This window comes from Notamacropus eugenii, chromosome 7 (assembly GCF_028372415.1).
Source record: "Notamacropus eugenii isolate mMacEug1 chromosome 7, mMacEug1.pri_v2, whole genome shotgun sequence".
In the NCBI taxonomy this organism is placed as follows: domain Eukaryota; kingdom Metazoa; phylum Chordata; class Mammalia; order Diprotodontia; family Macropodidae; genus Notamacropus; species Notamacropus eugenii.
The window spans coordinates 74,715,383-75,003,740 of record NC_092878.1 but is presented as its reverse complement, the minus strand read 5'-3'; positions in this window follow the sequence as shown (position 1 = coordinate 75,003,740).

Sequence of the window (288,358 nt, the reverse complement as noted above, 5' to 3'; positions counted from 1 at the left end):
TTATACATAGGTACTCACGCAAAACACTTGCATTACAGTCATGTTGTGAAAGATGGACTATATTTCCTTCTATCTTGTCCCACCCTATATTTATTCTATTCTCTCCTTTGACCTGTCCCTCCAGAAAAGTATTTCCTTCTCATTACCCTTTCCCCCAATCTGCCATCCTTTCTATTATCCACCTTTTCTTATCCCCTTCCCCGCCCCCATTTTCCTGTAGGATAAAATATACTTCCATACCCAAAAGAGTGTTTATGTTATTCCCTCCTGAAATGAAATCCAGTGAAATAAAGGCTCACTTATTCACTCTCCTTTCCTCCTCTTCCCCTCGGTTGTAAAAGTTCTTTATTTCCTTTTTATGAGAGATTGCTTCCTACATTTTACTTCTCCCTTTATTTTTTTCCCAGTACATTCCTTTCAACACTTAATTATATTTTTTAGATATCATCCCTTCATATTCAGCTCACCCTATGTCCCTCCCTCCCTCCCTCCCTTTGTATCTCTCTCTCTGTCTTTATATATATATGAGTATGTGTATACATATATGTATCCATGCACACATATATGTATATACATATATCCACACACATTATATATACATATATACATACATTATATATATTCACACACACATATACACACCTATAAACATAAACATATACACATATAAACATATACACATACATTCATATATACACACACACACACACACACACACACATATAAATTCCCTCCAAGTACCCTATTATTGAGACAGGTCTCATGAGTAACAAATATCATCTTTCCATGTAAGAATGCAAACAGTTCAACTTTAATAAGTCCCTTATGGTTTCTCTTTCTAGTTTACCTTTTCATACTTCTCTTGATTCTTGCATCTGAAAGTTAAATTTTCTATTCTGCTCTGATCTTTTCAACAAGAATGGTTGGAAGTCCTCTATTTCATTCAAATTCCTTTTTTACCCTGAAGTAGTATACTCAGTTTTGCTGGGGAAGTGATTCTTGGTTTTTATTCTACCTCCTTTATTCTCTGAAATATCCTCCAATCCCTTAATGAAGAAGCTGCCAAATATTCTTGTCTTCTTCTGTTTGTATGTTCTGATCTTCCTAGGCACCAATAATGTAAGAAAATACAATTTCACTGAGAAAGTAAGGATCCATTTCCCCCTTTCATCATTTCCCCAATCACGTATTTGACTTTTGAGCTCTTTATTAGGGAAAGACTTCCAGAGACAGTCACTCAATCAATTATATGACTTTTGAACAGTTGTCACTTTGGAAGTGTTTGCCACCTCTCTGATACTGGGATCACTCCCTGCTCTCCTTTCAGTCAGGTGAGAGATGTTTCCCACTGACTCTCCAAGCTGTCTTTGAGGTGTATGGGTTGAGAAGTCTGGAAAATGCTGCACCCACAAGCAGTTCAGTCCCCTAAGACATGCTCCAGCTCTATATTTTCTGTTGTGTCCCATGCTGAACTGTGCTCTACTCCCAGAGTGGTGTGACAGACCCTTCCTGTCAACCTTTCAGATTGTTTTGGACTGGAAATTTGCTTCAGTCTGTCCTTTTGTTCTTTCTGCTGCTCTAGTATTTGTTTAGAGTCATTTCTTACAGGTTTTTTGAAGGGTTTTGGAGGAGAGCTCACACAGATCCGTGCTTTTACCCTGCCTTCTTTCCCTGAACCACTTTGTAATCTCTAAAACATAGGAAAACTCAACACAGGTCCAGGAACTGGAGTCTATCAAGTTTGACAGTAGTCAAACAGTCAGACACTTTGAATCACTGTGCGCTACCGAAGGCTGATTCATCCATCAGTTTTGTTATGCCTAGAAATGAAAGTGGTGAGAACCAGATTAAGTAGTAACCACTTTAAGTTTGAGCCCTCTCTCACTAGGAGGTGAGTAGATTGTACTATCTATTTAGAAAATTTTTATACTTAGTTCTAGCTACATCTTTTAAAATAAATATTCATTGTAAATATATATATACACATATATATAGTGTATATATGTATATAGTATGTGTATATGTAAATTGATATTGAACAGGGATTAACTGGTTAGCTGTTACTGAGGAGATAGTAACTAAAATTTGATATTTGAGGGAACACAATGGATAGAGACTCATGAAGAATCCTATCAGAAAAACATACCAGGGCTCTCCAGGTGACCACTAAGACCTTGAAGAAATAAATAATAGCCTTGGTTTGGGGGCCTAACCTGTCAATTTAGGCAGATTTGGGAAAGTCAGGACAAAGTCTACTATGCACTATGTATAGAATACTATGACAGCCTTAACAAGATAGACACAGGGTGTCACAGAGACACCCTGATGATAATAAGGTCATAAAACGTTATGGTGAGGAACTAACTATCTGTTGACCTTCAAAAGTGGATCAATTAGGTTGAAGCTAAACCAGATATTAGATTTAGAACTTTCAATGGCTTCTCTCATTCTTGTTACCCAAATGGAAGCCTTGACCCCCTGTAGGAGTAACTATAAAGAACATCATCTTTTCCCTTTCCTTTTCTCAAAATCAAAAAAGTTTCAAATTTTACTTGTACCATCTGGAGTTTAGAAATGTTTAAAGATGGAGTCAATAAGTTTTAAGGAAAGATTTTCTTTCTAAAATGTGGATAATTCTTCTTATATTCAGGTGGAAAATACCATAAATACTAATTTCAGAGGTGGTAAGAGTGCGGTAAATAAAACTTAAAACCTTTCTTGAAAAAGAAGAATCAAAAGAAAATACACCATTTTAATGCTTTTTCAAAAGGGGTAGTACAAAAATTAGAAATAAAATATCATACATTAGGAATTAGAGGGCAAATGGTTTAAAGAGATCAAGAAGACCTAGGTTAAAATCCTGTCTCACTCAGATGTTAGTTATGTGTTTCTAGACACATGTAAGTCATTTAACTTTTCTGGACTTTAATTTCCTCATTTATAAAATGAAAAGATTGAACTTGACCTCCAAGAGTCCCTTCTAGCTTAAGTTTATGTCTACGATCTCTTTTATCATTATAACATCCCTTTGATATAAAGAAAAGATAATTCCAGACAATTATTCACCCATGGTTTTTGGTCCATACCTATGACTTTATCTATATAGGAAATTCCTCCCGTGAAGAAACTCCCTCTGCCAATGCAGGTGCACAATTTCTCTGAAATTTATAATTTTAAAGATAGACCTGTGTCACAGAGAGGCTCAGCCAACTACTTGCTCAGTCACACAACCAGTATCTGAGGGGCAGAACTTAAATCCAGATATTCTTAATTCTGAAGCAAACTCTTTATGCTATGCCAACTCTCTTGCTTATTTTAGTTTTTTCTTCTTATTACTCATAAAATCTCCTCACTGCTATCCACTTCATAGTTTACTGATTAGAAAAAGTACCTTGATTTTATTATTACCAAAGAAAGCTAAGAATATCTATGACTTTTAATTAATAATAAGAGCTATCATTTATATTTTGCATTAGGGCTTTCAAAACACTTTTACAATTATGACCTCTTTTTATTCTTCCCAAAGCCTTAAGATGTAAGCACTACAATTACTCCCATTATACAGATGAAGAAACTGAGGCTTATTGAGGTTAAATAATTTCCTCAGTGTCACATCACTATTGAGTACATGAAAAGGGATTTGAACCCAGGTCTTTTTGATTCTATGTATAGCATTTTATCGACTTTAGTTACCTATTGGCACTACAGTCCTGAAAATTATACAATTCAATTTCATAAGCCACTACTCTGTGCAATGTATTATGCTAAATATTAGGGAAAGGATGACAAACATGATAAACAAGGTCCTGCTTTAAGAGTTTACATTCTACAGGAATAAGCCAAGTAGAGAACTTGACTATATTTTAGAATATGGAGAAAAATCATTTGTGGGCTCATAGTTCAGTGAGTTAATATATAATTAAGAGCTTACCTAAGAAACTCTAAAGTACCTAAAGATATGATTTAAATCACAAGCATACTCCTTTTTTAGATTGAAAGATGGAATTGTCCAATGGAAGCAGTGATGAATCAGACATTCCAGATATCAAACCTAAGTGCAAAACCCATCCCTTTGCTTACTACTTGTGTGACAGGGCAAATCACTTAACTTCTCTATTCCTAGTTTCTTGAACCATTACAAAAATGAAGGAGTTGGACTAGATGACCCCTGAAATGCCCTTCCAAATCAAACCTATGCTCCTGTGTTGAACTTCAAAGGGTAAATATTCTAGTTTTTTCACATATCTGGCTCACTTTAGAAAACTAAAAGTCTTGTTAAATTCTGTCTTTAAGTGACCTTTGGAAACATTTCCCAAACACACTTGATAATTAGTTGCTGGAAAATAACATTTTTACTCAGGAAATGTAAAAGGGGAAAAAAAGGGAGAGAAGGATCTTTCTATTCTCTTAAATTTAATTGTTCCACATATTATTAAATGATTATTTAAGGAGGGGAGACAAACTGAGGGTCCACTGACTGGGAATCTTAGAGCCCCAAACTGGTCTTTCTTTTAAGAGTGTTAACTAAGACTGTTGAAAAAATACATGCATTATTAATGGGATTAGAAGATGACAATAGAATTAAAATGAAGTGTCACTTAGTATGTGTCATCATTGAAAATTTCAAACCTATGATAATAAATACAAGGTCAGGTAGTCTTTTGACTATGGGAATCTTTCTTCTTGGTAAATTTGAAAGAGAGTCAAGTTTCTTTCCTGGGTCTGGATGGATTACATCAAAGTTAGATACACATCTAGAATGCAGAATTGTGACTTGGTCTTGGGGCAAAGTCTTGGGGCAAAGTCCAGAGAGGTCTTTTCCCTGAAAGTCTAATTTTGTCACTAGAAATAATTTAGCTACCAGATGAAGCTGGATACTTCCTATTCCCAAATATCTAGTACATGTTTATTGGCATTTCTTTACTGTACTGTAGCTTAATCATAGGCAGCTAGGTGGTGCAGTGGAAAGAGCATTGGGCTTAGAATTGGGAAAACTCATATTCCTGAGTTCAAATCTGATCTCAGTCATTAGCTAGCTGTGTGACCCTGGTCAAGTCACTTAATCCTATTTGCCCAATTCCTTATCTAAAAAATGAACAGGAGAAGGAAATGGCAAATCACTCTAGTATCTTTGCCAACAAAACCCCAAATAGTGTCATAAGAGTTGGAGACAACAGAAACGACTGAACATCAGCAAAAAATAAGTGCTTACCATATACAAAGCACTGTTTATTCTACAAAAACAAGACATTGTCTACAAATAAGACAACTTGCACTATTATGATAATCTTGTAAAGACAAACAAAAATGAAAACTTATGAACTTTGATCAAATCAGTGATGAACCACATCTCCGGGAGGATCTACATTTAAGCATATTACCCATTTCATTACAAAGGGGTGACAGACTCAAGGTGCTGAAAGACATGAATTTTTGAACGTGGCCACTGTGTGTAACTTTTTCTGCTTGACCATGCATTTTTCTTTCAAGGTAGGTTTTCATTCTTTCTTTTAAATTTGGGATGTAAAAAGGGTAAACAATAGTTACAAAAGTACTTGTATATATACGTGCACACATGTATGTTTATATATACACATATGGATATATACACATATGTATATATGCATATATGCATGTATATGTATGTGTGTATGTACTTGGTGTGTGTTGTGTGTGTGTGTGTGTGTGTGTGTGTGTGTGTGTATTCCAGGATAAGTAAGACCTTCCTCTCAAGGAACTCATCTCCTGATGGGGGAGACAATATGTATGGGAAATTTTAACTTCAAGAAGAAAAAAAATTATTGTCTTTAGGGTGCTACAGCAAAGCAGATGGCAATGCTTCTTTCTTAATGTGATCTCCACTGACAAAATCAAATCAATTTTTCATGTTAAACAGTACCAAGAACTTGGTTGGCAAGAGATTTGTTTTTGGGATGTTCAATAGCTACGTCTGTAGCACCTGCAGGAGCAGTTACCAGACTATATCACCACAGCGTTGTCTCCCTGGATGATGACTGCAGGCACTGAGCTAGAAGAATTGTTATTTCAAAGGCTCTTGGGTTTAGGGTCTTGGGTTATCTCCAAAAGGGTCTGAGAGAGATGGTAGTCAAGATTGCAAGGATGATTTGACTTGTTTGGCATGTGCTTCCTCCTGTTTTTTTTCCCTTGAGTGCCTAACCTCAGTTAGACTGGCTTGCCTACTCTGTGGTTGGTAGCTGGTTATCAGTTGGTAGGGTTTGTTGGCTGCTCCAAGCATTGCTTTTCTTGAAGATGATTTGTTGATGCTTTATTTTAACATTTTACAATTTCATAGTAAAACTAAATGCACAAAGCACATTTTTTCCTGTAACAATAAAGTACACAGATGGAAATATTGACATTATATGATATATATATTATATATATATATATATATGTGTGTGTGTGTGTGTGTGTGTGTGTGTGTGTGTGTGTGATTCCACACCTGTGTGCATCGATAAACACCCTCACATACACAGGGGGGCCTGCTATCACAGGTTCTTAGATCTGCATTTATAAAACAAAAGGAAACTTTTGAGGGGTCAACAATCACTTTAATCAAGCCCATGTATCATTCACTTAGTTCAGGGTGAAAAGTCAGCACCCTGACCTTCAGAGAAAACACAGAGAAATCCAAATCAAGAGACAGAACTTCCAAACTGTTGAACAATAAGCAATACATATATTACCAATCAACAGACAGATGCAACTGCCTGACCAAACATACATAGTTATCAGAGAGGGAAGCACCAACATCTGGGTTTTCAAAGCTGTGTGTGTGTGGGGGACTTAGCTGCTTCCCAGTCTCATTTGGCACACAAACCTTCTTCCAAAAACAAAGCTTCAAAGTGAAACCTACCCTAAAAGTATTTATGCATTTTTTTTTTAGAGCCAGAGGTCATAACAACCCTTGAGAACCAGAGACTCATTAAGAAAAGATGTGAGTCTTCCTACGAATCTTCCTAGGCCTATTAATGGATGGGGAAGATCTTTAATCACATTACAAATACATATACTATTTCTAGCTAAAGAAACTCTTGTTTCTGTACTTTACTCCTAGTAAAGACTCTTTATTTCATAAAGGCAAGATTCAATCAGAGGAACCTGATTATACAAAAAAAAAGGCAGAAGATCCTACTTTGCTTGCCATCACACCATGGTCTACCATCCCTCAATTGTGAGGAGGCAAATATGTGATTACCACACTTCTGGAATGAAGATTTGTGATTATATTCATCTGAGTTCTTTATTTTAGTACTGATTTGCTTTATATTATAGTGGTAATTATATATATAATATTTTTCTTTATATATAACAAATACGCAACATAATTAATATAAATTGTAATATAGTTAAATGTAATATAAATATATAATATATAATTTATTTCTACTAAACATATTATATTTATATATTCCTTTAAAAATTTAAATAAATTCAGACCATTATTTTCAAAACTGTCTTGCTTTCCGTGTTTCATTCAGAACTTACTTCTGCTCCTCTCTGTCACACACACACGCACACATACACACACACACACGGCATACAAATACATATATGATTTTTATAGCTGTTGTTATCTCCTCTTTTCCTTCTCAAATTAAAAAGAAAGAATGTAAACACACCATTATCTTGTTTTCATTTATTGTATTTCCATTTGTGCATTTTGTTGTTATAGGGAACGATGTGTTTGGTGCATTTAGATTTACTGTGAAATTGTAAAATGTAAAATGCCAATAACAAAAAAGCATGTTGGTCAAATAACCACAAAAATTTACACAGTAGTCATGTCCAAAAATGCATGTAATTGTCAGCACTTTGAATCTATCACCTCTTTGTCAGGAGATGGGTAATATGCTTATTCACAGGTCCTTCTGGACATCATTGATTTGATCAAAATTTATAAATCTTTAAATATTTTTGGTCTCTATAACATTAACATCATTGTATAACTTGTCTTTATTCTGCATCAATACCTAATTCCAAGATTCTTTGTAATCTTCTCATATCATTTCTTACATTTCACTGTATTTCTACACCAGAATTTGTTCGGTTATTCCCAAATTAATGGTTACTTCCTTAGTTTTCAGTTCTTAAGCGATTTTTGTCTTTTAATGCCACTTCAGGACAAGGAAGTTCACTTTACATACAACTAGTCATTCACAGTATTATTCTGCCTTTTAATACTACTCAATCCTGTTTTCCTATTGAATTTGATATATTTCTACACCATACTCTTTGTGGATGAGTGAGTGTGTGTGTTTTCTTAACTCTTTTTTACACTATTAATCAACTTTTTTTTCTGTCTTTGCTCTCTTGTTAAAGTTTGGACAGTTTTCATATACAATTTCTTGAAATATAATGAAAGGTAAATTAATACTCCTCAACCTATCTCTTCTTATTTTAATACTGAATTAGATATTTCTACACCTAACATTCTGTCTTCTGTGACAGAAAGAAGACAGAATGAATTTACAGAATGAATTACTTCATAAAAAGAAACTTCAAAAATAAGACTCCAAAGAAAATCATTTGTGTTTAAAAAAGTCATGATTTTCAATGATTTTAGTGATTCTTAAATTACCTTTTTGATCTGTTTTCCAGGTCAGATTTTTATCTATCTTAATTTATCTTTTACTTATAAATCTCCTGGTTTTGTTCTAATATTTCTTGCTGTCTCTTGAAGTAATTAATTTGTTTGGTCTCTTCCAGGGGTTGGCAAACCCTGGCCAAAGAGCAAAATCTAGCCCCATCACCTGTTTTTGTAAGCCTCACAACCTATGAAGATTTTATCTTTTACATTTTTAAATGAAATTTGATTGTGTTTTAAAATACAAACCCATTGTTATCCTATGAACTAAGCAAAAAAAAAAAAAAAAACAAATCAAAAACAGATAGCTGACTGAGTTTAGCAAGTATTTTGCCAACCCTTGGTTCATTCTAATTGTCAAGGAGTCTGTTACTTGAATAAATCTTTCCATTTTCTGTTTAGAATATTTTTGTTTGTCCTTTAATACTTTCTTAATTTTGGAACTGATAGCTAACATTTATATAACTCTTACTGTATTTCAAGTAGTGTGCTAAGCATTTTACAGTTACTATTATCTCATTGGATTCTCACAACAGCCTGAGCAGGTAGGTGCTATTATAATTCCAATTTAACATGTAAGAAAAATGAGATACAAAAAGGTTAAGTGAATTCCCCAGGGTTACAAAGCTAGTAAGTATTTCTGGCTGAATTAGGACACAGGCCTTTTTGACTATAGGTCCAGTACTTTAAACCACTGTCATCTTCTTTCCTTTAGAATTTTGACTTCATTTATTCTAGGTATTCATGCAGATTCTATGAAAAATCCACTTTTCATTCTGAACCTACTCATAATTGTTTTAGTATGACTATTGGGATATCTTTAGATCTGCAATATATCTATTTTTAATAGTGCACAGCATCTTCTTTGATTCAATGATATCTCAAACTTTAGTCCTAGACAAGGGCTTTGGGCTCTGCTGTAGTTTTGGGTCAGTGTTTGGCTCTGCCTATTCTCATCTTGGGTCATTTAGGTTCCTTATGTGACACCCTCACCCAACAAGGGTTAGGATCTGAGATTTGGAGCTCTGGACCTTAAATAACTTTTAGGGCATCTCGAGTCAGTGTGCTAGGGACTAGGACATGTAGCACACACACATAAGTCACTGCCAATCTGGGTCACTGTGAGTTTCTGACCAGTTTGGTACTTTCTGGGAAACTTCTATACTTACCACCCCATAATACTTAGCCCTGCATACTATGTGTCTCTGATTCATCTCCAATTGTGCTGGGTGGTTGATGGACTGAATACAGGGACTAGTTTTGCTAGTAGAAGCCTACTTTCCTGTTACCTATGGCCTGCTAAATTACTTTTTTGGTAGTTCTGTTATGAAAGAAGTCACTTGCTTTAGACAAATATATACAATCAGAACCCAAGAGAAATACTTGAATATGAAAAACCAACAGGTATATGGAAGAGACATCTGTTTCTCATTGGATTTCTTGATCATTATTTGTCCTGGAAAAACCAACATGAATTTGGAGGAGACATCTGTTTCTCATTGGATTTCTTGATCATTATTTGTCCTGGAAAAAAGCAGCAGGTATGTGGAAGACACAGCTGCTTCTCATTGGATTTCTTGATCATTTGTCTTGGTGTGATTTTTCTTTTTTCTTTCTGAAGAAAATGTGGGAGAGTTGATCTACCTGCCTTTGTCAAACAAACATTTTGGTCAGAAGTTTCTGCATTCTGTTCTAATGGTTCTGCTTACTTTGGTATACATCTTGTCATATGTCTTTCCAATTTTTCATTCATCTTCATTGGGCTTTTAGAAAAGGTGCCCAAGTTTTCAGAGGGAATCAGTTTTCATTTATCTTATTTAACTCTATCAGGAAGCAAGATACAACATGTTATGTTTACTTATTTTTCTAGAGACAGAGCTTCTATACCTAAACCAAGAAATAATAACTGAATGAAAAAAAAAGCAAATCTATGGAATTTATGAATGTTTGAGCCGAATCCGATTTGTATGCCATTAAGTGATGACCATAATAACTTCAGTATAGTTTGTTTTTCTGCTGAAAAATGAAACATCGAAATACCCTAAATGAATACATTTTCTTCAGGGCGTGGAACTTAATAAATAAAGATTTGGGAAGCAAATGTGAAATATACTTCTGAGTATCAAAGGAGTTATACTTAATTTTTGTCTTAACATTAGGTTATATATGAATTTCTAGAATACCATTTCCTTTTTCCCTCCCCCTCCTAAATGGAAAACAAAAGGAGATTTATAGCAAGGTTTCTCTATTATTATAGTCATTGACCAATTGAGATTGTTGTTTCATGATTTACTTCAAAAATTGGCATGAGTAGAATAATGCTAAGCTAACTTGCTGCATGAACTATATTTTGAGAGAGACGACATGATTAGAAACTGTATGGTATAATGGATCAAATTCTAGGAATGAACTCCTCCAGCTCAGGTACTTACTAGTTATGTGGCCTTTGGCAAATCACTATTTTTTCTTAGCCTCAATTTCCAATATTACCTCATTTACGAGCTGCTATGAAATGTAATGCTGCTGATAAAAACACATTTATACAGTATTTTAAAGTTTGCAAAGCATTTTATATGTTTTGTCTCTGATTTTCACAATAACACTGAGAAGTAGTTGTTGTTATTATTAACCCTATTTTATAGAAAAGGAAAAAAACTGAGAGTTTGACTTGACCAGAGTCACACAACTAGTATGTGACTGAGATAGAATTTGAGGATTTGAATTTATATCTTTCTGCTCCATATACAACAATCTAAGCAATGATATACAGCTCTATGGAATACAGCTGCTTAGAAGGAAATCCTATAATAAAGTACTTAGTAAATTTTAAAATAGCACCTAAATATCACTTATAATTATTATAAAATCTGTATGTTAAGGAGTTTGAATAAAATAGTTCCTTATTTAGACTATCAAGGATTTTAAATAGTCCCTTCTTTATACTACCGGAGAATATGAGTTGAAACTGAATGTGTCCTGGTTCATTTATGTATGTATGCATGTATGCATATATGTATGTATGTATGTATGTATGTATGTATGTATGTATGTATCTGTCTGTCTGCCTGTCTGTTTCTCCATCCATCTGTCTGTCTGTCTATTCATTTAATCATTTATTTATTTGTTTATTGTCATAACAAAGTAGCATACCACAGACTGGGATATGGTAGGACAGAATGCATGCCTATACGACTAAATAGTGCAAAATATAAGAAAGAAGAGCTAATACAGAATTTAGAACCAGAAGAAGCCTCAGAGACAGTTAAATCTACTCTCCTCACCAATTCCCCCTTTTTTGGTCTTATTTCACTCTAACAGATTATATGCTTTTGAGGACAAGGATCATGTTTCATACCTTTTGTTTTTCTATACTAGGCAACACCTAGCACCAAGCTGAACATAAGATAGATAATGAATAAATACTAGTTGTTGATCAATATACACAAAATCATGTTTTCATAAATTATAGGCATTATGTTTCCACAGCAAATAAATTAATTATATAATTTTAAAAGCTGTTGAAAAAGCTGGACATTTAAAAATTATTTCATATTTAATGACATACCCTGTTATAGTCAAGTCCTCTTTGTAGTCTGTGTAAATTGTTAATGCATCAGTCTGTAAGCATTTATCAGACATTATGCTAAGGGCATAGAAACAAAAGATAGTTCCTGCCCTCAAGGTACTCGAAATCCAATGGAGTATCAAGGAGCTCATAATCTAATGAGGTAATTCACAATCTAATAGACAAATACATGTATATATTATGTATACATATATGTATGTATGTATATGTATGTATGTATGTATATATTTCAATGTTTCATTCTAGATTAGAGGTAAAACAAGAAAACATTTATAAGAGTAAATAAACCACAGATATATGGTATGGTAGAAATGAAAATTGATCTAGTGGGTAAATATAGACATTTTAATTTTCTATAACTATGGTAGCTCCTTGTTAGAAGTGAACCTGTGAACCTATTACTATAATTTTAAGTTCTTTAGATTTTATCCTAAGATTGGTATTTTCATCAGTGTCACAAACTTAATTTTAGATATGTACACCAGTGACCCCTCATCTCCATATCAATTCACAGTTCAATATAGCAACACTGAGGGATTCAGATGATATCTCCAACTGGTTGAAGTCATGGGGGATGTGTGTATGTGTGTGTGTGTGTGTGTGTGTGTGTGTGTGTGTGTGTGTGCATGTGCGTGCGTAGAGGTACTTGCAAAAGAATTTCAGAAGTGGAAGCCAGACAAAAAGCCAGGTGCTACTTTAAGTTAATAGACACTTCCATCTTATCAGCACAGGGAAGTTTTCTGAGAGCTAGATAGTACTTGCTTCTAAACATCTTCAGTATTACAGTTTTCAGAAAGTACAGAAGATGATGCCAAGCAAGTTGTCCAGACTAGCTATCATCAAGCTGTAATAATTCATGTTCTGAATAGAATAGGGGTTCCTACTTTTTTTGGGGGGGTCATAGAATGCTTTGGCAGTCTGATGAAGCCATAAACTTCTTGTCAGAATATTTTTTAATTGTTCATATATTTATTTTTTCCCAATCACATAAAACTTTCTTTACATTCTTTTTTTAAAATTTTGAGCTCAAAATTCTCTTCTTCTTTCCCTTTCCTTCACCCTTGTTGAGAAGTCAAGAAATTCAAAGAATAATTAATTTGATGACAGCTGGGAAAAATTGTTTACTTTAATTCCCCAGGAATATGTGCTGGACCTATACTGACTAAAATTTTATCAAATTTTTTCAAATTAATTTTATTAAAATAAATTTATTTCAAATGAATTTATTAATTCAAATTAATAACAAAATAAATAATTCAAATTAATTTCAAATTAATTTATTTCATTATTCAAATTAAAATTATTTAAAATTAATTCAAATCAAATTTGTTTCAAATTAATATTATATAAATATTCAAATTTCAAAATAATTTTCAGTGTTTCACAATCACTACCATATACTTTAGATATTTTTCCCCTCCCTCCCTCTCCCTCCTTTCTCCCTCCCCAAGATGGCATGCAATTTTATGCAGGTTCTGTACATACATTCCTATTAAATACATTTGCACCATAGTCAAGTTGTATAGAAGAATTAAAATGAATCATATCATAAACCAAAATGTAAAACAAAAGAAAATGATCTGCTACATTCTGCAATTGGATTTCATAGTTCTTTCTCTGTATATGGAAGGCATTTTGCCTTAAAAGACCATTGGGAATGCTTTTAAGTCCTTGCATTACAATGAAGTTCAAAGTCTACCAGAAAAAAAATAAAAACAAAAACAAAAAACTTGCACACTGTGGTCATTGCTGGGCACAAAGTTTTCCTGGTTCTGCTTCTTTCCCTCAGCATCAGATCATATAAGTCTTTCCAGGCCTCTCTGAAGTCCTCTTGCTCATCATTTCTTATAGCACAATAATATTCCATTACATTCATATACCTTTTAGCCTCCCTTCCCTTTTCCTTCCCCTTTCCCCTCCTACTGCCTATAGAACTAGTTAGATTTATTTACTTAATTAAGTTTATTGTTCCCTCCTTGAATGAAATCAGATGAGAATACCTCTCAGACAATGCTCATCTCCCTCTCCTCTTTCCTTCTACTGCAATATAATTTTGTGCCTGTTCCTGTGATGTAATTTATTATTTTCTCCCTCTTCCTTTTCACATCTCCTGTTACAATCCCTTTGCATGGTTAAATCAAATTTTTATCATCACACCATTTACTTTATAGCCATTCCTTCTATTGATGTATATGCCTTTTATATTTCATAATGGGTGAACAATTCTCAGGATTAACAAGTATCGTCTTCCCTTATAGAGAGGTAAACAGTTTGCCCCAACTGAGTAACAAGTTTTTCTTTTCCCCTGTTTACTTTTTTATGCCTCTCTTGAGACCTGCATTTGAAGAACGAATTTTCTACTGAGTTCTGGCCTTTTTTGTCAGGAATGTCTGGAAATTCCTTATTTTGTTGAATATCCATATCCTTGCCTGAAATGTTATGCTGTACTTTGCTGGGTAATTGATCCTTGGTTGCAGTCCCAGTTCCCTTGCCTTACAAAATATCATATTCCCATTCCTTCAGTCTTTTAATGCGGAAGCTGCAAGGTCCTGTGTGATCCTGACTGTAGCTCTTCGATATTTGAATGGTTTCTTTCTGACTGCCTGCAGTATTTTCTCCTTCACTTGATAGTTTTGGAATTTGGCAACAATATTTCTTGGTATTTTTAGTTTGGGATTTCTTTTGGGAGGTGAATGGTGGATTCTTTTGTTGACTATTTTGCCTTCTGGATCTAGCACTTCTGGGAAGTTTTCTTTGATGATTTCTTGGAAGATATTGTCCAGACTCTTTTTTTCAATGGCTTTCTGGTAGACCAATAATTCTTAAATTTTCTCTCCTGGATCTGTTTTCCAGGTCAGTGTTTTTCCAATCAGATATTTTACATTTTCTTCTATCATTTTATTCTTTAGATTTTGCTAGACTAATTCTTGATATCTCATAAAGTCATTAGTTTCTACTTGCCCAATTCTAATTTTTATCATTGTTTTCTCCAATTAACTTTTGCATCTCCCTTTCCATCTATCTAATTATTCCTTTTAGGGAACCATTTTCTCCAGTTAGTTTTGGTACTTACTCTTCCATTTGTCCAATTTCCCCAGTTAGATTTTGCACTTCTTTTTCATTTGTTCAATTTTCCTTTTTAAAAGCTGTGGTCTTCATAGAATTCCTTTTTCATACTTTTAAAATCATTAGCAATTTTTTCTTCTATTTACTTCTTCAGCTGTTTCAGGAGTGCTCTTTGTGCATGTGAGCAGTTTATAGTCCCTACTGAAGTTTCAGATGGTAGTACAGTCTCAATACTGACCTCTTTTGTATTTGTGTTTTGGTCCTTGTCCGCATAGAAAGAAAGATTCTGTGGTCTTTTCCTTCTTGCTTTGCTTCTTCTTACTCATGATGATGATGCTTTGTGTATTGTTGCCTCTGTTTTTTTCAGCTGAAAGCTAGATAACCTGGTGTTTATCTGGCTGGTGTGAGAAAGCAAAGAACAGATGTCTTTTTCTCATTTTGTTTTGTGTTTCCCTGGGTTAGACCAGGGGCTAGCTTGTTAAGTGTGTGAGACGGGTGGTCTGGTCACAGGGGATCACCTCAGCTGAACTGGAGCAAAGGCAAACTCAGGGGTCAGTGATCCTTGCTGCCCTATTGCCTTCCCATTTATCCTGAGACAAGCCTGGGCTCCTGGTGTTGGTGATTGCGAGGCTGCACTCCCCTGGGTCTCCTCTCCACCTGGTTTCCCTCTGTCACAGTAAGAGGAATATTCCTTAGCAATTTTCCTAGCCTCACCTGTTATGAGACTATTTTCTACTTCTGCCGATCCCTCTGATACATGATTTTTCTGGGGAAATATTTTATGATTCTTTCAAGGTCAACAACAGAAGGGGGAGAGAGCATTTACTGATAACTCCACTATTTTGGCTTCCCGAAGTTCAAGTAGATGATTTACAGACCTTTATTCTGGGGACTGATAGTTTCAGGAGTGGCTGTAGCTGATTCCTGGGACTCAGCAGCTGTTACTTGCTTGGCTTTGCTGGTCTCCCACCCTGAGCTGCCATCCTGCTGTTCTGCCATGCTGTTACTGCCTCCTCAGCCTGCCCTGGGGGTCTTTCCTGCTCAGCCTTGCCATGAAAAGAACCGCCATGCTGAATTGTGTGGGTTCTTCTACCCCTGAAGAACAGATTCTTGCAATTGACTTTCCAGTCTGTTCTGGGCTGAAAATCTGCCACAGTCTGTCTCCTATTGGATTCTGCACCTGCAAAATTTGGCCAGATTCTCTTTTTACACATATCTGAAGGAGTTTGTCTAAGAGATTAGGTGAGTAGTTGCTCTCATTCCACCATCTTGTCTCTGCCCTAGAATATTTTTAATTTAAAAAATTATAAAGGGAACCAATTATATTGAAATACAATTATTAAATTATATAAAAAAAACAATAATAACATTCAGCTGAGGCCCCTGGAACAACTGAGAATTGCTACAGATAAAGGGAAGAAGGAAGGGAGAAATGAAGGAAGAAAAAAAGGAAGAAAAGAATCATGAAGGGAAGAAAGGGAAAAAGCCTTTATTTAATACCTATTATATACCAGGCACTGTACTAAACACATTAGAAATATTAACTCATCTGTTGGGTAAAGATGTTCCTTTTCCCCATCTACATCTGTGTTATTGATTTTTCTTTCTTTAGCTCAGTTATAATTTATAACCAATACTATCAATTTTCCAAAGAAGATCTCTGGCCACAATTGGTTTGCTAGGGTAAGCTCATTTTTTTCTAGCTCTTATAATAACAGAGGCCAAGGAAGAGGAATATCATGTTAAATTCATCAGAAAGGATCTTCACAGGATAAACTGTGGAGGTAAGGAGTTGGGGGGCATGAACTCAACTATGAGATATGACATGGGATATAAAACCAAGAAATTGCCCTGTTTGGGAGCAGTTTGGCTGGATGACTCCAAGGAAGACAGAGCAGAATAGAATCATAGTGGTGGAATTAAAGAGGAATAGGTCTGGGACATTCTCAGAGTATTAGCTAGGGTGGGGGCAATTGAGGCTTTGCCCTAATATGCCATCATCCCAATGGATATGGACCATTGTTTCCTTGCTTTGTGTGACACCATGACCACTGTGACCCTACCCTACTTTCTCCCTTGGAGTTGTCCAGTCAATCTACATCAATCCAGGGGAGTTTATTGGATTTACAGACCAACTATCCTTTAACCCTTTAGCTCAACAATTTGCCTGGGGACACTAGAATTCTTAGTTATGTCTCTGTTCTCCCTTACCATTTCTCTTCCTTCCTCTGTCCAATACACCAACCCCTAGTCCCTATCAAATCAGCTGTGGTAGGGTGAGTAAAGGAAGCTGTAAATTACTGTCATTATCAATATTTTTCACTATCCCATCCCTATTTCTCTCAATGTCTGAATCAGAAGGAATACAAAAATTCCATGATAGATGGGGCCATTGCTTGGTTACCAAAAATGGCCAGGTGCCAACCTCTTCTCTGTCTAAGGAAACACCAGTCTTTATTCACTCTCAGGTTTTGCTTGCAGCCCCTGTTTTGGTGGCTATACTTGGCCACTTTCCCAGTCTGCTCATGGCTATTTCTTGCCATTGCAGAAAGTTTTATGTGCCCAGACGGTTAAAAGAAAATAAAAAAAAATATAGGCAAAGAAGACTCTAGCTCCCTAAAAGTAATCACTTTGTTTTCACTCAGTCCACCTGGCTGCTTGAATTTGTCTCCAGCTGAAGTCTAAGCATTGATTATAACCAAAGGCTTTAACTTTTTCTCTCAAGGAACAGAAAATTTTCTCTTGCTGCTGGACACAAGTCCTGGTTCAGAGAAGCAGGCTTCAGCTAGGGTGTTCTGATTTCCGTTTTATAGCTAGGGCAAAGAAAAGTTTTGATTTACCCAGATTACATGAAAAATAGTGTGTGGTTTGTCAATAGAACCCATGGCTATGTCAGCTTAGGGCTTTTCTTTTTCTCTTAACTTTACTTGGCTGTCTTTCTCCATGGTTCCTAGTCCAAGCTTTATTATCTCAGCCTGAGAGGTGTGCGAAGAAGCTAAATCAACAAAATAAGATGATATCAGGAAAGAATTTTTTTATTATGGCCTTAGGTTTTAAACACAGTCAGTCCAGGATACCTGTGTCCCAATTTAATAAGACACTAATGCACAGAGAGGCTTTGGCAATATTTTTCAAAGGCCCAAAGTGCTTTACTATTGATTCTCCCTCAGTGGCATAAAACCTCAGAAATGTGGATAGAGGTATGTTAAATAAGACACTGCTCATCTCTTACTCTTTGTATCCTGTTGTATTGTGGGCTTCTCTGAGGTTTATTTCAATGCATTTCACTTATTTTGGTTCAATTAAAAGAAATTAAACTAAGAACACAACAAAAGAAAACAAAATTTCTTTTTGGGTCTCCTCAGTGCCTGGTGATAGAGCCTTTCTTGGGTAATACAGTTACACACCCTTGCTACTGAGTGCCTCAATTTATTCACTTCTCTAGGTCCATTAATTAATAATGTGCATGCACAGAAAAATAACCAGGCAGAACACTTAGAAATGAAATTATTACCCAGGCACTGACTACATCATCTTTAAGTGGTCAGTCAGGTGAATAAGATGAATAATTGAGTATGCTTTACAAACAGGCAGTGAGAGTGAGCCAACCAACAGGTTTTTCTTCTGCCAGAAAAGTAATGATTTTATATGAGAAGCAGTGTTGTTTTGACTCATCTATTTGCCAAGCAGTTTTCATTTTCTTTTCTTGTGTGTAGGATATGCCAAAGATATCAAACTTAAACAGAAACGGGGCTGTAGAGAAGAACCCCTGGGAGACACATATTGAGCTAGCTTAAAAATATATTATCTGTTTTATCACATTTTATTAATTTTGTTAAATATTTATCAATTATACTTTAGTCTGGTTTGGGCTATACTTGACAATGTTGCTGGATGTACATGACCCATGAGCATGTTCTTGACATCCCTGATATATATCATGGATCCCATAGCTTGCGCATCACCATTTTTACTCTGGAAATGACATTTATTGGAGTCCCATAAGTTCCTGTCACACTTATGTTGGTAAAGAAAGCAGTAGGGAAGAATAATAAAACATGGGCTTCATTAATATGAAAATGCCTTCTATGCATTTAAAAATACTGTTCTGAGAAGTGGTCTATGGGCTTTAACAGATCACAGAAGAGGTCCAAGATGAACAGAGTTAAGAAGTTCTGCTCTAGGAGAGGAAATTGAATATAGTTAAAAATATGAAATCCTTTGCCTATGCCAAGCTCATGAGTCCCTACTAGGAACTGCTCTCTTAGTAATCTGGTCACCACATTCTTAGAATGGAAGACCTGCCATATTGCACTCACATAATTTATTGCCCATTTAAAAAAGTGAAAAGAAAAATAGACCAAATACTTCTGTATAGAGACACTGGCCTCCAACCATTGCTTACCCATCCTTCTGGTCATGTCATGTTCCAACCCCAGATTCTTAGGGACAACTGGTGAGAAGATGGAACATGTGCTTATGGAAAAGAGATAGGGAGAGTGGGGATGATAAGGAGTGAAATCAGTTTTCCCAGTTCACTGGATTTATAATAGCCGACAGTCACAGTAATACTTAGTCCCCTCTCTTTCTCTCTGTCCTCTGTCTTTACCTTTCTGTCTTCGTCTCTGTCTCTCCCTCTCTCTCTTCTGGAAGCCAGAAATATCTGGAATTATTTCAAAACCAAAAGAGACTTAAGAGGCCAGTGAGAATGAAGACAGAATATTTCTTGTCTCTCTTCAGCAACTCCAAACTGTCCCTCATGCAAGGACAGAGCATTGATCTCTACCAAGGAGAAGAGTCCCATAGTAAGGAATGGGTGTTGGAATTTGGGTTACATTTCTCCTCTGAGTGAAAACTGTTTTCAGTCCCTTGCAGTGATCAGCTGGGGCAAGTCCAAAACCTGTAAGTAAACATCATGAAAAAAAGCAACATCATTTTAAAACAAAGATTACCAATGAACTAATCCCTATGCCACTGAAATGAAAGTAAATAAATACACAGTAACAGTACATGCAATATATATTACAATATACAGAACGTCACCTGAGAGTATGCTACAAAGACAGCATGCCTAATTACATATAGGACACAAAACATGCATATTTTGGAAATATTTCTCTTAACATCTGGGTTGTGTTTTTCTGAGTCACTGGGACAATTCCCAACTTTTATTTCTCCCCAAAATACTGACTTCTGGAAAAGTAGATTCAAATGGTAAGTTCAAGAGGGCACAAATCTATTAGTTTTTCCTATTGAGTTATCAATTTAATTTTTTAAAAAATGCCAGTTATTGAAGAAGGGAGAAATTTTTTTCTGTGTTCATCCATATAAACATTTTTTCTTTGAGGGAGAAAACAATTACAAGTCAAGAATTATTGTGTATCCCGCACCCTGCCAGACTCTTTGTCAAACAGTATAATGATCAGCTACAAATGAAATCATCTTTTCTTCCCCTAGCCCCCATGAGATAAATCAGTTTTATGATCTATGTTTCTGTATGACTATCTTTTACATCTTTGTATACATTCTACTGCCTCCAGGAAATAAACACAGACTTAATAGACCTAGGAGAAGTGTGGAACAGTAAAGCACAGATATGGTGAGTTCAGTTGTTGATACTTTTCTCTAACAGCTATTCAATATGCTTTCCTGCCATCAGCCTATCCCTTCTGCCATCTGCGTTTCATGTTACTGTCCAAATGGTCACTCTAATGCCCTGTTCTGAATGCATTATTATGCTACTCATATATTTTCGGAATGTGGAATGAGGTAGGAAACCCCCAAATTCTCCCTTTTTCTCCCTGTCAAATGAATATACTAGTTGAGTTTGTCTTTGGTTTAAGATTAAAAATGGTGGGGCGGAGCCAAGATGGTGGAGTAGAAAGACGCACATACACATAGCTCCGAACCCACAACCCATTGAACATCTACAAAAAAGTAACTCACGGTGAATTCTGCACCCAGAGGCCACAGAACATTGGAGCGAGGGAGATTTCTGTTCCAGAGAGACCTGCAAACCTCTCGCAAAAGGTGCTTTGCGCTGCAGACAGGGCACCGGGACTGGGAGCTGAGTACAGCCTTGCCGCGGCCGCGGCACTGAGAGGAAAAGGTCCGAGCGGACTTCAGGGATGGGATCTCCAGTGGCCATGTGGGTCCCTCCACCCACAGGTGACAGGGGTCGGTGAGAGGGTCTCTTTGGTGGGTCAAGAGGGGAGTGGGGTGCCCCCATAACTCAGGCCCCCTCGGGAGGTGGCGGTGGAGACGGGAGTGCACAGGGGCTCCCTAAGCAGGCAGGAGCCCGGATCCATTGTTGAAGGTCTCTGCATAAACCCCCTGAGGGAACTGAGCCCGTGAGGTGGCCCTGCCCCCACCTGAGCACCTGAACTTAATCACACACTGAATAGCAGCCCTGCCCCTGCCAAAAGCCCTGAGGCTGGCAAGCAGCATTTGAATCTCAAACCCCAAGAACTGGCTGGGAGGATCCGGAGGCGAAGTGGGTGTGAAGAGAATATTCAGAAGTCAAGTCACTGCCTGGGAAAATGCCCAGAAAAGGGAAAAGAAATAAGACTACAGAAGGTTACTTTCTTGGGGAACAGGCATTTCCTCCCTTCCTTTCTGATGAGGAAGAACGATGCTTACCATCAGGCAAAGACACAGAAGTCAAGGCCTCTATATCCCAGCCCACTCAATGGGCTCAGGCCATAGAAGGGCTCATAGAAAATCAAGTTAGAGAGGTGGAAGAAAAGCTGGGAAGAGAAATGAGAGACATGCAGTCAAAGCATGAACAGCAGATCAGCTCCCTGCTAAAGGAGACCCAAAAAATGCTGAAGAAAATAACACCTTAAAAAATAGGCTAACTCAATTGGCAAAAGAGGTTCAAGAAGCCAATGAGGAGAAGAATGCTTTCAAAAGCAGAATTAGCCAGATGGAAAAGGAGATTCAAAAGCTCACTGAAGAAAATAATTCTCTCAAAATTAGAATGGAACAGATGGAGGCTAATGACTTTAGGAGAAACCAAGAAATCACAAAACAAGACCAAAAGAATGAAAAAAATGGAAGATAATGTGAAATATCTCACTGGAAAAACAACTGACCTGGAGAATAGATCCAGGAGAGAAAATTTAAAAATCATGGGCCTACCTGAAAGCCATGATCAAAAAAAGAGCCTAGACATCATCTTTCATGAAATTATCAAGGAAAACTGCCCTGAGATTCTAGAACCAGAGGGCAAAATAAGTGTTCAAGGAGTCCACAGATCACTGCCTGAAAGAGATCCCAAAAGAGAAACTCCTAGGAACATTGTGGCCAAATTCCAGAGTTCCCTGGTCAAGGAGAAAATATTGCAAGCAGCTAGAAAGAAACAATTCATGTATTGTGGAAATACAATCAGGATAACACAAGATCTAGCAGCTTCTACATTAAGGGATCGAAGGGTGTGGAATAGGATATTCCAGAAGTCAAAGGAACTAGGACTAAAACCAAGAATCACCTACCCAGCAAAACTGAATATAATACTTCAGGGGAAAAATTGGTCTTTCAATGAAATAGAGGACTTTCAAGCATTCTTGATGAAAAGACCAGAGCTGAAAAGAAAATTTGACTTCCAAACACAAGAATGAAGAGAAGCATGAAAAAGTAAATAGCAAAGAGAAGTCATAAAGGACTTTCCAAAAGTTGAACTGTTTACATTCCTACATGGAAAGACAATATTTGTAACTCTTGAAACTATTCAGCATCTGGGTATAGGGTGGGATAACACACACACACATGCACATGCACACGCACACACACATAGAGACAGAGTGCACAGAGAGAACTGAAGAGGAGGGGATCATATCTTTAAAAAAAAATGAAAAAAAAGATTAAAAATGGTCCAGCACTGCTATTTCCTAAATTAATTTTTCATATTTATCATTCTACCAGGATGGGCTACTAGAGGTTCCTTCCTGCATATGTCCTTTATTAATGATGAGTTTTATGTTTTAGCCCTTACCTTCATATCCATCAAATTTCCAGGTGTCAAAAATTTTCAATGGTTTCAAAATGTGAAAGGCTAAAGCCTTAATGTGTATTTTATAAAAAATCTTTTTTTTAAAGTTTGAAATCATAAACCTTTTTTGTAAAAAGGTGTTTAATAAATGTGATGGAAAGAAAGGTCATGAAGAAAATATATATGTCCTGAAGAGAATAAGAACAAGAAATTGATTATATTATTTGTCATCAATTTTTAATGTCAGGTAACATCACCATCAAGAAGTATTGCTTGATGGCACTGTAAGTAAATCTCATTTGATGAATATCTCTTAGCATTTTGTTTAGATCTCTCCTTTCCATTTATATTCTAATGTGCTTTATAGTTAAATTGCTTTATATTAGCTCCTTTTCTTCCTTGCTTGATTATAAGTTTTATGAGGAAAAGGTTAAGGTTTATTTTATCTTTGTATTTTCTCTGGTTACTAGCATAATTACTTGTGGCTGCTGCTGTTTCTACTACTACTATCTATCAATAATAATACAAACAATATTATTTATATATGATATATACTTAAAACACCATTATATAAGGATAATTTGTTGATACTTGATAATAATCTAGAACCAATTTCTTCCTAGATTATTCAATATCCACATGGAACACTACTCTCTATTTAGAACACTACCAACATAGGAATGTCAAGAACAAATGGAGTAAAACGTAATATTTTTCAGAGACAATTTAAACTAATCAGTTTAATTTAAAAGTCATTATTGTCCATGCTAAATGCAACTAGGTATGACTGTCCTAAATTCACCTAATACACATGAAAATTGTTTATGTATAAGGATCTTTCCAAAAAAAGCACATTAAACAGTTACATCATCTCATCTTCCTCCAAGATATCAAAATGTCATTTGGACCAGATAAATGTAAAATTCTTAACATACAAACAAATGTAAAATTATTAACATACAAACAAAAGATGGAAGGCTTCAGATTTTACCCTAGATGTTATAGTATTTTTGAATACTATAGTTATAGTATATTTGAAAAGTATCCTAACAAAAACCTATACAATATTAATCAATAAAAGCCATTTCCTTAAGGCAACTATAGAAAGATTATTATTTCCTTTCCTAAAAGGATTGATAGGCATTTTTAGAGTGCGCAATAAACATTTCAAAGGTATGCATAATATTTTTGTGATAAACAGACATAACTTCACTGAACAGTAGTAAAGGTTGATAATAGGTAGGAGCTATTAAATTTATCAAGTGTAAATGAAAGTGATCTACCTCCAGATGGAAACTTAAATGGCTAGGATCAAGATTACACTATGGGTAACATCTGCATGCACTCAGACACCAGTGTCAACAAGGAAGTGTCAGGCAGTGACTCATACCACTGTATATTTGTTTCTGGAAATGGAGGGGTTTGTTATTAAAATCCAATGACATATTATTTCCACCAGAAACCACAAAAAGGTTATCCTCAAAAAGGCCAAATTTTGTAATTAGTGTAGAAAATGTAAGAAAATGATAGAAATTGTGCAATACATCCTTGTGGGCTGTAAAAATTTAGCACTTACCAAATACCTAAACAATGACCTACTTAATAGGATTATACATCAGAAGCTCACTAACCGTCATGGACTGATGCTGGGATTAGAAGCTCAATTCTGTGTGGGCGGTCTCGGGTGGGTAAAGGTGGGAACTTCTAAATCTTAGAGTTCTCACGAGGCCTCCCAGGAAACGACTGGGAATCGAGGTGAACCGAGCTATCTCGTGTATTTCCGCCTCTTCCCGTGAGAAACATGATGGGAGAGAGCTCTCCCCGCCCTCGAGATTGTCCCGGATTGGAGCACACCTGTTGTTACCTAACAGGCTCGGTATTGACGTGCAAACTACGCGATGGGAGAGCTTAAGTAGGGTCAGGAAAGCCTGAAGGCTCTCTTGGGCGGAAGGGCCACGTGTGAGGACACAAGGGTCCGCTTTTCCTCTTTCCTCTCTCCCCTCCCCCTCTCTCCCCACTTATACTTCTACTTCCAATCTCTTATTGTAAGATCTTTGCCTCCTTGGGAGATCTTTCTCTCTCCCTCCTAAGGAAGAATTCCCCTGCACTTGTAACTAGACCCTGAAATAAAGCTCAACCCTTGTTCGACTCTGGAACGTCCTTTCTCTCATACGAGCATCCGGTTTGGCCAGCCGAAGACCTCCGATAGAGGTAAGGTAAGACTCGGGTAGCCCTCAGGCCTCTAGGCCTGGCAGACTGACAGTTGCCAAATCCCGATTCTACAAAGACAGACCTCAGAATAACTGGAGAATTTGACCAGCAAAGTATAATGAAGCCAGATCATTACTGCAGAATGAACTGTTGCCTACAATCCCCTGGACATAATAATATTCTATAAAAACTTCATAACCATGTTTTTCATAAGTATCATCACATCAAACACGAATTATTGCTTGCCCTCTCTCTCTCTCTCTTTCTCTCTCTCTCTCTGTCTCATAATTCTATGTATGGAGAGAGAGAGAGAGAGAGAGAGAGAGAGAGAGAGAGAGAGAGAGAGAGAGAGAGAGAGAGATTGAGAAAGAAAGAGAGAGAGAAGGAGGAAGGGAGGGAGGGAGGGAGAGAGAGAGTAGAAGAGATAAAAAACTTGTAGGGAAGAGGGAGACATATACATCATCTCTGTTGCTTTATATGACATTTGAGTTTTATAACAAGGGATCTTGCAATAATCTCATAAATGCAGAGCTTATATTTTAATACTTTTGTTTAACTAAGAAAAAATAGTTATTTTATCTACCCGTGCAATAGTCTGTAAAACATTAAATAAAAAAGAGTAATAGATGAAAGACTTTTTTTTTCCCTGAGACTATGGCACTTTTTCCATCTGAACTTCATTTACAAAATAGAAGAATAAGAAAATAATAATAAAAAGAAGCTTTCAAAATATAGAAGCCTAGCTGAGGAAATCAAAATTGTGTGGGAACAGGAAGATGTACAGATCATACTTACTTTTTTGTGTACTAATAGAAGTTCCATCAAAAATTCTTTCAGAGAATCTGCAGAAGATGAAGCTTATAAGCTAATACTTCTTATTCAAGTTATTTTATTCACTGATTCAATAGTCCACAGAAAGTGGAATATTAAAAAAAATATATAGTAACTTGTCTTAAAACTGTTCCTATCTAAAGCCTGACAAAATCAAGTGCAGCTAGGTGGCATAGTGAATAAAGCGATGGGTCTGGAGATAGGAATATCTGAGTTCAAATCCAGATTCAAACACTTAGTAGCTGTGCAAATCACTTAATTCTGTTTGCCTCAGTTTTCTTATCTGTAGAAATGAGCTGAAGAAGGAAATGATGAATCACTGTAGTGTCTTTGACCAAAAAAACCAAAATCAGCTCACAAAGAACTGTGTGTGTGTGGGTGTGGGTGTGGGTGTTTGCCCTCTGTTGCCAAAGAAGAGCATGTCATCACCTGACTTTGTTTTGAGTGAGGGAGGGATGCACATGTCACCAGCCTCACTTCTCCTCCAGAAACATCTGAATCCATCAGGACGACTGGAGATGACCCAAGATGAGGCAACTGGCGTTAAATGACTTGCCCAAGGGAGAACTGGACAAGACTGAACAACAGCAAGTATCTTGAATTAAATATCAGAAGATTATCATCCTTTATAAACTGAGACAACAAATATTAGTACTTTTGTATGTATATCCCATAAACAACCATAAAAATTCATCACAGGTATTTGGTTCTATACAAGAACCAAAGCATCAAACAAATTCAGAAATAATATTGATCCATAAAAGTATAAATTAGAAAAATTTTAAGTTTTAATAATTTTAATAATAGTGGTTTAATAATTTTAACAGTTGAATAGATAATAAACACCAAATTTTGGTAGTTTTCTATCTATATAGAATGAAAAACTTTTATAGGATGGAGACTTAACAGAAGAAATGAAAACCATATACTAGTTAGCAAGACAAGGGACATGCCACCTCTCATGTGATCTGCTGTTAGAGTTGCCTGAAGAAACTTATGCTGAGTATATAGATAATGAGATTATATCTCCATGTTCTCATTCAATTACAGAAAAGTGGTCATTCTATCTACCCAAGCAATAGTCCACAAAATATTAAATATGATAGAATAGCAGGATAGTGACTTTCCTTCAAACTGAATTTTTCTTCTCTGGCTGCAAGTGCCCTATGTGTGTTATTTTCTTCATTAAATGTAAATACTTTGAGAATAGGGACTGTCTTAGCTTTTTTTATTTGTAGCCCCAAATACTTAGTAGTTTGGCATATAGTAAACTGTTAATAGGTCAGTTAGGTGACACAGTGGATAGAATGCCAGGCCTGAAGTCAGGAAGTCTCATCTTCCTCAGTTCAAATTTGACTTTACTGACTGTGTGACTCTGGGCAAGTCAGTTAATCCTGCTTGTCTCAGTTCCCTCTTCTGCGAAATGAATTGGAGAAGAAAATGCCAAACTATTTCAATGTCTTTACCAAGAAAACCGCTAATGTGGTCATGAAGAATTGGACATGACTGAAAAATAACTGAGCAACAACAAACATTTAATTAGTGATTTTTAATTTAGTCATTTATTTTAGATCACAATGCTGAAAGGGATTTTCTAATACAATGGTGTCAAACTCAAATAGAAATGAGGACCACTTAACCATACATAAAGATCCCTTCAGGAAGCACATTGACTGAGAAAACCACTTCTTAACATCATTCATATTTTATTATATTTTTACTCATTTTGTCAATTATTTCCTTTTCCATTTTAATTGCATTTTAATACAATATGGCAGCACTTGGGAGTGTTGCAGGGCATGTGTTAGCCATATGTTCTAGTACACCAAGACTGAGAAACTAGTTCATGCCCCTGATAACTAAAAGACTCAAGATTCAAACTTGGTGACTTTGACATCAAATTTAGTACTCTATCAATTTTATGGAGCTACATGGCATCCTTGAAGATATCTGAAGTCTTTCATTTTCCCTATAAATCTATTCTTCTCCAGGATGAACACCTCTGCTTCCTTCAACTGACCTCTGTTATGGTATAGCTCTGAGTATCCACTCTCTCTAGTAGAGGGATTGACTTCAACCTGAGGTAAATGGTCCGTGACCTTATCATTGATTTATGATGATCTGCTGAGAACATTATGGAAGTGTTCAGCCTATCTCTCTAAGATTATACACTTATCACTAATCAATATGATTCCATCAGCACTGAGTAGTTCAGATACACTGTAGGTCTTTGGCCTATAAATAGCTTTCAGGACATCATAAAAGTGCTGTGGATTATTACTATCAGCATAAAACTGAATTTCATCTGCCTTCTTAGTAAGTCAAGAAACATCTATCTCTCTAAGATTTCTAACCATTTAAACTCTGCTTCAGGGAACACAACTCTGATGGGCTAGCCACATTGTTTGAATGTAAAATGTACATTTGCCACAAAAACACATTTTATGGAGCACTCGTACAGGAAAAGCTTTCACGTGGTGGTCAGAAGAAGCAATACAAGGACACTCTCAAGGTCTCTCTTAAAAACTTTGGAATTGATTCTGTGACATAGAAGACACTGACATAGGACCACTCAGCATGGCATACCCACATCAGAAAAGGTGCTGTGTTCTATAAGCAAAGCAGAATTGAAACAACTCAAAGGAAATTCAGAATGAGCATATTTAGAGTATCTACCCCAAATGTTCACAGGGACTATTTGTGCCCGACCTGTGGTAGAGCATTCCAAGCTCATGTTAGTCTGATCAGTCATAGTTAGACACATTGAAACTTGACTTTAGCATAGTGATGTCATTTTGTTCTTCTTAAAGAATGAAGGACAATAACCACTCTCTTATGGACACATTTGTATTATAGTATAGTATTATAGTATTTGTATTATAGTATATACTATATAGTATTATATATATATATATATATATATATATATATATATGTAGTATTATTAGCAGGCTTTTCTGCCTTTTAGGTTATTGACAATAGGAAATTGAAAATTACTCTCCACCACTTGTATAGAATCTCTCTGTACATGAGAGTGTATAGTGGGTGAGTCTATGCTTAACTGGGAACAGAGACACATCTGAATAATGCTAATTATTTCTAAAAAGGTGTTCTGGAAGGCATAAATGTTCAGCTGGGCTTTGAGGAAGAAAGCTGCCCTACTCTGAAACAAAGACTATTTTAAGCTGAAGTGGTTCCTGTTATTATTCATTCTTCGTTTTGGAAAAGTACCAATAGCATCATGATATTGGGGTAAAATAGTAAAATAGTAGATGTTGGGCAATATCTTGACTTGTATGTGAATTGGATAAGTGAGATAGAGCTGCACAAAATCATCAGTCTCACTCTCTCTTCCAGAGTCATTGGACTCCAGGGGCAGGACAAAAGTCAAGATGACTGGTTATTGGTAGGATGCAATGGATGACCTTGTCATCTTTGATGTAGAGCTCTAAGTGCTTTACAGCACCAGCTTCATCCTCTTTCATGGCTGTTGGAACAAACTGTTCTCATCTGGGACATAGAATCAAAGACACAGGAACTGTCTTTCCCTGTATCATCGTGTTTCTATTGCTTCACCTTTCATCTGTGATGCTAGGCAATCCTTGTTGCTCTTTGACAAACCTCTTGATATTCCCATATCTCACTTTGCACAAACAAAAAATGTTAAAAGTATACAAAAATATGAGTCCCATTTCCATAATATAATAAGTTATGTTGGGTAATTTTCTCTAACATTCTCTGTTGAAGCTTTGCTGGCTGTTTTATAGACATCTTTAGTGGATCTTACAGCTGCTACTTTCATGCTGCAAAATATAAAAGCAGGAAAGCATGACTCACATGAAACTATTTAAATGTGATAGAATAAAACAGGTGACTGATTTCTTTTCTTACCTAACATTTAACCTGTATGCTTCGAATAAAAGGAACTTGTATTGTTTGTTTGTTGACTTTTTGTTTCTTTGATTTATCTCATTTTCGATTACTCTCATAGAGTTTTAGAATGTTAATAAGAACAGCTCAAGTTTTCATAGTGTCTTGAAATTTTCAAGGGCTTTCCTCATAACAATCCTGGGATGTAACTACTGCAAAGCAGTATATACGTTGAATTGCCCAGGAACACCAACTTTGTCAATGTCATAGGTGAGACTCAGACCCAGGCCTTTTGATTCCAAGACCAGTGTTGTCTTTGTTTGTCTTTTTGTTTTCTGAACTTGAAAAAAAATGACAAATAGAAACATTACTATGGAAAAAAGAGGAAAAGTGAATGATTGTATTTTGAACCTATGAATCTCTATTATACACAGTTTTTTCAGCAGTACATAATAAATACCACGCATCAAATTCAAAGTTGTCCTACTCATGTTTCCTTTGAAACTTCTTTCTGTTTTCTCTGCATTTTTTCAAGGGCTTCACTGATGTTATTATTTTTTTCTTTTCACATGACTATCACTTCCCTTCAATGATCCCCTTTCCAAAAGGAGAAAAAACCTCTTTTGCAACAAATAAGTATTGTTTCTGTTCAGTCATTTCAGTGTCTGACTCTTTGTGAATAAGGTAAATGGGGTTTCAAGGGTGGGGAACCTGTGACCTCAAGGTCACATGTGCCCTTCTAGGTTCTTGAGTGTGGACTTTTGACTGAGTCCAAGTTTTACAAAACAATTCCTTCTATTAAGGGGATTTGTTCTGTGAAGTTTGGATTTAGTCAAAGGTCTGCACTTGAGGGGTCACATGTGACTTCAAGGCCCCAGGTTCCCCACTCCTGGAGGATTTGTCCAGGTTCACATAGCTAGTAAGTGTCTGGGACCAGATTTGAACTTAGGTCTTCTTGACTCTAGGCCTAATGCTATCCGCCAAGCCATCTAACTGTTTCAATTCTTAGTGATAAGTTACTGAAATAAAGATGCTTATCTCTATTTTCATATTCATATACACTTTAATCCAGAATTTTGTTGGGCTTCACCTTGATTTAATATTTTAATTATGGAATCAAATTAAAGCTTTCTCAAAAATTCTTTTAACTCTATCTGTCTTTATGGAAATGTATGTTCAAAAATGATAAACTGGTCACAAGTTGAAACCCAGAATTAACTAGTGGTCTGTCTGGTTATGTCCTCCATTTTCATACTTTCAATTGCCAGAGAGAACATAGACAGGAGTTGCATAGGTTAGGTTGGCATGGATGGATTGGAATTTGTATTGTTGGAGAGAACACCCTTACTCATGAGGTGAAGATCCATTTGAATTTAGTATCAAAGTTATCACCTCCCTAGTTTTGAACACTCTCATCTCAATATGAGTTTGCACTGGCTTTTTTTTGTTACCTCCTACATCATCATTTATTTATATTGACCTTATCGTCGATTAAAGCTGTCATAATTTTTCACAAAAATGTATGATTAGTCCTGCCTTTCTAATTTTGTACGACAAAAATATTTTGTTTACTTCAAATGTAATAGTTTGTATTTATCATAATTAAATCTCATTATTATAGCTAAATTTCATCAAACTTAAATTTCATAGTTCAATATTCTAATGTATTGAGATATTTTTGGATCCTGACTGCCACTTACTGCATAATTTTCATGTCATGTAGAGTTAACAAAAGTGCCAACCATGCCTTTGTCATTCTAAGTTTATATCAAGTCATTGTTGCTTGGAAATCTCTATATTGTTTGCAATAAGAGCATGAGATATAAAACACACATAATTTTGAGTTAGAAGAGGTACAAAATACTTTGAGAGATCCTTGTTCACTTAAGAACCTGAGAAATCTCCACAGAGGAAGGGGTTGTATTTTCTAAGGATGGGCATGATTCTAATGGGATTTTGAATCAAAGGACTTGGTTTTGAATTCAGGCTTTATGACTACCTGTGTGATTATAAACAAGACGCTTTAACCTCATTGAGTTTTCTTTTCTGAAAATTAGAATGTTGGACCAGGTACCTTCCATCTCTCAGTCTATGGTAAGATCATTCTACCTCTCCTTTTTTTTCTGGCTCACCTAGGTTACACATCTGTTTCATATCTCACTGTTCCCTTTCATAAATTATAAATTTGATCAGAACCATCTTCCCCTTTAGATTGCAAGGTCCTTGAGGAAAGAGACTTCATATACAGCACATCTCCAGTAATGTTCCTTATTATGCATGGTAAAGAGTCTGATCTAGGTTGGTTGGTATGGACAAAATTGTGATAGAAACACAAAATGTTAGTGGTGGGAAAGATACTGGAGATTATTTTGTTTAATTGGCTGATTGCACATGTTAGAGGATTGAGGTCCAGAAATGTGAAATGAATTGTCCAAAGTCATAAGGTAGTTGGTAATAGAGCCTAAATTAGAACTCAGATTTCCTGCCTTCCTTCCAATAAAAACCTTAGGCTTATATAGAGGTTTCATTCTGCCCTTTTTTATATTTTCTGACTTTTTTATACTTTCATTAGAATCCTTTGAAGCACAAATAGGAGAAGCTAGAGTCAGAAAACAGTTGCTGGTGCATAAAGAACTGTGAGAAGCTGCTCTTTTAGGTTTGTTTCTTCAGCTAGGTTTCTTTCACGCTGACTCAGATTTGCACAATTTTGGTTAACACTCAGACTCTGTTACTATATCAACTGTGAGTCACAGTCCTTAAACTTTCCTCAAAACATGGCTCTCCTTCATACTTCTTTTTTTCCTCTTAATTGGATCTTGTTTACTTCTGTAGACTTGTCAGCATTCAAATGTTGCCCCATCTTTCTTGGGCACCAAATAAATGGTAACCAATTTTTCATTATCTTTAAGGCCCTTTGAAGTGTTTGCATGTATTTCTGTTTCCATTCCAGCTATGGTGAATAATGGGATGATGAATGCATTAACCCTTGATGTACTTGCCAATTTTAGTTTGAACAATTAATTGATGTTCATTTCTGCCTTTTGAACCCTCTCAAAGTAAAAGACTTACTATGCATTCTGATATTTTTAGTCCTAAACTATTTAATACATTATAATTCTACTGAATTTTCTTTTTTACTCAAAGACCTACATGTATGAAGAACTTTGGTGGAATATATGGACTGATAAGAAGGTTAGATTCTTAACTCTTGTTCTTGAGTTAAAAGAGACTAAATACCCATACAAAGAGTCACATTTATATATTCTTAATGTGTCCACTAAGACCTCAATGGCAGCTAGGCGGTACAGTGAATAGAGCACCAGTGCAGGAGTCAGGAGGACCTGAGTTCAAATCTCACCTCAGACACTTGACACTCACTAGGTGTGTGACTTGAGCAAGTCACTTAACACCAATTGCTTCATTCTGAGTCATCTCCAGTCATCCTGTTGAATATCTGGTCACTGGATTCAGATGGATCTGGAGGAGAAGTGAGGGTAGTGACCTGCACAGCCCTCCCTCACTCATAAAACAATGTCAAGTGCAGATCATGTCATTATTTCTCTGATGGCATGGGTCTCCTTTGACAATGAAGGACGAACACATACACACACACACACACACACACACACACACACACACACACACACACACACACACACACTAAGACCTCACTAAGAAAGGAAATTTTCAAAAGTTAAGAAGAATTCTCCACTTGTTATTAGCCCTGGGAATCCGTAATGCAATGGTTGAGTGATAAAGAATTTACAGCACTGAAAGAGAAACAACTGAATCAAGGAAATGCCATAATGCTGTCCAGAATCACTTGTCACAAGCCATTTTTGATGCTTAAAATCTAATTTGTCTTCTTAGAAAGTGACTTCAATTCAGCTTAATTAACCCTAATTTGCCTGACACTATGGCCAGGAAGTAGGAAACTTAAGTCAAAAACAAACATTCCTTGCCCTTAGGAAGTTGTATTTTAGGGAACGGGGAAGGGAAAATATACAGATAAGAAATCCAAACTATGTATAAAACAAATTCAAAGTAATTTTCAGGTAGGAATTGATCAGGGTACTAACGATTGAAAGAATCAGCAAAGGACTCAAGTAGGTTCTGGCAATACCTTGCGTATAGTAGCCACTTAATCAATATGTGCTATGGTTGTCTTTGGTACTTTTGGGCCTGTAGTTAAAACCCTGTTTATGAATATGAATTGGCAGCCTTTAAAAAAATTAACTTTCTTCATTGTCCTCTTAAAAAATCTCTTTTAGTTCATATATGGAATCTGTCTCTTTATAAACCTCTAATATCTATTTCGTTCAGGACTCACATGCCTGCTTTAAGCACATCATAGATTTTTGAGTTTTACCAGCCCTGATTTTAATTATGTGGTTGCTCTGTCCTGAAGGTTTGCTTTTCCCATGTGTAGCTACAACTATAGGCTCAAAAATATACTGCATTTAGTCTCAAAACAGAAATAAAAATTTTCATATCTAGTGGGCAATGATGTTTTCCTTATCCTGAGTTAAGGACCAGGAAGGAACATTTTGATGGATTTTCTGGCTATTATATTCTCTTTTCTCTACTTTTTTCTTTTAATTTATAAATTGATATCACAAGATACCTCTATGAATGAATAACTTATCTTTTAATAGGATAAGGTAAAACATACTCAATTGAAAAGCTTTAGAAAACCACCTCACCTCCTTTATCACAACATACATTCCAATACATATTTTCTATCCTATCCTATCCTATCCTATCCTATCCTATCCTATCCTATCCTATCCTATCCTATCCTATCCTATCCTATTCACAATTAAGAAACATATCTACTGAGTCAAAAGCACTATCCTAGGTACTGAAGAAAGTAGAAATGTGAGATGAAGAGATACTTTCTACCTTAATGGAGGTTGTATTCTAGAAGGAGGATATGACATATGCATTGATAATAGTTATAATTATATATACAAGTATATATATATATGCATATGTGAATATGTACATATATATGTATATACACATATATGTATACATATGACATGTGTTTGTGTGTATACGGTCTGTTGTGCCCAGGCTATGTGTATCCATACGCATCTCTCTAGATGTGGCCTGAAGGAGGCACGAATAGATATCTCTAGAGATATTGATACCCTTTTCAAAAGGAGACTTTATTTACTGCCAAGAGAAGAAGAGAAGATTGGAGTCAGAGGCTGGCTACTCTGTTCTTCTCAGAGAGATGATATGCCTAGCTAGAATTATATCTATCCAGTCCCTTATATATAGTTAGTCTTTGGAGAATAACTTTTAGATCCAATCTGAACTTCTCATCACTATCTCTTAATGGCAAAAGAGTGCCCCTAAGCTGTCTATCTAAGATTTGTCTCTCTTTTCACTAAAAGCCATTTACACAAATAACACACATGGGAAAAAGGAAATGGAATCAATTATCCAAACTGATAGCAAACAGGAATCATAGAAAGTGTACCTATGAGAATATATACCTGACTATACGCAGAATGAATGAATGCTCTCTTTGGAAGCAAGACATCTTACTTAACCAAGAAAGAGTCCCAGATGGAGAAATTTCCTAAAGGAGAAATTTCCTGCAGTGCCCAGTGTACTAAGCTGGGGACAGGTACATGACTGAAGTGCCAGCTTTTCTACTCGTTGGTTTTTTCCCAGGGTTTTTCTCTCCCTTCAAGGACCTGAAGAGAGTCTGGAAATCTAAGTCTTTTCTCTCAAAGCAGGAAGCCAGAAGACCAGGATTTCTCCCTTCAAGTTTTTACCAGACTTGGGTTCAAGTTCTGACCCTGACACATAATACCTCTTATGCATACACAAAGCAATGAAGAATCTCCACCAATAAGGTAACTGTTATGCAGATGGACTTTAAAACTAAAGTTATATATAAAAATTCATGATAAGTAAATTGAAAATTAATTGCTTTGTGAGCAGGGAACATGATATTGATTAGGGAATAATAGAAAAGGAAATGGCTGCATTAGAGTTGAACATTAAAGGGTTCAGTCCAAGAGTAAGGGAATGAAAGTTCCAGGTATAGCGAATAACCTAGCAAAGGCACATACGGATGACAAAATGGATTAGGCTTGGGAGATAAGGAATATAATCAAGTTTGGCTGGTGCCAGGCAAAGAGTTTGAACTTTGCTCCCAATATCTCCAGCATATATCTTGTTTGTGTACTGCCTCCTCTATAAGAATATAATCTCCTTGAGAACAGTGATATTGTTGTTGTTTTTTAGCTTTTATTTGTATCCTTAATGCTTAGTATATTGCCTGGCACATAGTTGACACTAAATAGATGCTAGCTGACTGTGTAATCCATAGGTTACAGGGAGTTGCTAATTATTTTTGAGCAAAGGAGTGGCATAACCAAATATGTACAGAAGGAAGACTAGTCCTGCAGTACTATGGAAGATGAATTGCTGGGAAGAGAGTAGAGGGAGGAAAGCTACTGAAATAATCCAGGTGGGTGGTATAATATGTACATGCTTCCATACTTCAGCTAGCTGTGATGACAACCATGTGGCAACTCTATGGATACAGATTGCAATGACTTCATGCCTTAACAGATGGTTGAATGACTTCTTATGGACAAAAAAATTCATCACAGCTGACCAATCTTCTCATGAGGAATCTATTTGAATTTAGGTAGGCTGTTTCCCAGATGGCAGATAGAATCCATCATTTTTAGCTGAGTCAAAATCTTTGTTAGTTTGGTAGGATCTGCCGAAACTTATACTCCACCAGTGTAGCCTTTCGAAATAGATGATAAATTTTCTCTCTCTCTCTCTCTCTCTCTTTCTCTCTCTGTCTCTGAATATATGCACTTGTGTGTACATGTGCATATAATACAGACTGTATATAAAGAGACAGTACGGGGACTGTCTTTTCTTTTTCTGTAAATCAGTCAGAGGCCATTTGATATAAAAGTTCACATTTGTATTATTGGAAGAATTGAAAGGTAGCATAGAATAATGAAAGTGCCATCTAGAAACCTGAAAAAATAGAGTAGTCACAAAATGTTTCCAGCACTATCTAAGTGAGGGGATGCCTAGCCAGAAAAAATAGCATCATGTGCTTTGGCAAGCTTATCTCTATAAATGTCTTCCTGCCTCTGATTGAATATGCTCATAAATGAGCCTCATGTTTGTTTCCTAAGGAGTTCTCTCCACCATAATGGGACTTCCTTGATGAGCAGATAGAAATATTGGTGAAATGCATTTATCAGTTATTGTTCTTATTGTAAAAGCCTGAATTATCTTTCTGATACCAATCAACTGCCTAGCTGAATTTTGAGGTATTAAATCTGCAGAGATGAGAGATCCAAATCTAGAGTGTTGGCAGGTAACAACAACGCTGGTACTTTTCTATCAATCTCTCCTTTATTACTATACGTTGTATAAAGACATATAACTTGTGATTTGAGTATGAGTCATTACTGAAGGTCATAAGTGTTACTCATGGCCTAGGAGGCAATCTTCTATAAAGGTGTCTTATTTTAGACCAGGCCTGCACAACTTGTGGGCGGTCAAAAAATATCCAGCAGCCCATGAAAAATGTAGAAGAAAATCTTCTACACTTTTCACTGGCTGCCCAAAATCCTTTGGCAAGCTTCAAGAGACCTGTGTGCCACAGGTTATGAAGGCCTACTCTAGACTCAAATAGAAATGAATACATTCCGGGGAGTGGGAGGAGCACCTGGTCTCTGAAAGTTAGGTTAGGTTTATTTCATCCACTCTAGCTCAATGCCCCAACTCCATATTTCTAGGGAAAACTTCTTAAATAAAGCATAGGTCTGCCTCATGTCTAATGTTTCCACTCAAAATATTAACAGGATTTCTTCTAGAAATACTCTCTATACAAAGTAGCAGATATCAAGAATAGGTTAGCCACTTATTTCCTCTAAAAGGCACTCAAATTCCTTCCTAAACTAACCCTATCCCACCCCCAATGTTCTAGTTTTCTTATACTTTACCCCTTGTCACATATTCTTTTATCCAGTGACTCTAGCTTCTTTTCTCTTGCTTGAGCAAGACTGTGTTTCTTGGCTCCAAGCATTTTCTCTGGCTTTCCCCCTTGCTTGGAATGCTTTCTCTTCTCATCTCCGCCTATCAGTTTCCCTACTTTCCTTTAAATTACAATTAAAATTCCATCTTCTACAGGAGGACACTCACAAACTCTCCTAATTCTAGTGCCTTCCTTCTTTTAGTTATTTCCTATTTTTCCTGTTAATAGCTATGATCTGGTAATAAGCATTTGATCCAATACCCCAACCTAAAGTGCTTAAAGCATAGGGCCATATTGATAACTATAGTAAAGGAAATTCTTCAGGTATTAAATGCATGTAAAACTTAGTTCCTCAATTATAGTATAGAGGAAAAAAAATACGGTTTGTGAATGATACAGAAGTCATCCTATATCCCTTAAATTACTGAGGAGACTTGTTAGTTAATTCCATTATTGTGTTTTTCTCTCTTCTTTCTAACATTCTTCTCCTTTGACTCCTACAGGTCACAATCTGCTTTATTCTCTCTGAACTTACTTCATCAGGTGGGCTTGTTTCCTAGCTCTTAGAGCTTCGAATATAACACTTCAATTAAGTTGAGAAGAGCAATTACTTAAAGTGACAAACAGAAGAATGCTAATTAACCAGAAAGTTCACTCAGGGGCACTTAAGCTGGAGTAGTGAAAAATAAAGAGGTCGTGATTTAATGTCTTTGCCCCACTTGCTTTTGTAAAACATGGTTCTTCATTAAAATAATGCCAAAAGAGCAGAGCAGATTGCATTAACCAAGAATTAATGACTGCTGGTTACTGAGAAGATCCAATTTTATGTATATTTTTTTTTTACTAAGTGTACAAGATTCATGATGAGGAATAAATATAATTATCTCACATTTTTCCCCCTTCTGCATAAATATTTATTTTATATCTTAGTGTTGCCAAAATGCAGAATTTTGAAATCAAGCCTGCTACATTTTAAGATTTCTCTGAAATCTTACCTATATAATATTCATATATAAAAATAAAACATTATAAATTTTTGAGAGGCAGCATAGTAAAGATCTGGGTTAAAGTTCTCATTCTGACACATATTAGTCATGTGACGGTGATTCAGCCACTTAACCTCTTAGTGTCCCAGACAAATTTCTAAGACTTCAAAAAACTGAAGAACTAAAATAGAAGAGGGAGTTTCCTAAGCCAATTAAATCATAGGAAAGAAAGGAGAGAGAGGCCTGTTTAAGAAGTAGTCTGTGCTCTGCACTCTGAAGTTGGTATGCCAATGGGTCCACAGGCCTATTGGAATGGGCATTACCTCACCCTAAGTGAGAACCTGCAAAGACCTTGGCCTAAAGGTCCCAAGGTCTCCCAGTGCATACTGGGTCATCTGCAGTTATCCTGATGAATATCTGATCACTGGAGTCAGATGGCTCTGGAGAAGAAGTGAGGCTGGTGACCTTGCACAGCCCTACATCACTCACAGCAAAGTCACATGCAAGTCATGTCATCATTTCTCTGATGGCATAGTCTTCTTCCACAATGAAGGACAAGCACACAATATGTGTGTGTACATATATATATGTGTGTGTGTGTGTGTGTGTGTGTGTGTATTAAAACAAGCAAAAAATAAAACTATAAAATCATCAAAGGCTTCCAAATTAGAGCCCAATTACAGATAATAAATTTACATCAAAAGGGATACTACTGCATTATGGGTAGAGTAGGGTATACCTCGTGGAAGATATCATCCATTAGCATCTAGACTGAGCAGTATATAGCATTTGGTATTTGAAATCAAGAAGACCTGAGTTAAAATACTACCACAGAAGGATGCTCATGGGTAAGTTGATTAATCTTATCTGTAAAATAGGGATAGTAATTCCATGTAGGGTTGTTGTGAGCATTGAGGGGGGAGAGAAGAGAGATAGATGGATAGATAGATAGATAGATAGATAGATAGATAGATAGATAGATAGATAGATAGATAGATAGGTAGATAATAGAGACAGAGAGAAATAGAATGTGTTTTGCAATAATGTCAATTGTTTTCAAAATCGTAAAGCACTTTTATAAATGTGAGTTGTTTTTACTATTATTATATGCCTTACAGACCTGTTAGTATTATTATTATTATATCCCTTACTGACTTGGTCCTCCATATTCCTGACTTTTCCTGGAAGCCTTACCTTGTCAACCTTTGTTTTCCCCACTTAAATGCACAGCCCAGCCAGGCTTATGTGATTTCAACATATCTTTCCTTAAATTAAGAAATTTCAGACACTAGTCTCATAGTCCACACCTCTGTCACTGACATTACTTTTCTGGGTCCTCCTAGACATGTCCCCTTAGCCACATGCAGATAGGCTAGGGCTTCTCTCTCTCTTCCCTGCACTGTCCCTTTTTCCCATTTTCCTTAGTCAGTACCTTTTTGCAATGTGAAATGAGATTTCCTCACTGAGTATATTCCTGTACAAAGGATATTATAGGTCTTGTCCAAAGGGGAGGGGATGAAGTAGACATGAGTCAATAGTGGCACATATGGTGGCCAAAAATACTAATGCAATCTTAGGATTCATTAAATGAGAGCTAGAGTCCAGGTCTAGGAAGATGGTAATCTCATTGTTCAGTTTTGTTGTTCAATAATTTCTCAGTTGTGTCCAACTCCTCATGACCCCATCTGTAGTTTTCTTGGCAAAGATACTGGAGTGATTACCACTTCTTTCTGCAGCTCATGTTACAGAAGAAGAAACTGAAGCAAAGTTCAATGACTTGCCTAGGGTCACCCAGTTAGTAAGTATCTGAAGCCATATTTGTACTCAGAATGAGTATTCCTGATTTCAGGCCAGGCACTCTATCCACTCTTCCATCTAGCTACCCCAGTCCCACGAATCCTTCTTGATCAGGAATATCGCATGCAGCCTTTAGATACTGAAGGATAAATTAGAAAATACTGAAAGAGGAAAATCAGAATATTGATGGGCTTCTAGATCACATCTTATCAGCATCAGGTGAAGGAGGTTTGGGGAGGAAAACTCAGGAGGTGTATGCCATTGTTTAAAGAGCTGACATGGAAAAAACCATTAGATTTTTCCTACTTGGTCTCAGCAAAACTAGGAATATAGATAAAAGTTAGAAGGAGATAGAAGTTGCAGAGAGACAGGTATATTTGTTTGTTGTTTGTTTGCCATATAAAAGTAAAAGTATAAGCTAGCTGCTTCAGTAAGTAGTAGGTTCTGCCTCGTTGGAGACCTTTAAGCAAAGCCTGGGTGATCACTTTTTAGATATCTTTGCAGAGGTGACTTTTTTCCCCAGGTTTGTATTGGACTGAATAGCCACTGAACACCCTCCCAAATATGAAATTCTTTGTTTTGTATAAGAACACAATGTGTTTTGGGAGAAAATAGAAGACTTGGGGAGGAGAAATCAAACACATGATAGCTGAATTCAAGCATTTGTTTGAACAAATTGTGATCTTTTAATTTGAAAAGAGTCCTGTCCTTAGAAGTAGCAGTAGTATTAGTAGTAACAATGGTAGTAGTAGTAATAGTAGTAGTAGTAGTAGTAGTAGTAGTAGTAGTAGTAGTAGTAGTAGCAGCAGCAGTAGTAGTAGTAGTTTATTTTTCTCAGTTTGTATTTTTCCCATTTTCCTGAACAAACAGGCTTCCATTTTCTTCATTATCACTCCTAATCAAAGCTTCTTCATAATGTAAGATATTGGTGTAGAGCACTCTATTACAATCTTAAGCATATTCAATACTCAACCAAAAATTTACTCCATCTTTCACACAGCTATGAAACACAAATTACCCAGAAGATCCTTATGTGGTTTAAGAAGTGTAGTAGAAGTATCATTTTAAAAAGAGAAATATTCACCTTATTTATGCCATTTCCTGATGTGCAATCCATTAATAAACATTTATTAAGTACCTATCATGCACCAGGCACTGTGCTAAAAACTGGCATTTCAAAAGAGACAAGTTACAGTTCCTACCTTCAAAGAGCTTAAATACAGTACACCATTCAGCAAGAGTATGGCAGAGGGGATTCTTACTATCTAACGATGCACCAGTTCAACCCAGTTTTGCCTTTTATTGGACCAAATTAGAATGGGAAAAAAAAATTATCAGGAGCAGTTGAGTTCAAAAATAATCTGAAGAAGAAAATCAACACCCTGTTTCCAGTATTCATTCAGAGAGTTCTTCGTTTTAATGATAAGCCTTCAGTCACACTGAAAAAAAACAGCCATGCCATACATAGACATCATATATTTATCTGGGGTTTTAGACCTTTAACACTATGGTGCCGCCTGGAGCAAATATTTAGTCAGGCAAATTATAAACTCATCAAAAGAAAGATTTATAAGAGAAACATTGACACAATTTTCACTATAATGTTATGAATGGAACTGGTATAATCATCTCTCCTCACTGCATTGATATTTGACAACATACTACTCAGCAGCAGCTGTTACATTATTGTCTTTAATGCCCATAAACCAGATCATCTTGCATTATGCAGTCGAACATTTGACAGCACAAGCTCTGTCTGAGGATGTCAGCTTTGCAAAAACAGTTTTGCATCTGAGGGATTTCTTGAGTAACAGGTGCATCATTATACATACCAGCAATTTGCTGTGTAAGGAGGACAATAATGTGGCATTCATTGCATTATGATAACTAACATTACAAAAATGAACTTGTTTAAGGGATGAACGATAGAGATCCATTTAACTGGTCCAAATGCACTTAAGCTGATGTCATTTTCAAAAGAGACAGTTTGAATTCTAGGAGAGTATTTGTGGTTCAGATACAATTCTTTTAGCACATTACTGTGGTTTTACTCAGCAACCAAAATATCTGGAACAATGTGTGTGTGTGTGTGTGTGTGTGTGTGTGTGTGTTTTAGTTCTGTTTTTTCTTTGTTTTTCCCCACAGAATTGTGGTATTTCTGAGTTAATAGACAACTGCTAGTGCACTTGATGTGTTGATTAAATTAAAGTTGAATCTTGCGTATTTGTCCTCACTTGGTCTCTCTGGGGAGTGAGGGGGAAGCTTAACTTTTAGAGAAACTCTCATAATTGCAATAAGAATAAATTCAAATCTTGATTTAAAATCCACTCTTGATATGTGTCATTTATTCTCATTTACAATACTTTTGCACATTCGTCATCTTTGTGAACCTGGATAACTGAGAATAAGCGATGAGCTGCCAAAACATCTGCTTTGTATATTTATCTCATGACAATACAGAGGGCAATTCTTAAAAATGAATTCTTTGATACAATGATGAATCAATGATCTGAGCAACGTGGCTAATTCTCTCTTTCCTTTTCTTCCTTCCTTCCTTCCTTCCTTCCTTCCTTCCTTTCTTTCTTTCTTTCTTTCTTTCTTCCTTCCTTCCTTCCTTCCTTCCTTTCTTTCTTTCTTTCTTTCTTTCTTTCTTTCTTTCTTTCTTTCTTTCTTTCTTTCTTTCTTTCTTTCTTTCTTTCTTTCTTTCTTTCTTTCTTTCTTTTCTTCCTTCCTTCCTTCTCTCCTTCCTTCCTTCCTTCCTTTCTCTCTTTCTTTCTTTTTTTGTTTTTAGTGTTCTCCAATCTCTTCCATATGTCTTAGATGTTTCCCTTCCCTCCTTCCTTCCCACCTACCTTCCCATTCCCTCCCTGAGATTGCATACAGTTTTAGACAAGTTCTACACATACATTCCTATTAAATACATTTTCACTTTAGTCATGTTGCATAGAAGAATTAAAATGAATGGGAGAAATCATAAAACAATCCAAAACATAATACAAAAGAAAATGATCTGCTTCATTCTGCAATTGAATTCCATAGTTCTTTCCCTGGATGTGGAAGGCATTTTGCCTTAAGAGACCATTGGGAATTATTTAAATTCTTTCATTGCAATGAAGTTCTAAGTCTACCAGAAAAATTCCTCCCACATTGTGGTTGTTGCTATGTACTGCTCCTTTCACTCAGCATCAGTTCATATAAGTCTTTCCAGGCCTCTCTGGTTTCTTATGGCACAATAGTATTCCATTACATTCATATGCCACAATTTATTCAGCCATTCCTTAATTGATGGGCATCCCCTTGATTTCCAGTTTTTGGCCACCACAAAGAGAGCTGCTATAAATAATTTTGTACATGTGAGATCCTTTCCCATTTTTATGATCTCTTGGGGATACAGTTCTAGGAACAGTATTGCTTAGTCAAAGGGTAGGCACATTTTTGTTGTCTAAATCTTTTATCAGTGAAAACCACAGCCTATTTATACCCTCTCATCATTTGCTATTAAAACCTATAAATAGGAAAATAGGTAGCATTGAGTATTTGCATTTACTGTAGTACAATGGAAAATGAACTACAAATTTTTGGGGAAAATGAAGAAAATGCACTAGACTTAGAATCAGAAGACCTGAGTTCATATGTTGTTACTACCTGATTGTGCAAACCTTGACAAGTCCTTTAGCTTTTTGGTATTTTATTTTTTCATTAGGGAAATGAGCATTCTACATGCCTTAATTATCATAAATGTAAGAACGTTATGAGGATCACATTATATTATTAAGTATGAAAACATTTAGGAAAGGTTTTAAGTGCATAACAAGGACTACAAATCCTCTCTCTGTTCTTGCTCTGTCTGTCTCTCTCTTTTTCAAAGTTTCACCTGGAAAGACTTACATGAACTGATGTTGAATGAAGCGACTTATACACATAACAAGCAACACTGAGCAATGACCAGCTTTGATGCACTTGGCTATTCTCAGAAATGCAATGACCTAAAACAATTCCAAAAGACTCATGATGGAAAATACTACCCACATCCAGAGAAAGAACTGTGGAGTCTGAATGAAGATTGAAGCATACTATTTGATCTCTCTTTTTTTTTCTTTCTCATGGTTTCTTCATTTTTTCCCTATTCTTTCACAACATGACTAATGTGAAAATATTTTTAGTATGATTTTACGCGTATAGCCTATATCAGATTGCATGCCATTTTGGAGGGAGGGGTAATTCAGAACTCAAAGTCTTATAAGAGTGAATGTTAAAAACTAAAAATGAATAATTTTTAAGAAACTCAAAGTTTCAGGAAGAAGTCCCATCTCATTTGAATAATCTAGTCCAAATGCTCTAGAGAAAGAGTGCAACATAAGGAAAGGAGGGAAACATGAAGAAAAGAATGGGATGCACAGGATTCGAGTTAGGGAGAATGAGTATCTTATCCAAGTATCTCTCAGCTAACTGTAAATAACTGATACACTCTTTCTGGGTCAAATCCTATTGGTCATATATTTGTTCTAGGACTAGATATGTAACCGTATTCTATATGTCTCAAACAGAAGACCCTGAGTACCCTCTCCTCAGGCTTTATGAGATCCAACTCACCTCATTTGAAAAGTGAAGATCCCCTTTGGGTCGATGCATGTGATGGCTATTATCTCTCCACATTAGCAGTGTTCTGTGTGGATTGCTGAAACATTCTTTCTCAGAAGGGAAATGTTTTACCATGTAAGTAAAAGTTCCACAGTGTATGTGCAGATCAGCTTAGCTGGTCCTATCTGCTGACTTGATGCTGAGGAGTCTTTCAAGGATGAAGAACTCATACCTTTATTGACTGATGATGGTTGAATTATTAGAAGCAGTCAGGAGATTAGTAATTTCCAAAGATCCCAACCTAAGTCAGTTAACATAGTTTTCCAGAGTCAGAATGCTTTCAAACTTTGCATACTTCATTCTCTAAGCCTCACTTAAAAAAAGGTTTGCTAAACTTCCTACAAACAGAATTATACAGTGATGCCTTTATAAGATTCCCACTTCCAGCACACAAGGACCATTTCTTTATACTTTATCATTAAAATTATCTATAAAATTTTCCTTTCAGATACCAACATAAAACAGTGATGTGATATCTGAATGTAAAGAAATTGCAAATCAAAAAACTAACTCATGATGTATTTATTAGTACAAAAGTCATTTTTAGGGCTGATATTTTAAATAAGACTCTGACATCGTATAATTTTCATATACCTATGTATTACTTCTCTACTAGATTCTATGTCTCTTGAGGACAGAGAGCCTTGTATCAGCAATAGTGACCTGGGCATAGCAAGCATTTAAAAAATGCTAATCAAATTGAATTGAATTGAAACAATATAGGATTAGGAGTTTATAGTTTATTTAAAGATTTTAGTGAATGAGTGAACAATAATAATCGACCATATACTTAATGCTTTAAGATTTGCAAAACACTTTTAGGGTGCACAATATTTAATTTTGTTTTAAAATCCCAGGTGTTTTGGGACTACAAATATTATACTAATTTATTGATGAAGAAATTGAGACTAAGAGAGGTGAGTTAAGTAATATATCCATGGTTACCCAGTGTCAAAAGTAGGATTTGAAGCTAGAATTTACTTGGTATCAAGTAAAGCATGCTTTCTACCACATCTTGCTACTTAAAGTTGTTTGTTTTGCTTTTGCTTTAGTTGTTGTTTTTTGCAATGGAATAAAATACCAGACTTTAGTATTAAATAGTGTGTTCTTATAGAAAGAGTTTTCATTTGAGTTTTGGGGTACCTAGATTAAAGTCCCAGATCCACTACTTCATACACATGATTTGTAATGTTCCTTCAATTTCCCCTTTTCCAACATCCTTTGAAAAGATTAATTTGATAATGGTAAATAGATTATTGGGAAGAAAAAAGACTTAATGTAGGGAGAAATGATAGCCTATTGGAAATATCCAGACAAAGGGTAAGGTAGACATGAGTAAGAATAGTAATGATGGAAACAGAGATGAAGAAAAGTATATTATGTTGGTAGAAGGGATAGTATTTGGCAGGTGATCAACTGGTGGATACAAGTTAGAAGAAACAGTAAAGCATGGACACCTGGTATCATTAATATCAAGAAAGACATTGGAAAGGGCAGCAGATTTGGGAGATAGCTGAGTTCAGTTGTGGAGATCAAACAAACTGTACACTATTCTGGAAATAAACACAAGAATTTAACCCAGAGAGAGGACATATTTCAAACAGGTTATGATTTTTCACTGTCACTAAAGTCCATGTGCATAATGAAAAAAAAAATGTGAAAAGGGATTCAGTCCAGATTGAAATTGAAAAGTTTAAATATCTTCTGTAAATTTCAACCACCTGTAATTTCATCAACATAATGATTCGGTCCATGGACAGAGATCACAATTCCTTTAGAATTCAGTACATATTCTTTGAGAGTTGCTATGGTTGAAAAATTCATCACCCCACTGTGAACCAGGTGATGAGCTGCTCCCAACTTAGCTAGACTGTTCCACAGACATATAGTCTGGCAAAAGTTCCATACTCAAAGCCCAGCTAGCCTTGTCAGATTTTACGTTCCACCGACAGAGGCTTTTAGAACCCAATGTCATCTCAATGTCATAGGAAGGCATTAGAGGATGATAGCTTTCAATATTTATGACTTTCTGTGCTTAGTTGACTTCATTCATTCCTTTACTTCATAAACATTTACTGATTCTGATGCTTAGTACTATAGGATAGGTAACGTTTTAGATATGTAATAGAGAGAATTATTTTTGTGTCTGAGTGTGTTTGGGGGGAGCGGGTATCTGTCAACTCTTAAAGTCAGAGACAAAGCCTTGCCTTCAGAAATCATACCCTTAGTCAGATATAACACATGGACATGGCAGAGTGGAAGATGCTAGATAATCATTCAATAAATCATTCTAACTTTTTTCTCTCTTTTTGTTGTGTGGGGTTGTAGTATAGAAACAGTCATAATCAAAGATCTGGAGAATTTCTATTAATGTTAGCTACCTGAAAGGAGTTGATGTATCAAAAAAATCCCCACACTTCTAAATGACAAAGACCATTTTTTTTTCATAGAAATATAATGTTAGAATCAGTAGGGACCTTAGAGATCACATAGACCAGGGGTTATTAACCTTTTTTGTTTTTGCATAAACCCTAGATATTTTGGTGACACCTTTGCACATTCTTCCAGAAAAAATAAATATTTAAATATATAAATTAGGTGTCAGGAAGACTCATCTTGCTGAGTTCAGATTCAGCCTCTGATATTTAATTAAGCTGTGTGACCACGGGCAACTCCCTTAACCCTATTTGCCTCAGGTCCCTCATCTGTAAAATGACCTGGAGAAGGAAATATCAAATCACTCAAGTATTTTTGCTAAGAAAACTCCAAATGAGTTCATGAAGAATAGGACATGATTTAACTATTATTATGCCACTCATTTCTCAATCCCTAACCATCTGCCTACCAATTATCTTACTGCCACTACTCTCTAAAATGTTACCAATGGTTTCAAAGTGCTAAATATAATGACCTTTTTATAGTCCTTGTCCTCCCAAATCTTTCTGAAACTTGGGACACTCTCTACCATTGCCTCTTTTGTGTAGTGTCTCTTTGCTTTCTGGAGTTCTCTAACTATTGTCTAGCTTTTACGAAATTGCTCTCCACCAAATCTTCTGCTAGTTACTTAAATCTTGCTTCTCACTCTCCTTTGCCATGTTATTATCTGTCCTCTGTCCCCTAAGAATGAAGTCTCCCCCTACCCCTACAGGATTTATGCTTGCCCTTTCCTTCTTTATTGCTTCTTGTATCTAATCAGTTGTTAAGTCCTAACTATTGTGTCCCCACAATATCCTTGGCAACTTCTCCCTTTTCTCCACTTTTACTATCATTGCCCACATTTTTGACAGTCTCTTTTCTAGAAGTCTATCCTTTAACAGCTTCCAAATATATAATTGCAAAACACAAGTTGGATTATGATGCTTCTCTACTCAAAAGTATTCAATGGCTCCATACTGGCTTGAGAATAAAATATTAAATGTTGCATAAATATATGTATATATTTTATTACATATAACATAGCATATATAATATATTTATTGTATATAATACATTGTATAAATACTATACACAATATATGTATATATATATATGCAAAAATATTTAACTTGACATTTAAGGCCTTATATAGTTTGACTTTAACACATATTGCTATTGTTATTTAATATTACTGCCCTGCAAATTCTCTATGTTCTAGTCTAGTCAAATTGGTTTAGTAATTATGTGCCCATACACAACATTCTGCCTCATGCATGAACGAAATCCTTTTTCATTTCCGACCTTCAGGACAATCATATTTCAATGATCAGTTCAAGTGCCACTTTCTCTGAAAATTCTTGTTCTCATCTGTTGTTGTTGCTTTTTTATTTCTCAAATTGCCTTCTATTTATTTATCTGTTAATTTGTTGCATGTCAATGGTCCTTGACTAGGGTTACATACTTAGTAGGTGAGAGAACTGCTGATTTTGATGTATGGTATGGTCTAAAATTGATTCGAAATTAAATTTTGACTTTGACTGTTGTCCAGCCATGCGTGTGATTGTTCCTATATCTTTTTGAGTGTCAGTTTCCTCAGATATAAAACTGCAGTAATAATACTTTCACTATCTGCCTCACAGTGTCATCCCAGAAAAATTATTTTGTAAAATTGCGAGCTATTGTTATTTTTTTTACTCTCATGTTACTTTAAAAAGCACTGGTCAGTCTTCTATATTGATATATCTATATCTATGCATGTATAGATAATGATATAGAAATATAGAGATATATAGACATCTACATATAGATATCTATCTATATAGTTGCCACCCAAGAGGTAGAAGATTATTTGCTATCAGTAACAAAGGGAAATAGGCAGTTTTCCCAGTTATGCAATCACTTCTAAAACGTTCTCTTGTAGGAGGAATTCATTATCATTATAGTCTAAAAGGGGTTATATTTTTGCCAAGGCCCAAGTATGTGATATATCACCTTAAGTTACTATCTTTGTCAAGCTTGAGTTTGAGATAAAAAATATATTTTAAAAATAGTTAGAAGTATAATATGTTACAAGTTGAGTTCTTTCTATTAAATTCAAAATAAAACCTGCTACATTAAATACTTTGTTAGATAAAAAGGGAAGGGAAGAGAAAGGAAGGGGAAACCTTTATATGCCACCTACTGTGAATAAAGGCATTGCGCTAGGTTTTTTATTTGTTTGCTTTTTACAGATCTCTCATTTGAAATAATACAAATGATACATTAATATCTCAAGGAAAAAAGTGATTTTATCATTTGTTTATAACTTACAATATTAGAGATTTGCTTGAAGCTCAGAAAGCTTAAAGTATTTTGACTTAATTGCATGTTTAACAAGCCTTAAGACAAGATATAAATTCAGATCTTCCTGACTCCAATTCCAGTTCTCTATTCACTATACAATGATGCCTTTCGAGTGGTAGAAATATGAAAATAAAAATTAAACAGTCTTTGCTCAGGGGACTTGCATGTAAATTATTGTAGAGGGCAATCTCATGGATCTCTTTAATAAGGCACTGGTTTTACAGTTAGAAGACCTAGTACTATCTAAGAAGTCATTTAATCTTTTTGAACCTCAGTTTGCTTATCAATATCAGATATTTTTGCTTAATTGTCTCCCTTTTCTCCTCCCATAAAGGCATCAATGAAATATAACAAAAGAAAAAAAAGGGGAAATCCCAAATGTGTTGTCCATATTTCTGTGACTGTGTGTATGAGCCAATTGAAGAACAAAGTTCAATAATTCCTTCGGTAAAATTTTCACTGTGGACAGACAACATGCAAAATCGTGACTCTAAAATCTTTTGTCCTAAATAGCCACACTTCAGAGCCTGAATGATATGGGTAGCTAACTCTTCATCTAGGTGGTACAGTGGATAGAGTGCCACCTGAAGTTAGGAAGACCTGAGTTCAAATCCAACCCCTGTCACTAGTTGTGCGACCCTAGGCCAATCACTTAACCTCATTTGCCACAGTTTTTTTTAACCTGTAAAATGAGCTGGAGAAGGAAATGGCAAACCACTCCACTATCGCTGCCAACAAAATGCCAAAAATAGGTTATATGGAATCAAACTAAACTGAATTGATGAAATAACAACAAAACCTTTACATTTTTCCTGTGTAAACTGTCATGTAAAGATCACATATATAAAATCTGCACAATGAGAACAGGAAATGTGATAAAATGTTTTTGAGCAAAGATTTCATGATGATGATGATTTTGGTACTGATATTTTTTTAAGAACCAACTTTATTTTCAAACCTGTTTCAAACACTTACTACCTGTAAGACACTGAGCAAGTCATTAAACTACTACCAGCCCCAGTTTTCTTTGCTATAAAAAACAGTGAGATAACAATTGCCCCTCTGTCACAGAATTATTGTGAAGATCAAGTATTTATGTGCATGTATGTATGGTCTTTTTATATATTTACATATTATACAAAATACTTTTCAAACTTCAAAATATTACAGAAATACTAATAATTTTTAGGTGGATGTTGATGATAAGAATCACCAATATTTCAAGTTTCAAGAGCAGGATGATGCAACAAGACAGGACTTTGTCCAGGCACTAGACAGAAAGGAATGTATATTTAATATTTACGTTTAACCCTGTTATGAACCCAGCTCTACTGTATAAAATATCACTCCATAATCTACTGAATCCTTGACTTGGCTTCACAAAGTTAGAGTTGGAAGAGAAATTAGAGGTCAGCTATATAGTTCTTAGCTCTGAATTTATAAAAGAGAATACTGAGTTCCAGAGTTCTAAACAAAGAAACCAAGTCATAAGACAGATGATATGTTACCTGGTATTTCTGCTATGTCAACTATCAATGTGTCTCTTGAACCCAGGGGGGAAAGGTCTATGATCCATCCACTCATCCTTCCATCCACTTGTCCATCTGTCTATCCATCTATCTATCCATTCTCTCTCTCTCTCTCTCTCTCTCTCTCTCTCTCTCTCTCTCTCTCTCTCTATTTCTCTGGCTTTCTCTCCATCTTTGTCTCTCTCTGTCTGTCTGTCTCTTTCTCAAGATATCTAGCTATTTAAACATTAATATGGTTTCAATTTAGGAGAGAAGAAGCATGACAGACTGGGTAGAATACTGTTCTTAGAGTCAGGATGACCCAGGTTCAAGTCCTACCTATGATATAGACATACATACATACATACATATATATATATATATATATGTATATATATATATATATATACATATATATATATATGTATGCCTATATATATATATATTTCTGGGTGCACTACAATTTTCTGAGATGATAAGATACAAAGAAGGTACTCAACTGTATTAATAGAAGAAATATTTCTTTTATTTTTTAATTTTCTTGTGAGAGCTCCTTCTACCAATGAAATCACAGGTCCAGTCCTTATCTATATCTGGAACAAGTGTCAGGATCCCTTTCTATCCTGGATTTCTGCTATGCTTTTATCATGAAAGCTGGACTTCTCAGGTAAGAAATCATTTTATCTATTTTTCATCTTAAAGATATTTTTAAAGGATAAATCAAGAAAGCAACAGTTACTAGATAATCTGATTTAAATATATTCACATTCTCAGCATCCTACATTGTCTTAACATTTTTTCTATTATAAGAACCCTTCACAAAATAATAGAATTGTAGAGTGGGGAAAGAAATCAGAGGACATTAACTCTACCAAATGTCCCGTCTAAAACAGACCCAAGTGCTCATCTACCTTTTGCTTGCTCCATTGAGGTCACCTTTATCTTGTAAGACAACCCACAATTGTTTTGCTAAATTTTCTATTGCTTATCAGATTATCTTTCCTAAAATGTGACATCCTGGAGCCAAGATAGTGGAGTGAAACCAGGGACTCACCTGCGGTCACCCAAAAATTCCTTCAGATACCTCTAATAAGCCAATATGAATGAGTTTTAGAGTGGCAGAATTCACTGCGAGACAGAGTGTGGCAGAAATCCTGCCCAGGACAGCCCAAAAGATAGAGGGGAAGGATCTGTTAGAGTATACTGGGGGAGTGCAGAGAGTGTGGGAGACACCAGCACAGATATGACCAGAGTAGACTGGGAATGACCCCAGGGGGACTAACTCTCCAGTGACAGTTCAGTTTCCAAAACCACTCAGCACAGTACTGAAGTCCAGCAGATCTGGGTGAGAAAGAAGTGCAGGTGTGGCATCTACTCTTGGGGCTATCAGCCCATAGACTAAATGTTTGAAAGTCAGCTACTTGAATATCAGGGAGCTAAGATGGCAGAGTAAACTGTAAGTGGTCTCACCCTACCTGATTAACTTTGAAAAACCCAGATGATATTGCCCCAGGAAAAATCCAGAATAGTGGAGTCAGCAGAAGGGGCAAACAGACTTTTAGTTAAGGAGACCATTGGGAAGGCTTTCTCTTGCTGTGACTGAAGGAGATCAGTGCAGAACCAGAAGTATCCCAGCAAGCTCTACCTGAACTGATTAGCAGGAGATCCTGAGCCCAAGGTGTGCAGAGCTGGTAAGCTCCAACACCAGGACCCCAGCAGTACCTTAGCACAACCAAGGAAATTGGGAAAACACTATTGCAGACAGTTAGTTCAGGCCATGGGGAGGAAGAAGCTTCCAGCAGCCAGATGACATTACACACTCACACACACACACACACACACACACACACACACACACAAGTCATGTGATGAGCTTCAGTGTAACCATGAAGGAAATTCAGACTTCACCTGATATCAGCCTTGGCACACACCAGACAGCTCAGCACCAGAGAAGCTGCAGCATTATAGTTTCTAGTTGAAAGAACCAGAGGCTACAGAACACAAAGCCAGTAACCAGGACCCTAGCTCACAGCACAAGATAGGTGGGGCAGAGCCCCCTGTGCCCCTGAAGGAGAAATCCACTTTAAAAGTCAAGAAAAAGGCAATCACCATGAGCAAGAAACAAAATAGAAAAACAAAGACCCTAGAATCTTAATATAGGGACGGGCAAGAACAAAATGTGAATGCAGAAGAGCACAGCATTGACACTGTACTCACATCTGAAATTTCAAAAGGGAATATGAATTGGTCTCAAACCCAAAGAGTATTCTTGGAAGACCTCAAGAAGGATTTTAAAAGCAAAATTAAAGAAGTAGAAGAAAAATTGGCTAATGATTTTAAAAATACAACCAGCTCCTTAAAATGTAAAATTGGCCAAATGGATAAGGATATACAAAGCACAAGTGGAGAAAATAACTCTTTAAAAAAGAAGGTACAAAAGTTAACAGAAGAAAACAATTCTTTAAAAATTACAACTGGGCAAGTGGAAACTAATAACTCTATGTGGCATCAAGAATCAGTCAAACAAAATCTAAAGAATGAAAAAATAGAAGAAAATGTAAAATGTCTCATTGTAAAAAAACTGACCTAGAAAGTAGATCCAGGAGAGAAAATCTAGAATTATTGATCTACTGATAAGCCATGATAAAAAACAGATCCTGCACAGTATCTTCCAGGAAATCATCCAGGAAAACTGCCTTGAAGTCGTAGATCCAAAGGGCAAAATAATTATAGAAAAATGAACTGACTGAGCCCAGTACCAGCTCCAAGAACAGTGCACTCCAGTGTGGGTCGCACTATCATAACGATAGAATTAGAGTGGGTTTCAAGGAGCCATGACACTGGCATCAGCTGTGGATCCCAGATTCCTCAACTCACAAATGCCAAAGACAACTTCAAAGGTCAGTAAGAAAGCTCTTTCACGGGGGTGAGAAGGGAACATAACTGTCTTGCCCCAGCCCTAAATAGCAGCAGCTTCCATTTTTGTAGCCCTGGCCTAAAACCCCTGGGGTAACTGAGCAGCTGATATGGGTCTCAGCCCTGAGTGAGGACTCTGGGGTGAGGAGGAGTGCTGGCTGGCATGGTGGAGCTGGTGGAGGCTCTGGAGAAGGAATTCTACTGACAGATCAGAGCTCAGGCCAGGAGAGGAATAAATACCTCTCCTTTGATTTTGCCACCTTGGAGGAACTGAGAACTTAGAGTTTCCCAGAGTATACCCTTCCCTTGACAAGAACTCAAAAGTCAAGTAACTGTCTGGGAAAATGCCCCCCAAAGGGAAAAAGAATAGGACAATAGAAGGTTGCTTTCTTGGTGAGCAGGTATTTTCTTCCATCCTTTTAGATGAGGAGGAACAATTTAGGCCTTCAGAGGAAGACCTTTTCCTGCACGGAAAACCTCCAAAATAAATATGCGGTGGTCTCTGGCCATGGAAAAGCTCAAAAAGGATTTTAAAATTCAAGTAAGAGAGGTGGAGGAAAAATTGGGAAGAGAAATGAGAGAGATGCAAGAAAAGCATGAAAAGCAAGTCAACAACTTGCTAAAGGAGATCCAAAAAAATGCTGAAGAAAATAACACCTTTAAAAATAGATAACTCAAATGGAAAAAGTGGCCCAAAAAGCCAATGAGGAGAAGAATGTTTTAAAGGGTAGAATTAGCCAAGTGGAAAATCAGGTTCCAAGGTTTACTGAAGAAAATTGTTCTTTAAAAATTAGGATGGATCAGATGTAAGATAATGACTTTATGAGAAACCAAGAAATTACAAAACAAAACCAAAAGAATGAAAAAATAAAAGATAATGTGAAATATCTCATTGGAAAAAACAACTGACCTGGAAAATAGATCCAGGAGAGACAATTTAAAAATTATGGGACTACCTGAAAGCCATGATCAAAAAAGGACCTTAGACATTATCTTTCATGAAATCGTGAAGGAAAACTGCCCTGATATTCTAGAGGCAGAAGGTAAAATAAAAATTGAAAGACTTCACCGATCACCTCCGGAAAGAGATCCGAAAAAAAATTTAGGAATAGTGTGGCCAAATTCCAGAGTTCCCAGGTCAAGGAGAAAATATTGCAAGCAGCCAGAAAGAAACAATTCAAGTATTTTGGAGATACAACAAGGATAACACAGGATCTAGCAGCTTCTACATTAAGGGATCAAAGGGCTTGGAATATAATATTACAAAAGTAAAATCAACTACCAAGCAAAACTCAGTATGACACTTCAAGGGAAAAAAATGGGCATTCAATGAAAGAGAGGACTTTCAAGCATTCTTGCTGAAAATACCAGAGCAGAACAGAAAATTTGACTTTCAAACACAAAAATCAAGAGAAGTATGAAAAGGTAAACAGGAAAGAGAAATAAATCATAAGGGACCTACTAAAGCTGAACTATTTACATTCCTATATGAAAAGATAAGATTTGTAACTCTTGAAACTTTTCTCAGTATTTGGGTAGTTGGAAGGATTATACACACACATGCACGCATGTGCGCATACACACACATGCATGCATGCATGCATACACACACACCTATAGACAGAGGCACAGGGTGAGTTGAATAGGAAGGGATAATATCTAAATAAATAAAATTAAGGAGTGAGAGTGGAATATATTGGGAGGAGAAAGGGAAAAATGGAACGGGGCAAATTATCTGTCATTGAAAAAGCAAGAAAAAACTTTTTCCATGGAGGGTAAAAGGAAAAGGTGAGAGAGAAAACAGCTTACTCTCATCACATTTGATTTAAGGAGAGAATAACACGCACACTCAATTTGGTATGAAAATTCATCTTTCACTGCAGGAGAGTGGGGGAGAAAGAGATAAGTGGGGTGTGGGGGAGATGAGAGAAGGGAAAGCAAATGAGAGAAGGGAGGCAATTAGCAGCAAACACTTTTGGTGTGGGATAAGGCCAAAAGAGAGATTAGAATAAATGGGAAGGCCAGGATAGGGTGGAGTGAAATGCTGGTAGTTTTTTACAACATGATTATTATGGAAGTATTTGGCAAAACTGCACATGTATAGCCTATGTTGGATTGCTTACTTTCTCGGTGAGGATGGGTGGGGAGGGAGGAAGGGAGAGAAGCTGGAACTCAAAGTTTTAGGAACGCATGTTGAGAATTGTTTCTGCATGTCACTGCGATCAGTCATGGATCAGTGGTTCACAACTCCTCTCTTTCCCATGTATGCATACTGAAACACAGAAAGACAAATAAATACACACACACATACACAATAATGAACCAGACCCCAAGATGAACCAATTACTTTTTTTGAGCTTTAGCATTGATGCCTCACCAACTGCCCCCCTCCTGTCAATGCATAGATCCCCCTTTTCTCTCCCTTCACCACCCCTAACTCCATACTGTACCTCTTGCTCAGGGATTGATAATTTAATTAACATTTGCTACCACGAAGAATGGGTCAAATCTCTTGTTCCATGGTTGTGCTTAGACTCCCCAACAGGATTTTTGGTATATTTTTTAATTAATGTTTTATACATCTATTCTTTCTCCTCAGCAGAAACTAAACTCCAGGAGAAAGTCATTTTGTTTTTGTCTGTTTCCCAAGTATCTGGCACATAATAGGAACTTAAAAATGCTTGCTGTATTGATCTGAATAAGAATAGCACTTAAACTAAGGTTTTAATGAAATATAACATGTTACCTCTCCCAAAGAACATTTTTATTACAATATATGGGCTATTGTGCCCTCATTTATTATGATACATGTTTTGTTCTTTTTTTGTTTTCATTCATTGAAATAAGTTATATGAGTAATATGAGTGCCATGCCCAAACAGTTGGACAAGTATTCTGAAGCAAGAAGTTCTTATCAAAGAAAGTGGCTATCTGTTCTCTCAATTATATATGGTAAACCTTGGATATAATCATCATAATCTAAAGCAAATTGTATTTAGTTTTTGAGGAAGCATGAACTATATAAAGTCCATATGGATAAATTAAACCTATTAACTGAAATGAAATATTTAATAGTTCTTAGTGTTGTGAAACAACAGATGACATTCTTTCCTACAGATCATTCATTTTACCTGTATTTTAATTTCTCTTGCAGTGACTTGGCTGTTTTCAGATCTACCAAGAACATTGAAAATGAAGAATGAGGGGTCATTTGACTGCCTCAAAAATAGATCTTTAAGATATACATTATTTTCCACAGAAATCAAGAAGTATGATGAACCTCCAAGATGCCCTTGTGTATTTTTTTTTTCAGTGTTTGATGGCATTCATTGCTTTCATTGAACAGTTTATTCTCAAAATCCTAGCAAATATAGACGACTCATTTTGGTGAGATTGACAGAAGCTAATGTAGGAAACCAGATTTTACTCACAAAGGCCCAAATGACATCTCCACGTTTATCAAGGGACAGAAGCATATGGTACTTAATAAAGTGGGAGCTATGATGTGGGAAGCATGCAGGTGGGGCCTCAAGTATTATCTTACCAGTGTACCCAAAGTGAATCATGAATTAATATATAAAGATCTTAAGGCTTTCTTCTTGATCTACTACACAAAGATATGCATATATATACATATCTATATATCTCTATATATCTATATATATATATATGTATATCTGTTTCTAACCCTGACCCACAAATAATGAGCTCTAAATATAAGTAAGATATTTTTATTTCATACATAATATCAATCAATTTAGTAATATGAAAGAAATTTTTAAATATATTTAAAAGACATTTTAAAAATTCACCCATTGCTAAATGACCCGATAACCATTAACTTGACACCAGTATAAAAGAGGAAAAATGTATGTATTATTGAAATAACATTAGCTGAGTAACTTGTTTGTTACCCAGCTTCAATTTTCATGGAAGAAAAATACAAAGGACCTTTGTCAAGATCAGTTCACTCAAAAGTATTTTGGAGTTTGGTTGAGTAGATATAATTTGCCAACTTTGATTATCTGCAAAGAAGATCCATCACTCTTTAAGACTGCAGACCTCCAAACTGACTCAAGAAATTCTGGAGTATCAGAACAAATAGGGATCAAGGTACTATTCATGGAAAAGTAGCATTATTGTAAAGTCTATTTGCTCTTTCCCTTTTTAATCTATGATGCCTAGCATAATGTCTTTGATTGAGTAGGTACTTAATAGATTTTGTTTATTGTTGATGTCTCCAAGTTCTGTCTTTCACTGTACAGAAACCCCTGCAATAATACTCTGGAAAGTAGCCATTCAATTTCTCAAAGACCTCCTGTAATGAAGAACATGCAACATCATAAGGCAGTCTATCTAACTCTTAGCTGACATTGGTTCTGAGATCAAAGTATTCTTCTCTATACTTTATTAATCCATTGTCCACAGTTCTACTCCATATTTTCTTGTGGACACTTTTCATACATTGACATACTTAGTTTCAAATCTGCTCTCCAAAGTCCAGGATTGCTTAGACTTCGATCTTTCATTAAGAATCGAATCTCAGGGGGCGGAGCCAAGATGGCGAAGTAGAAAGACGCACATACACATAGCTCCGAACCCACAAACCAGAGAACGGCAAGAGGGGACCAAGCCAGGGCGAATTCTGTACCCAGAGACCACGGAGTATTGGAGTGAGGGAGATTTCTGCTCTGGAGAGACCTGCGGACCTCTCGCGGGGGGTCCTTCGCGCCGCGGACTGGGCGCCGGGACGGGGAGCGGAGTGCGGCCCTGCCGCGGCCGCGACACTGAGGGGAGGAGATCCTAGAGGGCTATGGGGACAGGATCTCCAGCGGCCATGCGGGTCCCCTCACCCACAGAGGGACCTGCAAACCTCTCGCAAAAGGTCCGTCGTGCTGCAGATGTGGAGCCCAGCCCGGACCTGCGGCAGCGGCTGCGGCGGCCGCGGCTCCGAGAGGCACAGATCTGAGAGGGCTCTGGAGGTGGGATCTTCAGCGGCGGCACGGGCCCCCCCACCAACAGGTGACTGACGGGGGTGGGTGAGAGAGTCTCTTTGGCGGGTTGAGAGGGGAGTGGGGTGCCCCCATGGCTCAGGGTGCCCCCATGGCTCGGGCCCCCCCGGGAGGTGGGGACTGAGAGGTGACTGTGGACGGGGGCTCCCCAATTGTGGAAGGTCTGTGCATAAACCCCCAGAGGGAACTGTGCCTGAGAGGCGGCCCTGCGCCTGACCACCTGAACTTAATTCTCACACTGAATAGCAGCCCTGCCCCCACCAAAAATCCTAAGGCGGGAAGCAGCATTTGAATGTCAGTCCCCAAACGCTGGCTGGGAGGACCAGGAGGCGAGGTGGGTGTGAGGAGAACATTCAGAGGTCGGGCCACTGGTTGGAGAAAATGCCAAGAAAAGGCAAAAGAAATAAAACTATTGAAGGGTACTTTATCAGAGAAAAGACACTTCCTCCCTTCCTTTCTGATGGGGAGGAACAATGCTTGCCATCAGGCAAAGACACAGAAATTGAGGATTCTGTGTCCCAGCCCACCCAATGGGCTCGGGCCATGGAAGAGCTCAAGAGGAATTTTGAAAATCAAGTTAGAGAGGTGGAGGAAAGACTGGGAAGGGAAATGAAAGGGATGAGGGAGAAGCATGAAAAGCAGATCAGCTCCCTGCTAAAGGAGAACCAAAAAAATCTTGAAGAAATTGGCACCTTGAGAACTAGCCTAACTCAGCTGGCAAGGGAGGTGCAAGGGGCCAATGAGGAGAAGAATGCTTTCAAAAGCAGAATTAACCAAATGGAAAAGGAGATTCAAAAGCTCACTGAAGAAAATAGATCTTTCAAAACTGGAATGGTACGGATCGACGCTAAGGACTTTTCGAGAAAGACAGATATCTCAGAACATACCGCGCAGATTTGAAAAATGGAAGATAATGTGAAATATCTTATTGGAAAAACAACTGACCTGGAAAATATAATCAGGAGAGACAATGTAAAAATTCTGGGACTACCTGAAAACCATGATCAAAAGAAGAGCCTAGACATCATCTTCCATGAAATTATCAAGGAAAACTTCCCTGAGATTCTAGAACCAGAAGGCAAAATAAATATTCAAGGAATCCGCAGAACACCGCATGAAAGAGATCCAAAAAGAGAAACTCCTAGGAGCATTGTGGCCAAATTCCAGAATTCCCAGGTGAAGGAGAAAATATTGCAAGCAGCTAGAAAGAAACAATTCAAGTATTGTGGAAATACAATCAGGATAGCACAAGATCTGGCACCCTCTACATTGAGGGATAGAAGGGAATGGAATAGGATATTCCAGAAGTCAAAGGAACTAGGACTGAAGCCAAGAATCACCTACCCAGCAAAACTGAGTATAATGCTTCAGGAGAAAAAATGGTCTTTCAATGAAAGAGAAGAATTTCAAATTTTCCTGATGAAAAGACCAGAGCTGGAAAGAAAATTTGACTTTCTAACACAAGAATGAAGAGAACCATGAAAAGGTGAATAGCAAAGAGAAATCATAAGGGACTTACTAAAGTTGAACTGTTTACATTCCTACATGGAAAGACAATATTTATAACTCTTGAAACATTTTAGTATCTGGGCACTGGGTGGGAGTACACACACACACACACACATGCACACACGCACACACACATAGAGACAGAGTGCACAGAGTGAATTGAAGAGGATGGGATCATATATTAAAAAAAATGAAATCAAGCAGTGAGAGAGAAATATTGGGAGGAGAAAGGAAGAAGTTATATGGGGCAAATTATCTCTCATAAAAGAGGCAAGCAAAAGACTTATTAGTGGTGGGATAAAGAGGGGAGGCAAGAGAAAAACATGAGGTCTACTCTCATCACATTCCACTAAAGGAAAGAATATAATGCACACTCATTTTAATAGGAAAACCTATCTCATAATACAGGAGAGTGGGGGACAGGGGCACAAGCAGGGTGGGGGGGAGGATGGAGGGGAGGGCATGGGGAGGAGAATGCAATACGAGGTTGACACTCATGGGGAGGGAAAGGACCATAAGAAAATAGAAGTAAAGGGGGACAGGATAGGATGGAGGGAAATATAGTTAGTCCTATACAACACAACTAGTATGGAAATCATTTGCAAAACTAAACAGATATGGCCTATATTGAATTGCCTGTCTTTCAAGGGGAAGGGGTGGAGAGGAAGGGAGCTAAGGAGGTTGGAACTCAAAGTGTTAGGACCAAATGTAATGTTCTTACCACTGGGTAACCAGAAATACAGGTTAAGGGGTCAAGAAAGCTATCTGGTCCTACAGGACAAAAGAGAAGAAGGAGACAAGGGCAGGGAGGGAGGATAGAGGAGAGAGCAGATAGGTCACAGGAGCAATTAGAAAGCTCGGGTTTCGGGGGGGGAGGGGATAAAAGGGGAGAAAATTTGTAACCCAAAATTGTGTGAAAATAAATGTTAAAAATTAATAATAAAAAAAAGAATCCAATCTCTTCTCTATTAGATTGACTAACTTTCAAAATTTCCATTGACTTTAATTGACTTATTACCTTATGTCTATCAGGCACTTAGATGTACAGTGTATAAAGTATTACACTTGAAGTCAGGAATATTGAGTTCACATCTTGCCCTAGACTTACTAATTATATGAATCTAGTTATGTGATTTAAGAACTCTTCTAAACTTTAGGTCTTTGTTTTTATTAACTAGAAAAGCAAGATGATGATAATAATAGCACTTCCTTGTCAGGGATATCACGAGAGTCAAAAGAAATAACGTATAACCAGCACTTGCTAAACTTCAAAGCACTATGTGTTAGCCATTATCACCATTTTTTATTGTTTGATCAATTCATTTAAAAAGCATTTGTCAAGTCCTTTCTATATTCCAAGCTGTATGCCAAGTGTTAGGAATATACAGACCAAAATCCAAATAGCCCCTTTCCTCAAGAAGCTTATAGTCAAAGCATCCTAGAAAAATGTTCTGGAAATAAGTCAGGTTTTAAAAAAATATGAAAGGAAAGACATTGTCCTTTATGTCAAACTGAAATTTTGAATAACTTTCCCTGAAAAGAATAGTTCAAGCAGTGTAAATCATATTATATGCACTATTTAATTAAGTTTATTCTTCTAAACAGAGAGGTTCCTGTAGTTGGCCTCATGAAATTGCTAGTAATAAAAAATATGTTGATATTTTTAATTGTCTGTTTCTATTATACCTCACTGGTATAAGAAGTTTCATAGAAGAAAGTTATTCTCAATAAAGATTGTCAATTTATAGTATCTGGGAATTGACTGGGGGAATTGAGAAGTTTAGTAACATTTCCAGAGTCATATAGCTGGTAACATATCAGAAACAGCACTAGACTATCTGGAGGTTTAAGAGGTTGAAGTCTTCCAGACCCCAAAACAGCCTCCCTTTCTCTATTACACCACATTGCCTTTTAGTGATTCCATACTAATTTATTAAAGGAGTCTATTTTATGTACAATGTCCTCCTTTCATCTTGCCTCTCATTTCCATTTCAGAAGCAATTCTCAGACATTTTCTGATCCTAGGTACCAATGTTAACTAGTTATTTAATAATGAGTGCAGTTTCTAACTCTGGATAGATTAACTGAGCATTCTGGTTCAATTTCAGCTATATATCATAGGGATAGGAATAGGGATTTGAACTATTAAGTCACTGATATGAGGAACTCCTCTACTTCACAGCTTTCATTCTTAGAGAGTTGCTTATAGCATTTGGAAGTTCAAATGACTTGCCTAAGTTGACACAACTAGTATGTCTCAGAGATGGGACTTGAATCCAAGACTTTCTGTCTCTGAGGACAGTTCTCTAACCACTGTATCCACAACATGTCTCTCATATGATGGACCATAAAAGATGGAATAATAAAGAATCTTGGAGGAATGGAAAACAATGAATTTTCCTCTATCAGACTTGGATAGATCAATGTCTGGTGGTGATAAATTTCCAGTTTTCTACTCATGAGTTGGCATTTTCATCCTCTTCTCCTTTTACTTCTCCTGGAACAACCAAATGAGACCATTCTAAGCAACCTTTTTTCAACAAAAAAAATTATTTATTTATTTAAGCTTTCAACATTCATTTCCACAAAATTTTGGGTTCCAAATTTTCTCCCCATTTCTCCCCTTCCCCCACCCCAAAACACTGAGCATTCTAATTGCCCCTATCACCAAGTTGCCCTCTCTTCTAACATCCCTCCCTTTCCTTATCCCCATATTCTCTTTTGTCCTGTAGGGCAAGATAACTTCCTATACCCCATTATCTGTATTTCTGTTTCCTAGTTGCAAGAACAATACTCAACAGTTCTTGCTAAAACTTTGAGTTCCAACTTCTCCCCATCCCTCCCTCCCCATCCATTGCCTTTGTGAAGGCAGGCAATTCAATATAGGCCATATCTGTGTAGTTTTGCAAATGACTTCCATAATAGTCGTGTTGTGTATGACTAACTATAATTCCCTCCATCCTATCCTGCCCCCCATTGCTTCTATTGTCTCTTTTGATCCTGTCCCTCCCCAAGAGTGTTGACTTCTAATTGCCCCTCCCTTGCATCATCCCCCCCACCCTGCTTATCCCCTTCTCCCCCACTTTCCTGTATTGTAAGATAGATTTTCATACGAAAATGTGTGTGCATTTTATTCCTTCCTTTAGTCGAATGTGATGAGAGTAAGTTTCATGTTTTTTCTCTCACCTCCCCTCTTTTTCCCTCCTCTGAAAAGTCTTTTATTTGCCTATTTTATGAGAGATTACCTGCCCCCTTACATTTCTCTCTTTCTCCTCCTTATATATTTCTCTCTCACGGCTTAATTTCATTTTTTAAAGATATGATACCATCCTAGTCAATTCACCCTGTGCTCTTTGTCTCTCTCTCTCTGTGTGTGTGTGTGTGTGTGTGCGTGTGCGTGTGTAATCCCACCAACTACCCAGATACTGAAAAAAGTTTCAAGGTTTACAAATATTGTCTTTCCATGTAGGAACGTAAACAGTTCAGCTTTAGTAAGTTCCTTATGATTTCTCTTTGCTGTTTACCCTTTCATGCTTCTCTTGATTCTTGTGTTTGAAGGTCAAATTTTCTTTTCAGCTCTGATCTTTTCATCAAGAATGCTTGAAAGTCCTCTATTTCATTGAAAGACCATTTTCCCCCTGAAGCATTATACTCAGTTTTGCTGGATAGGTGATTCTTGGTTTTAGTTCTAGTTCCTTTGACTTCTGGGACATCATATTCCATGCCCTTCGATCCCTTAATGTAGAAGCTGCTAGATCTTGTGTTATCTCAATTGTATTTCCACAACACTTGAATTGTTTCATTCTAGCTTCTTGTAATATTTTATCCTTGACCTGGGAACTCGGGAATTTGGCCACAATGTTCTTAGGAGTTTCTCTTTTTGGATCTCTTTCAGGAGGGGATTGGTGGATTCTTTCAATATTTATTTTGCCCTCTGTTTCTAGAATATCAGGGCAGTTTTCCCTGATAATTTCATGAAAGATGATGTCTAAGCTCTTTTTTTGATCATACCATTCAGGTAGTCCCATAATTTTTAAATTGTCTATCCTGGATCTATTTTCCAGGTCAGTTGTTTTTCCAATGAGATAGTTCACATTATCTTCCATATTCTCATTCTTTTGGTTTTGTTTTTGATTTCTTGGTTTCTCCTAAAGTCATTAGCCTCCATCTGTTCCATTCTAATTTTGAAAGAACTATTTTTTTCAGTGAGCTTTTGGACCTCCTTTTCCATTAGGCTAATTCTGCTTTGTAAAGCATTCTTCTCCTCATTGGCTTTTTGAACCTCTTTTGACAATTGAGTTAGCCTATTTTTCAAGGTGTTATTTTCTTCAGCATTTTTTTGGGTCTCCTTTAGCAAGGTGTTGACCTGCTTTTCATGCTTTTCTTGCATTCCTCTCATTTTTCTTCCCTGTTTTTCCTCCACCTCTCTAACTTGATTTTCAAAATCCTTTTTGAGCTCTTCCACGGCATTAGCCCATGGAATATTTATTTTGGATGTTTGCGATACAGAAGCCTTGACTTTTATGTCTTTCCCTGATGGTAAGCATTGTTCTTCCTCCTCAGAAAGGATGGGAGAAGATATCTGTTCACGAAGAAAGTAACCTTCTATGGTCTTATTTTTTTCCCCTTTTTTGGGCACTTTTCCCAACCAGTTACTTGACTTTTGGATCCTTTGTCAAGAGTAGGGTATACTCGGGGGACCTCTAGGATATCAGTTCCTCCAAGGTGGCCCTATCAAGTGTGTACTGCTCTGGACGCAGGGAAGGCTTTTTTTGCCCAGAATCTTAGCAGCTTTTCCTCCCCACAGGCACCTGACCTCCAGTTCTGCCAAGCTAGCATTGGGGGAGTGGGATTCAGTAAAGCTGTGGCGGAGGGCCTCCATTCAGAGTGAGACAAAGACCAGCTGCCTCAGGGTTGAGGTAAGACTCAGCCCCTCAGTGCCTCCAGGGTTTTTATGATCCAGCTATGGTCTCAGGCTACTGTAGAGACTGCCCTGAGAACTTCTGCCACCTTCCCAATGTGAAAGCCCTTCTCCCTTCCTGGCCAGCTGAAAAAACCCCCCACTGACCTTTGATGCCTGTGGGTTGAAGGATCTGCAGACCCTCTGCTGCTGGGACTGGGGATTCCATGACTAGAGATTCTGCCCTGGAGGGCTGTTCATGAGCTGTGCACCCACGGCCAAGGCTGGGCTGGGCTTGATGGCTCTGAGCTCCTTTCCGTGTCTGGTACAACTGACATTTCCTGTGGGTCTTTTAGGTCACCCTGGATTGGAAATCTCCTCCACTCTGTTGTTCTCCACTTCTGCTGCTCCAAAATTATTTGAGAGTCCCACTCTACAGGTGTCTTATGGGCTGCATGGGGGCAGCCTCCGTATGTGTGTCTTTCTACTCCACCATCTTCCCAAGGAGTCTTAATAGTTGACTCACATTAATCTAGGATCAGTCCAGAGTGAAATGTGAGGTGGAGGTAATGGCTAGATAGAAGGAAAGAAATTGCAAATTGCAAAGAATGCTGGGTTTGGAGTTAGAGGGCCATCGTCCAAATACTTTGTAGAAGTGTGAGCCTAAAAAAGTCGTTCAAGTTCCCTGGGCCTCGGTTTCTTCATAAAATCTGAGATGCCTTCCAACTCTAAGTCTAGTATCTTCTATTATTTAGAAAAAATTCAGCATTAGAATCCTGCACAGAGCAACATAGAGACTGAAAATTGTGAGCTGATTCCACACATAGCTGACTTAAATTTTACTGTGATTTGTATACATGCATATGCATGTGGGGGTGAAGGGGATATGTCATGGAGTAGAAAAAATTAAGAAGAAAAGCAGATTTGTATTGCCAAAAGTTAGGGACTGATTGCCCTTTAGAGCTCATTTTTGTTTACTTTGAAAGCCTACACAGAATCAGCTCAGCTACTAATGACCAGGAAGGGTTTACCTGCATTTTAAAAATTTCTGAGCTGTTTCCCCAGTTGTAGGTGTGTGAATATGCCTTTTCCCAAGTAACAATCCATGGTGAAATGCTCAAGGGAACCATTTCTGCTTCTGATTTCTTTCCTTCTGCGTGTCCTGTTTTGTTATGGTATTTGATGACTTCCCATTGGTTACTAGGTCAGACTTCTAGTATTAAATGAGCCGGTGATGACAAGATTTCCTTGAAAACAAACAAACAAACCTAGGGCTACATGTGTCTGAATCTACAACCCATTCAATTTTCTAGAGTGGTTTGAGAGATCAAGATGTAACCCAAAGGACTATTTAATACTTCAGACAACAAATGCAACTATTTAGGTGAAATTTTAGTTATGATATTCCTCATTGGCTTCTCTCAACACAAATATCTAATCAAACATTAAAGCAGAATTGGTCAGAGAGGTTCTTTGGACCCAAAGTTTTTTTTTTCATTTTTGATTTTTTCTTCCTAGTTAGTAGAGTCATATCTCATTTATGTTAGCTTCTGTTAATTCCAGAATATCTAAAAACTTACTTTTGTATCTTCAGTTTTATAGTAATTAAGCCTCATCATTTAGCATAAGGTTTTATTTTCCAACAAAATATATACCAATCTGGCACATATTTTAACAGTTCATTACAATCTTTCTAAATCAATTTATCCTTTCACCTAAAATATCAAAAGAAGATTTATAATTAAATATATTTTTAAGAAGAAAAGAATAATATCAATATTAATTCATGGTTACAGAGTACTTCAAAATTTTAAAGCGCCGTCTTTGTATACTCATATCCACATGCACACATGACAGATTTGTGATTTGAGCTGTGAAAATATTATCATTCCCATTATGCAGATTAAGAAACTGATTTGCATAACTCAAATGACTTGACCAACGTCAAATAGCTAGTGAATGCTTTATTCAGTATATAGAAACACAAAACCTCAGAGGTTGCAGGTTAAGACATATGAACAGGAGTTCCATCTGCACATTTCCAAACCTCCTCCCTGTCAACCTCCTAAATCACTCATCCTCCTTGAAAATCTCTGTTGATGGGGAGACCATTAAATTTGACCTTAGGAATAGAATCAATGGAGCTCATCAAACTCATAGAGAGAAGCAGAAGAAAAAAGATGCTTAAAGGAGAGAAAGGCTTCAGACTTTGTGAGAAGAAAGAGGAGATGAGGAGTGACCTTTTCCTCTGAATTCAAGTTCCATGGTTTTTTCTCTTAAAAAGCAACCTCAAAGAGAAAAGACATAATGTTGGTATGTATGTCTCTTTTCTTAATCTTCCAGTATTATCTTGGTTGTTTATTCTGCTTTTCTCTAGTAGTGACTTTAAAGAAAAAAAAAATCAGGCTTCTTCTATCTCTATCTCTATCTAGGAAAGATTCACTTTTGAATTGTAAACTGTTCAGTTTAGATTGTAACCTCTTAAATTCTGCATTTTGGCCAAGGTAGCTTTTTGAGGTATTTGATGTGTTCATCACTTGAGGAAGTCCCCATATGTCAAAGCATGCTTCTCTTTGTTGTTTTAAATGTGCCTATCATAACAGCATAGAAGGAAGATCCACATAGATAAAAGGGTAGAATTGATTTGCTTTAACAGAACATGCACTTTATTTCCTGAAACTGTAACTTAAGTATAGTTTAAAATCTATAGAATCATTACCTGATTGCAGGCATTTCTGAAGGTTATACTCCCAGCAAGGACGTAGGAATAGGATAAAGATGGAGGAAGGTAGATCAGAGAGCAGGAAGACATTGATCTAGAGCTTTAGGGATGGCATAAATCTTACAGCTTTTCATATGAAACTTATGATTTTACAGGTCCCAGACTGTCCCTGTCCCCTCCCCCCCCAGAAATCTTGACAACATTATGGTAATTTTATTTGAAATCCTAAAAACTACTATCTTGTTTATATATATATATATATATATATATATATATATATATATATATATATATATATATATATATATATATATATATATATATATATATATATATATATATATATATATATATGGATGGATGGATGGATGGATGTTTATATGGCATTCTATCTGTTTTGGACAATATCCTTGTTTTATTCTTCTCTCTTTCTCATTTACCCCTTCTTTTATGTTCTTTGTTGACAATCTTGGAAAATAATTTTAGGAAACTGTTAGCTGATTAGTGTAGTCATGACTCGGAATTATTTCTCCCAGGTCAAATTCAACTGTAGAGGGTAAGGAAGAGGGTATAAAATGCTTTGGATGTGATTACACCACTGGAAATGGTAACCTGTTCTGTAATTCTACAGAACAACCAGTGGCATCCTAACCCCAAAGAAGGAAAAGTATTGGGGAGATAGCAGTTGTGACAGTTTGTCATTGGGAAGGCATAACCCAAGAGAGAGAAGAACAGGAACAGGATTTAAACACCACAGGTAATCATCCAAAACTCATTGATTAATTATTACCTCACCCCTCAAACCTCCCAGCCCTCCCACTCCAAAGTTCTAACCAAATACTACCCATTCCTTCTACTGCACCCTCTGGAATGTCTGTTCCATAGACAACAAACTTTTCTTCATCCTAAATATTTTCCTATTTCATTTTTACCATCTTCTAGCTATTGTTGAAACCTGCTTCCCTCTTGATGACAGAGTCTCCCTGAATAAATTTTTCCCTCATTTCCCTTGTCTCACTGTTTGAGGAGGAAGAATGGAAATACTTTTTGCTCCTTATCGTCAATTCCAGGTTCTCCCTCTACCTCTATCACTCAGTAACCTCTTCTCCTTTGAGGTTCATACAATTCATAATCTACCACCCAATCTAAAGTCTGGTAGATATTACCTACATTCTTCCAAGTCCCTCTTCTTTCTTTCCTCAATGAGTTCAAAATCTGACTCACAATCTTTCTCTTCTCCTGAGCTTCTGCCCTCAAATTTGAGGACTTCAGCATACACATCGACTTTTCGCCATATACCTAAACCACTCATTTCCTTCACCTACTCACTTCCTGTGACGTACACCCCCATTCTACTTCAGCTACACACAAAGACATTCATACCTTTGTTTTGACCATCACCCAAAAATCACCTTCATGTTTGAGAATTCCTAAATCATTTTATTTGCTCACAATCTTTTGGGTTTCCCCTCTTTCTCCATCTTCTGTTACAAATTCAGTTCTTTATCCACTCCATTACCTTCAGTCTCTTACCTCTCAGTTCTCTCCCGAGTCATCATTCTGATGCTGGGGCAGCTAGGTGCATAGAACATTAGTGCAGGAGTCAGGAGGACCACAGTTCAAATTTTGCCTCAGACACTTGACACTCACTGGCTGTGTGACCTTGTGCAAGTTACTTAACCCCAATTGTCCCATCTTGGATCATCTCCAGTCATCCTGATGAATATCTGGTTACTGGATTCTGATGGTTCTGGAGGAGAAGTGAGGCTGGTGACCTGCACATCCCTCCCTCACTCAAAACAAAGTCAAGTGCAAGTAATGTCATTATTTCTCTGATGGCATGGTCTTCTTTGGCAATGAAGGAGAAACACACACACACACACACACATACACACACATACATCCTTAAGTTAGTCATTTTCTTCTATATTCACCATCTTGACCTCTTGCTGAGCAAATCAAACTCTACACTGTGTCTTCTCTTGAGTATCTGCTCCCATTATCATATCAATGTTTGCATCTTGCTAAATCTTGGATCACTTCCACTGTTCACCACTTTCATTCCTACGTGTATTGATGAATGGAGGTGGAAAAAATCCATGCAATCATTCAGATTGGTTCAACTACAAATTTATGTTATATAGTCTCAACTGGGCCCTCACTGCTGTGGGGTAATCCTGTCATACTGCCTTTATGAATTAATTACCCCAGTCACCGCAGTAGCTCTTCCAAACCATACCGCCTCAAACCTCCAATGATTCCCTTTTCCCCTACTTTCTCAGGTGAGAACTTTGCTTTGTATTCCACAGGAAAATTAAGACCATTTGTTATGAACTCCCTCTTCTACCTTCTTTCTTATCTCATAGGACTCATATGCCTTCTGCCACTTTCTGTCTTACGTGAAGAGTTAGCCTTATCCCAAGCAATTCCATTCCATCTCATCTATTCCAACAGATTGCTCCCCTTCTTCAATCCTGTTCAATCACTTCTTTTCAATCTCTCCGTCTATTGGCTCCTTCTGTATTATCCATAAACATATCTATGTCTTTCCCATCCTCAAAAAAATCTCACTTGATCCTTCTGTCTCCACTAATTATCATTTTCTCTCTCTTTCCTGGAGGCAGTGACTTGCCCAGTGTCCCACAGCTTATGTGTCTGAGTTCAGATTTTAACTCAGGCTCAAGCTACTGCACCACCTAGCTGCACCATCCAGTGAGCTCTTGAATGCCAAATCCAGTGGCCATCTTTCAATCATCATTCTTTTACACCTCACTGTAGGTTTTGATACTGTTGATTACCTCCTTCTCCATAATATTCCATTGCTTTTAGGTTTTCAGGATCCCACTATCTGCTAGTTTTCCTCCTATAAATGACTCCTCAGTTTCCTTTACTGAGTGATCCTCATTCAGACCATGCCCTCTAACCACAGATATTTCTAAGGTTCTATCTTGTGCTCTCTTATCTCCCTCTGTATTTTCATTTGGTGAACTCATCAGCTTTCATGTGTTTCATTATCATCTCTATACTGATGATTCTCAAATCTATTTATTCTGCCTCCCTGTTAACCTTCAATTTTACATCTCCAGTTACCTTTCAGACTTTTCAAACTGGATGTCAAGTAGACATCTTAAAGTTAACGTGTCCAAAGCTCAAGTCATTATCTTTTCCCAAATATTTTCCCCCTTTTCCTAACAGCCCTGTTACCGTTGAGCATATGGTCATTCTTCTAGTTCCTCAGATGTTCAATTTAGCTATCCTCCTAGACTCTTCACTATTTCTCATCTACTTATCAAATCTAATGCCAAGGCCTGTTGATTTCACCTTTACCACATGTCTTGAATATGCCCCCTTCTTTTCCTCTGATACTGTAGTTCTTCATCACCTCATACGTGGATGATCTGGTTTACCTGCCTCAAGTCTCTCTCTCAGTTTAATCTGCCAATCTGTCCTCAGTTCAGTCACTGAAGTGATTTTCCTAAAGTGTAAGTCTGATCATGTCAGCAAGCTCAGTCTCTTTCACACTGCACACATACACACACACACACACACACACACACACACACACACACACACACACACACACACTAAAGTCTACTGGATTCCCAAAACTTCTTAGAGCAAAAGTAAATTCCTGTAGTATTCAAAGCCCTTTAGAACTGTCCTACTTTTCCAGTCTTTTATACCTCATTCCCTACCATATACATTTCAATCCAGTGACACTGGCCTCCTGACTGTTCTGTGAACAAGACGCTCCCTCTGTCATCTCCAGGCATATTTTCTAGTGATCAGCTTATGCTTAGAATTCTCTCTCTTCAACTCCAACTACTGATATCCATGGCTTCTTGTAAATCCCAACTAAAACCCCATTTTAAAAGAAGTCATTCCCAACCTCCTTAATTCCAGTGTCTTCATTATTTTTACTATTTCCTTTTTATATGTCTTGTTTGCATTTATTCATTTGCTTATTTTCTCACCTATTACATTGTGAGGTCCTTGAAGGAAGGGACTGTCATTTTCTTCTTTTGTATCCTCAGAGCTTTCCAGAGTGCAGACACATAGTAGGTACTTAATAAATGTTTATTGATTGCCTAATCCTAAAGGTGGTGATCTAGAGTCAGATAAAATTAGCATGTCCTGAGTTAACAGAAAACAATACATATATGTGTGTGTGTGCGCACGCGAGTGCACATGTGCATGCGTGTATTTGTGTGTGTGACAATTTATTCCCTGGGGGCATAGTCTTAGCTCTTTGATCATATTTAGAACTGTACTTGTAAATCTTTTTCAAATACTCTTTAAGGCAAAATAGCAATATTATATATATATATATACATATATATAGTATTATTTATTATATTAATTTTATAGTCATTAGTAAGATCTCATACCAGTTTTATTTTACATTATTGCCCATTGGTCTTCTCTTTGTTCTTCATATAGCACTCCATTTCCTGTGTCAATGACTTTGTACTAGTTGCCCACCATGACCTGAATGCCCTCTCTCACCTCTGCTTCACAGAAACCTTCAATTGCTTCAAAATGCATGTCAAGAATCATATTTTATTTGAAGTTTTTCCTGATTTCCCTGACTGCTAGTACCTTCCTTCTTAACTACTTTATATTTAATTATTCTGTTTTATACACACACATACACACACACATACACACACTAAAGTCCACTGGATTCCCAAAACTTCTTCGATCAAATGCATAAACACACATATGAATAGACAATATATATTATATTTCTCTCTCTCTCTATATATATAGGTACATCTTGTTTTGTTCAATATAATTTATCTTCTCAACACAAGAGATTATGTCATTCTTTGTATTTGTATGTTCACCACTTGGCAGAGTGACTGGCACATAGCAGGAGCTTAAATGCTTGTTGATTGATTGATTAAATTAGTTGATTTATTAAAATGATAAGGGACCTCTGTAAAAACATAGAAATGAAGATTCTGATTTGCACAATTTTCAGTTGCTTGATTAATAAATATTTAGTCATATGGTATTTTTGTAGACTTGGGGATATTGACTCAGAAATGGAAATCCTAACCCTACTCAGTATTAAAGAAAGATACAGCACCTTCCCCTACCTTTAAGACTGATTTATACAAGGTTTGAGAAGAAATAGTTTTGGAACTTTAAAAGGGCAGCAAATAGAAAGATCAATAGCCTCAGAGAATTAAAGAATTATTTAAAAGGGTATGAAAGCATGATACACACTTATAATCCTTACTTCTGGGGAGGCTGAGGTGGGTGAATCTCTTTAGCTGTGGAATTCTCACCTGTAGTGGGCTAAGTCAATAGGTTGTCTCTACTAAGTTTGGCATTAATATGGTGAGTCATCTGGAGGGGTGGGGTGGGTACCTCATTGCTTAAGAAAGGTCAAACCAGCTTAGGTAGGAAATGGAGCAGCTCCCTTGTTGATCAGTAGTGGGATCAGACATGTGAGTATTCAATGCATGAAACCCAGTCTTTAAATAAAAAAAGTAAAAAATCATAATAGAAATAACAAGACACTGAATCGTTATGGGAGAAAAGATAACCTCATCACTACATTTTTTTAGATTTATTAGGCTGAAGATCAAGGGCATAACAGTTACCAGAGAGCACAAAAGAGTCTTGACTATGTCAAAGAATAAATAAATCAAACACGAAGTCATGTTCCATTGGGCCTTTAAAGGGGAAGAGTCAAATCTCTGTAGGAAAGAGAAAGGAAGATGAAGTTTCCCAAATACTCTCTTAAATAATTACCAAGAATACATTTAAATAAGAAAGCCTAAAGTATAACATCTTAAAAAAAACCCTCTTAGGATCAAATGGATGTGCCAGGAATAGGGCAAGATATCCTGGATTCCTAAAAGAGTACTGTGAGGCATCAGGAATGCAAGACCCTCTTATGTCCGGACTAAAATTCTAGCAAAGAGGATTTAGCACTTGGAAAAACAGTACTGCAAGCTGGGAGGTTGGGATGTTGGACGTGGACCATTCTCTTCTGGAGGAAACATAGTTTTGTCTCAAACTAGTATTGCACATGAATATTTTTTAAAAAGCATTTGCTACTGAAATAAGATTAATGACTTTTGGCAGAGTTGAGATAGCAAATTTGTGCTAAACAGAAACATTTAAAAAAGAAACATAATGAGGGGATGATTATTTCTGAATCTGTTTATCACCAGGGAGAGACAGAAGAACTCTTCTCTGCCTACCCATGTAGCAAATGACAATGGGTCATCAGAGAATCAAAGACAAAGTAAAAACAACTCTCAATTGTTCCTTCTGCCTGGTAATAATAGTACTGTTTTAAAAACAGCACAACTGCTCTTTTGAACAATTGAACTAAGCATTGATATTTTGAGAAGGACTTGCTTGCTCAGGTTTTGATACAAAGGGCTACCCTAAAAGAGATCTGTGACCTACCTTCAGACTAAAGTACACTAAGAAATATAGTCATATTTCTATATCTTCATCTATAATCTTTGAGTCTACCAGCCTATTATGAACTGGCTGGATTCCCATAAGGTTGGGTGCTACTAACACCTTCCCCTTTCACTGATGAGGAAACAGAGACCTCGGGGAGTGAAGTGCTTTATCCAAGGAAATACAGCTAGTTATTATAGGGGTCAGAAATAGAACTTAGGTCTGGTTCAGAATACAATCCTCCCTATGAAACACTAGAATTCTCATTTGCTTTTGACAATGGCTTAAAAATTCTTGTGAAAACACTAAAGTAATAAAACAAAGATATAGAAAATAGAAATCTAACAAAGAAACTTTTCATCTTTTCTTTCTTCTTTTCTTCTAGCTCCTCAGGCTTCCAGTACCAACTCGCTGTTTTGTTTCCTTTTTGCCTCAGTGTTTTCAGTCCTTTGCTGTGTGCTATGAACACTGTTTATCAATTTCCTAGTAATGGCAAAGGTGGCATGATGACCTAATTTACATATGACACAAAACTAAATGGGATAGCTAATACATTAGATGAAAGAATTAAGACTCTAAAAGATAGTATAGAATGAGAGGCTGAATCTATAAAAAAGTGACAGGTAGGAGGGAATTGGACCCAGATTATGCAATCATTAATTGAAGGAATCCTCAGTCTTGAGGAGAGGAAGCTTAAGGCAAACATGATTTCTATCTTCAAGTATTTGGAGGGCTCCCACCTGAAATAGGGATTTAAATTTGTTCTCTTTCAACCTAGAAGGTAGAACTAGGAATAATAGCTGAAAGTTTGAGTGAAATTAATCTAATTTTCAATGAGAGGAAATGCTCCTTAACAAACAGAGATGCTTGAAAGTGGCAGTAGATTTTTCTTCATAGCAATGACTGGATGATCATTGACCAGAGATGGTGGTAGGGATGCGGAAAGCAAATTTCTACTTTAGACTAGATTGCCTATGAAGTCCACATTCAGGAAACTTATATAGTGTGATAAGGGGACAAATGAAGTAAAATACAGATCTTCCTACAACTTTATATTTGAATTCTTCATTATTTCCTTGGAACATTTTCGTATACTTTGATTCACCTAGAATTTATTGAGTATCTATCATATACTCAGTACTGTAGTAAGTCTTGGGGATACAAAAACAAAAATAGCCTCAGCCTATAATACATATACAGATAAGTATGTATAGACATATACAAAGCAAAAGTTTTGTGGAGGAAGGGAGGAGCATTAGCAATTGGGGAGATCTAGAAAAGTCTCCTGTAGTAAGGTGGCACCTGAGAGCTATGCTTAAAAGGAAACTAGGGATTCTATTAAATGGAGATGAAGAGGAAGAATATTCCAGGCATGGGGAATATCATGTGCAAAGTCACAGAGATGAGAGATGATGTGCCATTTATGAAGGATGTAATCAGGGGTATGCTGACAAATGTTTAACAACTGGGTACCTGAGGGGAAAGTTTAATTTTCATTCTTTTAAGTTTAATCTTCATTGATGTAATTTTTCTCATTGCATTCTGAGATCTAAGCAACAAACAAAACACTATTTCAAGTCCTGACTTATAGAATTTGTTGATTTTTGAGATGTATATGCTTGGACTGAGAAAATCAAAATAGTTTAGTCATATGAAAAAAATTCTCTGAATCATTGTTGATTAGAGAAATGCAAATTAAAACAACCTTGAGATATAATTTTATAACTACCAAACTACCAAATTAGTTAAAAATGACTGAAGGGAAAAGTGACAAATGCTGGAGGGGATGGGGAAAAACAGTTTTGTTTTTTTTTGTTGTTGGTGGAATTGTGAACTAATTGAAATATTTTGTATAGCAATCTGAAATTATACCCCAAAAGTTACTAAACTATTTATATCCTTTGATGCAGTAATACCACCACTAGGACTATTTCCAAAGATGATTAGGAGAAAAGGAAAAGAATATATATATTCCAAAATGTTTATAGCAGCTCTCTTTATGGTGGTGAAGAACCAGAAACCGAAAGGATGTTCATCAATTGGGGAATGGCTGAAAAAGTTGTGATATATGATTGTGATGAAAATCTAACATCTAGCTCTTCATAAGAACTAAGAGTATACAGTAAAAACTGGCTCCCCATATATTGCGGTGTAATATATTACATGATTAGAGGTATGTGCTAGAGCTAGATTGGAAAGATCTTTAAATGCCAGAATTTTTTAAAAAATTATTCTCAAGACAAAAGGGAAATTCTGAGTGGTATGCTCAGATTTGTGCTTTAGAAATATCAGTTTGACAGCTCCATGAAGTGTGACTTGTGGTGTAGGGCAAAGCAGGGAGAGCAATTTGGAGCATGTTGTAATCATAATTGGTGATGAAGGCCAAAACTAAGCTGCCAGTCTTATGAATTGAGAAAAAAAGTATGGAGAAATACAAGTGACATTGGGGAGGTAGAACCAACCAGGTCTGACCAACTAATTGGATAAGGAATGCAAGGGAGAGTAGAACTGAAAAATGACTCCAAGGTTTTGAACTGCAGTAATTGGAAGAATGGTGGTATTTTCAACAGAAATTGGAGAATTAGGAAAAAAAATATATGGGAGAGGATTAAATTTGGGAATTCCCTCCATAAAAATTGATGATAACCCATCAATGCCTGTAAGTATTGTATAATTGTCACCTATATCCTCCTAGTTTTACACAGGAGTCTGGGAGTCCATTTAATCATCCAATGTGATAACAGCCTCCTTTGTTTTCTTCTGACATTATGAGGTTACTAAAGAAACATCTGCCATGGTATATAGGGCAGGAAGTAAAGAAGACAATGCTAGAAAAGAGAATAGGGATATTCTTGATTGCCTTCTTATACCTCTCAAAAACTGCTTCCTATGAGGCTGTGAAAGTCCCATCTTTTGATCTTCATGTTGAGAATTTGGAGAAGAGGGAATAACCTTATAATGTAATCTTTATTGCAATTGTTGTGAAGTTTTTTTTTTTTATTGTTGTTGAGGCATTTCAGTCATGTACCCCTTTTGTGACTCCATTTGGGATTTTCTTGGCAAAGATACTTGTTTCTCATTTCCCTCTCTATCTCATTTTTTCAGATGAGGATACTGAGGCAAACAATGAGTTGCCCAGGGTCGCACAGCTAGTAAGTGTCTGAGGACAGATTTAAACTCACAAAGAAGAGTCTTCCTGGCTCCAGAGACAGTGTTCTATCTACTACATCACCTAGTTGCTTCTACTGTGATGTAACAAAAGCCAAGTTTTTCCTCAGATGATGTAGCTCTTTCCTCTTCTAACCTACAGTATAATTTTTCTTTTGAATCATTTGAAATTTTTATGCCAAATGAAAAAGTCCATAATTAATTTGCATATCCTTGAAGGCTCTTGGATGAGGTGAAGTGGTCCCATTCAGGAAAAAAAAATGTTGGCATTTTCCAGGAAGACTTGTTTAGGCATAGTGAGTCTTGTCTAAAATAAAAGACTAAGGTGGAATTTAGACTCTACTGTCTGATAGTAGAGAGAAATGAGAGGAAGTTTCAAAGACTGAAAAAGAGTTAGTGACATGGGAAGAGAAAAAAATGTAGGACTAAGCTGTGGCAAGGAAGGGAGAGAAATCAAATAGGGCCATTGCCCCTAGTTACTCTTAGAGCAGAAAACAGTTTTACCCATCTCTGTAAGTATGGAGGGAAGTTCTAGGAGAAAAAAATTGACTCCTCCCACAACTTCCCCTCCTTTGTCTTTCTGTTAACAGCTGTTGTAGCACACTCTACCAATTTTTTAAAATTTCCATTAGATTGAGCTCATGAGAGAAGGGATTGTCTGTGGAGATTAAATAATGCTTGTTGACTTGATTTTTGTATCTAAATGTTTTGGGTAATATTAATTTTTACTTTGACCTTAAGGAGACCAGGTATTTTTCTTTTTTTTTTTTATCTTTCATTTTTAACACAGTTCATATCACATAACACAATTCCAATTTTTGGTCAGGTGACATTTCTTTTAAAGCATTTACAATATAAACCACAAATGATTTTTTTTAACATTAACCAACTGAGACACAAATAGTAACTATGGATGCTAACTTCATACGCCCTTGACCTAATTGTCTCCACACTATTACTAAGAATTAAAGGACCCTACCTTATTGTTGTTGGTCTAAAGTCCTAAGCCTAATAGCTTAAATTTAGACTTGACCTCGAATGTTCCCCTATCAACAATCTATAATATAATAGATCTTGTATTAAGCTTACAAACCTTTTGACTATAGGAAATTGCCACTAAGAGTAGGGACATTGCAGGGAAACAATATCTCCCCAGCTTCATATCAGTTCCAGGCGGGAGTAGATTATCAACTTGCATTCAGTGAGGCTTAGAGTCTGCCAGGTGTCAGTGGAGAAACTGAGTTAGGAGAATCCTACCTCAGCCCAGGCTGAATAGCCACTCTCCCACCCTTCCCATGAGATCACCTTTTTCAGTTGATACCAGCATCTCACAGGCTTACTGGCATCATGGATTGGAGGCTCAGCCCCTTTCTTGCTATCCATACCTGGAGTTAGACTCAGAAGAATAGTCATGTAGTAGTCCCATAGCATCTTAAAATAGCAAGTTCCAATAACCAGGTTTCAGATACAACTATAATTTCACACTGACTAAGGAACATCTTTTCAGGAAAGTCTTAAGTGGCTTACATGCCTTTCTATACCTGTTCTACTCCTTGCTTAAATAACAATCATAAAATCAAATTTACTGTTAAAACCTTAACTTTTCCATCAATGCCAAATTTTACCCAAAGTTACCTGCCTCTAGGAGACATAGACTAAAATTCATTTCCCCAAAATAAAGATGTCTCTGATTTAGTCTCAGCAATTAATTCAGTCAATTATTTTAATACTAATTGCTTTTGCATTACTTTGTAACATGTCCAATTTTTCTCCCCATCTCTTCCCTCCCCCCACTCCCTAATACCTTGCAATCTGATTACCCCTTCCCTCAATGACACCTCCCTTCTATCACACCCCACCCTTCCCTTGTCCCCATCTTCTCTCTTTTCTTGTAGGGAAAGATCGATTTCTATACCCCATTACCTGTGTTTCTTATTTCCCAGTTATATGCAATAATAATTCTCAACATTCCTTTCTAATACTTTGAATTCCACCTTCTTTCCCTCTCTCCCTCCATATCCATTCCCACTGAGAGGGCAAGCAATTCAATACAGGCTATATATGTGTCATTTTGCAAAAGACTTCCATAATAATCATGCTGTGTGATACTAACTATATTGCCCTCTATCCTACTCTATCCTCCCTTATTTTTTTATTCCTTCATTTCACCTTGTCCCTTCCCAAAAGTGTTTATTTCTAGTTACTCCCTTCTCCCATTTGCCCTCCCTTCTATCATTCCCCTCACCCCACTTGTTGCCTCCTCCCCTACTTTCCTGTAGCATAAGATAGATTTTCATAAGAAATTTAGTGAGCAAGTTATTCCTTCCTTAAGCCATATGTGGAGAGAGTAGCTTGACTTTTCCCCTCTCCCCTTTGCCCTTTTCTCCTCCATTGAACAAGTTTTTTCTTTATCTCTTTTATGAGTTATAGCCTGCCCCATTCCAATTCTCCCTTTCTCCTCCCAGTATTTTCCTCCCTCATGCCTTCATTTTTATTTTATATCTTTTTTGGGGAGATATCATCTCTTCTTAATCAACACAGCCTGCACTCTCTGTCTATATGTGTGTGTGTGTGTGCGCGCACATGTGTTTATGTACAACCCCTCCACCTACTCAAATACTGAGAAAAGTGTCAAGAGTTACAAATATTTTCTTTCCATGTAGGAATGTAAACAGTTCAGCTTTAGAAAATCTTTTATGATTTCTCTTTCATGTTTACGTTTTCAAGTTTCTCTTGATTCTTGTGTTTGAAAGTCAAATTTTCTACAAAGTTCTAGTTTTTCAACATTAATGCTTGAAAGTCTTCTATTTCATTGAATGACCACTTTTTCCCCTGAAGTATTATATTCAGTTTTGCTGGGTAGGTGATTCTTGGTTTTAATTCCAGTTCCTGTCTTCTGGAATATCCTATTCCAAGCTCTTTGATCCCTTAATGTTGAAGCTGCCAGATCTGTGTTATCCTTTCTTTCTAGCTGCTTAAAGTATTTTCTCCTTGAACTTGGAACTCTGAAATTTGGCCACAATATTCCTAGGAGTTTCTCTTTTCAGGTCTCTTTCAGGAGGTGATCAGTAGATTCTTTCAATATTTATTTTGTCCTCTGGTTCTAGAATATCAGGTCAGTTTTCCTTGATAATTTCATGGAAGATAATATCTAGGCTTCTTTTTTTGATCATGGCTTTCAGGCAGTTCCATAATTTTAAAATTGTCTCTCCTGGATCTATTTTACAGGTCAGGTGTTTTTCCAATGAAATGTTTCACATTATCTTCTATTTTTTCAAACTTTTGGTTTTGTTTTTTAACTGCTTGGTTTATCTCATAGTCGTTCATTTCCCTGAACTCAATTCTCTCTTTCAGAGAATTATTTTGTTCAGTGAGTTTTTGAACCTTCTCCTCCATTTAGCTAATTCTACTTTTTAAAGCCTTCTTCTCGTTGGGTTTTTGGACCTCTTTTTCCAATTGAGTTAGCCTCTTTTTAAAGGTGTTATTTTACTCAGCATTTTTTTTTTTTTGGTTCTTCTTTAGCAAGCTACTAACTTGCTTTTCAAGCTCTTCTATTATATAAGGCCAATTTAAGTTCACTTTGGAGACCCTGGTGGCAGGGATCTTAACTTCCTGTAAGCCTTGTTCTTCCTAGACACCTGTTCACCAAGAAAGTAACCTTCTATGGTCTTATTTTTTCCCCCTTTTTTAGGCATTTTCCCAGCCAGTTAGTTGACTTCTGAATCCTTTGTCAAGAGATTCGACTCAGCTGCTTGGTTCCCCTGGGCTTTGGGTGGGGGTGGGGCCATCACTCAGGGTTGGGGTTTAGATCAGCTACTCCCTACTGCCAGAGGCTTTAAACTGAGCTCCCTGAACAATGGATCCAGGGTGCTTCCCAGCCTCCATAGCTGCCTACAGCCTGCTGCCACTGCCTGTCACCAAACTGATGACTAAATACTATTAATTTTGTAACACCATTTGGTAGGTGTGATTGTGGTGTTAACATCTTACTAATATAAGCCACTACTCCTCAAAGCATCAGAGAATGTAGAATGAGTGCTATAGATTTGAGGGGTTGTTATGTTGTCTCTATAATTAAAATGAACTAATTACTGTAGCAGGGTGTTATATCTCCAGAGATTAATGGAGTAGGAAGGAAAGGGTGGTAAAAACTACCTGGTTATAGATACCTTTGCAGAGGTATTTGTAACCACTGATGTTACATATAGGTAGGAAAAGAGCCAGATGAATTACAGTTGGGGAAGCAAAAGTTACTTTGAAAATATTAAGTATCTAATATCTGTAAATCTGTAAACGTTCATAAGACACAAGCTCTACTCTCAAGGAGCTTACAATTTAATGCAGGTAGCACTGAATTTAAAACAAACAAACAAAACAAAACAAAACTGCAAAGGTACTCATCCCTTAAAGCACAACAGCAAAATATTCCTTTTTTGAATTGGACTTCATCTAGTAACTTAGTCTAGTTATCAGAACTTTGTTGTAAAAGAAGTGCCTTAGCTTAGTTTGTAGTTACCTATACCATTTTTAAACTATATTGCAAATTCCATTTCTCATGAGATTGAATTGGGTCTTTCTGTGATTACAGATAAACGGAAAATTGTAAAAATGTTGTGTTTCATTGGCTTGAAGTACCTCACATATGGCACAAATTTGAAAGGGAACATTGAGTTATTATTGTTGAAGCTACTCCCAACTTGGCATAGACTACAAGAGTAAATGTGCCTTAATTGCAAATAAGCAATATTGCTTCATGCTGTGTCTTCAACCCATATTCCCTTTCACCCATACCCTTTTCTTAAAAAAAAAAAAAAACACAATTAAACACATTTCTGAGTGATAGTGTGATAGTAGTGATAGATTTTTTCACATGAAAATATTGTACATTTTTCTGATTATATATCCTATGAAGAAATGTTGACGATGACATATTTAGTATTATCCCATCCTGTGTTTAAAAAATATTGAACAGTATCTTCTGTTTAAATTTCAATTAGTGTAACTATTATAAATTGTAAAGAATCAGTTCAGTATAAGGTAATTCACTGTGAATACTTTAGTATAGAAACTCTTTTGGAAAAAAATGAATGAATGTGATCAGTAGAGTTCTATCTTCAGAAATCATTATTTCATTCATTCTCTTGCTCTTTTCCTCTCGCTCAACCCCCAAGCCCACCAATGCAAATAGCCATTCATTGAGAAACAGTAAACTGCTTAGTCTTTTCATCTAGGTAATTTCAAATCTTACCTCTTTATTAGTATATAATAGTTCCATGACCATGGGTAGATTTAAGTACTCATTGACCCATGAAACTCTCTAAGAATAAAAGTGGTGGAGAACTATTTGACTTGTATAAGTGGAAGGAATTTCCACACTAGAAACTCCCTGGACCAAAGAAAAAATCTTAGTTATAGCCCCCTCTCATTTCTCCTTTTTAAAAATATCATTCTTTTTCTCCCTGCTAGTAGAAATTGTTTTCTCTTGAACTACGTCACTAGTATTTACTGCTGCTTTAGAATGGAACAACCTCTGAGATTGCAGACTGCCCATCACTGAAGGTGTTCAAGTGGAACTTAGATGACTACAACTTCGTATGATATAGAAGATACTCTTTCAGGATATAAGGGTTTGAAAAAAAGTAAATTTAAGTCTAATATAAGGTAAAATTTCCTAAAAAATTTAAACTAGTCAAAATGGAATATTACCATAAGTATGATATTTATTTAGAATTCTTTGGAGACTATGTCCTGTGTCTAGTTGCTATAAAGCAAGATGGTAGAATGTTGCTACTAATAAGGTGGGCCTTTATTTCCATAGGAAGTTTAAGGTCATTAAAGGAGTCCCATAGTTACCTGAAGGCAATAATGCTTGTTTTTCTACTCCTGTTCAAATCTGAGCCCAATTTGTTGTCCATCAATACTGTCTATCATATACACACATATATATGCATAAACCTATACCTATATGTATACACAAAGCATATGTGTGTGTGTAGTATACTTTTGTACACACACTAATGGATGTTATAATCAAAGCAATAGGCATTCTTTACCCCCTTAGTAATTAGTCTTTCGTATGTATACATTCATGTCAAATGTTTTTAATGTATTATAAACATTTTACAAGAGGTTCTGCACTGTTCTGGGGCTTGGAGTAACAAGCAGAATGTTACCTAAAAATAAGAACATGTAAAGAATGTTACCATATCCACTGAGAAAATATCTTTGGGATACAACAGTGTATTACCTCCATCCCAGTAGGAAACATCATTGCTGAACTACAATTCTCTCTTTTTGTATCGTCTACTAAATAAAATCACATGGTCATTGTACAGATTTATATCTGTTGCCATATTCAAGGAATCTTAAATGATTGCAATATATGGGTGGGATATAGATACCTTCTTGTAAGAGAGTCTTTAATGTAGTGTTTTTCCTATCAAATCAAAATGCTTTTCTCAAGATCAACAAACAATAACCACAGTAGAACATTATCTTCATTTCATTTTTCCATTGAATTGTAAAATGATAAACATGAAATTCACTCTTGAATATAATTTCTGAAAGCTTTTTGGTTCCCTATTCATGCTCTCATCAAGAATGACCTTGATTTGTCTATAGATGGTGACATACAAAAGAAAAATAGAAAAAAAAGCTTGTCAATACTTGCTGCAATAAACTTTTTTTTTATGACCAAGGACAATGGAGCTACAACATATGGACTTCAACATCACATCTAGAGTGCTGTAAGATTGCTATACATGATATCTGAAGTTGGAACAGATGCCAATGATTTGTAAAAATATCAAAACTTTTATTTTCCACTCCCTAAAAACAACCAAGAACGCCAATAAATACTAAATCATATGCTTGCACTTCCATATGTACAAAATTTGTAAATGTCACCTGTCATCTATCATATATTATAAGCCTGTGTATTATTAGCATAAGGGGAGTGAAGTAGATAAAATGAAGTTTCTGTCTTCAACAAACTTGTGTCCTAATCCAGGAACAATCTATGAGATGATTCAACAAGCCCACATACCTACTTTTAGAAATAGATTTTATTGTTGTATTTTATTTTTAAATTATCTAGATTTCCCCCTCAATCCCTTCCCTCCATCTTTCCAGAGTCATCCCTTATAACAAAAACTTCTTTAAAAAGAAAAGGAGAGAAAAAAACAGTAAGAGGAATGAATATATTGAAAAAGACCTGCATCACATGCACTGCTTAACATGTCTCTACAAAGAGTGTGTGTGGGATATCTTCTCATATCTCTTTTAGGGGGCCAAGTTTGTTCTTTATGATTTTGCAAAATTTGGTTATTTGAAATCTTTTGATTTTTCTTTCTTATTGTTGTAGTTGTTTGTATTTTTTCCTGGTTCTACTCACTTCACTTTGTATTGGTTCATTTCAGCTTTAGTATACCTCTCCGTACCTATCAAGCTTTTTGACTCTTCACACATAGCAATATCCCATTACCTTTGTGTGCTAATTTATTTAGCCATTTGCCAATTGATTCTCCTTTGATGTGCATCTACTTGGTTTCTAATTCCTTACTACCACAAAATCGGGGGCAGCTAGGTGATGCAGTCGATAGAGCACCAGTGCAGGAGACAGAAGGACCTGAGTTCAAATCTCAGCTCAGACACTTGACCCTCACTAGCTGTGTGACCTTGGGCAAGTCACCTCACCCCAACTGCCTCATCCTGAGTCATCTCTGGTCTTCCTGATGAATATCTGGTCACTGGATTCAGATGGCTCTGGAGGAGAAGTGAGGATGGTGACCTGCACAGCCCTCCCTCACTCAAAACAAAAAGCAAGTGCAAGTCATGTCATTATTTCTCTGATGGTATGATCTTCTTTGGCAAAGAAGGATGAACCCACACATACCACAAAATTACTACTTCAAATATTGTTGTACAGATGTATATACATATATGTATAAACATAAACATACATATGCATATATGTGTGTGCGTGCATACATATGTGTATATGTATAGACACAAATATACACACAGTCTTTTTCTCAGTGACCTTCTTGGAATTTATGACCTAGTAGGATCCTAATGTAAGAAGGCATGGACATTTTAGTTACTTTATTCATTCTTTATGAGTTGTTCAGCTCCTTTTCCAGTCATGTATGCTTTTGTTGTTCTTTATACAAATTATTACCCACAAATAATCCTGGGTGATAATTGTTAGCTGATTTTTGTGCATCATGCATTTTTCCATTGCTCTTTGGCTTATCTGCAATTTGTATTCCTCTGAAATGTTGGTAATCCATAATTCATAGCCTAAAGCATCACGAGGAAAACTACAACATTAAAGAGATAGGATTTTCTTAGCGGCCAGCAGCTTAGGACCATTGAAAGCATTACATATTTTCTGAAAAGTTATCCAGCACCTTTATTCCGTGCTGGGCTCAATTTTGCTGATATGTAAGATATCTAAGAGTGGGGAACCTGCATCCTGGAGGGAACACAAGGCCTTCGTAGAAGTTTAGATTCAGTCAAAGGGTCACACTTGAGTACCTGGAGGGACACATGTGGCTTCAAGGCTGCAGGTTCCCCATGCCAGCACCTTTATTCTAATCTAATAGTTCAGCTGCATGTCATTATTTTGGGCAGTATCTGTTCCAGAATTGTAAAACTAATCTATTTCAAATAATTGCCCATTTTATTGCAGAATCTTGGCAGCTTTCCAGGGTTTAATCAATGCAAATAGAACCATGTCACCTGTTAACTAAGAACATTTGTAGAACTTTACCACTGAAAAATTATTTACCTTTGATTCTTTTCATGACTTTCCCCATGATACTGGCAAATATCTTAGATACACACATTCCTCCTTTTAGTTGTAATATTTGATGTTAATACTTAGCAGGTCATGCATGGATAAAGTTTATTTCCATTGCACGACCTGATATGTACTAATGTCAAAAAAAATCTTAAATAATTTTAATATATGCATGTCATCCCTTTTGTGTAAAGAAAATTTTTGAGGTGTTTTTTCTCTGAAGTTAAGTGATATAACATCAAGCAATAAGATAGATATAAGAAATTTTATAATCTCTCATTCTGTTGTGTGATTGTGAAAGAAGAAAGGAAGGAAAGGAGGAAGAAAGAAAGAGTGAGAGACAGGAAGAAAGAGAGCAAAAAGGAAGAAAGGAAGGAAGATGGGTAAAAGGTATCTATGTTAGCAATAGTTTATAATAGTGATCATATATATAGTGTCTACTATGTGCCAGGAACTGTGCTAAGTGCTTTAAAATTTTTATCTCATTTGCTCTTCAAAACAACTTTGCAAGGTAGGTACTATTACTATCCCCAATTATAAGGAAAGTGAGGCAGGCAGAGGTTAAGTAATTTGCCCAGGTTCACACAGCTAGTCAGTGTCTGAGATTGGATTTGAGTTAGCTCTCCCTGACTTCAGGCTTCGTGTTCTACCTTGGGGCCACCTAGCTGATGCTAGAGGGAAAAAAATCACCTGTGAAAATTTACCTCTTCTTTTCTCATGTCCTCATCAGGACACCCTAAATGTCTGTCTGCATAGATCATTCTAGTTATGATTTTATAGAGGACAGAAAGTAATCATATGAGTTGCCTTTTTTGTTTGTTTGTTTGGTTTTGATTTTTGGTAAAAAGCACTATTCTATTTCCTTTGAAATCTTTCCCTATCTGAGATAGTTTGATTATTTTGAGTTCTTTGAAATAACGTTTCTACCAGCTTAGATTTCTTCTATACGTCAGGTCCAAATGATCTTCTCAATTCTGTTTTCTTAAATGTCATTGCCACTTCCTCACATACCAATTTGATTATTGAGGTAAGTGACTCCAAGTATGATGATTCCACTACTTACTATTTCTGCCAATGAGAATAGATGATTATAGCAATGCCCATCATTCAGTTACTCAACAAGCATTTAAGAAGCACTTACATTGCATCAGACACAGTGCTAGGAGCTGGGAATATAAATCCAAGCAAAAAGAAAAACAGCCCTTGCCTTCAAGGAGATTACATTCTGATGGTGGAAGATAGCACATAAAAAGAAGGTGGAAAGCACAAATTAGGGAATGACAAGATTATGACAAAATATTTTGATGACAGTATTGACAGCTTTTTCTATTTTTGTTCTGTTTTTATCTTTCTAATAATTAATGTTTGCAGATAGTCTAAGACCTAGTGATTCTTAACATATCTACTCCCTTTCTCACCATTCTGTAGCCATATCGGCAGAGACAAAGGAAGTCACAGGAGAGTTAGAATCATCTTTGTATATGTGATCTTCCATCTTCTAGTGGTCATTTTCTTAGCTACTATTTCTGCTCAATATCAAACTATAAGAATAATAATTTAAACTAATATTCATATGAGATTTATTATATTCCAGACACAACTATGGTAAACAGGTTATGACTTGCCAAAGGTCACACAGGTATTGATTTTAGGAGTTTGGATCTGAACTCAGATGTTCCTGACTCCAGAGTCCAACAGCAGCAAAGTTACATTGCTTGAGGGGGTTCCTGGATCATTCTGTATTTTAGCACCTATTTTTCAAGGGATAAACATTTTTAAAAATTGATGAAAGTCATGGCTAATATGTTTACTCTTATCTATTTCCCACATTTCAGAGTTGACAGCTTATTGAAATTATTGATTTAAAGTTGTGATAATAACAAATAGATTTAGAATCAGGAATATCTGAATCTGAATCCTTTCACATTCATGTCCTGGTTAGGTTATTTTGGGAATGTTCTTTAATTGTTCTCAGTTTCAACTTTGATCTGGAAAATGTTAATAAAAAAAGCACCCACCTCATAAAGTTGTCATGAAAATCAAAAGAAATGGTATTTGCAAAGCACTCTGAAAAACTGAAAATGTTATATAAATATTTGCTATTATTATTTATTTTTTCTCCTCCTTTCTATCTGAAGGATAATTCCTTCTCAGTTTTCTTTTCATGGGTCATGCCCACTAACCCAGGGTGACTTTCAAGTTTTCCTTAGGCCTTTATCTCTTTTTCCTCCATACTCTATCCTAGCTGACCTCATCAACTCCCATGTATTGGTTATCGTTTCTATGCAGATATTTTAAGAGATATTTATCCAGTCCTAAACTCTTTCCTGACCTCCACAGATTTATTTTGACCCTTGCAATAATGACTTGATTATCTGACTGCACGTATCTAACTAATTCTGAAATGTCTAATTTGATATATCAGTTACTAGTTGTTTCCTGTCTTCACAGACAAGAGTCACTTTTTTTTTTGGTAATGACACGTACTGCTCATGGTCATTGCTTTCTCATTCTCTTCTTGCAGAATGTACTCAAGGTATTAAGGGTTCTGCATGAATATAGATTCCTTTGGATTTTTAAAAATTTCTTAGTGATGAATCACATTTTTTCAACCAATTTTTCACCATCCTCCCTAAAGGCAATGAACACAGTGAAATCATCAAATATTGAGGCATATGGTGATTTAGTTTAAAGAAACTTATTTTATTTTTAATATACATTTTTTCCTGTTTCATTCACTGCAACAGATGTTGATACAGAAACTGTGATTGTTTTCATGCTAGTCTGTTTGTTTATGCTCAACAGCACCACAAAGTGTGTGAACCTTTATTTTCAATCAGAATACATTCTCTTCTCAAAGGATTCATATGACATGTGAATTAGTTCTAGCTACAGATCGAATAGCTTACTAGGTGCAACAATAAGTGACTTGTGACTCAGAAGTGCAGCACTGGACTGAGACAGACAGGGTTGAATCTTGAAGGCTTCTCACTAATTTTCATTCATCTTTTGTGTGTTTCCAAGGAAACCCAAGAAACGTTTGACCTTGAGCTGTTCTTAAGCTTTCTTCCTGGAGTCTTCAATTTTTTTGCAAGCATTAGGCTACCACGAAACATCTAACCAAAGAACGAATTTAATAAAGTCATAGAAAGGTGACTTACTTCTGAACTTTAGTAATGAAGGACTAATTATAATCCATTTTGTAATGCTACACGTTCCTTTCTTTTTCCTAATCTAACTAATTGTTTAGTCACATTCCTGGCCACTATCATTGCAACAACTAGTCAAGTCTATTTAATGTCCTGATATCACATATCTTGAATCTGATCCAGTCTCAGCTTGCTGTAGAAGATAGAGAGTTAATTGGACATAAGGACTAGAGAGTCAGCCTTGGATCCAGAAAGACTAGGAATCAAGTCCTGCACATTGAATATAGTACACTGGTTGTTATTTAATCATGTCTGATTCCTTGTGATCCAATTTGGGGTTTTCTTAGCAAAGCCACAGGAGTGGTTTGCCATTTCCTTCTCCAGCTCATTTTACATATGAGGAACTGGGGCAAACAGAATTAAGGCACTTGTCCAGGGTCACACAGCTGGTGTCTGAGGCCAGATTTAAACTTATAAAAAATGAATCTTCCTGACTATACTACCTAGCTACCCATATTACTTTTAGCAAGTAATTATATCTTTCAATGTTCTAGGTAAAATTTTCAAAAAAAAGTATTCGTATTTTAAAATGGGCTACAATATTTGAAAAGTACAAAATGTTTATCAAAATTTCTATTCTAATACCTTTGCTTCTTTCTGTTTAGCAATAAAAACACAAAAGAAGGAAGTAATAGAATAAAAGAAACATGTTTTGTAATTTCTTCAAGGCATCTGTTTCAATTATTTTAAGTTTGAAGAATAGGTTCATTCATTCCATAATACAGTAAGGATTTCTGATTTCAATGATGTTGTAAATTCCTCCACTGGCACAGATTGCAACCAATCTATGATTTATTATCTAATCTTAAAAGTTTCCTGAACAATAGTCACATAGCTAAAAATTAGCAGAGATGGGATTCATGTTCCTCATGAGTTATTCCTAGTTACAAATCCAAGGAAAAACTAAGGGCAAGCCAAATTTGAGAAAAGCAATACAATTCATACATGAGTGTATCTATGATGGCAAAATTCTCTGCAAAAATAGAATGAAAGCCAATGAAAGCTAATTAAAATTATATTGAAAAGCATTATTAAGTCATATTGGAGTCTGGAAATCATCCTGTGGAAGGTCTGGGTGAAACCATGGACTATGGAATAATTACCAGGAAAAGGAATTTTTCGCCAAATAAATTTAATAAATTGTTGGTAATGCTTAAGTCATGATCTTTGCATGAAAGGAAAATATAATTGAGTACTTTGAGTGGATGAGAAAGGAAACAAAAACAAAAGACAACAGCAACAATAATAAAATTTTGCTTTCTCCTTTAACAGGGAAAGGAACACCTGTTTATTTAAGTCCTATTTAACCAAAAACAGGTTATGAGAATATCGTGTAATTCAAGAATTGAAATCATAGCTAATATTTATCTGGCATTATAGCTTTGAAGGCAATTTAACTATTTTAGTTTCAATCTTATGTATGAAGAAATGCAGTGCCAGTGATTGGCATTTCAGGTATTTGAACCCGATTCTGGCTCTAATGTTGATGCATTTTTTTTTTATTTAACTTTTAACATTTATTTTCACACAATTTTGGGTTACAAATTTTCTCCCCTTTTATCCCCTCCCCCCTCCCAGACCCAAGCTTTCTAATTGCCCCTGTGACCTATCTGCTCTCTCCTCTATCCTCCCTCCCTGCCCTTGTCTCCATCTTCTCTTTTGTCCTGTAGGGCCAGATAGCTTTCTTTACCCCTTAACCTGTATTTCTTGTTACCCAGTGGTAAGAACATTACATTTGGTCCTAACACTTTGAGTTCCAACTTCTTTAGCTCCCTCCCTCTCCACCCCTTCCCCTTGGAAGACAGGCAATTCAATATAGGCCATATCTGTTTAGTTTTGCAAATGATTTCCATACTAGTTGTGTTGTATAGGACTAACTATATTTCCCTCCATCCTATCCTGTCCCCCATTACTTCTATTTTCTTATGGTCCTTTCCCTCCCCATGAGTGTCGACCTCGTATTACATTCTCCTACCCTACCCTCCCCTCTATCCTCCCCCCCACCCTGCTTGTGCCCCTGTCCCCCACTCTCCTGTATTACGAGATAGGTTTTCCTATCAAAATGAGTGTGCATTATATTCTTTCCTTTAGTGGAATGTGATGAGAGTAGACCTCATGTTTTTCTCTTGCCTCCCCTCTTTATCCCACCACTAATAAGTTTTTTGCTTGCCTCTTTTATGAGAGATAATTTGCCCCATATAACTTCTCCCTTTCTCCTCCCAATATTTCTCTCTCACTGCTTGATCTCATTTTTTTTTTAAGATATGATCCCATCCTCTTCAATTCACTCTGTGCACTCTGTCTCTATGTGTGTGTGCGTGTGTGCATGTGTGTGTGTGTACTCCCACCCAGTACCCAGATACTGAAATGTTTCAAGAGTTACTAATATTGTCTTTCCATGTAGGAATGTAAACAGTTCAACTTTAGTAAGTCCCTTATGACTTCTCTTTGCTGTTCACCTTTTCATGGTTCTCTTCATTCTTGTGTTAAAAAGTCAAATTTTCTTTCCAGCTCTGGTCTTTTCATCAGGAAAATTTGAAAGTCCTCTATTTCATTGAAAGACCATTTTTTCTCCTGAAGTATTATACTCAGTTTTGCTGGGTAGGTGATTCTTGGCTTCAGTCTTAGTTCCTTTGACTTCTGGAATATCCTATTCCATTCCCTTCTATCCCTCAATGTAGAGGGTGCCAGATCTTGTGCTATCCTGATTGTATTTCCACAATACTTGAATTGTTTCTTTCTAGCTGCTTGCAATATTTTCTCCTTCACCTGGGAATTCTGGAATTTGGCCACAATGTTCCTAGGAGTTTCTCTTTTTGGATCTCTTTCATGCGGTGTTCTGAGGATTCCTTGAATATTTATTTTGCCTTCTGGTTCTAGAATCTCAGGGCAGTTTTCCTTGATAATTTCATGGAAGATGATGTCTAGGCTCTTCTTTTGATCATGGTTTTCAGGTAGTCCCAGAATTTTTACATTGTCTCTCCTGATTATATTTTCCAGGTCAGTTGTTTTTCCAATAAGATATTTCACATTATCTTCCATTTTTCAAATCTGCGCGGTATGTTCTGAGATATCTGTCTTTCTCATAAAGTCCTTAGCGTCCATCTGTGCCATTACAGTTTTGAAAGATCTATTTTCTTCAGTGAGCTTTTGAATCTCCTTTTCCATTTGGTTAATTCTGCTTTTGAAAGCATTCTTCTCCTCATTGGCCCCTTGCACCTCCCTTGCCAGCTGAGTTAGGCTAGTTCTCAAGGTGCCAATTTCTTCAAGATTTTTTTGGTTCTCCTTTAGCAGGGAACTGATCTGCTTTTCATGCTTCTCCCTCATCCCTCTCATTTCCCTTCCCAGTCTTTCCTCCACCTCTCTAACTTGATTTTCAAAATTCCTCTTGAGCTCTTCCATGGCCCGAGCTCATTGGGTGGGCTGGGACACAGAATCCTTGATTTCTGTGTCTTTGCCTGATGGCAAGCATTGTTCCTTCCCATCAGAAAGGAAGGGGGGATGTGTCTTTTCTCCGATAAAGTACCCTTCAATAGTTTTATTTCTTTTGCCTTTTCTGGGCATTCTCCCCAACCAGTGACCTGACCTCTGAATGTTCTCCTCACACCCACCTCGCCTCCTGGTCCTCCCAGCCAGCGTTTGGGGACTGACATTCAAATGCTGCTTCCCGCCTTAGGATTTTTGGCGGGGGCAGGGCTGCTATTCAGTGTGAGAATTAAGTTCAGGTGGTCAGGGGCAGGGCTGCCTCTCTGGCTCAGTTCCCTCAGGGGGTTTATGCACAGACCTTCCACAATGGATCCAGGCTCCCGCCCGTTTGGGGAGCCCCTGTCTGTAGCTGTCTCTCAGCTTCTATCTCCTCTGGGGGCCCGAGCCATGGGGGCACCCCACTCCCCTCTCAACCCACCAAAGACACTCTCTCACCTACCCCCGTCAGTCACCTGTTGGTGGGGGGGCTTGTGCCGCCACTGGAGATCCCGTCTCTGGAGCCTTCTCAGATCTGTGCCTCTCGGTGCCGCGGCTGCCGCAGGTCCAGGCTGGGCTCCGTATCTGCAGCGCGACGGACCTTTTGGGAGAGGTTTGCAGGTCCCTCTGTGGGTGGGGGGACCAGCGTGGCCGCTGGAGATCCCGTCCCCATAGCCCTCTCGGATCTTTTCCTCATGGTGTCGTGGCCGCGGTAGGGCTGCCCTCTGCTCCCAGTCCTGGCGCCCAGTCCACGGCACGAAGGACCCCCCGCGAGAGGTTTGCAGGTCTCTCCGGTACAGAAATCTCCCTTGCTCCAATATTCCGTGGTCTCTGGGTGCAGAATTCGCCCTGGGTTGGTCCCCTCTAGCCGTTCTGTGGTTTGTGGGTTCGGAGCTACGTGTATGTGCGTCTTTCTACTTCGCCATCTTGGCTCCGCCCCCCCTCTAATGTTGATGCTTATTCTATTATCTGATACTACAAAAGGTATCTCCATAATAACAGCTAAGGTGAGACAAATAGGTTAGAGGACATGAAAAAAAGATGGATGTATTATGTAGCCTTCATTTGTAAAACCATTATTTCGTGATGTATAAATCACGTTTGTGCATTCTGGGTTGGAATTTTGGCACAGTAAACAGGAACGAGGTTGTGGATTTGACTGATGGCCAAGTCTCGTACTTGCATAAATATCAGGAGTTTGTCCCTCATTTTGTCCCTCATTAGTAAAACAACATATACCTGGCATCTATGCCTTTCTTCTTGTAAGATGATATCAGGTTCTCTGTTTTTCAGTCTTTTGAGAGCAGAAAATTTATTTCCATTGATACTGTGGTGGTCATTGGTTTTACAGACACAATCAGTGATTTCAAGACCATCTTTATTTCTTTCTTTATATTCTCTACAAATCTGAGAAATGAAGCCTTTATCAGAGAAATCTGCTGTAAATTTCCCCCCAATTCTGCTTTCCTTTTAACCTTGGATGCATTGGTTTTTTATGTGTAAATACCTGTAAATTTAATGTAATTAAAATTATCTTTTTCATATTCCATAATGCTCTCTATCTCTGGTTACAAATTTTTCCTTTATCCATAAATCTGGCAGGTAAAATTTTCTGTGCTCATTGATGAATTGATAGTACTTTGATGCTACTAAGTGGAAGATCAAGTAGTCATATGTCTCACAATTTCTAAAATCAAATTGAAGAATTTTCTTAACCCACTAAAATCATTTTTACCTAATCTATGTGACAATGTGTTATAATTTCATCAATATGGAATTCCCAGAGTAAGAAATACTCTTACAAATTCGGATCACAACCTTTCTATATCTTATAATAGAGTTGCCTGAGGCTCAATGTGTCAAAAGTGGGATTTAGACCCATGTATTCTGACTTTAAGTCCAATACTGTAAATCACATGCTTCTTTGTGATTTCTTACTTCAAGAGATGAAAAATTCATTAAAGGTGATGATGTGGGTTTTCTATCTGTCCATACATCTCCAAATATAGTTTTCTTTAAAAGACTAGAATATAACTTAAAACATCCGCTTGTTGTTTTTACTTGCTTTTCTTTTACTGTCTTCTAATCCTTATTGCAACCTGGTCTCAAATTTCAAATTTCAAAAATTTCAGATGAAATTCTTTGTTCTCTAATGTCACCAATGGTCTCTTAATAGTCAATCTAGTAAGCTTTCTTGGTCTTCATTCTCCTCAGTCTTTCTGTGGCATTTGACACCATTGAAACACTCTTTTTCCTAGATACTTTTTCTCTGTCTTTTTATAACACCGCTTTTCTCCTACCTCTTTGATGATCATCCAAGTCACCCCCCTTCCCCATAACTATGATTGTAACCCAAGTTTCTATTCCAGGACTTCTAACCCTAACCCTTTCCTCCCCCATTCTATTCCAACCTCCATAAACTACTAAAGTGAGTTTCCTATATCACAAGTCTGACCATTTCACTCCTCCTCCCCCGCACAATAAATTTCTATAGCTTCCTGTTATCTGCAGGGTCAGACAGAAAGTCTGTATGACATTCCAAACTCTTTACCTGACCCAACTCTACTTTTACAGGATTATTTATTTTTTAGATATTTCTCCCCTTTATGCACCATTCTATTACTTTGTATATTTTCTGTTTTTTTACATCTTATTTCACCATTGCTTAAAACTTTTAATGTCAAACACATCATCCTTTTGCTGAAATCAACTGTTTTATACAATTTGGCTTTTGAGTTCACAAGATTTTGATACATATTTTTTAAATTCTTTATCTATAAATCATATTTTTATTATATTTCACACCAATGGTGTTTTTAAAGAAGAGGACATTTTTCCAAGTCTAAGTTTGATTATAGCCCATAGATTTTCTTTCAGTTTTTAGTTAAAAATTCTCTCTCTCCTCTACCTTTTCCCCTATCCATTAATAAGGCAAGAAACAGGGGCAGAGCCAAGACAGAGGACTAAAAGCAGGGACATGCTTGAGCTCTTCCCCCAAACCCCTGAAAATATCTATAAAAAATTACACTAAATAAATTCTAGAGCTGAGAACCCACAAAGTGATGAAATAAGGTAATTCTCCAGCCCAGCACAGCCTGGAAGGTCAACAGGAAGCATCTATCTTACTGGGATGGGAGCAGAGTGGAGTGCAGTAATGTGTGGGCCATGCAAGCACAGACAGGGCCTGGAGCAAGCCTCAGGGGACTGAATCTTTGGCAGCTGTGGCGTTTTCCAGACATCTCAAAAAACAAATGCCAAAAACAGCACAGAAAGTCAGGGCAAAACTCTTTTGGACTTGAGTGGCAGAGGGATGAGGCCCTGCTAGGGTCCTGCCCCAGCCTCAGGCCTGAGGAAGAGCCAGCACCAGCAGTTGCAGAAGCTGCTTGCAAAGGTCGGGGCCCTCAGACCCTGAGGAATTGAGCAGCTGATAGAAAAACTTTGAAGCCTGGGACAGCGCACCGGCCCCCCCCCCCCCCACTGGAAGAAGAATTCGACCTTGACAAAGTGTTAGAAAGTGAAGTATTTGACTGGAAAGATAAGCAAACAGAGGAAAAAATATCAGACTACAGAATATTACTTTGGTGACAATGAAGATAAAAACATGCAACCAGAAGACAATAAAGTCAAAGCTCCTACATCCAAAATCTCCAAGAAAAATATGACTTGGTCACAGGCCATGGAAGAGTCCAAAAAATTTTGAAAATCAAGTAAGAAGATGGGGGGAGGAGCCAAGATGGTGGAGTAGAAAGATACACATACGCTAGCTCTGAACCCACAGCCCATAAAATACCTGTAAAGAAGAACCTCCAACAAATTCGGGAGCAGCAGAAGCCACAGAACAATGGAGCAGAGGAGATTTCTATTCCAGAGAGACCTGAAAAACTGACATGAAAGGTCTGTCGCTCACCAGACCCAGAGCAGAACCCAGCCCTGCCTTGGCCATGGAGCACCAAGAGGAGCAAATCCGAGCAGGCTTCAGGGACATAATCTCCAGCAGCAGCGCAGGTCCCTCCACCCACAGGCTAAAGGAGACTCAAAAAATGCTGAAGAACACCTTGGAATTTGGAACACCTTGAAAAATAGGCTAACTCAGTTGGCAAAAGAGGTTCAATAAACCAATGAGGAGAAGAATGCTTTACAAAGCAGAATTAGCCAAATGGAAAAGGAGGTTCAAAAGCTCACTGAAGAATATAGTTCTTTAAAAATTAGAATGGAACAGATGGAGGCTAATGACTTTATGAGAAACCAAGAAATCACAAAACAAAACCAAAAGAATGAAAAAAATGGAAGATAATGTGAAATATCTCACTGGTGAAACAACTGACCTGGAAAATAGATCCAGGAGAGAAAATTTAAAAATTATGGGCCTACCTGAAAGCCATGATCAAAAAAAGAGCCTAGACATCATCTTTCATGAAATTATCAAGGAAAACTGCCCTGAGATTCTAGAACCAGAGGGCAAAATAAGTATTCAAGGAATCCACAGATCACCGCCTGAAAGAGATCCAAAAAGAGAAACTCCTAGGAATATTATGGCCAAATTGTAGAGTTCCCAGGTTAAGGAGAAAATATTGCAAGCATCTAGAAAGAAGCAAGTCAAGTACTGTGGAAATACAATCAGGATAACACAAGATCTAGCGGCTTCTCCATTAAGGGATCAAAGGTAGTGGAATATGATATTCCAGAAGTCAAAGGAACTAGGACTAAAAGCAAGAATCACCTACCCAGAAAAACTGAGTATAATACCTCAGGGGAAAAACTGGTCTTTCAATGAAATGGAGGACTTTCAAGAATTCTTGATGAAAAGACCAGAGCTGAAAAGAAAATTTGACTTTCAAACACAAGAATGAAGAGAAGCATGAAAAGGTAAACAGCAAAGAGAAGTCATAAGGGACTTACTAAAGTTGAACTGTTTGCATTCTTACATGGAAAGACAATATTTGTAACTCTTGAAACTTTTCAGTGTCTGGGTAGTGGGTGAGATTACACACATACACACACAGAGACAGAGAGCACAGAGTGAATTAAATAGAATGGGATCATATGTTAAAAAATGAAATTAAGGGCTGAGAGAGAAATATATTGGGAGGAGAAATGGAGAAATAGAATGGGGCAAATTATCTCTCATAAAAGAGGCAAGCAAAAGACTTTTATGGAGGGAAAAAGAAGGGAGATGAGAGAAAAACATGAAGTTTACTCTCATTACATTCGACGAAAGGAAGGAATAAAATGCACACTCATATTGGTAGGGAAACCTATCTTACAATACAGGAAAGTGGGGCAAAAGGGGATAAGCAGGGTGTGGGGGGGGAGGATGGAAGGGAGGGGCAATTAGAAGTCAGCATTCTTGGGGAGGGACAAGATCAAAAGAGAGAATAGAAGCAATGGGGGGCAGGATAGGATTGAGGGAAATATAGTTAGTCTTACACAACACAACTATTATGGAAGTCATTTGCAAAACTACACAGATATGGCCTATATTGAATTGCTTGCCTTCCAAAGGGAAGGGATGGGGAGGGAGGGATGAAGAGAAGTTGGAACTCAAAGTTTTGGGAACAACTGTCGAGTTCTGTTCTTGCCACTAGGAAATAAGAAATACAGCTAAAGGGGTATTGAAAGTTATCTGGTCCTACAGGACAAAAGAGAAGATGGGGACAAGGGAAGGAGTGATAATAGAAGAGAGGGCAGATTGGTGATAGAGGCAATTAGAATGCTCAGTGTTTTGGGGTGTAGGGTGGGGACAAATGGGGAGAAAATTTGGAACCCAAAATTTTGTGAAAATGAATATCATAAGTTAAATAAATAATTTTTTTTAAAAAAAGAAAATCAATTAAGAAAAGTAGGAGAAAAATTAGGAAAAGAAATGATAGTGATGCAAGAAAATCATGAAAAAAACAAGTCAATAGCTTGCTAAAAGAGACCCAAAAAATTCTTTAAAATAACTTAAAAAAGTAGAATAACTCAAATGGCAAAATAGATGCAAAAAGCCAATGAGGAGAAGAATGCCTTAAAAAACAGGATTGGCAAAATGAAAAAGGAGGTCCAGAAACTCGCTGAAGAAAATAATTCTTTCAAAATTAGAATGGAACAGATGGAAGCTAATGACTTTTTTTTTTTAAACAGCTAATTTGTTGTAATTGATTAAAATGTCACAATATAGGTTCATCTTCTGGAGGTTCACTGAAAGTATCTTTGGGATAACTTCAACAAAGAACAATGGGGATGATGTGAACTGTGCCCCAACATGGTGTTGGTTTCTTCTCTTAGGTCTCTATATATTTTTTTGTTTTTGTTTTTGTTTTTGCTAATGACTTTTTGACAAATCAAAAAATTATAAATAGAACCAAACGAATGAAAAAAATACAAGATTACGTGAAATATCTCATTGGAAAAACAACTGACCTTAAAAATAGATCCAAGGGAGAGAATTTAAAAATTATTGGCCTATCTGAAAGTCATGATCAAAAAACAGCCTAGACACCATCTTTCAAGAAATTGTCAGGGTAAACTGCTCTGATATCCTACAAACCGAGGGTAAAATAAAAAATTGAAAAAATCCACTAATCACCTCCTGAAAGAGATCCAAGAAGGAAAACTTGTAGAAATATTGCAGCCAAATTGCTGAGTTCCCAGGTCAAGGAGAAAATATTGCAAGCAGTCAAAAAGAAACAATTTAAATATTGTGGAAATATAATTAAGATAGCTTAAGATCTAGAAGCTTCTAGAAGGGTTTGGAATATGATATTCTGGAGGTCAGAGGAGCTAGAATTAAATACAAGAATCACCTACCACACAAAACTGAGTGTCTAGGGAGAAAAAATGGAATCTCAATGAAATAAAAAGCTTTCAAGCATTCTTGATGAAACTACCAGAGCTGAATAGAGAATTTGACTTTCATATACAAAAAACAAGAGAAACATGAAAAAATAAATAGGAAAGAGAAAAACTAAATAAAAAGGAAAGAGAAATCATAAGGGACTTACTAAAGTTGTACTGTTTATGTTCCTGCGTGGAAAGATGATATTTGAGACCTTGCTTAGTATTAGGATATTTGGAGGAAATATAGAGAGACAGACAGACAGTTAGATAGATAGATAGATAGATAGATAGATAGATAGATAGATAGATAGATAGATAGATAGATAGATGGATGGTGGATAGATGAATGGATGGATGGATGGATGAATGGATAGATGGCACAAGATGAAATGAATATGAAAAGATGATATCTAAAAAATAAAATTAAGGGGTGAGAGAGGAATATATTGGGAGAAGGAGAAAGGGAAAGATAGAATAGGATAAATTATCTCACATAAAAACAGCAATAAAATGGTTTCACAATAGAGGGGAAGAGGGAAGAAGTGAGAATGAATGGGAATGAATGAACCTTATTTTCATTGTAATTGGCTGAAGACAGGAATAATAAACACTCAATTGAGTATTTTATCCTACAGGAAAGTAAGGGGGAAGGGGATAAGGATGGGATGATGATAGAAGAGCAGGCAGATTGGGAAGTGGGGAAGTAAGAAGCAAACATTTTGAAAAGGGACAGGGCCAAAGTTGAAAATATAAGTTTTGGGGAATGGGAGGGGAAGAAGAGAGATACAGTTAGTCTTTCATAACACAACAATTATGGAAGTATTTTGCATAATTACATATGCATAATCTATATTGAATTGCTTACCTTTTCAATGAAGATAGGTGGGGAAGGAAGAAGGAACAGAATTTAGAACTCAAAGTTTGAAAAACAAATGCTAAAAATTGTTTTTACATGCAACTGAGAAATAAGACATATAGGCAGTGCGGTATAGATATCTATCTTGCCCCACAAGACAGTAAAGGGGAGGGGGATAAGGAGGAGAGGGGAGATAAAAGGGAGAGCAGACTGGGGGAAAGACTAATCAGAATGCATGCCATACTGGTTTGAAGGAGGGGAAAGACAAGGAGAAAATTTGGAACTCAAAATCTTGTTTAAATGAATGTTTATTTTTATTTTTATTTATTTATTTATTTATTTTTTAATTTCTTTTAACATTTATTTTTACAAAATTTTGGGTTACAAATTTTCTCCCCTTTTCTCCCCTCCCCCCCCCCGACCCAAGCATTCTAATTGCCCCTGTGACCAATATGCTCTCTCTTCTATCATCCCTCTCTGCCCTTGTCTCTGTCTTCTCTTTTGTCCTGTAGGGCCAGATAGCTTTCTTTACCCCTTAACCTGTATTTCTTATTTCCTAGTGGTAAGAACACTACAGTTGATCCTAACACTTTGAGTTCCAACTTCTTTTCCTCCCTCCCTTCCCACCCCCTCCCTTTGGAACGCAAGCAATTCAATATAGGCCAAATCTGTGTAGTTTTGCAAATGATTTCCATACTAGTTGTGTTGTATAGGACTAACTATATTTCCCTCCATCCTATCCTGTCCTCCATTGCTTCTATTCTCTTATGATCCTTTCCCTCCCCATGAGTGTCGACCTCGGATTGCATTCTCCTCCCCATGCCCTCCCCTCTATCATTCCCCCGACCCTGCTTGTGCCCTTGTCCCCCACTCTCCTGTATTGTGAGATAAGTTTTCCTATCAAAATGAGTGTGCATTTTATTCTTTCCTTTAGTGGAATGTGATGAGAGTAGACCTCATGTTTTTCTCTTGCCTCCCCTCTTTATCCCTCCACTAATGAGTCTTTTGCTTGCCTCTTTTATGAGAGATAATTTGCCCCATTCAATTTCTCCCTTTCTCCTCCCAAAATTTCTCTCTCACTGCTTGATTTCATTTTTTTTAAAGATATGATCCCATCCTCTTCAATTCACTCTGTGGACTCTGTCTCTATGTATGTGTGCGTGTGTGCATGTGTGTGTGTGTACTCCCACCCAGTACCCAGATACTGAAATGTTTCAAGAGTTACAAATATTGTCTTTCCATGTAGGAATGTAAACAGTTCAACTTTAGTAAGTCCCTTATGACTTCTCTTTGCTGTTCACCTTTTCCTGGTTCTCTTCATTCTTGTGTTTGAAAGTCAAATTTTCTTTTCAGCTCTGGTCTTTTCATCAAGAAAATTTGAAAATCCTCTATTTCATTGAAAGACCATTTTTTCTCCTGAAGTATTATACTCAGTTTTGCTGGGTAGGTGATTCTTGGTTTTAATCCTAGTTCCTTTGACTTCTGGAATATCCTATTCCATGCCCTTCGATCCCTTAATGTAGAGGCTGCTAGATCTTGTGTTATCCTGATTGTATTTCCACAATACTTGAATTGTTTCTTTCTAGCTGCTTGCAATATTTTCTCCTTCACCTGGGAATTCTGGAATTTGGCCACAGTGTTCCTAGGAGTTTCTCTTTTTGGATCTCTTTCATGCGGTGTTCTGAGGATTCCTTGAATATTTATTTTGCCCTCTGGTTCTAGAATCTCAGGGCAGTTTTCCTTGATAATTTCATGGAAGATGATGTGTAGGCTCTTCTTTTGATCACGGTTTTCAGATAGTCCCAAAATTTTTACATTGTCTCTCCTGAATCTATTTTCCAGGTCAGTTGTTTTTCCAATGAGATATTTCACATTATCTTCCATTTTTCCAATCTTCTCACTATGTTCTGTGGTATCTTGATTTCTCACAAAGTCCTTAGCGTCCATCTTTGCCATTCTAATTTTGAAAGAACTATTTTCTTCAGTGAGCTTTTGAATCTCCTTTTCCATCTGGCTAATTCTGCTTTTGAAAGCATTCTTCTCCTCATTGGCTTTTTGAACTTCTTTTGCCAATTGAGTTAGGCTAGTTTTCAAGGTGTTAATTTCTTCAACATTTTTTTTTGGTTCTCCTTTACCAGGGAGCTGAACTGCTTTTCATGCTTTTCTTTCATCTCTCTCATTTCTCTTCCCAGTTTTTCCTCCACCTCTCTAACTTGATTTTTAAAATTCTTTTTGAGCTCTTCCATGGCCTGAGCCCATTGGGTGGGCTGGGACACAGAAGCCTTGATTTCTGTGTCTTTGCCTGATGGTAAGCATTGTTCTTCCTCATCAGAAAGGAAGGGGGGAAATGTCTGTTCTCCAAGAAAGTAGCCTTCAATAGTCTTATTTCTTTTCCCTTTTCTGGGCATTTTCCCCAGCCAGTGACTTGACCTCTGAATGTTCTCCTCACACCCACCTTGCCTCCTGGTCCTCCCAGCCAGCATTTGGGGACTGAGATTCAAATGCTGCTTCCCACCTTAGAGCTTTTGTTGGGGGCAGGGCTGCTATTCAGTGTGAGAATTAAGTTCAGATGGTCAGGTCGGGGCAGAGCCACCTCTCAGGCTCAGTTCCCTCAGGGGGTTTATGTACAGACCTTCCACAATGCATCCAGGCTCCCGCCCGCTTGGGGAGCCCCTGTCTGCAGCCGCCTCTTAGCTTCTACCTCCCGGGGGGGCCTGAATCATGGGGGCACCCCACTCCCCTCTCAACCCGCCAAAGAGACTCTTTCACCGACCCCCGTCACCTGTGGGCAGAGGGACTTGTGCGGCCGCTGGAGATCCCGTCCCTGAAGCCTGCTCTGGTCTGTTTCTCTTGGTGCTGTGGCCGCAGCAGGTCTGGGCTGGGCTCTGCGTCTGCAGCGCGACGGACCTTTTGCAAGAGGTTTGCAGGTCCCTCTGTGGGTGGAGGGACCCACGTGGCCGCTGGAGATCCCGTCCCCGAAGCCTGCTCGGATCTTTTCCTCTCAGTGCCGTGGCCGCTGCAGGGCTGCCCTCTGCTCCCAGTCCCGGAGCCCAGTCCGCAGAGCGAAGGACTCCCCGCGAGAGGTTTGCAGGTCTCTCCGGAACAGAAATCTCCCTCGCTCCAATAATCCGTGGCCTCTGGGTGCAGAATTCACCGTGAGTTGCTCCCCGGTAGCCGATCTGTGGGTTGTGGGTTCGGAGCTATGTGTACGTGTGTCTTTCTACTCCGCCATCTTGGCTCCGCCCCCCTAAATGAATGTTTAAAAGAAAAATAAATAAACATTTTTTAAAAAAGAAAAAGCAAGAAATACAAAACCCGTCATATGCATGGTCTTGCAAAATACATCAGAAATTATTTAAGAAAAAGAGCAAGATGAAGAAAAAAAAGCTTCATTCTGTACTCAGAGTCTATCAATGCTAAATCTGTAAGTGGATAGCATTTTTCGTCATGAGTCTTTTGTGATTTTCAATTGAGTATTGTATTGATCAGAAAAGTCATGTTTTTCACAATTGATTGTTACAGTAATGCCGTTGTTGTGTACAATGTTCTGGTTTTGCTCACTTCACTTTGTGTTAGTTCACATAAGTCTTCCAAGGTTTCTCTGAAGCCACCTCCTTCATCATTCTTGCAGTACTATAGTATATTATAACAATTATATACAACTTGTTTTCAGTTCTTGAACTGCTATAAATTTTTTTTTGTACATATAATTTCTTTTCCTTTCTCTTAGATCTCTCTAGAGTACAATTCTAGTAGCTGTGTTGCTAAATCAAAGGACACACACAGCTTTATAGCCCTTTGGGCGTAGGTTCCAAATTGTTCTCCAGCATGATTGGATTGCTTCACAGTTCCACAATTATTGCAGTAATGTACCTATATTTTCATATCATCTTCAGCATTTTTCACTTTCCTTTTTCTCATGTTAGTCAATCTGATGGCTATAAGATGATACCTCAGACTTGTCTTAACTTGCATTTCTCTAGTTATTAGATATTTAGTACATTTCATTTGGCTATTCATAGTTCTGATTTCTTCTTCTGAAAACTGCCTGTTTATACTATTCGACCATTTTTCAATTGTGGAATGGTTCTTATTGTTTTAAATTTGACTCACTTACCTAACTATTTGAGAAAGGAGATTTTTATCAGACAAACTTGCTGTATTCCCCTGTCCCCCTCCATATTTTCCAGATTTCCTTATAATTTTGGCTGCATTGGTTTTATTTGTGCAAAAACTTTTTTTATTTCATGTAGTAAAAAATTTTCCATTTTACTTCCTGTTATCCTTTCTACCTTTTGTTTGTTTATTCATAAACCATATGTTTGTTCATAAACCATTTCCATTGCATTCAACAGATAATTTTCTGTCTTCCTCTAATTTGTTCATGATATCACCTTTTATGTAAAAATAATTTACCCATTTTGAGCTTATTTTGATATACTGGATGAGATGTTGGTCTATGCCTAGTTTATGCCAGACTACTTTCAAATTTTCTCAGAAGCTTTGATAAATAGTGAGTTCTTGCCCCAATAATTTAGATCTTTGGGTTAGCCAAACGCTAACTTACTGTGACCATTTGTTTCTGTATATTAACCTCTTCCATTGGTCGGACACTTCAGTTCTTATCTAATACCAGATTGCTTTGATGATTATTATTTTGTAGCATAGCTTGAGATTTGGTACTGCTAGATCCTGTCCCTTGATTCTATTTTTTTCATGGATTCCTTTGGCATTCTTGATCTTTAGTTCCTCCAAGTGAATTTTATTATTTTTTTTCTAGGTTGATACAATAATTCTTTGGTAGCTTGACTGGTATGACACTGAATAAGTGATCATGGTTTATCTCCAAACACAACATTTCATCTCCCTCTCTCCATGAATTTATATTGGATTTTCCTCATTCCCACAATGCTCTCCCTCCTCACTGGTGCCTCTTATGATCCCCAGTTTTCTTCTAATTAAGCTCATTGTCTCTGCTATAGGTCTTTTCTGGTAGTACTCCCCCTACTAAGGTTACCTTATGTTTGTAAACTAAATATATGTATATATACATGTATGTGTGTGTATGCATATTCTCTCCAACACTAGCATGTAAACTCCTAGATATCAAGGGCTATTTTGATTTTTCTTTTGTATGCTAGTATCTTACACAATGCCAGATATGTAGAAGCTGCCTGATAAATATTTCATTGATTGATTAGTGGAAATTTTCTTTTCCTAGAGTAGGATAAATTTGCTTTGACTTATCTAAAATCTCTACACTGGTGCCACTGGTGACAAATGCATCACACTTTCAGGTCTTACATAGGAGTATAATCTAGGATTGTGAAACTGAGCAACACTAACTGAAACACGGCCAGATCAAACATCCAGCCTAGGTCTTATTAACATATTATCTTTAAAATGCTTTTTTTTCTCCTTTCACGAAAGGACCATGATATTTTAACCTTCGTAGCATACTGGTAAATCATTCAGTTGACAAATATTTGGCAAGCACCTAGTGTTCAAGATACTACAAAGAAGATGGAAAGGTGGCATTTTAACACAGGGAAATATATAGATAAAAAGTTTCTGTATCAATTCTTTTAAAACTTCAGGTAGAATTTACAGTATTTTCTAAAATGACAATACAAATTCTGATTAAATAAATGGAATATGATCAGTAGAATCAACTAAGATCTGTCCCTGAACTAGATAGTAGATGAAATGATTTTAAAAAAGGGTTAGAGTTTGTACTTTTCCTTTCATAGAGCTTATAGAATGTTAAAGTTGGGAAGAAACTTTGAGATGATCTGATTCAAACCCTTCATTTCACAGATCAAGAAAGGTCCAAGGAGGGGAAGTAGCTTATTCAAGGTCACATAAGTATTAAGTAGAAGAGTGAGGACTTTTTAAGTTCTTCTGATTCTTATCATCACTTATTTCCACAAGTATAAGAAAATACCCAACTGAAAATATCATCAATGTTCATTTTGATCTATTCAGATTTTTATAAGAAGTGCTTGCCCATCATCCATTTGCAGGAAATCCATTAATTAAAGTGAATTAATGGTCTTCTATCAAAGTGTCCTTTAATAAAAAGTTATGTATATGAGGCTTGGGACAAACTAAAGCTTGAAAGTTGCACCCTGTGTTGTTTGCCAGTTACTAGGAGCTTCGAACTGTCTCTGTAATATGTGAGATGAGTTAGAACAAAATTCTATGCATCATAGAAAATGGAATTCTATGGCATTAAAAACAATTAAATTTATAAAACAAATAATATTGAAGCATGTCGTTTGATGTAACCTGCCTTGTCTACATGTAGGCCTTGCTCTACTCATGGTACAAATGAGCAAACCAGCAATATTGATGATCAAACTAAGAATTTCCAGGCTCTCAGTTTCTTCTACATGAAAGGCTTTTGTGATTCATCTCCAAGGTACAGCTAGAGTTTAGTCCTGTGCTGGACTTTTGGAAGTGCTTGGCTTTTATTTCCTTTTCATTTAAGCAGAAGTGCTCTTCTTCACTTTGTTACAGAAGAAAGCATTAGTATTTTTGCTCTTAGGCCATTAGCAATGCTCTCATAAGGTCAAAGCCACCTTAAATGGAAATCTCTAACCTGCAGCAGCCAGATATAGTATTTTAGTTTGTTTATGTTTTAGACATCTCTTCACTGATTTTTTCCCTAAAGCCATCTGCACTCTTTATTAGTGGGTCTCATGCTTACTGGGTCGATATTCTCCTGGAGAGAACATCATAACTTCAGGTTTCTCTATGTCCCTGACCTTGCTATGTGTCTGTTTGGTAACTACTGCAGGCTTTTTGCAGTTCAGTTGTTGCCCTTTCCTCTGGCCAAACATTTATGTAGACTGACAAGCCTGCTGGTACTCCCTGAACTACTGACTCTCTCCCTCCCTATGTCCCCCTAGTTCCCATCTGACCTCCACGATACAGAAGACTGGACGATGGCTTATAATTATAGTACAATAGCAACTAAATCAACAACTTCTTTCTGAACACATCCCTTATGATGGAACTTTTGAAATGAAGCAAAAAATTTCATTGCATCACAACTATTTATTGTTCCACTGTGTTATAAACAGTGTTCCTAAATGCCCTTGGGTATCATACCCATACTCTGAATGCATTCCCTGTGTCATTGAAGTCTTCATATTTTTCAAGGTCAATTTTAAGTTTTGCTTTCATTGTTAGCCTTTCACAGTTATCCCACAGCTCACATCTGAAATATTAAAGCTCAATGTACCTATGCTACTCTCTTGGCACTGACAATAAAGTGCCTTTTATTGGTGATTGTTATTTCACATGTATACATACATTTTTTTTTCTTTTCGACTTGATTTTAAGCTGTTTGCAGACAGGCAAGGATTCAACCTTGTAACCATCCTCCACAGTGTTTACCATTGCATCTTGTAGATAACACATACTCACTAAATATGCCTTATTGCTTAGAGACATTGCTATATGATTATAAGGATGTGACTGAAAATACTATCATTTTACCAAACATTTAACTAACACTTATTAAATAGCTACTCTATTCCAGGCACTGTGTTAAGTACAGGGGATACAAAGAAAGGAACACAAAACAAAACAAAACAAAAAACCAAATATCTTGCTTCTGTGGAACTCATGATCTAATGGGGGAAACAACTGGAAGTAAAGAGTTTTATTTTCAGTGAACTTTTATTTTGTTGTCAAAACTAAATTCTCTGTCACTGGTAATGGTCCTTTCTCTAAGATATATTCAGGACCAAAATAGTATTCTATGCTGCAAGTGAACAAGAACCAGGATGGATCTGGGTAGTTGTCAGTCAGTCACTAAGTATTTAATAAGTGCTTACTATGTGGAGATACAATGACATACAAAAAAGGGTCCTGTCCTCAAGAAACTTCCATTCTGATGTGGGAGAAAACATCTACATAAATAGGTACTAGACATATACAGAGTAATGGAAGGCAATCTGAGTAGGGAAGGCATTATTGGCTATTCAGTGGTTTCCAGCTCTCTGTGACCCCATCAGAGGTTTTTTCAGCAAAGACAATGAATGGTTTGCCATTTCCTTCTCCAGTTCATTTTACAGAAGAGGACCTGGGACAGAGTGAAGTGATGTGCCCAGGGTCACACAGCTAGTAAGTGTCTGAGCCCAATCTGAACTCAGGAAGAAGTCTTCCTTACTTCAGACACAGTGCTCTATCCATTATGCCACTTGCTCAGTTGGGGAACCAGCAAATCCCTAATGGAATTTGAACTGAACTTTCAAGGAAGTCCAGAAACTAAGAAGCAGATATGAGGGATCAGAGAATTCCAGGCATGGAGGACAGTTAATACAAACCTATGGAAATGGAGAATAGATTGAGATGTTGGAGCAACTTCACAAAAGGTTAGTATTGTTGATTATATCATATAAAGAAGAAAGTAAGGTTAAAGAATACTGGCAAAGTAGTAAAGAATTCAGTTATAAAGAGATGTACCCAAATAGAGGGTTTTATATTTTATTCTAGACCTAATGTGGAATCAGTGGAGCTTATTGTACAAGAATCTGAAATGATCAGACCTACATTTTAGGAAGAACCGCTTGGCAGCATAAAGTTCGGATTGGATCAGTGAAAGACTTGAACTAGAGAGATCTGTTAGAAGGCTATTGTAGTAAAGTAAAGAGATAATGAGGGCCTAACTATCATTGTGGTCATTTGAATAGAGAGATAAGGAGGTATACTAGAAATGTTATGAAGGCTAAAAGGACAAGATTTGATGAAGGATTTGATATGTGAATTATGTGAGGAGATGAGGATTACACCAGAGTGAAAAGACTAATTGACTGGGAGAATGGTAGTATTTTTCGCAATAAAAAAGTTTGGAAAAGGTAGGAGTTGAGGCTTGTAGTTGGAGGGGGGAAGGATTTGGATATGTAGAGTTTGAGATGCCTTTACCACATGCAGTTTCAGATGTTCAAAAATAATTAGTTATGCATGATCATAGCTCAGGAGAGAGGCAAAGGCTGGGTATTTGTGGGAGCTGATGAGATCAATGAGAGAGTATGAAGTGCAAGGAGAAGAGAACCAAGGACAGAGTCTTAGAGGACATTCATGGACATGACGTGAATGATGATGTACCAGCAAAGTGACTGAGAAAGGGTGACTGGAAAGATAGGAAGAAAACCAGGAGTGAGTAGCATGCACACACTTGTATGCATTCATACACACACACAAACACACACACACACGTGCCCTAAAAAAAGAGAGAATATTTAGAAGAACGATCAATGATGTTAAATACTGCAGAGAGATCAAGAAGGATCTAGACTAAAAAGATGATCATTATATATATTATTATCACTGGTAACTTTGGAGGGCAGTTTTATTTAAATGATGAGACCAGAAGACTTAGAAGAAAGTAAGAGAGAAGGAAGAGGAGGTAGCCAAGCATCCATCGTTTTCTCAAAGAATTTGACCATGAAGCAGTATAGGAACTACAGGATGATAGATGGTGGGAGGAGATAGGATCAAGTAATGTTTGTTGTTTGCTTGTTTGTGTAAGATGGGGGAGACATAAATATGTTTGGAGGCAACTAGGAAGAAGTCAGTAGAAAAATATGAAAGGTGTATGTGTGTGTTTGTGTGTGTGTGTGTATGTATGTGTGTGTGTGTGTGTGTGTGTGTGTGTGAGAGAGAGAGAGAGAGAGAGAGAGAGAGAGAGAGAGAGAGAGAGAGAGAGAGAGAGAGAGAGAGAGAGAGAGAGAGAGAGAGAGAGAGAGAGAGAGAGAGAGAGAGAGAGAATGGGATGAGTAATTAGCTAAAGAGCAACGAATATTAGGTAAAATAAATGAGCAACGAGCACACTGGTGCTAAAACAGGGACATGACTGAGTTCCAAACATTGGTGGAGATGAGAGATGTTTGTGGTGGAAGGGATCAGAGACATAAAGGAAGAGTACTGAAAGAAACATAAACATGAGATCATAGGTCTTAGAACCCCATCAGAGATCAATTTACCTAATCTCTTTACTTTCAAAGGAATTGAGACTGAGGTGTTAAGTAACTTACCCAAGATTACACAGGTAGTACATAGCAGTGCTAGAATTTGAACTCTGATTTTCTTACTCCAAATTAAGTGATTTTTCCCACTACATCATGCCTCCTTACCAATTTATAGTTTTCAAGTTCACTTTCTGTTACCGAATATGATGATCAAGGGGATCAGAAATTAGAAAGGATGCAGACAGTATTTTGGACAGCCCGGTTTTGGGGAGATTTAGTCTGAGTATAGCACACACTTGTTGACAGATTTGCTTTGTTTACAAATTTGCTACTGGGTTTCCATTTTAATGAGTACTGGCATGTGGTCCTTGAAGGCCCAGACATCCATAATTGTATGCCAAAGTCAGATCATTCCCCCTTCTCTGGTTCTATAAAAAATGATTGGTACTCGCCCACCTGCTCAGTCTCCTGCTGTTGCAGTCTAGAAGCCCATAGGTAAATGGCAATATTTGACCATATTTCACTGTTTCCTTAGAATGTTTCTTTGGTCAACCTGTCTCACTTTTATTTTAGTTCATTTCACCAAGAACTCATAATGATGCCAATGAAATTGTTTACGTACTTCATGCAGTGATTGTGGCAGGTTTATCTGGGAAGATTTCAATGTCACTATGGTACCACTGGAGTAAAACTCCTAGGTTTAAGTTGGAAGGGTTCCCTAGACATCATCTAGTTCAGGGGTAGGAAACCTGTGGCCTTGAGGTCACATGTGGTCTTTCTAGGTCCTTGTGTGACTTTTTGACTGAGTCCAAGTTTTACAGAACAAATCCTTTTAAGGGGATTTGTTCTATGAAGTTTGGATTCAGTCAAATGGCTGCACTTGAGGACCTAGAGGGCCACATATGACCTCAAGGTCACAGGTTCCCCACTCCTGATCTAGTTCATTCCCCTCATTTTACAGATGAGATCACTGAGGCCCAGAAAGAGAAAGTGTTTTGCCCAAAGTCATGAGAAATTAAATAGAATTATTTGGAGCAGTTTTTGAATGTTATCATTTCTTTTGAAATCTTTTTTCTAAAATCACTATGAAATCCTATTAAAGTAGCCAAATTTTGTATGCTATGCCTCTTCATGGTTTGTGTCTATGCACTTGAAAGAGAACTTTTAGATTTTGATAACTGAAAAAGCATAGTAAACCAAGTATTAAGATGACAGGCATAGAAAATCTCATTGCTTTTGTTCTTATCTTACATTATTTCAGGAGAAGTCAAATAATGAGGATCATTTAGAACTTTGCTTTGTTATTGCCAGAATGGGTAGGTTATTCTTCAGTGGAGCTGACTACTCATGAGTTTCAGGTCATGTGGTAACAAGTTTGAAGTGCATGGGATTTTGTACAAGGACAATGGCATCTAGGAGGCCACATTTCCTCCTCATGACCACTGCTATCCCTGTACCTGGTATCCAGAAGTGAAACATGCACCTGTCAATGATCTACACCACCAGAGTACCATTACTGTGGAAATTATTCTGAGCTACATTTTCTGATACTCACCAATCCCTGGAAAAGAGGGGGTAGGGACTTTTAGGTAACTAAGTACAAACACTCCACAATGCTGTTGTCTTGCATACCATTCCTCTGTCTACTACTATGAATATACATTTGTCTCAGATGTAGACTTGACTAATTATAGTACCAGATTTAGGCCAAAGAAGACTATAAATGAACAAAAGTCTATACAGTGAATGGGGGGAAAAGTCACTAAATTTGTTACCTCTGTAGAGCTTGCAGTATGATAAAATTGGAAGTTCAGTTTATTTGAATACATAGTTAATCCAAATGTTCAATGGTGCTAAGGTGAGAGTTTGGGGAAAGGGACTTCACTAATTCTGTATTTTTATTTGGTAACCTTAATAGAACATGTTTGGGGAATATGCTATGCAAGACTTAGCTAGTTAAGATCAGTCATAAATTTTGCTAGCAATTTTTTCTTCTATAGTTATGTACATTTTGGCTTCATTTTAGGGATTTCTAAGAATGAATAGTCAACTTTTTACTCTACCTGTTAAAATCATTTTGGATACTTACAACAGAATCAAGTACAACTCAAGAAAATGATAGTCCCAGAAATGAGCAAAGCCCAATTAGGAGTTTTACTATCTGTTTCATGTCTGCACTAAGAAAAACTGAAATGTAGGCTGTGGACGTTCAGAATTTTCAAATTATCCATGGTTCAGAAAAGAATATAACTTTATGCCTTCCTGTCAAGAACAACCTAATTTCAACTGCAGACTATTTGAACTAGTCAACTAGTAATTCTAGTTGGGTTCAATTTCTATCAGTTCATCCCTACAAATTTTAACTCTTTTAAATCACAAAAATTATATCACCAGCCCTTATAATCAATCATTGAGATTTTATTAAGCTTTATCATGCAAATTTGAAGTAAAGTTTGGGTGAATTGCATACAGCAGCACGAGGGTGGGTCAAAATGTCTTCTTGATACTCATAGCCAATATATTAACAGAGAATATAGACATACTGACAATGATATTTCACTCAGGGAGATAATTGCATGTGGATCCCCTTATTTCCACTGTCTTTCTATGGAACACATAGTGTGGTGACATGGAGCTGTAGAAGAATGTATATTTCAGGAAGAGGCCTAGAGCTGGAGCTTAGGTTTATGTAGGTTTTTTTGATAAAGGCCCAGCTGTAGCAGCTGCCATATTGCTGGTAGAGAAATGTGACTAAGGGATATGAACCAATAGCAAAGAAAATACTTTAAAGATTAACCAGGGGATACCTATTTAAACTGTGTCACATGACTAGGAACATGGAAACCACCAGGATGAAGAAGCCCTCAGCAAGCTAGAAGGGGAGTTTCAGCATCTGGTTCTAAATAGAAGAAGGGGCAGTAAAATATTAGCTATACCAACATCATTTAACACTAGCTTAATCCTAAGAAAGTGGGGCTATAGTTTCCTCTGGTTATTCAAATTCATTCTATTTGCCACACTGTGCTAGGTACTGGGATATAAATAGGGATGTGCTGGAACCAGCTAGTATGGGCTCCAGAGTACTGATTAATTTTCAATGTGAGTATGTACACTTTGAAAAGAGGCAAATGTTGCAAATCAGGGCTTGGTTTGTTGTTTTATCAATTGTCTAGAACTAAGAAAATAATGGAGAAAATGTTAATGTGCTTTAAACTTAAAGGTGTGTTGTGTATGCTATTTTTTTTTTGTTTTTAGAGAGACTATTCTTAAATGTTTACCACCACAATACTGAATATAAGTACAAAAATGAGATCATTCTTATCCTCAAGTAGCTTACAGTCTGCTACAGTATTGTTGTTATTTTTCAGTCATGTCCAACTCTTGGTGATCCTATTTGGGCAAAGTTACTGGAATCATTTACCATTTCCTTTTCTAGCTCATTTTATAGATAAGGAGATTGAAACAAACAGGATGAAATGACTTACCCAAGGTCACATAGCTAGTAAGTATCTGAGGTCAGATTTGAACTTAGGTATTTCTGATTCCAGGCCCAGCACTCTATTCACTGTGCCACTTAGATGTCCCTCTCCTAAAGCAGAAATTCTCAAATGTTTTGGTCTCAGGAGTCCATGATACACTTCAAAATTAATGAGAACCCTACTAAAGAGTTTTTATTCACCTGGATTATATCTATCAATACTTAATTAATTATAATTTAAAACATCTTGAAATTATCAAAGAAATGGTTTTGACCTTGTGAACCTCATGCCTTGAGAACCATTGTTCTACAGGGATGACAATTTATCCACATCTATGTTTGCTAATGTTCTAATAAATAATGAACATAGACCAATATAAATCAATAAATGTATCTGAACTTTTTGAAAAAGATCTGAGACAAACATTCTCAAGTATTTTCTTTTCCTACCTGCCATGAATTAAGAAATGACTTCTTCCCTTCTGTTATTTAGGAATGGGGGGGAGGGGCAGACACCAGAAAAAAAGAACCATAACAAGAGAAATTACCCACTGATTCCCAAACCTTTTTTCCTCTATTTTTTTTTTTTTGGTGAAAATTCAGATAATTGATCTCTGCCTCTATAGAGGAAACACCATATTCCCCAAACATGTCCTATTAAGGTTGCCAAATAAAAATACAAATTGCCTGTAGGGCTGATTTTAATGCCATATTCTACATAGTACCAGGTTTCCCCAAATAATTAATTGCTAATTCCAACAAGACTTTTTAGCCTAAAAAGAAAAGTCACCATCTCTTCAAACACATTTTTCTTTTCTCATGTACGCAAGTTTATTATAATTTGAAAACATTTTCTAACACACACTTACATGGAAATGGCTACCAGAAGTTTTTTTTTTTTTTTAAAGGAGAAATAATTTTATATGTTTATATTCAGTACAATGCCCACTCCAAGAGGAGTGAGCAATCAACTCTCAACAAGCACTGATAGGATGTTTTCAAGGAAACTCCACAGCAGTTTCTGACAACTTAATACCTATGTCTGAGTGGAGATGAATAAAACTTAGAAAGCCATAGTACAAATCAAAAGAAGGAATGAAATGGTATGGACAAGCTTGACAAACTTACTTGAGAATAAAAAAATAACACCACAAGAAAGACCATTTAAGTTCTGTCTTTTCAGACAGTCCCAAAGCAGTGCAATCCCATGTCTAATGGCTGACCGTTTGTTGTCACCAGGTCAATAACAGATGTGTTAAATGGTATGATAAGCAGTTTCACCACTGAAAAGTCATATATCAGTGTATGATGAAGATATATGAGTGAATGCACACATACAGTATACAGTATATAGCATATGGTACTAAAACTTAAAACTACAGTAAGACTTTTGAGAAACCATGTGTTTGTGTGTGTGGGTGTGTGTGTGTATGCATGTGTGCACATGGACACATGTATGTATAATATCTATGAATGGAGAAGTTAAGAAATGTCTATCTTTTGCATAAAAATATATTGTTAAGTCTCAATCACAATCTTTTATTAATGCCTTATGAAAGAAATGGCCTAGAGAAGATATTCCTTGTAGCATGTGCACATATAACCAGGATAATTTCAATCTGCCATGTGGTAACTTGGGAGGGACATTATTTCTGTCCATGAATAACTGAGAGCATTGCAACAAATGGTGATAAAGTAACCTCTAATTCTCCACCATACCATTCAGTAACTTAGGGGCTTACAACAGATGAGAAAGTTCCTTAACTGGCTATTGAGGTAGAATTTGGTAGATATGCAAAACTCCCCTTCCTTCCCTTCTCCCTTCCCCTCCCTTCCCCTCCCTTCCCCTCCCTTCCCCTCCCTTCCCTTCCCTCCTCTCCCCTTCCCTTCCCTTGTCTTTGAGCCTACTGCACTGAGAAGCTCAGACACCATGGATCCCCTGTCTAAAGGCTCTCTTCTGGATCCTCCTGGCTTCAGAGTAATCAATAGTAACTGTTCCTGTTTCCCTTTCAGACTGAGGTCTTTCTTTTCTTTACCTAATTAAAAGGGCCATGGCCTGATTACTTCTTAAACAAGCTTATTCAATGAATGGACGCTATTTCACTCTAAGTGAGTACCTGTATAGACTTTGCCCTAAAGGGGCTAAGGTCTCCCAGTGCATTCTGGGTCATCCTTAGTCACCTTGATGAATATCTGGTAACTGGATTCATATGGTTCTGGAGGAGAAGTGAGGCTGGTGACCTACACAGCTCTCCCTCACTCAAAACAAAGTCACATGCAAGTCATGTAATCATCTCTGATGGCACGGTCTTTGCCAACGAAGGACAAACACAACAACAAGGTCATGTGCCATCTACCTCATGAAAAGTTCTATGCTTGCTCGAATTTTTCTTAGAGCTCTTTGTCTGAACTACACCTTACTTAATGCTATGCCTATTAGTACAAAGCTCTTGTGGGATCTGGGTATGTGAATCCATGCCTTTTAGGAATATTCATGGAAAACAACACAAGCCCCTATCCTTGGAAACTGCTGGCTTATCTCTCTCTCTTCCCCTCCCTCCTACCCTCTCTTTCTCTTTTCTTCTTTCTTTCTCCCTCTCTCTCCCTTTCCCTTTCTCTTTCCCTTTTCCCCTGCTCCTTCCCCTCCCTTGCTCCTCCTTTTACCCTCCCTCCTCTTTCTCTGTCAATGTTTTTTGTCTGTCTTTATCTTTTGTCTCTGTCTCTCCCTCTCTTCCTCTTTCCTTCCTTCTGTCTCTTTTTCCTCCAACCTCACATTCTCTTTAAAGGTAAATGAATGAGTATGTTCTAGAATAGTGATATCAAACTCATGTAGAAACAGGAGCCATTAAATCATATGGTAAAATCTCTGCCAAATACCTGTAAATTTAAGAAACCATTAACATTATATAAATAATACACTATGTTTTTATTTAATTTGTTGCCTATCTCTTAATCATATCTTAATCTGGTTCACCTGATCTCCCCTTAGGGAGTGCTACAGACTACATGAGTTGCATTTTTGACACCTCTGTTCTAGAACATTCTCAGAAATCATCAAAATTATCTCTCTAAATCACTTGACAACCACCTGGAGTAAAATGGACTAATTTGCTTCTCTTATGGGATAATTTCAATTCTCTTTATGTTCCAAATTACAAACTTCAAGGTTTTGACAAAATCACTGTTTAATGCCCATGGAACTTTTTAGCATATCAAGGAAAATAGAAAGTTAAATAAATATTCACAAGATGCAGATGAGTATGAAAGAGGCTGAAATGTAAGGTCACCTATTTCTTACCTCCTACATCCTCCTCCTAGATAGATAGAAGTGACTTTACAAAGACATGGATTTGCATTTAAAAACACCATGCATAGCACATAGTGGGCACTAAATGTTTATTGAATTAAATGGAAATATCCTAATATAGTGCTCTTGGAAAAGCAATAGGGAGAAATAAATAGCTGACTGCACCACACTCTCGTCAATGTATTAATTCCATTTTACTCTTTACGCATACCTGTGTGCACCTATTTCTAAAAGCTTCTTCTATAGAGACTACTGAAACTGCCACTGTCTCTTAACAGACTGGGGAACTTACATAATTAAAGTTTAACTATGAGATGGATTCTGAAAGAAGATTTAATGGAGATGACTAAAAGCAACTGCGGTTGTCAGAGAAAAAATGAAGAAAATATTTCTTGGGAGAAGTGGTTAGTTCATTTTGTGAAATACACACACACACACACACACACACACACATATATATACATATATATATATATTACAGAGAATTTTATGAGAAATAAAACTGTAAGAGACACAACTTAGGAAAACTTGTTGAAAAGACAGAAAAAGGATAAGAAAAAAAAATATTTCCCAAGACTGTATAAATTTTATCTTGAAACAGGATAGAGACAATTTTTGAAAAAAGACATTTTAATTATCTTGAGTTAACTGAACGGAGGCACTGTGTTGCCAGAAATAAGGTGAAATCATGTCTAGTTATAGTGGAGATTTGGGTTGACTCTGACTATGATTTTTCTTGCAGCTACAATAACAAATAAATATTCATGTTTGTGTTGTTATTGATTATAGTTATTAAACTGTAGAATTAATAACTTTAATATTTATTGATTCTTTGGAAACTAGGTTTTAAGCACACATTGTGTGAGTGTGTGTATATGTGTGTGTGTGTGTGTGTGTGTGTAGTTACAACTACTTCTTGGGAAAGATATTTTTTTACTGCTCTAGAATAAATAATTTAAAAAATGCAATAGTTAATAGTAGTACATAAATAATATTTATAAATAGGAGCAGAAGTTAAGCTTAATTGATTTGATAAATTGTAAGAGATATTTCAAAGTAATGAGAAAAATCCAAACATATCTATGGATTTGTGATGAGGAGAATGAAATCGTAAAAGCAAAGTAGAGGGCTAAGAGGTAACTTTTGGATGAGTATGGTTGACCTGGGAAAATCTGTTATGTTGATCTTTTTTCCATTTATTCTTTGTGTTCATACTTCTTTCCTCTTCTCATATCTCAGTCTTGCTTCTTTGCCTCCTTTATTTGATACCCTCAAATACATAGGCGGAAGCTCCTTACTAAGACCACTAGAATTGTCAAACAAGCTGAGCTGGAATTCTTTATTATCTTGGAGGTCATTCAACATGACTGCAACCTAGTGCTATATATTTATATAGGGCAGGTCTTTGTGTGTGTGTGTGCGCGTGTATGTGTGTGTGTGTGTGTGTGTGTGTGTGTGTGTGTGTGTGTGTGTGCATGTGTATGTGTGTGTGTGTTTGTGTCTATTTCTACTTACATCTTTGGTCCTAGAAGAATACTTAGCACTTTTTAGACATTTTAAAAAATGAATTGAATGTTTTACTTTTAATTATGTTACTTTTGTTATTAGGCAACAGATGTTACCTATATTCATAGACATGCATTGAATAACACTAGATATATTTGTTCATTGAGTAGGATTAAACTGCTTTTTTTGAATAAAAAAAAATGAATGAAAAAAGTAGTTTTATTTTGGGGTAGCGTAAAGTGTTCAATTCAAGTTAATAAACATTCGTTCAATGTCTATGTGTATCTCCCACTATGTCAGGTACTGTGTGAGATTGTAAAAAAAAAAAAATAGAAGAAATGTTTTCCACCTTTCATTTCTTTCCTTCCTCTGTGGGTATGGAGCTAGGGTAGTATGGATTATGAGTGAAAGTTAGGTCAGGACTATATTTCATATAATCTGTAGGCCTCAAGGCTATTCCTGATTAAAATTTCTAGGAATTCAGTTTCCCAGGATTCTGTGCACTTGGACACAAAGTGATTTTGCCATAAGAATTATAGAGACTATAAAAAATGTGGAGTTTAAGAAAGACTTTTTCCTGAGATATTGGAGAAAAATAAATGAGGCATTAAAATAGTAATGGCATTATTCATGAAACTAGGAGTTCTGGCATGCTCCATAGTCCCAATGGAGAAAGGAGAAAGCAGCAAAATCTGGTGACTTGTAGAAGCTAATAGTCATAGAAATGCATACATATATGTATATACACACATGCATGCTTATGTTTGTATACATGTATGCATATACTTCCACTAAAGCTTTTTATTGACTCTCCTTATGGCTGATTATATTAAAATCGGAACTCTGCGTGAGACTATGAGTTTTAGAGGAGATTGTTTCCTAAATATTCTTAGAAAAAGAAAAAGAAGATTGGACTACTTGCTCATGAAAGGGTGCTAAAATGTATTTTCCTGTCCTTTCCTTTGGTCTTTTCCTTTCTTTTTTCTTTTCTTCCTTTTCTTTTTTCCTTCTCTCTCTTTCTCTCTCTCTCTTCTCTTCTTCTTCTTCTTCTTCTTCTTGTTCTTCTTCTTCTTGTTCTTCTTCTTCTTCTTCTTCTTCTTCTCTCTTTCGCTCTCTCTCTCTCTCTCTCTTTCTCTCTCTCTCTGTCTCCCTCTCTCTCTGTCTCTCTCTCTCTCTCTCTCTCTCTCTCTCTCTCTCTCTCTCTCTCTCTCTCTCAGAAACTGTGTTCCTTTCTCTTGCCCAGATTGGAAGTTCAGTAATCACATATAGGTTCAGTCCAAATGCTGATCAGCACAGAATCTTTAACCTGTTCTGTTGTCTAACTTTGGCCACTCCACCCTTCCTTAAGTAGACTTCTGTCCCTCTGCCATCAGGCTCTTACCATATTGGTGCTAAATTTAATGTAGATACTCATTGGCTTTAATCCCACTGTAACTCAGAACTTCTGGACTCAAGCAAATCCATCAGCTTTATTCTCCCCAACAACAGGAACTATGGTAGTTACCACACCTGGCTATATCCTATTTGCAATTATGTTCTGGTTCAATATTTTACTATCTTATTATATTACTCTTTTTTGACTATTAATTACTGTAATGGTGACTACATATTAGACGGAAATTTGATTCTAGATATTCTCAAACTCAGTTTGAATGGTGATTTAAATTAGGGGAGATAATTAGAATAATTTAAAATATGTTCATATTTTACCCAAATCCATATTAATTCACTGAGCCCTATGCCTCAACAAAATTTAGATAACACATGATTCCTGACTATGTGGAGCTCATATCTGTACTGAAGCAAATCCACAACTCACTGGACACTTTCAGTTTTCTGATACTGTCCACATGCACTAGTCAGAACAGAATAGGTAAGAGAGCAAACTACTTAAAACTGAAATTAGAATTTCCCAGTCTTTGACATTCCTACTAGCTTATTCTTCCAAATTCATCCAAAATGTTGTTTTGGCCATCCTCATTCCTCAAGAAAACATCAATGGCTTCACAATATTTACCAAAGAATGTCTTAATTCTTAGCACTGTCTTATAGTTATACCTGTAGTTAGTGGTTAGTTCTTCTAATGGGGAAGGGAACAACCATTTATTAAAGTGCAATGTCAGGCATTTTACAAATACTACCTCATTTGATCCTCAGCAACCCTGAAGAGTAAGTGCTATTATTATCCACCATTTCAGCATTTAGGAAACTGAGACAGACAAAAGATGTGTCTTGCCCAAGATCACACAACTAATGAGTATCTGAGAGTGAATTGGAATTCAATTCTTCCTGAATCCATGGCCTGTGCCCTGTTCACTGGGTCACTTTAGTCAAATGTTTGCACTTTTCACAATACCTAGCATTGTCTTTCATGTCACACTGGCTTAATATCTAAGAGAACTTTCCAAATTCCCGCTGAATGGCAAAGGAAAACTACTTGTGAAAATACTTCAAAATGATGTTTAGTATGTCATATGTGAAGATCTCAATTAGATGGAATAATGGAGAGAGCTCTGGGCCTGGACTTAGGAAGTCTTGAGTTCAAATGTGACTTCAGACACTTTCTAGCTGTGTGACCCTGGAACATCTTTTAATCCCGATTTGCCTCAGTTTCCTTATCTATAAAATGTGCCTACACATGGTATGTTCTACTAAATGTAAGCTATCATTAGCATTTACCAATGATTCTATCAAATAATTCCACAGATGAGCAATGTTGTGATTAATATATACATATATATATACACATATATATATATGTATATATATATATATATATATATATATATATATATATATATATATATATATATATATATATATATATATATATATATATATATATATATATATTAAATGGTAAACTCTTTGAGGATAAGAACCCTGTTTTCTATTCAATTGAATTCAATTGAGTTCAATTCAGTTCCCATGTATTGTGTGTATTCTAAGATAGATGCTTGCTAGATTCTAAGAGTGATACAAAGATGAATTTATCTTATCTCTCAAAGATATATCTCAAAGAATACTATCCTATCTCTCAGGGAATCTTGTAGAGAAAATAAGAAAGAGATACACAACCTGTAATACCAAATCAAATGTCAAAATAAAAGAGAACTAAAGAGTGCTATGGAAGTCTTTAAGAGGAATTATCTACTTCTGGCTGGAAGGATCATGGAAAACTTCATCATTTTATGTCTTTCTACTCTAATCCTCTCACATGGAGAGACATATATGTCTATATGTAGATACAACTATATACACATATGTATCTACAGATGTACACATATATGTCTATATATCTCTCCTCATAAGGGAATATTCATATATACTATATGCACATATATAAAATACATATAAAATGTGCACATATATAAAATATACATCTCCCTTCACATATGTGTATATGTATATGTATATGTATATACAGAGGAGAGAGATCAAGAGAAACACAAAGAGAAATCCCTGAGCTAAAAAGGACCTCAGAAGCCAATTAGTATAAACTGTACTCATAGAAAAAGAAAGCTCTCAGTATCTCTTGACTGATAAAATTCTAATATCCAAAAAAATCCTGGGAATTGCTATATACATGCAATACCTAGAAGGATTCCCCAATAGATAAGTGGTGAAAAGATATTAACGGTTTTCAAAGGGAAAATTATGAGCTCTAAATGGGCACAAACATGCACAGAAAAACATTAATAATAAGAGAAATGTAAACTAAAGCTATTCAGAGGTTTCTTTTCATAAAATACGAAATGTTAAAATGACAAAAGGTGAAGTAAATGAATGTTGGAGACAGGCACACTGATGTATTTTATTTGTGAAGCTATTGGTCCATCTATTCTGTCTGCATTTCACTTTGGAATTATATAAGGAATTATATAAGAAAATTAGCTAGCCTTAACTATGCATACTTTTAGAGACAGCAATCTCAGCATTGTGCATACACATCAAGGAAGTTAAAGATAGAAACAAAAATTTAGCATGTGAAAATATTTATACTATCACTCTCTGAGGTGTCAAAGAATTAGAACCCAAGAGTATACTCATTAATTGGGGAATGATGAAAAAACAACCTGAGGTAAATGGGTATAATTTAATATGATTATGCAATAGGAAATGGCAAATACTTAGAATTCCTAAAAGTATGAGATTCACATGACACTATTCAGACTGAAATAATCAGAAGCAGTATAATAAGATTTAAGACTACAATGCAAATGAAAAGATCACTGAAAGGAAATAAAACTGAAAGTAACTAAAGAGCCAATGAGCTTCTTACAGAAAGAAAATAATCCTCCCATGAGACATGGGAGACTTAGGTCAGAATATTGCACATATTGTCAGATAATTTCTCTATTAGATTTTTCAGTTTGTTTATTTATTTAATCACAAGGAAGGGTTCAATCTGGTCAAAATACATAGGAAATAAGTGATATAAATAATATGATAATATATAATTATTATTATATATAACATATAATATGTATTATATATTATATTGTATATATTAATAATAATATATAATCTGTATTTATGCACCAATAAAAAATAAGCAAAAAATAACTATTGGTTGAATGAATCAATGACTTCTACTCATGTATATATATATGTATATATGTATATATAATTTTTGACTTTTAATAACTGCCAAAACCTGAACTAACCAATCAGATCACTTTGTTTTGCTCTAAAAATGCCATTTCCTGTGTCAGCAGCTTCAAAGACCTGTTTATGACAGGATGCCCACAGCCAGAATGGTGGGATTCTTCTTATCTTGATATGCAGAGACAGAGGAAAACAGATATCCTGAAATCTTAATTTCCAACTAACTCTATCTTGTTAAGTGCCTTCTCTCACCCAATATGCATCTTATACAACTAAGAAAATTCCTTTCTCATGGCAAAGTGTATTTAATCCTGGCCACTCTTCTTTTAGGCAGTCAGAGGTTTCCTTCTGGCTCCACGATCATGTAACTGCTAGCTTTAAGGGAATAAAATATTATGCATTTGGCCTGTTTGCCTTTTTAAATCAAACTTCCAGGTTATCAATATAAATAAAAAAATATAAATAAATATACACACATACATATACATTTATGTGTGTGTGTGTGTGTATGTATATATTTACATATATGTGAGCTCTTTGCCTTAGCTTAATGGGAATTAGTCCTCCATACCACCTCCTGCTGCCTCCTCACTACAGTCATCTCCACCCCACTTTGAACTTGAACTGCTTCCTCACCTATACCAGGCTCTGATAGATGAACTCTTCCCATATCTCACTGCAAAGTAAAACTTCACTTCTTGCACTGTCCTTGTGCTTAATCCTTTACAATATCCCTTTAGCAAACTGAGTAGAGGTACTGTCTTCTTTAATTGCTTAGCACTTTGCCTGACTCACAAAGTATCAAATAAATCCTCCCTTTATGTGTGTCTCTCTGTCTTTCTCTCCCTACATACATACTATTTGTCTACCTATCTGTCCATCTGTCTGTCTGTATCTCTGAATAATATTGAAAAGGGAGTGTGTGGAAATTACAAGATCTACGAATAGATTCAAAATGTTCTAGAACTCAAAATTCCAAATTTGTACCCAAAGGCTTACTTTATTGAATATGAATGGATTCTTCAAAGTATTTACTTTTTCAACAAATCAGTTAACATGGTGAACTTGCAATTTTCATGATTCATTTTCCAGATTCTCTCTCTTTCGATACACTTTTTCCCCATTTTTCTCTTCACTTTGCTGCAAAGCAAATTGTCCAGGAGAAAAGATACTCTGAGCCTGCTCCTGTTTCCCTTGGCAGGCAGAGGTAGGGATAATTGACCGAGCTGAGAACTAGACAAAGACTATCGGAGAAAGGGGAAGCAAGTTATTCTTGTCAGAAGCGCAATACATCCAGCCCCATCAGTGTGCTGAATGGCCTTCCAGGGCTGAGCTACAATAATAATGAAAAAAGCCCTCAGGCTGAGCCCTTGAAGACTAGAAAAGAAAGGGCAAAAGAAAAGCATAGATATACAGTATTTATGTACATGTAAGGAGGAAAATGAAAACCTCCATGAGGTAAGTTAAATTCCTTTTGATGTTTCCAGAATTCTGCTATGAATCTCAATAATCAAGGGGGAGTATGGGTGATTCTTATGGGTCTTAAATGAAAACGTCTCTAAAAGATTTAGTTCTTCTTTCATTGAGTTTTTGTAATCATGCATACAGCTATGGAAATCCAATAATGCCCCCCAAGGTATCAAGAAATGAGAAGAAATTTAGGGAGAAATAAAGTGTGAAAGCCCACAACTCGTGGGTATTATCAATTCAACCTCAATCAAGCTGGAGAGGCTGAATCACTTCTAATTTAAAGGACTCTCTTTAGAGATTTAGGCTAGTGTTAATTTTCTTTGTGGCCTTTCAGAAGCTTTTTCTTCTTCACAATTGCAGCATACCCCAAGTAAAAGCATAGCCTTCTAAAATATGTAACAGGACATTGAAATAAGAAAAAGGCAGAAGGGAAGAAGAAAGATATTTTATTGGAAAGCAAATTGTAGAGCTTAGTCTAAAATTGGACACTTGCCTTTGATGTGCCTGCCTTTAAAATACGAAATTGATTTTTAGTTAACAAAATGAAAGAAAAACATACAGCTAAACCCAAATTCTCAATCCTGCAGGCAGTCCTTGCTTCAAAACAGACTTACATAGTAATAGCATTTGAATAGCTTGCAAATAGAAAGCACCTAGAGCATAGGCATGACATATTGCACCGAGCTTCATTGTAAATTTATATTTTAGGCCCTCTGCTTTCCAAGAAACATGGAAAGTGAAAGTTCATAACCAAGAATGCAGTACTTGGAAAATCTTGAATATTTATGCAGTTCTCAGGAGTGGAGACATCCAGTGGAGACATTATAAGTGAGTTACATTCTAGTGCATAAAAGATGAAAAATTTGTGTTCAGTACCCTTGATGCTCATAAATGCATTTACATATAATCACTTGTCATCCTATGTTATTCATGTGCGGGGAAAATGAGTCTTTGAATTAACATTTCACTCAAGTTATCAACCCTAAATCATATACCTGTCCACATTAAGCTTCATATTTGTTTTTTATTCCAATTTGACTTGTATAGTCATTGGGAGCAAGAAATCATGGTCTCTGATCTAGGACCAGAAAATGTAGAACTTTGGAAAATTTAAAGGTTGCAGATGGCTTGGTTATCATATTCAAGAAAATGTAAGCTTCTGATAGAGATACCCAGCTCTTGTCCAGTCCCCAAAATTGCCTTTTATTGCATTGCATTGTTCACATCTGTACGGTAAACTTACCAGTTTTAGGGATAAAGTCTGATGATTTTCTTTCTGAGATTTTTCCTAGATCACTTTCAACAGCAAGTAAAGGTGAACAGATTGTCTTCTTAGCTGGAAGGACCCTTAGCATTTTCCTTTGAAAGAGAAAAATCTCCCCACTGAGTTAAACAACAACAAGAACAAAAGATAAATTTCAATTTGGGGGAGAGAAAACTCAAATCTTTACTAGCTTAACAAAATCCCAGTGATTATTCGTCTACACTCATTACATGTAATTCTTAAAGTGACAGATTAATATTGCAGTACAGAGCATTCTTAGAATTAGATTGCTATGTGGTATGGTGGCCCTAACATCATTAGCAAAAAGCAGTAAAGGAGCTTTCACTAGTTATATGGCCCAAGTAAAACAGAAATATAATGTTTACATGGCTATGATTTATGTTTAGCCCAGACTCATTAAGTGTAATATGTTCTTAATATAAAATGTTATCAGATTTTGGGTTTCATTTTCCACACTTTGCAATCTCAGTTAAATAGGTTGATATTCTCATTGGTGTGAGTACTGTCTCTGCCCTTATTGTCCCTCCACACTTTCTCCATCCTGTATGATTCTTGTTCACTCCTTTTCACAAATCCACAACAGAGCATTTACACATGCATTGCGCTTTTATTTTTTAAATAGCTTTGACCACAAATACAAAGGTAATAGGCAGATTGTCTATCTGCTCCTCCCCTTCCTATTACATGGAGGACTTGCCTACTTTCCCATTCATACATGTCAATTTTTAGAATTCATTTTCTTATGCAAATCATCCCTGCAGATATTTTATGGACTGTATGTATCAATATATACTTTTCTGCCAGGCCTAAAGGCCTGAGGGCTACCCAAGTCTTACCTTACCTGTCCCAGGTCTTCGGTTGGCCAAACTGGATAAACGTATGAGAGAAGAGACTTTCCGGAGTCGAACAAGGGTTAGGCTTTATTCAGGGTCCTGGTTACATGTGCAGGGGGAGCTCTTCCTTAGGAGGGAGAGAGAAATCTCCCAAGGAGGCAAAGATCTTATGGTAAGAGATTGGAAGTAGAAGTGTAAGTGGGGAGAGAGGGGGAGGGGAGAGCGAAGAGAGGAAAAACGGAGCCTTCTGTCCTGTCAGGGCCCTGCCGCGCTAAGAGTGCCTTCAGGCTTTCCTGACCCTAATTAAGCTCTCTGGCCATGTAGTTTGCACCTGAATACCGTGCCTGTTAGATAACAATAGGTGTGCCCAGATCTGGGACAGTCTCGAGGGCGGGGATGCTCTTCCCATCACGTTTCTCACGGGAAGAGGCGGAAATACACGAGATAGCTCGGTCTCACTCCTTGATTCCCTGGTGTTTTCTGGGGGGCCTCATGAGAACTCTAAGATTTAGAAGTTCCCACCTTTACCCGCCTGAGACTGTCCACATGGAATTGAGCTTCCACCCCCAACATCTCCCCTTTTTTGTTTTGCGCAGAGCGCACATGGCTCTAGAGCAAATAGCGGCTGGAGGCTGAGTGGGTTAGGAAGGCCTTTAGCATATGAGTACCCCACAACAAGAATTTCATTTACACAGAAATCTGCAGCTAGCACAACTGACAAAGAGAGGCATCGAACAAAACAAAGATGAAACTAAATGGCTGAATTACAACAAGGGGAAGGGCAATCACTAATTCCAAAGCATATTCTAAGAGAAGTAGCTCAGTGCTGGCACCTTACACATCACCACCCCCTCAGTCATGCAAATGGATCTCAACGGCCAAGCCTGTGGTATTCAGGCGAAAAGTTGGTCACCTCCCCCCATGTGTCCTGGGTTTGTGATGCCAAAGTCCTCCTTCAGCCGCTGAAAGGAGATGCCTAGATGGAGTGGGCAGCCATGTCAGTGGTTGGGATGAGTGCTGCTTTCTCTCTGGGCAGCAAGGTTAAAGCTGTCAGCAGCAGACTCAGGTGGTGCATGGTCCTTCTCCGGGGTCTCCGGGCTCGTCGCCTCCTGCGTCTCCGTCGTCTCTGACACCGGTTTCCACCTACGGATCCTTCTAATGGGAATCCACGCGTCCCCTTTTCCTGTGGAGACACAAACATACCCTGGACCCCATATTAGTATCTTATACGGACCTTGCCATTTCCCTGAGGCCATATCCTTTACCATGGCCCATGTGTCCTTATTTCCAGCCTGGGTATTACTTTCCTTGCGGGGTTGTCGTGGAATAGTCACAAAATGTCTCATAGCTGGAGTAGTATGTGAGTTTTTTGAGACATGCAAAAAATTGTGTGTATATACAGCTGTATCAAGCACTGATTGTGTTAGGCGACCTCTTCCCCTTTTTTGTTTAGCGAGGATCGCCTTTAAGGTGAAGTTGATAAGGCTGCGTACTGGCTGTTTATTTTGGTATTGCTGCTGCCTGGTGCTTACAAATGCTTGATTAACATCTGTAAGGAACCTGAATTTCCCGGATTTTTTCTTTATAACAAACACAGGAGCATTCCAGGGTGCTAATTGCTCCTTATCCAGTATTTGTAGTGCCTGGAGTTTTTCTGGAGTCAGGGGCCATTGCTCCACCCAAATCGGGGTGTCTGACTTCCAATTCAAGGGTGGGGACTCCAGTGCAACAGCAATGGCCCTTACTAGAAATTTGATAGCCTCATCCCCAGGCGGCTCATGATGTCTCTGCGCCAGATGTTAAAACTAAGTCCTGGAATCACCAACAGCCATACAGTCCCTTGGCGATCCTCTGCCTCCCACTTTACTGGGTGCATTGTCTCTAAAGTATTTTGGCACCCTCCTATTCCCCACACTGGTCTCTGGCTTTCTTTGAGCTTCCAGTGCCGGGGTACTGAGCGACCGCTAAGGCAGGTCCTATCCGCTCCAGTATGGAGCGTGCTATAAGGAGGCGCAGAGGGAAGACATGGTATATGCTCTCCTGCATCGCATTTCCCATCTGCTAGATGGAGCTCCGAACCTATTTTTTCTCTATACTCCTTAACTTTCTGCTTGCCAGGGTTCTCCCCTCCCCTCTCTCCGCTTCCACTCTCATTCCAATCCTGCCCTGGTCTCTCCGGGCCTTCCAAAAGACTTTTAATCACACCAAATATCAGGAAATCTAAATCCTCCAGCTCCCCAGGGCATTGTTGTTCATAAGCGGTCATTTGTTCTCCAACTCCTCCCCATATTTCTCTTGATATTCCGGTCTGCTCGAGCCAAGGAGAGACCTTCCAGATCCTTTTACAAAATTCTTGGAGGTCGTTTAACTCTATAGTGACCCCCGCCTCCCTGCATTCCCTGTAAAGTATCTCAGCCCAGACCTCTTGTTCCTCTGGATTTATTACTGGCAATTGATTCCCCATACCTGCCCTTTTCCCATGGGTGTGGGAAGCTACTCACTCTTTCTCTCCTTCCGAATCTAGGATTCAGGACTCGCGTCTTTCACAGCCCCTTCTGGGTGTCCCCAACCACCCAGGATATCTGCGCTCCTGTCCCTGTTTGGATGCGCCAACTGCCAGGCCTAGAGGCCTGAGGGCTACCCGAGTCTTACCTTACCTGTCCCAGGTCTTCGGTTGGCCAAACCGGATAAATGTATGAGAGAAGAGACTTTCTGGAGTCGAACAAGGGTTAGGCTTTATTCAAGGTCCTGGTTACATGTGCAGGGGGAGCTCTTCCTTAGGAGGGAGAGAGAAATCTCCCAAGGAGGCAAAGATCTTACGGTAAGAGATTGGAAGTAGAAGTGTAAGTGGGGAGAGAGGGGGAGGGGAGAGCGAAGAGAGGAAAAACGGAGCCTTCTGTCCTGTCAGGGCCCTCCAGCGCTAAGAGCGCCTTCAGGCTTTCCTGACCCTAATTAAGCTCTCTGGCCGTATAGTTTGCACCTGAATACCGTGCCTGTTAGATAACAATAGGTGTGCCCAGATCCGGGACAGTCTCGAGGGCGGGGATGCTCCTCCCATCACGTTTCTCACGGGAAGAGGCGGAAATACACGAGATAGCTCGGTCTCACTCCTTGATTCCCTGGTGTTTTCTGGGGGGCCTCATGAGAACTCTAAGATTTAGAAGTTCCCACCTTTACCCGCCCGAGACTGTCCACATGGAATTGAGCTTCCACCCCCAACACTTTTCCATTTTCTGTTTGGTTTACTAGAAGTTTTGGTCCTCCTGAGACTATGAAATTTGACTCACCAGGCATCACCACATAAATATAAATGATAAAGAAGGAAGTAAGGAAGGATGGAAGTAAACACATATTTATTAAGCTCTTACTGTGTTCCAGTTGCTATTTTAAATCTTTACCAAAAAAAAAAAAAAAGCAATCCCTGTACTCAAGGAGTTTATATTCTAATGAGGAAAGATAACAAGCAAAAGGGAGCTGAAAAGTGTGAGTGAGGGTTGGGAATGAAGGTATCCAGAGGAGAGGGTGATCTGATTTTGCAGTCCAGAGAATGTCAAAAATGGAGCAGGAAAAAGAATGAGGACAGGGAAATCTGTCTCTCCATAAAATCAAGACTCCCAGAAGAACAGACCTCACAGAGAAGAACAGGCCCTGGAGAGATTTTTTTTTTTCTATAGTGAGTGGGTATAGTAGAAATACATTAAGTTTTGTGATCCTTTGATGTTTCTCCAACTCCCTTTTGTCATTGAGGTCATCTTCCAATCTGACTTGTGAAATAGTTTTAATTTGCTTTGAAACTTTACCAACTGGCTTCCTAAAATTCCCCATGTCTTTGCTTCTCTGACTATGTTCTGATAAACTACCATCTCTTAGCCTATTCCTTGTCATAAAAACGTCACTGTCAAATGGTCTGAAGTTAGGAGGTTGGGCCATCCTTCACTCATCCTTTATCTAGATATTGCCACTGCTCATATGCTTGTCAGGGAATATCCCTTCTCACTTTGAGACAAAGTGTGAATACCCTATCTCTGTCCAAATGATCAAGGGAATGTCCTATAAAAATATATATTTTATATATATATACACACATACAGACACATATACATCTATAAAACATATACTTACACACACACATGCACACACACACACACACACACACACATATATATATGTATATATATATGTATATATATATGTATGTATATATGTATACATATATACATACATATATATATACATATATATATATACATACATATATACATATACATATATATATATATATATATATATATATATATATATATATATATATATATATATATATATATATATATATATATACATAATACTCCTCTAATGGCTGGGGATTTCAGTAGGATTTGCGTGTATGTGCATACACACATTGCATATACACATATACACTCACACACAGACACACACTCACCCCACTGAAATTCTCAGCCAGTAGATCAATCACAGGCAATTCCTGGAATGCTGGACTATTTCCCACTCTCATTTGATGCTCAAAAATCCACTCCTCCTTCCCACAGAGATCACCTAATTTCCTATATGAAACTTCCACTGGCTCTGCCCCTCTCCCTCTGTCTGTCCCCAATTAGGTTTTGCTGCTGCTATATCACTTCTTGTTGTTCAGTCATTTCAGTCTTATTCAATTCTTCATGACCCCATTTGGGGTTTTCTTGGCAAAGATATTGGAGTTCTTTGCCATTTCCTTCTCTAGCTCATTTTACAGATGAAGAAACCAAGGCAAACAGTGTTAAGTGACTAGCACAGGGTCACTCATCGAAGTAAGTGTCTGATTCTAGATTTGAACTCATGTTCTCCTGACTGCAGATCTGGCACCCTTTCCACTAAAGCCATCTACTTCTAGTCCCTTTTGAAGATTCTTGTAATGACTCTTAGAGTTTTCCCGTTTTGATAGAATTGAACCAAAACTGCCAGATGAGTAACAAGTCATCCTGGGCCATAGGTAATTTCCTTTAGATGATGAATCACTGATGAAAACAGAGACTAGGTATCTTAGAGGCAGTCCAGGTCACTGAATGTCATGCCTCAGTGATAGCAAATTCATAATTTCTAACCCCTTCTTAGCTTAAAGACAATTGCCTAAACCTGTGACTACTCATCCAGAGCCCAGTGGTAGGGAATTCCTACAATATTGTGGTCAAAGCAAGACTTGCACCCAATAGTGACATGGTGAGCTGCAAGAGTGGTAGTTTCTTTTAGGGTAAGGAGGTCCCAGTTGTCAAGCCAGGGTGAGCCTCCAATGAACAGAGCATAATTTTGTAACTCAGAAAAAGTCAAGAAAGGATCTGGAAGGTGAATGAAGGCAGAGCATCTTGAACCCCACCAAAAAGTGAAATTTTGTGGAAACAAGTAGCTTGGGATCATGAAAAATCTCACAAAATGTCTCAAACGAATTCATACAGATCTCTTTTCCTACCCCACAAAATAGAATTTGTTCATTGCTATCAGGAGAGGGGGAAAAATCTTATCTTACATTATCTCTTACCAAGTGTACTAAATCACAAATCTATTGAGAACCATTACTCATAAGAACATTTGTTCATAGATCAATAGATTAATTTGATGTTGAACCCTACGAAATAAAGATATGTTTGCTTCTGAGAGTGGAGTGGAGGTCGATTTCTAATAGGAATTATACTGCTGTGGAATTCCTAGCCCAGTGATGACCATAAAAACCTATTAAAGTTAAGTCTTATCAAGCACAAAGAAATTCATAGCTCAGTGCAAATGTAAACATATTTTAAAATCCTCTTATGTAATGAAAATCCAATTATTAACAATGCTAAAAATATAATAATTTCTGAAAGGAAAACATATCTCTTCTCCTGGGCCTGGAGAAGTCTGTGTTAACCAGGGTAATGTATACTTCCTCACTTCTATAAGAAAGAAAAAGGAAGAAAGAAAAAAAGAGAGAGAAAATGAAAAAAAAAAAAAAGCTCAAACCTTTGCTCTTCTGGTCTAATAATTAATTACAATCATAATAATCAGTGCTATTGTGGATGGTGACCACTATCATGTTAATCATAATGATGATGATAAAAGGAAAACATCAGAAGAAAAGAAGGGTATAGTCAAGAGAGAGGCCTTCTAACACTGGCATCTTGAAATCTTACCTACTATTGCTGGCCAAATCAGGTTAAATGTTGCTAGTGATATTCTTTCTTCTAATTTTGTCAGCCCTCAGAATCAATAGAGGTGCTATTCCTCCTCTCAAGGAGTTGGTTTTGAATAAAAAGCATCCTGTGATGAATAAATAAAAAACTACTTTCTCATTCCATGTAATATAACTGAATTCTGACATTTTGAAATGTGAGACCAGGGCGTCCTGCCCTATTAATAAACAGAAAGCTGTCCACTCAAACCATGACTGGTTAGGGAGTATCTTTTATTTTTTTTTTTTTAGAATTATTGTCCTGAGAGAAGTTAAGTGAGAAAGAAGCACTATGTGGTGTTCTTCCATCCCACTCAAAAATCAAACACCTGGCATGTCTGCTGATAACTAAGGTATTTGTCAAGGATGGCTGAGCAGGCAGTTTCATAATATCATTTCTTAGATATGCTTGTCAAAGAACCCCAGTGTTTGAAGTAACAAAAGCAAGTTCTTGTAATGTTTGCTAAGGGGTGATTAATACTTTCTTCAGAGACATAAACCTTTTCTACAACAATTCCATAGACAAAGGATACTGAAGAATGTACATAGTACCTTTAGATCTATCTCCTGAGCTTTCAAGCAGAAGTTAGATAATATCCAGGAGATTTCTTCAAGATTTATGAAGTTGGGCTAGATAATATATAAGTTTCATTCCAACTTGAAGAAACTTTCATTCTAGGATTATAACCAGCTAATACTGAGGCAGATGAGACGAGCTGAGATTTGAGGCAAGCCTGAAAAGCTAGGAGGCAATGATGAGGAAAGAAAGAATTTCAGGAGGAGGAAAACTAATGAAAACAATCTGGAGATGCATTGACCTGATCAAGGAACAGTAAGGAGGAAGCCATAAAAGTGCCAGGGTAAAGACAATAAATTAGGGTCTTTTATTTAATTCACTGTAGTTGGTCAACTAGATTTCTTAAGCACCTTTTGTATTTACTTAGACCATTGCTTTCTCTTTCCTATTAAAGTGCAATAGCTTTGCTATACTAAATCATAAATATCCTCTGTAGTGGCTATCATGATGCTTTGTACATAGTAGATGTTCAATAAATGTTGAACGAAATGTTCATTGAGAGATTACATGGCATAGTATGTATGTATGCGTGTATATATATATATACATACACACATACATTGTGTGTGTGTGTGTGTGTGTGTGTGTGTGTAGTTGATTTAGAATCAGGAAGAGCCAGCTTCATGTCCTGTCTCTGGCAATTATTGGCCCATATGATTATAGGTAAGTCCCTCAATAACAGCAGGTAATATTTGTTTAGTGTTTTTGGTTTGTAAAGTGTACACCCAAACTGATATATGTGTATATCTCTCTGGCTAGCTAGCTAGCTATCTAAATGCAAAAGTTGATATTTACTACATGCCCTTTGAATTTCAATTTCCTCATCTGTGTATAAATTTCTATTATTATGATTACTATTAGAAATGAATGTTTGCAATGTTGTGTCTTTTGGCTACTGATATAATATAATATTCAAGGGGATTTTTGTTACTTTACTTAATTTTATACTTTCTTACTATTCAAAGTCTACACCTTCCTCCTTGCAAGTTACTAGCACTGTAGTAGATGCAGGTGCCAAAGTCTTCTTGCTTGAGAGTTTAGTCCACTGATTGAGACTGTAGGGAAATGAAGCCCTCCAGTGCATACAGTGCAAGCAGAACAGAAGCCTCTTTAGAAATCCCTTTTCCCTGCCTCTAGGGAAGTTGCTAATTTAGTTCAAGCAAAAATGCAATAACAAAGACTTTTCAAGTGGATTTTTCTATTTGAACAAGTTAGTGCATCCTCACTCTGACATCTCATTTTAATGGTTTTCTGAGCAAAAATGCTCTTGGTATGGGTGAGTGAGCTGGAGCCTTAGTTCACCATCAAATGAGTTTATCCAGAATCTGGCTATATTTTCAAAAAGCTGTATTAAATATTGAAATATAAGCAATAGCATCATCATACTAAAAACGGAATGTTCGAGGCAGTCTTAATTATTCACTGATTTGTTCATCCACTGAATGAATTTGTGAATTTGTTCCTTGTGTATGTAATTGGGTTGGTAGTTTTGCTCAGCGGTGCCCCTCATCAGGAAAATCACTGTGATTGAGGTCATAATTTAAGTCCCTTCAGACTTCATGAGGTGAAGTTGAATGGTATTTTGACCATTTGGGAGCCTCAAAACTTTGGGTAATTAGTGGTGCACAACTAGGGCACGAGGCATGTGGCCCACTAAGCTATTTTTTAAAGTAAGAGTCTGTCAAAAGAAAACCACCATAGGGCAGAGCCTGTCCAATGCCCTCTAACATTTTGTAAGCTATTAAAACTGAATTCTAAATCCATCTTCTCTAGGAAAACTTTTTCTAATAATAACTCACATTTATGTAACATTTTACTAGGCTCTTTCCCCACAACACTTTCCTAAGTAGAAAATAAAAGCATCATCTTTTCCATTCTGCAGATGAGGAAACTGAGGCCCAAGGAACATGAAATGACTTGCTCCAGGTCAATTTATACCTGCCAAATAGAGGTGGGGCTCAACCTCAGGTCAACTGAGTCCAAGTCAAGCCTTTTTTTTTTGCACTGATCTTCTTCATATACCTTATAACATACTTAAACTGGACTGCCTACTCTTCTCCAAACCAATGCATTTTCCTATATTTCTGACCATCGATATTACCATCTGTTCCTGCAGTAACTCTAGTGATATCAGTCAAACAATTATCAATCCTTGGAGGATACTCAAATATATTTTCCACAAAGTTTTGTTTACTATTCCAAACAAAATATTCACTATTTTACCTATTGAATTCCTACTCTTCTGTGTTTTTCTGTCTCCTCCTGTACCTCCTTTATCTATCTTGTACTAAAGTTATAGGTTTGTGTGTATGTGCATACATATATATGTGTATGTATACCGTATAAATCAGAGATCTTCCACATAGGAGGTACATGATAAATGTTTGTTGAATGAATAAAAATGATAGAATAGGTAAATGAATAGATGAATGAATGGAGGATATCTGTATTGTTGAACCAAAAATCTACTGAGGCTCTGACTTACGTTCAGTCTTTAACATTGTCCATGTTCCAGGCTGTTATAGAAATCTTCTGACACTAGTAATAATGGTCCTGATATCTCTTATTTTTCATCCGTACTGAATTCCAAACTGTCCCATAGGTTTCTGTGGGTAAATATATCACTTTGACAATCAGAAATGTGAAGTGGGATAAGAAAGCTTTATTGTAATGCTTTAGGAAATGAAGATAAATTATATTCAATAGCATTGAAATTATGGGAAAAAAACTCAGCTAGCATTAAAACAACTATGGAGATTATAGATTAATATCTTATTTCAATTTCGATAGTTCCATTTGTCTGCAATATACTGTTATGCTGGAAATATGATATTGTCAGGGATAAATGTTTGGTTATCATGGCTAGGTATCTGACATATGAAAGAAACCATGAAGGCATTTCAAGAACAAATAGGTAGAAAGGGGAGAAGTTCTCTTTTGTACCCTGGAACTTGACATTCTGCCTCCTATTTTTTGTAGAATCTGGTACTGGGTAATATAGGCTACTGCCTTTCTTGATATGCCCTACATTTAGCATAGTGTCTAGTATATAGTAGGTGCTTGATAAATCCTTTTTGGTTGACTAACTCACTATTACAGATTCTTAAAGCCATCAGAGGTTAATCTGTGCTATTCATTTTAGTACTTGATTCTTTGTAATCTAATGCCTTTTAAAACTGTTTAAAATTTATTGTATGATTGTAAGATTCTATATTTTAACCACATTCAGAAGTTAGAGAGGAGAGCAGTCAGGATTGGAAAAATCTCAAGATGATTCTATATGATAAGTTAAAGGAACTGGGGTTATTTAGGCTGAACAAGGGAAGACAAGTGGGTAAGGTATGATAACTTTATTCTTTTGAAAGTATGAAAGATTGTTACTTGAAAAAGGGATTAGCCTTATATTGACAAAAGATAGAAGGAAGAGCTGGATGCATGAGTTTGCTGGTAAAAAATTGACACTGGGTTTTCTGGTCTTGGGGATGGAGGTAGGAAGTACATATGACATACTTTTAAGTTTAATCTGCATTATTCATATTTTTCCATCACTTTCTCAATCTTGATTCAACAAAACAAATCAGGCCCTAATCTGTAGTTTACTGATATCTGAGGTATAGATACTCTCACAAAAAATATAACAATTGACTTCTGTTAGCGAGGTGGAGCTAACTCCAGAATAACTTTGATTGAAGGTAACAGAATACGCATTCTGAAAATACTATTTTCTAAAAAAAAACTTGTGATTTTTAGAACTATCCAAAAGTGAAATGGGTTGTTTGAATAGTCTTCTTTAACTTAAATATCTTTAGTACCACTTGTTGGGATACTTTAGAGGGAATTCTCTGACATGTATATATTACATAGGGGATTTGAGGTTCCTTCCAATACTGAGATGGTCATTCTGCAATGTATCACTAAGGCCCTGTAAGGATGCCTCACTTCTCAAAAGCTATTTCAATAAGCTCTGACATGGATTCCAAACTCTTCAAGTATAGCTGCAGAAAAAAAAAAAAGCTATATGTCTAATATTTGAGGAGTAACCCTGTTAAATTTATAGAAGGTCATTACCAAAAGAGTAACATCAGGATGATGGATGATGTCAGACATAGAAATTCATGAAGACTGTCTTCTAAGGTGAAGACAATACATGAATTGTGTTGCTGTGAAAGATGGTCTACAAGAATGAAGTCATGATTCACTTGGACTAATTTAGACAGATACATGAACACCCAAAAGTGTTTTAAAAATAGAAAAGTGCCTTTAATACTCATCTTCCATTCTCACAACAGCCTTGAAAGAAGAGAGTAGAGGGAACGGAGCGGGCACCATGGCTGGTAACACCACCCATCGCAGTGGTGAAGCGCGAGATTCAGGTTCTGCAGCAGCAGGCCGATGACGCTGAGGAGAGGGCAAAGCATCTCCAGCATGAGCGCAGGGGGAGAAGCGGCCCGGGAATAGGCTGAGGCTGAGGTGGCTTCCTTGAACCGTCAGATCCAGGTGGTTGAGGAGGAGCTAGACCGTGCTCAGGAGCGCCTGGCAACCGCTCTGCAAAAGCTAGAGGAGGCAGAGAAGGCTGCTGATGAGAGTGAGAGAGGTATGAAGGTCATTGAAAACCCGGCCTTGAAGGATGAAGAAAAGATGGAGCTGCAAGAAATCCAGGTGAAAGAGGCCAAACACATTGCAGAAGAAGCAGACAGGAAGTACGAGGAGGTGGTCCATAAGTTGGTGATCACTGATGAGAACTTGGAGAGCACAGAGGAGCGGGCGGAGCTGGCTGAGTCCCGTTGCCAGAAGATGGATGAGCAGATCAGACAGATAGACCAGAACCTGAAGCGTCTGAATGCTGCTGAAGGGAAGTATTCACAGAAAGAGGACAAATGTGAGGAGGAGATAAAGATTCTTACCGATAAACTCGAGGAGGAAGGGACCAGTGTCGAGTTGGTTGAGAGATTGGTAGCCAAACTGGAAAAGACAATTGATGACTTGGAAGATAAACTGAAATGCACCAAAGAGGAGCACCTTTGCACACAAAGGATGCTGGACCAGACTGTGCTTGACCTGAATGAGATGTAGAAACCCCTTTTCCTCCAGCCCCTCTCTGCCGATGCTCCTTCCACTGATTGACTTCGCTGGAGGCCAGCCTGGATGAAGCTGACCTTTAAACTGACGGCTGATCTTTAACCTGAAGGTTGCTTTCTTCTCTGGGCCCTTGCTTACCCTCTCCCCACCCCTACCTCCAGCTCTCTATGTCAATTTCACCAAACTATCTCTGCAGCTCTCCCCTAGAGATCCCAGATGGACTAAGGGCTGAGTACGTTTGGGAACAACATTTAAGGGAACAGGAGCACAGTGCAATAGTGTCTTTAAAAGCATGTTGTATGGTGTATAAATTTTGTAATCATCTTTTTTGTTGTTGTTGTAGCAATCATTTGTAAGATATTCCAGATAATTCCCCAGATCCTTGGCTGCATCTAATTACTTTTCCTCCTTTTGGACGGTAAATCTTTCTATCTAAACAACGCCCCTTCTTCATAGAAGAGGGAAAGAGGTGTTAGCCTGCCCTACTGAGAGCCGAACATAGCTCAAGAAAAAGACTCCACCAAAGGAAACCTTAATGTTCTATACCAAGCACCAGCCAAACCAGAAAGGCCATTCCAGAAGGAGTTTGCCAAAAAAGAGTGCTGCTCAGGTTTTCAATTTTAAGGTGTCTTGGGGTGTTTTCTTTTCCTTTTTCTCTCTTTTAAACATTTGTATCAGTAGCAAACAAGCAAATTAAACAGACAGGACCTCTCTGAGACCAAATTGTCTTCCCTCTTCTCATTCACTTGCAGAATGGATCATGTGCCCCCAAAGTTGGTGCGTCTACTATCCCCATTTCATCTTCTTTGAAAAATAAAGTTGTTTTTCCTGGGGGGCCACTGATTAGCCAAGTGAAATTCATCTCATTACCCATTCCTGGTCTGAAGCTGCTGCCTCTGAAAGTGCCATATCATTGTTTTTTGTATCACTCAGTGCTAGAGAAATCTTGAATAGCTTGTGTACAAGACTTCTTTTTTAACATTTTATATATATATTATTTTTGATGCTTTATTTCTCTCAGGTGGGGAGCACCAGGACCACTCCCACCCCACCTCTACCCTCATCTGGCTGCTCGTGTTAGCTGTCTGCAGTTCATGGCCCGGTAGTGTGCAGGTCTTTTAATTTTTTTTTTTTGTGAGGTTCCTGCGAGGTCTGTGTTAGGTTTGCATCATGCAGCTTACTGGCTTAAATGTACTGTCCTTTGGTGTGGTCTATTTGGGAGCAAATCTGGAGAAAGAAGAACCAATAGTGCAAGTGTTTTGGTACTGAAAATTGACAAAATGTCTTTTGGAATAAAGAACCAGCTCCTCCACCTTCAAAAAAAAAAAAAGAAATAAGAGAGTACAATAATTATTTTTGTATTTTAGAAGATTGAACTGATGATCATGGAGGTAAGATGATTTGCTAGGAACAGTGACAGAGTTGTTCAATCAGAGCTCATGATTCCATAACTGGAAGGGGAGGAAGAGAGGAAATAGAAAGGGTGTGAACAAGGAGGCCATAGGATAACAAATAAAGTATGACTGGAATTTTTCTGATATTCTGGTTAGAAAGAAAAAGTCATCAATTAGTAGACAATCCCAGAGCAGAAGTTCCGCCAGGGCATGGTCTCCTATGTGAGAAGCAACATTGAATGCCAGGTTGTGAACCATACAACCACTCTTTTTTCCTTTGATTCAGATGTTTGTTTTCTTGCTCCACCAAAGATTTCTGAGCAGACAAGACTCCTCCGTCAGAAGTGTGAAGGATAGAGTAGAATAGGCAGAGAATGAAAACAGGGAAATTTTAGAATGTTATTGGCATACTCCACCAAAATATGCCAAATGGACACACAGACTATAGCTTTTCTAATTAAGAATAAAAAACATGGGCTTCTAAAGGAATTTTCTTTTTTTATTTTAATTAATTTATTTAACTTTTAACATTCATTTTCACAAAATTTTGGGTTCCAAATTTTCTCCCTATTTATCCCCTCCCCCCACCCCGAAACACTGAGCATTCTAATTGCCCCTATCACCTATCTGCCCTCTCTTCTATCATCTCTCTCTGCCATTGTCGCCATCTTCTCTTTTGTCCTATAGGGCCACATAACTGTCTATACCCCTTTACCTGTATTTCTTATTTCCTAGTAGCAAGAACAGTAATCGACAGTTGTTCTTAAAACTTTGAGTTCCAACTTCTCTTCATCCCTCCCTCCCCACCCTTTCCCTTTGGAAGGCAAGCAATTCAATATAGACCATATCTGTGCAGTTTTGCAAATGACTTCCATAATAGTCATGTTGTATAAGACTAACAATATTTCCCTCCATCCTATCCTGCCCTCCATTTCTTCTATTCTCTCTTTTGATCCTGTCTCTCCCCAACAGTGTTGAATTCAAATTGCTCCCTCTTCCTATTGCCCTCCCTTTCATCATCCCCCCCACCCTGCTTATCCCCTTCTCCCCCACTTTCCTGTATTGTAAGATAGGTTTTCATACCAAAATGGGTGTGCATTTTATTCCTTCCTTTAGTGGAATGTGATGAGGGTAAACTTCATGTTTTTCTCTCACCTCCCTTCTTTTTCCCTCCACTAAAAAGTTTTTTGCTTGCCTCTTTTATGAGAGATAATTTGCCCCATTCCATTTCTCCCTTTCTTCTCCCAATATGCTTCTCTCTCACCACTTAATTTCATTTTTTAAAGATATGATCCCATCCTATTCAATTCAATCTGTGCTCTCTGTCTGTGTGTGTGTGTGCATGTGTGTGTGTGTATGTGTAATCCCACCAACTACCCAGATACTGAAAAGTTTCAAGAGTTATAAATATTGTCTTTCCATTTAGAAATGTAAATAGTTCAACTTTAGTAAGTCCCTTATGACTTCTCTTTGCTGTTTACCTATTCATGCTTCTCTTCATTCTTGTGCTTGAAAGTCAAATTTTCTTTTTAGCTCTAGTCTTTTCATCTAGAATGTTTGAAAGTCCCCAATTTCATTGAAAGGCCATTTTCCCCCTGAAGTATTATACTCGGTTTTGCTGGGTAGGTGATTCTTGGTTTTAATCCTAGTTCCTTTGACTTCTGGAATATCCTATTCCATGCCCTTTGATCCCTTAATGTAGAAGCTGCTAGATCTTGTGTTATCCTGATTGTATTTCCACAGTACTTGACTTGCTTCTTTCTAGCTGCTTGCAATATTTTCTCCTTGACCTGGGAACTCTGGAATTTGGCCACAATGTTCCTAGGAGTTTCTCTTTTTGCATCTCTTTCAGGCGGTGATCTGTGAATTCCTTGAATACTTATTTTGCCCTCTGGTTCTAGAATCTCAGGGCAGTTTTCCTTGATAATTTCATGAAAGATGGTGTCTAGGCTCTTTTTTTGATCATGGCTTTCAGGTAATCCCATAATTTTTAAATTGTCTATCCTAGATCTATTTTCCAGTTCAGTTGTTTTTCCAATGAGATATTTCACATTATCTTCCATTTTTTCATTCTTTTTTTTTTTGTTGTTTTGTGATTTCTTGGTTTCTCATAAAGTCAGTAGGCTCCATCTGTTCCATTCTAATTTTGAAGGAACTATTTTCTTCAGTGAGATTTTGAACCTCCTTTTCCATTTGGCTAATTCTGCTTTTTAAAGCATTCTTCTCCTCATTGGCTCTTTGAACCTCTTTTGCCAACTGAGTTAGCCTATTTTTCAAGGTGTTATTTTCTTCAGCATTTTTTTGGGAGGTCTCCTTTAGCAAGGTGTTGACCTGCTTTTCCTGCTTTTCTTGCATCTCTCTCATTTCTCTTCCCAGTTTTTCTTCCACCTCTCTTACTTGATTTTCAAAATCCTTTTTAAGCTTTTCCATGGCTTGAGCCCATTGGATGGGTTGGGATACAGAAGCCTTGACTTTTATGTCTTTCCCTGATGGTAAGCATTGTTCTTCCTCATCAGAAAGGAAGGAAGGAAATATCTGTTCACCAAGAAATTAACCTTCTATAGTCTTATTTTTTTCCCCTTTTCTGGGCATTTTCCCAGCCAGTGACTTGACTTCTGAGTTTTCTTTCCACACCCATCACCCCTCCAGATCTGCCCAACCAGTGCTTGGAGTCTGAGATTCAAATGCTGCTTCCCAGCCTTAGGGCTTTGGGCAGGGTGGGGCTGTTATTCAGTGTGAGATTCAGTTCAGGTGCTCAGGTGGGGGCAGGGCTGCCACATGGGGCTCAGTTCCCTCAGGGGGTTTATGCAGAGACCTTCAACAATGGATCCAGGCTCCTGCCTGCTTTGGGAGCCCCTGTCTGGTGTTGCCTCCACTGCTGCTTCTCGAGGGGGCCCGAGTTATGGGGACACCCCACTTCCCTCTCGGCAAGCCAAAAACACTTTGTCACTGACCTTTGTGCCCGTGGATAGAGGGAAGTACATGGTCGCTGGAGATTCTGTCCCTAAAACCTGCTTGGATCTGCTCCTCTCAGTGCTGCGCCATCAAGGCAGGGCTGGGCTCTGCTGGACCTTTTGTGTCAGGTTTTCAGGTCTCTCTGGAACAGAAATCTCGTCTGCTCCGTTGTTCTGTGGCTTCTGCTGCTCCAGAATTTGTTGGGAGTTCTTCTTTACAGATATTTTATGGTCTGTGAGTTCAGAGCTAGCATATGTGTATCTTTCTACTCTGCCATCTTGACTCCTCCCCCCTTCTAAAGGAATTTTCAAAAGATTAAAGAAAGGAAATGGATAATCCACATATTTTACCTCATTGTAAACTACCTATTTTCAGGATAGCTTAATTTTGAGGATTATATAGATAAATAGAATTCACTGAATGGCTATTTTAGCAGTCTCAACTGGGAACTGGTTCTGACTAGACACGTGGTAACTGGCTCTGACTAGACACTAAGTGAAGAAAGAGTCCAAGAAAGAAAGTAAAATGTCCACACAAGGGCAGTAAGGGAGCAAAGTAATTTTAGGATTAATCAATCAACACATATTTATTAAGCACCTGCCAGGATAGAGACAGTCAGATGGTTCAGTGGATAGAGTGCTTGGCCTAGAGTCAGGAAGACCTGAGTCCAAATCTGACCTCAGCCACTTGCTACCTTTGGAACCCTGGGTAAGTCACTGAAATCTGTTTGCTTTAATCTATTGCAGAAGGAAATGGAAAATCACTCCAGAATCTTTGCTGAGTACATCTGATGGCCAGTATTGGTGTGTTATGGAATATAGGGTCACCAACAGTTGGGCAAGACTGAATGACTGAACAACCAAAGGTACTCAGAATTGTGGTAAGCATTGGGTATAGAAACAAATACAATGATTCAATCAGTTCTTACTTACAAGAAGTTTGCAACTTAAAGGGGCAGATTATATGTATATATAAGTATAAAAATAAATTTAGAGAAAATAAATTCGAAGAGGTTAAAAAGAAGGTAGTTTGAAAGGGAGGTCACTTGAAATTGGATGGATCCAAAAGTCAATCGTGTAAAGTATGCTCCCTGAGTTTCATATATATTAAAGAAAGAGAAGAATTCTATAAGGAAAGATATGGTGAGGGAGGGAATTCTAAACACAGCATATGGTCAATATAAAGTAACATTGGCAGGAAATAGAAAGTCCTGTGTGAGGAACAGAGAGTAGACCAGCTTTTTGGCATTATTGACTTCAGAAAATGTTTGGGGGTAATGTTCAATAAGACTGGGAAGGTAAATATGGGTTTAGATTTTATTCTAGTGGCAATAAGATTTTTATTGTATAAGGGAGTATCATGATCAGATCTAAGATTTAAAGAAAATACTTTAGCAGCAGCATGTAGGATGGACTGGAAAGAAGAGACTCTTAAAGCAGGGAAACTAATAAAGTGGTATTATAATAATCTAGGCAAAAATGTGACTAGGACCTGAAACAAAGTACTAGTTGTGTGTATAATGAAAAGGGATCATATGTAAGAGATACAATGGATGCAGAAGATGCAAGATTTGGCAACTGTCTGCAAATGTGTGCTGAAAGATAGTACTGAGTTTACAAACCTGGTATATTGAAGACTATGACCATCAAATAGAAAAGGGAAGCTTGCACTAAAGTAAGGATAGACTTAAGACAAGAACTGGGTGAGGGAGGGGCAGAAGTAAGTTCCATTTTGAACATGTTGAGTTTGAAATGTTTCTGGGGCATTCAGTTTAAAATGTCTAACAGGCAATTCATGATAGAGGATTGAAGTTTAGTGTATAATTGTGAATCATGAGCAAGGAGATGATAATGAAACTCCTAAGAGCTGGTGATGTCACCAAGGTAGGGAGTCTAGAAGAGTATAGGAACTAAGACAGAGTCATGAGGAGCACCCATAGTAAGTTTACATGATAAATCTGATTTACTAGAAAAAATAAGATTAAGTATCTCCTCTTACCAGGGATTTCATACCTGACATCAGGTTATTATATTGCTGGTTAATTTTTCATAATTAAGAGGGAAAGATCATGGGGTGAGGAAAGAATTAGTTTTCTACTTAGGTTTGAAGGAGGTCAATAGTCAAATTTATATATGTCACTGCAAAAATCTATAATGTTGAATTGGGTTTATGGCAAAGCCAGGCTAGTTGCATTGTAGGCCATAAGATGTATTCAGAATAAAACTCTAATAAATGGCTCCATTATCAATTTTCCTAGTTATTCTCCCTTGGCAGAAAATGACTACTAGCTATTCAACTTGTACGTGAAAAGTAGTAAAATGGAGGTCGTTGAGGAGAGGTAATATAACTAGTAAATGACACAGCAAGGACTGAGATCTAAATCTTTTAAGTTCAAGTTCCAAGCATTTTCTTAAACAGACCTATCTAACTTGCTTCATTTGGAGAACAAACCTTATTGTAGCTTGCAGCCATGCTATGTAGGTGTAAACTATTATCACTGAAAAGCCATCCTGGCTGTTGGCCTTTCTACTTGTTTAGTCTAACTTTTTTCCTAGTGTGTCTAATGCTCAGTGGACACTTGAGAAAATTTATTGTAGTGGGCAACACTATAATTAATGTCTAAGTCTGCTATTTTAGTAAATGGCATGTGTTTTCATTTTCCTGTTTGTTTTCCTCATATTTATATCCAGTTATAATCTTCAACAAGCAGCCCTGGACTTCCATGTTATTTATTATTTCAATGCAGAGGGCAATTAAATATAATTAGCTGGGTGATTATCATTTGCTCGTAGAATTTGCTCTGAATGCATGTGCTTCCTTTGGGAGTTGCTTTCTATTTCTTGCACCACTGATCTAATGCTCTTTAGGGAGAGCTGATTTTTTTGCTTCTTCCTTATTTACTGCTTCACTGATCTGGGGCAGGAAGAAAGTGTATGAAAATCACTATGCAATAGCCCATGAATAACTATCACAGTGAGCTAAAAGCCAAGGCTTAGAATTGGCTTCTCCACTCGGAGAAGGTGAGTAAACACCATATTCAGCCCAAGGTGAAATGTAAGTAAAAGTACAAGTAGAGGCAAAGAAATCCAGGCAAACTGTTTAGTGTCTAGTCATTCCATATGGAAGCAAAGTGTCAGCAAACATTGATCTCATGGAAAATCTAATTCCATTAGACACTCATTTATTCAAGACAAATGGAAGAAAGGTTCATTCTAAAGGAGTGAAATTTCCAGATAAATGAAGATAACTTTTTCTTTGTGAAGCTATATGTACTCAGGTCATACTGTATTATTGAATGATAACCTGGGAGATGAAAAATAATACAGGTTTCTGATGGGGTTCTTGACCACAATGACAGAGGTATGAGCTGAAGCACCCTGATGATGAATAAGACAAGTAATAATGAATATTACCTGAGACAAACCAAACTGGAAGTTATATAGACAGTGTAATGGCTATGCAAAATTAAGTCATGAATAACAAATATAGTCAAAAGTAGTTTTTGAGAACCAAAGTCAATCCTGTCTGCACTGAAGTATCCAAACCCTGCACGTCAGCTTCAGATATGATCTCTCCTTCTCCTCTGAAATATCATAAGATTTTCATCTCTTTTATGTACTTACTTTATTCTACTTTATTTTATAATTATATTATCTCCTATGTTAGTTAAGAACCTTGAAAGCAGGTATCTGAGTCCTAACGACAACAAAGAAAGTCACAGATTTTTAGAAGTTCACATGGATTTGTGCAAAAGATTAAACAGTAGACCGCAGAACCATGTGCATGCAAAAGCAGCCTATGACTTCTTCTTTGTCTTTTATTTGAGCTCCATTTTTCAAGAGACATTACCTAAAATTTCTGGAAACCCTATGAACAGTGCATTTTCCCTCTGGACAAATGTCTTCCATCTGATGGGCTTCTAATGAGAACTTTCCTTTGTAATGTTAGAGTCCTCTAAACAAGGAACTCTTAAAGCTTTTTCTACTGGTTACCCTTTTTCCCATTTCAGAATTGGTGCTACATAGCATGAGGGAGTGTGCAGAGCAAAGTGCACATGTTTTGTGTTCAGAACCAAGAATACAGTGAAATTACACTACGCAGAATGAACAAGTCCTGCCAGAAACACCTTGGACTCATTACGCATTTGATTTTTAATTAATTTTTAATTGCTGCATGTTCAGAAACCTTTATTGTTGCCGAATTATGGAGTTGCAACCCACAGTTTAAGAAGTGCTGCTCTAAACTACCCAGAAACATTGAGACTGTTGTTCCACCTATCATTAGTCTGAACAATTGGTGTCATGCTTTATTTATCTTTGTGTTCCAACAGTTGTTTTCAGTATGGCATGTTGCATATACTTGGTTGAATGATGAATGAATTAATGAATGAACCAGTTAATGAATGATCTAAAACAACAGGGTCATCCCTGTTGGGAAACTAAAGATGGTATTGTCTGGCTTCATTAGTCCCTCATCTCTCCTTCAGTGCTTTCCACTTTTGTACAGCTACCATCTGTTAAAACCCAAAGCTATTAGATTATCTCATGAAACTATAGGTCCCTGAAACTGTGCCTCCATGAGAGACTACCTTCTTTCTCAAAGTGACCAAGACCTTTCACTTTTTCTCACATTCTCCCCCTAAACCCTCCTTCTACCCACCTCCCCACCCCCATTGAATCAACCTGAATCAACTCTTATGGTCTCCCAGGGTCTTTGTTGCACTAACTAATCTCATTATCCAACTCTTAGGCATCATTTTCACTTTTATAAGGTCCTCTAGAAGACACAAAACTTTACCCCAAAGGAGTGATTATAATTGTGGGAATTGCACATATTGTGGCAGGCTAATGAGGGAGGTATTTTGGACAGATAGATTTTTCTGGTACCAAGGAAACAAGATTAGTACATATGAAACACACACCCAGGAACATATAATTAAATACAGTTCTCATTACCTCTCTGGAAGTCTGTGTCTATTAATGATAAGGGCGCCAGATGTAATTTGGGGAATAGATTCAGATAAGGTTATTGAAGGCACATGTCAATCTTAACTCCACATCAAGTTCAGTTTATATTCCCATCATTAACCAATGATAGTAGTGTGAGTCCTCAGAATAAAAAGGGGGATTTGTAAGTCATCTACTACAACTCAGCACACGTTTTTCCTCTCTTCTCATTTCCTCCCATTTCCATGCATATACAGTGAGCATATAGCCCAGCTTTCATTAAGTATATCCAATCTTATTCATATATCCTAATAATATCAAAGTCTTCCAAGTTCCAAGATAGTGGAGTATGGTAGGAATCCTCTGAAGCCCTCCTAAGTCCCCATCTAAACAACTAGAAAATCAGCTCAGAACTGGTCTACAAGCAAGAAGCTGCTTATCAGCCTTGTGGGGAAGGTCTCTCTTACTGGGTTAGAAAGGGAATGAGGTTCAAGATCAGCACCAGCACCAGTCAGCCTCACAGCAAGAGGCCTGTGTTAATGCACCAGGCCTGGTACAATCCACCAACAAGGCTATGCTTTCTGAAAAGCCAGCAACACCCCTAGACAGCTGAGTAGTCTGTGCAGCAGAGAGCATATATGTATGCATGCATGCATGCATGCATGTATGTATGCATAATCCCTCCAACTACCCAAATAATGAGAAAAGTTTCAAGAGTTACAGATATTATCTTTCCATGTAAGAATGTAAACAGCTCAACTTTAATAAGTCCCCTATGACTTTTCTTTCCTGTTTATCTATTCATGCTTCTCTTGATTCTTGTGTTCGAAAGTCAAATTTTCTATTCACCTCTGATATTTTTATCAAGAATGCTTGAAAGTCCTCTATTTCATTGAATGATCATTTTTTTCCCTGAAGTATTATACTCAGTTTTGCTGTGTAGGTGATTCTTGGTTTTAATACTAGTTCCTTTGACTTCCGGAATATCATATTCAAAGCCTTTCCATCACTTACTGTAGAAGCTGCTAGATCTTGTGTTATCCTGATTGTACTTCCACAATACTTGAATTGTTTCTTTCTGGCTGCTTGCAATATTTTCTCCTTGACCTGGGAACTTTGGAATTTGGTTACAACATTCCTAGGAGTTTTTCTTTTCAGATTTCTTTCAGGAGGTGAAGAGTGGATTCTCTCAATATTTATTTTAACCTCTGGTTCTAGAATATCAGGGCAGTTCTCCTTGATATTTTCATGAAAGATGATGTCTAGGCTCTTTTTCTGATCATGGCTTTCAGGTAGTCCCATAATTTTAAAATTGTTTCCTTGGGATCTATTTTCTGGGTAAGTTGTTTTTCTGATGAGATATTTCACATTATCTTCTATTTTTTCATTCTTTTGATTTTGATTTGTAATTTCTTGATTTATCATAAAATTATTAGCTTTCCTCAGTTCTACTCTCATTTTTAGAGAACTATTTTCTTCAGTGAGCTTTTGAACCTCCTTTTCTATTTGGCTAATTCTGCTTTTTAAAGCATTCTTCTCCTCATCTTTTTGGGCCTCTTTTGCTATTTGTTAGTCTATTTTTAAAGGTGTTGTTTTCTTCAGCATTTTTTGCTCTTTTGTGGGTCTCTTTTAGCAAGCTGTTGACTTGGCTTTCATGATTTTCTTGCATTGCTCTCATTTCTCTTCCCAACTTTTCCTCCACCTCTCTTACTTGATTTTCAAAATCTTTTTTGAGCTCTTCCATGGCCTGAGACCATCGCATATTTATTTTGGAGGTTTTGGATGTAGAAGCCTTGACTTTTATATCTTCCCATGATGGTGTACTTTGTTCTTCCTCACCTGAAACAATGGAAGAAAATACCTGTTCACCAAGGAATTAACTTTCTATAGTTTTGTGGGTTTTTTTCCCTTTTGGGGGCATTTTTGCAGCCAGGTACTTTACTTTTGAGTCCTTTGTAAAGAGGAGGGTATTCTCTGGGGAGGAACTCTCAGTTCCTCCAAGGTGGCATAATCAAGGGAGAGGAGTTTATTCCTCTCCTGGCCTGTGCTACCAAAGCTTTTCTGCCCAGGATCTGCAAGCAAGATTCCCTTTCCAGAGCCTCTACCATCTCCACCATCCCAGCATTCTTCCTCACCCCAGGACTCTCACTTAAGGTTGAGACTCAGATGAGAGGCTCAATTCCCCCAAGGCCTTTAGGCTAAGGGCTCCAGAAATAGATGTTTCTGCTCCTGGCACCACCACATGGTGCCAGGGATACAGGAGTACCCTGCTCCCTTCTCACCTAAGTGCAAAAACTTTCTCAGTGACCTTTGAAGCTGGATTTAGTGTTTGTGGGTTGAGAGATCTGAGAACCACAGCTGTTTCCAAGGATTCCCCCATGAGGCCTACTCCAGTGCTGTTCCTGATGGTGCCACGTGGCCAAGACTGCGCTGGGCTCCATGGGCTGCACTCTGCTCTGTGCCCCGTGTGATAGACCTTTTCAGGATACCTTTAGCTGGAAATCTCTTTCACTCTGTCATTTTGTTACTTCTGCTGCTCTAGAATTTGTTTGGAGTCATTTTTACAGGTATTTTATAGGCTATGGGGGATGAGCTAGAAGAGGTGCATCTTTCTACTCCACCATCTTGGCTCCACCCCAAACTTCCACATTAAAGAACTAGAGTGCTTGGAAGAAGATATACTGGAAGGTAAAGAAGTTAGGATTATGAACAAGGGTTATCTACCCAGCAAAATTCAATATAATCTTTGATGAAAAAAATGGATATTTAACAAAAAACAGGACTTTCAAGCATTTGTAATGAAAAGACCAGAGGTCAATAATAAAAATTAAAAAAAAAATATTGGTCTCCAAGTACATGAATCAAGGAAAACAAAAAAAGGTATAAAAGAAACAAGAAATAGAAAATATAAGAAATTTAATAAGGCAAAATTGATTATATTTCTGTGTGGCAAGATAATATTTGTAACTCTTAAATTTATTACTATAAGAACAATTAGATGGAGTATATCAGAAGGTGCAAATACAAGGTGGCTTTGATGGAATGATACTCTACAAAATAAAATAAAGGGATGAGAAAGAAAATTTCACTGGAAGAAGGAGCAGGGATATTGAATTGAGTAAACTATCCCACATAAAAATGGTATGAAAAACATATTATAATGGAAAGGAGGATGGACAGGAGTTACTCTCATCAAAATTGGCTAGAACAGGGAATAACATACACACCCAATTGGATATAAAAATCTATCTTACCCATAAGAAAGTAAAAAAGTTATGAGGATAATAGAATGGCTAGGACAGACTGATAAAAGTGAAGGTATACTAGGGAAGGTGGTGATCAGAGTAAAACACTTGTGAGTACAGAATGTGTCAGGTGTACGAGAGAGAGATAAACAAACGAAAATAGTTTGGAGAGAAATGCACAGGTTGCTATCATAGTTACAAATGTGAATGAGATGAACTTTCCATAAAATGGAAGAGTATAGATGGATTCACAAGTGAATTTTATCAAACATTTAAAGTTGATTGGTTGTCCATTTTCAAAGAGGACTAAAATGACATCACCACGATAAAATGAAATTTCAGTGTCTCTGACTGTGGCTGATCAGATGAATATGAGCTCAAAATGCTCTACTACATGTTGGGCACAGATAGTTCATGTGGATATTTGGGATGGATACTCCAAATTTGCGCATCCTACATTTACTTTGTGATGTCTCAATTCTTCTTTCTCATAGAGCACAGCACCCTTTCTGATATGGGCATGTCATGCTTAGTGGTTCTGTGCCAGTGTCTCCCATGATGCACAGTCAAATCTGAAGTTCTCCAGAAAGACCTTGAGAGTGTCCTTGTATTGCTTCTTCTGACCACCATGTGATTGCCTGCCCCATGCAAGTTCTCCATAAAATAGTCTTTTTGGAAAGCATACATTTTGCATTCAAACAATGTGGCCAGCCTATTGAAGTTGTGCTCTCTGAAGCATAGTTTGAATGCTTGGCAGTTCAGCTCAAGCAAGGACTTCAGTGTCTGTTAACTTATCCTGCCAGGTGATCCTCAGATTCTTCCTAAGACAATTCAAATGAAAGCGATTCAGTTTCCTGGTATGGTACTGGTAGACTGTTCATGTTTCACAGGCATACAGCAATGAGGTCAGTACAATGGCTCTGTAGACCTTCAGTTTGGTAGTCAGTCTAATATCTCCTCTCCAAAACTTTTCTTCAGAGACTCTCAAACACTGAACTAGCTCTGGCAATGCATGCATCAACCTCACTATAAATGTGTACATCCCTGGAAGGTATACTGTCAAGGTCAATGAACTTCTCCACAGAATTCACAATTTCTCCATTTGTTGTAATCGATGGTTCCGTGTATGGATGGTTTGGTGGTGACTGATGGAACACTTGTGTGTTTTTGGTGTTAATTATTAGGCCAAACTCACACAGGCAGCAGAGAATTGATCCATACTTTGTTGCATCTCAGCTTCAGAGGCTGCACTGAGTGCACAGTCATCTGCAAACAGAAAATCATGCACCAACAATGCCTCCCCTTTGGTCTTGATTTGTAACCTTTTCAAATTGAAGAATTTACCATCAGTACAGTAGTTGAGCTTAATGCCATGTTCATCCTCACTGAAAGCATTTGACAACACAATTGAAAATATCATGCTAAAAAAGCTTGGGAGCAAGTACACAGCCCTATTTCACTCCATTGGTAACTGGGAAGGCATGAGAGCATTGTCCACTATCCAGAACCTGGACTAACATGCCATCATGAAATTAATGTACAATACTGATGAACTTCTTCAGACAACCCTATCTTAACATAATTTTCCATAAGTCCTCATGACTAACAGTGTCAAAGTCCTTGGTCAGATCTACAAACATTGTGTACAAATCTCTGTTCTGCTCCTGGCATTGCTCCCGGAGTTGTTGGGCAGCAAACTCCATATTGACTGTTCCTTGTCCCTTTCTGAAACCACACTGACTCTCAGGTATATAACCATCTTCCAGGTGAAGGATCAGCCTATTAAAAAGGACTCTGAGAAGAATTTTCCCAGCAATGTCTAAGAGAGAGATCCCCCCCCCCCCCAATGTCATTGTTGGAGGATAATCTATTCCCTTTACCTTTATAGGTACTCTCAATCTGGTTTGGCCTGTCTGCAGAAATAGTTTACCAGGGTGTGGATATTGTGCTTACTGCAGCTTCTTGGAGCCACATGTGAGATTTGGGTATAACAGGTGAATATCAAAGGTGGAAGACCTCCTTAAAGGTCTCGGCAGCCATCACACCAAAGGTATTGTTTCTCCCTGAATACACCCTACACCCGACTAAACATTTCAAGTATAATTAATCCCAATAACACATAAACTATATGGAAAAATAAGTGGAGTCCTAACAAATTTCTTTTATGACACAAAAAAGTGCTAATACCCAAAGCAGGATAGCCAAAATAAAATAAAAAAAATTACAGATCAATTTCCCTAAAAATATTGATGCAAAAATTTTAAATAAAATACTAACAAATAGATTGCAGCAATATATCACAAGACTCATACACTATGGACAGGAGAGATTTATGGCCAGAAATGCAGGGCTGATTCAAAATTTGGTATTGATGTGGTCAATTATTGGCATAATTGACCACATCAATAACAAAACCAACAAAAGTCATATAATTTTCTCAATAGATATAGAAAAAGCACCTTTTCCTCTTAAAAACACAGGATAGCACAAGAATAAATGGAACTTACCTTTAATGATAAATAATATTTATCTAAAATCATTTGCAAGCATTATCTGTGATAGGAATAAGCTAGAAGCTTTCCCAGGCCTTCCCAACACAAGTATGAAGCAAAGATATCCATTATTACCGTTGTCATTTAATACTACACTAAAAATACTAGCCACAGTAATAAGAGAAGGTTAAATTAAAGGAATTAGAATTGTCAATGTGGAAACAAAGCTATCACTCCTTGCAGATGATGATGATACTTAGAAAACCCTAGAAAATCAACTAAAAAACTACTTGAAATTAACAACTTTAACAAAGTTGTAAGATACAAAATAAATCCACAAGCACCATCAATCTTTCTCTATATTATAATCAGCAAGAGATAGAAAGAAATACCATTTAAAATATCTCTAGACAATATAAAATACTTGAGGGTCTACTTGTCAAGACAAACTCAGGACCTATATGAACGCTACAATAAAACATTATTCACACAAATAAAGTCAGATCTAAACAACTGGAAAAATATTAATTCTCCAGCATGGACCAAGTCAGCGTAATAAAAATGACAATTCTGCTTAAATTAATCTATTTATTCAGTGCCGTTTTAATCAAAATATCAACTAATTAACTGATGGAGCTAGAAAAAATAACAGCATAATTCATCTGGAAGAATAAAAGCTCAAGGATATTAAGGGAACCAATGAAAAAAATGCCAAAGAAGGTGGTCTATATGTATCTGATCTCAAACAGTATTATAAATCAGTAATTATCAAAACCATCTTGTATTGGTTAAGATACAGAGTGGTGGATCAGTGGAATAGGTTAGGTACAAAGTACATTATAGTAAAGAATCAGAGTAATCTAGTATATGATAAACACAAGGTTCCAAGCTTTTTGAACAAAAGCTCATTACTTGACAAGAACCACTGGGAAAACTGAAAAAATAGTATGGCTGAAACTAAGTGTAGAACAACATATCACACTTTATACCAAGGTAAGGTCAAAGGGGTACATGATTTACACATAAAAGGTGATACCATAAGCAAATTGAGAGAGTATGAAATGGTCTATGGATATTAGAAGAACTTAGGACCAAAACAGATGCAGAGAGCATTACAAAATATAAAACACGTGATTTTGACTATATAAAATGTAAAAAGTTTTTGTACAAACAAAACCGATGCAATCAAAAGCATAAGGACAGCAGAAACCTGATAAAAATTGCAATTGGGTATCTTAGATAAAGGCTTCATTTTTCAAGTATGTAGAGAGCTAAGTCAAATTTACAAAGATGAAAATCATTCCCCAATTGATAAGTGATCAAAGGATATGAAGGCAAATTTCAGACATAGAAATCTAAGTTGTCTATGAGGTACCACCTCACACCTATCAGATTGACTGATATGACAGAAAAGAAAAATGCTGAACGTCAGGGGAGATGTGGGAAAACTGAGATACTAATGCATTCTTCGTGCAGTTGTGAACTGATCCAACCATTTGATAGTATGTCCAAACTACAAAAGTATAAATCTGTGCATATCCTTTGATCCAACAATACCACTTCTAAGTCTATATCCCAAAGAGATCCAAAAAAATGAAAGGGACTAATTTGCACAAAAGTGTTTATAGCAGCTCTTTTGGTGGCAGTTAAGAATTGGAAATCAAAGGGATGCCCATCATTTGGAGAATGACTGAACAAGCTGTAGCATATGATGTAGTGCTAATGCGATACTCACAGCAGCCACTAAGGATATGCATGCATATTTCCAGAGTAAATTTGCAAAATATGAACTCTTTTCTTCAAAGACACAACCAAGATATTTAGTCAGATACCAGAAAGCCATTTCCACCATGCTAACAGCAAAGTTTGTACACACTGCCAATAAAGGGAGAGCCATCATCCCCAAACCTTCCTTCTGTCAGGCTTCCCTGCAACCAAGCTCACTTAGGTAAAATTACTCCCTCTCTCACTCATACCAGCTGCTCTACTCTGCCTGCTCTTTCTCAGTTCTGCCTCACTCTCTCTCAGCTCTGCCCTTCATTTGAGGAACGGCTAAATAAGCTGTAGCATATAATATAGCCCTAATGTGATACCTACAACAGCCATTGTGGATATGTATGCATATTTCCAGGGTAAATTCACAAAATATAAACTCTTTTCCTCAAGACAAAACTAAGATTTTTTTCAGATACTAGAATGCCAGTTCCACCATGGTAGCAACAAAGTTTGTACACACTACCAATAAAAGGAGCACCACTATCCCCAAACCTTTCCTCTGTCAGGCCTCCTTATAACCAAACTTGCTTAGGCAAAATCACTCCCTCTCTCACTCATACCAGCTGCCCTGCTCTGCCTTCTCTCTACCAGCTCTGCCTCACTCTCTCTCATCTCTGTCCTTCATGCTCCACCCATTTAGCAAGCTCCTCCCACCCTCAGGTCCATGTGACTCAAGCTGTGGCTTGTACCAAAGCTCAAAGCAGATCACATGGCCTATTAAGAGACAGGGAAGATCTTCAAATTTCCTTACCATTGTGAATGATTATAATGGAATATGATTGCACTTTAAGAAATAACAAGCAGGATGATTTCTTAAAAATCTGAAAAGGCTTACATGAACTAATGGAGAGTGAACTGAATAGAAGTAGGAAAATGTTATACACATTAACAACAATATTGCTCAATGAAGAACTGTTAATGATTTAGCTATTCTCACAATACAATGATCCAAGACAATCTTAAAAGACCCATGGTGGAGCATACTATCCTCCTCCAGAGAAAGAACTGATATTATTTGAATACAGAAAGAAGCATGTTATTTTCACTTTCTTTTTCTTCTTTTATTCAAGTCTTCTTGTACAAACTGACTAATATGGAAATGTTTTGCATAATTGCACATGTATAACCTATATCTGATAGCTTTTCATCTCAAGGAGGTGTGAGGGATAGAATTTGGAATGCAAAACTAAATAAAAAATTTAAAAATCTGGAAAAAAAACGATCAAGACCATTTGGCTTACTTGTCTAGACAAGATCGCAGAATCATTTTAGAGGCTATTTGATGTCTATTTTGTGGGCACCTTTGGTCAGGTGTCTTACAAATGTATACTGATGGTCATAAGCTAGACAAAGAAAGAGAAGGTGAATATTATACAAAAGGACATTAAGATGTTCTGGAAAAAGCACCTCACATGACCTGTTATACTGATTGTGTCATCTTAACACTTTATACAAAGAAAAATATATAAATAATAATAATGTAAAGAATAAATATAATAATAAAATATACAAAGAATAACATATGCTGTCCATATATACACATGGATATATCCACAAACGTGTTTATATGTATTTCTCTGCATACATACATATAAGCACACCTATATATAAACTCATAAGCTTCAATACTTCTGTGGATACATGGCTTTTATAGCTTCTTTCCCTGGTACACATCTCAACTCCATCCATCCTTCTGATCTTATCAAGAAAATCTACCCAGTGTCCTATAGGATTTCCTCTGACTATTTTCATATTGTATTGAATTAAGGACAAGACTTGGTCTACCCATCTCTTACATATCACTTTTATTACATTATTGTAATCCTTATTCAATCATAGGCTTCCTTCCTGATGCCCTTTATGCCACTTATAAGTTCTTTGTTGATAATATGATGCAGCCTATTTACTATCACCATACTTATTCCTCCTTTAAATCACAGGAAACATGAATTGTGGTGTCCTATGACTCAAAGTTAAGCAACATCACTTGAATAATATTGGTATTAAAGAAAAAGGTTACCAAAAATATAAAGGCTCATTAAAAGCACTAAATAATTTCTCAAGTACAATCCAGTCCCATGTCCTGTTCTTATTCAGTTCTGACCCCAGTTTAAATAAACACCAAAGACTTATGAAATACATAAAAACCCCAAATGGTCCTCAGTTTCATGAAACCATAATGGAGAAAAGTAGTCAAGTATTTTGTATGTTACTAAGTTTCATCCTAAAACAACCATTTTAGGAATCTACTCAATTTTTTATTAAAATAAAGATAGAGTGCAGGGGCTAGAAGAACATGTGAAGCTTTTGCCCGATTCAATTTATTTTTAGCTGACTCTAATTATACGTGAAAAAAGACCCAAGAGCCTGGTTCCATACTGTTGACATTTCCAATGCCTTCCTCTTCAACCTCTCTCAACAATCACATAGTTATTTTCTGAGTGCACTGCTTGAGTTTGCTTCAGCAAAATTGTGTCTGTTTAAGATGAATTGCTCCCATCTGTCATGACCTCAATTAGCAGTCTTCAGGGATGTGTAATTTTGCTAGTATAGGCACAACCACCACCTAATATTTTCATTTCTCTATTAGGATCTTAGCATTATATATCTAGAGTTGGAAGGTGCTTCAAAGACCATTTAGGTCCCCTCCACTATAAAGATCAGAGAACTAAGGCTAAGTGAGATTGAGTGATTTTTCCCAAGGTCATATATGTAGCGTTCATGAGAAGTGCGTCTAAAGATCAAGAGTTCCACAGCCTGAGTTCTGTTTTCTTCCTGATTGACTAATACCTGTTTTTAATAAATCTCTAATCAAAATCTAAATCAAACAAATGAAAAGGAAACTCAAAACCTCATACATTTTGGATAATAGATTAAGTGCTATAAGGGACTTCAAAGGACACCTTGTCTGCCCCTCATTTTACAAATAAGGAAAGTAAGACCTAGAGATTAAATGACTTGTCTAATATCACACAATAGAATCACAACCTTGATTTGAACATAGTACCTCTGATTTCATAGCCAGTGTTCTTTCCATTACAATTCCCTCTAACCAACTGTTAAATCTTTTGCTGACAAACTTTCCAGATTTAGCTAGTTCATTCCAAAGAGGACCTGGCAGAGAATGAGTCTAAATAGAAAGTCCCTGAAAACTCAGAGTCATCGCCATATCAGGATCAATGATTAGCATAAGATTTTAATAATATTAATAAATTAGTAGATGTTTAGGCTTACAAATGCAGAAGATATTCAAATCCAGTTCCCAGTTTATGTCCATTCTAGTGACTATGTCCATAGTATGGTGATTACGCTAAGATAGAGAAATATCATGTATTTGGGTCCTGCAAAAAAGAAAGAGAATATAGCTGATCTTGAACAGAGAGGTGGTGAAGGTTCCCCTTCAGAGCCATGCTGCAGTAGTTACTATGTGAAACATAAAAGTTGGTGAGAAGAGGGAAGCCATTTGGTAAAAAGAGCTTGGGCAGCTTTCTTTCTCAAATTTACATTTCTAGAGAGTCTGGAGAGGTAAATGCCAAAGAAGCAAAAGTAAGGTACAGGACAATTTTTTGAAAAATTTTTATCACTTACCCAAGTGACTAGAATGTTAAGGGAAAAGGAAGGAAGGAAGGAAATATGGAGTAATCAACAGTCCTTCCTCCCTTGCCCTGCCTTACTTCTAAGCCTTCTTTTATTCTCTCAAAGACTATGTCTGGCTGATCTATTCTTATTTCTCATAAATGCCAGTGGTTAACCATAACTTTTGTATTTTCTTGTATCCCTTTGTTGGTGGCATAAGGGTACTGGTAGAGCTCTGGGAACAACAGAGGAGATAGGGACCCTAACTTTTATGATGCATATTTTTTAATATTTTGTTTTATTTCTAGTCACTAAGATCAAACACAAACTTCTTTATTTGGCATTACAACCTGGTTCCAACTTACCTTTCTAACCTTAACACATACACACATACACACATGTGTGTGCATATACATATGACATACACATACACATATACATATAGTAAATATATATTATATATTTATAAATATGCATGCATGTACATGCAAACCGTGTGTGTGTGTGTGTGTATGTGTGTGTGTGTGTCCTTTACTCGTTCAGGGGGCCATCCAAAGTGGCCTTGATGTTACTCACAGATAGCATTCACTCTCATGTTTCCATGGCTTGACACAGGCCCAGCCTTTTCCTATACAAGGAACACCCAATACTTAATTTTCTTCAAATCTCAACTGAAAGAAAAAACTCCCACAAAAAGTTTTTTCAAATCTCCCTTAGTTATCCCCATCACCAGTAATTTTGTAAAAATTTATTTTAATCATGGGATTAAACAAGCATTTCCATGACATAATATAATAAAAATGAATGAAAATTTAAAATTTTTTATATACAACTTGCTATTCCATATGTGTATATATGTATATATACATACATACATACATATATATACACATACATAATTTCTTTTTTTCTTTTTTCTCCTTTTAATTGTCATAGTACAGTATTTCAGATTATGTGTTATAATTTTTTGAGTGTATGTATTAAAACACAAAGAGCATATGGCCATGACGACATATATATGAATATACCTGCAATAGAAACTAGTGCCATATGGGAGGAATGAGATTATATAATTCTGTTTTTCAAAACAGGTAGTGAAGTTCTTTACAAAATACTAATCTGGGTCAATAAAATGTCTTATTTTGGGTCACTTAGAAGTAAACCTAACATATCTTCAAATTCCTATTCTGTAGCATTTTCTATGAAAATATCATTGAGTGTCTGGATAATGTCTTAAGAGTCCAATATCCATCTTTAAGTCTGATTCATAGATAGATGGTAAATAGATGATAGATAGATAGATAGATAGATAGATAGATAGATAGATAGATTGAATCCTTATTAAGTGCTGAACATATACAAGAAATTTTGATAAAAACTAGGAACACAAATAAAAGCAAAAAAAAAAAAAGATAACAATATGCTCCAGGAACTTATATTTAAATGAATGAAAATAATATCTAAAGGGAAGATAGAAAACCTGCTGGTATGAGAAGAGTTGGAGTCCAGGTCTCTGGTATAATACAGAGATTCACCCATCAGGACAGAGTTTTTAGGATATCATCTCCAGAGTGAGAAGAGTGCTGGCGAGGACTTTAGGGTGGATATTTCTCCAGAGTAAGAAGGCAGCTGCTAACTATGTGGTGATTTGATTAGGGTGAAGTGGAATCTGGAACAACTGTCTATCACTGAAATTCACTAAATAGATAGTAAACTAGATAATTTGCTTATATAGTTTTAATAAGCTCAGTTTTGAGCATATCACTCTAACTTCACTAGTTGAAGACTTCGTGCTTTTATTGTCTTCTCAGACTCTTTGCAAAGGTCAACTGTATGAAACCACTTAGAATCATGGGATTTAAAGTGACCTGAGAGTACATGCAATCTAACTTCTATCCCACTCCTACCCATATGCAGGACTTGTCTCTGTTTCTGACCTCTCTGAACCTCAAAATTAAATTCTTTTTTTTCATAATTGAAGTAGGAATCAGTATCCTAAACTTTCACTGTGTTAAGATAAATTTAATGGAGATCCTTATGTAAGTTTTCTAGTGATTATTAGACATTTTCTAGTTCATTCAACATTTTTGGAAACTTCAATGATAGAAAATATTGAGCCATATCAGCTTTAATTTACATTTTTCAACTTTTTTTCCACCTAAGGCACAAAATGTATAATACATGTTTTCTCCCACTTTATAGAAGATAAAAGTTGAACAACAAAGACAAGTGAAAAATAAGATATCAGAAGTAAGATGAAAAAGAGGAGCAGAGCTAGTAGTGAACTGTGTGGCTATGGCTTGATCTTACATTTCATCAAATAATTCGCTTCCACATTCAGCAGGTCAATCAAAAGAATGACATTTGGGTCACTGAACAACGCCATAAGGTGAAAGTTTTGACCAGGGAAGTTGAGCCCTTAATGTACTATCATTTTGGAGGGAGTGTGATGGGGTGGAGGATACTAGAAAAGTAAATGATTCTGTCCATATCTGTCTTTCTCCTTGGAAAGCTGCATCACCAATTAAATTCAATATACAGCTAATATTTATTTTTCTGGCAACTGAGCCAGAAATCTCTAATAGCTGGATGTTTCACTTTCAATATTCTACTTTTATGATAAAATATTAAATAAGAAGTAAGCTGTTTTAAATATTTAACAAAGTAACTTCTGTGGATGGTACACATTAAGTACATATGAAGTGTATGTGTATGTATGTGCGTTTATATACTTTCATTGCTATATTTGTATGTATATACACACATATATACATACAATATACATATATGCATGCACACACATATTGTTGTTGCACAGTCATTTCAGCTATGCCTGACTCTTCATGATCCCATTTGAGGTTTCCTTGCCAATGATACTGGTTTGTTATGTCCTTCTCTAGCTCATTTTTCAGATGAGGGACTGAAGGAATCAGGATCAAGTGATTTGATTTGCCCAGGGTCATATAGCTACTAATTGACTGAGGCCAGATTTGAATTTATGAAGACTGGTTTTCTTGATTCCAAGCCTAGTGCTTTATCTACCAACTTACCTATCTAATTACACACACATGCACACACATAGATACACAAACACACATACAGATAGATACACACACACACACACACACACACACACACCCCAAAGAGAGATATATTTATCTATCTCTTGTACTTTAGCTTAAAACTGTACTAAGACTTTTTAAACATGATACAAGATCCCACTGGACTGCTTAAATCATCAAGAAAAGATCAAATTTATTGCACTTTAGCAAACTAAATTTATTGCGACTAAATCTTTGAAAATTGTTGTATCCTGAGTAAATAGTGATGTTACATAATAGGAGCTTAATAAATGCTCATTGAATGAATGGAAACATGAATGAATGATAACCACTTTCATTTTTATATAGTACTTATGCTTTTTAAGATTCTTTCCCCAAAAATCTAATTTATAAGTATTATTTTCTCGATTTTACTAATGAGAAATTTGAGATGTTCAGTCATAAGTCCAGTATATTTTAGAGCTAATATTCAAACTCAGGCCTTCTGCCTCCAAGTTTGTTGTTATTTCTGCCACATTGGGATGCCTGTCAAAGATCTTGCAAGTTTTATAACAGCAGCATGTGCCAGCACAGCATAAAAAAAATCTTTTTTTTCTAAAACAGATGCGTACAAATTGATCAACACAAACTTTAGCACACTCATTTACAAAGAAAACCAAAATGGAACCACTACATATAATGTATTTAATTTTTTTTAGGCAAACACCAGATGACTTAATGCTTTCTTTGGGAAGAAAAAAAACAATAGGATACAAATTGTAATCATATTAAATTCTCAGCTATGTGTACATCATTTTTTTTACTTCCTAAACCTTCTTCTAGAAATTAGAAGATGAAAGATATTTTAATGATGTCAGGAATTCATAGAAATGCCATTTCTCCTGCTATTAAATTTACAAATAGTCTTTCTTTTGATTTTAAAAAAGATTGCAGTATTATTTTGAAAACTTTTGTAGATTTTTCCAGTAGTGATGAATATATTCACTAAAATGGGGGAAAGAAAAATCACTTCAAGGGAAAACTTCTATTATTATACAAGATTTCTTTTGGTCTAGGAAATTCAACAAATATTTTTAAACCCTACTTTGTACAAAATATACAACTTTCATTTTGTATTAGGGGCACTAGATATGTATCTTATACTAGATATACATATATGTGCATATATATGTATATGTGCAATATATATGCACACACATATTTGTATAGCAATCAAAGTTTTACAAAATATTATTCTCACAAAATCCCTGTGAGTTAAGCAGTGGAGGTATAATCACCATTTTACAGATGAGGAAGCTAAGTTACAAATAGAATCAGTGACATTCTCAAAGTTACACAGATAGGAGATTCAGATCTGTATCTTTCACATATGAGTCTCTCCATTTTTTTCCCCCGTGGTATCTCTCTGTGTAATAATTTAAGACTAAATTTGGAAGGATCTTCCATTAAGGAAAGGATTAAGAGACAGAAAAAATAAGAGACATCTGCCTTTATAGGGAAGACTCTTTGACTCCATTCTCTCTCTCTCTCTCTCTCTCTCTCTCTCTCTCTCTCTCTCTCTCTCTCTCTCTCTCTCTCTCTCTCTCTCTCTCCAATTTCTTCCTTCTTGCACTCTTCAGCTCCTATGCATTCAATATTTATCCTTACACAACTTGTATGAATTCCGCAAACTGGGGATAAGAAGATCTCAATCTGAGTCTTAATTATAAAATATTTTCATGGCCTTTTGATCAGAGATTTGTTTAATCACTGCATAAAAAGGGTGATACTTATAATATCTACCTTATAGGATACTGGAAGGAAAATCACTGAAAAATTTAAGGCAAGATATGAATATAAGGAACTAATATTCATGTATATTTATAAAGTATTTATATATTCATTTATATTTATAAAGAATTTATATATTCATTTATATTTGTAAAACATTTATAAAATACATACTATATGCCAGACAATAAGCTAGGCACTAAAGATACAATAATTTTCAAAGAATTAACCACAGTCAAATGAGCTGACTAGCACAAATGAATTCATTCAATGACTTGATGATATGTGTATATACAAAGTAAGGATCCAGAAAAGAGGAAATAGGGACATGAACTAATAATAGTATGCACTGAAAAAAAAAGAAGCAGATGTGATTGAATTAGAATTTTCTTTTTTTGAATTTATTTTTTTAACTTTTGACATTCATTTTCACAAAATTTTAGGTTCCCCTCCCACCACCCCTAAACACCGAGAATTCTGTTTGCCCCTATCACCAATCTGCCCTCTGTTCTATCATCCTTCTCTTCCCTCTTCCCCATCTTCTCTTTTGTCCTGTAGGGACAGATAACTTTCCATACCCCATTACGTGTATTTCTTATTTCCTAGTAGCAAGAACAATACTCGAGTGTTGTTCCTAAAACTTTGAGTTCCAACTTCTCTTCATCCCTCCCTCCCCACCCATTCCCTTTGGGAAGTCAGGCAATTCAATATAGGCCATATCTGTGTGGTTTTACAAATGACTTTCAAAATAGTCGTGTTGTGTAAGACTAACTATATTTCCCTCCATCTTATTCTGCCTCCCATTGCTTCTATTCTTTTTTAAAAAATTTATTTATTTAACTTTTAACATTCATTTTCACAAAATTTTGGGTTTCAAATTTTCTCCCCATTTGTCACCCCCCACCCCAAAACACTGAGCATTCTGATTGCCCCTATCACCAATCTGCCCTCTCTTCTACCATCCCTCCCTTCCCTTGTCCCCATCTTCTCTTTTGTCCTGTAGCGCCAGATAACTTTTTGTACCCCATTACCTATATCTCTTATTTCCTAGTAGCAAGAACAGTACTCGACAGTTGTTCCTATAACTTTGAGTTCCAACTTCTCTTCATCCTTCCCTCCCCACCCATTCTCTTTGGGAAGGCAAGCAATTCAATATAGGCCATATCTGTGCAGTTTTGCAAATGACTTCCATAATAGTCATGTTGTATAAGACTAACAATATTTCTCTCCATTCTATTCTGCCCGCCATTGCTTCTATTCTCTCTTTTGATCCTGCCCCTCCCCAAGAGTGTTGACTTCAGATTGCTCCCTCCTCCCATTGTCCTCCCTTCCATCATTCTCCCCACCCTGCTTATCCCCTTCTCCCCCACTTTCCTGTATTGTAAGATAGGTTTTCATACCAAAATGAGCGTGCATTTTATTCCTTCCTTTAGTGGGATGTGATGAGAGTAAACTTCATGTTTTTATCTCACCTCCCCTCTTTATCCCTCCACTAATAAGTCTTTTGCTTGCCTCTTTTATGAGAGATAATTTGCCCCATTCCAGTTCTTCCTTTCTCCTCCCAATATATTTCTCTTTCACCACTTAATTTCATTTTTTAAGATATGATCCCATCCTATTCAATTCACTCTGTGCTGTGAGTGTGTGTGTGTGTGTGTGTGTGTGTGTGTGTGTGTGTGTGTAATCCCACCAACAACCTAGATACTGAAAAGTTTCAAGAGTTACAAATATTGTCTTTTCATTTAGGAATGTAAACAGTTCAATTTTAGTAAGTCCTTTATGACTTCTCTTTGCTGTTTACCTTTTCATGCTTCTCTTCATTCTTGTGTTTGAAAGTCAAATTTTCTTTTCAGCTCTGGTCTTTTCATCAAGAATACTTGAAAGTCCCCAATTTCATTGAAACACCAATTTTTCCTCTGAAGTATTATACTCAGTTTTGCTGGGTAGGTGATTCTTGGTTTTAGTCCTAGTTCCCTTCGATCCCTTAATGTAGAAGCTGCTAGATCTTGTGTTATCCTGATTGTATTTCCACAATACTTGAATTGTTTCTTTCTAGCTGCTTGCAATATTTTCTTCTTGATCAGGGAACTCTGGAATTTGGCCACAGTGTTCCTAGGAGTTTCTCTTTTTGGATCTCTTTCAGGTGGTGGTCTGTGGATTCCTTGGATACTTATTTTGCCCTCTGGTTCTAGAATCTCAGGGCAGTTTTCCTTAATAATTTCATGAAAGATGATGTCTAGGCTCTTTTTTTGATCATGGCTTCAGGTAGTCCCATAATTTTTAAATTGTCTCTCCTGGATCTATTTTCCAGGTCAGTTGTTTTTCTAATGAGTTATCTTCCATTTTTTCATTCTTTTGGTTTTGTTTTGTGATTTCTTGGTTTCTCATAAAGACATTAGCCTCCATCTGTTCCATTCTAATTTTGAAAGAACTATTTTCTTCAGTGAGCTTTTGAATCTCCTTTTCCATTTGGCTAATTCTGCTTTTTAAAACATTCTTCCCTCATTGGTCTTTTGAACCTCTTTTGCCAATTGAGTTAGCCTATTTTTCAAGGTGTTATTTTCTTCAGCAATTTTTTGGGTCTCCTGTAGCAAGATGTTGACCTGGTTTTCATGCTTTTCTTGCATTCCTCTCATTTTTCTTCCCCGTTTTTCCTCCACCTCTCTAACTTGATTTTCAAAATCCTTTTGGAGCTCTTCCATGGACTGAGCACATTGAATATTTATTTGGGATTTTTGGGATACAGAAGCCTTCATTTCTATGTCTTTTCCTGATGATAAGCATTGTTTTTCCTCACCCAAAATGAAGGAAGGAGATATCTGTTCACCAAGAAAGTAAACTTCTTTGGTCTTATTTTTTTCCCCCTTTTCTGGGCATTTTCCCAGCCAGTTACTAGACTTCTGCATGTCCTCTCCACACCCACCTCACCTCCAGATCTGCCCACCTAGTGCTTGGGGTCTGAGATTCAAATGCTGCTTCCCAGCCTCAGGGCTTTGGATGGGGGCAGGATGCTATTCAGTGTGAGATTAAGTTCAGGTGCTCAGGTTGGGGCAGGGCTCAGTTCAGTCAGGGGGTTTATGTGGAGACCTTCAACAGTGGATCCAAGCTCCTGTCTCCTTTGGGATCCCTTGTCTACTGCTGCCTCCACTGCTGCCTCCTGAGGGGGCCTGAGTTATGGGGACACCCCACTCCCCTCTCAGCCAGCCAAAAGGATTCTTTCACTGACCTTTAGAACCTGTGGGTGGAGGGACCTGAGCTACTGCTGGAGATTCTGTCCCTGAAGCCTGCTAGGATCTGCTCCTCTTGGTGCCCCATGGTCAAGGCAATGTTGGGCTTTGCTCTGGGTCTGGTGCACAATGGACCTTTCATGTAGGTTTTTCTGGGCTCTCTGGAACAGAAATCTCCTTAGCTCCATTGTTCTGTGGCTTCTGCTGCTCCAAAATTTGTTGGGAGTTCTTCTTTACAGGTATTTTATGGGCTGTGGGTTCTGAGCTAGCATATGTGTATCCTTCTACTCCACTATCTTGGCTCCTCCCCCCTGGAACTAGAATTTTCAAGAATTGACAACCAGTTGGGGATGGTGGGGATAAGAAAAAGAAAAAAAGAATAATGATGAGATTGTGAACTAAAATTAATCAAAGAATATTAGCACACTTAGTAGAAAGAGGGAAATTTGGAGTCTGGGAAAAAATATAATGAGTCCCTTTTTGGACATGTATATTTTGATATGTTAATAGACTCTGCAAATGAAGATATCCAGACAGTCGTTAGCCAGATCAGTGGACAAAGGGCTGGGCCTAGAGTCTAGAAGACCTGAGCACAAATCCATCTTTATTCATGCACTAGATGTGGGATCCTAAACAAGTCACTTTGTCTATTTGCCTCAGTATCCCCTTCTATAAAATGGGGATGATAATAGCCACCTACTTTGATTGTGAGAAACAAATGGTATGGTTCACAATGTAATTATAATAATTTATTCTATACAAATATATGATATAATAATAAGCATAAAGCTCTTTGAATTGTGCCTGAAACATAGTAAGTACTATATAATTGTTAGCTATTATTACTAGATGATTTTATGTATTTGAAAATATAAAATTGGTGTCAGGAAAGTGAATTTAAAGCATGCTAATTATTTTCCCTTTCAAATATATCTTTTCTCCCTTCTTTATTTCTGCTAAAGAGGTTGACATTCTTCTGGCCACATTGGCTCCAAACATGATGGGCATCCTTGACAATGGTCTATTGTCATCATGTCCAATCAGATGTCAAATGTTGCCAGTTTTCCCTTTATGATATCCTTTACTCCTACAGTCCATCATCTAAGTTATCTACCACCTGAATTCAGACTCTCAACATCTCTTTCCTTTGGATTATTTCAATAACCTCTTACTTGGCGTCCCAATTTTCTTTTCCTCTTTTACAATCAATCCTTCTCATCATTATAAAATAAATAATCTCAATTCATTTATCTGACCAGTTGTCTTCACAACTTAAAAAAAAAAAGTCATGGGTTCCATATTGTCTCTCGAATAAATATTAGTTCCTTGGCCAGGTATTTCACAATCTGGTTTCAACCTATTTCTTTTTAAGAAACTTATTTCATTTATTCCCCATCATGTATCCAGTGATTCAGGAAAACTAAACTACTATTTTCCCCTGAACTTAATACACTATCTCCCATCTGTGATCTTTTGTTCATACTTTCTCTTAAACCTAGAATGCATTTCCTCTCATCTCAGTCTCTTAACATCCTTAACTTCTTTCAAGGCTCAGTTCAGATGTCACCTCTTCTATACTTTCCAAGTCTTCATGATTGTCAGTGTTTTTTTTCCCCTTTTGAAAATATATCATCTAATTGTGAATACTTTGTATCCTCCAGTAGAATAAAAAATCTTTGAGGGCAGAGATTGTTTTGTTTTTGTTTTTATGTTTGTATCTACAGTACCTAGCAGAGTGTCTCATGTTTCACTTGATAAATGTTTCTCGAATTGAACTGAATTACATGGAATCAAGGGCAGATAAGAGGTGGACATAAACTGCAAAGCAAGATCCTGAATAGTGTCATAAATGCTGAAGTACAAGATGAGGAGAATTTGGTGAATAAAAGTATGTACTCAAAATGCTTTTTTAAAGTCATATTAGAGAAAAGAGAAAAAATGAAGAAAGCTAGAACTACTGATCAGTGTGGAAGGGGCAATGTTAATGTATAATAAAGAGAAGGCATAGTCAAACACCTCTTTCTTTACTTCCATTTTCTGCCAAGGAAAATAACATTTGAACTACAAACAGCATAAAGAATAGAAAGTTGAAATTCAAGATAGGCAAAATGAAAATAAAGGAGCACCAACTCAAGTAACCAGAGATAAATGAACCACATTCAAGGTACTGAAAGAACTATAAGGGATGATTGCTGAGGGAGTTCAATGACCTTGAAGAAAATTGGGAGAATAAGATTTTAAAATGCTGAACTGGTGTCCAGACAACAAACATTTATTAAGTACTTAATATACATCAAATCCTAAGTGTGGAGAATACAAATGTAGAAATTTAGTCCTTATCCTCGAGGAGGTTACATTCTGAATAATACATATAAATATGTGTATGTATGCATTGAAATGTGTACAAGTGTATGCATGTATGTGCATACACATATGAATGTATGTACCTGTCTACATCCTCAAATAACTCTTTACATATGTATGCACCATGCACTAAAAAGCATACGTGTATATATACATACATATATATACACTAAAAAGCATACGTGTATATATACATACATATATATTTCTATATTTAAATATATAGTGACCATATAGTCTAGCTTTCATGAGACATCCTCAGTCTCAAGGAAGGAAATTATCTTAAGTTTCTGCAAAAAGAATAGCATTTGTCAAAAGATACAAACTAATTTTCAGCTGAGGGAAGAATGGTGATTATTAATTGACCTACTTAATTAAACTCATCACCCTACCTGTTGACATTTAAGATTAACTGGAGGTTAAAGTACATAATTGTTGGCTTATGACATGGTTTGTAGTTCTCTTTATATTGAGTTCCCTTTGTAGGTCATACTATTTTTTTAAGGAGTAATGCAACGATGGGCTGAATCCAGCTTGTATTGACTGAGAACCAAATCTTAAATTTCCAGTGTAAGCATTTACACCTAGAAAATTGACAAAAATCATAGATCAGAGCTTGATTTATTATTTCCTTAAATGTTTAGATTTAAGAAAGTGATAAAGATTAAAATTTAAAATTTGTGATGTGTGCATTTCCCCCCTGAGAGCTGGTTGTTAAATATATTTTTTAATTTTATTTTTCATTTTTAACACAGTTTATAACAGATGAAACAATTCAAACTTTTGGTCAGGTGATACTTTTTAAAGCATTTACAATATGTACCACAAAAGAATTTTTTTTTAAACATTAACCAACTGAGACACAAATAATATTTATGTTGCTAACTTCACAAGCTTTTGACCTAATTGTCTCCACAGTATTATTGAGAATTAAAGGACCCTAACTTATTGTTGTTGGTCTAAAGTCCTATGCCTAATAGCTTAATTTTAGACTTAACCTCGGATGTTCCCCTACCAATAATCTGTAATTTAATAGAACTGACATTAAGCTTACAAACCTATTGACTACAGGAAATTGCTACTAAGACTAGAGACATTGCAGGGATACAGTATCTCCCCAACTTCCTGTCAATTCCAGGTAGGATTAGATTGTCCACTTGCATTCAGTCAGGCTTAAAGTCTGCCCGATGTCAGTGGAAAAATTGAGTCAGGAGAATCCTACGTCAGCCCAGGCTGAACAGCTGCTCTCCCACCATTCCCATGAGATTATCTTTTGCAGTTCATACCAGCATCTCATAGGCTTAATGGCATCATGAATTGGAGGCTTAGACCACCTTTCTTGCTATCCATACCTGGAGTTAGACTCAGAAGAACAGTCACTTAATAGTCCCATAGCATCTAAAAATGGCAAGTTCCAATAATCAGGTCTCAAATATGATTATAGTTTCACTTTGGCTAAGGAACATCTTTTGAGGTAAGTCTTAAGTGGCTAACGTGCCTTTCTATACATGTTCTAGTGCCTGATTAGATAGTAACCATACAATCAAATTTATCATTAAAACCTTAAGTTTTCCATCAATTTCAAATTTTACCCAAGGTTACCTTCCTCTAGGAAATTTAGGCTAAAATTCTTTTCCCCAAACTAAAGATGTCATTGATTTATTCTCAGTAATTAATTCAGTCAAATGTTTTAATACTTATTGCTTTTACTTTATTTTGTAATGTGTCCAATTTTTCTCCCCATCATTCCCCTCCACCTGCTTCCTAATACCTTGCATTCTGATTACTCCTTCCCTCAATGCACCCTCGCTTCTATCACACCCCCACCCTTCCCTTATCTCCATCTTCTCTCTTTTCTTGTAAGGCAAGATAAATTTCTATAACTCATTCCCTATAGTTCTTATTTCCCAATTATATGAAATAAAAATTCTCAACATTCATTGCTAATACTTTGAATACCAACTTCTTTCCCTCTTGCCCTCCCTCCCCAGCCCCTCTGATAGGGTAAGCAATTCAATACAGACTAAATATGTGTTGTTTTGGAAAAGACTTCCATAATAATCATGTTGTGTAATACTAATTATATTGTCCTCTGTCCTACTGTATTCCCCCTTATTTCCCCCTCCACAATAAACCTTTCCCTTCTAGAAAGTATTTATTTCTATTTGCTCTCATCTCCTATTTGTCCTCCCTTCTAACATTCCCCTCACCCCACTTGCTGCCTCCTCTCCTGCTTTTCTGTGGTGTGATATAAATTTTCATATCAAATTTAGTGAGCATGTTATTCTCTCCTTCAGCCACATGTGGAGAGAGTAGCTTCATTTTCCCCTCTCCCCTTCTTCCTTTTCTCCTCCATTGAACAAGATTTTTCTTATCTCTTTTATGAGTTATAGCCTGCCCTGTTCCATTTCTCCCTTTCTCTTCCCAGTATTTTCCTCCTTCACCCCTTAATTTTTATTTTATTTTATTTTTGGGTGTGGATATCATCTCTTCTTATTCAACACACCCTGTACTCTCTATCTATATATGTGTATGTGTGTATGTATAATCTCTCCATATACCAAAATGCTGAGAAAAGATTCAAGAGTTATAAATATTTTCTTTCCATGTAGTAATGTAAACAGTTCAGCTTTAGAGAGACTTTTATTATTTTTCTTTCCTGTTTACCTTTTCATGTTTCTCTTGATTCTTGTCTTGGGAAGTCAAATTTTCTATACAGATCTGGTCTTTTCCTCAATATGAACGATTGAAAGTTCTTTATATCATTGAATGATCATTTATTTCCTTGAAGTATTATACTCAGATTTGCTGGGTAGGTAATTCTTGGTTTCACTCCCAGTTCCTTTGACCTCTGAAATATCCTATTCCAAGCCCTTCAATCCCTTAATGTTGAAGCTGCCAGATCCTGTTTTATTCTGATTGTGTTTCCACAGTACTCAAATTGTTTCTTTCTAGGTGCTAGTAGTATTTTCTCCTTGATCTTGGAACTCTGAAATTTGGCCACAATATTACTAGCAGTTTCTCCATTTAGATCTCTTTCAGGAGGTGATCAGTAGATTCTTTCAATATTTATTTTGCCCTTTAGTTCTAGAATATCAGGCAGTTTTCCTTGATAATTTCATGGAAGATTATGTCTAGGCTCTTTTTTTGATCATGGTTTTCAGGTAGTGTCCACAATTTTCAAATTGTTTCTCCTGGATCTATTTTCCAGGTCAGTTGTTTTTCCAATGAGATGTTTCACACTATCTTCTATTTTTTCAAATTTTTGGATTTGTTTACAAACTCCTTGGTTTCACTCATAATCATTCATTTCCCTGAACTCAATTCTCTCTTTTTTTTTAAATTTATTTATTTGACATTCATTTTAACTAAATTTTGAGTTCCAAATTTTCTTCCCTCTTGTCCCCTCCCCCCCCAAACACCAAGCATTCTAATTGCCCCTATCACCAATCTGCCCTCTGTTCTATCATCCTTCTCTTCCCTCTTCCCCACCTTCTCTTTTGTCCTGTAGGGACAGATAACTTTCCATACCCCATTACCTGTATTTCTTATTTCCTAGTAGCAAGAACAATACTCGAGTGTTGTTCCTAAAACTTTGAGTTCCAACTTCTCTTCATCCCTCCCTCCCCACCCATTCCCTTTGGGAAGGCAGGCAATTCAATATAGGCCATATCTGTGTGGTTTTACAAATGACTTTCAAAATAGTCGTGTTGTGTAAGACTAACTATATTTCCCTCCATCTTATTCTGCCTCCCATTGCTTCTATTCTTTTTTAAAAAATTTATTTATTTAACTTTTAACATTCATTTTCACAAAATTTTGGGTTTCAAATGTTCTCCCCATTTGTCACCCCCCCACCCCAAAACACTGAGCATTCTGATTGCCCCTATCACCAATCTGCCCTCTCTTCTATCATCCCTCTCTGCCCTTGTCTCCATCTTCTCTTTTGTCCTGTAGGACCTGATAACTTTCTATACCCCTTTACCTGTATTTCTTATTTCCTAGTGGCAAGAACATTACTCGACAGTTGTTCCTAACACTCTGAGTTCCAACTTCTTTACCTCCCTCTCTCCACACACCTTCCCTTTGGAAGGCAAGCAATTCAATATAGGCCATATCTGTGTAGTTTTGCAAATGACTTCCATAATAGTTGTGTTGTATAAGACTGACTGTATTTCCCTCCATCCTATCCTGTCCCCCATTACTTCTGTTCTCTCTTTTGATCCTGCCCCTCCCCATAAGTGTTGACCTCAAATTGCTCCCTCCTCCCCATGCCCTCCCTTCCATCATCCCCCCCACCCTGCTTATCCCCTTCTCCCCCACTTTCCTGTATTGTAAGATAGGTTTTCATACCAAAATGAGCGTGCATTTTATTCCTTCCTTTAGTGGGATGTGATGAGAGTAAACTTCATGTTTTTATCTCACCTCCCCTCTTTATCCCTCCACTAATAAGTCTTTTGCTTGCCTCTTTTATGAGAGATAATTTGCCCCATTCCATTTCTCCCTTTCTCCTCCCAATATATTTCTCTCTCACTGCTTGATTTCATTTTTTTAAGATATGATCCCATCCTCTTCAATTCACTCTGTGCACTCTGTCTCTATGTGTGTGTGTGTGTGTGTGTGTGCATGTGTGCGTGTAATCCCACCCAGTACCCAAATACTGAAAAGTTTCAAGAGTTACAAATATTGTCTTTCCATGTAGGAATGTAAACAGTTCAACTTTAGTAAGTCCTTTATGACTTCTCTTTGCTGTTTACCTTTTCATGCTTCTCTTCATTCTTGTGTTTGAAAGTCAAATTTTCTTTTCAGCTCTGGTCTTTTCATCAAGAATACTTGAAAGTCCCCAATTTCATTGAAAGACCATTTTTTCCCCTTAAGTATTATACTCAGTTTTGCTGGGTAGGTGATACTTGGTTTTAGTCCTAGTTCCTTTGACTTCCGGAATATCCTATTCCCTGCCCTTCGATGCCTTAATGTAGAAGCTGCTAGATCTTGTGTTATCCTGATTGTATTTCCACAATACTTGAATTGTTTCTTTCTAGCTGCTTGCAATATTTTCTCCTTGACTTGGGAACTCTGGAATTTTTCCACAATGTTCCTAGGAGTTTCTCTTTTTGGATCTCTTTCAGGCGGTGTTCTGTGGATTCCTTGAATATTTATTTTGCCCTCTGGTTCCAGAATCTCAGGGCAGTTTTCCTTGATAATTTCATGAAAGATGATGTCTAGGCTCTTTTTTTGATCATGGCTTCAGGTAGTCCCATAATTTTTAAATTGTCTCTCCTGGATCTATTTTCCAGGTCAGTTGTTTTTCCAATGAGATATTTCACATTATCTTCTATTTTTTCATTTTTTTTTGTTGTTTTGTGATTTCTTGGTTTCTCATAAAGTCATTAGGCTCCATCTGTTCCATTCTAATTTTGAAAGAACTATTTTCTTCAGTGAGCTTTTGAATCTCCTTTTCCATTTGGCTAGTTCTGCTTTTGAAAGCATTCTTCTCCTCATTGGCTTTTTGAACCTCTTTTGCCAATTGAGTTAGCCTGTTTTTCAAGGTGTTATTTTCTTCAGCATTTTTTGGGGTCTCCTTTAGCAGGGTGCTGACCTGCTGTTCATGCTTTGACTGCATATCTCTCATTTCTCTTCCCAGCTTTCCTCCACCTCTCTAAGTTGATTTTCAAAATCCTTTTTGAGCTCTTCCATGGCCTGAGCCCATAGAATATTTAGTCTGGATGTTTGGGATACAGAGGTCTTGACTTCTATGTCTTTGCCTGATGGTAAGCATTGTTCCTCCTCATCAGAAAGGAAGGGAGGAGATGCCTGTTCACCAAGAAAGTAACCTTCTATAGTCTTATTTCTTTTCCCTTCTGTGGGCATTTTCCCAGCCAGTGACTTTACCTCTGAATATTCTCTTCACACCCACCTTGTCTCCTGATCCTCCCAGCCAGAGCTTGGGGTCTGAGATTCAAATGCTGCTTCCCAGCCTCTTGGCTTCCACAGGGGCGGGGCTGCTATTCAGTGTGAGATTAAATTCAGGTACTCAGGTCAGGGCAGGCCCGCCTCTCGGGCTCAGTTCCCTCAGGGGGTTTATACAGAGACCTTCAACAATGGATCCAGGCTCCTGCCTGCTTGGGGAGCCCTGGTCTGCCACTGTGTCAACTACTGCCTCCCGAGGGGGCCTGAGTTATGAGGACACCCCACTCCCCTCTTGACCTGCCAAGGAGACCCTCTCACTGACCCCTGTCACCTGTGGGTGGAGGGACCCGCGTGGGAACTGGAGATCCTGTCCCTGAAGCCCACTCAGATCTGCTCCTCTCTGTGCTGAGGCCGCGGTGGGGCTAGGCTGAGCTCCGAGTCCGCAGCACGATGGACCTTTTGCGAGAGGTTTGCAGGTCCCTCTGGAACAGAAATCTCATTTGCTCCACTGTGCTGTGGCCTCTACTACTCCAGAATTCACCGTGAGTTCCTTTTTACTGATGTTCTATGGGTTGTGGGTTCGGAGCTATGTGTATATGTGTCTTTCTACTCCGCCATCTTGGCTCCGCCCCTCAATTCTCTCTTTCAGCGAATTATTTTGTTCAGTGCGATTTTGAACCTTGTCCCCCATTTGGCTAATTCTACTTTTTAAAACCTCCTTCTCCTCATTGGCATTTGGGACCCCTTTTTCCAATTGATTTAGCCTCCTTTTAAAGTTGTTATTTTCCTCAGAATTTTTTTTTGGTTCTCCTTTACTAAGCTCCTAACTTATTTTTTAAAGTCTTCTATTGTCTTAGCCCAATTTAAGTTCCCTTTGGACTCCCTGGAGGCAGAGACCTGGACTTCTTCTGACAGTATTCCTTGTTCTTCCTCATACAAAAGGATGGGTGGAGACACCTGTTCCTCAAGAAAGTAACCGTCTATGTTATTATTTTTTCCCCTTTTTTTGACATTTTCCCAGGCAGTTACTTGACTTCTGAGTTTCCTCTCCACAACCACCTTGACTCCAGTTCCTTCAAGCCAGCACTGGGGGCTGAGATTCAGATGGGCTGCTCCAATCCCTCAGAGGATTTAGGGTGGGGCAGGGTTGCTATTCAGTGTGAGATTAAGATCAGCTGTTCAGGTGTGGGCAGGGCAGCCACACAGGGCTCAGTTTCCTCAGGGGGTTTAGGATGAGACATTCAACAATGGATTTGAGCTACTGCCTGCTTTGGGAGCCCTGAGCTGCTGCCTTTACTGCTGCCACCTGAGGAGGCCCAAGTTGTGGGGACATCCTGTTCCCTTCTTGGCCACCCAAAAAGACCCTCTCACTGACCTTTGGTGCTTGTGGGTTAAGGGATCTGCACTGCTGCTGGAGATTCTATCCCTGAAGCTTGCTTGGATCTGCTCTTCTTGATTTCACAGGTGGCCACAGCTGGGCTTGGCTCTGCTCAGGGTCCAGTGGGATAGACTTTCAGTCTTTCAGGTCACTCTGGGATAGAAATCTCCTCCACTTCGTTGTTCTATGGCTTTTACTGCTCTAGAATTTGTTGAGAGATCTTCTTTACAGGTATTTTATGGGCTGCGGGGTAAGAGCTAGCATATGTGCATCTTTCTTGACTCTGTCCTTGGTTGTTAAATATTTACCAGAAGACTTCTGATTGCACTCATTCATGTCTATAAAAGAAGCATTATAATGTTGTCAATAAATGATAAGCAAAGAGGAGAAAAAAATATCATCAGTCACAGTAATTCTTTATAACAAATTTGTTTATCCACTAGTTCTTTGTACCAATATGTTGTGCTGACTAGGACAGAGCCTCCAGGGAAATAAAAATATTGAAGAACATTTAGATGGATTGCTGGTGCTCTTATTTGTTTGTGTTTGTTTTTGTTTTTATAATTGAAGGAGCTAGAGTATATTATCTCTAAGATCATTTTCAGTTCTGAGTCCTTGATGGTATGATTATAATAAAGATAACCACATTTTAAAGGTATTGAATTGCAAATAACTAAAATCCATGCATTGGAATTAAAGAGATTTCATTACTCTTCAAAGATGAAATAGAAAAAGGTCATTGAGGGCTTTTAAAAATCAACATGATTTCCACAAATGTAAAGATAAGTGAGATCTTTGCACAGTTCTTCAAGTACATAAAAAGCTACCCCCCCAAAAAAGTACATCATAGGAATATAGATTTTATTAAAGAATACTTAGAAACTATACATGTATAACACGAAGAATAATGAGAAAGGAATAGTCCCATTATATAAAAACATCAAAATTCAATCAAGTAAAATTTATTTAAATATGTGGAAACAAAATAAAACAAAGCAAAACAGGGAAGGTGGTGCGGAAGATAGAATGCTAGGCCTGAGTCAAGGAGACATCTTCCTGAGTTCAAATCTAGCCTCAGATATATACTGATCTGTTATATACTAACCCTGAGCAAGACACTTAACCTTATTTGCCTCAGTTTTTTGTTTTTAGTTTTCTGAGCTGGAGAAGGAAACGGCAAACAATTCTACTAACTTTGCCAGGAGAACCTCAAATGAGATCACAAAGAGTTGGACTTGACTGAAAAACAGCTGAACAACAACAAGAACAAATCCTAAGTTTAGAATAAAAGGAAAATCTATCGATATGCAATAAAACTCTATGAGAAAATCCTCACCATTAAATATTATTTAATTTTAAAATACATATATTGTTAGTGACTTTTCTAAGCTTTGTAAAAAGAAAATTTTAAATAAAGCTCTCTTTTCTAGAATGGTACATTCTCTATTGAAATTCTAGCTGTCCTCCAAAGGTCACTTTAGCATCTTTTTTCATTCAGGAAACATTATCTGAATCCATCAGCATGCTTTCATTTCCTTGGGCTCTGATAATTTATAGTAAAAGGAACACTGTATTTGGAATCAGAGGACATGTGTTTGACTCATGTCATACGTCATTGTTTCTTAATTGTTGGATAATATACCTTGTACAAGTCACTTAATCACTTCTTGCCATGGTTTCCTCACCTATAAAATGAGAGCGATGAGCTAAATGGGCCCTTAGAAGACTTCCACCTCTAAAGATGTGATCATATGAATTTTGATAGACACAAAAAATTGATGAACAAAAATTTATAAATACCTTAGTGTATGGAGAGGAGGAGTCAAAACTGTAGAGTAAAGGCAGGACCCCAATACCCCTCCAAATACTTTTAAAAATGACTCTGAACAAATTCTAGAACAGTAGAACCCATACAAAAGATGGAGTGAAACAAATTTCAAGCCCAAGACAGCTAAGAAGGTCAGCAGGAAAGGTCCACTGCACCAGGGTGAGAGAGGAGTATTGTCCATCACAGATCTGGTCAACACAGGTTGGGATCAAGCAAACCTGAAGCAGGCTTTGGAGCCACTAAATCCCTGGCAGCAGTGGTGGATTCCAGACCTCTCCTCTCACAGACCCCAAAAAGAACTTGGAAGGTCAGCAAGAAGGGACTATCATACCTGGGTGGGAGTGGAGCACAGTCTAGCATAGATTGCTTCAGTGCAGACCCAGGCCCAGCAAACTAGACACAGGCTTTGGGAGTGACTGAATCATCAGCAGCAGTGACTGCTTCCATAGCTCTCAACCCACAGCTGATAAGAGGGTCGAACACCTGGTTAGAAGGAAATTACAAGGGTCTTTTTGCTAGCATTGAGGCAGGGCTCTGTTATTTTTCCAATAACTGGATCTGGGTACCGGTCCTGTGTGGCAGTTCTTGGGCAAGGAGGAACACAGCATAGCAGATCTTGCAGCCACAGTGAAGGGTAGACCCTCCTCACAGTTTCAGGACAGAAAAAGAGTGCTTGTGGTCACTCACACATCAGAGCACCGGCCAGGAGAGTAGTAAATACCTCTCCTTAGATCCTACCACCTTGGAAGAATGGAAAGCTTACAGATCCCTCTAAGTATCATTGAAAACAGCTGCAGAAAATCTCTGAAGGTTGGGACAGTACACCCTCTTCCCTGGAAACAGAGCCCTTATTTTAACAGATAGCTAAAAGTCAAGTAATAGGCTGGGAAAATGAGCAAACAACAGGAAAAAAGGGAATTCTCACTATACAAAATTGTTATGGTGACAAGGAAGATCAAAATACACACTTAGAAGGACATAGCAAAGTCAAAACTCAACCAAAGCCTTGAAAAATGTGGATTGGATTCATGTCTTGGAAGAGCTCAAAAAGGATTTTGAAAATAAAGTAAGAGAGGTAGAGTAAATATTGGAAAGAGAAATGAGAGTGATGTAAGTAGGTCATCAAAAATAAGTCAACAGCTTGATAAAGGAGGCACACACACACACACACACACACACTCAAACTGAAGAAAATAAAATCCTTAAAAACAGACTAGACAAAATGACAAAAGAGGTTCCAAGAGCCAATGAGAAGAATGCCTTAAAAATAATTGCCCAAATGGAAAAGGAAGTCCAAAAGCTCACTGAAGAAAATAATTTCTTAAAAATGAGAAAGGAGAAAATGGAAGCTAATGACTTTATGAAAATTAAAGAAGCAATAAAACAAAACCAAAAGAATGAAAACAATAGATGATAATGTGAAATATTTCATTGGGAAAACAACTGACTTGGAAAACAGTTTCAGGAGAAAGAATTTAAAAGTTATTGGACTATCTGAAAATCATGATTAAAAAAAAAGAACTTTGACATCATCTTTCAAGAGATTATCAAAAAAAACTCTCCTGATATTCTGGAACCAGAGGGTAAAATAGAAATTGAAAGAATCCACTGATCACCTCCTGAAAGAGATCCCAAAAGTAAATTCCTCAGGAATATTATAGCCAAATTCCAGGACTCTCAGGTCAAGAAGAAAATATTGCAAGCAACTATAAAGAAATAATTCAAGTATTGTGGAGCCCCAGTCAGGATAACACAAGATTTAGCAGCTTCTACATTAAAAGATTAAAGGGTATGGAATATAATATTCCACAGGGCAAGAAAGCTAAAATTACAACCAAGAATCACTTACCCATCAAAACTGAGAGTAATCTTTTGTTGGGGAAAAATGGATATTGAATGAGATAGAGGACTTGCAAGCATTCCTGGTGAAAAGACCAGAGCTGAATAGAAAATTTTCTAAATTTTCAAATACAAAATTCAACATTCTAAAACAAATTCAAGTTACAAGATTCAAGAAGGTGAACATGAAAGGGAAATCATAAGAGACTTAGTAGGTTAAACTGTTTATATTCCCACAAGGGAAGATGATATTTGTAACTCATAAGACCTTTCTAATTATTAGGGTAGTTAGAAGGAGTATATATGGGCAGATGGCACACCCCCAAAGGGCTATAAAACCATGAATACCTTTTGACATAGCAATACCACTACTAGATCTGTATCTCAAAAGAGATAAAAATTAAACTGACATATGTATACAAAAAATATTTATAGCAGGTCTTTTATGGGGTTAAAGAATTAGAAAATGAGGGGATGCCCATCAATTTGGAAATGTCTGGACAAGCTGTCTTATGTGATTAAGATGGAATATTATTATATTCTAAGAAATGATGAACAGGATGCTCTCAGAATAACCTGGAAAGACTCACATGGGCTGATGTAAAATTTAATGTCCTGTGTACAAAGTAACAGCCATATTGTAAGGTGATCAGCTATGAATGACATAGCTATTCTCCCAATATGATATATTGTGAGACATAACATTCTCACACTATAAATGCAAGAGAACTCTGAAGGACTTGTAAAAATTGCTATCCATCCCCAGAGAAAGAATTAATGGTGTCTGAATATAGACTGAAGCATGCTTAAAAAAAAAAAAAAAAGAAAACACTTTATTTTTCTTGAGTTTTTTTTTCTTGGTCTATGTTTTCTTTCACAAAATTACTATTATGGATATGTTTTGCATGACTTCATATATATAAACTATATCAAATTGCATGCCTTCTCAATAAAGGGAGTGACAAGTAGGAAGATGGAAGGGAGAGAGTGAGGAACTCAAAAATTTAAAACCAAATGTTAAAAATTGTTTTTAATTGTAATTGGGGAAAATGAAATACAAAATAAATTTAAAAAGAACTTACTGTGTGTCAGGCTCTGTATGAAGTCCACAGGATATAAACAAAAAGAATTGAGTGATAATGGAGGAAACAGAAAATGGGAGTAACCTAATATTGGCATTTGTTAAGAAAGGAGAGAGAGCAGGAAAATGGAGTGAGGGATTTGAGATGATGTGGAGTTGAATTAGCTAGCTACAGGATTAAGAACAGGAAAGGAAAAAAGTGGAATCATAACAGGAGTAATGTCAGGAGAAAGTCCTACAGAATAGAGGACATTAAGTCCCAATGTGAGTGAAGAAGAGATTTAGGAGGGATGAGGCATAGGAAGAGTTGGGATAATAGGAGGTTATTGTCAGAGAAAGGAATGTCAGAATTTTTTATCACAGAAGAGGACCAGTGACACAGGATATAACCCCCATAGTGTATAGCTGAGGAAGATCATAGGAGAAAGAAATATGATGCAAAGAGATTGGAGAACTGGAAGGCTAGGGAATTTGTTGCTGTTATTCAGTTGTTTCAATTGTGTCTAACTCTTTGTGACTCCATTTGAGGTTTTCTTGGCAAAGATACGTTTACCAAAAGGTAGTTTGCCATTTCTTTCTCCAGCTCATTTTATAGACAAAGAACAGAATCAAATTGGGTTAAGTAAGTAGCCTAGGGTCACCCAAGTAGTAAGTGTCTGAGGTCAAATTTGAACTCAGAAGATGAGTCCTCTTTACTCTAGGACCAGCACCTTATCCACCTGAGTGCTGAAGTTTTCTATAACAACAGCAGGAATTGGAGAAGAAAGAAAGACTGTGACCCTGGTGTTGAACTCAGGAAAATAGAATAATTTAGAAGCAAGTAGATAATAGCTACTATAATCTCTATTATAATAGAGAGAACAATTTTATTTTCAACTATTTTAAACTTAAATAGAAAAAAATGCACAACAAGAAAAAAAAGAAACATATTATAAACTTACATACTGAAACTGAAGTCCAAAAATAAGAAAAGAAAAGAAAAAAACTTCACGTGGAACAATTTTAATAGAATGAACTTCAAAGGAGAAAAGATCACTTAAAGTGTGGATAAAGATGCAAAAAATAGTGTTTGAGAGAATGGCCAGGAACCGAGTGTCATCTGGGATGAATTTAAGACTTGGTGGCCACAAAGAAATAGAAAAAGTATAAGAGGAAAAGGTCCAGAATGAAAGACAATGTGATCACTATGGAATGAGAATTCTAGAGTGTGAACTGGCAATATGGCAGTCAGGGTTGAGTGGGATGTGTGTGGAGTATGTCTGAGGAGTATGCATATGGGAGACTAGGTGGTGGGAGTCAACGATAGTCTACTCCTTAGAAGAAAGTGATGAAATAATACAGGAACATGGGGAGCAATAGGTACAGGAATTTGAGAGCCATTGGGGTAGTAGTAAATGGTGGATGAATTATAATACTTGAAGTCTCAAAACGGTGTTACTGACAGGAAAGTGCAAAGGATGTAGGATCACGTGCTTTTGAAAGTACAGTGCAAATAACAATGTTAACTGTGTCACATAGGCAAATCACTTAAATTCTTACTATTTTAAAGAACTCACTTAGATTATTATAACTTAAATGTCTCAATGCTTTCTCTTCTTTTCTCTTTTCTACTATTCCCTCTCTCCACTCCAAATTCCCCACCATTGCTTCCCAAAGCTTTTAACCAAATTCTGGAAATGGGTGATTTAGGATTCTGTTTTATACTCATTGCCCCTGGGAATGTGTGTTCCCTATACAAAGTCTGGAATTTAAACTTCTTGAGTTTCATTTAAAAAATTCAGCTAGTGACTTTTACCAGCTCTAAGTATATTCTATCAAAAAAAAAATCAATAATTGTGTTATCAAGGTAGAGATGTGTTCACATATCCATTGTGGGAAAAAATCTGAAGAGAATTTTATTCTAAAAAGATCTTTATGTCAAGACCTCCCAACACGTATCCATGCTGCTACTCTCTCCCCATCATACTATTTTTAAAATGATGTATTTTACACAGAGATCTAGTTTTCCTTTTGTTCAAAAACCTCTTGCCTCTTAAGTAAATTTTAAAAAACTCTGACTGATATCTTAGGTTTCCCACAACTTGGATCCTACATACGTTTTCATCTCTATTTCTTACCAGTGCTTATCATTGTTGCTGATGCTGTTGAGTCATTTTTCAGTCATGTCCAACTTTTCATGACCCCTTTTGGAGTTTTCTTGACAAAGATATTGCAATGATTTACCATTTACTTCTCCAGCTCACTTTTCAGAGGAGAAAACTGAAGCAAACAGACTTAAGTGACTTGCCCAGGGTCACACAACTAATACCTCTTTGCCCACGTATTTTACATTTTTGTCTCTAATCATGCAGCTCACTGTGACAAAATGCCCTCCTTCCTTTATTTTTTTTTTTTACTTATTGAATTACAACTATCTTTTAAAGTCCTAGTCCTAGTCAAGTGCTATCTCTTTCAAGAAGCCTTCTTCTGTTCCTCTTGTCAGTAATTTCCTTGAACCTAACATAGCACTTTTTAAAACTGATATAATTACCATGAAATAATGTATCAGGGCCATTGGTATTCATGTGTCTTCTACTTACTCACATGTGAACTCCAGAAGGGCAAGTCCTTAATTCAACTTTCCACTGCCCTCAGCATCAATACAAGGATCTGCAAACATACTATGTGTTTCAGATTAGTTGAATTTAAATATATGACAAATGGTGCCACAGAAAAATCATAGTTACACAGGTAAATATAGCAAACAGAAGAAAATTATTACAATACAGTTTCCATTGCCTTCATTGAAGGAAAGTCATTGATTAAATCATGAAATTTAATGTGATTTGCAAGAAACTTTAATTAATTTTGATGGACAATCAAGCTATAAAGATAGGAACTGAACTATTACTTCTTGGATCATATATTCAGAGCTATAAGGGACCTCAGAGGCCCTTTTATTATACTAGGATGCTCCTGGGTGAGAACACTTCCTCTATTAATGCACCTACAATATTAGAAAGTTTCCTAAAATGCGTTGCTTAAAGCTTACATTGCCTGCGTGCATCAATGGTAGGACTTGAACCCAGGTCTTCCTAGTTTGAAGGTCAGCTCTTTATCCACTTTGCTAGGTCACCTCTTTATCTCCTAAGTCATTGATTGACTAAGTATTTATTTTTATTACCTAGAGTTCATTAAAGATCCTTCACATATTCAAAAGGCAAAGCCTTCAAAATGCATAATGGTGTGACTTCATCTGTCTTATATTCGTGACAGTATTGGCTCTTAGTTGGCTGGCTATCTTAATCCTCACCCACTATGGTCCCAGCTCGGCAACGGCAAGACCATTACTACAACAAGGGCAAATATGGGAAAAGTGAGCAAAATGATACATCCATGACCATCAGACTTCTTCTATTCCCAACCTCCATTCACACATGGATTAGTTTTAACTCTTTGGAAAAGAATTGGATGAGCCAGTTCAGATTAAAAAAAATTTCCCACAAAAAAACCATTCATTTTAAAAGATATCACACAATAATTTTTTTAACTATTTTTTCATTTTCAAACCACGTGACATTTTTTAAACTTTGTTTTTCTTTCTTTACTTCACTTTCTCAGGTCCTCAGCTTTCCTCAGAACTTTTCCTTGCCCTAAACACATTCTCCAAAAGAATCAATATCTATATTACTGAAGTAGAGATGGCTTCTCATCTCCTCAGGGTGGCTTACATGTATATATTTTATGTCATTGCAAGAACTGAAACTTTCTCCATTGCTTGCTTATGTATTTCAAGGCCTTTTAAAAAAACGTGTCTTTTGTGCTCACTTCATTTTCTTTTTCTTTTTGTGTATTACCTGAAGAATGTGTTTATTGACTAAAGACCAGAAAAAAAGAAAGAAGAACTTACATTTACAGCCTGAGGGAGGAGATGATCACGTTGTCTTTTTTTTCATACTGAGATATAATTATGCATCATATGTTCACTCATTTATTTTATGAGTTTTTTGATAATGTCCTTATGAATCCATCATATTTTTATCAGTGTCTTTTAAGTCTTCTCATGACAACAATTAAAAACTAACTTTGTTTCATCTCTGTATGGGGCTGAAAGCAGCAGCTCTTAGCCAAAAAAAAAAAAAAAAAAAAAAAAGATTTCTGCCTGAAGGTCTATGACAAAACAACTTCCTAGGAAAACAAAACAAAGAAATGTAGAAGGTTTTTAAAGACACAGCTCTACAGGGGGAAGAAGTCTTTATGACTATGTGACCTTCTGCAAAACACAGTTTAGCATTCTTGTTTTCTATTTTGAAAGAGAAACTAAGTTGATAGCTAGCTCTAATATCAATTTAATTAGAGAGAAAGACTCCTGAGCCCGTGATTCTAACAGATCCTAAAGAGAAATGCTAAGACACAGTTCTTCAGCACGGCTGGTGTTGGGTAGCTTTATATTCTACTACTGCTATTATTGCCTTTACCCAAGTGTCCAGAGAAAAAATTTCAGTTGGCATTGATCTTCCATCTCACTGAGAATTCATGCAATTGTTGAAATGCTTGACTCTTTCCCTTTCCCCTTTCATTTATGTTCAAGAGTTCAGGGGTCTAATATAAAGTTTGCTGTACTTTACTGTTTCTTACTATTTTAATTAGCTGCAAAGCCATTTCACTTGATATAAAAGATAGATCACCAACTTTTTTAGCTATGTGTTTTCATGTTTACAAACAGCTGATTGAAAGAGAAACATACAGACAATGAATATTTCATAATGTTAAAAAATAGACCAAGTTTTGAAGCCTGAGCCAAAAATCACCAATTTTTTTTCATGACTGGGAGCAGAGTCAATGACAAAGATATGAGGTTTTTCTTTTTTTTTTTTTTTTTAATAATTGTTGATAAATGTTTCCCTAAATCAATACTAAACTGGATTTTTTTCTGACTTTCTGTCTAAAATGAACCTATAGCCATTGATGTCTGATGTTGAAAGGTGAGTGAGTGGAGCACAGGAGGTGCTATTGGGTAGCTGTCATCATTCACATAGTTTTCATTCCAGATAATGTTCAGAAAAGAGTTTTCCTTACGGTTGGGTCAAAGGTAATAACTTAAGAATAGGTCTTGCCTAGTGGGAGGAGAAAAGGAAGTAGCTAGAAAGTGGAGGCTAGCCAAGAGAGAGTGAGAGTAGAAAGGTATCCTTTTCCACAGCCAACCTGCCAGATACCACATCTACATCAACAAAAACCTATTGCTAAACATACCTTTGACAAGATGCAAAATAACAAGAATTACCACTATGGGCTTTTCCATGAGAACTAGGGGGAAGCAAAAAGCAGATGTTCCAATTGCTTCATATAACAAAATTCTGAAAAAGTCATCAATTACTATGAGGGAAAGTTGAGTTTTACTCAACAAGCTAACATAAAAAGCAAAATTTAAACATTTAATACTGAAGATAAAAAAAGTTTTAATAACCTCCAATAAATTACAATGAATGTTCACTGAGCTGAACTAATTAATCATAATCGTCTTCTTTAAATCAAAACTGCGGAATTTAAACTCTCATTTAACAGCCATTTAAACTTTGCCTCTGCAAAGGAGTTGCCTTTATTCTACTTTGTGTTTCTTTCCCCAAGAAGAGATAACCTTTGCTCCATTTCTTGACGCTTATTTCTGAGTATCATTCATATTTTTTTCCCTCCTATACGTTTTCCCTTTTGGCCTGATTTCAAAAAGACTGTTCATTTGTCATATGATTGTGAGCTCATTTATAACAAAATTTCAAGATATCTGGGACAGATTGTATATTTTCTAAGAGACAGCTTTTCCAACTCTGTGTCAAGCACCAGTGCCAGCTGCTGACTAATGTGATTACTGAGTCAGAAAACAAGGAATTAATCACAAACCTCAGGGTGCCTTTTACAACAATTCTTGACATCTGATTTACACCACAGTTCCTTTTCTGCAAAATAACAATGGACCTTCTAAAGGGATGCAAAGTTACCCTAGGAAAGTACTTTCAAGCAGAAGCATTTCATTCATGTTTTTAAACCATGAAATTGAACATAGGGAAACATGTCAAGTAACTACTTTATTTAGAGGACTGTGTTAATGCTGGGGAAGAACACTTAAATGTAACATAGACCCTGCTCTCATAAAGCTTTCAATCAAGTAGAAAGGACAGAAACAAACATTTGTTAAGTACTTACCATATACTAAGCACTGTGTTACTAGCGGGGATACCAACACTTAGACTTAAATGTTTCTCCTCTTTACTAAAAAATTCAAACAAATATTGCTCATTGACTTGTAGGTACACTTCTGAGTTAAGCAGCCTGAATATTTAAGTTAGATTCAGGACCTTAACTATCCCTGAAAAGCATTAAAACCTATTTCATATGTCACATTTTGATAAACTAAAATTGATAATGCATTCAGATCTTAGTGTAGCATTTGACAGAAAACGACCAGGGAATTATTTGAACTCCCTTTTTAATATCATATTAGTTTCTTTGGCACATAGTCCAGAATGTAGCACTAGGTGACATTACAAATTCTTAAAAGTGCCTAGACACCACAGATACTATAAATTCTATTCATGTTCCTTATAAACTTTGGCTCCCTTGGTGTTATCCCCAAGTTAAGTTTCCATATTCACAATATCTAAGTGCCAGAATATTGATCTGTGGTTCAGGGACAGAATGTAGCACCTGGCTTAATCTTCTAAATAACCTAGAATTGCAATTCATAATACATTTAACTTGCTAGTTATCAAAAAATATACACTCAATGTTGAATATATTCAATAAATATACTAAATGAAATATATTCAATGCTTAATTTTATTCATCGTAATTTAATCTATTTCAGTGATTCGAGTTACATGTGATCATGCAATGCCCAATGATCATCTCTATGAACTTGACTTATTGTTCATTAGAAGTATGGGGTAGCAGTTTAAAACAGAGAGTAGTTGAATTCCTATCTTGCTTTTCCAGGTCCTATTCAAATGTGCCTTAATACTTGACTTTTTATTACATTTATCTGCACATATGCCTTATTCTTCCTTGTTAGATTTATTGTGAAGACTCAATTAGATAACATAAAGTGTACTGCCATTCTTAAAGTGATATATAAATGTTAGCTATTATTATAATTTTTATAAGATTGCAAACTAATTGAGATCAGAGACTATGTCTTATCTTTGAATCCTTTTTTGAACCAAATACATATGCTAAAGAAAGGTAAGTAGCAAATACTTGTTATTGTCTAAATACTGGTAGTTTACTCCTATAAAATCTGCAAAGCACTTTATACATATCATTTCATTTGATCCTAACAACACCATTTTGAGGTAGCTGTTATTATGTCTTTGTTTTAAAACTGAGTAACCTGAAGCTCCCAGGGGCTAAGTATGCTGCCCACGTTTTCACAGTTAATAAATATCTGAGGAAAGGACGTGAAACCAAATCTTCCTGGCTCCATCATTCTGTTTACTAATCTATGCTCATTCATTTAATTCATGTAAATGAATTTAGATTCATTTATAAACACTTGATGTTTGTTCAAAGAATGAACGATAAAACATTAAATTCCTATGTACAGGAAACAATCATGGGCACTAACAACACAGATTAAAAATAAAAGAATGGAAAAATTTTTTTGCCATTAAGACTGTCAGAATTTTCACTTTACTTCCTTATTTACATTCACATTGTTGTTTTGTTCAGTCACTTCCATCATGTCTGACTGCTTGTGACCCTATTTGGGGTTTTCTTGACAAAGATAAAGGAGTGGCTTGCCATGTTCTCCTCTAGTTCATTTTATGGATGAGGAAACTGAGGCTAACATGGTTAAATGCCTGGTCCAGGGTCACACAGCTAGTAAATGTCTGAGGCCATATTTCAAATCAGGTTTTCCTTACTACAGTCCCACCAGGTCTACCCACTGTGCTACCTAGAGTTCCAATTCAATAAATATACATTCCTGTAAATTTAGTTCAATAAAGCTATATTTGCAAGTCTCATTTCATTATTAAAATTTAGAGTAGTTGTTCACAGATGGAAAAAAGTATACTGGTTCAAGTAAATTAAGATTTTTTTCTCCATATATGATTCCATTTCTGTACAATTTGATTCATATCTTTTTAGAATTCTTGCAAAAAGAGAAGTTTAACCTTGTCTTAAAAAAAAAAAAACTATAGATTTCCACATAGCTTTTGTACCACTAAGCTTTAGGACAATTTTTAAAATATCAAAACCTACAAAGTGTTCCCTACTCGATCTAAAGATAAATCACTTTCCCTGTGAAACTGGTTCTTATGAATGGAAGAAATTTGGTCCAAACACCTGAATTCCAGAGAGCAAGTTCATGCTCATCTTTGAATACTTTGGTCCTCTGATGTTGCCCCATTCTTCAGGGATGTTTGTAAGTATACTATTTTTAGATGAACCTAACTGGGAGTTTGCTACCACTACCAAATACTTTACACAATACCTTTATAATGAGTTCATATTCCAAATCATTGATAAGTGCACAGTAGGAGTGAAGGAAAGTTCAGTGATCTCAACACTGCTCATTACAACAGATGAAGCCCTATAAGGGGAATGGATGAGTCAGGTTGTGACAGCATGAATATGGTTCTATCCTTTTCTCCTGGAGCCAAGGAGAATCATAAAGTTCTTGGCTATAAATTTATCATTACTGAGATGTTCAATTAATGAGGCAAGTTACTTTGAAATTATTGGCATAAGCTCTTTCCTAACATATGGAAACACAGAAAAGTGCAAAAAGTTTGTAAAGATATCTGCCACTCATTAAAAAAAAAATAAAGTGTAAAACCAGGTGGTACCACAGAACAGAAATTGGTAAGCATTCTGTTGGACCCAATTGTAATGGGGATGCCAGATACACATAAAAGAAGCCCTGGGTATGAAATTCAAAGTGCTCATACAATGTTTTCAATTTCAAATGCAGGATTTTTACATTCCTAGGAAAATTTACACTTTGAGATTATGTCATGATAATATATGGACTCATTTATTTCAGGCAGAAAGAGAGAGTATGGGAGTCATGATGGCAGAGAGCAACTACTCATCTCAGCTCTTAGACAAACTCCTTCAAATACCTCTAAAAAGAGAATCTGACTAAATTTTGGAGGGGTAGAATCCAATAGAAGACAGACTGTGGCAGATTCACAGCCCAGGACAGACTGAAAGGTCAATGGGAAGGATTTGTTCCATGGGGCTAGAGGACCACACAGCGCACAGGCTTTACCAGCACGTACCTACTGTGGCAGAGCCAAGCAGCAAGCTCTAGGTGGTCTGAGGCAGTGACTGCACTTAGAATCTCGAGCATATCAGCCCAGGATGGGAGTCCAGTGGAACTGAGTGAGAGCTGTGGAGTCCTATGTATCTGCAGCTGTTGCTCCTGAGACTCTCAGTCTGCAGATTAAATGTCTGTTAGTCACCTACTTGAACTTCCAGGAACCAAAATGGTGGAATGATCAGTAAATGCTCTCCCTACCTCCTCTTATTGACCTTGAAACAACCATAAAATATATCCCCAGAAAAATTGTGGAACAGTGGGATCAGGAGAAGGGGCAAGCAGTATCCTAGCATGTGAGGCTAGAAAAATCGCTAAGGAGGGTCCCTCTGGCTGTGGCTAAAGAGGACTAGTGCAGGATCAGAGCTGTTACAGACAGCCCCATCTCAGCACACTGGGAGGAGATCCAGAGTTCCAGTGGAATGGAGCCTGGCAATCACCAATACCAGTACCCCAGGCGTACCTCAGCACCTCAGGGGAATTGGGAAAACTCTAGGGCAGTCAAGATCACCAGCTGCTGAGCTTGCCTATGCTCCAGCTTAGCAGAGGAGACCTCTGGTGGCAGGCCATCCCTCCTCCACACTTAACAAGGAAGCTCCAGGGTAAATCTGCAAAAACACAAAAATACTTCACTTGGCATCTGCTTTCTCACACCAGACAACTCAGCATCAGGTAGGCTGCAGTACTTTAACTTCTAGCTGAAAGAACCAGAGGCCACAATACACAAAACATCAATTTCAAGGCACAAGAACAGTGGGGCAGTCTCTTGGGCCCTAGAAGCAGAGATCTATTTTAAAATCCAGGAAAAGGGTCATTATCATCATTATGAGTCAGAAGCAAAGCAGGAAAGAAAAGATCATAGAATCTTTCAATGGGGACAAGGACCAAAACACGAATACAAAGAGGTCAGCTTTGAGACTGTACTCCCATCTGAAACTTCAGAAGGGACTATGAGCTGGTCACAAGCACAAAGAGCACTCTTAGAAGAGCTGAAGAATGATTTTAAAAGCCAAATTAGAGAAACAGAAGAAAAATTGGTCAATGATCTTAAAAGTATGAAAAAAAAAATTGACTAAAAGGAACAGCTCCATAGAAAGGAAAATTGGACAAATGAAAAAGGAAGCACAAAACCTAACTGCAAAATTGGACAAATGCAAAAGAAAGTAAAAAAGAAAACTAAATGGAGAAAATAAATCCTTAAAATGAATAATTAGACAGGTGGAAATGGAGAATTGGTCAAGTAGAAGTTAATGACTTTATAAGATATCAAGAATCAGTCAAACAAAATCTAAAGAATGAAAAGACAGAAGAAAATGTAAAATATCTAATTGGAAAAACAATTGACCAGGAAAATAAATCCAGGTGAGAAAATCTAAGAAGTATTGGCCTACCAGAAAGCCATGATAAAAAAAGAGCCTAGACAATATCTTCTAAGAAATCATCAAGAAAAACTGCCCAGAGGTCCTAGATCCAGAGGATGAAATAGTCATTGAAAGAATCCACCATTCACCTCCTGAAAGGGATTGCAAACTAAAAACACCAAGGAATATTATTGCCAAATTTTAGAACTATCAAGTGAAGGAGAAAATACTACAGGCAGCCAGAAAGAAACCATTCAAACATCGAGGAGCTACAGTCAGGATCACATGGTACCTTGCATCTTCTACATTAAAAGACTGAAGAAACTGAAGTATGATATTCTGTAAAGAAAAGGAGCTGGAACTATAACCAAGGATCAATCACAAAGTAAAGTTGAACACAATATTTCAAGCAAGGAGATGGATATTCAGTGAAATAAGGGATTTCCAGACCTTCCTGATGAAAAGGTCAGAACTCAATAGAAAATCTGACCTTCAAACACAGGTCTAAAGAGAGGCATAAAAAGATAAACAGGAGAAAACAAAAACAACATTTGTTACTCAATATGGGCAAACTGTTTGCAGTCCTATAAGGGAAGATGATACTTGTTAATCTTGAGAATTGTATATTTATTATGAAATATAAAAGAGATAATACATAGAGGGAGAAAGTATAAAGAAAATAATGTGATAATAAAAATGTGATTTAAGGGTGCAAAGCAATTGTAACAGGAGATGTGAAAAGGAGGAGGCAGAAAATGGTAAATTACATCACAGGAAGAGGCACAAAATTATATTACAGTAGAGGAAAAAAGGGGAGGGAGAGGAGCATTGTTTGATATTTGCCCTTATCTGATTTAGTTCACTTTGGTTCAAGGAGAGAACCACAAATTTAATTAAGTATATAAATCTAACTAGCTCTATAGGCAGTAGGACAGGAAGGGGAACTAAAAAAGGAGGGGAGTCCAAAAGGGAGGGAAGAAGTAGTAAGGGTAAAGCAGAATAAAAGGGAGGAAGGCTAAAAGAAGGAAAGGAAGACTATGGGAGGTGGTGGTCAAAAATTAAAACTCTATTGTGGAGGGGAAGGGAGATGGGAGAACTAAAAGCACAAATGGTGGGAAAGAAGATGGAGGAAAATACTACAAATAGTAACCATAACTGAATGTGAATGAGATGAGCTCTTCCATAAAACAGAGATGGATAGCAGAATGGATTAAAAACCATAATCCAACAATATTTTGTTTACAAGAAACACATTTCAAATGGGGGTACACACATAAGGTAAAGGTAAAAGTCTGGAGCAGAATATATTCTGCTTTACCTGATGCAAAAAAAAAAAAAAAAAGCAGAGGTAGCAATCCTAATCTCAGACAAAGAAAAAGTAGAAATAGAACTAATCAAAAGAGATAAGGAAGGAAACTATATCCCGATAAAAGGCACCATAGACAAAGAAGCAGTATCATTACTAAACATATATGCTCTAGGTGGTATAGCATCCAGATTCTTAGAGGAGAAGTAAAGGGAGTTATAGGAAGAAATAGACAGCAAAACTACACTAGTGGGGGACCTCAAACTTCCCCTCTCTGAACTTGATATATCTAGCCTCAAAATAAACAAAAAAGAAGTTAAGGAAGTGAATAAAACTCTGGATAAGGTAGATATGATAGATCTCTGGAGCAAATTGAATGGGGATAGAAAGGAATATACCTTTTTCTCAGTGTTATATGGCACATATACAAACATTGAACATGTACTAGGCCATACAAACTTGACAGTCCCGTGCAGAGAGGCAGAAATAGTCAATGTATCCTTCTCAAATCATAATGCAATAAAAGTTATATGTAATAAAAGGTCATGGAAAGATAGATCCAAAATTGATTGGAAACTAAATAATCTAATTCTAAAGAAGAAGTGGGTTCAACAACAAATCGTAGAAACAATCAACAACTTCATTCAAGAGAATGACAATAATGAGACAACTTCACAAATCATATGAGATACTGCCAAAGCAGTTTTTAGGGGAAGTTTTATATCTTTGAATGCCTACATGAATAAAATGGAGAAAGAGGAGATCAATGAATTGGGCATGCAGCTGAAAAAGCTAGAAAAAAAAAAACAAATTGAAAATACCCAAGTGAATACCAAATTAGAAATAATGAAAACCAAAGGAGAGATTAATAAAATTGAAATTAAGGAAACTATTGAACTAATAAATAAAAGTAAGAGTTGCTTTTATGAAAAAAAAACCCAATAGAATCGATAAACTTTTGGTCAATTTGTTTGAAAAAGTAAAGAAGAAAACGAAATTACCAATATCAAAAATGAAAAGATTGACCACAACTCCAATGAAGAGGAAATTAAAAGGACAATTACAAATTACTTTGCCCAACTGTATGCCTATAAATTCAATGATCTAAATGAGATGGGTGATTACTTTAAAAAATATAATTTGTCCTCATTAACAGAAGAAGAAGTTGAATATTTAAATAACCCCATCTCAGAAAAAGAAATTGAATAAGCCATCAATGAACTCCCTTTGGAAAAAATCTACAGGGCAGGACAGATTTACAAGTGAATTCTATCAAACATTTAAAGAACAATTAATTCCAATAAAATACAGACTATTTGGGAAAACTGGAGAAGAAGGAGTCATCCCAAATTCTTTCTATGACACAAATATGGCTTTGATATCCAAAGCAGGAAGAGCCAAAACAGAGAAAGAAAATTATAGACCAATTTCTCTAATGAATATACATGCAAACATTTTAAATAAGATGTTAGCAAAAAGAATACAACAACTTCTAGTGAGAATAATACATTATGATCAGATAGGATTTATACCAGGAATATAGGACTGGTTCAATATTAGGAAAACTATTAGCATTATCGATCATATCAACAACAAAACTCCATGATTATCTCAATAGTTGCAGAAAAATCTTTTGACAAAATGAAACACCCATTCCTATTGTAAACACTGGAGAGAAGAGGAATAAAGGGAACTTTCCATAAAATAATAAGTAGTATCTACATTAAACCTTCAGCAAGCATTATATGCAATGGGAATAAGCTAGATGTATTTCCAGTAAGAATAGGGGTGAATAAAGATGTCCATTATCATCACTATTATTCAATATGGTACTAGGAATGTTAACTGTAGCAATAAGAGAAGAAAAGGAAATTGAAGGAATTAAAATAAGCAAAGAAGAAACTAAGTTATCACTCTTTGTAGATGATATAATGATATACTTAGAAAATCCCAGAGAGTCAAGGAAAATACTACTTCAAATAATAAACAACTTTGGCAATGTGGCAGGTTACCAAATAAACCCACACAAATCTTCTGCATTTCTATATATTACTAACAAAGCCCAACAGTAAGAGATAGAAAGAGAAATCCCATTTAAAGCTAGGCTAGATATTTTAAAATATTTGGAAATCTACCTGCTAAAACAAATCCAGGGACTACATAAAGACAATTGCAAAACACTTTTCGCACAAATAAAGTGAGATCTAAGTAAATGGAAAAACATCGGTTGTTCATGAGTAGGCCAAGCTAATATAATAAAAATGACAATTCTACCTCAGTTAATTTACTTGTTCAGTGCCATACCAATCAAACTATCTGATAAATATCTTGTAGAGCTAGAAAAAGCAATATTAAAATTCATCTGGAAGAACAAAACATCCAGAATATCAAGGGAATTAATGAAAAAAAATGCTAGGAAAGGTGGCCTATCTCTACCAGATCTCAAATTGTATTATGAAGCAACAGTTATCAAAACTACTTGGTACTGGCTAAGAAACAGTAGGGTAGACCACTGGAATAAATTAGGTACTCAAGACACAGTAGTCAACGGATACAGCAATCTTCTGTTTGACAAACCCCAAATTCCCAGGCTGTGGGAGAAGAACTCACTATTTGACAAAAATTGCTGGGAAAACTGGACAACAGTGTGGTGGAAACTGGGCATAGACCAATGTCTGACACTGTACACAAGAATAAAGCCCAAATGTGTACACCATCTAGGTATAATAATTAATACTATACACAAATTAGTAGAGCAAGGAATGGTGTATTTATCAGATTTATGATGAAGGGAAGAATTTTTAACTAAACAAGAAACAGAAAACATTATAAAGTGCAAAATGGATAATTTTGATTACATTAAATTGAAAAGTTTTTGCACAACCAAACCCAATGCAACCAAGATTAGAAGGGAAGCAAAAAACTGGGAAAGAATTTTTGTGATTAGTGTCTGTGATAGAGACCTAATTTCTAAAATACGTAGAGAAGTGAGTCAAATGTACAAGAATACAAGTCATTCGCCAATTGATAAATGATCAAAGAACATGAACAGGCTGTTTTCAGAGGAAGAAGTTATAGCTGTCTATAGTCATATGAAAACATTCTCTAAATCACCATTGATTAGAGAAATGCAAGTCAAAACAACTCTGAGATACCTCATTGCATCTATCAGATTGGCTAACATGACAAAATAGGAAGATGATAAGTGTTGGAGATGTTGTGGGAGAGTTGGAACACTAATTCATTGTTGTTGGAGCTGTGATCTGATCCAACCATTTTGGACAGCAATTTGGAACTATGCCCAAAGGGGTACAAAAATGTACATACCTTAGACCCAGCAATACTGCTTTTAGGACTGTATCCCCAAGAGAGCATAAAAATGGAAAAGGGTCCCATATGTACAAAAATATTTATAGCAACTCTCTTTGTGGTGGCCAAAACCTGGAAATCAACAGGATGCCCAGCAATTGAAGAATGGCTGAATAAATCGTGGTATGTGAATGTAATGGAATAGTATTGTGCCATAAGAAATGATGTACAGGAAGACCTCAGAAAGGCCTGGAAAGACTTATATGAACTGATGCTGAGTGAAAGGAGCATAACCAGGAGAACTCTGTACACAGCAATAACCACAGTGTGTGAGGAATTTTTTTGGTAGACTTAGTACTTCATTGCAATGCAAGGACTTAAAAAATTCCCAGAGGTCTCTTAAGGTAAAATGTCTTTCACATCCAGAGACAGAACTAGGGAATTTGATCACAGAATGAAACATATTACGTTCTTTTGTATTATATTATGGTGTGTTTTATGATTTTTCCCGTTCATTTTAATTCTTCTATGCAAGATGACTAAGGTGAAAATGCATTTAATAGGAATGTATGTGTATAACCTATATAAAATTGTATGCTGTTTCAGGAAGGGAGTGGGGATGTAGAGGGAATAGGGGAGAGTAAGGGAAACAAATCTAAGATATATAGAAGTGTCTATAGAACACTGAAAATGAATAAAATAAAACAATAAAATAAAAAAAAATTAAAAAGAGAGTGTGGGCAGAAAAAAATGAATTTTTATGATGATAAAATCACCAAAGCTCAACTTTGGAAAGTATGTTAGAAGTAACCCTATTCATTCCTTTTTTTTTTTCTGATGCTGTAATATTCTGTACAGCTTCCTACGTCATCAGGCCTCTGATAGAATACTTCCAGTGATCAGAAACTCACTGCCTAGATATTCCATTTTGTCCATTTAACCTGATTGAAATGTAAACTTGTGAGCTTTTTTTTTTATTACTCTGTAGAGAGCCTTGTGATAGGACTCTCTTATTCATCTTTTTTAAAATCCTTACTGAGATATTCAATTACTGAGGAAACTATTTTAAAAATATTGACATGAGCTCTTTCCTAACGTGTTAGCACAGAAAAGTGCCACCACTTTGTAAAGACATCTCCTACTCCTACTTAAAAAAATAGGATTTCACCTCTCCCTCAGCCTAATTTCCTCTTCTGCTAATTGGAATAATAATCCAACTACACTCTTCAAATTGTTGTGAGGATCAAAAGAGATAACATATGTAATTACTTTGCAAATCTTAAAGCACTTATTATTCCTGTTATTAGTCTGAGGAAAGCCTTAGAAATAATATATAGATTCACATCTTATGAACTCATGCAATTAAGTTTTAACAAGGCCCAACATATTTAACACAGAATAAACAATATAGAGCTAATATTATCTTTTAATCTTTGCTTGCTAATAAAAAAAGTTGGTAACTATAAGCTTGACTGTGATAATGTTTACAGCCATTGAATCCAGCTACCAGGGTGTCATACAGTAAAATTTTCTTTCATAGACAAAGAAATTAGTATTGTTTTACAATAAGTCAAAGACCTTTCTACAGCCCTTGTAGTCTAGCAGACCTCTGAGAAGAGTACTTCAGGTGTTAGAAATGACCCTCGCCCTCCTTCTGCAGAAACGTGAAGTGAGTTTCTAAGAGTTTAAGTGACATATTTATAAGATCACGACTACATAGCAAGAAACTTAGAGTAGATGTATCAGACATATTATGGCTCACAAGGCCCACAATGATCTAGAATAGAGATCAAACTGTCAAAATGGAATTTTGAAATATTTAACAAAACAAATAAAAATACAATAGAAAAAGGATAATGCTAATATATGGTATTCCAAATCAATATATGACCCACAGGTATCCTTTTTCTTGGTTTAGTGGTCCCTGTTTCAATTCTGGTTTGACACCATTGCTTCAGAGTCCACCTAGTAGCTTTTCTCATTTGTCCATGACAGGATTAAAACTGGATGCTAGGACCCTTGTGCTTGTGTTTTCTCTCTCTCTCTCTGTCTGTCTCTCTCCCCTCCCTCTCTTTCTCTCTCTCTGCATGTGTATGATATGTATATGTGTGTATGCATGTATATATACACACATATACATACACACAAATATACATACATATATGTATGCATGCATGTATACATACATATATATGCCACCCTCTACTTTTCTCTCTCTCTCTGCTTTTTTCTGTCTCAGTATCTCTGCCTCTTTATTACACTCTCTTTCTCCATCTCTCTATTGCTCTCTCAATGCTATTTTTCATTATAAACACAACATACATGTGTGTATATATACATATACGCATGCACGTGCATGTGTGTACACATGCATGTATATACACATGTCTGTACATATATGCAGATACAAATGTGCACACACATGTACACATACAATTTAAAAGATAATAACAATTTCCTGTTTGTATCCTATTCTGTATTTTTTGGTTTTCTTCTATTAAAATAAAAATCTTTTATTGCCTCAGTGCTCTTTTTCAATGACACTATAGCTCTTCTTATGCAAATGTGTCCCTTGTTGGGACATTAGCGTTGCACCACACAGCCCTCTTGTATTGCCATTTTGTATTCCTACTTCTAAGAGCAAATGAAGGCCTATCAAAATTCCACCCATCCTCCAAGGTCCAATTCAAATGCTATCTTTTGTTAGTTCCTCTAGCCTTAGGTAAATTCTCAGTCTTATCAAATTCCATAGCACTGTGTTCGTTCTGCTCCTATGACGTACCATATCTTCCCAGAGATAGTAATTATTTGTCCAACTGTCTTATCTACCCCAAAAGGGGGAAAAAGTCCTTGATATAAGGGATCTTTTATTCATCCTTTTTCCCAAATCCACCATAGTTTGTAATAGTTCTTTGTACATACAGAGCATTTCGTAAAAATAATCCTTTAATGAAAAAACAAGAGTGAAGATGACAATAAAATTATAACTGACAAGTACAATATATCCAATGAAATAACATAAGATCTTGTTGAAATAATATGAAAGAATAGAATATTTACTGTGACCACATTAGAAGAAAAAAAATATAAGAAAGAAAGAACAAAGAATTGTTATGAGGACTTAGAGGGATTGACCAAAATCAGAAAGAATGAAAATGATACTTTATGTACCAAAATTAATTTAAATGTAGTTATTTGGAAATTAGATGGTTATATTACTATTAAGCATTATTCTTTTACTTTTTTATTAAAGCAGAACTATTACTGAATTAGGGTGACTTAAGTTTGTTCCCCAGTGAACAAATACGGGGGGAGCAGGAAGATACAAACTTAGGATTATACTTTCTCTCCATTGAAGTCCAGAGACTATCATCTCTACACTTCTTGCTTCATAATTCTCAACTCTGCTCTGTTGCTTAATCACAAGTAATAATTTTCTAACCACTTGAAGAACTATTTTCATATCCCTTCTATCCCATCTCTTGCCTTCCCCCTAAATTTCTGTAAGAACACAGGTCAGATTCTCTAGGAGACATGCCATTTACCAAATCTGTAATCATATTGTCTTCTGGATCAATATTTTTCTTTTCCAGAAAAAAAAAAAAGAAAATCTGTCTTCAGAACCTTTATGAGAATCACTGAGACTGCCAATTTGTACCAACTTCTCTGACCTTCCTGGAGAAAAAAAATTATTGGTTATGTCTTTGAATAAGACTATACAGACTTCCTGTAGTGCAATCTCTTGCTCATAGAATCAAAAGTATCTCCATATTTCACCAGTTTCAGTAGATAGAGTAACCCAAGTTTCCAAGCTCATTGGTGTGGGATTGTCTCCTCCTTGGTACAGATATGTTTTGTACATTTGTGTGGGGCAGATCAGAGTTGATCTCCAATAGTGAGAAGAGTGCTGTCAGTGGACTTTGGCTTTCATGTTACACTAGGAAAGAAGGTAAAAGAATGTATGAGAACATACTCCAATTTCTGCAGTTATTTCTGAGGTTCAAGCTAGCTGTCATAAACTCCAGAATTCTGAAAGTTGCCAATCATTTTTATGTATTTATTAACTTTCCAATTTCTGGTTAAGTTGAATTTATATGCTTATTAATTTGCTAGAGTTGTGGCCCTTACTTCCAATGATGAGAAAGCAATATTGCACCACCTCCCACAAATTATAAAGAAGAATCTAATCCAATAAACATTTATTTAAGCACCTACTACATATCAGACAATATGCTAAGTGCTGGGGATTCAATTCATAAAAGAAATGACATTTCTAGCTCTTAAGAAACTTATAATTTAAAGAAGAAATAACTATATTCCCTTTGACCCAGCAATACCACTTCTAGGTCTGTATCCCAGGGAAATCATACAAATGAAAAAAAGGATCCACATGTACAAAAATATTTGTTGCAGTTCTTTATGTGGTGGCAAAGAACTGGAAATTGAGGGGCTGGTCATCAGTTGGCAAATGGCTAAACAAGTTGTGCTATATGAATGTAATAGAATATTATTACACTATAAGAAATAAGGAGCAGGCAGGCCAGAAAAACCTGGAAATACTTGAATGAACTGATGCTAAGTGCCGTGAGCAGAGCTGGGAGAACAGTGTACACAGTAATAGCCACAATATGCAGTGACTAATTTTGACTTTATCTCTTCTTAGCAATGCAGGGATCTAATACAATTCCCAAAGACTCATGATAGAAAGTGCTGTCCACATCCAGAAAAAGAACTATGGAGTCTGACTGCAGATTGAAGCATACTATTTGTTCTCTTTTCTGTTTGTTTGTTTCTTCTTTCACATGGTTTCTTCCATTGATTCTAATTCTTCTTTACAACATAGCTAAAGTGAAAATAGGTTCAGTATGAATGTACATGTAGAACCTATATCCAATTACATGCAATATTATGGTGGGCAATGGGAGAAATGGGGAGAAAATTTGGAACTCAAAATCTTATGCAAATGAATGTTGAAAACTAAAACTAAATAAATAGATACACAAAAGAAATAACTATATTCTCCCATTTAGAAATATATTCTTTATTCTCATGTATCTTTTTTTAAAAGTTTTTTGAAGTTTTCAATCTTGATTTTTTAAGATTTCAAATTCCAAATTTTTTTATCCCTTGTCCCTCTGCTTCCACAAGATGGCAATCAATCTGATATAGGCTGTACATGTGCAATCATATTAAACATATTTCCACTATAGTCATGTTTGGAAAGAAAAATCAGAACATAAGGGAAAAAAACACAGGAAAGAAAAAAAACACTGAAAAGTGAAAATAGTATGCTTTGATCTACATTCAGATTCCATCTTTCTTTCTCTAGATGTGGATAGCACTTTCTATCATGGGTCTCAGAACTGTCTTAGATCACTGTATGGCTGAAAAGAGTCAAATCTATCAAAGCTGATCATCACATAATGTTGCTGTTCCTATGTAGACAGTTCTCCTGCTTCTTATCACTTTACTCAACAACAGTTCATGTAAGTCTTTCTAGGTTTTTCTGAAATGCACGGGCTCATCATTTCTTATAGCATGATACTATACCATTGCATTCATACCCCACAACCTATAAAAATGACTCTAAACAAATTTTGGAGTTGTATAACCCACAAAATGATGGAGTGAAACAAATCTCCAGACCAACACATCCTAGAAGGTCACTGGGAAGTGTCTATCACACCAACGCTGGGAGCAGAGCACAGTCCAGTGTGGGCTGCACTGGCATAGAGACCAGAGCAGGTCTTGGGGGAACCTGTGGAGGTTTCCAGACTTCATAACCCAAAAACATGGAGGACAAATTGGAAGGTCAGTGGAAAAAAACCTGGGGGACCTATGTGAGAGAGTAAAGTGGTCCAGTTCCAGCCCCAGGCAAGCAGAAGAGGGTGGGGGCAGAGGAACCCACAGCAGCAGCAGAGGTAACTGAAACTACTGTCTCTGGAACTCTAGACCCACAGATTGTGGGAGAATTGAGTGGCTGACAGTACACCGACCCCCCCCCCCCCCAATCCTCACTGGAAACAGAGAACTACTTTATAGCAGTAAGCACGCTAACATGCACGGGGGTTAGGGGCAGACTTTCTATCATGGGTTCTTAGATTTGCATTAATAAAAGGATTCTAGGGGTTAACAATCACTTTTATCAAGCACATGTGTCATTCCTTTAATCAAGTATACATATCATTTAGTTAGTTCAGAGAGTCAGCACCTTGAATTTCAAAGAAAATAAAGAGAAATCAAAGATCAAGACATATGATTTGTACCTGAATTCAAGAGATAAGTGGACCCCAACTGTCTTACCATTATTACTAGAGAGGAAAGCACAACATTTGAGTTCTCAAAGCCAGAGGGCTCCTTAATGGCTTCTCAGAGACCTCATCTGGCACTCAAACTTTCTTACCAAAAACTAAGCCTCAAAGTAAAACCTCACCTCACAGTATTTATACCTCTTTTAGAATCAGGGGACATCCCAACCCTTGAGAACCAGTGTCTCATTAATAAAAACTGTGGGCATTCCTACAGTTCTTCTCTAATCACGGTCCCCTTAATGGGAAGGCACATTAATGGATGGGGAAGATCTTTAACCACATAACAATACAAATACATACTGTTTCTAGTTAAAGAAAGTCTTGTTTCTGTACTTTACTCCTTTTAAAGACTCTTGATTGATAAAGGCAATATTCAATAAGAGGCACTTGATTATACTAAAACAAAAACAGCAAAAGATCCTATTTTGATTGCCATCACGTACCTTGACAAAGAGTTCAAAAATCAAGTTGACTGGGGAAATGAGCAAAAACTGAAAAAAGAATCAGACTATAGAATCTTACTTTGGTGACAAGGAAGACCAAAACATGCAAACAGAAGACACTGCAAGAAATAATTTAATGTTCCCAATAACAACAAACAGTGAAATTTACATGCATAAAATATATGTATATATATAAAACACATTTACATACCCAGTGGTATATGACTTGTATTGCTGCATTATATTTAAGTTCTATAACTAATTGTTATAAGACTTTCTGTTACTCCTTAAGAGCAAAGTTTAATCTTTAGTTCATAGTTCCTATGGAGAATAAAATTCAACACTTAAGGCCAATTGCTGTAATTTGAGAATAATAGGAAGGAAAAGAACTCTTCCTGCACTTGAGATATGGACCTTGTCTAAAGAACATTTGACCAACTCTTAATCTTCAGGCATGTTTCTCAGTTCATGATTAGTTCATTCAAATGCTCCATTCATGTGCATCATTTGCCCAAATCCTTAACAAAACATCCAACTCAAGTAAAATCTGAATCCTAGCTTGCAATAAAAGCTGATTATCACCTACCTAAATTACAATTTGCAGGCATGAGTTATTGAAAAATTATTCCTTTGAATTCAAATAAACTCTCACCTCAGGTTAAAACGACCCCATTTCTCCCATGTTCAGCTAACGTCTTGTACTTTTCAAGTCTAATCATGAGCTATTCAATTTCAGAGTCTTCCTTTTTCTCAAAGCAGGCACTCCTCTGAAGGTAGTATCTGGCATTTCTCAAACACTCCACATTCATTCAATTCAGATTACTTTCTCATTCTTCAAAGTTAATTTGAGGCTCAACTTTCAGACTCTTGCTAATTGTTATTTTTGTATAGAGTTTAGAGATTTGCACTTGCAAGACAACATAAGGTGGACACTAAATGTAGGTGACAGGAATAAGTCTGAACACTCCTTTGGATAAAAATCAAAGGAAAATCATTTAAGAAACAGAAATCTCTGATAGTTTACTAATTGGCAACCTCCTCATATTCTGGAAAGAGTTCACCTCAAATCCCCAACTATTTTTTGAGTGATGTTGTGGATCATGGTCTGCCTCTTCAACTAACTCTGACAATATAATAGATTTCCTTCTCCAAAGAATCATAAAATACAGCTCCAAACAAGTCCTGGAACAGTAGAACCAGCTAAAAGACTGGGTGAAAATATGTTTGAACTCAAGAAATTTGGCATATCATTAGCAAAGTTCTCTCATTCAGGCAAAAGGGACATGAAATTCAGGACATGAAGTATCCCAGCAAGTCAACAGCAAGCACCACCTCAGCAAACTAGATTGTGAACCCCAGTGTGGGGGAGCAGGCAAAATCTAACACCAGAACCAACCATGTGCCTCAGTCTAGCCAGGGAATGAATCAGATTCTAGTTCCAAGAACTGCCGTGTTCTTCAGTGTAACCCCAAGCAGACAGGCAGCTTTTAGATCAAGTCACCCTATGCATCAGTGTAGCCCTGAGAAATGCAGAAAGACCCCACTGACCTCAGTACAAGCCAGACACTAAGATTCAGTTCAGCATCAGGTAAGCTCTCAGAACCCTATGGCCACCAGTAGCACCAGTCACTCCTCACCCTACCCCTTAGGGCAGCACCAGACACAAAGATCGCCTGTGGGCTTCACAAGAAAATCAGTGTAGTACCAGGTAAATAGCCAGGACTTGCAGCCCTTCTGCAAAACGTCTGAGCCAGTGCTCCTTCCACCTCAGGAGCGGAGCTCATTTTTGAAAGAATGAGGAAAACGCCAAAAAAGATGAGGCAAAAACAACAACAACAAAAAGAACCTGACCATCTAAATTTATTTTGGTGAGAGGGAAGATCAAAACACAAAATCAGAAGAGGAGAGCAACATCAAAATATGAATGGCAAAAATCCAAAGAAAATAGTAAGTAGCCTCAAGCACAGAAAGATCTCATGGAAAAGTTCTAAAAAGAACATAAAAATCATATAAAAAAGGGAGAAGAAAAGTTGGGAAAAGAAATGAGTTTGATGTAAGAGAATTATGAAAAAAGAGCCAACAGCTTGGAAAAAGAAAGCAAATGCTTACAAAGTAGAATTGACCAAATAAAGAAGCAGATAAAAAAATCCACTGAAGAAACAGCTCCTTAAGAAGTACAATTAACCAAATAGAAAAGAAAGCACAAAAGTTAATTGAAGAAAACAACTCCTTAAAATTTCAAATTGGGTAAGTGGAAGCTAATGACTCTATGAAACATCAAGAATTAATCAAATTCTAAAAATAAAAGCATAGAATGAAATGTAAAATATGTCTTGGGAAAAAGAAATGCCCTAGAAAAGAGATCCAGGAGAGACAGTATCAGAATCATTGGAGTATCTGAAAGGCATAATCAAAAGGAGGACCCGGATAGTATCTATCAAGAAATTATCAAGGAAAACTTCCCTGGTATCCTGGAATCAGAGGGCAAAATAAGCATTGAAAAAATTCAGGAAAGAGATCCCAAAATAAAAACTCCAAGGAATATTATAGCCCAATTTCAGAAGTTTCAAGTCAAAGAAACAATATTATACGTGACTAGAAGGAAACAATTCAAATACTGGGGCACCACAATCAACATTACATAGGACTTGGTAGCTGCAACATTAAAAGATGGCAAAGGAGATAGGACTATAACTAAGAGTCACCTGCCCAGTGACATTAAGCATAATACTGGAAGGGGGAAAAATGGACCGTTCAATTAAGTGAAATGATTTCAAGCTTTCATAAGAAGACCAGAATTGAATAAAAAATTTTATCTCCAAAACCAAGACCCAAGAGAAACCCAAAAGCTAAAAATGGAAAAAGAAAATAAGGGATTCAATGAAGCTGAACAGTGTACATGCATTCTATAACTATGAATGTGAATGCAGTGAATTGTTCCATAAAATTAAGTGGATAGCAGAATACATTAAAAAACCAGAATCCTATAATGTTTTTTTTTTTTTTTAAATAAGAAACACACTTCAAGTAGAGGAACACAGAGAATAAAGGTAAGGGGCTAGAGCAGTACTATGATGCATACTATGCTTCAGCTGAAGTAAAAAAGGCAGGGGTAGAAATCACACTCCCAGAGAAGAAAAAAGCAAAAATACACCTAATTAAAAGAGATAAGGAAGGAAACTGCATATTACTGAAAGGTACCTTAGATAATGAAGCAATATCAATACTAAACATACATACGAGAAGTGGCGTAGAATTGAAATTTTTAAAGGAGAAAATACGTCAGCTGCAGGGAAAAATATTTAGCAAAACTACTAGTGGAGGACCTCAACTGTCCCTTCTCAGAATTTAATAAATCCAGCAAAAAATAGACAAGAAAGAAGCTAAGGAGGCAAATAGAATAATATAAAGGTAGATATGGCAGACTTTTGGAGAAGAGTGAATGGGAACAGAGAAGAATATGCTTTTTCTCAGCAGCACATGCACCTACACACACACACACACACACACACACACACACACATACATACACACACACACACAAAATCCTGACCTTTTGTTAGGGCATAAAATTCTCAACATTAAATGTAGAAAGGCAGAAATAATAGATGCATTCTTTTTGGATCATAACGCAATGTAATTACATTCAACAAAGTACAGAGGAAAGATAGATTAAAATTAATTGGAAATTAAATAATATAATCCTAACGGATAAGTGGATCAAAGAATAAATCATTGAAAAAATCCATAATTTCATTAAAAAGAATGATAATATTAGTACAATGTAGCAAAATTTATTGGTTGCAGCCAAAGCAGGACTTACAACAAAATTTATCTCTTTAAATCATTACATAAATGAAATAGAAAAAGAACTGACCAGTGAACAGGGCATTCAAATAAAAAAAAAATGAAAGAGAAGAAATTAAAAAATCTCCAATTGAGGACCAAATTGGTAATCTTGAAAATCAAAGATTGATTAATAAGGTTGAAACTAAAAACAAACAAACAAAGAACAACTGAGCTAATAAATGAATACAGGAGCTGGTTTTGTAGGGGGAAAATAAGATAAAAAGTCATTGGCTAATTTGATGTAAAAAAAAAACAACGAAGAATATTATTTTGAAGAGCAATTTGAAACTATGCCCAAATGACTATAAAACTGTGCACCTATTCATTGACCCAGCATTACCATTACTATTTCTGTATCCCAAAAATATCATAAAAAAGGAAAAGGACTTATATTTGCAAAATATTTACAGCAGCCCTTTTCATGGAGGCAAAATATTGGAAATTGAGGGGATGTCCATCAATTTGGGAATGCCTGAATGAGCTGTGGTATATGAATGTAGTGGAATACTATTATCCAATAAGAAATGATGCCTGATTCGAGAAAAAAAAAACTCAAAAAAAACCTGAAAAGACTTGTACGAACTGAAATGAGCAGAACCAGGAAAACTCTGAAGAAAGTATTGGCAACAATGCGTGATGATCAGGTATGAATGACTCAGCTCTTCTCAGCAACACAATGATCCTAGATAAATATAAAGGACTTGTGAAGGAAAATACTATCTGCCTCCAGAAAAAGAACTGATGGAGGCTGAAGGCAGACTGAAACATACTTTTTTCAATTAATTTATTCTTTTTCAGTTTTTTTCCTTTTTATCTCTTTCTTCTTTGAAAACTGTGACTAATATGGAAATGTTTTGCATGATAGAACATGTAGAACCTATATCAAACTGTCTTCCACTATCTGAAAATGGGAAGGGAGGGAGAGAGGAAGAAAAATTTGGAACACAAATCTTGTAAAAATGAATCCTAAAATTGTTGTGACATGGAATTGGGGAAAATACTATTAAAATTAAATACGTATAAAAATATAATACTTTTCCTTGGCTAACATTACTTTCTAAACTACATGGAATAACTATTATAATAGGCTTTTAGAGAAATAGGGTGGATATGTACCTGTAATACAATATAATACAAAGTTTCCATAATCATTTCTTCCTCCGCACTTTGAATCTAACAGAAAGAAGTAGCAATAAGTAATGTTACTGAATTCTGGACTGTTTACATATATCATATATCATATGTAAATATATATTTGTAATACATGTGTATATATACACATATAATATATGTGCATGTATGCATAGATGTGCATATATTTACATATATGCATATATGTGCATATTACACACAGATATATATGTATATGTATATGTATATATATGTATATATATACATATATATGTGTATATATATATATATACATATGTATATATATATATACACATATATATGCATATATGTATATGTATATATATAAGGAGGACGGGGAGGCTGGGAAGGATAAAACTAGCCCTTTCCCTTAAAAGTGGATTGTACCTATTCCACTATCCCTTAAGTCTTGAAATGAGCTTAGAAAACAGAAGGAATACATTTGTCTCAATCTCTTAGGAGGTTTGAAGTTACTTGTCATAGAAACTAACAAGAAGAAAAATATTTGTATGTTTCTTGACTAGAGCAGAAGTCTTAGAAAGGACCTAAATAGAGACATATTCCACACAGCCTTGAAGTTCTCCTGTGACTTTTATCTCCTGGCTTTTTCACTAGCAGGCAAAAAGGAGGTAAATAGTTCTTTACATTTCTTTTTGTAAGGTTTTTTCTCAAGCTTTTAAAAAAAATCTATTTAGTGTCAATCTGAGAAACTTGCATGATATAATATCTTAGGGGCCCAACTGGTTCTAGAAGAGATCATTTATTTAAGTTTTCTTAAATGCCTGTGTGACTTTGTCCCTGGCAATCTTCTTGTTACTATTATTGTTCACTCATTTTAGTCATATTCAACCTTGTGATTCCATTTATGGTTTCCTTTTTTATTATTTTTAAAATTTATTTATTTTTAGTTTTCAGTGTTCATTTTCACAAGATATTGAGTTCCAAATTTTCTCTCCATCTCTCCCGTCCCCCCACATTCTGATTACATTTTCCATCAAAACCCTCACTGTGCCCATATTCTCTCTTTTCTTGTAGGGCAAGACAGATTTCTGTATCCCATGACCTGTTTCTTATTCCCAGTTACATGCAAAATCAATTCTCAACATTCTTTCCTAAAACTTTGACTTCCAACTTCTGTCCTTTTCTCCCTCCCCACTCATTCCCACTAATAAGGCAAGAAATTCAATATAGGCTATACACATGTAGTTATGCAAAGACTTCGATAATAGTCATATTGTGGAAACTATATTTTCCTCCATCCTGTCCTGCTCCCCACTTATTCTATTCTCTCTTTTGACCTTGTCCTTTCCCAAAAGTGTTTATTTCTGATTACTCTCTCCTCGCATTTGACCTCCCTTCTATAATCCTCACCACACCCCACTTATCCCCCTCTCCCTTACTTTCCTGGAGTGTAAGATAGATTTTCATACCAAATTGAGTGTGCATGTTATTCCCTCTTTAAGTCAAATGTGATGAGAGTAAACTTCACTTTTTCCCTCTCACCTCCCCCATTTCCCTTCTCTCGAAAAAGTTTTTTCTTGCCTCTTTTAGGAGTGATAATTTGCTCCATTCAATTTCTCCCTTTCTCCTCCCAATATATTCCTCTCTTACTCCTTAATTTCATTTCTTTAGGTATCATCCCTTCCTATTCAACTGTCCCTGTGTCCTCTATCTATATGTATATAATCCCTCTAACTATCCAAATACTGAGAAAAGTCTCAAGTGTTACAAATACTATATTGCCATGTAGGAATGTAAACAGTTCAACTTTAGTAAGTCCCTTGTGATTTCTCTTTCTTGTTTGCCTTTTCATGCTTCTCTTGACTCTTGTGTTTGAAAGTCAAATTTTCTATTCAACTATGGTACTTTCATCAAGGATATTTGAAAGTCCTCTATTTCACTGAATGACTGTTTTTCCCCTGAAGAATTATACTCAGTTTTACTGGGTAGGTGATTCTTGGTTTTAATCCTAGTTCTTTTGACTTCTGGAATATCATATTCCAAGCCCTTCAATCTCTTAATGTAGAAGCTGCTACATCTTGTTTTATCCTGATTATATTTCCACAATACTAGAATTGTTTCTTTCTGGCTGCTTGCAATATTTTCTCCTTGACCTGGGAACTCTGTATTTGGCTACAATATTCCTAGGAGTTTTTCTTTTCAGATCTCTTTCAGGAGGTGATTTGTGAATTCTTTCAATATTTATTTTACCGTCTCATTCTGGAACATCAGGGCAGTTTTCTTTGATAATTTCATGAATGGTGATATCTAGGCTCTCTTTTTTTTTATCATGGCATTCAGGTAGTCCCATAATTTTAAAATTGTTTCTCCTGGATCTATTTTCCAGGTCAGTTGTTTTTCTAATGAGATATTTCACAGTGTGTTCTATGTCTTCTTTCATTCTTTTGGTTTTGTTTTTTCATTTCTTGGTTTCTCATAAAGTCATTAGCTTCCATCTTCTCCATTCTAATTTTTAAAGAACTATTTTCTTCAGTGAGCTTTTGAACCTCCTTTTCCATTTGGCTAATTCTTCTTTTTAAAGTATGCTTCTCCTCATTGACTTTTTGGACCTCTTTTGCCATTTGACTTAGTTTATTTTTAAAGGTGTTATTTTCTTCAACATTTTTTGGGTCTTCTTTAGCAAGCTGTAGACTCACTTTTCATGATTTTTTTGCATTGCCCTCATTTCTCCCCCCAATTTTTCCTCCACCTCTCTTACTTGATTTTCAAAATGCTTTTTCAGTTCTTCAATGACATGAGACCATTGCATATTTTTTGAAGGTTTTCAATATGGAAGCTTTGACTTTTGTGTCTTCTTCTGATGGTATGCTTTATTCTTCCTCACCTGAAAGGATGGGAGAAAATACTTTTTCACCGAGAAAATAACCTTTTATAGTCTTATTTCTCCTCCTTTTCTTGGCATCTTCCTAGCCAGTTACTTGACTTTTGAATCCTTTGTCAAGTAGAGGACCTGTAAGTTGTCAGTTCCTCCATGGTGGCAAAGTTAAGGGAGAGGAGTGTACTCCTCTCCTGGCCTGAGCTCTGTTCTGGGAGCAACCACAAGCTTTTCTGCCAGGATCCTCTCCAAAGCTTCCACCAGCTCCACACCTCCAATGCTCCTCCTTACCCCAGGGCTGCTACTCAGGACTGAGACACAAATTGGACTGCTAAATTCCCCCAGGGTCTTTAGGTTGAGGTCTCCAAAAATGGATGCTACTGCCAACCTGGGGCCAGGTCAGACCTTGCTCCCCTCTCATCAAGGTGAAAGAGCTTTCTCACTGACCTTTGAAGCTGTCCTTGGTCTTTGTGGGTTGAGAAATCTGGGAACCACAGCTGTTGCCCATGATTCAGCACCTTGAAGCCTGTTCCAGTCTTGTCCATGCCTCACCACGCAGCCAAGACTGGACTGAGCTCTGCTTTGGATCTTGTTGAGGGCTGTGGAGTGCTCTTGACAAGATCGGGAAAGACCTTCGGGGAAACTGTTCTTTGAAACTGCACATTGTCATCCAGAATGGCTCTCCATCCCCCCCATATGTTGCTGTCTCTGTGAGACAAACATGGGAACCACAGAAGACAAGGGATATGTAAAATAGATGTCCTCTAGGCTAACAGTCTTTAAAGACAATAGGACTGGCCAAATCTCTGGGAACTGGAGATGAGCAGAATCTCACATAGACTTTCAGTTTCTGTCTATAAATACCTTGACCCTCAGATCAATTAATGGAACTGGTCTATCTTTTTCTGCCTTCCGTGTCTCTTTTCTTCAACCACTTCACCAAGCCACGTAGGGATGCTGGTAAGTCCGCTACAGGATCTCGTGCAATAGACCTTTCCTGTCTGCCTTCCAGGTTGCTTTTGGCTGGAAATCTCTTTCACTCTGTCATTGTGTTACTTCTGCTGCTCTATAATTTGTTTAGAGTCACTTATAGGTATTTTATGGGCTATGAGGCTACAGCAAGTTGATCCTTCTACTCAGCCAACTTCCATTTATAATTTTCTTAGCAGAGATACTGGCATGGTTTGCCATTTCCTTCTTCACCTCATTTTACAGTAGGACACTGAAGCAAACCGGTTTAAATGACTTACCCAGGGTCATAAAGCTACTAAGTGGCTATGATGTAGCTACTAAGTAGCTATTGCAGGATTTGAAATAAGTCTTCCTGAATCCAGGTCCAGGTTTTATCCGCTGTGCCACTTAGCTGTCCCCTAGGATTCTTAGGTTCATATATATAGTTCTGGAAATCACTTTCTAGGAAATTTAGACAAACCAACTCCATCATTTTACAGATGAGAAGACTGAGGTCATGTTAGATTTGTTCAGTGACACGAGAAAAATAAGCAAGCATCAGAGATGGAATTTGAACTGAGGTTCTTTGATTTCAGAGCTGTTTTCAAAAACCATTATTGCCTTCCCCAGGATTTCTGTTAAGAATTGCATTCTCTATTTATACAAGTAACTTTTGATGGATTTACATGTTTTTACTCAGCTAGCAAAATTTCCCCAAAGTCAATATATTTTCAAATCCTTATTATATCTGCCTCTCTCTTTCTTAGGCAACACTATCTGCAAATTCAGTAAGATTAAGACAAGATAAAGTGCTCTTTTATATTGCTTAAGACCCTAAGAGCTCTGAATTTTAAGGAAAGTAGTTTCTTTCCTTCCTTAAATTTTTCTAGAATGCTCTCCCTTGATCTCTCTTTTTCCCCATCGTATTTTAGTTTATATCATACTTAGATGTATAATTCCTCACATTTATCTCCCTTACATACATTTTTTTTTTAAGATAATATGTTCCTACAGGTCAGGGACATGAGAATTTCTCATCTTGATATTTCCTTTGCCTAGGTAGCCTGCACATAATAGATGCTTCATAAATGCTGAATTCCAGGTTGCTCCCTATACTGGAAAAATAATTCCTTCTCATCTCTACTTTGAATATTTAGCTTCTGTCAAAGTTCAGCTGAAGTTCTCCTTTGCTGGTCACTCCCTCAGCCCCTCTCCCCCTAAGAGAAGGATTTTATAATTATTTCATACAAATTTATTTGTGTCCTTGCTGTTTATTCCAGTAAAATATTAACTCCTTTATGAAATTATCACTTTTTTGTTTTTTTCTCTTGATACATAGTACATGGTAGGTGCTTAATATATGCTTGTTTTTGTTATTGTTGTTCATTCTTCATCTTTGATGAAGACCAATAACATAACAAGGTAACAACAGCCCAGTGTGCAGTATGACTTTGAGGACCTTGGCCTTTCTCAGTTAGGTTCTTTTCCAGATCTCAATTTGTCTGAGGCAATGTCCATTCAATAATTAAGGACTAGGTAAGAAGGGAGATTTTTTGATGTTTGGAACTCTGTGAAGGATGAGGAGAACTAAAATAATATTTCAGTGTCCAGGATTCTGAAACAAGAGAGTCAATAATAAAAGCAGAAAGAAATGTTTAGAAGAGGGAGAGAATTAAGGAATATGTCAGTAAACATTTATGAAGCACCTAAAAAGTGTAAGATCTTGGACTTAGACTACAAAGACATAACAAAAAAACAGAAATCAGAGACTTCAAGGATTTGTATTCTATATCCATAATGGATGGTTGTTGATTTCATTTTTGTGACATTTTTGTTATCTTGGCATGAAAGATGAACCACTGGACTGGGGCTTCAGAAGGTCTGAATTTAAATCTCACCTCCAAGGTCTACCAGATAGAGTTGAGGCTGAGAAAGTCACTTAACTTCCCTCAGTCTCAATTTCCTTATGGGAGTAATAATAGAAGCTGTCTAGTTGAATAGTTATGAGATTCAAATGAAATTATATATATATATATGTATATATATATACATATATGTATGTATGTGTGTGTGTAATGCTTTAAAAACTCTAAAGCATTATATAAATATTAGGTATAATGATTTTATTAAAAAAATTTCCCACTTTAGATTTACTTTTACCCTGGAATATTGCAAATATTTCTTAACTTTCTCTTTATTTATAGCCTCATTTCCTCCAGTCTGTGTTTTGTGATATTCCCAAACTATTCTTAATAATTGTTGTAATTGTGATCATATTGCTTAATTTCTCAAGAAACACCAATGACTTCCCATGATCTTTAGCATAAAATCTAAATTATTTATTATGGCAATCATTGCCTTCCATCACTCCCCTCATCTTATCCTTCTGGTCTTATATTATACTTTTACCTACTACACAGAGTATATTGAAACCTGACTAGGTCATCATATAAAGCTTATTATTTCATACTCTCATACTCTGCCACTAAATAGATATCTATTAAAATTTCTGAATTGAATATTGTGAATTTTATAACTTTGGTCATTGTTTTCCTCTCTGTCTGACATTCCCTTCCCCTATCTCTTCCTGCCAATTAATCATACACCAAACATTTAGGCATCTACAATAGTCCAAACACTGTGTCACACTGTGCTGAAGAGACAAATACAAATGTTAGACAGTCTTGACACTCAAGGAACTCGCTAAAGTGAATTCATTATATATATAGGGAAGAAGTACCTAAGGAAGAACGTTTTGGTCTAGGTTTTTGTTATGTTTGTCCTTTGTTTTTGAAGACCATGCCATCAGAGAAATGATGACATGGCTTGCACTTGTCTTTGCTTTGAGTGAGAGAGGGATGCGCAAGGTCACTGGCCTCACTTTCTCCTCCTCAGTCATCTGGATCCAGTGACCAGATGTACATCAGGATGACTGGAGATGGTCCAGAATGCAATGGGAGACCTTGGCCTTTTTAAGCTAGGCCTTTTGCATACTTCAAGGTAGGCAATGTTTATTGAGTGAATAGGCCTCTTTAAGAAGTAGTCAGGGAATGGTCCTTTTAATGAGCAAAAGAAAAAAAATATATATATCTATATATATCTATATCTATCTATCTATCTATCTATCTATCTATCTATCTATCTATCTATCTATATATATATATAAAACTAAATTTACTTTTCTCTACACCAGAGGAGGAAGAACCTGGAACCTCAAGGTCACATGTGGTCCTCTATGTTCTCAAGTGTAGCCCTTTGGATGAATCCAAACTTCACAGAACAAATCCGCTTAATAAAAGAATTTATGTGGATGCTAGGCAATCTCATGGGTCTTAAATTGAACCACAGGGCAGTAGGTTGTCCCACCTTTTCCAGTAGCAGTGGTAGTATTGTTTTGATTTACTACTCCAAGAGCAAGAGTTAGAGAGAAAGAAGAGAAGGTTCAGGAATGGAGTAGGATGAATGAACGAACGAACGAATGAACGAACGAACGAATGAATGAATGAATGAATGAAAAAGCATTTATGAAGTACTTGCTATTTTCAAACCCATGTAAAACCAACTAGGGGAACAATTAAAAGGGAAGACTGTCCTAGCCCTCATGGAGCTTAGATTCTAATAAGGGAGACAGGACATACAGAAGAGTGGTAGATGAGGACAAGTATTTGAATTTGAAAAGTTTAACCAATGCTGAATGGAGCCATTGGAGAGCACGTTGAAGTACTCTGTCCAAGAGCAGACATTAGTTTAATTAGTTTCCGAATCTAGAAACAAGCAGGGGTTGCAGTGGGACCTAGAGAAAAGTGGACCACATGGTACATGTCCCATCATTGTCTTAGCACAACAGCCCCTGATGCACTTTAACATGGATTAGAATTAGCTTAGAATCAGAGAATACCTTGGAAGTATTCTCTGTCCCTGGGGCCTCTCCCTCTGATCATAAACCTTCTCCCAGAACCTCAAATTAACAAAAGTGCCCAGGCCAACCATCTCTTCATTTCCTAGCAGACAGCCCTATTCTGTACTTTTCCATTGTGCCCTTAGCTGGGTATGTTGTCCTCTTCCCCACCCCCCACACTTTTCAGCTTCCTTTTATATATTTTTGCCCATTTCAGCATAACCTTTTTGAGAGCTGGGGTTATATTTTTGCTTTGTATCCCCAGCACTTAGTTTGATGCCTGTAATATATGCTTATTGACAATGATATAATGTCATATAATAAATGCTTATTGACAATTGATTGGATGTGATACATGCTCCTAGACTGAACCAAAGTGGTAACTTAAGGAAAGCTTTTACTCAGTACTCATCAATCAGGCAGCTTTCTCCTAGGATGGATCCTGAAAACTGAGGGGATCAGCTTCCCAGGGGAGGCAGGGAGAGGGATTTGCTGTCTAAAGTTCTAGGTCCAGTTTTGTAGGGCTATAATTCTTGTTGAAAGAAAGGAAAAAATAGCAGAGCATTTGTCAAAACGTCCATGCTGCAAGGGTCCTGGAATATTGGTGGATGTGCAGATTGTAGCTGAAATTTTGGCTTTTTTTCATGAACCTTTATTCATCTTTGCAGCTGATAGTTATTTCTTCCTCTCATCTTGTCTCATAGTACTACAATTGTATTGTTTTTTTATCACAGTTTATTGTGTATTGCATTTATTTTTTGTGTTTTACTTATCACATTGTTAGTTTTAAATTTGTCAAGAGCAGGGACTAAGCTGTTGAACCTAACACACTGTATTACACATACTTGCATCTTAAGAAACAGTTGTTGAGAGGGAGGAGCCAAGATGGCGGAGTAGAAAGAGGCACATACGCTACCTCTGAACCCACTGCCCATAAAATATCTGTAAAAAAAGAACCACTGGCGAATTCTGGAGCAGCAGAAGCCACAGAACAATGGAGCAGAGGAGATTTCTGCTCCAGAGAGCCTGAAAACCTCTCGCAAAAGGTCCCTCGCGCCCCGGACCTGGAGCAGAGCCCAACCCTTCTTTGGTGGCATGGCGCAGAAAGGAGCGAATCAGAGCAGGTTTCAGGGACGGAATCTCCAGCGGCCACGCGCGTCCCCCACTGATAGGTGACAAGGGTCGGTGAGAGGGTCTCTTCAGCAGGTCGAGAGGGGTGTAGGGTGCCCCCATAACTCAGGCCTCCTCCGGAGGCAGCAGCAGAGGTGGGAGCAGACCAGGGCTCCTCAAGCAGGCAGGATCCCGGATCCATTGTTGAAGGTCTCTGCATAAACCCCCTGAGGGAACTGAGCCCCATGTGGTGGCCCTGCCCCAACCTGAGCACCTGAACTTAATCTCACACAGAATAGCAGCCCTGCCCCTGCCCAAAGCCCTGAGGCTGGGAAGCAGCATTTGAATCTCAGACCCCAAGTGCTGGCTGGGCGGATCTAGAGGCAACGTGGGGGTGGAGAGGACACTCAGAAGTCAAGTCACTGGCTGGGAAACTGCCTAGAAAGGGGAAAAAATAAGACTATAGAAGGTTACTTTCTTGGTGAACAGGCATTTCCTCCCTTCCTTTCTGATGAGGAAGAACAATGCTTACCATCAGGGAAGACACAGAAGTCAAGGCTCCTGTATCCCAGCCCACTCAATGGGCTCAGGCCATGGAAGAGCTCAAAAAGGATTTTGAAAATCAAGTTAGAGAGGTGAAGGAAAAACTGGCAAGAGAAATGAGTGACATGTAAGCAAAGCATGAAAGACAAGTAAACACTCTGCTAAAGGAGACCCAAAAAAATGCTGAAGAAAATAACACCTTGAAAAATAGGCTAACTCAATTGGCAAAAGAGGTTCAAAGAGCCAATGAGGAGAAGAATGCTTTCAAAAGCAGAACTAGCCAAATGGAAAAGGAGATTCAAAAGCTCACTGAAGAAAATAGTTCTTTCAAAATTAGAATGGAACAGATGGAGGCTAATGACTTTAGGAGAAACCAAGAAATCACAAAACAAAACCAAAAGAATGAAAAAATGGAAGATAATGTGAAATATCTCATTGGAAAAACAACTGAACTGGAAAATAGATCCAGGAGAGACAATTTAAAAATTATGGGACTACTTGAAAGCCATGATCAAAAAAAGAGCCTAGACATCATCTTTCATGAAATGCTCAAGGAAAACTGCCCTGAGATTCTAGAACCAGAGGGCAAAATAAGTATTCAAGGAATCCACCAATCACCACCTGAAAGAGATCGAAAAAGAGAAACTCCCAGGAACATTGTGGCCAAATTCCAGAGTTCCCAAGTCAAGGAGAAAATATTGCAAGCAGCTAGAAAGAAACAATTCAAGTATTGTGGAAATACAATCAGGATAACACAAGATCTAGGAGCTTCTACATTAAGGGATCTAAGGGAACTAGGACTAAAACCAAGAATCACCTACCCAGCAAAACTGAGTATAATACTTCAGAGGAAAAATTGGTGTTTCAATGAAATAGAGGACTTTCAAGCATTCTTGTTGAAAAGACCAGAGCTGAAAAGAAAATTTGACTTTCAAACACAAGAATGAAGAGAAGCATGAAAAAGTAAATAGCAAAGAGAAGTCATAAGGGACTTTACTAAAGTTGAACTGTTTACATTCCTACATGGAAAGACAATATTTGTAACTCTTGAAACTATCAGTATTTGGGTACTGGGTGGGATTACACACATACACATGCACACACACATGGACACACACATAGAGACAGAGCGCACAGAGTGAGTTGAAGAGGATGGGATCATATCTTAAAAAAATGAAATCAAGCAGTGAGAGAGAAATATATTGGGAGGAGAAAGGGAGAAATGGAATGGGGCAAATTATCTCTCATAAAAGAGGCAAGCAAAAGACTTATTAGTGGAGGGATAAAGAGGGGAGGTGAGAGAGAAACATGAAGTTTACTCTTATCACATTCGACTAAAGGAAGGAATAAAATGCACACTCATTTTGGTATGAAAACCTATCTTACAATACAGGAAAGTGGGGGATAAGGGGATAAGCAGGGTGAGGGGGATGATGGAAGGGAGGGCATGGGGAGGAGGGAGCAATTTGAGGTCAACCCTCATGGGGAGGGACAGGATCAAAAGAGAGAACAGAAGTAATGGGGGACAGGATAGGATGGAGGGAAATATAATTAGTTCTTACACAACACTACTATTATGGAAGTCATTTTCAAAACTACACAGATTTGGCCTATATTGAATTGCTTACCTTCCAAAGGGAAGGGGTGGGGAGGGAGGGAGGAAGAGAAGTTGGAACTCAAAGTTTTAGGAACAACTGTTGAGTACTGTTCTTGCCACTAGGAAATAAGAAATACAGGTAAAGGGGTATAGGATGGAGACAAGGGCAGAGAGGGATGATAGAAGAGAGGGCAGATTGGCAGACAGGGGCAATTAGAACGCTCAGTGTTTTGGGGTGGGGAGAGGGGACATAAGGGGAGAAAATTTGGAACCCAAAATTTTCTGAAAATGAATGTTAAAAGTTAAAGAAAGAAAGAAGGAAGGAAAAAAAAAAAGAAACAGTTGTTGAATGAATGGATGTATGAATGAATGAATGGTGAAGGCCAAAGTGAGTGAATGAATGGAGTACTGGTCCATGACAAAAGTTAACAGTTGCTTAGCCCTTTACATTTATACAGCACATTCACATGCATTATTTAATTGGATGCTAACAACAAAGCTTAGAGGTTGCTTGTGTAAGCATGATCAGTTCTTTTCTTTTTTTTTTTTTTATTTCTGCATGCAAAGACCTTATATTGTAATGGGGAATACAACATCTCCATCTCTTGGTACATACAAGATACATAAATACAAATAAAATATACTTAAAGAAGGTAAGACAATCTTAAGGGAGAAAGCTATGAAACCTAGAGGGACCAGTAAGTAAGTACTAGAGTAAGTAAATAAGTACTTGAGCACTGTCTTGAAAGGTATCAGAGATTCCACAAGGCAGTGATATGGATCTCATACTTTTTTGGATATATTTGATGCAAATATTTCCCCACATAAGAGTTCCCTTATTCTATTTTTCCCCAACTCACTTTAAAGGAGTCATTTTACCATATTCTAGCATTTTACATAGTTGAAAAGATGTGCACTATATAGGATCTATTGGTATTGCTGGGTCAGTGAAAGTTACTTGATCACAACTCAGCACTCTTGAGCTATTTTTAAGCCTTTTGATGTTTAGAATGTAAAAGAGTCTACTATTGCTGCTATGCTTTGTAAGCCAGCTCAGGGATATTAATTCAATTCCTCATGAATTTATTAAATGCCTATTGTATACAGGGTTCTAGGGAGTAAAGATAAAAAGAAAAAATAAAATACTCATTTTTTTTTCAGGGAACTTGCATGCTACTTGGGGTTGGAAAAGTATGCAACATATTCACAAGTATCAGAGATATTGCAAATTTGTTCCAGACCACAGCAATAAAGCTAATACTGCCATGAAGCAAGTCACACAATTTTTTTTTGTTTCCCAGTACATATAAAAATTATGTTTACACAATACTCTAGTTTATTGTTTTCAATAGTATTGTGTCTAAAAAAGCATATATATTAATTAAAAATGCTTTGTTGCTAAAAATAAATATCAATCATCTAATCCTTCACTTAATTATAATCTTTTTTTTTTTTTTTTTTTGCTGGTAGCAGGTCTGGCCTTGATGTTGATGGTTCCTGATTGATCAGAGATGATTTCTGAAGGCTGGGGTAGTTATGGCAATTTCTTAAAATAAGACAACTAAAAATATTGCCACATCTATTAACTCTTCTTTTTGCTTGAATATTTAGAAGCCATTTTAGAACTATTAATTGACCTAATTTCAAGATTATTGTGCCTCAGGGAATAGAGAGACCTGAGGAGAAGGAGGGAGATAGGGGAATGGAAGGTGGGTGAAGCAATCATAACAAATACAACATTTATCAACCCAGGTCATTGTAATATGGACAAGATTCATGGTGCCCCAAACAATTACAATAAGAATGCTAGAGATCACTGATCACAGATTGTCATAACCAATAAAATAATAATGAAGAGGTTTAAAATATTGAGAATTACCAAAATGTGACATGGAAGCAGGATATGAGCACATGGTGATGAAAAAAAAAGGTACTAATAGACTTGCTTCATGCAGGGTTTCCATAAACTTTCAATTTATTAAAAAAACTGAAATTATCTGTACAGGTCAATAAAGGAAAATACATTAAAATGGAAAAAAAAAGCATTCACAAGTAATTGAGTGTAAATAGTTAATTTCAAGAGCTAGGGCATTGGCAATGGAGAGGAAAAGGAAAGGACTTGTTTAGGAAGTGATACCAATGTTGTACTTTAAAAGAAGCTAAATATTCTAAGAGGAAAATAAGGAACGAGTGTATTTAATACTTGAGAGTTCATCTATGATAAGCCACAAGGGCAGTAGACAATAAGTCATATATAGGGAACAGCTACTATGCTAACTTAATTAGAATGAAGAGTGCATGAAGGAGAATAATATGAAATAAAACTGGAAAGGTCAATGTGAGTCATAATGTAAAGGGCTTGAAATACTAGGCTAAAAATTTCTTGTATCCTACAGTCATAGTGAGCCACTGTGAGAGGATGATACTGCTTGATCCATACCCCAGGGATGTTGTGTTTGTCTGGACCTGTGTGTTCACAGGAATAGTGGGATCCTACCCTTTATCTTCCTGTTAATATAAACAAGGGAAAATATATATTACATTTATTACTTAAAATTTTATCCTGCTGTATTTTTTAGTGGCAAAGTATGCAGTAGAGGAAGGAAATGAAAATGAGGAGATAGACTCTTTTTACACATGAAGATACTGAGACATTAGGAGGAAGAAATTATTTGCCCAATGTAACATACTAAGTCAGACTTTGGGGTTAAAGTCAGTCCGAATTGGGGTTGGCACATAGTTTCCAACTTTATAAGCTTTACCTTCTTTTCCCTTCCTGCACTGTGAAGTCTATTTAAGTGGATCTTCATGTTCCTCATAGACAACACTCCATCTCCATGCATTTGTACTGGTTGTCTGCCATGTATGGAATGCTCTCTATCTTTCCATTTCTTAGAAATCTCTTGTTTTTGTTTTTTTTTTCAAAACTCAACTTGCAATGTCCTCCCCCAACATTCCCAGGTGTAAGTGTCCTCCCTTCCCACGTCACCTTGTATTTATGTTGTTTATATTTGGCACGTACATTTAGGAACCCACTCCCCTAGATTGTAAGCTCCTTGAAAGCAGGAATTATTTCATTTTGGATTTGTATTACTAGCACCTAGCACTGGTCTGACACATAATAGATACTTAATTAACGCCTAATTGATTGGATTGATTAAGTGGCTTAGAAAGGACATATAAGACATCCTTTCTCACCCCAGTTCTCCTCACTGTCATTGTTCTTTTAAATAGATATTTTGTTCAAATTGTCTTCCTAATTCAAATTGACTTAAACATTATACTTAGAAATAGCTCCTGCCTCCTCTTCCCTATAAAAGTGAAAAGTGGGAAGAGCTCTACTGTGTTAGCTGCCATCCTAAAGTGTCATGGAATAATGGAAGGCATGAATAGTAAGAGGTGCAAAAATCCTTTTCAGATGTTTTGTCCCTGCTGAGCAGGTGGAATGAGGGTCTGTTCATTAATTGCCATTTGGTGATGGGTAGAAGTGTCAAGAATTAGGTGGTTTGTTGGGGGTAAGGGTGTGGGATAATCAACTGCCTTTTCAGAACTCTCTTTAGAGCAGGGATTCCTAAACTGGAGTTTATTAACATTAAAAAAATGTTTTTCTGATAATTGTGTTTCAATGTATTAAATTTGGTGTATTTTATGCACTTAAAAACACAATTCTGCAATGGCTAAGAAAAATTATAAAATTATTATAATATTATTATGGAAAGGGATCCAAGTCTTCACCAGATTGTAATCACACACATCATCATCATCATCATCATCATCATCATCATCATCATCATCATCATCATCATCATCATCATCCATCATCATCACCTGCTCTAGAGCAAAACTCTGCAGTTATATCACACTATCAACTTTGTCAGTTCATTAAGACTAAGGCTGAAAAATCTCAGAAGTCCTTGTACACCTCAACAAATATAAGCGTGCAGTGAATTCAACAGATAGAGAGCTTGCCCCCTGATTCAACAGTGTTGTTAATACAAGATTCCATCAAGATAGCAGGAGCTTGATTGCAAAATAACTTTAGGGAAGAGGCTGCAAGTTGCCTAATTGATGTCTGAAGATAGAAGAAAGCTGGCAAGTTCTTCCCTGAAGAGGAGGATCTGAGAATCTTGGATTATAAGCATATGAACGAAGCCCTGAGTTGGAGTTGAGGGTGTGGTTCTGGAGACTGGTGTTCATGAGAACCTGAAAAAGACTTAACAACAAATTTATTTGGTCATTTTTCAGAAAAGAGTGATCTGGAAAGGGTGTGGTTCTCTCCTGCAGTTCTGGAAGGTTTACCTTATATAGGATTTAGACCAGGGTATCAGCACACAAACTACACATGACATGTACACAGGTAAGTCATTTTTCTGAGAGGGCAACTCATAAACTAAGTCAGTTGAGATGGATATAAGTAAATATAAACACATAATAAAATTTGTGTAAAGTCAAAACACAAGCTGGGGTGGACCCAAAACCAAACATGGGTATGAGGAAATATTTTGGGTTTATTCAGGTCCTGAGAGTACCTTGTTGCCATATCCAGCCTTCCTGGAGAGTTACTCTGGTCAGAGTGACATAATGGGATCAAATAAAACATTTTGGCTTTTCTAGTCACATGAAGTTAGATTTAAATAGCATAATAATAAGTTTTCTGAACAATATGATAAAGCATTTTTCATTAGACAGGGACAGAAACCTACATCTGCTAATGTAGCTCGGCACCAAATTAAATAAATTGTCAAGGGTCACAAAACCAAAATGTTTTGGAAGTATTGCTTGAATTGCTTGAGTTTGAGGCCAGCTTATTACTTATTTTGCCATACTGCCTCTAGTTCAGATGTTCTTCATTCGGTGTCTATGAATTAGGTTTTTAAATATATTTTGTCAATATTTATATATAAAATATATATTTATATATATTTATTTATTTCAAAATAATTGGTATTTTTGCAATTGTATGTATTAAAAATAGTTACCCAAAGAAGGGGTCCATAAATCATCCTAATTCATATCACACAGACACACAGACATGGATTAAGAGCACCTGTCTTCTACATTGCATCTTAAAAGAGAAAAACTTAAATGAACCTCTATATTAATTAGGTTGGTGAACCTAGTATCCAGTCTTGATGTCCAGAAATCTGGTTTGAAGTTCTTTTGACACATACTAGTCATTTCAATAATAGAGAAGACACAATCTTTTAACATTCCAAGCAAATCTCTAGAAATCTACAAATTGCTGATGAACTACAACTTACTTCTGAGGAGTGAGTTTCTAGAGCAGGGATGCCTTATATTGGTAAACCATGGGTTTAGATCCCCACTGCTCCCTACCGCCAATGGAGGCATCATTATAAGGATTGGATTGTGCATTTAAAATAGGCCTTACCCCCAACTGATAAATGGTCAAAGGATATGAACAGACAGTTCTTAGAGGAAGAAATTAAAACTATCTATAGCCATTTAAAAATTCTCTAAATCATTATTGATTAGAGAGATGCAAATCAAAACAACTCTGAGGTACTACATCACACCTATCAGATTGGCTAACATGACAAAACAGGAAGATGATAAATGTTGGAGAAGATGTGGGGGAGTTGGAACACTTAATTCATTGTTGGTGCAGCTGTGAACTGATCCAAACATTCTGGAGAGCAATTTGGAACTATGCCCAAAGGGCTGAAAAAATGTGCATACTGTGACCCAGCATTATCCTTTTTAGGACTGTATCCTAAAGGGATCATAAAAATGGGAAGGGGTCCCACATGTATAAAAATATTTATAACAGCTCCCTTTGTGGTGACCCAAAACTGGAAATCAAGGGGATGCCCATCAACTGGAGAATGGCTGAACCAGTTGTGGTATATGAATGTCATGGAATACTATTGTGCTATAAGAAATGTTGAACAGGAAGCCTTCAGAAAGGCCTGGAAAGACTTATATGAACTGATGCTGAGGGAAAGTAGCAGACCAGGAGAACTTTATACATAGCAACAACAGTGTGTGAGGAATTTTTCTGGTAGACTTAGTCCTTCAGAAGGACCTAAAAAATTCCCAATGGACTTTTGAGGCAAATTGCCTTCTAAATCCATTGAAAGAACTACAGAATTGAATAGCTGAATGAAGCAGACCATTTTCTTTTGTGCTTTGTTTTGTTTTATGTTTTCTCCCATTCACTTTAACTCTTCTATTCAACATGACTATGGTGAAATTGTAAAAACAAAATAAAATAAAATAGACTTAAAAGTCATGTAAACTAATGCCCACATTTTTACAGAGGAAGAAACTGAGATCTAAGAAAGTGATGACTTGCTTTAGATCACATAGGTAATATGCAAGCGGGTGGGAATTGAACTCAAACTCTGATTTTGGAAAGTGTATTTTTTTCTCACTATAACATACGACTTTATTGCTTTAGAAGTTGCATGGTTTTGCTTATGGTATAGTATGGCTCTGTGGCCACTGAAGACAGGATTAGAATAGTCTAAGTGACAAATACTTAAAGTGACATTTAAACCTGTGGCAATTCATTATTTCCAAAAATCAGAAAAAGTCTTAAGCATATCTTAAGAATCAGGATTTCAGCAGAGAAGAAAGAACTAAAAATATTGCTGTTTCTTGTAATTTTGTTTTAATACGTATTTTCTTTGTAATGTGAATAGAGTAGAATTTAGTTTTCTTGCAGTCAGAGGATCACCAAATCCGTGCCTGATAGCTGCCCTTCAACCTTAGCAATAGTAATACTGTTCATGAAATCTTTTCATTCACTTTGAACATGTGTTTACATGATAGGCAATAAAGAGTTTTGTTTATAAACAGAAAGCTCTTTTAAGTGGTGGTTTAAATTTATTGAGTTTGCATACTCTATTCATTGAAACCTGCTAAAATAATGAGCCTTGTCAGTAACTTGACTAATTTCAATTCGCCGTGCTTTCAGTAGAAGTTTGTGTTTAAAACACAATGAGCTAATAGAGGTGATAGCAATCAGAAACATGCATTGTTTTTTTTTTAACCGTGTAGATGAATTCTAATTAGGCTGATATTATGCAAGTAAAGGGGCCAACTAATATATTCTTAAGGATGTATTTGAGCCAAATTCCCCAGCTATGTACTTGTGCATGATTTTTTGCAGAGTTACAGAGGAAGGGAATGTATTTGTATAGATTACAATAACTGTATCAAGAGGGGAGGTTAAAAACACCTGTTCTTTAAAAAAAAAAAAAATCAATAAAAATACCTGTCAAAAACCTGCCTGTACTCTTTGTATAAAGTCACTTAAGAAATACTTAGGGTTATGTGTTTTTTTCCACTCCCAGAGTAGGAATAAATTAGTTAATTATTTAAACATGGAAAAATATTAAAAAGAAAAGTCAAATGCAGTAGCCAGGCATTCAGTCTGGGTGAAAATGATGGAACACTTATAAATCAGCAAAGTTCCCATGCTGCAACTGGTAGGAGTTTTGGACCCAGGAGACTCCATTCTTAATTGTACATGGAATTGAAAATAAACATGGTTTTGGAGCAGTTGATTATTACCCTCCTAAGAACAATATAATATTGAAACATTGGAATAGTTTGTGTGCAATATTTTCAAAAGACCCACCCCTCCCACCAACTGCATAGCAGAGCATTAATGAGCTTGGAGAATTTCTTAAAAATATGAAGGAATGAGAATTTTCTGTCTCACCCAGCTTATAGCAACTGTAGCATCAATGAATATTGATTATCTATAATATTTCATATTTCTATGAATTGGAGAACTGAGACTTATGGGATTTCCCTAAAATTTCATGTGCATGTCTAATATAGATTTCACTAGTTTGTGCTTTACCTGAATTCTAAAATTATATATATTAAAAAGCAACTTTTCTAGAGCTGGGATTCAGGAGGAAAATCAACAAATCCAGATATAGTTATTAAACTCATTATTACTATCCAGTCATACGAAGTTGGGGGGCTGTCAGTATTAGGCAGTTTGTCAATATTAAGTGAAATCACAAGGAACAGTGGTCATAATAATTAAGGTAGAAGTTGGAATCCTTGTCATTCATCATTTCTCACACAGTATATTAAAATCTCATAACCAAACTATTGTAATAGCTTACTGGTTGGTCTCCCTGTCTCAATTACCTTCATATTCCAGTTTATCCTCCACTCAGGTATCAAATTGATCAGTTTGTTAATATTCTTATATCTAGAACCCAGAACAATATTTTGCATGTAGGAATTGATAAATATTTGTCCAGTACATTTGATAACAATGAATAAATTTTTTTAATGAAAAAGATTCTCCCTTTTTAATTTTTCTTCTCCCCTCCTTCCCTGCCTCCTTCTCTACTTCCCTCTCTGCTTCCTTCCTTCCTTCCCTCCCTCCCTCCCACTCTCCCTCCTTCCTCTCTTTGTTGCTTTCTCCCTCCCTTTCTCCCTCCCTTTCTGCCTCCATTTCTTCCTTCCCTCCCTCCCTCCCTCCTTCCTTCCTTCCTTCCTTCCTTCCTTCCTTCCTTCCTTCCTTCCTTCCTTCCTTCCTTCCTTCCTTCCTTCCTTCCTTCCTTCCTTCTTTCCCTCTCTTTCCTCTTTCACCATTTTGTACATGCACCTAAGCCATTCCCCATTTTAGACTGTTGAAAGACATGTTTCTTGGTTTGGTAGAGAAAAGTACTCCCTTTCCTGACATTCTTTCGTTGATCTGGGATCACAAATATTTTAATTTACAATAGATATTGGTCTATTGTAGCCTGTGAAGTCTATAGACACAGCATCTTAAACATCAAATGCAAAAAAAAATTAAAGAAAGTATATAAATTCCATAATTGCTGCCCAAAGGCAGTTCAAAAGCTCACACAGTCTAATAATCTTTCCATTATTCCACTGAGAGTAAGGAACTCAGAAGACTTCTGCTATGTAAAGTTTATTAGCAACAGTTTAGGGATGAATAGATATTTAGCTTCACTAAACTTTATTATTAATAAAACTATTCTTCCATAGCCATTTTACAATCACATTTCATTCTTATTCTATGTTAGCTCAAAAAGTACATAATACTCAGGAACTTAAAGAGTGCAAAAACACCACACCTGAACAACATAAGGCTCTAAGATAAAAATGTAACATGATTGTTTATAAGGCATGGTCCCGACCTGAAACATGCCTCATAAGTAAGGCAAATAATCTCATCTTTATTTTACAGATGAAGAACATGATGTTCTTAAGGTTAATGGAACTGGCCATTATCATGAGTTTAATTGATTAATTTTAATTTAATTAAGAGCTTTTGTCGCAATTTGAACTCATTTCTGCTTTCAAGTGAACCACAAATTCCATTATACTATGCATGGCAGTGGAGACCTAAGGCGTTATAAGAACAGATATTTTGAGCATCCCAATAAAATGACAACAGAATCTCAGAGAAGGCATAATGAAAACAAATCAAAGTCCATTTATTATATAGAACTGAAGTACCCATCATTCTTACTTTGTAGCTAGGTGCTATGATACCCTGCAACACAATGTGCACCCATGATGTTTTTTAATTCAATATTTTGTTTTCCCTAAGTAACATACAAAAACCATTTTTAACATTCATTTTCAAAGCTTTGAATTCCAAATTTTCTCTCTTCCTCCCTCTTCCCCAAAACCCCCATTAACAAAGGGCAAGTATCTTAATATAGGTTATACATGTGTAGTCATGCGAAACGATTTCTAACATAGTCATTTTCTGAAAGAAAACATAGAATCACCTCCCCAAGAAAAATAACCTTAAGAAAAATAAAATAAAAGAAAAAATATGCTTCATTCTGTATTCAGAAACCATCACTTCTTTCTCTGGGAATAGCATTTTTCAACATAAGTCCTTCAGAATTGTCTTGGATCATTGTACTGCTGAGAATATCTAAGTCAATCACAGCTTATCATCTTATAACATTGATATTACTTTGAACACAGTACATTTCACTTTGCATCCACTCATTTAAATGTTTCTGATACTTTTTGAAACAGATTTTTGTGAGAGCATTTTATTCATCATTTCTCATGCACAATAGTATTCGATTACAGTCACATAGCACAATTTGTTCAAACACTTCTCAATTGATGAACATCCCTTCAATTTCCAATTCTTTGCCCACAGAAAAAAAACTTCTATAAATATTCCCGTACATATATGTCTTTTGTCTTTTTGTTTTTTATCTCTTTTGGGATATAGACTTAGTATGGACATAGTTCTGAATTGCTGTATAGAATGACTGAATCAGTTTACAACTCCAATAACAGCCTATTAATATCTCATTTTCTCCCCATTCCCTCCAACATTTATCATTTTCCTTTTCTGCCTTGTTAATTGATCTAATAGGTATGTGGAAGTATCTCAGAATTGTTTTAATTTGCATTTTAAGGATCCATGATTTCATTAGCATTACTGTTCTTCCCTTTGACTTATCTCATGGCTCGTTTAGAAGTTATTCTATAGACTTCAAGAATATTTTGATGCAAAATGTTTGGCATAAAATATCTTGATCCTCAAGTCAACCTGGTCATGTATCTCTCTAAATTTAGCTCAGATAGTCGTACATGTATATACATATATACACACACGTATATATGTATATATGTGTATATATACATATACACATACATGTATAAATATGTATATATATGAATAAATATGTGTTGAGCCATGCATCAGTCTTTCCAAGCTGAAGAATTCACTTTCTAAAGAGAATTTTTCATTTAAAAGTCTTGCTTCAATATTCGTTAAAGAAAATTGAATTAGAATTTTTTGTCCATTTTTACTCTCCCTGGTTTAGATCTCAAAACCATATTTGAATTGCAGATAGAACTTAGTAGGACTCTACCTATTTTTCAAATAATTTAAATCATACTTGTTCTTTAAATGTTTGCTAGCATTTGTTTGTGAATCAGTCTAGTCTTTTTTACCCCTAAGAGGAACTGTTTTTTGGCTTGTGGCTTATGGTTCTTTTTCTAAGATAATTACTTAAGTATTTTATTCCTCTTTTTAAAATCTGGACAATTTATATTTTTATACGTTTTTGTCCATTTCATTAAGATTGTCAATTTTGTTGCCATATGGTTGAGCTAAGTAGTTCCTAATAATTTCTTAAATTTCATCTCCACTGGTTATAAATTTACTCTTTTCCCTTTTGAGACTGGCAATTTGGTTTTCTTTTATTAAATTGAATTAGCAGAAGGTTTATCTATTTTGTTGTCCCTATAAAAGCAGCTCTTACTTTAATTTATTAGTTCAGTGGTTGTTTTACTTTAATTTTTTTTTTTTAATCTTGGGGGGTAGAGCCAAGATAGTGGAATAGAAGCAGTGTCTTGCTAGAGCTCTCTCTCCAAACCCAGCCAAATACCTGTAAAAAATGACCCTAAACAAATTCTGGAGGTACAATACCCACAGAATGACAAAGTGAAGCAAATATCCAGCCCAAGACAGCTTGGAAATTTGCCAAAAGTGTCGACCCCATTGGACTGGGAGCAGAGTGTCATACTGGTACAGACAGAACCTGAGTGGGCCTACAGGGGAACTGAATCACTGGCAACTGTGGCAATTTCCAGATTTCACAAACTCAAAATGCCAAGGAAAAATTGGAAGGTCAGTGGGAAAAAATAACTGTCAGACCTGTGTGAGAGGGTAGTATGTTCCAGCCACAGTCCCAGGGTAGCGGAGGGGGTTGTGGAGTCTGTGGCAGCAGCTGGGACAGCAGTAGCTGCTATTTCTGGATCTCTGGATCCACAGATTGTGGGAGGAGTAAGCAGTTGACAGTACAACCCCCACCCCACTGGAGGCAGAGAACTACCTTGACAAAGAACTCAAAAGTCAAGTAAATGGCTGAGAAAATTAGCAAAAACTAGAAAAAGAATCAGACTACAGAATCCTACTTTGGTTACTAGGAAGACCAAAAGATACAAACAGATAAAGAAAACAAACTCAAACCTCCTACATCCAAAGACTCCAAGAAAAATATGACTTGATCTCAGGCCATGGAAGAACTGAAAGAGGATTTTGAAAATCAAGTAAGAGAGATGGAGGAAAAATTGGGAAGAGAAATGAGAGTGATGCAAGAAAATCATGAAAATTGAGTCAAGTGCTTACTAAAGGGTACCCCAAAAATGTTAAAGAAAATATCATCTTAAAAAATCTACTAACACATATGAAAAAAGAGATCCAAAAAGCCAATGAGGAGAAGAATCTTTTGAAAAACAGAATTGACAGGATGGAAAGGGAGGTCCAAACGTCATTGAAGGAAATAATTCCTTAAAGATTACAATAGAGCAGATGAGAAATGAAAAATCAAGAAATTATAAAACAAAACCAAAAGAATGAAAAAAATAGCAGACAACATGAAATATCTCATTGGAAAAGTAGCTGACCTGGAAAATAGATCTAGGAGAGACAATTTAAAAATTATTGGACTACCTGAAAGCCATGATAAAAAAAGAGCCTAGACATCATCTTTCAAGAAATCATCAAGGAAAATTGCACTGATATTCTAGAAGTAGAGGTAGAATAGATACTGAAAGAATCTACCAATCACCTCCTGAAAGAGATCCCAAAAGGAAAACTCCTAGAAATATTGTTGCCAAATTCCAAAGCTCCCAGGTCAAGGAGAAAATATTGCAATCAACCAAAAAGAAGAATTTGAATTTTGTGGAAACACAACCAGGATAACATAAGATCTGACAGCTTCTTCATTAAGGAATCAGAGGACTTGGAATATGATATTCCAGAGGTCAAAGGAACTAGAAATAAAACCAAGAATAACCTACCCAGAAAAATTGAGTATAATACTTCAGGGAAGAAAATGGTCATTCAATGAAATAGAGGACTTTCAAGCATTCTTAATAAAAAAGACCAGAGCTGAAAAGAAAATTTGACTTTCAAATACAAGAATCAAGAGAAGCATGAAAAGAATGTAGATTACCAAGGAACATGCAAAATAAACAGATTCTTTAACAAACTGAGTATGAGAATGAAAGACTCTGATGTGATCTTGCCAAACTTCAGTCTAATGGAAAATCAGCATGGACGAATCCAAATGCATATGATGAAAGAGTAAGAAAGATAAAACTTTCAATCCTAAATAAGAAAATGAATATAGGTATGCATTTTAAATTGAATATGTGATACAACTTCTTCATAAACATACTAAAATAATAAATTCTATTTTAAAGAATTAAAAAAAAAACTGTTAACCTCTTCTTTGATTTACAAGACATCTTTTTTTTTTTTTTTTTTTTTTTGCTTAACTGGAAATTCTAGATTTGTTCTTCTTTTGCTTTCTTATTTGCATGCTGGATTTGTTGTTCTGCTCTTTCTTTTATTTTTAATAATATTTTACTTTTGGCCAATTCATATGTAAAACAATTTTAAATATTCATTTAAAAATAGAGTTCCAAGTTATTTTTCTCCATTTCCTCTCTCCTCCTTGACACAATAAGCATTTTTGATATGTTATATAGGTGCAATCATTACAGAACATATTCCCATATTAGCCATGCTGAGAAAGAAGACACAGACAAAAAAAACAATGAAAAAAAGTGAAAAATCATATTCTTCAATGTGTATTCAAACTCCATCAGTTCTTTCTCTATAGATGGACAGTCTTTTTCATCATGTGTCTGTTGGAATTCTTCTGGATCATTGTACTGATTGTATTGCTGAGCATACCTAATAATTAATAGTTTGTCATGATAAAGCATTTCTCCTAGTGTGTACCATATTCTCTTGGTTCTGCTCACTCAACTTTGAATCAATTCACTTAAATCTTTCCAGGTTTTTCTGAAATAATTATGCTTATCTTTTCTTAAAGCACAATGGTGTTCCATCATGATCATATATCAAAAATTATTCAGTCAATCCTCAATTGATGGATTCCCACTCAATTTCTAATCTTTCTCTTATTGATATAAACCTTTATAAATATACACTTTGCTCTAAATACTGTTTTGTCTGCATCCCACAAATTTTGGAAAGTTTTCTCACTTTTCTATTTGGTATCATTTTTAATGAAATTTTTGGTCATTTCTATCATTTATTTTTTCACTCATTCTTTAGGATTATGTTACTCAGTGTCAGTTGCATGTAATTTCATTGCAACAAAGAGAAAAAAACGATCTATTTAATATTTCTGCTTTTCTTTATTTATTTGTGAGGTTTCATGCCATAATATGGGATTGCTTTTTGTGAAAGAGCCAAGAAGAACTGAGAAAAAGGTATTTTTCTTTCCATTCCCTTTTAATTTCCCTTCAATGTTCTATCATTTATAATTTTCCTAAAATTCTTTTCATTTCCTTAACTTTATTCTTTTTGTATTTTATGATTACATGCACCTAGGTCTAAGGTGGGTAAATTAAAATATCCCACTGTGATAGTTTTCCTGTCTACTTCTCCCTTAAACTCAATATCTATATATACATACATATATGTGTATATATGTGCATGTATGTGTGTATATATGTGCATGTATGTATTTGTGTGGAATTATGTATATACATGTATGTATACATATATACATATACGTACACATGCACATGTACATGTAAACTTACACACACATACACACATACATAATATATACATATATATATGTGTGTATATATGTATGTAGGTATATGTGTATATCCCTATCTGTCTCTAACTATCTATATTTAATTATGGCCTTCTTCAGGGAGGGGGAGACAGAATGAATGGGGAGGGAAGAATAAAGAAAAAAGTACATAGCAGAGAACAAAAGAAAACTTACAAGGAAGTGAACGAAAGACGGACAGCTTTGAACGCATTGTATAGTATTTATTATTTAGGCTTTCTTGAAATGGAAATTCATTACTGTATAATTTGAATACTGTCTTATGTTCTACTGTGCATAAGGCAATGCTTTTTTTCTTTTTCTTATCTTCTATTTATGTTTTAGTATTTTAAGTTTATAATATATTTTCTTTTCTTTTTGTGTATTTAAATTTTACTATTTAAGTTTGAAACAACTTAATTAAAAACATATTTAGCTTTTGATCAGCTTCTTCTCTTAATCTACCTTCCTTCATCCCCCACACCCTTTTTCTTAGCCTGTTTTCATCCTACTTCCTTGTTGTGTAAGATGAATTTCTAAATGCAACTCTGTATACATATATAGGTACATATATGTGTATATATATTGTAATGCTAGTGAGATTAAATGTCTTCCCTACCCATTAGTGGGCCTGTCCATTAAGGCAACCTTGATTAGGGGAGGCCCACACCTTTTGTTAATTTCTTGTGCACTGGTTCTCAAGGATTATCATGCCCCCTGGCACTGAAAAAGTGAGGTTTTGCTTTGGGACTTACTCATTGGAAGTGTTTGTTGGATCAGACAAGACTTTGAGCAGCCCCTAAGAGGTCCCTGGCTTTGAAAGCCCAGATGTTGGTGCTTCTCTCTCTCGTAACTATGTATGTATGATTAGACAGTTGGATCTCTCTGTTGTTGATCTGTGATGTATGTATTGCTTGTGGTCAGATAGTTGAGAGCCCTGTCTGTTGATCTCTCTGAAGTTCAGGGTGCTGACTTTTTTCCTTGAACTAAGTGAATGATCTATGTGTTGATTAAAGTGATTGCTGACTCCTCAAAAGCTGCCTTTGCTGTTAGAAAAGCAGATCAAAGAATCTGTGATAGCAGTCCCTCATGTGTATGTTGGTGAGTTTGCTTTTACATATGTTTATATCTATTCATGTCTATATCTATTTATCTCTCTCAGAACCAATTCAATTGAGAGTGGGGTATAAATGTTTCTGAATCCACCTTCTCTACCTACTTATCACTTGTACTGTAAAAACGTCTTCCTTCCTCACCTGTTATATGAGGCAATTTTCTTTCTTTCTTTTTTCCTTTTTCCTTCACCCAGTGCAACTCTCTTACTTTTCCATTCTTAAGTACAACCCAACATAATATCATAACATATATACCCTCTGTCTATATAAATTCCTCTTAACTGCCCTAATAATGATAAAATTCTTCATAGTAACATGTATCAACTTCTTATATAGGATTGCAAACAGTTTAATCTTATTAAATCCCTTATGTCTGCTCTTTCATTTCATTTCATTTACTACTTTTTTCTTCTCTTAAGTGATTTAAATATCAAATTTTCTATTCATCTTTCTTTATTCATCAGGACTACATGGAAGCCCGCATGTTCATTAAATGTCCATTTCTGCCCCCTATTTTTTTTCTGGGTAGGTTATTCTTGGTTATATGTCTAGCTCCTTTGCCTTCTGAGTACTATATTCTAAGCTCCCTGCTCCAATATTGTGTTGGATGCCAAATTTGGTGATCCTGACTACAACTCTATGTTTTTGAATTGTTTCTTTCTGGCTGGTTATGTATTTTTCCCTTGATAGAAGAGCTCTGGAATTTGGCTGCAATATTCCTGTGAGTTTTCATTTTGGAATCTCTTTTAGTAGGTGATTTGTGAATTTTTTCAATTTCTACTTTCCCTTAACTTTTTATGATATCAGGCAATTTCTCTTTATAATTTCTTGAAATATTTTGATTGTGGGTTTCAGATAATATAATAATTCTTTAGTTGTTTCTCGTCAAACTAATTTCCAAGTCATTTGTTTTTCTAATGAGTTATTTCACATTTTCTTCTTTTTTTCTTTTCTTCAGTCTTTGACTTTGTTTCATTGTTTATTAATGTTTTATGGAGTCATTAGATTCCACTTGACTAGTCTAATTTTTAAGATTCTTTTCTTTCATTGATGTTTTGCATGTCTTTTACCAACTTATTGCCTTTTTCATAATTTTCTTGCATTATTCTTATTTATTTTCCCAATTTTCCTCCATTGCTCTTATTTGATTTTTACAATCTTTTCTTTTTTTGCTATTTAAAAAATGTCCTCTGTAATATCTTTCTGATCAAGTGTTTAGTTCCTTTACTGTCTTCATGTGCTGAGGCGTGTTGGTGCCACCACTGCTCCTGAGACTTCTGTGAGTGCTGCTGCTGCCTCTAAAACCCATAGCAGATGTTCTTTCCTCCATCTTTACTCCTGGCCAACCTTTAACCCATTTTTTATAGGGAGATGTTTCTTTCAGTCTACCTACATAATCCTGGCCCAGGGGGAAAAAAGAGATAGTATGCCTTTTTTCTTTGTCTTTTTCTTCTGAGATGGGGTTCTCAACTAATAATTTGAATTAAGTCATTTTTAAAAGTTATTTATGCTAGGAGAGCTCAACAGAAATGGTCAATTCTCTTTGCCATCTTTTCTATGCCCTAACTCCAGGATATATGAGTTCTTTCTGGCTTATGACAATATTTTCTCCTTGACTTGAGAGCTCTGTATTTTGGCTATAATATTCCTAGAGTTTTCATGTTGGGACTTCTCTCAGGAGTTGACTGGCATATACTTTCAATTTCTGCTTTTCTTCTGTTTCTAATATATCTGGGAGGTTTTCTTTCTAATTTCTTGAAATGTGATGTCTGAGGTCTATTTTTGGATGTTTAATAGTCCAGTGATTCTTAAATTATCTCTCCTTGCTCTATTTTCCAGGCCCGTTATTTTTCCAATGAGATATTTCACATTTTCTTCCATATTTTTAGTCTTTTGACTTAGTTTTATTATTTTGTTATTTCTCATGAAATCATCAGTTTTCATTGAGCCTATTATAATTTTTTGATTTTTTCTTGACAATTCTAATTTTTAAGAAATTATTTTTAGTAAGGTTTTATACCTTTGTCTTACCATTTGGTCCATGCTAAATTCTATTTTAAGGAAATGTTTTCTTCAGTATTTCAGGGCCTCTTTTATATAAGGTTGCTAATTTTCTTTTATAATTTTCTTGTACTGTTCTGATTTGTTTCCCCAATTTGTCTGCTACTGATCTTATTTTATTTGTAATATAGGTGCATATGGGTACATGTGTGCATATATTTATATGTATTTTACGTACATATGAATGTTTTGTTTTAAAAACAAAAGCCTCTTTTTTTTTTTTTTAGCTCTTTTAGGAATTTTTATTGGGCTTATGTCAAGTCTACATTTTTTCCATGAGGCTTTGTGTTTAGATGTTTTCAAGTCATTGTTTTCTTTTAAATTATTTATCTCAAGTTTCCCTGTTGTGCTAGTAGTTTTCAAGGTCAGATTCTTTTTTTATTGTTGTTTTCTCATTTTTTCAGCCGTCTTCTTGACTTTGGACTTTATATTAGAATTGGATTCTGTTCATCTCTAGGAAGAATGACTGGCCTGAGTTTCTGTTTTTTTATTTCCTTCTGCTCTTTTCACAACTTGAGCTGGGAGTCTAAAAAGTTTTAGTGCTTCCAAACTGTTGTGATCAAGGGAGAATTCTATATATTGCCCTCTTGGTCTACTCTCTGGTCTTTATACAAGTAGGGCCATAGTTTTTAACTTCTTCACTCTGCCTCTGTCTTGAAACAGTGATCTGAAACTGTGTAATGGGTGACATAACTGCAAAATGGGCATGCCCAGTGTTAGTAGAGGGGTTCTCTGTGAACTTTTTCTACTCAGGATTTCAATACACTATCAGTGGCCTCTGGGCTGCTCCCTGCAGCTGCCATTGCCCTAGGCAGTAATGCTTCCTCTGCATTTTTTTCTGCCAGTCCTCACCCCAGTTTCTACCAACTTGTCTATTTTTCTAAGTTGTCCTGGCCTGCAATGATGATTCATTGTGTCTTTTTCTTGGCTTTTCCAGTTGGAATTCAGTTTATGAAATTATGAAGTCATGGTCCAAGAGGTTTGGGAAGAGCCTCAGCAAAGTTGCAAAATTCTTACTCTTCCATTTTCATTCTTGAACCTAAAGTTAATGATGGAGCATACTATTCAGGTTTTAGTGAATAGAGCTGTGACTTTTGTTATACATTAGTGTCCTTGACACTGTGATTTTTATAAGGACAGTGGGCTGTAGGTAAGTAAAGTTCCACCACTAATACAAGATCAAATAAATTTAAAGAATATTAATTAAGGACTTGCAATGTGTTACATTATGGGGATGTAAAAAAACCAGTGTCTTGTCTTCAAGGAGTTTACATTCTACAATGGTGGATATGACAGGTATAGAAGCAAATAAAGACAAATGCAATAGCTAAGTGTGGTATGAGAGAAAGAACATTGTCTCTGGAGTTAAATTATTTGGATTCAAATCACACTTTTGATGCATACATTTAATAACAACAGAGTTCATGAGAAGGAATTTATTGCAGGATGTAGGAAAAGTCAACTGCTCAATTGTCACAGGAGGGAGAGGTAATTCTCTCATTCTGTAATCACTGTCCTTTACCTTTGAAATGTGCATATTTCTGGGTTTTTATTTTCCTTTTTACCTTCTGAACTAGTTGTGATTTATTCTTTAGTCCACTGCATAGAATAATTCAGTGAGGAAAGAAAATTAACTCTCTAGACCTGAGTTTCTTCATTTTCTGACTGAGGGCACTGGGCTAGATGGCATCTGAAACCTGTTGTAAATCTATGATGACATAAGTACATTGTAATTTAAAATGCTGAAAACAGCTGGTTGAGTTGAAAATTATCCTTGATCTAAGAATGAAATGAAACTAGTTCCTCCAAGACATGGAGGTGAGGGGGAGTAATATTTTAGTCATAAGGGAGAGGGAAGAGAGACATCTTGGGAAAGTCACAGAGGAGGAATATGCAATGTTAAGTACAGTTATAAGAAGTACAGGCAGCTAGGTAGCACAGTGGGTAGAATACTGGACCTCAAATCAGGAAGACTTGAGTTCAGATCCAGACTCAGACACTTACTAGCTGTATGACCCTGGCCAAGCCACTTAACCCTATTTGCCTCAGTTTCCTCATCTGTAAAATGAGCTGCAGAAAGTAATGGCAAACCACTCCATTATCTTTGCAAAGAAAAGCCCAAATGGGGTCATGAAGAGCTGGATATGACTGAAAAATGACTCAACAAAAGGAACAAAATAGCCAGGAGTCAAGTGTGGCAGGAAGAAAGTGTTCATGAATCTAAGAAATGTTTTATCTGCTTAGAGAGATACATTGAAGAATGATTGCAAAGGGTTTGGCTTGATAGCCACATTATTCAAGAGGAGTTTGTATTTGATACTATTGGCAGGTATCACTATGACTTCAAGAACAAAGGATTAATATGGACAGACTATGCTCGAGGAGTATGCTTTTTGTAGTTCTTAGAGGATGAAGTCAGCTAGTGAGGAATAGTTGCAGAGAGACTAGAAGACTTTTGTGACAATAGTTTAACTAGAGTCTTTTGAAACTCCCCTGTGACTTATTGTCATAGAGTTTTCCCTGAGACACTGTGTGCTTAAACCAGTTGTCCATGGTAGTACAATGAAAAGAACATTAGCTCTGGAGTCGAAGGATATGACTTCAAAGCCTCCCTCTAATACTTATTGTCTATAAATTCATTTAACTTTAATGGGCCTTAGTTGTAATCTAATAGGATTGGACTAGATGGTGGCAGAGTGGATAGAGTCCCATGCCCTGAGTCAGGAAGACCTGTGTTCAAATTAGTCTCAGACACTTACTGACTGTGTAACCTTAGGCATGTCATTTAACCCTGTTTGCCTCAGTTTTCTGATCTAGAGAAGGAAATGATCAGCCGCTCCAGTCTCTTTGCATAGGAAATTCAAAATGGGGTCACAAAGAATTGAACACAACTGAGAAGACTAAACAATGAAGACATCTTAGAGCCCTTCCATTTCCAGGTCTGCCATTCTATAATCCTCATCTTAATGTTTATTAGAAGCAGGATTTTAATTCATGACTGACTCCATAGACTGCTCTCAAGCTGCCTTTATCTTATGTGTCACCATACATCTGTGTTGTTCAGTCCTTTCAGTCATCTTTGATTCTTTGTGACCTGTTTGGTGTTTTCTTGGCAAAGATCCTGGAGTAGTTTGCCATTTCCTTCTCCAGTTCATTTTATAGATGAGGAAACTAAGGCAAACAGGGCTAAGTGACTTGCCCAGGGTCACACAATTAGTAAGAATCTGAGGCTTGATTTGGACTTAGGAAGATAAGTCTTTCTGACTAGAGGCCTGGCATTCTAACCAAAAAACTCTTAGCTGGTCTTTTACTCTTTTAACAGATGAGAAAACTGAGGCACACAGAGGTTAAGTGATCTTCCCACAGATAGTGAGTGTATGAGGTTGGATTTAAATTCAGGTCTTCCTGACTTCAAGTCCAGTGCTCTATCTACTGCACTTAGCTCCCTCTTCTCATGTATAATAACTAGAAAAAATTCCAATAGCCGGACTTATTTGCCAGTGTCACAAATATTTGGTTGCCAGAATTTGTCAGCCAAAATTGTGCTACAAAACCCAAGGATTAGAAAGCACTAGCTTACAGACTCATATAATATTAAAAAAAAAAAAAAAAAGAAACCTCAGCCATATTCTGTAGCTTTTACTTCAAATTCCTAACCTAGCATTGCTATCCTTGCATACCTTCTTTTTTTTAATTTGCAGATTTATTGTAGTCATAGAAAAATCTCAAATGAAACACGGACAGCATCATTAATATTTATGACTGATAAAATATTGCTACTTGGAATGGCACTACATACATAGGCAAGCCATACTTAGTTAAGGACGGTTGAAGAAAAGTCACATGAAGACACACGTACACGGGAACAGAAAAGCAAAGGGCCCACACCTCTAACTCCCCAAAGTCACCATTCTATTCTACAGAAAACAGGGTTTAATAAGTCACCCAACAGGCAAGTGGGCTGTCTGTGTTATTAACATCTGAAATGAGACGAAGCACATATTTGAAGTTTAAGGGCCTTCAAAAGGGCTTGCTTGTTTTTTTTTGTTTGTTTGTTTGTTTGTTTTCTGTCTCTTATTTGTTCTTGTCACCCAGGTGAGTAGATCTGGAGAGAAAAATTAACTCCCACTCTCCCAGATAAATGCTCAAACATATTGTGCTTTAGGCATCATAAACTAGAATTCATGTCCTGTACTGGGAAAAAAGTATATAAAACACCATTGTCAGATTCTCTCACCTCTTTTTTTCATAGGTCTACTTTTCTTTCTCCTGTCAAACTTCTTATCCCCATTCCCAGTCTGAACTGCTAAAATTGGAAACATGACTTGATTTAATGCTTCAGGCAAGGTTTTCTTTTAAATGGGTTTTTGTTTGTTTTGGTTGTTTTTATTTTTTTTTATAGCCCTGTGTACACAGGTAAAGTGAAATGGACAATTATTCAGATAATCTAAGCTATAAATTCTGCTTTTGACAAGCACTTTAGAAGAACTACTTTAAAGTTATTCTAAAAGTACCTGCCTCCTTTCGAAGGAGCAATAGACAAAGATGACAGACAATGAAATGTAATGGAGAGGAATGGCAGAAAAATTCAATAACCAGGTCTATCCCTTTCTTTCCATGTTCCTTTCTTAAAAAGGGAAAGAAAATCAGAGTGGTAATCAGAGTAGAAAGAACACTTGTTCTGAAAGTCAAGAACTCAGGTTGAAATCTCAGTTATTCTATTTACTAATTCAGTGACTATTCAAATATCATAAAATCTTTATGCTTCAATTCATTTATCTGTAAAATGCAGAAGATAAGATGAAGCTCTTTCTCCTTCTAAAATTAGTCCTCAGTATAAAAACATATTGAAATAAAATACACCTTTGCAGTACAGACAACTATATAATTATTTGGAGTTTAGTGGTATAGGATAGATTAAGTAACAGTTAGGAAATACAGTGGAAAGTGTTTTGGAGTTGAAGTCAAGCTTGCAAATTCTTCCTCTGATATTTAAAATGTGACCCCGGACAAGTTGTTTTACCTCTGAAAACTTTATTTACTGATTTGTAAAAATGGGGATGATAATAGTGCCTAGTTCACAGGGCTATTGTGAGGAGCAAGCTTTCCTTCAAAGGTTTGTTATGAGAAAATGCTTTTGTTCATCATAATCTCTAAAAATGTTGTCTATAATCATTACCCATATCAAACAATTTGCTCAAAGTTTTGCAGAAAGTTAGTGGCAAGATTTTAATTAGAATCCAGTACCCTGACTCTCAAACCAAGGTTTTATCCCTTACTCAAGGACTTCCAGATACAGTGTTGAACTGGGGTCCAGCGTACAGTTAAATTGACTACTGACATACATTTATTAATATGTTTATTTGAGTAGAATGTAATGACACACACAACTTGAAATTGAAGGTTTTTTTTTGAAAACAAGAACTGTTACATTTTCTTAGTACCTACCCTGTCTAGAGCAATGTAGAATTTAATAAATTTCAAGTTAAATCACGAATCACTAATTGTGTCAACACCATATTAAGTACTTAGGATAAAAAGACAAAGAAAAAGAAAGACAGTCCCTGCCCTCAATGTGTTTACATTTCAAGAGGATAAGACAATTCATAAAGGAAGTGGAGGTTACCTTCTGGTGTGAGGGGCATGATGGTAAAATCTGGTTGGTCTGGGTCCTCCTCCAAATTAATTTTCTAATTGATGTGGATGAGAATGCAAGTCTAGAAGGTCAAGATACCATAGCAATATGTCTTTGCTATAGATGAATGTACTCTACTTTACAAAATATAACACAATATATACTTATCCCTTCTGCACTGAGGGCATTAGTGTCATGGTACCCCTACAATCTGGAAAAATCCTGTAAAGTTTTTTGGCCCTTCCTTTGTACCAGAGAAGAGGTCTGATTTACGATAGCAGATAATAGATAAAGGTAAAATATGTTGATATTACACATTATTCTACATATATTTTATGAATTTTTGAGTTTGTAAATTTTTTGTGTATCATCTGGACTTCATACATTATCTGATGTTTCCAAAAAAGTCCTAAAAAATTCTCATTTAATTTCTTAGGCTGACCTGTAATATATTGAAATGCGATGGGGAAATTTGCAATGTGGAAGGGATAACTATAGGAAAACAATTGAGCTGAATGAAGGAGTAATTATTGCCATGGGGAAAGGCTACAGATACCCTTTATATGATGAACTTCCATTATATAATGAACTCTTCTAGTGTCTACAAAGTGATATTGAATTGATTATTAAAAATAATATGCAAATTTTCAGGAACACATTTTTATGGAAACTAATGGTCAGCTGTGCAAATCAAACTCTTACAGAAGACCTCACTTCAATCAAGGGGCTTGAGACTTGCAGCAAACAAAGAATAAGGAGGAAAGAGAATTAGGGATGAAGTCACAAAAATTTGTCTTCAAAGATTCAAGTTCTGGTACTTACTGAATAAGTGATCTTGGAGACAATATTTGTGCTCCTTGATAAAGAGAGTTGTTATGAGGATCAAATGAGACTGAGTTTGCAAAGTACTCTAAAGCTACTGATCCTACCAGGGATTGCATTAATCTAGTAAAGTGTCAGAGAAGTGCCTCCCTTTACCAGTTCAGATTAATAGCTGGTTTGCAAGTATTAGTCTTAGAAAGTTGCCTGTGGGACTGAGAATTTAAGTGATTTGTTCAGGATCACGCAGCCATTTCAGAGGCAGTATCTGAATCAAGGTCATTTTGATTATGAGGCCAACTCTGTCCCCATTATACATTGGGTACAAAAGCATCTTTGTAATCACTGTCATATCAACACCCTTGTCAAGCATCATATGTCTCATGTTAGAATTTGTTTAGTCTTATTGTGGGATGGCCTTTGTCTGAGCTGTGCTAAGTCCCTTAACAGGTAGAGGTTTATTTTAAGCCTGACAAGCTCATGTTCACTCCTAATATTGTGTTTTATAGTTGTCCATAAAATGCTAACTTTGCAACAGAGTCTTATCTTCTAGAAAAAAACCCTTTATTTAATGCACTCAGGAATTGAGAATGTATTCGGGGAGAAAACAAACCTCATTTAGGTTTATTTATTGCAATGCACATTTCAAAGTAAAAGAATTCTTACATGTTATTTACATCTGCCCAAACAGTCCTTTTTTTCATTTTTGCACTAGCAAGCATGAATTATTGGCAAGCTGGGAACTGGTTCTTTATTAAGATATCACACGTGATCCAAATATCTCTGTTTTCAATGCCAAATACTATTATAAACAGATGTCCTGGAGTTATTTCCTAGTTGTTTGGATCATTCATACAATGGTAAAAGGGGACTACCATGTCATTATGATCTTGTCTCATTCCAGTGAAAATCCATTCAACCACATCAAATTCCCAGTAAAGGGAAGTGTTAATTACTCGAGTATAAAATTGAATACGTATATGGATAGGGACACACAATTAGTCAAGCAAACATGACTCTTGGGTCTTAAGGATCTCGGTTTTGTCACCAGTGAGAGTCATAATTCCTCTTTCCCTTGATTGCTACAGTTACCAAACTTGAGAAGTTCATTATTTTACTTCTAGCTTGGGATGAGTGAAAATAAATTCCTTTGCTAGGCCTGATTTTTTTTTAATGATATCCAACTGTTGTTGAATTTTTGGAAGAGGGTTTTAGGAGTAAATATTTACACATGTAAAAACCTTCTGTCAAATTTTATACTCATCACAGGATCATAGATGTAGCGTAAAAGGGACCTTAAGGACCATCTAGTCCAGTTCTTTCATTTTACAGATGACAGAATTGAAGTCCAGAGGGGTTAAATAACTTGCCTAATGTCACGCTACTATTGATAGAGATATGACCTCCATCAATGACCTCTAAAAGTATCTTAGAAGAACTTAATTTATGTATAAATTTTGTTTTTGCCATTTATCAAATGGGTTGCCTAGTTTTGTCTTGAATATTGCCAGTGATAAGGAGCTCAGTACATCGTGAAGTAAAACATTCCAAATTCAGATAGCTCTGCTTTTTATGAATAATTTCCGTATATTGAGAGCTGAATATGTCCTTTTTTTTAAAACATGTACCTTTTTTACTGGATCCCTTCCAAAGAAAATTCTGTGGTTAAGCAGAATAACCTTAATCCTTCTTCTGTATGATAACCCTTCATATGGTGTATATGAGTGTTCAAGGAAGAAAGAATAGTCTCTCTGATGTGACAGCCTGCCAAACTCTTTTCAAGGTTGCTCATCCACCTTTGATGTCTACTTGACACAACTCTCACCTGTGGTTCAAAGAAGCCACAGCATGTCCATTGGCTACATGTTGGTAAACTGTCTCAGTAGATGGGGCAAACCACATTGAGGGTAACTGAGTCACCCTCAATGACTGTCAATGAGTTAGAGGAGCATCTACTCCAAGCATGTGAAGACTAACCCCAGTGAAATGAGTAGATGAGAACAATTTGTTCCAAAGGACACAAAGGTTGCTGAAGCAGATGCTGTGCAGTGCTCAGAACTTAGTCAGATATAGAAGATACCAAGGTCACCTGGGCTATCACTGATCATCTTAATTTTGTCTTGCCACTGTACTTTAATGACTGCTGAAGGGAAAATGAGGCTGATGACTTTGTGCACCTTTGACTTACTTAAATACAATTCACACATGAGTCGAGATATCACCCTTTGATATCATTCATTTGTCCTCTTTGAGAACGAAGAACAAACACCAACATCGCTAACAACAGCCTTTCATATATTTAGAGACAAGAATCATTTTCTTTTTAAATCTTTTGTTCCCCAATGCTCCATAACCTCCATCTTAGTGGTGCAATTGTTTTTAGTTCTCTCATTTTTTTTTGTTTTTTAGCTCTTCTGTAGATCAGTTTCCATTTATCAAACATCCCTTCTAAAAAGGCTGCATAATCATATCAACTTGTGATTAAAATGCAACATAAATATTTTCAAATGCTTAGGATATCATGTTGAATAAATGTATGAATGAATGGATAGGTGAAAAATATGTTAAATGTTTTTTATTTGGGAAGTACTTGGGTTTACAAATAGAAAACTAAGACAGCTTCCGGTCTCAAGAAGCTTATATACATATTCCATATTTATATATATGGGGAGAAAATAAAATCCAATTCTTCTCCCCTTTTTATTTCTTCTCATTTGCCTTGCTTTTCACCTCTGGATTTATAGATATGAGATTATACTGTGAAAACAGCAACAGTAACAGCAGCCACAACAGCAACAAAAGCAACTTTCTTCTACTTCTCAAGTACGCAGTCATCTGATTCACCTCAAGCACTCGTAGTGACAAACATCTTATCTATTCCACCACCGTATAGGTAGCAATCCCTGACATTTAATCTTGGCCTGACTCATAAGTGGTCTTTCTCTTAATTTCCTGTCATCCACTAACTTTTTGGACATTGTAAACTATTGTCCATAATTGATCTAGGTAATTTTTTTTTTCTGTTTCATGAGTTGCCATGCCAACTTCATCAAAGTTACTGAGAAAAATGATATTTCTCTGAGGTTGGATTAGATCCCTGTAGAATGAGCTCCAAACTTTCTCTCCAATGAATAATGTACAGTTAATGCCTATTCTTTTATTATAGCCTGGCAAACTGATTACAAATAAATCAGTTTATTGGCATCAGTTATGTGGCATAGAACAGAGGTGTAGTATGTGCAGCCTCCAATATTCTTGAGTGTCAATGAAACTGGAACAAAATGTAATTGGGAAATGTTTAGTAAAAACAAAATACAGTAAAACATAGAAAATTTTACATTTTAAAATTGTCAATAGGAATCCTGTAGGGATCTTTATTCACCTCTTAGGTGCATTGTTTCTTTAAATATATCAGCCTAAGATTTCAAAGTGAACTATTTGATTTCCAAGTTGCCTTCCAAACTCTAAAATTCAAGTTCCAAACAAAATCCTATCCCTGGCAGGAAGCCTTTTCTGATCCTCTTTAATGCTAATACCTTCCCTCTGTTGATTATTCATAGTTTTTCTGTATCTAGCTGACTTTTACACAGTTGTTTGCATATTTTCTCCCCCATTATGTCATGAGTTCCTTGAGAGTAACTACTGTCTTTTGCCTTTGTATCCTTATCTCTTAGTATAGAGTGCCTGGCACATAGCTGATACTTATTAAATGTTTATTGACTGATTAATGTATAAATGTAAAATCAAACAAACAAAAACTGACTGTGAACATTGGCACTCCTGGTAAGGTTCTATGTATTAAACAAGTGATAAACTTTATGTTTGTCATCGGAGGACTAGTCTAGCTAAGTTCAAAGAAAATCATACCAGAATGCTGACCATTAAATATGGTTTACTTGTTGAATGGGGAGGGGATAGAGAGGAAGAGGGGAGGCTGTGATGTTAAAGTAAAGAGGGTTTGTGATTAGCATTAGTAAAGCAAAAATTCATACAGAGGAAATAATAGATCCTTGGGAAAACTAACGTGTGATAATTATTTAACTTAATGTACTTCAAAACTTGATAAAACTCAAAAAAATTACAAGTAGAGGATTATGTAAACCTGCTTTCATTTATTGATGAGTTTATGTTCACCGAGAACTGGTATATCAATCCCAATTGAAATACCTTTGTTTGAAGGCAGTCTGGTGCAGTGGTAAGAATGTAGAATTGTAAATCAAAGGACCTGGGTTATAATCCATCTCCTACCATTTAGTGATAGTCTGATGTTGTGTAAATTTCTCAATTAACCCTCATTTTCCTCATATTTAAAATAAAGAGTGTGGAGTAGATGGCTTTCAGAGTCTTTTCTAGCTCTAAATCTATCATTGTAAGAAAAATGGCACCTTGATTTGCCCCTATTGTTTCTCCTCCTTCTTTGCTCTATTTTCCTTCCTTGACAACAATTAGACAGTCAACAAACATTTATTAAGTATTTTCTAGGTGATAGACACTGGGGCTAAGCACTAGGAATGCAAATTTAAAAGTTCACATTGAATAGGGGAAGACTAAACCTGAAAAAGTAGTTGAAAAAAGGAGTCAGGGTTGGAAGTGAATTGAGGTAACCAACACAAGGGCATGATAGAAAATTCCAGATTACAGCCTGAAGAGAAATGCAAAGACAGCTGGTCAGGATGCCCTCCTTAAATGGAGTTTCTGGGAAGAACCATTCAATCAGAGGTAGGGTCTTGAAAGGGGCCAATTATACTTCCTGTGCATGAATTCCAGGGCTTAAATGACCCTAAAGGATGTTCTAATCCAGTAGTTTAGGGGAATGAGAGAGAAGGTAGATTAGCTTCTCTAACAGGTCATCATGGAACTATATACTAAGCAAGCCTTTAATACATATTTACAGGATGAATGAATGAATGAATGTCATATATAATTTGGATATTTCAGAAGGTAATGCTTAATGCTGCATAGAACCATAGTTATGAAATTTGATCTCCCTGTCTTGAAGCTGTTTGATAATACTATATAGTGCAGTCTCTTGCAAACAGCTTCATTAGAATTTATTAGGGGAACAAAACAGACCAAAACAAAACATGGAAATACCCAATAGAAAAATAACATGATGCATTTGGCTGTTTTCAGTAATGAGAATTATACATGCAGGAAACTCATAAGTGAAAAAAAGTTATAAATTGGTTAAAATTATTTGCTTTCCAAGTTGATCCATTATGTTAATATTGTTTTTTCCAAAACAATTTAGATTTTGCATTTTTATTAAATAATTTAAGTTATCATTCTCAGCAGGGGAAAATGATAAATAGCTTGGGGAAAATTGTTCTTTTAATTTCATCAAAGTAGTAAGCAAGAAAATTTTAAGAGAATTCAAGTGTCGTGGAATGAACAATGGTCTTACAGTTGAGACACCATAGTATGAGTAATTCCCCTGCCTCTTAGTGCTTATACAACCTTGACTACTTGTGTAGTCACTTTGATTTTTAATGTTTTGATTTGTAAATTGTAAATTTGTAAATTGTAAATTGATTTGTAAATAACAGTGTTCACACTACTGCCTTAGGTTGCTGAGAAGACAAAATGAGATAATATATGCAAACCACTTTGGAAATGCAAAATATTATACAAATACAAGTTGTTGAAATTTTTAGAAAGACTTCCCAGTTGAAATAAAAAAAAATTCTATTTAAATAGACAGTTCAATTAATTAATTAACCTGGGAGGTGAAATTCTTTATATTTCAACATAGTACAAGCTCTGGAGATACTCTTCTAACCCCTACTTGTAGTGACAAGTTAAGACATCAGACCAAAGCAGTTTTTGTATTCTCAGAGTTTAGGAGGAACCCGGAGGAACATGAGTGCTTGTCTGTCTGTCTTTCTCTCTCTGTCTCTCTCTCATTTTCTCTCTCTCTTTCCTGCTGTATCTCCCACCATTGAGCTTTTTCTCATGATTATCAATTAATATCAATTAATCATTTAGGCAATTAGCTTTCACAAAGGTATATCCACTATAATGATACAATTGATATCATTGGTACAAAATATCTCAAAAATTATGACATTTTTAAAGAGGCAGTATACAAACACATATATATGTATGTATATATGTATGTGTGTGTATGTATGTGTCAACCATTCTCTTCTTCCCTCAAACTCTGTCTCTCTCCATTTAGTATCCTTCCAGTTAGCAAACCCTTCCCTCAAAAGTCATGGATATGAATCTAAAGGAAGTATTTTACTCACCATCTTTTTGGTCTCAAGTGCTTAGAAGTCTGCTCTTCTCCCCACATACCCAATCATACTTAACACATTGATACAATTATAGTCTTATCTTTTCCCCTGTATGTGTTATACCTAAAGCATAAAAAACAAATGTTGGATTGTATTATTTGTAACTATTTGGATAAATAGATAAATATTAATAAATGAATGATTTGTATGTCTCCTGAAATATGCTGGGAATTGCCTAACCAAGAATACTTGCAAGGTAGCCCCTTACTAATTAAGATGTATTCTATAGCACTTAGGGAATTGAGATGGGTTAAATCTAGATTAGGAAAAAATATTAGAAAGACTTAAGTAGTCAATCAACTTTTGAGAGTCAATTATTCTTGTAAAGTCAAAATTTTAGTAGCGGTGAACAAGCAACACTGTTCACCTCTTGAAAAATAAGCAATTCATAAAAATCAATGTTTGTTTGTTTAGTAATATGGTAGAAAGAACACTCAATTTTGACTTGGAAAATTTTGATCCAATTCTGAAATCCCAGCTCTGATACTATCTCTATAGTGCTGGACAAATCATTTACCTTCTCTGAGACTCTCATTAAATAATGTAATAGAATGTATACTCCTGATAATGTTTAATATAAAATTTTGGAATAATCTCTTTGTTCTCTCTGAAGCAAACTCAGAGAATGCCTCTTCCTATGTCAGCAAAAGCCATCTAAGGCTGACTCTACATTCCTTAGGAGACCTTTAACCTAAGACACTATCTTGAATAACGGGATGTTTTCCATATCTTAGTATTTGTAGACATATACTATGTTATGGCATATTAATGGTAAAGAAAATATAGACATCTTAGGTCGTAATTTCTATTGAACATTGTTTACCCTTTCCTATGTCAGTTATCTGTTTAGGGCAGGAAGCCTGCCACTTACTAGTGGTGGGATTTCCTTATCACTGAGACATATATTTACCCAGCCTGGAATCCCAAGGCCTGACCAACATTACTTTGTTAATTGTCTTGTCTTACTAAATTTATGATTTGTTCAACTAGGAGAGTTCCTTTCTCACAGCAAAATGTATATAAGCCGGAAGATTTCTGCACTGGGTAGCCAGAACATTTCTGGCTCCATAATGCATTATGTTACCATTGTCTTTAATAGGGAATTGATCAATTAATTAATTAAATCATAAAATGTATGCATTTAGCCTGTTGCCTCTTCTTTAACCAAGTTTTCAGGTCAGCACTCCCCACCTGAATGGATGTTACAAAGAAAGAAGTTGCTTAACCTTTCTGTACTATAGAAATGTGAATAATTATTGTTAGTAATAGTATTAGTCATTAAGTTTGATATGATTGAATAAACACATTGAAAATGTCATGAATTTAAGCATAAAATCAATATTAGATTCCACTATCAATATTTTTATGCAAAATCATACTACTATGTGTTTCATTATAATAACTGTATGGAAATAGTTATTCTGTATGGACTATATGGACTGTATGGACTAGCATGCAGTGTATTTTTAAAGGCATAAAAATTTTATGATATATGATCACTTTGAGAGCAATACCCCCCAAAATTGTAGGAGCAGTATTCTCTCATTAGCAATACACAATCATTAACCAGAGAAAATCATCTTTTTTTCATAATCATTTTTCATATGAAATCATTAGCTTCCTCATAAAATTGTTAGAGATATAAAATGATTTTTCAAAAAATCATTAGTTACAGGGCATTACATTATAAAAATCATGGGCATATTACTCCATCACTTTTGCGTAAAAATGTGTTGGATGTGCAAAATCATTTATGTTGATAAATAACTTTTTAACTAGCTTCATTGTCCAATAGTCAGCCTGTTGTTAGCTGTTCCATTTCAAAAGTAATTTTTGTGGTGAGGACATTTGTTAGTTATGAAAAATCCTGAAATGAACTAGAACAAACATCACTTTTCATCCAACTGAAAATGACATTTTAAAAAAGCAGTTTTGTTCCATGTAATCTACAGCTCACATGTTCACTGGAAGCAGCTGTTCCTTTCTATTTGCCATCATTTTGTCACTGCCTAACTTCTATTCACTAAAAATGTTGGCTTCCTTCCCTCAAAAAAATGAAGAAAATAAGAAAGACATTTTATAAAAAGTGTCAAAGAATCTCTAAGATTGGAAAGTGAAATGTTGATGACTGACTTCCCCCTAGAACTCTTGTTATGAGATCAATCCTATATGTATTGTCGGTATAGGAGATGATCCATATGATGACATTTATTTCTCTTCCTCCATCCTTCACAAATTTTTATGTTGCGAAAAATTTTAAGCAAATTTTGAAAAGTTTGATGAGGAAGATATAACATTGCTTTCTTTTCCTTGTAATAGTAGGCAACAAAATGGAATTCTACTTGGTATACTCTTCTCCTTTAACAACCACATCCTATAATGGATTTTTCTCCCAATATTTTGTGGTGGACCAAATGAATTGACTCACTAAACCATGGTGGTTTTTTTTTTTTTAAAGATGATAAATCATATCTGGTAAGAGAAGACTCCTGGAAAAGGAGCTAGAACTGAATAACATAGTTCTAAGAAAAGAAAAGAGTATTACAAAAGAAGGGTTATCTTCCTTCCCTGTACTATTTTATATAATAATAATCTGATGCTAAGAGATGGAGGGATGATGTTCTAAAGTTCACTTAACTAATCAGTGATAGAACTTGGCAAAGAGTCAGACAGGTAGAAAATTAAAATTTATTAAGTATTGCACTAAGTGTGGTTTATAAATACAAGTAAAAAGAGACATTGTCGCCCTTGATGAGCTTATTCTAATGGAGGAATCAACACAAAAAAGGGAGTTGAAAAGCAGAGGTGGAGATGGAAAGTAACCTCAGAGGTGGAGAAGGAAAGTAACCTCAAAATAAAATAGGATGAAACTTGGAAAGTTAGAAGCCAAGCCAGATGAGGAATGAAACATGGATAGACTTGGTCTTCCCTAAAATGGAGACCCCAGAAGGAACTCACCAGTGGGAGAAAAGGACTAGCACATTCAAGAGATGTTCCAGAGTGAAAAGGATCCAGATGGTGATGGAAGCTCTTAGCAGAACAAGGCAGCTGAGTCATATTGGCAAAATACGGAGTCTGAAGCACAACTGGGAAAAGAATGAACTCACTTAACTGCGTTTTGTTTTTGTTTTGTTTTTATTTTATTCTGTTTTGTTTTATTTTTATGAATCTAAGTTCCGGGCTTTGTTCAGTGAAACATGAAGCATCATCTCACCTCTCATGTCTTTTGAAGATTCCATAAAGAGAGAAACTTCAAGATAATTATCATCCTCATGGTCAAGAATTTCACATATCCAACTGAAATCTCAGATTTTAACATGTTTAGAACAAGTTACTAGTTTGTTGTTGTTGTTTTCTTATTACAACTAGACACTAAGAAATGCAAAAACAAAAGAAAAAATATCAGTATTTCCTAAATGTGTAATATGTGTGTGTGTGTGTGTGTGTGTGTGTGTATTTGGTATCTTTATGCACCAATCCCCTTGTGTTTAACTTCAAAGTTTAAATAATTTTAAGAAATTACACTGCTAAATAATGGTATATCTCATAAAATAATCAGTTTCATTGCTTTAATTCTGCTGTTTACATGCAGATGGAAAAAAACTGAAATGGATAAACCTATAATTTATGAGAAATTACACGTTCATTAGATTTATAAACATATCCTCTTGGATTTTCCAAGGTACTGGTACTGCAGGATGAGCTGCTAAGTGTATAGATGATATCTTGTTGTCTATATTATCACCTGTTTGATTGCCATGAGAGCTTGCCCTGTAACACTAGGAAATTAAGATTTACCCTTCAGAAATGGGAACAACATCCTATAACTCACTGAATATCAAATGACCCTCCTTAGTCCCATAGATGAAGGGCATCAAGACCTGAATCAATAAGTGACCAAGTCAGGCTCTCCACAGCAAGACTATTTCAAGTATGAATTTTGACATCCAGAGACTGCTAACCACCTTCCACTCAAGGGTGGGAAAATAACACCTGAATCCTATCCTGCTGTTTGAATGGCAGGAGTAGGGAGTAGAGAATTTTATTACACTTAAATTACTGTGCCTAACTTATAAAGGTGCTGGGAGGATATTTGAGGTATTTGAAAATACTATTAGAGATCTTCGGAGGAGAGTGTCACATAAAAACGTTTCATTCACGAAAACTCCTCTTGGGCTGGCCCTATATTGACCCATTTTGTAGAGGGGGGAAATAAAGAGAATCTGTGTGTTCCTGATACTGTTAGCTATTCAGAATAAATAATTGTAAGTCTACTCTTACTTTCTTCATCAATCAAATAGCTAAAGATTTATAGGAAGCCAATGATCATGCCCTGTAATTATGTCTAGCTTCTACCCCATATGTTTCTTTGGTCTACCTGATGACATGGGGCTATGACTATATGAAGAAAGAAATCATCCTTTTTCTTCTCACTGATATAGGGATGGGTGAATTAAAAAGATTTTGAGGGAAAGAGAATTGAGATAATTGTTCAGAGGATTACTCTTAGATGTTTCCTTGAGGATGTGAAAGGGGAAAGAAGAGGCAATGAAAGAATGGTCCTTACATGGGGGGAGTAAGGGGGAGCAGGGAGAAGGGAGAGAGAGGTGAAGCTCTGTCCAAAGGAGTTCGTATTACTCTCAGTGCCTCTTTCTCAATTGGGGGAACTAGATGAGTGAGTGGAGGCTGGGAAAAAAACAAAACAAAACAAAGCTGTAGTTGTTATTTATCCAGAACTACAAATGGTAAAACTCACAATTTTCTAGTCTCTTATCTTGCCCTTGTACTCATCATGGACAACTACTATGTACCAACTGACATTTAAAAAGTCTTTTTTGTTTTCTGCATTTTTTACCATATGCTTCTCCAAAATAATTTTTTTGTTATGATTTATAATGTGTGTGTGTCTTTCTGTATGTCCTTGAGGAAAAGTAAAATCAACTAAACAGGATTGTGATAACTCTCAAGGATACCCAGAAAGAGGAGAGAGGAGGTCACTCCCTTTCAATGATTCAGATGAGCAGCTTTTCCTGCTTAGTGGCCAATAAGAGTATTGCTTTGTCATCTAAAGATACAGGGCTTTTATTTTTGAGGAATGTGTCCTTGCTGTCCCTATAGGCCTATTTTCATGGATACTCCATGAAGGTAGGGAATAAGGAAAATGAAAAGGAAAGAATCAAAAAGGAAAGAAGGTAGGAAGGAAATAAAGAATGAAAGAAATAAGAAAGTGAGTGAAAGACAAAACTTAAGTCCCTATTTCTGCCCATCTGTCCATAAAAAAAAAATAAACCACATGTAGCTCTAATTTAATCCTGTTTCTTTTTGCTCCCCAAATTCTCCTAGCTCCAATTTCTATGATTTTTTTGTCTTTTTATTATATATATGTATAGTATATATATATATATATATATATATTATACATAATATTTTATTATACGACAAACAGGAACAAAGAAAACTCCTTCATTTCTGAGTTTTCTCAGTTTTGTCCTCTGCACTGTTTTGGTTCTTTTAATGTTTAATAAGTTTACAAAGCTAGAATTCTAAAAATAATAGGGTTCTAAAGATAGCTTTCTATCCAAAATAGTACTGACTGTATCTCTCACCCTTTCTCTACTGCTGTTCTTATTTTGAGCAGTCAAGAAAAATCTTTCTGCTTTTTATGATGTCAAGAAATACTCTTCTCCACACAAATTGTTTGCCCTGTAGCCAAGAGGGGAAAAAATCAGCATCTCCCTTATTCATTATTTTGCATTAGGAATGGTCCAAAGAATTAAGGATCTTGCATTATATCTGTTTCCTTAATTTATATATGTAGATTCATGAGAACTATACTTAGCAGTTTTGGTTCTGCAGCAAGCAGTATATTTATGTGTTTGTTTATTTTTGATATTTTTTGCTTTTTTTGAAATTTTGAGTTCCAGGTTTTTCTCTCTTCCCTCCCTCCCCCACCCACTGAAAAGGCAAACAAAATATCAATTATACATGTGAAATCATGTAAAACATATTTCCACATTAACCACTTTGTAAAAAAAAAGGCAAAAAATAAGTGGGAAAATTATATCTACATTTGCACTTAGAGTCCATCAATTCTCTCTCTGAAGGCAAATAAAATTTTTTGTCATGGATCATTTAGAATTGTCTGGGATCACTGTATTGATCAGAGTAGCCAAGTTTTTCACAGTAGATTATCATTAGAAAGTTGTTATTGCACACAATAATTCCCCTGTTTTTCTCACGTCATTTGGCATCAGTTCATATAGGTCTTGCCATGTTTGTTTTTTTTTTTTTCTGAAACCAACCCCCTCAACATTTCTTATATCACAACAATACTCCATCATAGTCATATGCCACAACTTGTTTAGCCATTCACTGATGATGAGCAACACTTCAATTTCCAATTCTTTGCCATCACATAAAGGAACTTGATAAGTATTTTTGTACGTATAGGTCCTTTTCATTTGAACTATTGAGCAGTGGTGGTACAGGACTTGTAGTGGTACTGCTGGATCAAAGGGTATGCAGTTTTATAGCCCTTTGAGTTAAGTTCTAGATTACTCTCCAGAATGGTTGAACCACTACTCCAGCAATTCATTATTGTATCTAATTTCCTTTATCCTTTCCAATATTTGTCATTTTTGATGGGTATGAGGGGGTATCTTAGAGTTATTTTAATTTGCCTTTTGCTAATCAATAGTGACTTGGAGAATTTCTTCATATGACTATAGCATGCCATGCCCTTCTATCCTCCACTATTTCCTGAAGTCATTGTTTCCATGACACCATCTATCCATCTCATCTTCTGCCATCCCTTTTCCTTTTACCTTCAATCTTACCTGACATCAATGTCTTTTCCAATAAATCCTAATCTTCTCATTATGTGACTAAAGCATTTAAGCTTCAGTTTGAGTATTTGACCTTCCAATGAAAAGCTTGAATTAATTTCTTTAAGGATTGACTGATTTGATCTCTTTGCTATCAAAGGGACTCTCAAAAGTCCAATTCCAATATGATTCTATAGCACTCAGTTTTCTTTTTCATCTAACTCTTACAGTAATACATTGCTTCTGGAACAACTATAGCTTCGACTTTGCAAAGCTTTGACCTTTGACCTTTGTCAGAAAGGTGATGTTACTGCTTTTTAGTATGCTATCCAGATTTGCAGTACCATTTCTTCCAAGGAGCAAGTGTATTTTCAATTTACAGCTGCAATCACTGTCTGCAGTGATCTTTGAGCCTAAGAATGTAAAATCTGAAACTGCTTCCATTTCTTCTCTCTCTTTTTGCCAGGAGGTGATGGGACCATTTGCCAAGTTCTTAGTTTTTGTTTGACTGTTTGTTTCTTTTTGTTGTCAAACTTCAACAAAGCTTTTTACACTCTCCTCTTTCACCCTCATGAAGAAGCTTCTTAATTCATCTTCATTTTCTGCCATCGGAGTGATATTGTTTTCATATCAAAAATTGCTGTTTTCTCTCAGCAACTTTAATTTCAGCTGGTATTTTGCATGTTGCACTATGCACTTAAGTTAAATAAATAAGATGATGATATATAGCTTTTTCATACTGCTTTTCCCATCTTAAACCAATCAGCTGTTCCATGTTTGGTTCTAACTGTTGCTTCTTGGCATACAGGTTTCTCAGGAAACAAGATGATCTGGTACTCCCAAATTTTTGAAAACTTTCCACATTTTGTTGTGCTCCTTACAGTCAAGGGCTTTAGTGTAGTCAATGAAGCAGAATTAGATGTTTTCTGGAATTCCCTTGGGTTAGCTCATCCCATTCACTTTCACAAATAAGATGTTAGCTATAAAGTTCTATCACATTTTTCTGTTTATCTTTCTCTGTTTTTATCCTGTCCCTTCTCAAAAGTCTGTCTTGTTTCTGATCATTGCCTCCCCTTATCTGTCCTCACCCATTTCATCCCCTCAATATTTCTTATTCCCTTTCCCTCCTATGTCCCTATTGGGTAAGACAGATTTCTATACCCAACTGAATGTATATATTCCTCCCTCTTTGAACCAACTCTGACGAGAGTGAGGTTCAAACGTTGCCTACCACCTCCAATACTTGTCCTGCAATATATAAGTTCTTCCTGATTTACCTCCTTTTTGTGAGAAAAATTGCCCATTTTATCCCTATCTTCCCCCTTCTCCCAGTGTATTCTCTTATTCCTTTTTCTTTTTTTTAAATAAAATAACCCCAAAATGATTGAGCCCATACTCTCTGGATATGCAGACACTTTCTGTTGTTCTTCAGTTATTTTTCAGTCACATCTGACTCTCTATGACCCTATTTTTGGGTATTCCTGGCAAAAATACTTGAGAGATTTGCCATTTCCTTTTCCATTTTACAAATGAAAAACTGAGGCACAAAGGACTAATTGACTTGCCCAGGGTCACAAACTAGAATGTGTCTTAAGCAAGATTTGAACTCAGGAAAATGATCTTTCTTGACTTCAGATCTGGAATTCTATTCACACTTGCCATTTAGTGCTCTAGACTCCTTCTCACTGCTCTAAAAATGATGAAGTTCTTAGGAGTTACATGTATCACCTTTTCATGAAAATTTTAACTCCATTGAGTCCCTAATGATTGCTATTTCATGTTTACCCTTTTATCCTTCTCTGGAGTCTTGTGTTCAAATATCTAATTTTCTATTTAGATCTGGATGTTTCATTAGTAATACTTGGAAGTCCTCTGTTTCACTGAATATCCTTTTTTTCCCTGAGGTATTACACTCTTTTTTTTTTCTAGGTTGGTTATTCTTTGTTGTAATTCTAGCTCCTTTGCTTTGTGGGATATCATAATCCAATCATTCTGCTCATTTAACATATAAACTGCTAGATCTTGTGTGATCCTGAGTGTAGCTCCTTGATACTTAATTTTTTTTTTTTGCTGGCTACTTGCAATATTTTCTTTTCAAACACTGGAATTTTACTATAAAATTCTTGAGAGATTTCATTTTGAAATCTCTTTCAGGAAGTGATCAGTTATGTACTTTTCTTTGATAAGTTCTTTAACTATAATGTTTTTTATTATTTTATTGATAATTGCTTTCAGGTAGTTCAATATTGTTTACGTTATCTTTCCTCAATCTATTTTTCAGGTCAATTGTTTTTTCCACCTTTTTTATTTCATGTTTTCTTCTATTTTTTTCATTCTTTTTGACTTTGTTTTACTGTTTCTTGACATCTCATGGAATCATTAGCTTGTCCGATTCCAATTTTTAAGGAATTATTTTCTTCAGTTAGCTTTTGTACTTCTTTTTTCTATTAGGCCAATTCTACTTTTTTAGGGACTTCTCATCTTCAGGAAATTTTGTGTTTTTTTAAATAATTAAGTCAATTCTGTTAAGGTGAATTTTTTAGTATTTTTTTTGCCTCTTTTGTCAAGCTGTTATTTCTCTTTTCATAATTTTCTTAAATCATTCTCATTTCTTTCCATTTTTTTCAATCTCTCATCTCTTTTACTCTTCCAGAAATTCTTGCTGTCCTCTAGTCTAATTAACATTATTTTCTTTGAGACGTTGCCTGTAGCTCTTGTCTTCTTCAAAGTTTATGTCTTGTATTTCCCTGCAGCCATAGCAGCTTTTTATGGTGAAGTTCTTTAGTTGTTATTTGCATGTTTTCCCAACTTATTTCTTGACATTGTACTTCATGTTAAAATAGTCTTGTGCTCACTTGGAGGTGGAACGGAACTGAGGCAATTTTCAGGGTTGTTTTTTTTATGCTGCTGTTTGCATTCTGGGGGTTCTGTAAGTTTTTGGTGCTTCTAAGGTGGTGTTATCCTTGGAAAAGTGAAGTCATTGCTCTTATGATCTTTTTTCTGATCTCTGCACAGGAAGGGCCCCTGCTCCCCTGCTCCCCTGTTCTCTGAAGCCACAAATTGTAGTGTTCTTGGACTTGGAACTGTGACCAGGACCTTTGCTCCCTTGTGACTAATCATGCACACTCCTCTCATCACTGGAACTGCAATCCAGAACTCGTTATGTGGAGCAGAGTTGTCAGTCACTGCCAACTTTATCCAGTGCAAGCAAAGCGTCCCCTGTAGTCTTTTTCTGACAAGCTGCCTTATACCTTTAATGTCTCTAGACTGAGAGCTCCCCAAGCTTAAGCTTCTGATGCTAGTGCTGCTATTGTAGCCTTCTCCAAAGGCCCACTTGTAATGTTCCTGATCATTAACCCAAATGTTACAGCCCTTTCCTGTTGACCTTCTAAATGGTCTTAGGCTAGAAAAATGTCTCCCTCTGATCTTTTGCTGGTTATACAGCTCCAAAATTTAATTTGAGGTATTATTTTAAAGTTATTTGAAAGTGAATATTAGGAGAGTTTAGCTGAGTTTCAACTTGCACTCCCCTATCTTGACTCTGCCTCTACAGCAAGCAGTATTAAAATGTTCAACATATGAAAAATTGTCTCAAAGCAACATTTCAAGATAGATTCAGTTAGGACCTAAAGAAAGAAACTCAGACAGAAGACTCAGTGAGAAAATAGACTTTGGGATATTACCTTGTTAGTGGAAGATAGAAACTTTAAAATATCACAATGTACCTGCAGAAAGAGTATAGGGATGAAGTGTAAAGTGGTCACTGAGGATGAGCTTATCTCCTGGGAAGCAGGTGGAAGTTTGAGATCTGATAGCTTCCTATTTTAATTAATCAATCATAATTACTATATACTAAACTTAGTTGTTTTTATATATCTAAACAATTGTAAATGTTCTTATATTTTTCCACATTTCATGCCATAGAGCAAAGGTATAAAAGCCAAATCCTAATTATAGCTCTCACACGAACTTTTTTTATGTTGTCTCTAGTGTAATCCCAGTCCCAAAGCAAATTGTATGAGACTCTTTCATCATTGGTGGAGATCAGTGCTTAGGTAAGGAATAGAGAAGAGTTGTCAAAAGCAGGAAAGAGAAAGGTCTTTAACTCTTCAGTTTTCCGTGAATCACTTATTTTCTTTGGACTTTGGTCACCTTGGGCTTCTATGAGGGGGGAGAGAGAGAGAGAGAGAGAGAGAGAGAGAGAGAGAGAGAGAGAGAGAGAGAGAGAGAGAGAGAGAGAGAGAAGAAGAAGAAGAAGAAGAAGAAGAAGAAGAAGAAGAAGAAGAAGAAGAAGAAGAAGAAGAAGAAGAAGAAGGAGGAGGAGGAGGAGGAGGAGGAGGAGGAGGAGGAGGAGGAGGAGGAGGAGGAGGAAGAGAAAAAAGAAAGAAGATGAAGAAGAGGAAGAGAAAGAAAAAAAGAAGAAGAGGAGGAAGGGGAGAGGAGAGGAGAGGAGAAGAGGATGAAAATGCTAAGTCTCACTTCAGGACACTGAAGGAAAAGACTCTGAAAAGAAGTTTAACCCCAATACTGGGGGTGTTTGTATGTGGCTGAAAGAGGGGCAGAATAGACAATCCTAGCCTCTTATCCTTCCATCCTTCTCTGAGGGAGACTTTATTTCCTGCTAGGAGGGTGCGTAGGAGGTAAAAGTCAAAAGAAGCCAAAAGTTTGACCACTTTGCTCTCCTCAGGGGTACCAGACTAGAATCATATCTATTTGCTGGCTTAAATATTATTATTCATAAGAGTATATTCATAAGAGTTCAGTCTAACTTCTGATTGCTGTTTCATTAATGGTGGAAACAGGAGGACCCCAAGCTTTATATCTAGCTTAACCTCTTTCCCACCAAATACTAGTTTCACAATAATCACACAAAGCAATTAACAAAGAAGATGATTTATAGAGAATTTAGAGAAAGTATACACAGGAAAATATATAGACCATATGTAGTGAAGGAGTTCTCCCACTGGCAGCAAGGTGACTCAGACCAGTCAAGAAAGAGTCCCAGATGTCACCCAAAGGGAAACTCTCCAAAGTCTCTAGTGTAACAAGGTGGAGACAGGGACATGATGGAAACTGCTAACTCCCATCATGTTGACTTCTTCTCAGAATCTTTCCCTTCAGTAACCTGAACTAAGGCTGGAAATTTACATCTTTATCAGAGTTGGAAGCTGGAAGTACTCAAAGTCTAAAGAAACTTATAGACCCTAATAAAATCAAAGGGACTTGATTTTTGTCAGCTCTGACCCACGCTTCATATATGCACAGGACATTATGAATCTCTACTAAGGAAGGAAGAATCATATGCCAATGGGGATTATGATGGGGATTGCTTCAGTATAAAGCTATTTTTTGTCATCTCCATCTATTAGCACCAATTCTAACAGCAATAGCCCTTGTGACTCAAATATATATCATCATCTTGCCTTGACATTATCTTGTCAAGCCCCGCAAAGAGGGCTCTACCCTGAGGCAGCTCTTTTTCTTTTTTTAAACATCTCTGGCATGCAACAACTTACAAAAATGACTGAGTTCTTTTTTAAACATCACAAACATGTTTTAATATCCCTCTCCCTTCTCTTCCACTTTTCTCTTCTTCCCTCTCTAGTAAGTCATCTTTTAACAAAGATTTTTATAGAGAGAATATAGTTTAGGAAATCTAGCCAACACTTTGGTTCTGAAAGTGTATTCAATAGTCCACATCCCAGGTACTCCATTTCTTCAACAAACTGGAAAAGTTTGAATTTTTCACACTCTTGGCTATTATTGCATTGCATTAAGTTTAATTTTTGCTACACTTTCTCTTCATATTGTTCAGATAACATATATATATATATATATATATATATGTATGTATGTATGATTTTCCCGGTTCTGTTTAATTTACTCCACTTATTCATACAAGAATTCTCATGTCCCTCTAAGCTCTTTGTCCATTCACATACCACTGTTTTCAGTGAATCTTCAGCTACTTTGTTTTCCATTTTTTGCAACTGCAAAGAAGTGTTACATATATATATATATATACACACATTATATATGTATATATATACATATATATGTGTATACACACACACGTATATATATATATATATATATATATATATATATATATATATATATATATATATATATATATATATATATATGAAAGTTTTCAACATTCACTTCCATATGATTTGGAGTTCCAAATTCTCTCCCCATATATCCCCTCCCTGATCCCAAGATGGTGTATAATTTAAAATAGGCTTTATATATACATTCATATTAAACTTATTTTCACATTAGTCATGTGGTAAAGAAGAATTAGAACCAATGGGAGAAACCACAAGAAAGAAGAAATAAAAAGAGAGAGCAAATAATAAGCTTCAATCTGCATTCAGACTCCACAGTTCTTTTTCTGAATGTAGAGAGTTCATCATGAGTCTTTTAGACTTATCTTACATCCTTGCATAACTAAGAAGAGATAAGTCTAATAGTCATGACACAATGTGGCTATTAATGTGTACAATGTTGTAAAAGTACTACTTTTAATATTTTAGTATATGTGGAATCTTTCTGTCTTCAACCTCTTTTAAGTATATACTTGACAGTCAATATTCAGTTGGTCAGGAAGCATTTGTTAAATACTTACTATGTTCTAGGCACTGGGCTCAGCTCCTGGGACACAAAGATTTTTTTTAAAGGTTCCCACTGTCAAGTAGTTCAAATTCCAAAGGAAGAGATTATATACAAGCAAATATATACATGTAAGTTATATGAGGTGTAAATTAGAGATATTCTCAGAGAGAAGTATAAGCAACAAGGAGTACCTAGGAAAGATCTCTTGCAGAAGATAGAATTTGAGCCTTGAAGAAAGACAATAGAGGAAGATGAGTAAAGAGAGCATTCTAGGAATGGGGGGAAGCCAGTAAAATGTCATGGGGTCAGGAGATAGAGTGCTATATGTGAGTAGCTGGGTGGTGCAGTGGATAGAGCATCAGTGAAGGAGTCAGGAGGACCTGAGTTCAAATTTCACCTCAGACTCTTAACTCACTAGCTGTGTGACCTTGGGCAAGTCATTTAACCCCAATTGCCTCTTCCTGGGTCATCTGCAGGCTGAGATATCTGGTCACTGGATTCAGTTGACTCTGGAGGAGAGACCAAGTGAGACTTGGTGACCTTGCACAGCCCTCCTTCACTCAAAACAAAGTCAAGTGCAAGTCATGGCATGATCTTCAGCAACTAAGGACAAACACACAACCCTGTATGTGAGGAAAAATAGATTAATAGCAGCTGGATCATCATGGATTGTTTCAGGCATGGGTTTGGATGTTTAATAACTGTTTTAAATAATATTTAGAAATTACTAATACATTTTTTAAAGAGTATACTTGAGAAAGTTCATATAAACAATATAAGTGTTAAAATCCAAATGCACAATTGTTCCACTATCTACAAATGTCTGCCCACTATTCATCGTCATTCTGCAGCAAGTCATCCTGACCAGGTAATGGCTCCGTTGTGCAAAGTGGCTGAGCTATATCTTTTCCCTGTTTCTCATCCTAGCATATGTTGGAGAAATCAATATGTCTTACCGAGGCTATTAAAAAAATGCTGCCGTTGTCTGGGTCACGATGTGCAAGCTGTTGCCAGATTTTTTAAAATACAAAACTAAAGCATGCACGAGAGAATAATACTCAATTTTATTTTTATAGACAAGCAGGGCTTCTTCCACTTTAGTCAGTGTTATAAGACTACATATACTGCTGCCCTTCTCTCCTGAAGGTTAGAACCATCTGCTCAGTTTTTCTTTCATTTCATCCTAGGAAAGACAATTCAGGGAATTCAAATTTTCTACTTTTTATTTATTAAGCATTTTGTGTGTCAGGCACAGGGTGAAGTATTGCTGCGTCAGTCATTTTTCAGTTGTCACTCCATTTGAGGTTGTCTTGGCAAATATACTGGAGTGGTTTGCCATTTCCTTTGCCAGGTAATTTTACAAATGAGGAACTGAGGTAAACAGTGTTAAGAGACTTGCCTGAAGTCACACAGCTAATGAATGTCTGGGTCCGAATTTGAACTCAGAAAGATGAATCTTTCTGACTCCAAAACTAGCATTCTATAGACTGCATCACCTAACCTTCCAGGGCAAAATGAAAAGGTCCAGTTCTATAGACCCTACTCTCAGAAAGCTTAAAATCAAATGAAGAGAAAGACAAGTCCATGTAATCAAAGAACTACATTATAAGGAAGAAAGACATAAGGAAAAGACACAGGCAAAGTAGTGTGAAATATTGGATAAGGTTAAGATCACTATTGTCTGAGATGGTCAGGGAAGTCTTCACGGAGGGAAAAACAAAACAAAACAAATAAAGAAAAAAGTTCTGCTTTCATAGGGTCATAGGATGATAATATAGCAAGGGTTATACCTCACAGAATATGTATTAGAATAGGCTTAGAGACCATTCCGTAGAATATTTGTTGAGCTCCTTAGGAAACTTCTGAGGCTGATTGCCCAGTGGATTGTTGCTTGGTTCAAGTGGTCCTCTGGTCTTTCCCAACCCTGGGACCAAAGCATGAGGGTGGGGTAATACATAAGTTTAAAAAAAAAAAAGAAACATTTTTTCTCATTCTTGCTTACTTCTAGGACATGTGGCAAGTAAATTTCCTAACAGCAGTTGGGAGAAAGGGTAGGAGAAGAGGATCTGGCTCTCCTTCTGCACTAGCCACATGGTGACTCTGAGCACATGGGAGTGTAAACACATGTTCTGCCTAGGCAATCCTCATATTGGATCATAGAGTCTTAGATGCTTCATCTTCTTTGTGCTTTGTTTGATTGTAGGTAATGAGACAGGATATCTGAGGCTCACCTTTTTAGGGTAACTCTCTCAGTGTCTGGACTTTCTGTCTACCTTTGTTATCATTTACTGATGAAACTGCCCTATTTGCATCTGCTTCTTGGAGCAGTAGATAACCAAGGACTAGAGGATGACTCCAAGTCATGACCTGAGTATCCAGAAGACTTGAACTTAGAGGAATCTGTATAGTGCAGAAAAGGGGAAAATATAAAATGCCTATTCAACATTCTCACAAACTGTTTCACTTTTTAGTGTTAAAGTCTCAACATTCCATAAAAGTAAATCATTAGTTACATTACTGCATCCTCTTTTCTATACAATCATACCCTACTAAGTTGCTTTTATTGACATCTAATTTATGTAGAGGAAATAAATAGTTCTCTTTATACATAATGTACATTGCACATTGTATACTCCCTCACTCCCAACACTAGAGAGAAACTAGACTCAAAACTGTAGTTTTAAGTAGCATTTGCCCCAGCTCCAGAGTGGAGGTATAAAGAGCAAAGAATGAAGAAAGGAGTCTGACACTTTTTAAGGTGGTCAGATTCCCCCAGGACAGAATCTGGTCTGGGTATCAAGAGCTGATAAATATTACTCAGTAGAGAAGGTGAGGAAACAGTACCTAAACCTCAAGCTGTGTTTTATATTGCTAAATAATGCTAAATATTGAAAGTTTGAGGGAAGCTTTGAAGTTATCCAGTTCAGCCCCTTCATCTGAGAAATCAATGCAGAGACACCAAAGATTTTTTGCACAGAGGAGTGGTATAATCTAAGCTCTAGCAAGATTTCTCATTATTACAAAGAATATATTGTAGAGGGGAGAGATGGAAGGCATGAGTGTAATTAGGAAATTATTACATTAAAGAGGGGGAAGAGATGATTAGGGCCTGATTGGAAGGGAAGTAAAAAAAAAAGATGACATGGACATGAGAGATATTGACAAGGCAGAATTGACATGTTGTGTCAATGGGGAATGTTAATCTTAGATTATGCCTTAAGCGTAGTATAAGAGTGCATTATGGCTCCATTGTTTAACATCTCATTGCAGATTTTCCCCTGTCATTAAACACTTGTTTTTTTTATTTTTTTTGTTTACTTTCCCCCCTGAGGTTGTGATATAATGAAGATTCAGTCTCAGCTATTAGCTTTTCAATCCTTTCCTTTTCTTTACATGAGAGGAAACCTAGAAAGGTCGTGGAATTGGAATAAGAGAACTTGAATATTAGTTATAGATTTTGTGACAGTGGGCAAGTTATTTACTCTTTCTTGGTCTCAATTTCCTCATTTGTAAAATGATGAAGCTGGACTGGACTTTTATAGTCATACAATTTAGGGCTGTGTGGAAGGAGCAGTGTCATTGAAATAGGAAGACCTGGTTCAAACTCTGATTTTGACACTTAGCACCTGTGTGATCTAGGGCAAATTATTTACACTCTCTGGGATATAGTTTCTTAATAAGCAAGTTGAGGTATTGGAGTAACTAACTTCTAACTTCTCTTTTAGTCTATGTAAAATTAAATGACATATTCTTCTGCAACAATTAATTCACATTGTCTTGTATTGATTCAGAGGTTCAAATTTCTTGTCCAGCATAGGTTTGCACAGTTAGTCCATTCAAATATAGATCTCATCCCCTTTCAACCTTTCTTATGCCATGGACCTCTTTGCAGTCTGATGAAGCCTATGAGCTGCTTCTCAGAATAATGTTTTAAAATGAATGAAATAAATCAGGATAGCAAAAGAAAACAATTATATTTAAATATATTTATCAACATAATTCAATGTAAATATTCAATTTAATATAATTAATGTTTGCATTTATATATTTTAATATTAATTATTTTGATGTGTATATACATAAATTATAAAATAAGTACACATGAGTGTGGTCACAAAGAGTCAAATGACTGAAAAACAGCAGAACAACAACAAAAAATGTGTATACATGTCTATACCTATCTGTATAAACATATAGAAGGGTATGCTGGATTATCATAAACTGGCTTATTGGAGCTTATTGTTAAATTTTCATTTTCAGTATTTACACCTTAAAAAGTCTTGAACATCAGGAGACAGAGTTTGATTTATTGTTTTGTTCTTCTATAGATTTAGGAAAGTGATGGACAAAATATTGATAATGCAGATTAAACTTAAAAGTGAATCAGCTCATATGTGAACAGAATGTTTATGTCATATATTTTATTTCTTTTGCAGAGCCAGTTGTTAAACATTTAACAGCAAACCCCTGTGTGTATACACAAAATATACAGAAATATACCCACACATGTGCACACACATATACACACTTATACATACATATACATAAATACACATATATACATGTATATGTATCTGCATGCATATATTATACATACATACATACATATATACATAACACATAAATTCACAGACCCTAGGCTGAGTCTCTGTCTTACAGGGACCCTGACTCAAAATTGTCTTTCAATTCACATAATAATATTTTATGATATTGTGGAATCTAGTTTTTCAAGTCATCCCAGGGAATTATTATAAGATAATTAATTAAAAATTAGTCTCCCTTATTGTTGCGTTGGAGATCAGAGCTACCTCTTATGGTCTAAAACCTCTGATTTGGTTTTCTTTGAGACATTTCATAAATATCGAGTGTTAAAGGATTCTGTCAAGTTTTAGGAAGTGAGGAGTTTACCTGCAGCCTTTTTCTCTAGAGGAAAAAGCTGGTGGGCCACCAAACCCACACTGAACAGAATCCTTTTTCTCTTAGAGTATTCCACTGGGGGGCCAGATTCTATGATTTAGAAGTCTAAGGCTATGGTTGAATCTGAGGAAGAGCCAAGCCTCCTAGCTAGGGTTTGAAACTGGGAGCATGGACCTCACTAAAAATGGGAAATCATATCTGAAGAGCAAGAGAGTATATATGAATTACCGTAAGTGGAAGTAAGTAATTGCCCAGAAAAGACAAATACTCTGAGCAATACAGAGGAAAATAAACACAGGAAGGAGAAATGGCATGAAACACAGTGAAATTAGATGAGAACTAAGACCAGGGACTCACTGGTTTGTGGGATCCTTTTGACAGGGGTTACTTACAGACATGACAATCCCATTCACTCTTATTATCTTATTTTTTTTCTGTACTACCAAAGTATATTTTATTTCTTTACCTTGAGTTGTTAGTAGATTGGCTATAAAATAACTTGCATATATATAGCACTTCTAACTTTAAAAAATTACTTTGCAAAAATGTCTCGTTTTATCTTTTTTATGATTTATTTTTAACACAGTTTATAACAGATAAAGCAATTCAAACTTTTGGTCAGGTGATAGTTCTTTTTAAAGCATTTACAGTATGGACCACAAAAGAATTTTTTTTTAAACATTAACCAACTGAGACCAAATAATATTTACGTTGCTAACTTCACAAGCTCTTGACCTAATTGTCTCCACAGTATTACTAAGAATTAAATGACCCCAACTTATTGTTGTTGGTCTAAAGTCCTGTGCCTAGTAGTTTAATTTTAGACAACCTCAGATGTTCCCCTACTCATAATCTATAATTGAATAGATCTGATATTAAGCTTACAAACATTTTGACTAATTACATGGATACAATATCTCCCCAACTTCATGTCAGTTCCAGGCAGGATTAGATTATGCACTTGCATTCAGTCAGGCTTAAAGTTTGCCAGGTGTCAGTGGGGAAATTGAGTCAGCAGAATCCCACCTCAGCCCATGCTGAAGAGCAACTCTCCCACCCTTCCCTTGAGGTCACCTATGCAGTTCATACCAGCATCTCATCAGTTTACTGGCATCATGTACTGGAGGCTCAGATTGCCTTTCTTGCTACCCATACCTGGAGTTAAACTCAGAAGAAGTCACTTAATAGTTCCATTGCATCTAAAAATGGCAAGTTCCAATAACCAGGTTTCAAATATGATTATAGTTTCACTTTGGCTAAGGAACATCTTTTGAGGCAAGTCTTAAGTGCCTTACATGCCTTTCTATACATGTTCTAGTTCCTGATTAAATGGCAATCATAAAATCAAATTTACCATTAAAACCTTGACTTTTCCATCAATGCCAAATTTTACCCAAGGTTGCCTTCCTCTAGGAAATTTAGACTGAAATACTTTTCCCCAAACTAAGGATGGCATTGATTTATTCTCAGTAATTAATTCAGTCTATTGTTTTAATACTAATTTCTTTTACCTCACTTTGTAACATGTCCAATTTTTCTCCCCGTCACTCCCCTCCCCACTCTTCCTAATACCTTGCATTCTGATTACTCCTTCCCTCAATGTACTGTCCCCTCCATCACACCCCACCCCTCTCCTATCCCCATCTTCTCTCTTTTCTTACAGGGTAAGATAAATTTTCATACCTCTATCCCTGTAGTTCTTATTTCCGATTATATGAAATAAAAATTCTCAACATTCGTTTCTAATACTTTGAATTCCAACTTCTCTCCCTCTCCCCCTCCCCAGCCCTATTGAGAAGGCAATCAATTCAATACAGACTAAATATGGTTTTTTTGCAAAAGACTTCCATAATAATCATGTTGTGTAATACTAATTATATTGCCCTCTGACCTACCCTATCCCCCCTTACTTTTCCCCCCTACAACTGACCTTGTCCCTCCTTGAAAGTGTTTATTTCTAGTGACTCCCTTCTCCCATTTGCTCTCCCTTCTAACATTCACCTCGCTCCACTTGTTGCCTCCTCTCCTACTTTCCTGTGGTGTATATAAATTTTCATATCAAATTTAGTGAGCATGTTATTCCCTCCTTCAGTCACACATGGGGAGAGTAGCTTTATTTTTCCCCCTCTCCCCTTCTCCCTTATGTCCTCCACTGAATAAGATTTTTCTTATCTCTTTTCTGAGTTATAGCCTGCTCCATTCAATTGCTCCCTTTCTCTTCCTGGAATTTTCCTCCTTCACCCTTTAATTTTTATTTTATTTTTTTGTTTGTTCGTGTGTGTGTAGATATCATCTCTTCTGATATAACACACCCTGTACCCTCTATCTATCTATGTGTATGTGTGTGTGTGTGTATGTACAATCTCTCCAACTACCAATATTTTCTTTCCATGTAGTAATATAAACAGTTCAGCTTTAGAGAGTCTGTTATGATTTTTCTTTTCTGTTTACCATTTCATGCTTCTCTTGATTCTTGTCTTGGGAAGTCAAGTTTTTAAATTTGACTTAAATTTAATTTTTTTAAATACAGATCTGGTCTTTTCCTCAACATGAATTCTTGAAAGTCGTCTGTATCACTGAATGACCATTTTTTTCTCTCGAAGTATTATATTCAGATTTGCTGGGTAGTGATTCTTGATTTCAATCCCAGTTCCTTTGACTTGTGAAATATTCCACTCTAAGCCCTTGGATCCCTTAATGTTGAAACTGCCAGATCCTGTGTTATCCTGATTGTATTTCCACAGTACTCAAATTGTTTCTTTCTAGATGCTTGCAGTATTTTCTCCTTGATCTGGGAACTCTGAAATTTGGACACAGTATTCCTAGGAGTTTCTCTGTTCGGGTTTCTTTCAGGAGGTGATCAATGTTGACTGCTACTAGGTTTCTAATGAGCTTAATATAGTTCCTAATTGAATCAACTTTGCATAGACACCTTTGGAAATCATGTTCAAAAATAGGTTTATCTGCTCAGAATGCTAAGGTTTTATCCATTAATGATTCAATCAAGTTAAATGTTTCAGAGAAACATATCACATTTGTTTGTTTTCTGACAACATCCTGCTTTCTAAAATATACAGATTTATCACATGATTAACCTAACATGCATACATATAAACAAACAAAAAAAAGATTTTCTCAAGGAGAGAGACAGAGATAGAGAAACAGAGAGATACAGAGACAAAGAGACACAGAGAGATATAGAGACAAAGAGAGAGAGACAGAAACACATAAAAAGAAAGATGGGGAACAGGGAAAGGCAAGAGGGAGAAGAAGAAAAGGGAAGGAAGTCAAGAGAAGGGAAGGGAGAACTTAAGAAGATGTCTTCCTGCCTCCATTCCTGGTCACTGTGCCACTTAGTTATATACTTTAATGAAGTATATCTACATTATTAGATCTTGAGGACTTAATTTCAGTAATATGTTCTCTGTCAGCTGACTTTATACAATGAGACTGTCAACTGAAAAATAAAATGACTGATCCCAAGATACATATAGGACAATTAATGAAAAACATATGTGTATTCCATTCTTTTATTTGCTATATTAATAGAACTCAGGGTAGAACTCTAGCCATAGATAGAATATTGAGAAGGACTCAGATTACAGCAGAGAAATCAACCATACTCTCCCAGGGTGGCAACAACACTTCTATATGCACCTTGGACCAAATTAAAATGAAATTGTGAAATATTTAACAAAATAAATAAAAATCTAATCTAATCCTATCCAGTAAACATTTAAGTGCCTACCATGTGCCAGACACTGTGCTAAGAACTGGGGATACAGTTAACAAAAATAAAGACAATGTAAAGGGGAAGAAAAGGAGGCAGAGAAACAGACGGGTAGGGGAAATGAGACACCAGAGGGTATTTTGTTCTATGGGTCAGGCAAAATGGAGTGAGGTGAGTCCAATTTCTGCCCTCTTTAAAAAAGACATTGGGAGAAGTTTGATACTTGTAATGTTAATGAGATTTATGTTAATGAAAGACCTTCTTCCTCACATTAATTGACCTCAGATTAGGGGAGGCTTGTTTTGCAGGAAGTCCCACACCTTTTGTTAATTACTAATGAGACACTGGGGCAGGAGGGTTGTTCCCTTCCTGCTCTGAAAAATGTATATATGCTCTGAGATGAGGTTTTGCTTTGGGGGCTTACTTTTTGGAAGAATGTTCATGTCATATAACTAGATGAGACTCTGGGTGATGTGCCTACTCCCTAACCCCCTTTGAAAACCCAGTTGTTGGTATTTCTCTTTCTGGTAACTATATATGTATGTAATGGTGAGACAGTTGAATCTGTCCATTGATCTGTGATGTATGTAGAGCTTACGGTCAGATAGAAGCCCTGTCTGTTCGTCTTTGTTTCTCTGCCTGTATTTTTTCTGTTGGTATATGTGATTAAAGAAGATTGTTGACCCTTCAAAAGTTGCTTTCCTTTTAGAAAAGCAGATCTAAGAATCTGTACAGTAGGTTATCCTGTGTATGCTGGGGCACTTACTGATACAGCACTCCAGCCTTTCAATTAGAGGGGAGAAGAGATCGAGGGAAGGGGTGTCATTTAAGCCTTGAGTCAGATATGTGATGAGGAGATTAGAAGGTATGAGTTTAATCTTCAGAGGGGCATTTTGTTCCATGCAGATTAAACCTGAGCAGTAGATACAAAGTGGGGTGTTAATAAAATAATGGAAAAAATATAGATAACATTACATTTTAAAACTAAGTCAATATTCAAGCTTGCAAAGATCTTTATGTATGGTTTGGTGTCTCCTACCCTTTTCTTCCCTGTCACATCCCATTTCCTTCTGAGTTTGAGGGCTAGAGTCAGACAGTATGGGCAAGCATGGATATTTAGCTTTCTGCATCACAGAAAGAATATCCATATTGGAAAAAAAAATCCATTTGCATATTTGAAAGTACATTTGCCAAGATCTCCAAAACTATATTTCATAAAATCAGATGTTTACCACTGGAAGACACATTAGGTGACAAACAGTCTCAACATTACACAAATGATGACACTGAAATGATATGAAGTTATTTCTAGTTGATACAATGAGTAAGCAAAGGTAAAATTTAAAATGCTGTCTTCTGCCTCCATGTCCATGCATGGTGTTCTTTCTTCCACACTTTAGCGTTCCTTCTTAAAGTTCCCTGCATTGTCTTTGTATTTGGGTACCCTTTTCAAATTTCAACATATCTTGGCATGCACATTTTGCTGACTAAGCATAAGTTTCTAATCAGATGCTAATTTTTAATGGTTCCTATCTATTTACATCACAATTTATCACTTCTATCCAAATAGTAATCTCTTCCCCAGATCTTACTTCATCCTTTTGCCTTACCTCTCTGCTGTAAAATAGGTCTAGATGAAGGATAGATTGTGGAGTCAGACTTTGGATAAGTATTTAACTGTTTGCCCAATACCTAGTAACTAAAACTCAAAAAAAAACCCCAAAACCCAAAACCATGGGGGATTATAAATCTTTAAGAAATAGTTTTCCAATGAAAATGAATAATAAGGTCTAGGTTATAATATAGTCATAAACTATAGGCATTAGTCAAAGTACTTAAAGTTAAATTTAATACCACTTCCCATTAGCCATTCCTTGGCAATCCAATGTCCTTAGCTGACACATAGCAAAGTATATTACTAATAAGTCTTTTTAGCATATTCAAAATTCAATCAGAATATTTTATTAATACATGCATTTACATTGACTTTTTTAAAAAAATGAACTTCCAGTGCAATATGTCCTGTGTACTTGGAGAAGATAAGCTGAGGTCTGCATTATTCTTAGCAACTTAAGGTGGTATAAATGGTTGTCTAATGTTTCACAACTCAATGCCCCAGTGTCTCATCTATGCATTCCATAGAAACAGTGATAAACATGATATATTTTTATTACTTTGAATACTCTATGTGTCAATAAAATATTTTTTGAGCTAGAAGCAGGCAGCAATGGACCTGCATCCTCACCAGATCACATACTCCGTGTCCCTGGCTTGATCTGGCTTGGATGAGAGACACATCAATCATCTCTGATGAAATTAGGCACTGCGTGCTTATGACATATGCAATGTTTTAGTGCTAATGGGCGAAGAGTCCCTCCTCCTCCCATACAAATTGAGAAATGCTTTCCTTGCTTCTCGTGGATGGAATGGATCAGAGCTATAATCGACCAGATGAGCTAAATGACCTTTCCTTATTGAAATGCCCAGGGATTTTACAAGAGGAAAAGATCTATATTTGCAAGAGAAATTGTGGGAGTAAACTTTTAAAAGGAATTTCAACAAGCATATTTTAATATATAATTTAAATCAGATAATACTGTTAGCATCTGGTTAAAAGATGAATATTATCTACCCAGGACCTTGCTTTGCATTTTAGGTAGCCTTTCCCTAGGGCCCATATTGTGTAATAGGTAGGAAAGAGAAGAAGGGTTTAAGCATTTATATAGTACCTATTATGTGCTAAACACATTACAAATATATAACTTGATTCTCACCACAACACTGCAGGGTAGGTGCTGCTATTATTCCTATTTTACAATTTAGGAAACTGAGGCAAACAGATGTTAAGTGATTTGCCCAGGATCACACAGCCTGTAAGCATCTAAGGTCAGACTTGACCTCAGGTCTTCCGGACTCCAAGAACAGTGCTCTATTGATTGTGACACCTAGCTGCCTCTCTACTATGTTCTAATATGTCATGATCTATACTATGATCTACTCTACTAATTATGTTACTATAGTATAGTAAATCTTATCTTTGTCTCATTGCTCCTACTAGACTATAAGGTACATGAAAGAAGGATTGCATCAAATTTAGATTTTTTATCTTCCCTAACACTTAGGATTTTTAAGATATATGATATAATAAATGGAGAGAGAAACAGAGAGACAGAGACAGAGAGAGACAGACAGACACAGAGATAGAGACAGAAAAAGAGGGAGAGATGTGCTTAATAAATGTTTGGTGAATGAATGAATGAATATGTCATGGAATGAACATATTTTGTCACAGTTTTATTATGTGGTGTTAAGTTTGGGGAATGGAAATAGATATATAATAAACTGTAAGATGATCATGCTGCAGTAGAATAAATACTAGGCGTGGAGTCAAAAGCTGTGGGTTAGAATTCTAATGATCATATTTAATAGTTGTTTGACCTTAAACAAATTTATTTCCATGTCCTGCATCTTCTTCTCTGAAGTAAGAATAATAATCTTTATCTTGCCTATCTCATAAGATTATTATGAGGATCAGATGAGAAGATGTATGGAGAATATTCTATAACTCTAAAGAGTGATACATATGTGATTTATTGTAGTAAAAAGATCCCTGACACAGAGTCAGGGCTCTGTGTTTAATTCTAGCACTTGCTGGATATGTCACCACAAGCAGGTGGAGAGTTAAGAACCCATAGTACAAAGAAGTCTTCATTGAATTTGGAGAAAGAAACAATCCCAGCTCTGCTACCTATGTGAACTTGGGCTGGTAATTCATCTTACCCACCAGAGGTGCTGTTAGCTACAAATTGGATTAGGTAATCCAATATGATCCTATGCCTGTCCAGATGTTTATTTTCTCTCTCAGAATGTGGATGTGCTCAAGGAAAATACTTAGCACTCTGTAGTTCAAAGAGAGCTGTTACCTCCTTTCATCTCTTCTCATTTTGTAAGTGACAGCATTTATTTGGCTAGTCTGAGGGTTATGATCTGTGTGACTTTATCCCATTAAGTTGCTGGCATGAAACCACTCCCACTTGGGGATCTCTTCCTTTAGTACTATGCATCTGTGGATTCTAATATCATGAGCATGGCATAATGGAATCAATCTCATAAGCATGGTTTAAATGCTTGTAGTTTTTACACATGCTCATATTGACAAAAGCAATAAAATATAAATGTACCAAAACAACTGGCACATAGACTATGAGATCTAAGTTCCTTTTTGACCTATATTATCCTTAGTCAGTCTGTAGGCACACACACCCTAAATGTCATGAGTTTCTGGAAACAATTCAGGTTGTCTATACGCAAATTGTATTCCCAGTATCAGAACTGACAAATGTCCCTGATGCATTCTCTATTTGAATTTGCACTCATGGATTCCTAGAATGTCAAATTCAGGTTAAATGGGATGCTTGGGTACTGGAAACAATTTCCAATGACTCTTTTTTTTTCTCACAACTGTCTTTGGAAGCAACCTCTGTTCCTACGTTTTGGCTATTTTTTGGCATAACTAGTCCATCACTTGGGCTTTTTGGAACTCTAATCATTCCCCATTACCTGTTTATTATTTGTTGAGCAATGAAGTGGAACTAAAGATAATGCAGGTATGGGACAGAATTCACAGGCTGCCATTGGGATACTATCTACCTATTTCTCTGAAAGGTCTTTCTGGCTGAATCTTTGTCATGTCCACCTTAGCCCTTTTGACTCTTTGTATCAGCTGAAACTTTATGGATAGTATTGAACAATAGCATGGGGCCCACAACATATCATACAAGGCATAAACAAAAGTTTCATTACATCTTCTCTGGACCTCAGCACCCTATTCAGTAAAATGAGGTAGCTGCTAATAGAGATAACATTTACCTTAGAGTCAAGAAAACCAGAGTTCATATCCTATCTTAGATACTCCAGCTATATGACCCCAAGTAAACAACTTAACTTTTTTGAGTTACAGTTCTCTCATTTATGGACCTAATAGCATCATCTACTTTGCAGGACTGTTGGAAGAATCAAATGAGAAAATATAGAAGTGCTTTGTGAACTTCAAAGGTAATATAAATGCTTTGCTGTTCAGTTATATCTGACTCTTGGTGACCCCATTTGGGGATTTTTGGGCAAAGACATCGGAGTGATTTGTTATTTCCTTCTCCAGTTTATTTTACAGATAAGGAAACTGAGGCAAACAGGGTTAAATGACTTGCCAAGGGTTACATGGTTAGTAAGTATTTGAGGCCAGATTTGAACTCAGGAAGGGGTGTCTTCTTGCTTCCAGGTCCAGTGCTGTATTCATTGTGCCATCTAGCTGCCCCTTATATATTGATCTCTAAGGTCTCTTTCAGTTCTAAATTCTATGGCTGTGGTATTATTGTATTCCATATATTTACGCCTTGACTCTGACCTTCCTCTCTGAGGATAGGGCTATTGTGTATCTCCTGTTTGAGCTTCTTCGGTACCATGAAGAGGTGAAAATGACTCTTTTCTGCCTTCTCCTCAAACCTCTTCTTGCTGTATTCTCTTCACCTTTAGAGACTCACCCAATAGCATCTCAGTGCTATTATTCACAATCAATTGAGGGCTTTTATATAGTGATATTCGCTTGACAGAGTAGTGGGAACAAATTTAAAAACAATTACTCCATCACTGAGGAGGAGGTCTTAATCACTCCTTATGTGTGGGAGGGGAATGGTTAGCTACAATTTAGCTCATGTAGCCTCCTACACAGTTCTGGTCCCTCTAAGTTCACATTTAAGATCAGGATTGTTACTAGTTTCTGTGAGTGTGAATCAACACACCCTTGCTCCCTAAAGAATCAATGCTAAGCTATCTTCAGCATGTGGCCTGTATTCCTAGACTCTCAGATCCTCATGCCTCATGATCCTGGCCCACATCTGAGCCCCACTCCCTGCACCTAGAATACCAATGATTGAACAAAAATAAGCCAGAGAATGAGGCCTGGTGCCGAGAGGTCTTGTGGCCTATGGAGAAGCATTAGGGAGGATTCTCTCAGGCCTACCTCCCTTTTCAATTGGTCTCATAGATTGTGGGTGAGGGAATCATCCCATTTCCTCCTAGTAATAATGTAGCAAACTTGTAGCCAGTTCTGACTCCATTCATTTTGAAGCCAATAAAAGTTATACAGCCTACAGGATAGGAAAATTCTCTAACTATGTGGTAGAACAAAGCAAAATGTTCACACATGCTTTAATCCTCACAGTTCTCCAAAAAACATCCCCCTAGAGTTCTTCACATGGATAATGCCATCTTTGCAAACTGGTGGTGAATCACACATGCCAGACCCTCATTTTCTTATTTTACTTTACCATTCACACTACTTTACCTTCATTATTTATATAATTCTTTATACTTATAAAATGTTTTCACATATAATCATGTCCCCTGATCCTCAAAACTTGCTTATGATATATGCACAAGGTACATCAATTAGATTGGACATAAAAGGAAACTGAAGCTGAGAAAAGTTGCCTCCTGTGGATCAGTGGGACAAAGTTTCATCCATAGATTGCATTTTTCTGATTGAGTCCAGTTCTTTAGAGCACTCATAGTACATACACACACACACGCACACACACACATATGCATAGAGCACTATGCTCTCATATGAACTACGCTCTCTCTCCTCAGTATACCTGTCTGTAATGCAACACCACTTTAGGAGTGTAACTGCTGTTTCCTTGAATTAGAAACAATGGAAATTAATAACCTTGGGTTTGATGCAATAAGCATAAACTACTTAGGAAAGAACTCCCAATCTGATAAAAACTGTAGGCAAACTTCAAAGTAGTCAAGCAGAAATTAGACTTAGACTAACATCTATGCCACATTTTATGTTCTAAATGGATATGTAACCTTACTGTTGAACATGATATAAAACAAGTTAGAAAAGATAAATTATATCTCACAACTATGGATAGAAAAAGCATTTTTCTGCAAGTACAAACACGTTTAATGAATTATCATTTATTTTGTAGTTTGTTTATAGATTTTTCAAAATCCAAGAGTCTATTAAGATAACTTGCTGAGGGGTGGAGCCAAGATGGAAGAGTAAAAGCAGGGACTCAACTGAACTCTGCCCCCAAACACTTTGAAACACCTGTAAAATGACTTTAAACAAATTTTAGAAAAGCAAAACCCCCAAAATGACAGGGTCAAATAAATTTCTAGCCAAAGACAACCTAGAAGGTCGACAGGAAAGGTCTATGGCATCAGCCTGAGAGAGGAGGGCAGTCCAGTACAAAAACACAGCAGCACAGATGTGTCCCTAGCAAATCTGGAGTAAAACTCAGAGGACTGAATCATTGGCAGTTGTGGTGGCTTTAAGACTTCTTAACCCCAAAATCCAAAGAAAGCTCAGAAGGTTAGTAGGGAATGTCTGTTGGACCAGGGTGAGGGTCTGGCTCCTGGATCAGACAGTGACAATTGTGGCAGCAATGATTTCTTCTGGAGTTCTTGGCCCACAGATTGTGGGGCAATTCAGCAGCTGATTAGAGGGAAATTTCAGGGATCTCTTTGTTGTCACTGAGACAGGATTCTTTGCTTTGCCCTTGCTTAGGTCTGGGTGGTCCTGGGGCAAGGAGGAGTGCTGTGTGACAGAATTTGTGATGGCCATGGACAGGGAATCCTTACAGTTCCCAGGCAGAAAAGAGTGCATGTGGTCACTCACAGACCAGAGCACAGGCCAGGAAGAGTAGGTAACAATTCTCCTTTGATTATACAAACTTTGAAGATCTGAAAATTTCTAGGTCCTTAGAAGTATCTCTGAAAACAGCTGCACAAAACTCCTAAAGCTTGGGGTAGTGTGCCCTCTGCACTGGAAGCAGATTCCTACCTTAACAAAGAGTTAAAAGTCAGTTAATAGACTGGGAAAATGAGTGAATAACGGAAAAAAAATCAGACTATAGAATCTTACTTTGGAGACAAGAAAAATCAAAACATAACACTCAGAAGAAGATAACAAAGTCGAAGCCCCTACATCCAAAACCTCCAAAAAAATGAATTGCTCTCAGGCCATGGAAAAGCTCAAAAATAACTTTGAAAATCAATAGAAGGAGACAAACAATTAGAAAGAAAAATAAGTGATGAAATAAAATCATGAAAAACTAGTCAACAGCTTGCTAAGGAAGACCCCTAAAAATGCTGAAGAAAGTAACCTTAAAAATAAATTAACCCAAATGGCAAAAATGTTCAAAAAGCCAAAGAGGAGAAGAATCTTTTAAAAAGAAGAATTGGGCAAATGGAAAAGGAGGTCCAAAAGCCCACTAAAAAAAATAATCCTTTCAAAATTAGAATGGAGTAAATGGAAGCTAATGACTTTGTAAGAAATTATAAAACAAAGACAAAAGAAAGAAAAAAAAAAGAAGATAATGTGAAATATCTCTTTGGAAAAACAACTAACCTGGAAAATAGATCATGAGAGATAATTTAAAAATCATTGAACTATCTGAAAGTAATGACCAACAAAACAGCCCAGAAATCAATTTTCAAGAAATTATTGAGAAAAACGGAAACAGAGATAAAATAGAAATTGAAAGAATCCACAGATTACCTCCTGAAAGAGATGTTAAAAACAAAACACCTTGGAATATTATGACCAAATTCCAGAATTCCAAGGATAAAGAGAAAATATAGCATGTAGCCAGAAAAAAAAGAAAAAAAGCACAACAGTTCAAGTATTGTGGAAACACAATCAAGATAACACAAGATTTAGCAGCTTCTCCATTAAGGAACCTGAGGACTTGGAATATGATATTGCAGAGGTCAAAGGAGGTAGGACAAAAACTAAGAGTCACCTACCCAGCAAAGAGTGTAATCTCTCAAGGGAAATATAGATATTCAATGAAATAGAGGACTTTCAAAAATTCTTGTTGAAAAGATCAGAGCTGAATAGAAAATGTAACTTTCAAATACATGACTCAAGAGAAACATGAAAGTTTGAACAGGAAAGAGAAACCATTAGGGTCTTATTCATTCATTCATTCATTCATTCATTCGTTTATTTATTTGTTTGTTTATTTTCAGTCATCAATATTCACTTCCACAAAATTTTGAATTTCAGATTTTCTCCCCATCTCCCCCTCCCCCCTCCTCAGGACAGCATGTATTCTGATTCCTTTCCTCCAATCTGCCCTCCTTTCTATCACCCTCCCCTATTATTCCCTTCTCTTCTATTTTCCTCTAGGGGAAGACAGATTTCTATACCTCATGCTGATATATCTTATTTCCTAGTTGCAGAGAAAAACAATATCTTTTCATTTTTTTCAATTTTTTTTTATTTTTAGTTTTCAGCATTCATTTCCACAAGATTTTGAGTTCCAAATTTTCTCCCCATCTTTCCCCTCCCCTGACCCAAAACACCTTGCATTCTGATTATGCCTTCCTCAGTCTATCCTCCCTTCTATCACACCCCTCCCTTCCCTTATCCTCATCTTCTCTCTTTTATTGTAGGGTAAGATAGATTTCTATACCTTATTACCTCTATTTCTTATTTCCCAGTTGCATGCAAAAATAATTCTCAATATTCATTCCTTAAAGTTTGAGTTCAGCTTATCTTCCTGCCTACCTCCCCACTTATCCCCAGTGAGAAGGCAAGCAATTCAATATAGGCTATATATGTAAAGTTTTGCTAAAAACTTCCATAAAATTCCTGTGGTGAAAGACTAACTATATTTCCATTCATCCTATCCTGCCACCCATTTACTCACTCCCTCCTTAGACTTTGTCCCTCCGCTAAAGTGTTTATTTCGAATTACCCCCTCCTCCCATTTGATCTCCCTTCTATCATTCCCCCACCCCATTTATCTGCGTCTCACCTACTTTCCTGTAGTATAAGATAGATTTTGATACTAAATTGAGTGTGCATGTTATTATCCCCTTAAGCCAAATGTGATGAGAGTAAGCTTCTTTTTTTCCCTCTAACCTCCACTCTTTTCTTCTCCATTGAAAAAACTTTTTTTTACATCTTTTATGAGAGAAAATTTACCCCATTCAATTTCTCCCTTTGTCCTCTGAATATGTTCCTCTCTCACCCCTTAATTTTATTTTTTAAGATATCATCCCTTCCTATTCAACTTACCCTGTGCCTTCTGTCTATACATGATGTATATATATATGTGTGTGTGTGTGTGTGTGTGTGTGTGCTTGTGTATGTCTGTGTATTTATGTGTGTGTGTGTGTGTATAAACCCTCCAACTACCTAAATACTGAGAAAAGTTTCAAGAGTCATAAATATTATTTTTCCATATAGGAATGTAAACAGTTCAACTTTAGTAAGTCCCTTATGATTTCTCTTTTCTGTTTACCTTTTCTTATTTCTCTTGATTCTTATGTTTGAAAGTGAAATTGTCTATTCAGCTCTGGTATTTTCAAATGCTTGAAAGTCCTCTATTTCATTGAATAATCATTTTTTCCCTGAAGTATTATACTGAGTTTTGCTGGGTAGGAGATTCTTGGTTTTAATTCTAGTTCCTTTGATATGAGGAATATATTTCAAGCCCTTTGATCCCTTAATGTAGAAACTGCTAGATCTTGTGTTATCCTGATTGTATTTCCACAATACTTGAATTGTTTCTTTCTGGCTGCTTGCAATATTTTCTCCTTGACCTGGCAACTGTGGAATTTGGCTACAATATTCCTAGGAGTTTTTCTTTCTGGATCACTTTGAGGAGGTGATCAATGGATTCTTTCAATATTTATTTTACCCTCTGATTCTGGAACATCAGGGCAGTTTTCCTTGATAATATCATGAAAGATGATGTTAGCCTCTTTTTTGATCATGACTTTCAGGTAGTCCTACAATTTTTAAATTATCCCCCCTGGATCTATTCTCCAGGTCAGTTGTTTTTTCCAATGAGATATTTCACATTGTGTTCTATTTTTTCATTCTTTTGGTTTTGTTTTATAATTTCTTGGTTTTTCATAAAGTCATTAGCTTCCATCTGCTCTGTTCTAATTTTTAAAAAACTATTTTCTTTGGTGAGCTTTTGAACCTCTTTTTCCATTTGGATGATTCTGCTTTTTAAAGCATTCTTCTCCTCGTTGACTTTTTGGACCTCTTTTGCCATTTGAGGTCATCTATTTTTAAAGTAGTTATTTTCTTCAGCATTTTTTTAGGTTTCCTTTGGTAAGCTGTTAACTCACTTTTCATGATTTTCTTGCGTTGCTCTCATTTCTCTTCCCAATTTTTTCTCCACCTCTCTTACTTGATTTTCAAAATCCTTTTGGAGGTCTTCCATTGCCTTAGATCATCCCATATTTACTTTGGATGTTTGGGATACAGAAGCCTTGACTTTTATGTCTTCTTCTGGTGCTATGCATTGTTCTTCCTCATCCAAAACAATGGAAGAAAATATCTGTTCACCAAGAAAGTAACTTTTTATAGTCTTACATTCCCCCTCCCCCCCCCCCCCCCCCCGTTTTGGGCATTTTCCCAGCCAGTTCCTTGACTTGTGAGTCCTTTGTGAAGAGAAGGTTATACTCTGGGGACCTGTAAGGCCTCCGTTCCTCCAAGGTGGCACAATCAAGGTAGAGAGTTCATTCTTCTCCTGGCCTGTGCTCTGCTTTGGGAGCAACTACAAGATTTTCTGCCCAGGATCTGGAGTAGGGTTCCCTCTCCACAACTGATTCCAGCTCCACCAAGCCAATGCTACTCCTCACCCCAGGATTGCCACTTAGGGCTGAAATTCAGATCAGCTGCTTGATTCTTCCAGGGTCTTCAGACCAAGGGCTCCAAAAATGGGTGCTGTTGCTTCTGCTGGTGTCACTGCCTGGGCTCTGGACTGGGGAGAACTTTGCTCCCTCATCAACCAGAAAGAACTTTCTCACTGGCCTTTGAAACTGTCATTGGCATTTGTGGGTTGAGAAATCTGGGAACCACAGCTACTGGTGGTGGCACCCTGAAGCCTGCTCTGGTCCTGTCCCTGCTGTACCATGTGGCCAAGGCCAGGCAGTGCTCCACTCTGAGCCCAGTGTGATAGACCTTTCCTGTCGTCTTTCCAACTGCCTTGGGCTGGAAATCTCCTTTGCTCTGTTGTTTTTTTGGCTTCTGCTAGTCTAGAATTTATGTAACATCATTTTTGCAGGTATTGTATGTGCTCTTTGGGGAGAGGTTCTGCAGGTCATCTTTCTACTCTGCCATCTTGGCTCTGCTCCCCCCAAAACAATTTTTACCACTCATTTTTAAAGCTTTAGGATTCACATTCTCTCCCTTTTCTCCTCTCCATCCCACATCACTGAGAAGGCAAACAATTCGAAATGGTTTATACATATGTAGTCATGCAAAACATGTCCATGACAGCCATGTTGTGAAAAATTAACTATATTTCCCTCTATCCTGTCACACACTCCATTTATTCTATCCTCTTTTTTGACCTGTCCCTCTACCAGAGTTATTGCATTGATTTCCCCTTTCCTCTATTTGCTCACCTTTCTTCTGTCCTCTCTCTTATCCCCTTCCCTTCTGTTTTCCTGTAGGGTAAGATAAACTTCTATACACAATTGAGTGTGTGTGTTATTCCCTACAGAAGCCAAATTTGATGAAAGGAAGGTTAACTTATTCCCTCTCATCTTTCCCTTCTTCCCCTTAATTGTCAAAACTCTTTCTTTCCTCTTTTATGTGAGATGATTTACTGCATTCTGCCTCTCCCTTAGTCTTCTCAGCACAATTTTATCTTTTAGAAATCACCCCTTCATATTCAGCTCACCTTGTGCCCTCTCTTTTCTGTCTCCATACATATATATGTACATTCATACATACATACATACATACATACATACATACATACATACATACATGGATTTCCTTAAATTGTTTAATTCCTGGAAAAGTCTTCTGAGTAACAAATATCTTCCTTCTATGTAAGCATGTAAACCATTCAACTTTGATAAGTTTCTTATGATTTCTCTTTCCTATTTGCCTTTCATGCTTTTCTTGATTCTTGTATTTGGAAGAAGAATTTTCTATTGAGCTTGAGTCTTTTCAATGAGAATGCTTGGAAGTCCTCAATTTCATTGAAGTTACATTTTTTCCCCCTGAGGTATGACACTCAGTTTTGCTGGGTAGGTGATACTTGATTTTTAATCCCATCTCTTTTGATCACTGAAATATGTATATTGAAAGCCCTCTGATACCTTAGTCTTGAAGCTGCTAAATCTTGTGTTATCCTGATTGTCTTTCCACAATAGTTGAATAGTTTCTTTCTGGCTGCTTATGATATTTTTTCCTTCATCTGGGAACTCTGCAATTTGCTTACAATATTCCTAGGAGTTTTCCTTTTGGGATCTCTTCCAAGAAATGATTGATGGATTCTTTCTTTTCTATTTTACCCTCTGGTTCTAGAATATCAGGGCAGTTTTCCTTGATGATTTCTTGAAAGATGGTATCTAGGCTCTGTTTTTAATCATGGCTTTCTGGCAGTCTAATACATTTTAAATTATCTCTCCTGAATCCATTTCCCAGGTCAGTTGTTTTTCCAGTGAGATTTTTCACATTGTCTTCATTTTTTTGGTTTTGTTTTATAATTTCTTGACTTCTGATAAAGTCATTAGCTTCCATTCACTCCATTCTAATTTAGAAGGAATTATTTTCAACAGTGAGCTTTTATACATCTTTTTCCATTTGGCATATTCCACTTTTTAAGACATTTTTCTCATTGGCTTTTTGGATCTCGTTTGACATTTGGGTTAGTTTAAATTTAAAGCTGTTATTTTCTTCAGCGTTTGTGGGAGATTTCTTTTAGCAAGTTGTTGACTCATTTTTCATAATTTTGTTGCATCACTCTCATTGCTTTTTCCAATTTTTCCTCTACTTCTCTTACTTGATTTTCAAAATTCTTTTTGAGGTCTTTCAGGACCTGTGACAAATTCATATTTTTCTTGGACCCTTAGGATAAAGTAGCTTTGGCTTTGTTATCTTCTTCTAGTTGTATGTTTTGATATTCCTTGTCACCAATGATGTAAGAAAATACCTCTTCACTGAGAAAGTAGGACTATATAGTCTGTTTCTTTTCCCTGCTTGCTCATTTTCTGATTGAATTACTTCACTTTTGAGATCTTTGTTAAGTGGAGGGTTCCAGAAGCAGCCTCTGCTTCAACAGTGGCTTCAGTCACCTTGGGACTGGGCTGGACCATGCTCCCATCTTTGCCAGGTGAGAGAACTTCCCACTGACTTTCAAAGCCGTCTTTGGCATTTTGGGTTGAGAATTCTGGAAAACATAGCATCCACCACTTATTCAGTCACCTAAGGCCTGCTCCAGCTCTGTCTGCACTGGTGTGGCCAACGCTGAACTGTGCTCTGTTCCTAACCCAGTGTTAATAAACCCTTCCTGTAGATGTTTCAGATTGTTTTGACTTGGAAATTTGCTTCAGTCTGTCATTTTGTAAGGTTCTCTCCTATAGAATTTATTTAGAGTCATTTTTGCAGGATTTTTGTGGGCTTTGGGGGGACAACTCTAGCAGTTCCCTTGCTTCTGTGCTGCACAAGGGCCTTATTAAAGTTCAACTATTTTATCTAAAAAATAAAATTAATAGGTGAGAAAGAGGGATGTACTGAGTGAAGGAAAAAGGGAGAGAGAATGGAGTAAATATCTCCCATAAGAGAAGAAAGAAAATGCTTTTCCAGTAGAGGGAAAGAAGAGGGAGGTAAGAGGGAATGAGTGAACATTACACCCTTCATATTTGGCTTAGGGATGGAATACAATACACTCAATTAAGTGTATTGTATTTCCCTACAGGAAAATTTGGGGTAAGATGATAAGAAAAGGGGGGATGATAAAAGGGAGGCAGATCAAAATACTTTTGAGGAAGGACAAGATCAAAAGGAAAGAACACAATAAATGGAGTGGGATAGGATGGAGGGATATATAGTTAATCTTTTACAACATAGTTATTATGGAAGTGGCTTGCATGACTTCATCTGTGCAAC